Source organism: Brachyhypopomus gauderio, chromosome 2 (assembly GCF_052324685.1).
Source record: "Brachyhypopomus gauderio isolate BG-103 chromosome 2, BGAUD_0.2, whole genome shotgun sequence".
In the NCBI taxonomy this organism is placed as follows: Eukaryota; Metazoa; Chordata; class Actinopteri; order Gymnotiformes; family Hypopomidae; genus Brachyhypopomus; species Brachyhypopomus gauderio.
This window is the reverse complement of record NC_135212.1, coordinates 34,406,709-34,695,066: the sequence shown is the minus strand read 5'-3', so window position 1 is coordinate 34,695,066 and position 288,358 is coordinate 34,406,709. Positions and strand designations below refer to the sequence as shown.

Sequence of the window (288,358 nt, the reverse complement as noted above, 5' to 3'; positions counted from 1 at the left end):
AAATATGTATTAAAATTTCTGCATATTTTCTTATTTAAAACTAAATGTATTGTAGCTCTGTTGTGTTGTAATGTAAATACATCAAATGTCTTTTTGTTATTGTTGTAAGTAACACTGAACACATAACCACACCTTCTGTGTGCAATTCACACCCACATTTACAGACAGGCCTTTACTACAAGGCTGCTATTTAAACCACTGTAGAGCAGACATCCAGACCTTCTGAGAGCTGGGAGGCACTGAGCCCACCATGCAGATCACTTCAAGTCTTTGGCCATTTGTATCAGTGCTGTGGATGACAGTGTTCAGTCCTGCAGGATGTAAAGCAAACCCAGTCATCTGCAGACTGTGGGCTAAGCCACAGATTCCCGAGCTTTCTATGAATGGCGATATTATAATTGGAGGGATTTTTGCCATTCATTTTTATACAAATTCAGGAGAGAACACATATACCAGGCTGCCACCACAACTACAGTGCTCTGGGAGGTCTGTCTGTGAGAGTGGAGTGGGCAGTACACACAACAGGGTATTTTGTTAGAATGACAGAAATTATAATTAAGATCAAACATGTTCTCTACTATAGCCTACTGTAGACATATGTTATGCATTGCTTTAAATAATTCAAAATGCCATACGTTTAATAATAGGTTAAAAAACACGTTAATAAAACTTTTGGTATTGCCAAAGGTTTCCTAATTTTTGTCTTACTGTATCCACACAGCATGGACTTCAGGCAACTGCGCTTGGCTCGTGCCATGGAGTTCACCATCCGCGAGATCAACAACAGAACCGATCTGCTACCGGACATCACATTAGGCTACCAGATTTACGACTCGTGCTCTGACGTACAGATGGCAATCAAAGTTGCTTTACAGTGTGAAAACGGTTTGGATCCTGTTTTCAACGATACAAGTTCTTGTTTTAAATTTGCGGCTGCCACTGTACCTGCTGTCGTAGGAGATTCTACTTCATCTGGGTCAGTTAGCGTGGCCAGAATGCTCGGTCCTTTTGGAATTCCACAGGTGAGCATAAGGGCCAGAAAATCGCAATCTTCACCACAAACTTATATTTAAGTTGAACATATTGTTGATGTTTTGTGAGATAAATCTTTTCTGATTAGCCTAGTGATTTAATGTGAGCTTGTACATATCTGTAGTCAAACATATTATGTAAAATAATGTGTCATGTATGTGTGTTGTAAAAAACACCACTAATTTAAAAGGCAAAATATACTAAAAGAAAACTGAATCAAACTACTACCATCGATTCCATTTCTCCCCCCACTTACCGACTTACAGGTGAGTCATTCTGCAGCCTGCGCCTGTCTGAGTGATAAGCGTCAGTTTCCCGCCTTCTTTAGGACGGTACCTAGTGATCAGTACCAAGCGGCCGCACTGGCGAGAATGGTGAAGTATTTCGGCTGGACATGGATTGGGGCAGTGCGCAGCGACACGGACTACGGAAACTACGGAATGGCAACGTTCTTAAAAGTTGCCCTGCAGGAGGGTATCTGTGTGGAGTACTCCGAGACCTACTACAGAACACAACCGCGCAGTAAACTGGAGAGAGTGGCAAACGTCATCCGCAGATCAACGGCCCGAGTAGTAGTAGCGTTTGTCCACGCAGGAGATATGAAATTGATATTTGAGGAACTAGAACGACAGCCACTTCCTCCGACTCAGTGGATCGGAAGTGAGGCATGGTTCACACATCCAGACTTTCTGCGTTTTAACAGTTGCGCCGGCGCTTTAGGATTTGGTGTCCCCCGGTCAGTTATTCCAGGATTCCGTGAGTTTCTTCTAGACGTTTCTCCAAAACAAGTTTCCAAATCGTCCATATTAACGGAATTTTGGGAAAGTTCGTTCAGCTGTAGCCTAAAAGGACGGACAGGCGTGCGGAAATGTGACGGCAGTGAGGACATCCGCGCGCTACAGAACCCATATACAGACACGTCACAGCTGCGCATCAGTAATATGGTGTATAAAGCTACATACGCCATAGCGCATGCTATTCATGGCGTTATATGTAATGATTTGCAATGCGACAAGTCCACTCAAGTGTCACCATGGCAGGTATAGGTCTTATATATATATATACACACACACATATTTGTCACTTATATGAGCATTAATTTAATGGTTGTATGTGTTAATACAAAATAATAATAATAATGTACAATGTATAAAACTAGTTTTAAATATTGACCTGTACTTAAAGTTTACATATATACTGCAATACAATAGTGATGTTTTTATTAATGTATTAAAACACTGTATGGCTGATTTGTCTGTAGAGAAGTCACACTTGTCTTGTCACCTGTCTTAACCTATCATGAAGTCATGTCTATTACTATAGATACAAAACCAGCTCAAGAGAGTGAACTTCACCGCAATGAATGGTTACCAGGTCAACTTTGATTCCAGTGGAGATCCTGAGGCTGCCTATGAGTTCATAAATTTGCAGTTTAAGAAAGATGGCGCTTTAGACTTTGTACCAGTGGGCCACTATGACACAACTAAACCGAGAGGACATGAGTTTAAAGTGACCAGTGATGTGAGCTTTTTTGGAGGACAAACAGAGGTAACTGCATAACATAGCCTGCACTCAGTCACTAAACCTGATTTTATTCATGCAGCATTGTTATCACCTGATTAATCAGTTTAATCTGTAAATATGATTTTGCACTTTAATAGCCTGATTTGTTTTGTATTTTTCTCTAATGTCTTTCCCAGGTTCCAGTGTCTGTGTGCAGTGAGAGCTGTCCTCCAGGCACCAGGAAGGCTGTACAGAAGGGAAGGCCTGTCTGCTGCTATGATTGTATACCATGTGCAGAGGGAGAGATCAGTAACAACACAGGTTTTATATAAAAAATCTACATCCAAAGTATTACTACTAGGTGACATTTTTGTGGTATATTGCATAAACACACTTCTCCAAATCTCATGAAAGTGACCAAGTTAAATAAAGACACAACAATAACCTTTAAAGTTTTTAATCCTTGAACAGTTTTGAGGAGTTTTACACTCCTCTTGAAATGTAAAATTCAGTTCAAGTATATTTGTGTACCACTTCACTAAGACATTAAAACACACAGCAAGACACTGTTAACAGAAATCCAATTTCAGTCCTCTAATGAACAACTCAAATATAGAAATGGCTAGAAATAGAAGGAAATGGCTGAGATTGTGTAAACAAAACCTTGAGAAAAGGCATGACAAAAAGGCAATAACGTATTTCTGTGGCCACCACTGCTTAATGGAGTCATAGTAATAATGTGGTCATAGTAATCTCTGACCACAGTGCTGGTAATAGTCATTGCCGTCATTGCTCTACATAAACAGAAATAACGAGAACTTATTTTTGACTTATCTCTGAAAGCACTGTAACTTTCTCTTTCTGATTTATTAGATTCTTTGGATTGTATACACTGCCCTGCTGATTTCTGGCCAAACACCAAACAAGACAGCTGCCTCCCCAAACCTGTTGAGTTCCTGTCCTGGGATGACACTCTAGCCATCATTCTGACAGTGTTCTCCATCACTGGGGCCTTCATGTCTGTGTGTGTTACTGCTGTCTTCTACAAACACAGGACATCTCCCATCGTCAGAGCCAACAACTCAGAGCTGAGCTTCCTGCTGCTCTTCTCTCTGACTCTCTGTTTCCTCTGTTCACTTACTTTCATTGGTCGGCCCTCTGAGTGGTCCTGTATGCTGCGCCACACAGCGTTTGGGATCACCTTCGTCCTCTGCATCTCTTGTGTTCTGGGGAAAACAATAGTGGTGTTAATGGCCTTCAGGGCTACACTTCCAGGCAGTAATGTCATGAAATGGTTTGGGCCTCCACAGCAGAGACTCAGTGTTCTTGCCTTCACACTCATACAGGTCATTATTTGTGTGCTTTGGCTAAAATTATCACCTCCTTTACCATTTAAAAATCTAAAGCACTATAAGGAAAAGATCATCTTAGAATGTGGTTTAGGTTCTGCTGTTGGTTTCTGGGCTGTTCTGTGTTATATAGGAGTCATGGCTTTTCTCTGTTTTATTTTGGCTTTTCTAGCACGGAAACTGCCTGATAACTTTAATGAAGCAAAATTCATCACATTCAGCATGCTCATATTCTGTGCAGTTTGGATCACCTTTATTCCAGCTTATGTCAGCTCTCCTGGAAAATTCACTGTAGCTGTGGAAATATTTGCTATTCTGGCCTCAAGCTTTGGTTTGATAATTTGTATTTTTGCTCCCAAGTGTTTCATAATCGTATTTAGACCAGAGCAGAATACCAAGAAACGCCTTAAGGGTAAAGTTCCCTCTAAATCTCTCTGAGACTCTCACAAAAATAGCAAGCAACCAGCAAGTTACATAATCCTTTGTCAGTGTACTGGTTAATAATAATAATTTTTTTGCATGCCAAATCCACATTTTCTGAATTGCACATATAACCTCGTCTTTATATTTAGCAATAGAAACATGTACCAATGAAAGGGAGCTCTCTATATTGCTAGACATTAAAAAGCCAGATGTTGGCAAAGTCCTATATTGTACATTTTAGAAGTACGTTTCATCCTATTTTAAGTGTAATATTTATATTCTACATATTTGGCAACGTTGATGCGAAAATGAGTAGACACATGGCTTAGTACATGAGAAGAGATCAGAAAGGCACTGGCCAGAGAAGCCAGAAGTGGATAAATCAGTCACTCAAGACCGTAAGACCAGACATACTACCCAGTGCACTCACTGGTTTGACTACAAGAATGCCTATTATTCAATGCCCCACACATGGATCCTGGAATGCCTGAGGCTGTATATCAACAGAACTCAGAGCCTTCATCAAGAACTTGGACCTGTGGAAGACAACTTTAGAGGCCAAGAGGGACACACCACCCTCCCCTCGCCACCAAGTATATATCAGCATGTCACTGCCTGAGAGACAGTGGATGACACCCACCTTCACTGTTCACTAAAACAATAATTATTACAGTAAAAAACACATTTGGTCAAAACTAAGGAAATACTATTTAAAAATAGACAAATAAAGCAAATAGGCATAAGCAAGCCAAATAAATTTATAAAAACAGAAAAGTAAACAAGTTTATTATTTGCACATTTCTATATTCATTTATGCACTAATAAATTATTCAAATGCTTGTATTTCTTAACTGAGCATCCTGTATACATACAGCCTTGTAAAATACTGGATTAGAAATAAGTCAGTCACACTTGTTATCATGCAGGAACATGCAAATAAATGTAAAAAAAAAAAACGTTCAACCAAAACAAATACAAAAAAGGCATTAATGAAATATAAAACAAAGTACCGGTAATTAATTTGTCTTTACTGACATTTAAAGAAAGAAATAAAAGTTATTTTCAAATGAATACCTTGATTTGACAGCATAAATATTGTTTATGTTATGCATATATTTTTTGTATAAGAACTACAGGAAATGTTGCTCAGGTCTGTGTTGCTATAATGTAAAGACACCAACTTCAAACAACAGACATGTGAAAAACATGTTCATTGTCATTATGATTAATATTGAATACATATCCACACCTCCTCTGCTCATTTCACGCCCACATTTACTGATAGAGCACTTCATAGAAATGCTGCTATTTAAACCACTGTAGAGCAGACATCCAGACCTTCAGAGTGCTGGGAGGCACCAAGTCCACCATGCAGATCACATCAAGTCTGGTGCCATTTGTATCAGTGCTGTGGATGACTGTGTTCAGCTCTGCAGGATGTAAAGCAAACCCAGTCAGATGTAGCCTGTGGGCTGAGCCTCAGATTCCCGAGCTTTCTATGAATGGAGATTTTATAATTGGAGGGATTTTTTCCATTCATTTCTACACAAATTCAGGAGAGAACACCTATACCAGGCTGCCACCACAACTACAGTGCTCTGGGAGGTCTGTCTGTGAGAGTGGAGTGGGCAGTACAGACAACAGGGTGTTTGGTAGAACGACTGAGAAATTATAATTAGGATCAAACATTTTGTAGACATATATGCTTTAAATGACTTAAATTAACGATATAATAAATGTAATGATAGATCTAAAAACGGGTGAATATAACATTTGGTATTGCCAAAGGTTTCCTACTTTTTTGTCTTATTGTATACACACAGCATGGACTTAAGGCAGCTGCGCTTGGCTCGTGCCATGGAGTTCACCATCCGCGAGATCAACAACAGAACCGATCTTCTACCGGACATCACATTAGGCTACCAGATATACGACTCGTGCTCTGACGTACAGATGGCAATCAAAGTTGCTTTACAATGTGAAAACGGCTTGGACCCCGTTTTCAACGACACAAGTTCTTGTTTTAAATCAGCGGTTGCCACTGTACCTGCTGTCGTAGGAGATTCTACGTCCTCCGTGTCAATGAGCATGGCCAGAATGTTCGGTCCTTTTGGAATTCCACAGGTGAGCGATTAGGTTGAGAAGATCGTAATCTTTACTACATATATTTTGCTGAATAGCCCAATGGTTTACTCCGAACCTGCTCTAGAACTACAGCCAAATGTAAGAAATGTAAGGTATGTAAGCTTATACGTTATACGTGTGCTGTAACAATAAAAAACTTATAGCGCTGACAAAATAAGCAGTCTACCTGAAAGAGAACTGATCCAATTATTCTCAATTATATCTACTATCGATTGTGTTTTCTTCTAATCGAAATCACAGGTGAGTCATTCTGCGTCCTGTGCGTGTCTGAGCGATAAGAGTCAGTACCCAACTTTTTTTCGGACCCAGCCTAGTGATAAGTACCAAGCGACCGCTCTGGCGGGAATTGTCAAGCATTTTGGTTGGACATGGATTGGGGCAATACGCAGCGATATAGACTACGGAAACTACGGAATGGCGGTGTTTCTAAAGGCTGCGCAAGAGGAGGGGATCTGTGTGGAGTACTCCGAGGCCTATTACAGGACACAACCGCGCAGTAAACTAGAGAGAGTGGCAAACGTCATCCGCAGATCAACTGCCCGAGTAATAGTAGCATTTGTCCACGCAGGAGACATGAAATTTATCTTTGAGGAACTGGCAAAGCAGCCACTGCCTCCGATTCAGTGGATTGGCAGTGAGGCTTGGTTAACACATCCAGACTTTATGCGGTTTAACATTTGCGCCGGGGGTTTAGGTTTTGGGGTCCCACGGTCAGTTATCCCAGGTCTTCGAGAATTTCTTTTAGACATCTCTCCAGCACAAGCCTTGAATTCGTCCATATTAACAGAATTCTGGGAGAGTTCGTTCAGCTGTAGCCTAAAAGGGCGGACAGGCGTGCGGAAATGTGACGGCAGTGAGGACATCCGCGCGCTACAGAACCCATACACAGACACGTCACAGCTGCGCATCACTAATATGGTGTATAAAGCTACATACGCCATAGCGCATGCTATTCACGGAATAATCTGTAATAACACGCAATGTGACAAGACGATTCAAGTCTCAACTTGGCAGGTACACATTTTATTAATCAAAATAAAGATATCTTTATTAATGACCGACGTTCCCCTGTCTATTCATATGATAATTAATGTTTGGGTTGTACATGTAAAGATATTGAACCATATTTAATATTAATGTGAATTTCAATATGCTGCTATTTAAAAGTGCATTTTAGTCACGTGTTCAAACACTGCATGGCTGAAGGGTCTAAAGAGAAGACACATCCTGACAGGTAGTTTACATCTACATGTCTTCTGCAAGTACACTGCACTGTATATATACAAGTGAGCACTGACACATATATTTGTGTGCTCACTTGTGTGCTATATATACAGTGCATACTTGCCATGATGTCTCTTCTCTCTCTCTCTCTCTCTCTCTCATATATATATATATATATATATATATATATATATATATATATATATATATATATATATATATATATATATATATATATACACAACTTCATGAAGTTATAGATACAGAAAATAGTATTCATCAGACAACAGGTTTTCTATTAATAATTACATTTGGGTCATACATCATATATATATATATATATATATATATATATATATATATATATATATATATATATATATATATATATATATATATATATATATATATGTATGTTGTATGACCCAAAATGTAATTATTAATAGAAAACCTGTTGTCTGATGAACTGATGAATACTATTTTCTGTATCTATAACTTCATGAAGTTATGTCTAATTCTGCAGATACTCAACCAGCTTAAGAGAGTGAACTTCACGACAATGAATGGTTACCAGGTCAACTTTGACTCCGGTGGAGATCCTGCAGCTCTCTATGACCTCATAAACTTGCAGTTTAAGAAAGATGGCACTTTAGACTTTGTACCAGTGGGCTACTATGATTCGTCCAAGCCAAAAGGACAGCAGTTCAAAGTGACCAGTGCTGTGAGCTGGTTTGGAGGACAGAAAGAGGTACTGCATACCATAGCCAGTACTCACTCATTATAAAACAGATGTTCCTAACCTCCAGGACACAAGAACAAAAACACTTGACTCTTTTTCATATTTTTTGCTCCCTGACTTGCATGACTTAATTCATGCAACTTTGTTGACTACCCGATTAATTTAATCGGTGAATTCAACAAACTGAGGTATATTCTGATAAACTCAAGACATTGATTCCTTTTGCATTTTGCCTTTTTTTCTAATGTCTTTCCAGGTTCCAGTGTCTATGTGCAGTGAGAGCTGTCCTCCAGGCACCAGGAAGGCTGTACAGAAGGGAAGGCCTATCTGCTGCTATGACTGTATACCATGTGCAGAGGGACAGATCAGTAACAATACAGGTTTTCTATCATTTACATTTACGGCATTTAGCAGACGCTATTATCCAGAGCGACTTACAAAGTGCTTTTCTTCTGATCACAGAATACATCCTAGGAAATAGTACAGATAGGCCAGAATTCAAAACACCATTGAGTCAGTCTACTACTAAACTACAATAATCAGTATCATTACCTAGTGTTTTGCAAGTTAGACATTTGCCAAGAAGCACTAATAACCATAGACAGACTTACAATTTAATAACCACGGCAAGTGGTATCAGCTGAGTTAGTGCTCTGGTAAGAACTCAACAAACAGGTGAGTTCAATAGTCTACATCCTAAGACCTACAATCAGTGACATAGCTGTGTTATATTGCATACTTAAACCCTTATCCAAAGCTTATGGAAGTGTGGATGACATGTTTTTGTGGTTAGCATTGCATTGTAAAGTCATAATAGGAGACACAGTACTTTTTGACTACAACACTGGTGGCAGTCACTATTCCTTTGTACTACTACAATGATCTCTTCATCAACAGAAATAATGTGACACCTTTTTTAGACTTATCTCTGAAAGCATTGTAACTTTTTCTTTCTGATTTATTAGATTCTTTGGATTGTATACACTGCCCTGGTGATTTCTGGCCAAACACCAAACAAGACAGCTGCCTCCCCAAACCTATTGAGTTCCTGTCCTGGGATGACACTCTGGCCATCATTCTGACAGTGTTCTCCATCACCGGTGCCTTCATGTCTGGGTGTGTTACTGCTGTCTTCTACAAACACAGGACATCTCCCATTGTCAGAGCCAACAACTCAGAGCTGAGCTTCCTGCTGCTCTTCTCTCTGACTCTGTGTTTTCTCTGTTCACTTACTTTCATTGGTCGGCCCTCTGAGTGGTCCTGTATGCTGCGCCACACAGCATTTGGGATTACCTTCGTCCTCTGCATCTCCTGTGTTCTGGGGAAAACAATAGTGGTGTTAATGGCCTTCAGGGCTACACTTCCAGGCAGTAATGTCATGAAATGGTTTGGGCCTCCACAGCAGAGACTCAGTGTTCTTGCCTTCACTCTTATACAGGTAATTATTTGTGTGCTTTGGCTAAAATTATCACCTCCTTTACCATTTAAAAATCTAAAGCACTATAAGGAAAAGATCATCTTGGAATGTGGTTTAGGTTCAGCTCTAGGTTTCTGGGCTGTTCTGGGTTATATTGGACTCCTGGCTTTTTTGTGTTTTATTTTAGCCTTTCTAGCACGGAAGTTGCCTGACAATTTTAATGAAGCCAAATTCATCACATTAAGTATGCTTATATTCTGTGCAGTTTGGATCACTTTTATTCCAGCTTATGTCAGCTCTCCTGGAAAACTCACTATAGCTGTGGAGATATTTGCTATTCTGGCCTCAAGCTTTGGTTTGATTATTTGCATTTTTGTTCCCAAGTGTTTTGTAATTGTATTTAGACCAGAACAGAATACCAAGAAACACCTTATGGGTAAAGTTCCCTCTAAAGCTCTTTGAGATCCTCTCTGAAATGTAAAGACATCATGTAGGTACAACACCTTTTAAAACAAGGATTATGATTAGGCTCCCACACCTTCCCAAGTTCACAGCGTTCATTCCACTGCTGTGTCCCGGTAACCATAATGCATTTCTACAACACTTGAAAAGGTCTTGCATCCTCCTGCACAGCAGTACTCATATTTTTTACTCATATTTTTAAGTAAACTCAACTTATCCGGTCTTACAGTGTACCACTTTTATTAAAACAGATCACGTGCACAGAATACAACAGATAGACAATAGTGATGGGCAAAACAGTTCTTTTGGATGAACTGAATCATTAGAATCAGTTAATCTAAACTGGGGGGGGGGGAATAAAGTGGATTATATTATATCGCAATCGATCAATCGCCAGTGGTTGGCGCCAGAGCGAACTAGTAACTCATTGAATCATAGATGTTGATCAGAGGTAAATAAACTAGATTTTTTTTCTCGCCATGAGAAATCGGATGTGTGACGTGTGAGCGTGTGAAGACAGTCAACAGCATGTGTCTCATGCTCATTGCGTGAGAGTTGGCAACCCTGCAGATAGATATTTGTTGTGAAACGAAGTAATTACAAGTTCAAGCATTTTCAATTACTTTAGCCTAAATTCCAACACTTTCAAACCTGGAACACAATGTGTGACCCTTGTTAATGTAAGTTGTAAGCTCGACTACGCCACCTGGGGAGTTTCACCCCAGGAAATATAACCCGAAAGCACACAGGTTCGTTTTAAAAAGAGGGCAGAGACATGAAATTTAGTTCAGTGTACAACTTTTTACTAAAAGGTAAAATTGGAAATAAACATTTAAAACGCACAGCTTTATTAGTAACTTTGTTTTAAAATAATCAAAATTTAGAATAAAGTAAAAAATTGTTAAAATACCAACACAGGGGTACTGGCCGTGCCAGGTCTCACTGTAGCATTATCATACATATAACTAAAACTGGCTTCAGACATTCAATGATTTTCCTGGTAAAGACTGTACCACACACACACACACACAGCTTTCAAAAACCTCAAAAGGTGATGACTCCAAACACAGCAGACCAAATGTAAAAGTGAAAGATTATCCCAGAAGGGTAACCAGTCATCCAGGAAACACCCGTGCAGAAGTATTCTGAAGAACAGATAAAAGACATGAATGATTAATACACAATTATAACTTTAAAACTCACTACAGCCAGTATCCCTAATGTTAATTTAAAAAAAAGATCAAGTTCACCTAGAACAAAGGAAAGAAATCCAACACAACTCAGGGGTTAATTCAACAGAAACAAAACAAACAAAATCAAGAAAACCAAAATAAATAAACCGAAGAATCACAAAAAGTTTAATTATAATCAAATAAACAAAAATAGCTAAAACAATATTATAACGCTGATTTAACCCCAACAAAAACAACCAAGGCAAAACAGCAGAAGACTAGGGGAGGCTCTGCTCAGCGCCACCTAGGCCCTTCCCGTGGCGACCCTCCAGAGCACCTTCCAGCTTGATTTACCATTACATGGACACACTCGCTCCAATTACAATGCTTCCAATGTCGGAGGTAATAAAACCAGGATTCCCGTGCCTTACGACGCAGTTGTCTAAACCCACCCGTTTTCAGGCACGCCAATGGATATACCTAAACATGACGCAACTCGCTGTAAATGTACATTCTATAATGGTTAAACCCAAACAAATAGGTGGAAAGTAACTCCAAATGCCTACCTTTCAGCCAGTAGCACTCACATCAACGTAAACAGCAACTTTATATGCGACGTTCCACGTTTAGGCTGCGACTAACAGCTAACAACGTGGTGCAACAACGGAAGGAGGACGCCTGCTTTCCGGCAGAATCCCCTACATATCAATGGGTTCGGGTCACTTTAAAAACACATTAAAACGTATAAAAGGCACGGAAACGACAGACATACCTTAGCACACCGTCTCAGCAGCAAGTCCCGCAGTAACACGGCCCAATAATAAGGGAAGCACGAGCTTAGTCCAAAGCGTGCTAACTGTGTATATATACTGGTGCTAAATGACCAAACAACCCGCGCAACGCAGAGGGGAGGGGGGGGAAGCTACTCCCTAACTACGATGGCTGCCCAAGCCCAGAAACCAATAGGCACCCCAGTGACAGCTCTGCCTGTTACATTCTGCCCCCACCTTTTGTGTCGGCGTCCCGTCGACAAAACACAGCCGAAAACACAACACCAGGGACTAATTCCAAGGTCTAAAATAAGCTACTGCCATACTGTGTGAACCAGATACCAAGGGTGTAGTGTTAGGAGCTACATGCGCCGTGGACATAGGCAAACGATGAGGGTTCCAATGCTGCCCTGCTGTTACTCGAGCTGTTCATCGCCTCGTGTCTAGCCCCGAATCACCAACTTCTACCTCCGATACAACAGGGTCCTCGAAACTAGTTTTGGCACTAGAGGAGGGAATGACTTCAACTGGGTTGTCCCCTGATGGAGCAATAGGAAGGGAACCCTGAGACTGGGCTTGAGGAGCACCCACAACCAGCCACTGACCTGACTCTTCCTCCTGTTCCGCATCACTCACCAGGCTTGGGTTTTCTACTGGAGGAGAAGCTACAGAAGGGTTTGGAGGAGCTAGCTTTAACATTACTCTGTGTACCTGCCGGGTCTGTCCCAAATCTTGCAAAGGGGCCACAGAATACACCACACCCCCAGGTTCAGGTGCCCTTACCACCCTGTAAATGACTGGACTCCAAGCATCCTGAATTTTCTTGCGTCCACGAACTGAATGATCCCGTAGATAAACCAACTGGCCTACCTGCAACTGGTCAGCTAATAAGCCATGATTGTGATGTTCCTTACGGCGTTGTGCTGCAGCCAACAACCTCTCCCTTGCCCCTTTAAAAGCAAACTGGAGACGTCTCTGGTGTTCCTGAACCCAATCACCCACAGTTCTACCTTCAGTTTCCTGAACCCTACCCAACAGGAAATCCACTGGGAGGTGAGGCTCTTGCCCGAACAAAAGAAAATGTGGCGATTCCCCCGTAGACTGATGGATAGAGGAGTTGTAATTAAAGACTAACTGCGGCAGATAATCTGGCCAATGGCTCTTCTGTTCCTGGGTCTGAATGTAACCGTGCAGGAACACCAAACCGATAAAACCAGTGCTGAACCAACACCCTGGCCACCGTAGGAGCTCTTTGATCTCGAGTAGGGATCACCTGAGTAAACTTGGAGAACACATCGGTTATAACTAAAACCTGTTTAGTCCCATCCCTAGCAGGCTCCAAAAAAGTAAAATCGATGGCTACTACCTCATTTGGTCTTGAGGCCAAAATGTGTCCCATTGGAGCACACAACTGCTTATGTGGGGGTTTAGCAAGGGTGCACCGTTCACATTGCTGGCACCACCGCTTAATATCATGTGCCATTCCAGGCCAATAACATCGCTCCCTTATTAATAATGTGGTCCGCTCTACACCTTGATGGCCGTGATGGTCATGCAGTTGTAGCAAGACTTCCTCCTGCAGACATTCTGGAAGCAAAAATTGTAAGACCTCCTCCCCACCATCCGGCTTCAGGATTTTTCGATACAGCAGGCCATTACACAGCACAATTCTATCCCACTGACGCAGGAACCCCTGAATCCGGGCTGACAAGTCTTCCCTCTCATCCCAACTAGGTGGTCTGCCCCCCTGCCAAAAAGAATTAAAAGAATGAATGCTTGGGTCGGCTTCCTGTAAACACTTCAACTCCCCCAGCTCACGGGACGGAAAAGCAGCCATAGAAAACTGGGCTACCGCTTGCATAGGGGTTTCTTTGCTAGCTTGCTGCCGAAGGGCCACAGGCAAGGTCACACCTGTCGACCCTGAACTCTGCAACTGCTCTGGAACGGAAATTCTCTGCCGAGATAAAGAGTCAGCATTTTTATTTACACGACCTGGTCTGTAACGGATGGTATAATGGAATGCCGACAGTTGAGCAACCCAACGCTGTTCTGTAGCACCCAACTTGGCTGAGTGTATTGTCTGGACAGACAATAACCCATTGAGTCATTTGGAACTCAATGGGTTATTGTCTGTCCAGACAATACACTCCTGGCCCCAAAGATACTCACGAAATTTCTCCGTCATAGCCCACTTCAACCCCAAAAACTCCAACTTCATGGAGCTATACAACTTCTCATTAGGGTTCAGACTACGACTCGCATAAGCAACAGGGCGCACTCGACCATCCTGCTCCTGGGACAATACAGCTCCCAAGCCCTGGTGACTGGCATCAACCTCCAAAATAAATGGGAGAGAGAAGTCAGCAAAAGCAAGTGTAGGTGCATCCACAAGCTTACGTTTCAGTGTCTGAAAACTGGTCTCACACTGTTCTACCCAGAGATCTAACAACCTAGGCCCATGACCTTTCCTAATCTTGGTCCCTCCCACTTCAGCTACTAGGCGATGCAATGGGGCAGCCATCTTTGAAAAGCCCTGAATAAAACGCCGATAATAACTGGCGAAGCCAAGAAATGAACGTAGCTCAGAAACTGAAGTGGGACGGGGCCAGTTGGCCACAGCAGATACCTTCTCAGGATCGGTAGACACCCCTTTATCAGAGACCAGATGACCCAGGTACCGAACTTGACGTCGAAAGAAACAGCATTTCTCCAACTTGGCCTTCAGGCCTGCTTGACCTAGTCGATTCAAAACCAACTCCAAACGACTCAGGTGCTGATCCAGGTCTGAAGAAAATACAATGATGTCGTCAAGATATAACAACAATGATTGACAGTTTTGGTCCCCAAACATCCTTTCTATCAGTCTCTGGAAGGTACTAGGGGCATTACACAGCCCAAAAGGCATACGGTTGAACTGAAATAGGCCAAAGGTAGTACAGAAAGCTGTCTTTGGACGGTCAGCCTCAGTAACTGGGATCTGGTTGTAGCCACTAGCCAAATCCATGGTTGAAAACCACTGGGCCCCTGATAATGCATCCAAAGTCTCTTCAATCCTAGGCTGGGGGAATGCATCCTTCCTAGTTTTGTTGTTAAGTTGCCTATAATCAATGCACATGCGGAGGCTACCATCTTTTTTCTTAACCAGGACAATAGGTGAAGCATAAGGGCTACAACTCTCCCGAATAACCTGGCTCTCAAGCAGCTGGTGAATATGAGCCTTGACAGAGTCATAATCGGATGGAGGGATACGCCTGTACAATGGGGCAGCCATCTTTGAAAAGCCCTGAATAAAACGCCGATAATAACTGGCGAAGCCAAGAAATGAACGTAGCTCAGAAACTGAAGTGGGACGGGGCCAGTTGGCCACAGTCTTATTGGTACATCATCCAACAAAGGAATGTCATGTGAAATTAACCCAGTACAACCGATATCACCTTCGAAGGAGGAAAACACTGCCGCATGCTTACAAAGAAGAGACCGTACCTTCTCCTGGTCTACTTGAGACAGCACAGACAGATCTAAAGCCTCAGTCTGCTCCAATATTGGACTGGACTGAACAGTATTGGCCTGAACTTGGGCAACCACCATAGAGGGTCTACTCACCTCCGTAACTCCAGCCGGCAGACTCACAACCTGTACACCGGTCAGTGATGCTAAGGGACAATGTGGAGGCAAAGAAACACTGGAGCAACCCACATTTACCAACGGTACATAGACGGTCCCTCGAACTACCATAACCAAAGAAACAGCAACTAGCAGACCATCAGGTAAGGCACCCAAAGTATCCGAAGGTTCAACTAGGACCCCTGTACTGCACTCACTGAGCTGACTGGAACACGTGGCTGCAACCATCTTAAACGTACCGGCTGGTATTCGAACAGGTCTCCGTCCCCTTACTCTAGCTACCCCTGTGTCTACAGTTGAGGGCCCATCAGAGGCCTGATGACAGTACTGCAGGGCTTGCTGCCAAGGTGAGGACGCATGTACAACTGGGGGCAGATCAAACAATGCAGGACCATGCTGGTAAAAGAGCTCCTGATAGCATTCTCTGATGACGCTCATACCAAAAATGCCAGGGGCTATAGGTGACATATTAGAACCTGGGGGATCCTTAACTACCAGCCAACCCCTGCTAGGAATGGACTTTCCAAGTACTTCCACAGTTAGCTCCACATAGCCCACATAAGGTATCTCTAGCCCGTTAGCGGCACAAAGCTGTAACCACTGACAGGAATGCAAGTCTCCCTGAATGTGCTGACGAAAGAAGCTTTCAACTATGGTTGAAACCATCGAACCAGTGTCAAGCAAGCAATTAACCACCACTCCCCCCAACCGGATAGCCACTTTTGGACACTGTCCAACTAAGGATGGAGCAGTAAACTGATGTGGAGAGTGCTGTGAAGCAGAGCCAGTACTGTCCCCTCCCAATGTGTGGCTCTGCACACTGGAGGGAGCTAGTTTTCCGCCGGCTGAGAGCTAGAGGCAACACGGCCCGGATGGAAAGCCCCTATCGGGTGCGCTGGAACACGCTCATTATCACAGTCTCTAGCATAGTGTCCGGATTTTTGACACCGCCTACAAATTACATTAGGCCGGCTGCTAGGACCAGTAGGCCGAGGAGAAGCATACAAGCTGGCAATACTCTGTGTTAACTGATTAATCTGTTCTTGTTGTTTGAGTAGCATAGCTCTTAATTCTGTCATCTCAGAAGATTTAAAATTATCTGCAGAATGACGAACCCCATAAGACTCCCTAGACATTTGCAGCGCACACATTGACGGGACAGAATGGCTCCTACCTCTCCCATCATCTGGCCTACTCTCACGCTCCCATCGAAAAGCCGCTGCCCGTATCTGCAGCATGGAAAGCTCTGGTGTCTGACAGACCAACTGTTTCAGTTCCCTACGGAGGGCAGAGTCATTAACATTCTCCACAAACTGGTCACGAACCAACACATCAGCATTAGGCAGTACATAAGATGCACACTGCTTTATTTTATCCATAAGAGCCAATAGGGCATGCAAGTATTCCTGCAAAGACTCCCCTTCCAGTTGCTTACGGCAAAAGAAGCTCTCCTGCAAGGCAACATATGACCTTGAACACCCATATAACTCTTGAAGTATAGATAAAATTTTCTGTGGGTCCTCCCTTTCCACCCTAGGCCTATACCATATTTCATCCTTAGCTTCTCCTTCAAGATGATCTAGCATAAAATAGGCCTGGTCAAGGGGTGCCAAATGGCATGCACGGATGCTAGCCTGTACCTCCTCACTCCACTCCTCGATACTTATACCAGCCCTGCCCCTAAACACTGGGCATTTACGCTCACGGGGAATATACAGCAACCTCTCAACTGGAACAGGGTTACTCACAGTCTCTCGAGACTCACCACCACTACTGGGGCCTGGCTGAGACTGGGAAGCAGCACTCTCCTGCAACAGGCGCTCATTATCTGCCTGCAGCCGTCTTACCAGCTCTCTCATTTCCTGGAGCTCACTGGCCATGGTAAAACAGAAAGAAATTGAAAAATAGAGAAAAGAGGTGGGAAATAAAAATCACTGGGTTAGCTTTAAGGACCTCCATACAGGTACCCAACTAAAATCCTTGGGACCAACACTAACCGCTGTTTTGCCTTTAATCCAAAATAACAAAAAGAAATACAACTGAACTCCAAAAACACGTCTCTGTTTCGTCCTGCCGACTATACGCCACAAATGTGACCCTTGTTAATGTGAGTTGTAAGCTCGACTACGCCACCTGGGGAGTTTCACCCCAGGAAATATAACCCGAAAGCACACAGGTTCATTTTAAAAAGAGGGCAGAGACGTGAAATTTAGTTCAGTGTACAACTTTTTACTAAAAGGTAAAATTGGAAATAAACATTTAAAACGCACAGCTTTATTAGTAACTTTGTTTTAAAATAATCAAAATTTAGAATAAAGTAAAAAATTGTTAAAATACCAACACAGGGGTACTGGCTGTGCCAGGTCTCACTGTAGCATTATCATACATATAACTAAAACTGGCTTCAGACATTCAATGATTTTCCTGGTAAAGACTGTACCACACACACATACACACAGCTTTCAAAAACCTCAAAAGGTGATGACTCCAAACACAGCAGACCAAATGTAAAAGTGAAAGATTATCCCAGAAGGGTAACCAGTCATCCAGGAAACCCGTGCACAGAAGTATTCTGAAGAACAGATAAAAGACATGAATGATTAATACACAATTATAACTTTAAAACTCACTACAGCCAGTATCCCTAATATTAATTAAAAAAAAGATCAAGTTCACCTAGAACAAAGGAAAGAAATCCAATACAACTCAGGGGTTAATTCAACAGAAACAAAACAAACAAAATCAAGAAAACCAAAATAAATAAACCGAAGAATCACAAAAAGTTTAATTATAATCAAATAAACAAAAATAACTAAAACAATATTATAACGCTGATTTAACCCCAACAAAAACAACAAAGGCAAAACAGCAGAAGACTAGGGGAGGCTCTGCTCAGCGCCACCTAGGCCCTTCCCGTGGCGACCCTCCAGAGCACCTTCCAGCTTGATTTACCATTACATGGACACACTCGCTCCAATTACAATGCTTCCAATGTCGGAGGTAATAAAACCAGGATTCCCGTGCCTTACGACGCGGTTGTCTAAACCCACCCGTTTTCAGGCACGCCAATGGATATACCTAAACATGACGCAACTTGCTGTAAATGTACATTCTATAATGGTTAAACCCAAACAAATAGGTGGAAAGTAACTCCAAATGCCTACCTTTCAGCCAGTAGCACTCACATCAACGTAAACAGCAACTTTATATGCAACGTTCCACGTTTAGGCTGCGACTAACAGCTAACAACGTGGTGCAACAACGGAAGGAGGACGCCTGCTTTCCGGCAGAATCCCCTACATATCAATGGGTTCGCGTCACTTTAAAAACACATTAAAATGTATAAAAGGCACGGAAACGACAGACATACCTTAGCACACCGTCTCAGCAGCAAGTCCCGCAGTAACACGGCCCAATAATAAGGGAAGCACGAGCTTAGTCCAAAGCGTGCTAACTGTGTATATATATATTGGTGCTAAATGACCAAACAACCCGCGCAACGCAGAGGGGAGGGGGGGGAAGCTACTCCCTAACTATGGTGGCTGCCCAAGCCCAGAAACCAATAGGCAGCCCAGTGACAGCTCTGCCTGTTACAAATGCAACATTAAAATTCATCAGGTAAATGTTCCTTCCCCTGTTTATGAGGGGTGTTTCTTTATACTACCACATATCGTTTCGGAGAACACTGCAAAGAATGTGACGTGTCAAGTTTAAAGGCCTCTGCCGCTCGCACAGGTTCGCGCGGGTGTGCAGAGTCGCGGAGATACTCGTCGCTGCAGAAGCAAAAGTCCAGGGGGTGGAGCTGGATCTAGATCAAACTCCTCCCACCATCGTGTTTTCATTGGTCTGAAGTAATTGTACTACGCAGGAGGAGTTGTATCAGATCAGCCATTCCAAATCACTGTTGCCATCCTACATTACTATTCTTATTTACTCACTTACGTTCATTTGTGAACAATCACGAATGTGAAAGTTAATTCATAATAAACCAGTTTTCATCTCGCTAATGCTAGTAACTAGTTTCCTTTGGTGATCATACAAAATCTGACTGTTTCTGTTTGCACGAACACTGTTAAGTTTATCTGATCTAGGTGTCTAAACTAAATAAATGACTGTAAAAACTGATGTTAGAAGACGAGCGGTTAGCTAAACAGAATACAGATGTATTAAATACTTATGTATGTTGTGTTATTCATATTGGACATAAACTGTTAAATTAATTGGTGTTTGCTGTAGTTACTTATAATTTGTAATGGTTGTGCTGTTCAGTACCGCATGGACACGTCGAGGGGGATTGTTATTCAGTAGTGCGTGCATGTAACGGCCATGATCCTCATTAACCAGTTTACTGAAAAACCTCATAACAACTAATATAATGCTATTTATATTTTTCCATCCATCTATAGATGCATATCACGGTTTTGAAAAAAGGACAGACGCTTTCAGTTGTGCAGTGTACTACATGTTGCAGTAATTACTACTGTCCATTCTGCACACCTGAAGTGTACCGTCCTAACAAAAAAAGTAATTTTTATTAACACTAGAGCTCCTAGAGAAGCGAAAAATTTCACAGGGCTTGGTAAGGTCCATGTAGCCCACTCCCCTGCTGTGAAGGGATTAACGCCCATTGTCTTGGTAATGCGGTGGAAGCGGCTCACCCCAAGATCATACGCCTGCCAAAGCACAAGCTGGCTCACCCCCAAGCTCATATGACCAAAACACCAAACATGATACTTCACGAAAAAGTTGAAGTTACAAGCAGACTGTATGTTACCGATACTACAACAAACGGCGGAAAATTTGTAGACTCGTGTTTCAAAAGTTACAATTCAATCGCACGTAGAGACGACAGTTTCTCTAATGAGCCCCGTCAAACAATAAAAATAAATAAAATTGTTTGAATCTTGCTCTTTGTATATTTCATATACTATACTATATAATATTTGTTGTAATCAAACACTTTCTGTTTCCGCGTTTGAATTCGCGTTTGAAAAGCTAAGAAATTATATGGCGCAATTAGCTTGATGCTAATGTTATATTGGAAATCCCATATCATTGCTAGCGAAAATTAGCATGGTCGCGTTGCATCACTGCATCACTGATAAATGTTGTGATCTAAACAGCAGGCTGGAAAAAGAGAGGAAAAGACAGGAAAACAAATTCATGTGCTCTCTATCTATCTATCTATCTATCTATCTATCTATCTATCTATCTATCTATCTATCTATATTTGTGTTAGAAGCATTTGATAGAAGCATTTGTGTTTCTGCTTGTTTGTGATCTAAACAGCAGGCTTGAATCTTGCTCTTTGTACATTTCTTATACTACCTCTATCTATCTATCTATCTATCTATCTATCTATCTATCTATCTATCTATATTTGTGTTAGAAGCATTTGAAAGAAGCATTTGTGTTTCTGCTTGTTTGTGATCTGGTTGTTTGACTTTCTGGGTGCAGAGACTTTCTGGGTGAGGCTGCTGCCTCAGTCTTGCTCTGTGAATTAACATAATAAAGGGGGATGTTTGGCTTTGCTAATTGTTGGCAAGAAGGAGAAGAAGGAGGGGTGATGTCCTGAGAATCCTGAATTCTCAGGAGCTCTAGTGTTAAAGGTAAAAAAAAAATGAAAAAGTACATACTTAAGACATGTACTGTACTTTATTATGTTGGCAATCACAGATCATTATTCCTGTCCACTTTTATGTTGTAAACTTAAAAAAACTTGTATTCTGTTATTTAAATAACATTTACCGTTTAAAGATCAAAATGTTCTTTAAAAGTCTTAAGGGTGAATTTATTTGGATCTATATTTCCTGGTCGGAAAACGTAAGTGACAAATAGGAGGAGTTGGATTAAATGCAGCTCCGCCCACCCCCTGGACCGACCAAAAGAAACTATGGACGGTGGGAGGAGTTGGATCTAGATCCAGCTCCACCCCCTGGACTTTTGATTCTGCAGCGACATGTAACATCGGTGGGTAGGGACGCACACACCGCGTTAGAGAGAGCAAGGGAGAGGTGGAACCAAGTGCCACAAAAAACTAACAGAACTAAAAGGAGCGCCTAAATAAACGCGGACAGCTCAACGCGTAAAAAGAAATAAAGCAAAACAAGGACGCCAGGGGAAGTAGCTGGCTAATAGCAAAAAGGCTACTCAAACAAAAAAGCCTTCCCATACAAACAGCAACGGGATAGGAAGATAAACAGGTTGAGGAAAACTTGAGGGAGGTCAGTAAGCGACGCAGGAGAGGACTCGAAAAAAGACAGAGAAAACAGACAGGAGAGATAGGTGACGGGACACCTACAGAGGCAAACGCTGCAACAGAGAAAGACAGGAGAGGCTGAGAACGCAACAGCATAACCACAACGAATCAGCAATGATCCGTCTCCACGGGCTTCCTTAAGAAGCCATGGCAACAGATGAGACAGATCATTGCTGATTGCGTTGCTGGAGTCTAGGACTGGTTTGGGTGCCCCTAGTGGACGTGGATGGCACGGCATCCGAGCCAGCCCTGGCTCGGGTGCCCCTAGTGGACGTGGATGGCACGGCATCCGAGCCAGCCCTGACAGCGACGGGTACTTGGAGTCGCGCGCTATGGTCACTCGTGAAAGTATCCAGCCTTAACTGATATACGGCTGAACGGTTCATGTTTCAGCTTAGTTCATGGCCTCATGGACCAGGAGACGAGTGTTGTAGAAAAATTACAAATAAAAAATTTGCAACTAAATGTTGGGTTTATAAAATATAAATTATTATAAAATATAAATTACATTACAAATACAGTAATCCCTCCTTTATCACATTCTGGAGATTCCAGAACTACCCGCAATAACCGAAAATAGAAATGGTATATTTATTTAAGTATTTATACACTATATTAATGCTTTATAAACCCTCCCCACACCTTTACAAAAACCTTTCCCATTCACTTAATAACCATTCCCACACTGTTCTGTGCATGTGTGCTTGTCCAGCGAGCAACCAGTCGTGTTGTATACAATCTCATGTAGGCCAGTAGCGTCTCAGGCAAGTGATGCTGGATTTACTGTAATTCGTACTATTTTATTATTTATAACATTCCTTGTTAATGTCCCGGTTTTCACTAGGTTAGTTGAGACGACTATTTAATATAATAATTTATACTCATTTATAATTTTTTTGCTGATGCTGGTCCAGCGTGCCGCGTGTCATTGATTATGCCTCAGCGTGCCAATGGTGGCACGCGTGCCATAGGTTGCCGACCCCTGATTTAGACTGTTTCTGCACACTTTAAATATGTATTTTTTTCTCGCTGTGTCCATTTTACACCCCCCCCCGTAACAATTTACACTCGACACCCCCCCACACCCTGTGTCAGTATGACAGTGTTCTTGTTTTTTGTCAGACCTAGGTGGCAACCCTACTCACCGCTGTGATGAGTAGCTGAACTGGAGCGGAGTTGTGCATGCGCGGGTCAGTTTCTCCGCTGGCTTGCCTTTTACTGGTAATAAGCAAACGCACACATTTTAATTCCATGATATACCGTGAAACTGGTTACCGCTGCAACCTTAATCCCAACATATCATCTTCAGAAGACAGAACAGTGACAAGCACACAGACACTGGAGGAGAGTATGTCTAGTTCTTCTGTGGAGACTGAGCGAACAGAGTGAAGATGATCACAGAGGAACAAGAAACCCTCAACTTACTTAAAGGACTATACTTAATTTAGTATTGATTTCCCCCAGCCACAGGACTAGAATGTGTCCTGGGACTCAAAGGGATGGAGGCAGTCTACCCGAAATCCCTAGAACAGTTCTAGAAGAAGAAAAAAAAAAACAAAGTGTATACACTGCTCAAAAAAATAAAGGGAACACTCAAATAACACATCCTAGATCTGAATGAATGAAATATTCTGTACAAAGTTGAATGTGCTAACAACAAAATCACACAAAAATCATCAATGGAAATCAAATTTATTAACCAACGAAGGCCTGGACACAAAACTAAAGAGGAAAAACACACTACAGGCTGATCCAACTTTGATGTAATGTCCTTAAAACAAGTCAAAATGAGGCTCAGTATTGTTTGTGGCCTCCACGTGCCTGTATGACCTCCCTACAACGCCTTGGCATGCTCCTGATGAGGTGGCGGATGGTCTTTGGGCAGCATGGTGGCTTGGTGGTTAGCACGTTTGCCTCTCAGCACTGGGGTCTTGGGTTCAAGTCCCTATCTGAGTGGAGTTTCCATGTTCTCCCTGTGTCTGTGTGGGTTTCCTCCGGGATCTCTGGTTTCCTCCCACAGTCCAAAAACATGGAGGTTAGGTAAATTGGCAGTTCCAGACTAATTCTCCCTAAGTCTGTGTCTCTCCCTCAGTGTGTGTCTGTGTCTCTCTCTCTGTTCAATAAAAACAAGTTGTTGTCTGTGCTCGTGTGCCCAGTGGTGGATGGTGCTCTGCCACTAGGGTCTGTCCTCTCTCCCCTTCCTGCACCCCATTCAGTCCCCCAGGGGGCTGTGGATCCTGGTAGAGAGTACGCTGTGCGCAATTGGCTGCCACTTCTTGCCGGTGTGTGATTGGTTGTCTGTAATGTAGCTTTGTTAACAATTGTAAAGCGCCTTGGGTATCTAGATAAGGGGCTATATAAATTGAAGTATTCATTCATTCTCCTGAGGGACCTCCTCCCAGACCTGGACTAAAGCATCCGCCAACTGCTGGACAGTCTGTGGTGCAATGTGACGTTGGTGGATGGAGCGAGACATGATGTCCCAGATGTGCTCAATCGGATTCAGGTCTGGGGAACAGGCGGGCCAGTCCATAGCTTCAATGCCTTCATCTTGCAGGAACTGCTGACAAACTCCAGCCACATGAGGTCTAGAATTGTCCTGCATTAGGAGGAACCCAGGGCCAACTGCACCAGCATATGGTGTCACAAGGGGTCTGAGGATCTCATCTCTGTACCTAATGGCAGTCAGGCTACCTCTGGTGAGCACATGGAGGGCTGTGCGGCTCTCCAAAGAAATGCCACCCCACACCATTACTGACCCACTGCCAAACCGGTCATGCTGAAGGATGTTGCAGGCAGCAGATCGCTCTCCACGGCGTCTCCAGACTCTGTCACGTCTGTTACATGTGCTCAGTGTGAACCTGCTTTCATCTGTAAAGAGCACAAGGCGCTAGTGGCGAATTTGCCAATCCTGGTGTTCTCTGGCAAATGCCAAGCGTCCTGCATGGTGTTGGGCTGTGAGCACAACCCCCATCTGTGGACGTCGGGCCCTCATACCATCCTCATGGAGTCGGTTTCTAACCATTTGTGCAGACACATGCACATTTGTGGCCTGCTGGAGGTCATTTTGCAGGGCTCTGGAAGTGCTCCTCCTGTTCCTTCTTGCACAAAGGTGGAGGGAACGGTCCTGCTGCTGGGTTGTTGCCCTCCTACGGCCTCCTCCACATCTCCTGGTGTACTGGCCTGTTTCCTGGTAGCGCCTCCAGCCTCTGGACACTACGCTGACAGACACAGCAAACCTTCTTGCCACAGCTCGCATTGATGTGCCATCCTGGATGAGATGCACTACCTGAGCCACTTGTGTGAGTTGTAGAGTCTGTCTCATGCTACCACGAGTGTGAAAGGACCACCAACATTCAAAAGTGACCAAAACATCAGCCAGAAAGCATAGGTACTGAGAAGTGGTCTGTGGTCCCTACCTGCAGAACCACTCCTTTATAGGGGGGTCTTGCTAATTGCCTCTCATTTCTGCCTGCAGTCTCTGCTGCCTGCAGGCATTGCATTTGCAATGCCTATCTTGCAAAACACTAGGTAATTAAATTGACTCCTGTAGTTTAGTAGTAGTCTGACTCAATGGTGTCTTGAATTCTGGCCTATCTGTACTATTCCCTAGGATGTATTCTGTGATCAGAAGCAAAGCACTTTGTAAGTCGCTCTGGATAAGAGCATCTGCTAAATACCATAAATGTAAATGTAAAATGTAAATTTCTACCTGTTGTCTGTCAGTATCGGTTAGCATGTGATTAGCAGGTATCGATATGCATGTCATTAGCGCCTTTGCATCAGTCCACATGAAGGTGCACAAATTTACACCTGTTGAAGATGGATGGGGTGTGGTCTTCTCCAAGCTGGGATACACAAACACAGCTGAATAATTTCATATATTTTTCCTGCTCTGCAAGGAAGACACTGACACTGTGATGGCATACAAGAGGATTTACACTCCTTTGCAAGCTTTGGCAGTCTGAACGCAATGGATGACTGCGATTCCAATGGACTGCGATTCTTAGTGCTGAAGACTCCTATGTGGCACTTTCAACTGGTACAGATACGAGTGGACAATCAGATGAATAAAACCTTAGCCCTCCATAAAAGAAGCGTTCTGTTGCTAATGATGTCAGAAGGCCTGCAACAAACAAACGCAAAAGATGGAACCACTTGGGAAAAGACAGATATATGCATTCGTGGACACGAAAACATCACTTTTACGTTCAGTGAGACTGCAGGACTTACAGAGCATGCCAAGGTAACGTAAAACTCTTTTCGTAGATGTATAGAAGAAAAATACAGAGGTGAATTTTGTCTGCTATATTTCCTCTTTTTGTAGATGTGTATAAAAAAGCATTGGACTGAATTTGGCCAGCTATATTTCCTCTTTTGTAGATATATATAAGAAAAGTACTGAAGTGCATTTTCCCTGATATATTTCCTCTTTTTGTAGATGTATAGAAGATAAACACTAAACTGAATTGTGCCTGGTATTTTTTTAACATGTAAGTAACTTGATTTTTCTTTTACTCATACAGCACAGAATCACAAGCAGGTTGCAGAGCTTTCTGTGTTTGATCGATATAGAGATGCTGAGGACCATCACACACTGCACGGTCTATGAAGCTCACAGAGCAGATCAGAGCTGGAACCTGTCTGTCAGTGAGTTGATGGTTTTCATTGCAGTGCTTTTTCTGTGGGCAATACTCTGCCCGGTTGGAGCGGTGGCCGATTGTTGATCTAAGAAGTACGCTGTGCTCGCGATCAAGGACATGATGTCCCGTGACCGCTATAAAGAAATTATGTGGTACTTGCGCATAGATGACAAGGAAACCCATGCAGAATGTTTAAAAAGCGACAGATTTGCTGCAATCACAGACATCTGGCAATCTTTTGTACGTAAATGCACTCTGTGTTACATGCCAGGACAATATATTACCGTCGATGAGAAGCTCTTTCCAACCAAGGTTGGCTGTCCTTTCCTGTAATACATCGCTACAAAACCTGACAAGTTTGGCACAAAGTTTTGGATTGCTGCTGATTTGGAGACCAAGTATATGTGCAATTCTCTTAAATATTTGGGAAAGGACCCCAGTCGTCCAAGAGAGAAAGACTGTCTGAAAATTTCGTCATGAGACTCATGGAGCCATATCTGGACAAGGACAAAACCATCACCACCAACAAATACTTCATATCCCTGTCTCTGGCCAACAGACTACTAGCATGCAACAGAGTTCTGAATGGGACAATCTGTTAGGCAGGTCGTGCGCACGCGCACACACTGCTTGATGTTAAAGGGACCCAAATGCCAAACCATAAACAAACAGAAAACCAAGAACAGAAACCTCCACCAAAAGGTGTGCGGGAAAAGAGAAAAAGAAAAAACCCTACAGATAAATATACACCAAGGGTTAAACAGGAAAACCAAAAAAAAAAACGCGGAGAGGACTCGACGCGCGGTAACTACAAAAAACAAGGAAAACTAAACACAAATATAACAACTGAAGAACGCGGATAAACTTCAACGCGAAAACGAGAGGGAGAGAGGGAGGTAAGTAAACAAAAAATGTCAGGGAAAAAACCCGACTACCTGACCAATAATGGCGAAAAACCCTACCTGAATGAAACAAAAAACCAGACAGGAAGAATACAGCGGGGGGAAAACTTGAGAAGAAGGGCCAAAAGGCGCAGGAGATAAAACTCAAAGAGACAGGAGAAAGAGAAGAGAAAACACTGAAGAGCATGAATCAGAGAACAAAACCCACAATACCGGCTGACCGCCTGGGAGACCAAACAACTCAGCAAAGATGAGTCGCAATCGGCTTCCTTAAGAAGGATGAAATCCAGCTGCGGCTCATCTTTGCTGATTGCGAGTTGTGGAATGCGAACGCCCTCTGGTAGTCATGGCATGTGTGGAGGAGGGACCTGCCCTGACAGAAGACTGCGAGCGCCCTCTGGTGGTCATGGGCGGGGCAGCGCTGGGGCCTACCCTGACACAATCAACAAGATCAGAAGAGAAATTCCTCCTCCAGAAAAAAACACCAAGGGATGTGAGGAGTTCTCCACACATGTGTACACATCAGGAAGTGCCATATAGCACGGTTGCCAACTTTTGACGTTCGCTTGGAGTGAGATTTTAACCTGGAGGAGGTGGCGAGTGTAAATTGTTGTAATTTAATGTGTAAATTGCGAACGTACGAACGTAAGTTGTTGAGCGGGGGAGGGGGGTGGCGAATGTAGAATGGACACAAATTAAGTGTTATATCGCGATCTGTCAATCGCCGGTGGTTGGCGCCAGAGCGAACTAGTAACTCATTGAATCATATATGTGGATCAGAGGTAAATAAACTGGATTTTTTTTTGGCGTGAGATATCGGAAGTGTGGCGTGAGAGGGTGTGAAGATGATCAAATGCGTGTGTCACACGCTCAATGCGTGAGAGTTGGCAACCCTGCATAAAGGGGTGCAGGAAAAAATTGATTCAAGCTTGAATTGCGTTTCTAACATTGAACGATACAGAATGGATTTTTATTTTCAAAAATCGATTTTTTTGCGGGTGTTCCTTCTCAGGCAAAACTAGGCAAAACAAGGAAGTAGCGTTGACAATGTACAGGCATGCAAACCTAGGTTACAGAGGGTTGTGTAGTGTTGTGTAGTGTATGGTATTTGTTGTTGCGTCGCTAAAGTGTGGAGGATGAAGAAAAAGAATCCACGGTCTTTGAAAGCAACCATTTGGAAACACTTTGGATTTTACCAAATGGGCTTGACATGACGCATATGATTTGCAGAAATTGCAATGGTAATTTCGGGAATACTTTAAATCCCCATTCTCACCTGGAAAGACATCACCCAGAGTTGTTGGCAGAATTTGATAATCCAGTGAATACAGCGCCAACACAGCCAGCTAGCCAGCACATGCTTCACCACTTTGAAAAACTGCCACACAATTGTGAACGGGCAAAGAAGATAACAAAATCCATCGCTTGTTTCATCGCAAAAGACCTGCGACCATACAGCGCAGTGGAGAGAGATGGCTTCAAATTCATGATTAAGACTATTGAGCCATCTTATATCATACCTTCACACACATACTTTACAGACACTGCTGTACCTAAACTTTACACAGAGACAAAGCTAAAGGTCGGGGAAGCTGTGGCCAAAAACGCAACCAGAGTAACTCTTACGTGTGACCACTGGACCTCTAGGGCAACCGAATCATACACTACATTTACGGCGCACTACATCACAGAAGAATGGCAGCTCCAGTTTCAAGTCCTGCAAACTAGGATGATGCATGAAAACTACACTTTTCAAAACATTCATGCAACTTTTCAATCAGTCGTAAAGGAATGGAAGCTAATGCTCGCGGACTTGGTGGTTACAGACAATGCATCTAACATGCTTGCTGCTATGCAGCTTGAGGAGAACCTAACACATGTATCTCGTTTTGCACAGACACTCAACCTCGCAGCTCAGCGAGCTCTGAAGCTCAATACTGTGTCACGGGTGTTAGGGAGGATTAGGGGAATCACTAGTTATTTCCATCGGAGCACCATGGCATGTGAGGCCCTGAAAGTGAGTCAGAAGGCTCTTGGTTTGGAAGATGGACGTCGCGACCAAATGGACGTTGCGTCCAGATGGAATAGCGCATATGAGATGGTTAACAGGTTTCTGGAGCAGCAGCCTGCCATATCGCTCTCGCCAATCCTGGGGTCCAAAAAAATAACACAGTCGACACCTCCACACTAAGTGACGCAGAAATAAAGCATGCTGAAGAAATAACTATGGCCCTCAGGCCAATGAGAGATGCCACCAACATCATGTCAGAAGATTCATCACCTACACTGTCAGTCATCACTCTACTGCTTGCCCAGCTTCTTCACGACATAGGAGAAGACTCTAATAACTCCACACTTGTCCGGGAAATTAAATGGGCGAAGACCCAAAAGTATATTCCACCCATGGGATGTATTTGTGCCAGTCATTTTGGGAGATGCAATACTGTCGGAGAAACCTCCCTAATTCCTGATTATAGCGCTCCACTTCTCCATTGGATTGGGGGTGGTATCCTGAAGGCAGGCTTACCGTTATGCCCAATAGTTTACAAAGCTGTCTCCAAACCCGAGATGTAAACTGCCCTCTATCGGAGACGATATCTTCAGGTAAGCCATAAATACGAAATACGTTGTTGAACAAGTCAAGAGCTGTTTCCATGGCAGTAGGTAGCTTGGGGCAAGGAATTAGGTTGCACATTTTAGAGAACCGGTCTACAATGACCATGACAACTGTATTACCTCCTGATGTAGGTAGATAAGTGATGAAGTCAACAGCGAGGTGAATCCATAGCCGGAGAGGAACGGGTAAAGGAAGGAGTTTTCCTGCTAGGAGAGTACATGGAATGCGGGACTGGGCACAAATGGAACATGCAAGCACATAATCTCGGATGTCATCCTTCCAGGAAGGCCACCAGTATCGCAGTGAAACTAGATGTTGTGTACGTGTGATACCTGGGGGGCCCGTGCCTGCTGTGTCATGGGTGAGTTGGAGGATACGCCCCCCGAGGGACACAGGCACGTACTGTTTTCCCTCTGGGCATTCCTCCGGACAAGGATCAGTGCGCAGAGCCTCGTCTAATTCCTCTTGAATCACCCATCTGATAACAGCGAGGAAACACGAATCCTGCAGAATACGCTCAGGTACCTTGACTGCCTCATCTTTTTCGGAGATCTATGAGAGAGTGTCAACCTTGACATTCTTTGATCCTGGTCTGTAAGACACAGTGAAGCGAAAGCGAGAGAAGTACAGTGCCCACCTGGCTTGACGCGGGTTCACACGTCTGGCTGACTTTAGGTATTCAAGATTTTTGTGGTCAGTGTACACCACGAAGAGGTGTTCTGCTACTTCTAATCAGTGATGTCATTGCTCGAGGGCAAGATGGCTAGGAACTCTCGGTTACCAACGTCATAATTCATCTCAGCGGACGTCAGTTTCTTGGAGAAATAGGCACAGGGGTAAATTTTGGTGGGTTCCCCTGCCACTGAAAGAGAACAGCGCCCATCCATCAACCTCCACGATGATCTGGAGCTGAGGGTCAGGAAGATGCAGTATGGGGGCTGATGTGAAAGCCTTCAGAAGTTAGCAAAGCCCAGGAATCGCTGTAGTTCCTTAGTAGAATGGGGGGTCAGCCAGTTCGTGACAGCCTCAACCTTTTCGGTATCCATGGAGATCTGACCTGGAGAAAGCGTACATCCCAGAAATGTCACTGTGGAGTGATGAAATTCACATTTCTCCGCCTTCACATAAAGGTTATGTTCCCGTAGGCACTGCAACACGGCAGAGACGTGTCTGATGTGACAGAAGGGGAATAAAGGGGAATAAATCCTTTATTAAGGGAAATAAATCAGGATGTCATCTATATAAACAAACACAAAATTATAAATCATGTCACACAAGATTTTATCCATGAATGCCGGGAACACTATTGACTATTTGTCAGTCCATATGGCATTACAAGGTACTCATATTGCCCCCTGGTGGTAACAAAGGCAGTCTTCCACTCATCGCCCTCTCTTATACAAATCAAGTTATAAGCAATCTGTAAGTCCAGCTTGGTAAAGATATTCGCCTCCATCAGGCGTTCTTGTGAGGCGATGATAAAGGGGAGAGGGTAATTGTACTTAGATGTGACTGCATTAAGGGCACGATAATGAATGCAAGGGTGCAATCACCCATCTTTTTTCTCAACAAAGAAGAAGTCAGCCACGACTAGAGAGGTGGACAGTCAGATAAATCCCTTAAGCCTCGGTAACATAGGCTTCCATCGTCAGATCTTCAGGACGCGATACAGTGTAAGGTTTCATCTTGCGAGGTAAAGGGGCTCCGGGCAGGAGGTCGATTGTGCAATCACAGGAGCAATGAGGAGGCAGATGACAAGCGTTGTCCTTGTTGAAAACATCTGCATTTGCTCAATACTACATGGGGATGATAAGGGACTGTCAGGACTCTATTGAGGAGGATCGGAGCGGTAGGTGTATACATTTACTGAGGCAACTGGTTTTCCATCATATGAGTTCTCATTTTTTTCAGGAAATCACAGGGTCGTAAATGGATAGCCAGGGAAAGCCAAGTATGATGGGCTCTTGGGGTGTGGATATAAGAAAAAAACTCTTGCATTTTGCTGTGGAACAGCCCCACTTGGAGCTCTATGGGGCTGGTAAGAAGCGTAACCACTACTCCTCCTATAGGCTGGCAATTCAGTGAGTTTATCCTCAGGGGAGGATCCACAGGTAAGGTGGGAAGGCAGAGGTGGTGGGCTAGGTCTACATCTATGAAATCGCCAGCTGCTCTTAAATCCACCAAAGCTGACAGGTTAGTATCAATACCTCCCCAGGATACTTGCACAGGTAAGTTAACTTGATTGTTAATAAGAGTTGGCTAGTTCTGCTTGGTGAGTACTCCCTACCTCTGAATAGTGGCAAACGCGAGGGGCATTGATCTCGGAAATGACCTCCCTTGCCGCAGAATATGCACAACCCATGGTGGAGACGTTTGGATCTCTCATGGCAAGTAAGCGGAGATCTGCCCAGCTGCATGGATTCATCGGCTCCACGAAGGTTCTCATCACACACACGGGGAGGTGGTGCACAGGACGTAGTGATGGGAATGTCATCTATACCTGGATGGTGAGTTACTAACAACATGTCAGTGTTTACTGCAGCTTGAAAAACTCAGTTAATGTGAGGGCTTCACTCTGACAGGCGAGTTCGACCCATAAGTCTGTTCTTAGATTATGGCGGAATACCGTTTTCAAGGCGAGTCACTCCAGCTGCTCCCTGCAGCCAGCGTGAGGAACTCCCTCACATTGTCAGCTGCCCTCGTCCAATTTGTGAAGAGCTGACTGAGAACTTGTGTTTTCTCTCATATTTGAATACCCCAATCAGTTTTGGTGGTAAAGGTAATGTAGAGGGATTCAATGTTCAGGGCAAGATCTTCTGGTATGTTCAGAACCTCCAGATTAAATTTTGCCATTACACTTCAGCAAATCTGAAAAAACCAACAACTTCAGCCTAGCTAGCCTACTTTGAAGCCTGTGTTCACAAGGCAAGAGTGAGGAAACAAGAAAACAAGGGAAAAGTCAAAAGCATTTAAAATAGTGCTGGTAGAAAGCAGAGAGAAAAGAAACGTCACAACCTAGGCAAGTAGGAAGCTGCGACGCTGGGCACAGGGGGACGGACGAGGCACGAGTCCAACGTTCTTGAACAAACATCACATTTATTTTCATACGAATAGCGCAGACAGCGCACGTAAAACACTGACACATGTAAACGAGAATGACTCAAACTAAGACGAGCACGGGACACTGCGCGAATGCACATTAAATAGACAAACCACATAAGCCCTGAGTGATCACGAGAGGAGCCACAGGTGAGACCAATGAACACACTCGGACACATCCACACCCACGAAGCTACACAGACGCAGACGTCTAGACGTAGACAAGATAAACACACGCCCAAAGGGGAGGGGTCAGGGACTGTACCGTGACAGAGCCCCCCACCAAGGGTACTACCCGTCCCGGGGTGCCAACAGAACTGAATGCCCCAAACCCACACCGATGGTGGATCCGGGGCCCTCAGTCCTGCATCTGGGAGATGACTGCCCTCGGTGGAGAATCCGCCACGAACAGCCTAGAACACCCTCCCTGGGAAGACAGGGGAAAACACGTTAGACACACAATGGCACATTCATGAAAACACAGACAGGAACACTGATAGACAGAGGCATGAAAGGGAAAAGGGGATTCGGGAGAAACACAGGGATGGACAAAATTACTGGCACAGACACACACACAAACGGAGCCAGGCTTCACGCCTGTAGGAGGGCTGCCAGAAGAGAGAATGCTCCGGGGTCCTCCTCATGCCCTTGCCGCAAACCCTCCGCTGGGTGTGGCACGGCTGGCAGATGCCCTTGCAGCCCCCTTGGTGGGCACGCTACCAGTCTCTCTGGAAGCCCTTGGGGAGCTCGCCGCACAGTTGGCCTGCCAACGTTCGCCTTCTTTCCCCCGAGGACCCCAGCGAGGAACTTTCCCTCCTCCCGGTGATCGCCCTCCTGGTCTGGCGGTGGGAGCGTTGTCTTCTATCTCCATCTCCTCCTCTCTGCCTGAGCTCCATTTCATAGGCTCCAACGGGGTTTTGCACCAGGAGAAGTCCATAGCGCTCTCCATGGAGCTCACATCCTCCTTTTCCGTGCACGGGTCACCGTCCGAGTACTCAGACGAAGGTTGGCTGCCTTCCTCGTCCTCACACTCAGTGAGATCCGAGTACTCAGACGGAGGGGGACTCACCTCCTCCCCATAACGCTAGGTGGAAGCTGAGCACAGGGATGGAGGAGGGCTCATGTCTTCTTCCTCACCCTCGCCGTAATACTCGGTAGGGGCCGAGTACATGGACAGAGGGGAGCCTTCCTCCTCCTTCTTACCCTCGCCGTAATACTCAGTGGGGGCCAAATATAAGGATGGAGGGGAGTTCTCCTCTTCTTCTGACCCCTCCTCCTCCTCGAACTCACTCTCCGGAGTCTTGTTGTCTTCTCCACTGCAATAAAGCTCTACAGACCCGACTCTCAGAGGCAAGGAGTCTCTAGAGCAGGGGTGGCCAACCCGCGGCTCGCGAGCCGCATGCGGCTCTTTGCCTGGTTTCATGCGGCTCCCCAGCCGGTCCGCGGGCTCACCTGCACAAACGGGGTGACACACTGCTACATTTTCGTGGTGCGCGGTTAGTTTACAAGCCTAGCGAGCCGCTAATACTTTAAAAACCGGCGTAGTGGAAAACACGCATTTGACTGTCTTCACAGCTAATAATTTACACTCGCCATCCCCCCCCCCCCCCCCCCCCCCCTCAACAGATTACACTCGCCCATGTACGATGTGGCTCTTTGCCGTAACACAGTAAGAAAAGTGGCTCTTGGTCTATGACGGCCACCCCTGCTCTAGAGGAAGGGAGGTGTCTCTCTCTCCACACCCGCCGCGCAGCTTGGCACAGATGTTTTGCTAATGCGTCATCTTTCGTAGCCTGCACCTGATGCAGCAAAAGCGCAATCACAGGATCTTGCTGCATCTCCTCAAGGCTCACGGGGTTCTCGCGGTGGAGGGCAGGGGAAGAGGCATGGTGGTGCCTGCTAGGCCTCTTCCCCTTCTTGGCACAGATCATGTAACCAGGCATTCTTGGTCGGCTCGTCTTTCTGTGACGCTGGGCACAGGGAGACGGACTAGTCACAAGTCCAAAGTTCTTGAACAAATGTCACTTTAATTTTCATACGAATAACGCATACAGTGCACGTAAAACATTAAATAGACAAACCACATAACCCCAGAGTGATCACGAAACGAGCCACAGGTGAGACCGATGAACACACTCAGACACATCCACACCCACAAAGATCCACAGACGCAGACGTCTAGACATAGACAACATAAACACACACCCAAAGGGGAGGGTCAGAGACTGTACCGTGACAGAAGCTCAACAGATGGTGTTTCCAGCTTGAATGTGAAGCACCACGAAGGATGCATTACTGCTATATTACTGATGATAACCATTTTATTAATATGCAAATAAATAATCAATAAAAAACAAATTAATACAACATTTTGATAACATGTAAAGAAGTGAAATCAGTACACATTTATTCACATTTAAATAAAAAAGAAAAAAATATTTTCAAATGAATAAGAACTAGAGGTAATTCTGTTTTAATGCAGGTACAGCAACTGAGAACCAAAGACACAAAAAATGTAGATATTATGATTATGAATAGGCTACACTAAATCCTGAATACAGACACACACCTCCTGCGCACAAGTCACACCCACATTTATTGATAGGCCATCAGTGCAACGCTGTTATTTAAACCAATGTAGAGCAGACATCCAGACCTTTGGAGTGCTGGGAGGCACCAAGCTCACCATGCAGATCACTTCAAGTCTGGTGCCATTTGTATCAGTGCTGTGGATGACTGTGTTCAGCCCTGCAGGATGTAAAGCAAACCCAGTCAGCTGCAGACTGTGGGCTGAGCCTCAGATGCCTGGACTTTCTATGAATGGAGATTTTATAATTGGAGGGATTTTCACCATTCATTACTCCACGAACTCAGAACAGAACACCTACACCAGGCTGCCTCCACAGCTACAGTGCTCTGGAAGGTCTGTCTGTGATGGACGAGGAGACATTACAGATAACAAGCCATTATGTTAGGAATACAGAGAAATGCTCATTAGGATTTAATTATGGGCTATTTTGTAGCTATATGCTATGTGTTATGTTAATGACATCTGAAAATTCTACTAAAATTAACTTTGATGCTGTAAAAAGATTTGATCATTTTTATTTGTCTCCACACAGCATGGACTTCAGGCAGCTGCGTTTCGCTCGTGCCATGGAATTCACCATCCTCGAGATCAACAACAGAACCGATCTCCTACCGGGCATCACATTAGGCTACCAGATATACGACTCGTGCTCTGACGTACAGATGGCAATAAAACTTGCATTTCAATTTGAAAATGGGTTGGACCCCGTTTTCAACGAGACTAATTATTGTTCTGCAGCTGCCGCTGTACCTGCTGTTGTGGGGGATTCCGCTTCCACACCGTCAATTAGCCTGGCCAGAACGCTCGGTCTGTTTGGAATTCCACAGGTAAAAATTGTATTGTATTCAGTTTTGTACTTTATTTTTTCTCTCGTTTATGAGATACATTTATTTCTGAATAATGATTACTAATACGTCCTGAAATATGACTGAATCAAAGTCTTCATATCTGTTTTTTCACCTTTTGTACAAAAATAAATTACAGGTGAGTCATTACGCAACCTGCGCGTGCCTGAGTGAAAGGCGTCAATTTCCCGCCTTCTTCAGGACGGTTCCTAGCGACCAACACCAAGCGGCTGCACTGGCAAAAATGGTGAAGTATTTCGGCTGGACATGGATTGGGACAGTGCGCAGCGATACGGACTATGGAAACTACGGAATGGCAGCATTTCTAAGGGCTGCGCAGGAGGAGGGAATCTGTGTGGAGTACTCCGAGGTTTATTACAGAACACAACCGCGCAGTAAACTGGAGAGAGTGGCAAACGTCATCCGCAGATCCACGTCAAGAGTAATAGTGACGTTTGTTCATGCAGGAGACCTAATATTTCTTATGAACGAACTCTCCAGGGAACCACTGCCTCCGCTTCAGTGGATTGGCAGCGACACGTGGATAATTCATCCCGATTTTCTGCGGTTTAACATTTGCGCCGGCGCTTTAGGTTTTGGGGTCCCCCGATCAGTTATCCCAGGTCTTCGTGAGTTTCTACTAGACCTCTCTCCAGCACAAACACTGAAATCATCCATATTAACAGAATTCTGGGAGAGCTCGTTCAGCTGTAGCCTAAAAGGACGGACAGGCGTGCGGCAGTGTGACGGCAGTGAGGACATCCGCACGCTACAGAACCCATACACAGACACGTCACAGCTGCGCATCACTAATATGGTGTATAAAGCTACATACGCCATAGCGCATGCCATTCACGCTTTGATTTGCAGTGACACTAGATGCGACAACACTATAAAATTCTCACCATGGCAGGTATAAATTCGCTAAATTTAAAACAAGCTTAATATATACAATATATTGGATGAAGTCAAGTAAAATGGGCCACTTTTTGGTAAATGGTTGATTAGACCATCAAACGTGCTATGCCTGAGATTTAAGGATATCTTTATAAATTGACCTGGTTCTCTTAAATGATTTTTATTTAAAAATGTGGGAAAAACATCATTGTTTTATATTTATATATGAGTTAGAAGCTCAGCAGGTTCCCTCTTGATCTTTGTCTCAAGGTTCAGTTAAAATGGGCTAGTGAAATGAGACAGCACCACGGTCATTTTTTAATTTTATTTTAACAGTAAATTGACATTATTGTCTTTGTTGTGCCATAGAAACAACACCATGAAACATTACATGAAGTAAAAAGTTGAACAAATATTTATTTAATACATGCATTTAGATCATCACCAGAGACACCAGCCCAACCAGTGCTCTGTGTTCTTTGGATGCGATATACACTCTGGAAGGCTGTGCACGGGTGTTTGCTAATCTTACTTTGTATTCTTTTTCATTTGTTGTTTTTGTCTGTGAGTGACTGGAGAGAGGCTAACCTGGGCCTCAATTTATATGTAATGTCTGTGTAAGAGTATATGATGGCCATTTTTAGCTGGAAATTGTGGCCTATTTTAACTTAATTGGGTAGCCAGCAAATTAGTTTTTCACAAAGATCAAGAATCTTTTTAAATGTGTTTTTTTTGTTTTGTTTTGTTTTTTCAAGGAGCCTGTCAAAACATTATTCTTAAACATTTTTCTTTATTGGAAGTTTACTTAAAATTAGTTAGGCCTATTAGTTATTACTTAGACTTAGACATTCTTTATTGTCATTCTTTGTACATGGGTGTACGCAGAATGAAATTTTGTTGCATTTAGGCTTGCACAGTGAACTTTCTTATCTCATACTCAATTATCATACAACCTCCCCACCCAATGAACTAAAGTAACACTATTTCCTGCCCATCTGAGCAACCTTATACTGTTAAAACTATTCATATATGTTTACTAGTGTTGTAGTAAGATCGGTTGTTGTAACTTGCTGCAAGATTTTAAAGAGCTATAATGTTTCAATCTTATCTGGGCCATGTTACTTGTTGACCCATTTTAGCTGACTTAACCTTTCACCTTAACGTTTCCAGATACTCAACCAGCTCAAGAGAGTGAACTTCACCACAAAGAATGGCTACCAGGTCAACTTTGATTCCAACGGAGATTCCGTAGCTGTTTACGAACTCATAAACTGGCAGTTTAAGAAAGATGGTGCTTTAGACTTTGTGCCAGTGGGCTCCTATGATGCATCCAAACCGAGAGAACAGGAGTTCAGAATGAGCAGTGCTATAAGCTGGGTGGGAGGACAGACTGAGGTACTGTATATCACACCCTTTACTACAAAGTAGAGGTTCTCAAACTTCTGGTATAGGTACAAATCATTTTCCTGTTTAATTTATTGTTCTTGTCAAAATCTTGTTGGTTATCTGATTCATTTAATCAGATTGTCATGCATGTGTCAACTGAACACTAATCAATCATAAGTAGAAGAAAAAGTGAAATATGAGGAATATTTGACCCCAGGAGCAAATATCTTTGGTGTTTGTCTTTTTTTAGATGCCAGTGTCTGTGTGCAGTGAGAGCTGTCCTCCAGGCACCAGAAAGGCTATACAGAAGGGAAGGCCTGTCTGCTGCTATGACTGTATACCATGTGCAGAGGGAGAGATCAGTAACTACACAGGTAAGGTTGTGTATCATAAATAAAAGTTTAAATATTTTGTAGTAATATATGTTTAGACACACATTGTGTGTGGCAGGCAGTTGTGGCCTGGTGGTTAGGGAACTGGTCTTGTGACCGGAGGGTCGTGGGTTCGATTCCCAGACCTGAGGCCATGACTGAGGTGCCCCTGAGCAAGGCCCTTAACCCCCAATTGCTCACTTGTATAAAATTGAGATAAAAATGTAAGTCGCACTGGATAAGGGCGTCTGCCAAATGCCGTAAATGTCTAAATGTATATAAACAGCATTTAGTCATATATAGATAAATAGGCTGATCAACTGGTAGCTTTAGTTGTCTACAGGATTATTTGCAAGATGTGTAATCAACTTTACTCTGGAGAAACCAAGAGAAGACTCACTGATAAGTTTTCAGAATTAAGGGTTTGTCATTGGCAGGGCAATTTAATATTACTGACACATGTGTTTACATTGTCAGTTTTTGCTATGGCAGCAATGAATTCCAGAAACAAACAAAAAAAGAAGAATTTATTTTTGGAATTTTAGAAGCCCATGGAATTAATGTTGTGATTCAAACATAAACTTGTTCCTCCTCTTATTCATTCAGAAGCACCTTGCTTGGAGAGTTGATGAAGGACCTCTGTTCAAAACATCCTGTTTCTCTGGAAACACACACACACTATGGCTGCATCTCAATTCAGGGGCTGCAGCCTACGTAGACCGCGTAGACCGCAGCCCACGGTGGCCACACACCTCGAAGGCCGGGTAGGCTGCATCTCACGACTGTTAAATGAGACAGTCTAGTCTTCGCAAGACGTATGTTTGCGTGACCACGCTCTGCCCCGTTTCATACGTTACATACATGTTAGCGCGCTGTCCAACAAATATCACATCACCCACAAATGCCTAAAAGAAAATGCGTTGAACATGTATTCACATGTTTGGCGGGAAGTATAACTTCATAACAAAATTCAATGTATTTTTATAAACGTTACTCTTTAGTAAATACTCAAAGCACAAGTTTACCTGCAATATCATTAATAACTGGCATGTTATTTAGCATCTCATTGCAGTATAAATGTCCATATTAAAAAAATACCGACATTTAAAAACGAATTCTTCGGCCCGTACACTAGACTCTGCCTGTTTATTGTTCATAGAGCAATGAATCCTGGGATATGGTGGGACGCGAAGGATACTCAGATGCATCCTCCGTTTTCGGGGTTTTGAAGGCTACATTCGTCGGCCGCATAAGGAGTCCACGAATTGGGACAGCCTCGTCGCGGCGCAGTGACGTAACCGGCCTACAAATGCGCACTTCGTGGGCTGCAGCCCCTGAATTGAGATACATCTTATATTGCCAAAAGTATTCGCTCACCTTCCTTGACTCACATATGAGCTTAAATGACATCCCATTCTTCTTCTTCAACTCTTCTGGGAAGGCTGTCCACAAGGCTTAGGAGTGTGTTTATGGGGATTTTGACCATTCTTCCAGAAGCGCATTTGTGTGGTTACATACTGATGTTGGACGAGAAGGCCTGGGTCTCAGTCTCCGCTCTAATTCATCCCAGAGGTGTTGTATCGGGTTGAGGTCAGGACTCTGTGCAGGCCATTCAAGTTCATTCACACCAAACTCTGCCATCCATGTCTTTATGGACCTTGTTTGTGCACTGGTGCACAGTCATGTTGGAAGAGGAAGGGGCCAGCTCCAAACTGTTCCCACAAAGTTGGAAGCATGGAATTGGACAAAATGTATTGGTATGCTGAAACATTCAGAGTTCCTTTCACTGGAACTAAGGGGCCAAACCCAGCTCCTTAAAAACAACCCCTTACCATAATCCACCATCCACCAAACTTTACACTTGGCACAATGCAGTAAGACAAGTACTGTTCTCTTGGCAACTGCCAAACCCAGACTCATCCTTTAGATTGACAGATGGAGAAGCACGATTCCTCACTCCAGATAACGCACCTCCACTGCTCTAGAGTCCAGTGGTGGCGTGCTTTACACCACTGCATCCAACGCTTTGCATTGCACTTGATGATGTATGGCTTGGATGCAGCTGCTCGACCATGGAAGCCCATTCTATGAAGCTCTCTGCGTACTGTCTTTGAGTTAATCTGAAGGCCACATGAAGTTTGGATGTCTGTAGTGATTGTAGTTGGCGACCTCTTTGCACTATGCGTTTTAGCATCTGCTGACAGGCCAACCACTTATGTCATTAGGACTAATCAGTTAGTTCTACTTTAGGGAAAAAGTATTCATGGAGAGGCAGTGTTTAGTTGTCAGTTGTTGGAGGATATAAGACGAGTTCCAACACTATGTTCTTAAATCAAAATCAAAAGGTCCAGTTGTGGTCATGCTTTGGGATCAAGTTAGAAATTATTTCCATTCCTGAGTTTCTGCACCACAGTGCATACGTTGTTTTTGTTGTTGTTTTCTAATTATTTTCTATTTATATACTGTATATAGTAATAACCCAAAATTCCCAGGGCTTGCATTCCTAGACCCCCTGGGAATTTTGAAAATGTGAAAAACAAAGGCAGATAAAAACCTATCTTTATACGTTAAACACTAAATACGTACCCAAAACAGTTCATTACAAAATGTATGTTATAGTTTACATTATCCTTTAAAATTAAAGAATTAAAAGTAAATACAGTACTTTAAAGTACATACAGTAATTTTTTTACAGTGTTTGTGGCAGTCTTTGAGTAGCTTTGAGCTTTGTTTATGATGACATTCAAACTTTGCTTTTCTAATCTTTCAGACTCTTTGGATTGTGTGCACTGTCCTCCTGAGTTCTGGCCAAACACCAAACAAGACAGCTGCCTCCCCAAGTCTGTTGAGTTCCTGTCCTGGGATGAAAATCTATCCATCATTCTTACAGTGTTCTCCATCACTGGGGCCTTCATGTCTGTGTGTGTTACTGCTGTGTTCTACAAACACAGGACGTCTCCCATCGTCAGAGCCAACAACTCAGAGCTGAGCTTCCTGCTGCTCTTCTCTCTGACTCTGTGTTTCCTCTGTTCACTTACTTTCATTGGTCGGCCCTCTGAGTGGTCCTGTATGCTGCGCCACACAGCATTTGGGATCACCTTCGTCCTCTGCATCTCCTGTGTTCTGGGGAAAACAATAGTGGTGTTAATGGCCTTCAGGGCTACACTTCCAGGCAGCAATGTCATGAAATTGTTTGGGCCTCCACAGCAGAGACTCAGTGTTCTTGGTTTCACTCTTGTTCAGGTTCTTATATGTGTGCTGTGGATAAAAAATTCTCCTCCATTTCCTCTAAAAAATCTAAAGCACCACAAAGAACGGATCATCTTGGAATGTGGTTTAGGTTCTGTTGTAGGTTTCTGGGCTGTTCTGGGTTATATAGGACTCCTGGCTGTTTTGTGTTTTATTTTGGCTTTTCTAGCACGGAAGCTGCCTGATAACTTCAATGAAGCCAAATTCATCACATTCAGCATGCTCATATTCTGTGCAGTTTGGATCACCTTTATTCCAGCTTATGTCAGCTCTCCTGGGAAATTCACTGTAGCTGTGGAGATATTTGCTATTCTGGCCTCAAGTTTTGGTTTGATTATTTGTATTTTTGCTCCAAAGTGTTTTATAATTGTGTTTAGATCAGAGCAGAATACTAAGAAATACCTCATGGGTAAAGTTCCCTCAAAATCTCTTTGAGATATTCTCTGAAATAGCAAAAAAACAACATGAAGATTCGGCAACTTATAAACCATGTTCAAAATAATGATTAGGCTCCCACATATTAGCTTTACTAGCTTCACCAGTAAATCTTATATAATACAATTAGTTGATTAGCCTATACATATAATAAACTGCCAGTTATATGTCAGTGGGTTTTCCTTTCAATAAGTCAGTGACAATATATTTTTAGAAAATCTTATTAAGCATAAATTTAGTTTTTTGTCATTGTCTATTCCGCATCTAATTAAACCTTTCTATAGGGTCTGAGGACTGTGGCTCAAGATGACATGTCTGTCTTTTCATGTTGTTTTAATATTTGGAAGTTATTTGTTAGACATAATAAATGATTGGTGATTATTAGGGGTGACCTGCAATAGTCGCTGATTCTACTATAGTCGACTATACCCCCTAGTCGACTATGAACGTCATTGTCGAATGTACCATTCTAACTGCATGGGGGTGCCCAAGGATGCTGCTAAGAATTAGTTGTTACATGAAATGTCTTTGTTTTCATGATATATAGCCCCTTTGTCAAATAAAATCATCCTAATTTCTGTTAATAAATATTTTAAAATGATGTGTGCGCATTAACAATAGGCATCTTCCTTACTACACATTAATAAATCACACCCTGCAGTTGCACAATCCTGCAGTTGAACACACAGGGGTGTCAAACTCATTTTCACGGCGGGCCACATCAGCATAATCGTTACCCACATTAAATGTACCTACTCCTTAATGTTAATTACCTCTGAGTTTATTACTTATTCAAGTTACAAATATAAAGGTACAGTAATTTTCCATTTTCAGTAAACAGTAAATTCATGGCATTAAAATTGCATGTTATCAAAGAAATTATATTTAACCAAAAACAGCAGCCTAACATCTACATTTGACCAAAGCTGGAATTATAATGAATTAAGATTTGAAGTAAAATATTATGTTAAATTTCCCATTTCCAATTCTATAAATATACATTAATAACTCTGCTACTAAACCAGCTGTAAATTGAATCACATACACTAAGTACTGAACAATAGCCTTTTATTTGAAATGACATTTAAAGCAACAAATTTAGAATGCAATACTGCTCCACTCTGCTCAAGCAAGTGAATAATATAAAATATTTGGTCCCTCAATCCTCAATCCCGGGCAATCAAGGGCTTTTCATGAGAAGGCGCAAAGATATAAGGCATTAGGAGATTTTTTTCAGAAAGGCCCATAAGATAACCTGTTAAAACTTTGCAATATATAGCAATAAGTTTCCGGAGGGGGGTCAGTATGGAGTCAAATTAGGGTCTTTAATATGAGAGCGCAAAGATAATGTTAAATCGAGCAAGTCAGACACATTGAGCACGCAAAATCAAGGAAACTGAGCAAAAACAGTGACAACGAGAGCAGGGAATCAAGAATTGCGCTGTTAAGCGCGCTCGTTTCTCGCAGCCCCGCGCGCACTTCACTGTTTTCAGCGCGCGTTTCAGTTTTTTGCTCGCTTCTAAAATTTCAGATGTATGTAATTCCAAGACCTCTCCTGTTCTGAGCCAACTCTATATAGAAGATATAGACTTTAAAGATAAAAAGATGACTAACAAGTTCACTCAGAGATGTTTACAGAAAGTGTTGTATGCTGGTCAGGTTAAGCGGCATTATATTCTAAATGATTATGGTCAAGATATAATCTATAAAATTAGAACTAAATACATTTCGTTTCCTCTGCCCTGAGACAGCTCTTCGTGTCCGTTGTATGTTGCGGGAGTTTCGCCGTGCGCTTGTGTGTATGTGGCACGGCGAACACCAGGGTGTCTGCCTGGTGGACTCTCGTGTGTGTTTTGTATGTGTGTACGGGTGACAGACGTGTGGACCAGTGTGCGTGCTCGTTATGTTCTATGTTGAATGTTTTATGTGTGACGCGGTTGCCGCTCGTCACTGTCGCCTCGCTCCCCGTGTGTCGTGTGTTTTTTATTTATTTATTTTTTTTATTTTTTTATTTATTTTTTTATAAAGCACATTTAAAAGACATCAAGTGTCAACCAAAGTGCTGTACAAAGGATAAAAAGTTAAAATAATAAAATTAAATAAGAATAATAAGTCACAAAACATAATAAAACCAGCAAAACAGACCGAAACACAGACTCTAAATGAATCCAAATGCCTGGGTAAATAAATGAGTTTTTAGATTTGTTTTAAAAGCCTCAAGCGTCTGAGAGGATTTGATGCAGAATGGAAGACTGTTCCAGAGTTTGGGGGCAGCAACTGAGAATGCCCGATCACCCTTAAACTTCAGCCGAGATCGTGGGACGGTTAACAACAGCTGATTTGAGGAGCGCAGCGACCGAGTGGAGGAATAAAAACACAGCATCTCAGAGATGTAGCTCGGAGCTAAGCCATGTAGCGCCTTAAAAACAAACAGTAGCATCTTAAATTCAATACGGTATCTCACAGGTAACCAATGGAGGGAGGCAAGTACAGGAGTAATGCTCTCCCTTTTCTTCGTACCTGTCAGTAGCCTGGCAGCAGCATTTTGAACCAGCTGCAGGCGAGCCAGGCTGGACTGACACACACCGAAGTACAGCGAGTTGCAATAGTCAATGCGAGAGGAGACAAATGCATGAATGACCGTTTCCAAGTCCTTGGTGCATAAAATGTGTTTAAGTTTTGCTATGTTCCTGAGGTGGTAAAAACCAGCACGCACAACGCTACTGATTTGCTTCGCAAATGTGAGGGTGGAATCAAAATTGATTCCAAGATTTTTAGCATGCATATGAACATTTAAAGATAACGATCCCAGAGCTTTTGCTACAGTGCTGGTTTGATCAGGGTTTCCGAAAATGATGATGTCAGTTTTATTTTGATTTAACTGTAGAAAGTTGTTGGACATCCAGCAATTTATGTCTTGCAGACAGTTTGTGAGGAGGTTGATTGAACCATCATCTCCTGGTCTAAGTGGAAGATAAATCTGTGTATCGTCAGCGTAACAATTATAAGAAACATTGTACTTCTGACAGATTGAGCCAAGTGGGAGCATGTATAGAGTAAACAGAATGGGACCTAAAATGGATCCTTGAGGGACTCCACAGGTAATGGCCGCAGTTGTGGAAAATTTATTTCCCATCTTAACACAGAAGGATCTGTTCTTCAGATAAGATTCAAACCACTTCAGCGCAGAACCCTGGATGCTAACATGGTAATTTAGACGGTCCAACAGGATAGCATGATTGACAGTGTCAAAGGCTGCAGTAAGGTCTAAGAGAACTAAGACAGCACATTTTCCTGAATCCACTGTTAAAAGCAAATCATTGGATACTTTTAGGAGGGCCGTCAGTGCTATGGTGTGGTTTAAAACCGGACTGGAACTTATCCGTAATAGAGTTTGCACATAAGAACCTAGAGAGTTGAGCAAGTACAACTTTCTCCAGGACTTTAGACAGGAAAGGTAATTTTGAAATCGGTCTAAAGTTATTTAGATCTGTCATCTGTGTGTTTAATGTGGGGAGCGACTGCGGCTCTGAGTGGCGCGCGTCACTGTATGTGTGTAAGCAGAGCACGCATGTGATGGGTTCCGTCTGTCTGTTTGTACACCGTTTTTTGTTTGTCTAGTATTTGCGTGTGTGTTTTGTCCTAGCGTGATGTCAACTGTTAAATGTAATTCCACACATGCTCCTCCCCTTAAATGTGTGTTTGGGGGGGGACCGGCTGTGGTCCCGTGCCATGGGGTGTGGCACGGAGGGCGTCTCTCCCAAGGGAGGCCCTGAATAGGGTAGGGCGCGTTTGTGTTTCGTGTTTGTATATGTGTGTGGTGTGTGTGAGGTTGTGTTCTTTGTGCAGGTGCTTCTCCTTGGCAGTGTTCCTGGACCTTGTGGGGGTCTCCACCTGGCAGGAGCCCCCTTGTGTTGTGGGGTGACCGGAGCCCGGTCGTGAAGAGCCCCTCCCTAGAGGGCTGGGGCCCCCGGATGTTTGGGGACCATGGGGCTCCGGTCTGAAAAGCTCCTGCTGGGGATGGAGATCCTCCCTCCTGCCCGGGGTGACCAGGAGGCCCTTGGGGCTGCTCCCTAGCCCGCGTCGGGGGTGCTCTGGGCCTCGGTCTCTGGCGCTCCTGGGTTGGGTGGAGGAGTCCACCTTGAGATGAGAGGCCCCGGGAGGGGTTGGCTCCCCAGGAGGCTGGGGTGACCCCTAGCAGAAGGCAGGGGTCAGCTCTGGGAGGAGGTAGGTCCAGGAGGTGAAGTAGCTGCGCCTTGGAGAGGTAACCTGCACACCCACACACACACACGAGGGACGAGAGAGGAGCCGTAGCCCCTCGTCCTCACACCCATGGGGCTTACCAGCTGAATGCCGGCCCTGTGACCGACCGGGGCGTGGTTTTGTGTTGTTAACGGCCTGGCCGGTCCAGGGTCCCGCCCGGGGAGGTGAGCTGTGTAATGTTTTGTGTTTTATGTTTCAGCTCCCGGACGGCAGGAGGTGTGTTCCTGCCTGTCTCTGCCTTCCTGCCCCTTCATGTTTTGTGTGCAGTCGCTGTGTGCCACACACCCAGTGGAGGGGAGTGCGGCTTGGTGGGGGGGTCTGTCACGGTGAGGCGGCCCCCTACCGGCTGCCTCTGTCCACAGCGGCTGTTGTTGTTGGGTGACGTCATGTGCGTCCCTCAGGTGGGCGGAGCCCGTGATCCGTCTCACCTGAGGGTCGTTTGTTTGCCTATATATGTCTTGTCTTTGTACCAGTTGACCGCTGGTCATTATATCCTTAATTTGGAGATAGTGCACGGGTTTTAGGTTTGCACACTTTCTATTAAACCATCATTTTTCCCTGAGACTTGGCGTGATCGCTTCCTTTTCGTTGCTCACCCCTGTACGTCACAAAAGCTCTCTTTTCTGGTAATAGCACAAACTTTTTATAGCTAGAGCTCAGCATCACAGAAGCAACATAGCCAACATAAAATCACAAAAACTTGCAGTTTTTTTCCAAAAGTTAGGTATACTTTGTAAAATGCTGTTTGTCTGTACAACCTAAAAAAAGACATTAAAAGTATTTATTTAAAGTTGATTAAACACTTGACCTGGCTGTGCTCATTTTAACTATGTTTTTACTTTCGAGACTGACCGTAGCGCGCGACTCCGCACACCTCGCGTCACATTCTTTGCAGTGTTGTCCATAACGATATGTGATAGTTATAAAGAAACACCCCTCAAAAACGGGAAGGAACATTTACCTGACCAATTTTAATGTTGCTTTGTGTTTCAGGTTTGAAAAGTGCTAGAATTTAGGCTAATGTACTTGAAAGTGCTTGAAATTGAAACTACTCCGTTTCACAACTGTCTGACTGAACAGTCCTCTTGTATTACGTTATAGTGATGTGTCGTTCGCGAACGGTCCGGCTCTAAGAGCCGGCTCTTTGAAGTGAACGATTGGAACCGGCTCCACAATGGAAGCCGTTTTAGGATCCTATTTGGGAGCCGCTTTTTCCTTCAGTATTGCGCTTGTGCTCTGCAAGTGCCACAGTTTTTTTTCAACATCGTTTTTATTTGTCCTTCGGTGCCTCGCTGTCTCTCCCTCTCCTTGCGCGTATTGCCAGTGGTAGAGCATACTTGGCACGTCGCAATCAGCGCGAGGGTCCATGCGCCGAAAATTACGCAATCACGGTGGCTCCGCCCCTGTGTGAAGCGAGGTCGTGCACCTCTTCAGCGCAATGAACAAAGTTATGTATGCCGGGTTCATACACCTTGACAAGGTGGAATTCAAGCACTTGTACGTCACTTGTACAGGCCATTTTCAATATTTCCCAGCACCTTAAACTTAAATATTTATACATATACTCGAAATTATTCGAAATAATTCGCTTTTTTATCACATCGATTCAGTCAAACATCTATTTGTTTTGAAACAAAATACAGTTACATTTTCAAGTAGCCTACTTTAGCACTTTTCAAACCTGGAACACAATGCAACATTAATTTTCGTCAGGTAAATGTTCCTTCCCCTGTTTTTGAGGGGTGTACTGCTGTTTTTGGTTAAATATAATTTCTTTGATAACATGGAATTTTAATATGCCATGAATTTACTGTTTGAAAATGGAAAATTACTGTGAAGTTACAAAAAGCATTGTTCTGTGTTTTTACACTGAAAACTGCATTTTTACACTAATAACTACTAAATTAAAACTCAAGACCCTTAAAAAAATATACAATCCTGTTATAAAACAAGACATTCTTGTAATTTAAATTTACAGACTTTGACTGTATATTTAAAGGAGTTTTCTTTAAAAAAGTCATTTTCCTGTATTTTACAGGTATATTCTCTTATTATGAAAAAGACAGAAAAATACTGTATTTATTTACAGTAAATATCTGTTAAAAAAATGTTTTTTTTTACAGTATACAGCTCACTCCCCACCCACACCAGTAGACCCTACAGCTCACTTCCTGCTCACACCACTAGACTCTACAGCTCATTCCCTGTCCATATCTACACCCTACAGCTCACTCCCTGTTCACGCCACTACACCTGTTACGTTCCTCCTCCAAAGGCAACCAAAATAGTTTTTAAAAGTGTACACGAACCAACACAAGGGTTTTCTTAGTCTATAGTTTATTTACATATATATTTACATATATACTATACAAATATAATATGTACAGCAAGTCATCTCTTCAGGGGTAAGCCAGGCCAAAATAACAAACAAACAAAAGAAAATCCCACACTAAGTACAAAACTAGCTACCCTAAATAAGGAAAAAGAAAACAACCAAAGAACAGGCGACTACACTTACTCCCTAACTCACACAAAAACCGAAACAAGAAACAAGACATTTAACCCAAAGAAAATGGCACTTACCCCCTTCTGGCATTCTACATGTAGCCACTGGAGAATTGTTGGTGTTTATTTATTTAATTTTATTCATCCTATTTCTGTTTAAAATGTTTAAACTTGTTATAAACTGTTTAATATGATTTGCTGTTTAAAATTGGTTGTAGGAAAGGGTTAAAAGTTATGTGTGTAAGACACTAATGTTTAAAAGCATTTTGGTTAGCCCTGAGTGTCACTCATGGGTAGAGTCATGGTTATTTTTAGAGAGAGAAAGGAGAAAAAAGCATGAGGAGAGTGTAAGAGAGCTATGATACAAAAGCTAGAAATATAATGTACAACACATTGTATTATGTTACAGGTGTAGAGCAAATAAAAGTGTGGGGTTGTCAATTAGAGAACCCGATAGTGAACCGGTTAGCCCTGAGTGGGGTAGTGAGGGAAAATCTCCTTGGTAACGTCACATTCGGCCTGGAGTGTTGCTGCGGCTAGCACGATGCGCGGCTAGCACGATGCTCGGCTAGCTTATCCCAAATGGCTGACAGCCCCAAGTTTAGGACAAGTTTGCTTCCTAGGTGAACCGAACCTGAGAGACTTGGCACAGGGCTCTACTGCACTTTCTTCGTCTGCACCAGATAGCGGTCTGAGCTACCGTGAGGCTCAGACTTCCTCTGGCAACGCGGGATTCTCCGTCGCCGAAGCAAGATAGTTACTCTGCACGCCCTTCCTCCACACCAGGTAGTGAGTCTACATTTTTTTGTTTGTTTGTGTAGAGGAGCGCAAAACGGCCATGTTACCGGGTGTAGGGTGGTATAAGATACACGGCACAGAGTCAAGCTGATGTCGACCAAAGAAATTTACTGGTCCAGAGATTGATGCCATAACACAGATCTCAACAGGCTAGATGTTACTGCCCATATTGTTCCATTTATACACATACCTGTAGGGTTGCCAACCGTCCCTTGAAAAACGGAATCGTCCCATATTTAGAAACAATTGTATGCATCCCTTATTGATCTATAACGGGACGCACTTTGTCCCGTAATATCGTGAGAATCAAAAAATATTCCGTCAACGTCAATGGAGTTGATAAATGATGGTGCGCTTGTATGTAGATTTTTATGGTAAAGAAGCCCGCCCCTTCTCTGTGACCAATGAGCTGACAGCCCTTTTACACACGTGATTGAAAATACAGAATCGGCTCATCTCATTGGTCCAGTCTCAGCAGCGACATGATATGAAGAAGGCATTATGGACGCGAGTGGCAAAAATTCTGTGGATTTCATAAAAAATAAGTGGACTGATGTGCGAAACAAATCTTCTACTGAACTAATTAGAAGTGAGCTCATTGTCAGTCTAAATTATAAAATGTCTTGCTCAGAGTTTTACTCTTTGGCACTGAAAAACAGAGCACTCCTTACTGCAGCACGATCACAGCAGAAATATAAATGGAAAAAATAGGTTGACTCCAAGATGTAGTATTACACTGTTTAGTTTACAAGTTATTTTTGTTTTATTTTTACTACAAGTGTTTATGTTTACAAATTTACTACAAACGTTATTTGCACATTGCACTAAATGCGATATTACAGAATGTTCATATTGATTTAAGTTAAGATACATGATTTTCCAAAGATATTTTTGTTTATGGCAATACTATTTGCACTAAAATAAATTGTTGAATTGTGTAATCATTTGTTTTCTATGCATATTTTTATCATTCAAAACCATGCATCCCAATGAATTCAGGGGGGTGTTCCAAGGAGCGGGTTAAGCGAGAAAACCCGGGTAAGTTAACTCAGAGTTCACAGAAACTCAAGGTTTTCCATTCCAGAAACCGAGCTTAGAGAGAACCGGAGTCAGTTACTATAGCAACTTATGCTCTGAAGCTAACCTGCTCGCTGGCAGGTTAACTTGGACCTGACCCAGAGTTACAAACACGTCATCATGACGTGTCCTTTCCTCGAAGATCATGTGGATATTGAAGCTCAGTTTATTCGCTGAGTTCTTCGTCGGGAACGCCTTATAAAACCCCGAATAGACATAGGCCTACTATCATTTTCGGATTTTTTTTTTTTTTTTTTTTTTTTTTTTTTTTTTTTTTTTTGCCCACCTCCACCCCCCCATCTTTGGAGGACAACTTTGTTTTTATGTACAGATTTAAATGGCAATTATAACAATTCTGTATAATATATAGTGTAGTGATAACAATATATAGTGATAACAGTATGCAAAGTGATAATTATTGGGGTTAGGTGGACCAAGAAAAGAGGGGGAGAGAAATAATAAAAAGGGAAAAGACAGAGGTAGGAGAAAAAAGGAGAAGAAAAAGAAAAGAAGAAAAAAAAAAAAATAATAATAATAATAAAAAAAAAAAAAAAGAAAAAAAAAAAATTAATAATAATAAAATAATAATAATAATAATATTAATAAAATAAAACACGCAACCAGCTCAAATGACCACTGCAAAGAAGTACAGAAAGTAAACCAAATACATATAGTGCAGATGAGTGCGATGTATGGGTGTGTGTGAGTGTGTGTTTATGTGCAACCTAGAAGTGCAACATAGGATAGATGTATGGAATGTACTTACCAGCAAGGGTGGGTAGCTGCGACAGCACTCCCCCAGAGGCCAGAGGCGGGCGGAGAGAGACCCGGGAACCCCACCCGCCCACGGCCCCCCACAGAGCGGTGGAGTACCAGAGCCGCACTTCCCAGAAACCCTCACCCGCCCGCCCCCGCAGGCGGGAGAGAGAGACCCCGGACAGCGCCCCACCAGTCAAGGAGCGCAGGTCCAGGGGAACCAGAGGGAACAGAGCGCCTCCCCCCCAGGATGCCCCCCCCCCCAGGGGCCAGCGGCAAAACCACGGCGCCACGCGCCCGGAAAGCCACCCACCACCCGGCAGGGCCCACCTCCCGCCGAGGAGCACCCGGCCGCCCCATATCACCACCGCCCAGGGGAGCGGGCCAACCGCCCCTACGCCGGGGGGCCAAGCCGGACACCGGAGCCCCAAGGCGCCCCCCCTCTGGAGTGGTGCAGTAGTCTCAGGGGAGTGTCCATGAGTGAACCGGGCACGACCAGCCCCGACCCAGAACCAGCTGTCCTCACCCACCTAACCAAACCCACCCTACATTCGCCCCTATACACCCCCACCATGTACACACCCACCCCCACACACACACACACACACACATACACTCAAATTCACCCTCACACCTCCAAACCTGGCCATATGTCCCCTCCCTCCAACACGCACTCATTCATCCACCCATTCAGAAACAAGAAGAAAACAAGGACAGAGACACACACTTATCCAGACTAGCACACCCTCTGCGGCAGGGGCAGATGGCTGGACCAGCAAGGACCAGTAGCGGTCCTAGGAAGCCACCAGCCCAGTCCCGTGCCAGCAACCCCCCCCCCCCGCCCCGGCAGGGAGCAGGAAGTGGGTGAAGGAAGGCCTTCCCACCCCTCCACCCCCAGTGTTGTGTGTAGGTGTTGGTGTATATGCATGTGTCGTAGTGTGTGATACTATGGTGCAGTTAAAATTGAGGGGACAGATGCTAGGGCAAACGTGAGTGCATGTCCACACCGTCCCCTCAAAGGCCCTCAATGTCTAAAGTGCAGTAAAAACTGAGGGACAGACAGTGGTGAGGAGACGGGTGAACCATGGCAGCAGGCCCACCTCGTCAACCTCTGGGTACCTGCCTGTCCCCAGAATCCTAAATGAGCAAGGATGTGTGTGTGTGTGTGTGTGTGTGTGTGTGTGGGGGGGGGGGGGTGGGAATGCTTAGGTCCAGAGGAAAGGGTCCTCTGGAAGAGGAGAGCCAGCTTGCTAGCTGGCTCATTGAGCACCGAACTTCACTGCCCCCCCAGCTCAAGGCAGGGAGTGGTCGACCCGGGGAGACCAGGGCGGCAACCCCCCCCACCACCACATCCAAGCACGGATCCACACCACCCCCACCACAGAGAGCAGCCGGTCCGCACATCCACATACACCTAGACACACATTTCTTTCATACACGTATGTACTCACACACATTTAACCCATAAATATATACATATATACCCATATACATACATACATCCATCCATATATATAAATATATACATACACGTACATACATATATACATATATATCTACACATACATATACACCCACACACGCTAGTCCCATATACACCACACCCCTGTGTATGCACCCACAACCATACCAATCGCACAGTGAACAAACGATGGCAGACATCAACAGTATTGAGGACATGCTGGTCGGAGTCCGGAACCCTACCTCCCGGCCCACCCCAGACATCCCCATCATCCACCACCCCACTCCCACCACCCAGGCACCTCGGAGCCCCAAGGCCCAGACCCGACCCCCCGACCCAGGCCGACCGACCCACCCCCCCCCAGCGGCGCAACCGCAGCGGCGCAGGTCCCCCCGCACGGGCAGGGCCCCAGCTCGGGGTCGGGGGGCCCCAGGCACCAGGCCCCGGGTCCCGCCACCCGGCCCCACAGGGGAGGCCAGCCACCCCGCCGAGGGCCAGCACCCGCCCCTCCCCACGCCCCGGCCCCACACCCCAGAGCCCAGAGGGAGCGCCACCCAAGCCCCCCCAACCACCGCCCGCCAGGGCAAGCACATGCCATCCCAGGTCGGCAGCCCCGGCCCCCCCGCCCAGAAAGTGGCCGGCACGAGCAGTCTCCCCGGGGTCGACCCCCAGCCACCACCAAAATTCGGATTATTTTTTAAATGAACGTTATTGTTTTCAGCACAATCCATTACTTACATCAATAACTTTATTATTATAATAACATTTCAAATATTACACATCGCGGATCAGCCCTAAATTCTCTCCAGATTGTTATATATCGGTCTTCGTTTTTTGCTAGTGGAAGTTTTCTTTATAGTGTAGGAGATGCGGAATCTGTCAGCAAAGCTACTGTATGTCGGTCTGTCCGAAAACTATGTCCGGCATTAAAATGACTAGTGCCCGGTTTTGTGGTGTTTCCTGGGCTTAAGCCAGTTATGGACATCAAAGAGGAATTCCACAGCATCATTGGTTTGTCTTTATTTCACACGGACAATAAAGAAATTAAGCAAAGGAGAAGCAATATATAACGAACTTCATTCCATTTACATTTTAAGGATTTCCTAGAGTGATTGGCTGTATTGATGGAACCTACATATGCTACCTATTCCAGCACCATTAGAACATGAAAATTCATCCATAGCATTAATGTATAGGTACTAACCTTTATCATCCTTAATGAATAATGTACTTATCTTTAATGGTAACAAAAATAACGTAGCTATTGTAACTGACCGTTCTTCCCATCAAGATCATATGTGATGCTTCCCACCTCATCACAAATGTTGAAGCCAGATGGCCAGGATCCATGTATGATTCCACACTGTACAACAAATCTGAACAGAGTAGGCCTGCGGTAGTTTTGCTAGTTGTTCACATGCAGTGTAATAGTTAAATCATTGCAAACCCTAGTGTGATTATAGGACATGACGGCCTCCTTCATGGAGACAGAGGGTATCCCTGCCTGTCCTATAGGCCTACCTTATGACTCCCTATTCAGATCCTGCACCTGGACCACAGTCCCGCTACAATCAGGCTCACAGCAAAACCAGGGCAAGAATTTAAATGACCCTAGGAATCCTCGAGGCCAGGTTCCAGTGCCTGAAGGGGCTCAGAGTAACCCCTGATAGGGCGTGCCACATAATAATGGCATATGTGGTATTACACAACATTGCAACCATCCAGGAAGAGCAACAGCCTACCATCTCTGACATGCCCACAGACGAGGAACCTTACATGCATGTGGGTGACAACAGAGATGGTGGAGTTGTCAGAGACTCCATCTGCAATCACTGCTTTCCACAATAAATCATGCACCACCACCCACCCCACCATCCACCCTGTAACCTTTTAATATACATTACAGTCAAATTCACTGTTATGTTTCATTATTTCTTTTTCCTGTAAATAAATATATTTTATATTTTAAGAATAAGATATAGTTATGTACAGTCATACCACTTTGTACAATATTCTTATACTTCATTTTTATCTGATGCCATGTATGTTTCACACCACTCAGATTAGACCTGGAATTAGTAAGTGTTCAATAAAAAAATATTTAAAAACTCAATACAATATTATAAAGGTGGAGAAAATAATAATATAATCGCACCCTTCTGCTAAATATAAAAATATCATTTTCATTCACGCATTAACTCTGTTGGCAATTTTTTGACATGCTGACTGCCTTTCTCTAGCAGCTACCGCAGTATTACATTTACGTTTAATAATATCTAAATATTCTACATACGCAGTCATTAATACTTCAAGCTACAGTGGTGTGAAATACGATGTTCGGCTGATTTTCGCGTTTAAGTCCATGATAAATCCTATTTATCTGCGTTCCATTAAGAATGCCTTTCATAGTTACGTGTGAACGCGCTTCTGTCTGGGTCAACCTACTCAGAGTTGAGCGACCCGGATTACTTTAACTCCGATCCGCCGTTTTGGAACCGAAAACTCTGAGTATGTCAGATCGGGGTAAGACAACTCCGAGTTCAGGGTTAAGTTTAGAGTTTGTTAAACCCGCTTCTTGGAATACCCCCCAGGTTGATTTCCTCTTTCCTAACACCTACACAACAGAAAATACTACAAATTAAGAGAAAGAAACAAACCTACCCCACCGTAGCCTCCCACACAAACAGTGAACATATCACACACTGAGTTTTTAGGAGACCTGACAACCACCAACATACACCACATGAAACGTATACCATACATACATAAATAGACTATTTTTCTTTATGCACAATATACACAACTCAGTCATCCAGTTTACACAGATTAACTCTGCCAAACATCGTTCGGGTGTCTCTCTCTCGTCTATGGATCGTTGTATCCATTATTTATGCAAGAATGCCCGCCTCCTAAAGCGTCCCATTGGTGAGCTGGTGAAGCCATTCTAAAACCAGATTGGTGGAACACACCGATGTCAATTGTCCATGTCCAGATGGCAATTTGCAGCAGCAACGAATCAACCTATGGATGTCGGACAGAAAAACACACAACGCGCAATCCATGCACGTAACAGGCCATCTTAGTTTGTGGCCTCTACATTCCCAAGCAGCAGATCAGGCCTGCAACAAACACACACACACACACACACACACACACACACACACACACACACACACACACAGGGACAGAGGGAATAACTTTGGGAACGAAAGTGTGTACTGCAAAGTGTTATACTTGTTATCTGGATTTATTTATTTATTTATTTTATGCACTTGTTGCGGGAGTGTAATGTCTTTAAGTGAGAGACCGGGTTGAGGGAAATCCCAGCTTTTCTAGGTTTTGTTGGGTCAAATAAACACACCCGCTATAAATACAGACATTCCTGGAAAATATATATTTTATTTAATATATATTTATTCATCATTGTTATTAATAAGTATTATAGTATTCTTATGTCTATAATAAGGAAATAGTTCTGCAAGAGTAAGCCTTTGCTAACAGCTCATAAATTACATAAGATAGCCCAAACTCACCTAACTCGTATCATCTAGAGTTAAAGGGGCGCTATATACAATAAACTAAGACACACAGTTCAACCCTGAGCCACACACACAGAATACTCAGGTTACAAAATTACACACTCTAGACACAACTGGCAAACAATTCTCAAAAAATTCGCTCCCCGTTTCTCTCTCTCTTTATGGCTTCTTGCAATGCCTTTTGGGGATTTTCTGGATGGGATCTACCAGCAACTTCTAGGATCATGGACTGCACCACCTAGGGACATGGAGGAACAACAGACAGGCAGACACAACAAACATCCAGACAGCAAGAACACAGAGCACAGTCGTAACACACCCTACAGCTCACTCTCTGTCCACCCCCTGACCCTACAGCCCACTCCCTGCTCACAGCACTAGACCCTACAGCTCACTCCCTGTTCACACTTGTAGTGTAGACAGCAAAATATTTTCTAATCCCTTACTCTGAGGGCCTACAGGCCACAATTACAGGAAGTGCATCATGTCATGAACTTGACTAATTACCGTCTCTGGTCCTGCAGCAAGAATGTATGCGCATGCGCGAAAGTATTTGTCTTTTCCTTTTTACTATAGTCTTTATCGAATAATATTTATAATTTTTTTACAAGGTAACTGGTGAAACTGTGCCCTCTCTAATCATGCTAGTAGAGAGAGTTTTGGTCAGCTTTTTTTGCTGTGAAAGTTCTACTTTCACCTTCCTGGTGTACCGCGGCGCAGCAGCATGGTGCCTTTGTTTACTCCCGGGAACAGCTGATTGCGCTGAAGCCGGCTAGCATGGAGACCAGGACCGCTAACATCCCTGATGACCTTTGGAGACGGACGCACAGGGGATGCAGAGGAGGAACTAATCAGTGCACGGGGAAATCGAGGGCGAAAAGACGGAGGCTTATGGAGAAAAAGCCATATAAGCCGCGACGTCCCACTATTGTTATGGGCAACGTTAGATCTCTGGCGAATAAAATGGACGAGCTAACAGCGTTAGCCATGAGTCAGAAGGAGTACCAGCAGTGTAGTTTAAGCGATACACTAGCAGACAAACAACCGCAAACTGGAATGTGGTTTTTAGAATATGTCACAAGTCTGATTTTGGGCTGTATCAGCGAAATGTGACCGAAATGCTATAAATATATGTTGCATGGCAGAATTGAGACCGAAGACCCTGTGTCAACAACCAGATTCACCATACAAGTTTGAGAGTCGGCAGAAATTTTTACAGTGCATCTTATTGGATGTATACGTGCTGCATGCTCAGTGTATAGAATTGTAGCGGTAATCCGATTTCACGTACTTCACGTGTGCAGGTCTGAGTAAAGCGACACACTTTATAAAAGTGTCCAGTCTTTTTACATTGTCTGCAAATTGCTGTTGTTGCAGGGCAATTTGTCGCACTGGCTAAATGTGTATCTGATCCACAATGACAGCATGTTTTCTTCTTACCAGGTATGACAGAAATTATTGATTAGATCATGTTTAGTTATTATAAGAGATCACTATGAACTTTATGATTTAGTACATGTCCATTCTGACTAAGCAGAAGGACTACAATAATGAAGTAGTGTGATTCAGTGTAACCATGTTTAGTTCATATTATGCATATGTGTGTGTTACAGGTCCCAAGTGTCAGGATTACTGCAACAGTGATGTGCGCAATCTGAAGAATAGTAAAACAGGAGAGAGTGATGACGACCGATGCACTGCCGTTAATGTCCAGACTGCATCTGTTTATTTGTTGTAACCAATAAACATCTCAATGTACAGTACAAACGCTTTACTGTTCTTCAAACACTGTGTTTATCTTACACAAAAATAATAATCAACTCCAACACATTTCCTTCGTCATCTCTTCACATCACCAACTCTCACTTATGGCGCATTTCCACTAGGGCCTACTTGGCGCGGTATGGTTCGATTCGCGACGGTTTGTGAGTGTTTCCATTAGTACCACTTCCCTGTGAGCCGGCCCCTTCGGGTACTTTTTTCGTACCGACTCGCTCGAGGTTCTAACCGTTCCGAAGCGGTACAGTTCTGTGACGTGGAGGAACAGCATGACACTGATTGGCCAGGGAGTGTCGTCACAGGTTGCGTCAGGAGAGCGACTCCTCCGCTATGCTATGGACTCCTCAGCCATTTTTAAAACCCATGGAGCGAAGTCCGTCCCCTGGTCAAACGCCGAGGTACAAACCTTTCTGTTAATAATCAGCGATCAAAAAATCCAGGGCGAACTGGACGGAGCCACTGGAAATGTAAAGGTTTTTAGCGAGGTTTCCGCGCTAATGGCCACTCATGGCTACCAGCAGTCCATTCAGCAGTGCCGGTCGGTCCAAGCAAAAAAAGCTTAACGCGATTACCGGGCGGTGAAGGACCATAACGGACGCAGTGGAGCAAACCGCAAAGACTGGATATGGTTCCAGCAAATGGATGTCATATACGGTCACCGGCCAGCCAGTAACGGAAGAGAAAACGTGCTGGACAATGTCAGTGCTGGAGGCCACGGAGAATGGTGAGTGTATTGTGATTTTAGTTTTACTACTAGGCTCGTAAAAGATGTAATATGAACGTAATATGAACGCATCTATTGTAAACGCAGGAATTTAGAGCTGTGTTTGTAGTTAATGTTACCACCACAGTCACTACTGTACAATAGCTAGCTCTTAGCCTTGCTAGTTGCTAGTTAGCTGTAGCCATAAACGCAGCATGAGCAGCGATGACGTGCTACACATTTTGTGCAGTTACGCTATATCGTTGTTGCTTTCACGGGAATGCTTGTGTTTAATATTTGTTATTTTTTACGTTCAAGATTCCCCTTCCACTGACGAGGCGAGCGGAGTTGGCGGAAAATGTTTCCTTCAACCTGGCTTTCCTCGGGGTGCCTGGCGAACTTGTGAACACCATGCGAGACAGACGCCAGTAAAAGCACACAAAATGTTGCTTGTAGTACTATAATTATTTATTTCATATAAAGCTATACGTATATATTTGCTTTTTGCACTTTTTTAAACTATATTATTTACATATGTTGTACTTTAAATATCTATATTTCATAATAAAGTTTGATTTAATTTGATTGTATGACTGATGCTTTTTATGCAGGGTGTGTTCAGCCTGTTTGAGTAATACCAAATTATTATCAATAATTAGAGTAACCACATACAATAATGAAGATAAAGATAAATAAGATACAATAATGCTATGTGTTAAGGGGCATCGACCGGTGTTGTGGTCGCATACAAATGATGTCACGACACTACAACCCGCGCGCCAACAGCGACTCCACCCACATTGGGGTGGTTCACCATTGTAATGGAAACACAACGCGACCGTACCGTTCCGTTGCGAATCGACCCGTATCGAACCGTACCGCGCCAAGCAGGCCCTAGTGGAAATGCGCCATTAGATGGAGACAACTAAGGCACAGTGTATTACACTGGGTAAATTAACTGGTTTTAATCTTAATATCATTTAGCTGCACATTGGCTGATTTAAACATCACAATGTACTGAATTTAACCTACTAATTACCAAAAATACAATTACAATATCTACAACAAATATAACATTCAACACAGAATCATTCCAATTTAACCCTTTGAATTCTCACGCTTAACATCACAAATTAACACACTGAATTCTATTCAATCAAATAAAACAAAACTCCTAAAACCGGAGTTGTTAAGATATCGCGGCCTTCCATCCACCTAATTCCACGGGGCTTCCCCAGTGGCGGGCTAACATTCTGTCGATCTCAACTTCGGCTAACTAAACTTATAACCATTAGCAGGAAAGCGCACAAACTCTATCACCGCGTCATCTCCTGCTAAAGTAAGAGGTAAACGCCTTACAAAATAGTTTCCGTGTGATTTTACCGGGTACTGACCTGAAGAATAGTAAAACAGGAGAGAGTGCTGATGACCGATGCACTGCCGTTAATGTCCAGACTGCCGGCCCGTCCGAAACCGAGTACTACACTACTATATAGTACGCGAGAAGCAGTACGCGAACAACCTAGTACGTCCGAAACCACCAGTACGCGAAACGTACCCGGATGACGTACTGCATCGGCAGCCATTTTTAAGTACGTGATTGCAGCACACTGTCCTATCCCATGATTCAACTGGAGCAACTGTCCTATCCCATGATTCAACTGGAGCAGCGGAGGAGTTCGAAATCAGAAAAATAAAATGGCGGAAAGCGGCGAGCCAGCAATTTACAAGTGTAAGTAGATACAAACACAAAATAAAACATTTTAAAAATATGATGATGTGCAAACCAAGTGCCGTTACAAGTAGTGTCACTGAGAATGAAAAATACAATTTGTTAGATTACATATATATCGTTTTTACATTTTTTATTAACGTAGTTAGCGAGTCCAAGCTGAGGTAATCTTGTTAGCTCGCTAGTTAACCCGTCAAGCTAATACCGAATAACTCGTATATCCGATAACGCGAAAAATGTGCGGTATTAATGTCGGTTTTGTTAGATTTATATGCATATGCGCATATCCGAATGGAGCTGTGGATTTCTGCATTTTTTAGTGTTTATGACCATCAGCGAGTCCAAGCTGAGGTAATCTTAGCTCGCTAGTTGACCCGTCAAGCTAATACTTATTGTCGTACCGATTAACTCGCAACAAAATCTGAAGCGCATCCGTCAATTTTAGACCATTTTGCTCGCAATGATTTTAAGACATGACTGACTAAAGCTGGGTGTATACTGTGCGATTTTTGGCCCATTTTCAGCCGATTTTTCACTCGTGTGACTATTTTTGCGATCGGGCCAAGTTTCGGCTCAATCGTGTCGTGCATCGTATAGTTTACACAGGTAAACGAGGAGCGATTCACACCTCACAACCAACTCCCGATCAGAAATCGCAGCGTCGCAAGAATATCAAACATGTTTGAAATTCAATTCGCTCCTCGTGAGAGTATCGCACTGTTGAAGCAGCTCCACGACCCGACTCAGTCGTGCAGTTTGAGCTGGAGCTGAGTACACGATTTAAAATATCGTACAGTGTACGCCCAGCTTTAATCTGGTTTACAAGTGGTTTGCAGGTCGAATTCCTTTGTTTATTTTCTTTTATTTTAAACCTTGGTTGTTTGTCATACTGATATAACGACGTTCGTGCATTCACCTCACCTTTTTAGTAATACTATTGAAAGGCTAACCTATTCTTACCATATTCTATACTATAAAAATATATCTAGCTTTGTGATTATTGATTTTTGTAACTTTGCTACACTGATACAGTAACCATCAATTTTAAAGCTATAGTTTATTCTTGCAGGGACTGATGAAGACACCAGGGACCTTATCCGGTGGAGGGTGGCCAATGCGTCCCTCTTCACCGGTAAAAGAAATGCAGCAGTACGAGGTTTTGAGTAAGTATTAGTAACTTTGGTTAAATTAATACATCTGCATTACAGGTCATGTACACTATTAATTACAAAAGGCTGTATGTAATAGAGATGTAGTATTACCAGTTTTAAGACAGTGTATGCATTTTACTGTAGTTAACGGTTATGTCCATTATCTTGCAGAGCCTTCATCTTGGAGAAAAAACTGCCAAAGGCAATCTCTCCACTTTATGTAAAAAAAAAGTGGGAGAACTTGAAGCAAAAATATAAAGTAAGTCTCTTCCTGATAGTTTATCAGATTAAAATAATTCTATAAAAAATAATAATAATAAAAAAATAATTGAGAGAGGCTGAAGAGAGAGAGGAAAGAAGAGAGGGAAACAATAGCACGAGAGGAGAAGAGAGATGCAGAAGCTAGAATAAGAGAGGAAAGGAGGGATAGGGAGGCAAGAGAGAGAGAGGAAAGATTTTTAAATGTATTGGAGATTTTAGCTAAAAAATAAATAGTTGTATATCAGCTTTCAAGTCTTTTGGTGTTATTATATATTGTGAGAATGATGACAGTAATACATTTGCAACTAGAAATAGTTAGGTTGTAGATTTAATTTAAATATGTTTAGATTTTGTGTGTGCACGTGCACACTTACCCAAGTCTTATATTATAGGTATACTATAGGTAGGGCATAGTTTTCAAGCTTATGCATAAAGGATGTGTGTGACTAGATCTTTTTGTCCCAAACAACTTAATTAATTAAACAAGTTTTAGTCTTCTGATCAGTAGCCACACTGAGTAGAAATTCTCATGTCATAGATCTTTTGAATGTATTGATGCACGAGCATCAGTTGGGAAGAACGTACTGCACCGAAATCTAGAACGTACTGCTTAAGTACGCGATTTCGGACGCAACTTGCGTCTGAGGCAGACGGAAGGTCCGCCCCAGATCAATCCAGCGCAACGCTCATTACACAAAGGTTCCGCTTCGCCACTATCTCTCTCCGATTCATATCAGGACAGAACTGAATACAGGCAGATTAATACGCCAAAATTTAAACAAAATGTAATTTGCTTACTTGTTTCCCTGAAGACAGTATAAATTGCATATATTAAAAAAATGCTTAAATATTACAAAACCCAAAATAATATGGGGATGTTTTTAGGGGCACTACATGTGCTATACTATGAGTAAGAGCCCTCATATTTGTCACTAGTCTACTATACTTGGGTCATTCAGCTTTCTCTGCATTCAACTGTTCAAAGAATGACAGAGTGAACTGAACACACATGCAGAAACCCGGGAAACTTTTACTAACTCGTCTCAAGGCATGGTGAAGGAAGAACTCCCGCGCACACAACGGGCACATGTAATTGCATCACTTCCTATGCAGCATTTAGTCTGATCCAATTCAACACCAAGCACACTTATGCACTAGTCACAACAAGTCAACTTGTCGAAATTCTGTGATTTAAACACTCCCTCTCTCTTTCTCTTAAGAAAAACCAGTTTTTGCGACAGAGGTAATGAATATTTATGAAGTAAGTTGCAATGGTCAGCAGTGTAACTGACCAATAAGTTTACTATGATCACACCCCTAAAAGTTGCTTAAATAGTTTGGTCCACTGCACAGATTCGGTATTTACCCTTAGGAAATAAGACTGATTCAACTATATTCCACCTGTTCCCGTTATCAAAACATTGGTTCCTGAGCAATCAGGATAGTGTCCCGTTTCATAATTCATAATTGATCAATATATTCGCTACGCACTATTAGATGCTACAGCTCACTTGCTGTCCACACCACTACACCCTACAGCTCACTCACTGTACACACCACTAGACCCTACAATTCACTCCCTACTCACACCACTAGCCCCTACAGGGCACTCCCTGTCACATCACTAGACCTTACTACTCACTCCCTGCTCACACCACTAGACTGCTCAGTTCCACCCTACAGCTCAGTTCCAGTTCAGATCACTAGATGTTACAGCTCACTCCTTGTTCACACTAGACTCTTCAGCTCACTCCCTGCTCACACCACTAGACCCTCCAGCTCAGTTGCTGTTCACACCACTACACCCTACAGTTCACCCCTGCTCACACCACTAAACTCTTGCATCTGATCCAGAAAGCAGCTGCAGAACTTAAAGTTTCCCAAGTTGAGATACAGTACTTCACTCCATTGATGTGTTCCCTCCACTGGCTTCCTGTAGTTACCTGATGTTAAACACTGATGGTTTCCTGCAAAGCCAAAAACAGACTTGCTTCCGCCACCTATTGTCACTTCATGGTACTGGAACAATCCACAATCCTACATAAATACAAGTGATTCATGAAATGCAAAACAAAGTGTAATCAGTAATTCTTTATTTAAATATATACAGAAATATTTTCAAATTAATAGGAACTACAGGTAATGCTTATAATGTCTATTTTAGAGACACCAACTGAGAACTAGACACATAACAAAAAGATACATTTAATAATAATACAGACCCACGCCTCCTGTGCTAAACTCACACCCACATTTACTGACAAGCCTTCTCTACATGGATGCTATATAAACCACTATAGATCAGACTTCCAGACCTTTGGAGTGCTGGGAGGCACCAAGCCCACCATGCAGATCACTTCAAGTCTGATGCCATTTGTATCAGTGCTGTGGATGACTGTGTTCAGCCCTGCAGGATGTAAAGCAAACCCAGTCAGCTGCAGAATGTGGGCTGAGCCTCAGATGCCGGTTTTTTCTATGGATGGAGATTTTATAATTGGAGGGGTTTTTACCATTCATTACTACACAAACTCAGGACAGAAGACCTACACCACGCAGCCGCCACAGCCACAGTGTTCTGGGAGGTCTGTCTGTTATGGTTGAGCAGGCAGAACAAGGAGCAGCGCATTTTAACTACATTGAAATGATAATTAAAATCCAATGATTTCTTGCTACTTTGTAGTCATATTATATGTGTTGCATTAATCACAGCTGGAGTTTAGAGACAAAATAAACTTTATTGTGATTTTTTTTTTTGTTTTTCTTATTGCAAACAGCATGGACTTCAGACAGCTGCGTTTCGCACGTGTCATGGAATTTACCATCCAAGAGATCAACAACAGAACAGACCTCCTGCAAGGAATCACGTTAGGATACCAAATACACGACTCGTGCTCTGACGTGCAGATGGCAATCAAAATTGCATTTCAGTTTGAAAACAGCTTTGACCCCATTTTCAATGAGAGCAGTTATTGTTCAAAATCTGCATCCGCCGCAGTACCTGCTATCGTAGGAGATTCTGCTTCCACTCCGTCAATTGCCATGGCCAGAATGATCGGTCTCTTTGGAATTCCTCAGGTAAACGATGCAGGCTTTAAGCCATTTTAAAAATCTTGCTGTCGTTTATAACAGGTTACATTATTTCTGAATGATTTGTTTCGAACCAACAGAAAATGTAACACATATAGACAAATGCATTATGTGTATTTTATATTTGTATTTTTGATTTAGGAACCACATAGGCGTGCCGTTAGCAAAATACGTCGACAAAATATTTTAATCATACTCATAGGCTACTGGTTTATTCCCATTTTGTTCTCTTACTAAATCACAGGTGAGTCACTACGCAACCTGCGCGTGCCTCAGTGATAAGCGGGAGTTTTCCACCTTCTTCAGGACGGTACCTAGTGACCAACACCAAGCGGCTGCACTGGCGAGAATGGTGAAATATTTCGGCTGGACATGGATTGGGGCAGTGCGCAGCGACACGGACTACGGAAACTACGGAATGGCAGCGTTTCTAAAGGCTGCGCAGGAGGAGGGTATCTGTGTGGAGTACTCCGAGGCTTATTACAGGACACAACCGCGCAGTAAACTGGAGAGAGTGACAAACATCATCCGTAGATCAACGGCCCGAGTGATAATAGCGTTTGTTCATACAGGCGATTTACAATTTCTTTTGGATGAACTGGCACGGAAACCACTACCTCCGCTTCAGTGGATAGCCAGTTCGTGGATCATGAGTCCCGAATTTTTGAAGTTTAACATCTGTGCTGGCACTTTAGGTTTTGGAGTCCCCCGGTCAGTTATTCCAGGACTTCGTGAGTTTCTACTATACCTTTCTCCAGCACAAGCCTTGAAATCGTCCATATTAACGGAATTTTGGGAGAGCTCGTTTAGCTGTAGCCTAAAAGGACGGACAGGCGTGCGGCAGTGTGACGGCAGTGAGGACATCCGCGCGCTACAGAACCCATACACAGACACGTCACAGCTGCGCATCAGTAACTTGGTGTACAAGGCTACATACGCCATAGCACGTGCAATACAGAGTGTTATCTGTAATGACACAAAATGCGACAAGTCCATTAAATTCTCTCCATGGCAGGTATAAATTTAATAAAACATCATCTTAAATAAAAAAATCAGCAACTTTTCACTCAAATGATCAGGTGTATATTACACTGAGGTTTGAGAACATGACATGAAATAAAAAAGGAAAGATAAGACTTAATTTTCCAAAAGGAAATGAATGTTTTTGGACACATTCCGTACTGGTTGTTATAATACAACATAACTCCAAATAATACACATATATATATAGTTGCATGTTAGTTTTATATGTTATTTGTATGAAATATATATGTACACATTCTTTTTAAACAAACATTCATGCAAGAGTCATGTGTTTAAACACTTCAGGATTAGAGGGGATTCCAGCTATTTGTTGAAGGAATTCACACAGTGCCATAACCTTTTAACACTCTAGATACTCAACCAGCTCAAGACAGTGAACTTCACTACAAAGAATGGTTACCAGGTCAACTTTGATTCTAATGGAGATCCTGGAGCTCTCTATGAGCTCATAAACTGGCAGTTTAAGAAAGATGGTGCTTTAGACTTTGTGCCAGTGGGCTACTATGACTCATCCAAACCGAGAGGACAGGAGTTCAGAATGAGCAGTGCTATCAGCTGGGTGGGAGGACAGACTGAGGTATTGTATAAAACACCCAGTACACAGTACAAAGCAGATCATCTGAAACTCCAGATCAGGTGTACTGAAACCCGTGACTGTTTCATTTATTCTTCTTGCCATACAGTTGACCTAAAGAATAATGTCCTATTGACTATTCACTTAATTTTATTGGATTGTTATCTAAGTATCTACTAAAATGAATACATTAACAATTATAAAAAAAATAAGTAGAGGGGAGATGTGAATTATGTGGAATATTTACCCCAGAAGCAAATTTTGTTAGTCTATTCATTAATGTCTTTTTAGATGCCAGTGTCTGTGTGCAGTGAGAGCTGTCTTCCAGGCACCAGGAAGGCTGTACAGAAGGGAAGGCCTGTCTGCTGCTATGACTGTATACCGTGTGCAGAGGGAGAGATCAGTAACAAGACAGGTTGTGTATCACAATAAATAATATTGAATGAAAGTTTTAGTTTAATATTTCAGTAATAATAGATTGTACTACCTATAATGCACCATTTCAGCCTAACCCTATGCATAATGGTAAATTATCCACATCCTGTATTAGGAAATAAACAAATGATCTACAAAAAGACACACCAGCAATGTTTTAAACAGCTGCCCAATCTTTGCAAAACATAAAAAATGTAAATGGGCCCTAATAAATGAACCATGTGTAATATTGGCAATAAAGCATTTCTTGAAATTGTATGAAGAAACCTCAAAAGACAAACGAATCTCTCTTAAACAGTGTCTAGCAAGTAAACTGTGAATTGCGGGTCAGAGAGAAAGAAATATATAACTAAGCAGTGTTTGCTTAGCTTTAGGACTTCTGTCTATGATAACAGTCTTACACTGTTCTTCTAATCTTTCAGACTCTTTGGATTGTGTGCACTGCCCTCCTGAGTTCTGGCCAAACACAATGCAAGACAGCTGCCTCCCCAAACCTGTTGAGTTCCTGTCCTGGGATGACACTCTAGCCATCATTCTGACAGTGTTCTCCATCACTGGGGCCTTCATGTCTGTGTGTGTTACTGCTGTCTTCTACAGACACAGGACATCTCCCATCGTCAGAGCCAACAACTCAGAGCTGAGCTTCCTGCTGCTCTTCTCTCTGACTCTGTGTTTCCTCTGTTCACTTACTTTCATTGGTCAGCCCTCTGAGTGGTCCTGTATGCTGCGCCACACAGTGTTTGGGATTACCTTCGTCCTCTGCATCTCTTGTGTTCTGGGGAAAACAATAGTGGTGTTAATGGCCTTTAGGGCTACACTTCCAGGCAGTAATGTCATGAAATGGTTTGGGCTTCCACAGCAGAGACTCAGTGTTCTTGCCTTCACTGTCATACAGGTAATTATTTGTGTGCTTTGGTTAAAAATTTCTCCTCCATTTCCTCTAAAAAATCTAAAGCACCATAAAGAACGTATAATCTTGGAATGTGGTTTAGGTTCTGCTGTAGGTTTCTGGGCTGTTCTGGGTTATATTGGACTCCTGGCTTTTTTGTGTTTCATTTTGGCCTTTCTAGCACGGAAGCTGCCTGATAACTTTAATGAAGCCAAATTCATCACATTCAGCATGCTCATATTCTGTGCAGTTTGGATCACCTTTATTCCAGCTTATGTCAGCTCTCCTGGAAAATTCACTGTAGCTGTGGAGATATTTGCTATTCTGGCCTCAAGTTTTGGTTTGATTATTTGTATCTTTGCTCCTAAGTGTTTCATAATTGTGTTTAGACCAGAGCAGAATACCAAGAAGCATCTCATGGGCAAAGTTCCCTCTAAAGCCCTTTGATATTCTCTGTGATGTAGGAGAGACAATATTAAGCTCCACCACCTCATATAACATGAAAACCATGTTGTTACAAGGCAGAGAAAACACGAGGGTTATATATACAATATAACAAGCACTAACAAGGAAGTCAACTAGACAGCACATGAATAATCCATAATAATCAATAATCAATTTCTTCACAACATAAAAAGTGATGAACTTTGTGTTGTCTCTCTGACAGGGTTCTAGAGAAATATAATCCATAGAATCCTTCAAAGTAGGCCTAGTATGCTAACATAAGGATCATTCCCTGAACACAACAACACTACTGTATATCACTGCATAAAAGCATGAACTAAAAAAAATATTTCTGGATCATGTTTATTATTTCTTGCTAGTAATGAAACATTATTAATTAATGTCACATTGAGGACCCCGGCCCCTCCCTTTTGGGCGTGTGTTCACGTTGTCCACGCGTAATTGTCTGCGTCTGTGGATCTTCGTGGTTGTGGTTGTGTCTTGTGATAATCCGTCTCACCTGTGACTCGTCTCGTAATCACGCGGGGCTAATGTGGTTTGTCTATTTAATGTGCGCTCGCGCAGTGTCTTGTGCTCGTCATTGTCTAAAGTTTACACGTCTCTGTGTGCGTGTTTAATGTTCTACGTGCGCTATTGCGCAACACTTGTGTAAAATAAAAGTGACGTCTGTCGCAGCCAGGGATTCTGTGTCTCATCCTTCGCTCCACCCCGATCGTCACAGAACGACGAGCCTTCTGAGACACCCAAGAATGCCAGGCTACACCAGCCGGCCAAAGAAGAGCCAGCGCCCCAGCAAGCGGCATCACCGTGCCTCTTCCTCCCCCCCGCGCCACGAAGCCACGCCGACGTTTGAGGAGATGGAGAGAGACCCGGCGTGTGCCTTCCAGCTGGCTGCATCGCGGGACTGCGAGCTGGCGGAAATGCTCCGCGAGGGCGCGGTAAGGACATGGAGGAGGGAGCGACACCCCCCTCCTTCCCGTGCCCTCTCGCCTCTGAGGGCGGGCGCCTGCGTGATAGGCGCTACCGCATCAATCCCAGAGAGTGAGTTTGGGGAGGGGGACTCCGAGGAGGAGGATTACCTCTCTCCGCCCAGGTGCCCCTCTCCCACCGTAGGTGACGATGAGGAGGAGGGAGAGGACTACCCTCCGTCGGTGTGCTCCGCGCCCACCGTGGATTACGGTGGGGAGGAGGAAGATGAGGAGGAGGAAGACTACCCTCCTTCCGTGTGTTCCGCGCCCACCGTAGACTACGGTGGGTAGGAGGAAGATGAGGAAGAGGACCATCCTCGATCCGTGCACTCGGGTATCTCCGAGTGCTCGGACAGTGAGCTCTACTCGGAGGACGAGGGTAGTCCGCCTCCCTCTGAGTGTTCTGCCGGGACTGTGAAGGGGAGGTGGACTCCAGAGGAAACGAGATGGACTACTCCCGGGGTGGCAGCCCGGAGCAGCCCATGAGCTGGAGCCAGGGCAGTGAGGCGATGGAGACGGAGGGAGAAGACCACACTGCCGGCTCCAGGGGGTTGCACCAGGCGTGTCCGACAGCCGCGCTGCACCCAGCGGCGGGTTCGCAGCGAAGGCTGGAGGAGGACCGTCCCCTGCAGCACCTGCAGCTCCCGGTCTCTCTCCCCTCATCGCTCTCCTCCTGGCGCGTAGCTTGGCGCCTGTTTCGTGTGTGTGTGTACCAGTGTTTGTGAGTCTTCCCGTGTGTGTGCCAAACCCTTTTTTCCCTTTTGTTCCTCTATGTGTGAATGTCCCTGTTTGTGTGTTTGTACAGGTCCCGTTTAATGTGTCTGACATCTTCTCCCCGGTCTTCCCAGGGAGGGCGGACGCTTCACCGAGGGCGATCACCTCCCAGATGCAGGACTGAGCGCGTCGGATCCGCCCATCGACGTGGGTTCGGGGCACTCGGTCCTGTTGGCACCCCGGGACGGGTAGTGCCCTTGGAGGGGGCGTCTGTCACGTTGAGGACCCCGGCCCCTCCCTTTTGGGCGTGTGTTCACGTTGTCCACGCGTAATTGTTTGCGTCTGTGGATCTTGTGACTCGTCTCGTAATCACGCGGGGCTAATGTGGTTTGTCTATTTAATGTGCGCTCGCGCAGTGTCCTGTGCTCGTCGTTGTCTAAAGTTTACACGTCTCTGTGTGCGCGTTTAATGTTCTACATGCGCTATTGCGCAATACTTGTGTAAAATAAAAGTGACGTCTGTCGCAGCCAGGGATTCTGTGTCTCATCCTTCGCTCCAACCCGATCGTCACAATTAATGTTTTAATGTTCAATGTTTTTGAGTCTGCCACTTTGCCTAACTACATAAAAGTTATAATAAACAGTGTTGGGGAGTAACGAATTACATGTAACGACGTAACGTAATTTAATTACAAAAAAAGTGTAACTGTAATTGCAGTTACAATGAGAAAATATGTAAATCAGTTACAGTTACTTCTGTAAGTATTAAGAATTACAATTTATTTAAATCTTTAAAAATATAAACAAAAACCTTTGCAAAATATTTAATTATATTTTGTATTGCTTTACGTCCTATATTGCTGTTTCCAGCTTGTTTCTGTGCTGGAGCAGCAAGCACGCAGTTCAGTTTCAGCTCAAGCAGCAATAATGACAGATGACTTTAAGCACTGTAAATTTAAAGAGCATTTCACATACATCAGTGAAAATGGCTCAAATTTAACTGTCCAATGCAAGCGGTGTTTGCCAGCTATCATGAAGTTGTCCACATCGAAGCAATCTATGTCAAACCTAAGGAAACCTTTAGAGGTAAGTGAGGTAAGTACGTACCCTCAGGTAAGTGCAACTCACTGATAGACGAAGCATGCAGGGAAAACAGGCTATCCACTGTGTTTGCGCTACATGTGTTGTCAATAAATGTGAACCACCTGCCACAATTTGTGATTATGCCAAGCCTTTGTGTAAATTTTGGAGTTTGGAGGTTTATTTCTGATCAGAAGGCAACCACTATTGAGGTTGTAAGCGAGCTAACAGCAAGGTATGCTGACCGTCAAACACTGTGACTTCCATAGTTAGCCCAGCTACCTGCTGGACTAGCTACTACTATTCACTTGAGAGTGTTTGATCTTTAACATGCTAGTTTGATTTACAGGCTAACCAAATTAACTGTTTAAAGTCCTAAACAGGTATTCGTTGGAATCATACATGACTATTATAGACAATGACAGATGGTATCAAATGAATATTTATGAATGTTTGGTGTTGATGCATGAAAAACGTTTGTCGATGTCTATGACACGACCTAGTCTACCCAATTGGTATCACTGGACCTATCTTAGACCTACCGTTCGACAAGCAATACATTTAAATTAAATTTAATGCTAAAGTATGCTTGCAATAAATGTGATAAATACAGATGAAATGGATGGATGAATAGGTGACGACGACAACTCACTCAAGCGAACCGAATCACTCAAACGCCTAACATTCATTATTAATTTCCGACCCCTGAGTTATCACATCCCAGCTCAGTTAGCTAGCTAACCGTTATAGCATTATGTGAAATATACATAGCAGAGACTTACTTTTGTTTGTGCACTTAAATGTCAAACAAAGTTTGAAGTGGTTGCATCTACATATCCTATACTGACTCCACAAGTCTTGCATGTCACAGTTCTTCTTTTATTCACAACAGCATAATCTTTATAATTGAACAGGATAATTTTTGGGAACATGTTGCTTGTCCTCTCCACACAAATTCAACGCTGCTGCCCCCCCTCCCCCGATTGGTTACGGATAAACTGAGCTGAGCAGTTCACATTTTACAGCACGATTTAATACAAAATGATCCAGTTATGTGATTCTATATTACTTATTTATTATGTTAAAATAAGCATTTCAAGTCAGTCCAAGTCAGTAAAGGTAAAGTCTAAGTCAAGTCGCAAGTCTTCAGTGATGTTGTCGAGTCAAGTCACAAGTCATCAGTTTAGTGACTCGAGTCAGAGTCCAGTCCAAGTCATGTGACTCTAGTCCACACGTCTGCTTTTAAGGTTCACACTGTCAGTTCTCAAAAATTAAATGTTGAACATGGGTTAATACTCATTTAAACCTTAAAGTAATCAAAAAGTAATCCAAAAGTAATTAGTTACATTACTTTTTAAAAGTAATCGAAAAGTTACACTACAATTACATTTTAAACAAGGTAACTTGTAACTGTAACAAATTACATTTTTAAAGTAACTTACCCAACACTGAACAGTGAGGGATAGGCAGCACGATGAGGAGTGTCCTGTGTAAATCACACATGTTTATTGATTTTGGAGAAGCGCAGGCAGCGCACAATCAACTAAAGAATTGTTGTGGAAATTTTCTGGAAATGGATGAGGACTCAGACGTGGTAAAATGATTAATTTATTACAAAAATATAAATATATATAAATAGGACAAAGACAGATACAAGAAAGACACAAGACAGACACAGACATGAGAGTCTCATTCAAGCATGACAACTCTGAAGACAGGGGGGCAGTCCCCCTGCTTATATACAATCTTAAACACAATTCAGCAGTTCTAACAGCAGGTTATCTTTAGCACAGCATGTTCCAAAACATAAGCGTCCAGCAGGCTACTTTGTCTCACATGTGTGTATCTTCTAATATGGACTTCCCTAGAGTTAGCGGAAGCAACTGATGTATCAGTTGAACACAGTGACTACCAGTTAACAGAGTGTTCTTACCCTCAGCACTCTCCGACCTGGGTCACGTATAGCACACATAATATGAACTAAACATGGTACACTGAATCACACTACTTCATTATTGTAGTCCTTCTGCTTAGTCAGAATGGACATGTCCTAAATCATAAAGTTCATAATGATCTCTTATAATAAATAAACATGATCTAATCAATGATAATTAGTCAATAATCAATAATTTCTCTCACAGCATGTATTAACCAGGCATGAAAATCTGTCACCTTTCAGCGAAATTCGCCGTTTTGAAGTTGAAAAGGGTGACCTGCGTGAATCGTGTAGATCCGATGAGTTTTTTGTTTGGGGGGGGGTCGGGAGATTATATGTATATATTTTATTTATCATTGACTTATTAAGCAAACAGAGCACTTCCGAAATCGGCAATTTCAATGACACAGTGGCCAGCAGTTTCCGCCCCGAACCATCATAGAGGCCAAATAGCGTTTCAATCATACCAACGTTCTTCATTCATGTTATTCATTTACTGCTAAGCGGGACGAGAAGCAGGACCTAGTGCTACACCGCGGACAAGTCAGAAGAGCATACATTTACCACTACATTTACCAGATCGTACATTTACCACTACATTTACCACTACATTTACCAGATCGTACATTTCCCGGTGGATTTAATTGGGTTATTAATGGTTTCAATCGTTTTCATATTTTGCGGTAAAACAAAGTTACTGCCGTTCGCTACAGTGTTGAATACTGTCAGAGCCACAAGCTCTTGTGATAAATAGGTAGATAGATAGACCTATTAAGTTCGCGTCAACCCCGTGTAGTTAACGGTGACATAAAATAAGAAACGAGATTTTTTTTTCTAGTGTCTGTAGTTGTAACTGGTGAATCCAGGGACGGGTGAGGATAACATTCGCGCCAGGGCTGAAAAGGTTGAAGATGAAGTTGTAAACGCTTGCCGTTTGAGTCTACCCTGTGCTTTAGCCCATGTTAGAAAATAAAAACACGTGAACCCTGGTATTTCATTTTCGCTGCTGATGTATTTATTGGTTCATTAAGACGTAATGGTTTTGACTGAGCCATCTGGAATGGCGAAAGCGGCCTCTCGCGTTTAAGGATCTGGCTCTATAAATTGAATCCATTGACAAGACAGTCAAAAAAAAAATGTTATGGATTTTACTATATTTTACGGAGCCCGTAAGGTGACATCATGTAAAAAAAATAATAACGCGTGGCCACGACTTACTAACGCATGGGAACGATATACTAATGTCGCCTTTCACAGGCGGCAACAAAGTTTATTTTTTCACAGCAAAGCAAGCAGATCCCAGGGATGTTCACGAACTGACTGCCCAAGGAAGGTAAACCTGGCTTTATATAAAGTAATACTTAATTATCTTGTTCGCACACGTTAATTATCTCGTTCGCATGCATTGGTAAGTCGTGGCCACGCGTTATTATATTTTTTACATGATGTCACCTTACAGGCTCCGTAATATTTGGCATCACCTGTCGCTGTATCCCCGTACACCAGCAGACACCCCCCACCCCCCCCGTCGCCATATACCCATGACATCACATGTCAACGCCCCGTATCCCCATGACATCACATGCCCCTATGTCTTCTCACCTTTTTAACCCCTGACCAATTTTCATGCCTGATTAACATGAAACTCAGACAAAGACGAGCACAGGACACTGCACATTATCATGATAGACCCCCCCACCAAGGACAATTCCTCCCTGGGCCGCCGGAATCTTCCGCTGTGAAACTGCTCAGAACACTCTCCCTGGAAAGACAGGGAGGCAGGGAAAAACACCCTCCCTGGAAATACATTAGACAAGCACAACAGTACAGCAACAAAAACACACACAGGCACATTAATTAACACAGGCACAATAGGGAAAAGGGGATTAGTGAGGAACACAGGGATAGACACAAACACAGGCACAGGCAGACACGGGAACAGGCGCCTGGCTTGCAGGAAGGCGGCCAGCAGGGAAAACCCTCCTAGGGTCGCAGGCGCCACTGTAGGTGGTCTCCCTCCTGCTCCCAGGTTGGACCCTCTGGAACGGGCAGCGCTCCTTGGTACTCTGGGGGATTGTGCACAAGCATTATTCACTGTGAGCGCACGTGCAGTCCCTCTGGTCACCATTGGGGGCGTTCACCAGTCTTGGATCCCCTCGGCGTGCCTGCAGTCCCTCTGGGCATCACCGGAGGGCGTGCCTCAAGGCTCGCCTGCTGGCCCTCTCTCGTCGTTCTCAGGGGAGCCACTAGGGGGTCCTCTAACACCCCCGACAGTTCTCCCGCAGGTCTATCCCCAGGCCGCGCCCCTAGAGTCGGTGCAGATGTCCTCCCCTCAGCCTCCATCTCTTCCTCATCTTCTGAGGCGCCAGACATCCATACCTCCTCTGGGGAGTGGCACCAGGTGCAGTCCATACTGCTATTCCTCTCAGAAGGAGAAAGAGGAATGACCTTCGCCCAATGGCCCTCCGACCTCACAGTAACTCCAGAGTAATCCGAGGGAGGTAGACTCTCTGCTTCGGCAGTATATGTTCTGTTAGTGTGAGTGAAAGACAGGTATACTGGTAAACACTCTTCTGAGTTTAAACTGACTTCCACATGGTAATATTTGCTTAACTGTGGTTTTTCGTTGCTTTAATGTTACTCACCTCTTACATAGGTGTTGCTTAAATTATTTTATTAGCCGTTAGCGGTTAGGCTAACTTGGTTCTCCTAAACCTGCGCGAACGGCGGAACCGTTTAAATATTTGCCGCGCAGTGTTGTCCGAAACGATATGTGGTAATAAAAAACAGGGGAATGAACATTTACCTGACGAATTTTAATGTTGCTTTTTCAGATTTGAAAAGTGCTGGAATTTAGGCTAAAGTACTTGAAAATGTTGAAATTGTAACTACTTCGTTTCACAACAAATATCTGTCTGAATGAACAGTTCTCTTGTCTTAGGTTAACAAATACGAGCCTCTTGTAATTCCAGGACGAAACATGAGAGAACGTGAAGACGTTAAGATTGGGCGTTTTGAAAGTGTGATTAAAAAAGCGAATTATTTTGAGTATATGTATAAATATTTAACTTAATTAAGTTTAACGTGCTGAGAAATATTGAACTGGACCTTTAAAGTGAGGTACAAGTGCTTTAATTCCACCTTGTAAAGGTGTATGAACCCGGCAAACATGACATTGTTCATTGCGCTGAGGCGCGGCGCGCGCGAAGTTACAAAATTTGAGAGGTGCACGACAGCGCTAAGGCTGCTCTTTCCCCCGTGCAAGCCGTCGCGGCTCATGGTTTAAACAACATATGTCAAAGTCAAGGCCCGCAAGCCAGATCCGGCCCGCGAATTCATTATCTATGGCCCCCTGGATGATATTTAATTACTATTAGAACCGGCCCGCAGGCCACAGCCGCCCGATGGTGTTTTGTACGCACAAACACTACATTCCCCACAATGCAACGGTAGCCCGCGAAGTCACTGCAGCGCGAAGCGTCGCGAGGGTCCGCGCGGCGAAAATGACGTAATCGCAGTGGCTCCGCCAGCGCAATGAACAAAGTCATGTTAGCAGGGTTCATACACCTTTATAAGGTGGAATTCAAGCACTTGTACGTCACTTTAAAGGTCCATTTCAATATTTTCCAGCACGTTAAACTTAAATATGTTAAATATTTATACATATACTCGAAATAATTCGCTTTTTATTCACATTATTTAATGGTTGTTTATTTTCCCCAATCTTAACGTCTTCACGTTCTCTCATGTTTCGTCCTGGAATTACAAGAGGCTTGTATTTGTTAACCTAAGACAAGAGAACTGTTCATTCAGACAGATATTTGTTGTGAAACGAAGTAGTTACAATTTCAACATTTTCAGGTACTTTAGCCTAAATTCCAGCACTTTTCAAACCTGCAACACAAAGCAACATAAAAATTCGGAGTCGCGCACTATGGTCACTCGTGAAAGTATAAACCTAAATCAGCAGTCAGAGCAGACATCAACGTTCAGTTATCCCCCTTCTCAAAAATGACTAAACGTAAGGTGGACACTGAGAACGGGTTTCAAGCCAGGTGGGAGGCAGAGTACATGTTCACGGAGGTAAAAAGGTAAACCTGTGTGTCTTCTGTGTGTCTTCATGCACGGACGTAATTTTGGGGGGGGACGGGGGGGACATGTCCCCCCCACTTTTTCAAAAGCCGGCTTTGGTCCCCCCCAGTTTTTACGGTTTAAACCAAATATTTAAATAGCGACGAATCTATGTCCCCCCCACTTTTGAAATCAAAATTACGTCCATGTCTTCATGTGATTTTTCTTTGAAGGAAGTTTGCTTTTATCTGTTTGCCTGTTGAAAAATGTTTTCACTTGAAATTACTGACAGATCCATAAGAAAATATTGCTTTATTCATTTAAACATTAAATAATATACACTGTGTTAGGTCTTGGTTCAATAGGCTATGTGCAATCATTTCAATATGTTTTAATAAACATTGAACCAGTCCGGCCCTCGGCTTGTAGCAAATTTGTTTTTTTGGCTCTCGGTGTATTTGACTTTGACATCCCTGGTTTAAACGATTCCTCGCCATCACAGCCAGTATTGTTATACTGTGCATAAATACCGCATTGTACCAGTACGTTTCATAACATCAATAAAAACTTCAATACTACCAGATTTTTTACCATTAAAGTGCAGTAGATAGATTTCTTATTTATGTACTTTCATATTTTTTTCTTTTTCAAAATAGAAATGTGACGAATACTCCCTTTTACAGCAGAAGTTGTATTCTTTTGTTTTCTTTATATTTTAATTTCCCAGTAATATAAATATTCTCACTCATTCCTATTTCCATGTTTGAATATTCTCAGTCTGTGTATAGGTACATTTGTCAGCCTTTTAAGAAATAGAGTTGTTCTATTAGTAATGGCAGTATTGAAATGAAATACAATTAGATAATCTTTGTTCTCCATTTACATAATCAACATGTATTTTTTAATCATTGTGTTTTAAGTTTTAAGTTCGAAAATGTGCATTTTTATTTCTTTACCTAATACATCACTTTAAGCCAGTATCAATAGTCATCATTCATGCACAAATCAAGCCTTGAATATATTTCTGGCTTCATAAACATGACTATCAACATGCCCCCTCATTATGTTTTACTGCCCCCCCAAGCAAAGCAGTCCAGAACCGGGGCTGATTTAAACATTTTTTCCAATTGTATGCAAAACTTTGTAAAATTACAGACATTATTTGTAATTTGACAAAATGTCTTTTATTTTAAGTATTATGACAAGTTACGTGCTTTTCTTGTTTTTTTACGGAAATAATACAGTATTATTTATACGGTATTTTTCTGCTTTCTTAAATTATATACAGATTCATGTACAATTACAGCAATTATCTGCAATTAAGCATTCGGTTGATTATATAAAGATTTATGTCTGTAAGAACTAAAAAGTTTTTTTCTCTGTCATTTTAATCAAAATCTTATGTCTTTTGGCACTGCTGGTTTAATATGGAGGACAGAGTCTGCCAAATCGAAAAATAAATAAATAAATAAGTCAGGAAATGAATAAATGAATTCGAATTAGCAAAGAATAATGAATATAAATATAAAAATGTATAAATACACCTCGAAATTAAAATATCAATGAATAAATCCTTACATAATATTTAGTTATTTTGTCATTTATATTCATTTCTCTATTTATTTATTTCTGTATTTCCTTGTCCGTATTTATTTCTGTATTTATTTATTTCTGTATTTCCTTGTCCGTATTTATTTCTGTATTTATTTATTTATTTCTGTATTTCCTTTTCCGTTTTTATTTCTGTATTTCTTTGTCCTTGTATGCTAATTAGGGGGCGTGTCTTTCGCGATCAGGCTTTAGTAATCAAGACCAGAAGAAGGAGAGTTGATTCAAGTCAAAATGGCGGGCCGAAGGTCCATCTCTGATCTGCTCAGAGAAGCAGCTACTCGACTGGATGAAATGGAGCAGTGTACGTATTTTATACATACATATATATATATAAGTAGTGGTGGGCCGTTATCGGCGTTCGTTAATTTGATACTCTTATCGGGCGATATAAAAATTATTGCCGTTAATCTATTCTTAAAGTTGGGTTGGGAACTGGGTCAAAATAGTTAAGCAAACTATGATGACTTTCACCTTGATAGTTTAGCTCGGCTGTATTCCTAACCAAATTGCACAGTAGGGGCGAGAACGAGTTTTCAAACTTGTGAATTACAAATTGCACGTATGTTTACATGGATGCAGCCACGAAGTCGCCAGGTTTGCTTCATGGAAAATTCATTTTTAGGAACGTAAAGTGTTACCGGAGCGGAGCTCGGAGCCGTCGTTTTCTGCATGTTCCTAGCGCTAGATTCGTAAATATTTCTTTTTAACTGTTACAACTGCAGAGGACCAAAACCGGCTTTTGAAAAAGTCTCCCCCCCCCCCCCCCCCCCCCAAATTACGTCCGTGAGGTTAAATGTACTAAATGTTGGCTTACATTTCAAATATCATGTTTAGCTGAATAAACATGTTATCAACCCCTTTTAATGTACAGTATGCAGGCTTACAAATTCATGTGAATTTGTAACTGAATAAACCGTTGAACACGAGTAGCCTACATTTTATTGAGCATGTTTTTTTTCTTCAAGTATCAAAGTAGAACAGCTTCCTCAAGCAGTCATTGATGCGTTTTGGAAACAGGAGATGAGCCCCTGGTCATGCACCCTCTGTATTAAGAAACCCTATCTCAAAATCTGACTTTTAGTCATTATTGGGTAGCACGCATATGAGCCATTTTAATATAGATTAATCTAGATTAATTTCAAGATTACAGTGAGATTAATCTAGATTTAAAAATTTATCTATGCCCACCCCTAATATTAAGGGTTATTTTGGTCCTCGTCGGTTTAATATCAGTCACTATACCGTCTAGAGCACGAATTATAATTACAAATCTTACACTTTAGAATGAAGCGTTAAAAATGATAATCTCTGTCCTTTAGCTATGGCATTTATTCAATGACCCTGTTGTGTCCCTGTTCCAGTCGCATGATGCTCTTGTCAATTCAAATTGTTTGGCAGCATGCTTCCAAGTACAAGAGCATGAGTGGAGAGCATAAACACGTGTTAAAGAAAATAAACCGCATACGTTTTCTAGCCTGGGTTAAAATAAACCCAGTAAGCTTTCTAATTAATTATCATTTTAATTGTATATTCTGTTGGCACTGTCAGGTACTGCATCTGGCACTAGTGGGACAGTTTCTGGTACTGCATCTGGCACTAGTGGGACAGTTTCTGGTACTGCATCTGGCACTACTGGGACAGTTTCTGGTACTGCATCTGGAATCACATCACTGGGATCTGTAGGATTACATCCTGTGAATGGTAGGCTTATGAATACAGAGGAACTTATTATAGGCCATTAGAATTAACAGTGTTATTTTACCCTCAAATAATAGATGTTTTGCATTGTAAAGTTTACAAAATAATAGATTTAACAAAATTAGAGTTCACAGATGGCTGCATTGAATCTCTGAACATCTGTTATCACAATGTTTTGCAAGGTATTCAACTCTTTCACTGTGAATGTTCCTCCTGTGCAAATATAGTTTTCAACACTATATATTTACTAGATTGTTTAAAAACACATTTTAACAGTGTGGGTTGATTTCTTTGGTAGAGATAATACCTGCTCATGGATTATATAGCATGAATGTAGAATGTTCATTAAAAGAAGAATATAGTCCAGGCCTAAGCATAATCCCTATCTGGGAATCCAACTTCATGTTATAACTGTACCTAAATAACAAAACTATTAACATGACAAGTAATGCCAATCTTTTGAACTATGGCATATTTTTGTGAAATATCTCTTGTTCTCTTCTTCTAGCTGAAGTCTCAAGACTGTTTGCTCCATACATTAATAACCCAGTCAGATCTAGGAGGCAATTTAGGCGTGTTCACACAAACACACACTCCACATACACTCATACATTTTGCTGTCTTGGACTGAAAGATACAACTACAGTACCAACGAGAGTCACCAAAGAACACCTTCAGAGGGTGGGGCTGGGTGAGAAACGTCTGAGCTTCCGAGGTATGAAACCTAATATATTTAAAAAGACAACAGTTATAGTAAAAGACTTATTGACATCAGATACTTATAGACACAGATGATAAATGGTAACACACAAAGTTCAGAAATGATGGAAGGTGTGGGTGTATTTAAATGGGTCCCAAATACCTTTTAAGCCAATTTCTGTTAAGCCCCTAGCTCAGAGAAGTAATATATCTAAATATTGAGGAACTTTGTCATATGTATTGAATTAATCTGTATATTTTGTAAATATTACTGTTGGTTACTGTTATCAGTAACAGAAGTGAAATTGAAGTTGTTTATTCTTTGTCATTTCACAGGCAACCAGGGCAGCTCTCAAATTTATGGAGTTCATTTTTATCTCTTTTCCTAAATTGAGAGATGCTGGTGGGTTTGAGCTAATGAAAATTTCTGGAACCACAAGAAGCCGTCATCTTGTAGTTGTGCCTTGCCCCAATGAAGGATAAACTGTCCGATATCTGAAGGATCCTAGCACTATGATAAATCATGCAACTGTTTACATTCGCCCCCTGCAAAGAAATTTGAGTCTAGATCATGTAAGTCAGATGTGTGAGTTTATGTTGTTTTATTAACCAGTCTATCAAATGAATGTGAGGAATGTTGTGCAATATTGAAAAGTATATATATTTTTTGTCAATGACCAAGTAATTTTTCACATGTTATGTAAATATGCAAATGTAATTTCATTGCTGTGGGTGTTTTGTCTTTTGTCTGTGGGTTTTTTGCCTTTACAAATAGGAACTTAATGAAGGACAAGTGGATGACCAAACTGGACTCTTGATGCAATGTCTAAACTGTGGAGAGGAATTTCCCTTTTCACAGATAAGACAACACAGTAAAGACTGCTCAAGGTACAGCTTTGAACCTGAAGATAATTATTATGGTAATTTTTTATTAGTGTTTTTTTGTGAGGTAAATGCAGCTGATGTTGTTGAAAAAATATAGTCTATAACCTTTTTATTAAATCAATACTGTATAGACTTTGTTGCGTTTGTAGTCCACTCCAAAAGCAGGCTTTAAAAAGGATGTCGAACACTTTAGAATAATTTTCCATTCTCAAAGAATGTTTGAGATGCACTGCATAGGGGTATGACACATGGGGTTAGATTCGCAGACAGGGATTAAGCCTAGTCTTGGACTATATCTTCATTTCATTGGAAAATCTCAGAATGCTGTGTAGTCCAGGACTAGGCATAATTCCTGTCTGGGAAACCAACCCATATAGTTTAGTTCTAGCACAGTCATGTTAAGCCGTCCCCAAACTGTCCCCACAAATGTGGGAGCACGAGTGCAGTCGACTGTGGAATATTTAGTAGTAAGGGAAATTTCACTACTGGACTTGTAACACAGATGGATTTTATCACAATACCATGCTGGAGTTCACTGAGCTCCTGAAAGCCACACATTCTTTTGAATGTTATTTTAGATTATAGAGATTTAAGTATAGTATTTCATTCTTTGTTTAGGTATAACTAAATATAGTATTAAATGCATGGATAATGCATATCATCAAACTTTACTTTTCTCAAGTGAATTGCAGGGTGAAAGGGAGAACGAGAATGAGAGAGAGAGTGATAGTGCAGCTGTCCCTAGAATCATTTTGACCTCTGATGCCGCCTCCTCTCAGCCCCCCGTTGTAGAATTGGTGATGGAGGAGGATCTGGAGACAGGTTCAGTTGAGGGTTTGTACTCAGTGTGTTGCAGAATAAGTGACAAGTCAGAAAGTCAGAATTCTGGATAATTTTTCTGAATTTCTGTGGCACTTTAAATTTTAGTTGCTGATTAGGATAAATATACCAGGGAGTCAGACCCTTCACCTGGTGATGTAGAGATATAGATTTTTCAGTCTACTGCCTGACATTTCATGTCTGTCTGTACAGCAATCTCATCTGGTATTTCACCGTCAAGGAGTACAGTACGTGCTGATGGTAAGCATACTTTATCTTTCAGAAAATTTAAAAATGTTAATGCACAGCATCATTTATTTTTTATCTCAAGTGATTCAGAAAATTGTATATATATTTTTTCTCATTTTTTGAAAGTATATATTTGACCTGACACTGTTTTTCTGTTAAGCTTGGATTACAGAACCAGATACAGCCAAGGCAGTTCAGCTGTTCACCCAGTCAACACTTGAGGCTCATAAAGACACAGACAACCTGAACTTCACCCTGAGCTTGAGGGATTCCTTGGTGGAAAGGAACAGGGCTATTATTACTTTCTACAAAAGGCCAAAGGTGCAGTGGTCTAATCCACTGCAGTGCAAATTGACTGGTAATTATCTTAATTATTTCTTAAATAATATAGTCATAAAACATACTGAGAATGATGCTTAATATACCTATTAAATACCACCTAAGATTGTACATATGATGGCTCATTGACATATGACCCTGTGGGACGAACAATGATTTTTGGTAACTCATTTATTGATGCATCACCTTTGGTAAATCATAATTTAGCCTTATTTATAATAATACATGGACTGATTTATTTTGTCACACTGGGTCTTTAGTTATCCTCAAGTTGTTGGCTTGGTTATTTTTTCTTTAGCATTGCAATTGTCCATGATGGCAATCTACATTTATAAGAAAAAGGACGAGATTAATAATAGACAATAGTGAACATTAGGAGCTCTGTGTGTGTAAAATATTGGCCGGGGGTGGGGTGTGCGTGTGTAAATTGTTGGGGGGGGGTGTAAAATGGACACCTTAAGTATTATATCAGAGCGATATAAGCGAACTAGTGGCGCCAGAGCGAACTAGTAACTCATTGAATCATAGATGTAGATCAGAAATCGGATGTATGGCGTTTGTGCGTGTGAAGACGGTCAAATGCGTGTGTCTCACGCTCATTGCGTGAGAGTTGGCAACCCTGGATTACTGCAATGTATAAAATGCTGCCTGATGCCCAGTCAGCTGATTGTGATGTGATATGATGACACATTTCAGCACACAAAACAGACGTAAAATTAAGTTATAACAAGCCTAACCAATGTATGCTAATTTCAGAGCTTGGCCCTCCAAGAGAGCAGTCGGAATGTTTTTTTTTTTTTTTTTTTTTAAGAAAAGAAAGACCAAGGAGAGGACAGATCAGGGTAGAGAAGAACCGAAGACAAGTTACAATGTATATATATATATGTGTGTGTGTGTGTGTGTATATATATATATCTTGTTGAAGCACAGCAAGACCTGTATTTAGGTTCACCAGAAGTATCCCCCCCAAAATGTAGAAATCCCCCTTATGTGACACATTTAAGGGGGGAATTCCCACTCATTTTGAAAAATTAATTTCAGGCCCTGACACCTCAAGTAAGTCAAGCAATTAACAGCAGAGTTGCCCATCTGTGATAAAGTTCCTTCCTTTAAAAAGCAGCAAAGATACTGCCTCTTAGTCTAAGAATGCTTATTCTTAGATTATTCTGATACTTTTTTGTGGGGTTTTTTTCAGGGTCCTCTGAGGTTTTGAAGAGTTTGCTGTCATTCTGGACTGGCTGGGATGTCCTTCCCCCATCACTGGATGTGGAAATTGTTGATTGTGACCTTCCCCAATCCTCAACATGCTTTTTAACTCTAAAGATTTAAAAAAATACTGCAAATCATGAAGATTTCCACTGAGACCTGATGGCAAGCATCTCATCCGCTTACTCTGGATTTGGTCAGATTTGAGCCAAAGACAAAATTAACGTTTCTGCTAGCAAAGCTTTATTTGCATTTTTTGTTTAGTAAAATAGGTGGGATGTCATACATGCATTACTGTTAACTGTTCAATTAGGACAACGTTCAAATAAAACATTTTAATTTACAAAAAAGCATGTTTTAAAACTTTTTTATAGTAGCGACAAACATAAACATCCAAAATGTCAAAGCCTGGAGTTGCAGTAGGTGTCAACAACGTTATCAAAGCAGAAAAACAACCAATATGTGTTTACCCTGACAGAAGAAAACGCCACCATAGTAAGGAAGTGTTGTTACACTGAATTGGTTTAGAGAACTAGGGGCTGGAGTCCAGCGCAGTTTGTAGATTTCTCCGCTCCGACCAGACAACTAACTGAGAATTACTGCGGAGTTGAAAGGGGAGATTTAGCAGAGGAATTTGGCCAACTACGCCAGAATCCTGGAGTTTTAAATCATACCCAGTTTTATGCCACCATCACACATAATGAGACTACCTTACTAAAGATTTTTTAAAATGTAGCTTTGGACCAAAACATTTAGCCAGCATGTGTGTGCTTTTTGTGAAAAGAACGAATACATATACATTTTTCAAATAAAGTGGCTACTGAGTGTAAGACATTTCCTGCTGGTATAGTTAAATAAATATCAATGAATAGTTATTAATGGCAAAGGCAATGACCTCAACATTTATGATCCTTCAACAGGGTAGGCTACTATACTAGATACTATAACATGACCTCAACATTTATGATCCTTCAACAGGGTAGGCTACTATAACAGATGTCTGCCCTTTAAACATCTGAAAGTATATCTGTTAACATTACAACTGTCTCACTGTACAAATTTAAAGCATTGGAAAAAGGAACTCGTGGATTTGGCAGTCTCTGCACTTCCATGTCCGATAGTGGCCGAGGAAGCTGAACCTCAGGAACTGCGACTCCTTCGTGGTGGTATCCATGTGGATCTTCCCAGTCAATACCATACTCCGTATCAACCTAGAATTATATTTACCATAAACATGTAAATGTTCAAAATGTACATAAAGAACAAGCATGTTTTAAAACATGTAATGTAATTCATTATGGCCAGCTTAATGGCATGCTTGAAAAGGCATAAACTGTAACTAGTCATTGAACATTTCACTTATAATTTGTGGTAAAGCACATAATTGCTCTATTATGAACTACTTAATACATGAAAAATGCTGGTCACCATTAGTAGCAATCCAAAATCCTTAAACTATAGAGGTTTACGTCTAGCCTTGTTTCAAACATACCTGGGGAGGGTCTTGATACCCCTCAAGTTGGTTCTGCATCCACAGTTGAAGTGGTGACTGATTCTCTTCTGTGCGCAATCTATGGTGGTTCCAGCCATCCTTGAAGAACTGCAAATGCCTCTGAATATGTGGAAGAAAGGTCTAGTGCAGTGCATAGATGTGGATCTCTTCATCTGGGTTGAGTAAGCCCTCCCTCTCCAGGTTGCAGAAAATGGTGTAGAAAAGATCTAAAACTCCCCCAAAGACATCTCTCCACAATCTTTCTATCCTAGGTAGAGTGACAAAGAAAATGAAAAATGTAGTTGATTAAATCAAAGAAAAGGCTTTTAAGTTGTACACTACACCAAAGTCAATTTGAAAACTTACTGTATGTGAACACAAAACTTTTACAAAATGGTATTACCTCTGATTGTGTGTGCTTCTTCCAGTGATGTGGGAATTCCTATTTACGCCTCTAGTGGACACCATGAAATGTGCAACCTGAACATTTTCTCCTCCTTTGTCAGACCTGACACGTGATGGCACTCCATAGGTATTGACTGCTTCAAAGAAGCTCCCCATGACTGTTGAGGCCCGGTTGTTGGTGGCAACATTAAGGTACACAATTAGACGACTAAAGCCGTCAATGCCACCATGTACTACTATTCGCCATCTGTAATTTAAGAAATTGAAAATCATAACATATTCAGAAATAAAACTACTTACTAGTAGGTATTACTTTTTTTTCAATCTAAAAAACCGTACTATGAAACACATACAAACCGGAAGAAGTTGGGACACTAAACAAATTTAAATGATGTGGAGGTGCCAACATCTAATATTTTATTTAGAATAGAACAAAAATCACAGATCAAAGGTTTAAACTGAGAGAATTTATCATTTCGAGGGGAAAATATGTTTCATGGCATCAACAAATCCCAAAAAAGTTGGGACAAGGCCATTTTTACCACTGTATGGCATCCTCCCTTGTTCTTAAAACACTCAACAGACATCTGGGGACAGAGGAGACTAGTTTCTCAAGTTTAGAAATAGGAATGCTCTCCCATTCATGTCTAATACAGGCCTCTAACTGTTCAATCGTCTTGGGCCTTCTTTGTCGCACCTTCCGCAAATGTTCTCTACAAGTGAAAGATCTGGACTTCAGGCTGGCCATTTCAGTATCCGTTTCCTTCTCCTACGTAGCCATGATGTGATTGCTGCAGAATGTGGTCTGGCATTATCTTGTTGAAAAATGCAGGGTCTTCCCTGAAAGAAACGACGTCTAGATGGGAGCAGATGTTGTTCTAGAACCTGAACATAGTTCTCTGCATTAATGGTGCCTTTCCAGACATGCAAGCTGCTCATGCCACAAGCACTCATGCAACCCCATACCATCAGTGATGCAGGCTTCAGAACGGAGCCTTGATAACAACTTGGGTTATCCTTGTCCTCTCTGGTCTGGATGACATGGCATACTAGTTTTCCATAAAGAACTTCAAATCGTGACTCATCTGACCACAGAACAGTTTTCCATTTTGCCACACTCTATTTTAAAAGACCCTTTGCCTAGTGCAAACATCTGAGCTTGTTGAGCTTGCTTAGAAATGACTTCCTCTTTGCACTGTAGATTTTCAGCTGGTCACGGTGGATGGCACGGTGGATTGTGTTCATTGACAATGCTTTCTGGAAGTATTCCTGAGCCCATTCTGTTATTTCCTTGACAGTGGCGCCTGTTTGAGGTGCAGTGACGTTTAAGGGCCCGGAGATCACAAGCATCCAGTAGAGTTTTACAGCCTTGACCCTTACGCACAGTGATTGTTCCAGTATAAACTAAGGTTGGCTAGGTGCAGTCCTAGTAATTTACAAAGACATTTTAAAAATCAAAACCTTCAGGAGAATTTGAGAATTACAACCAGAAGTAATGAAACTAAACTGTCTATATTGCCTCACTAAGAACAAATATGGGCAGCACTGGAATAAATAAAACCAGTGGGGAACCGTCAGGGCCCTCTACGCCCTCTCAGAGGGCCTAAAATATTCTTAAGCATTATCCAATTTTATTTTATCTACTTACAGTTTGACATTCGACATCTAAACAATTACAAAAATATAAGCAAATAAAATATTCACCCGTGTCTATTCAATCTGTGTTGGAAGGTGAGGGGTTAAGATAGATAGATAGATAGATAGATAGATCTTTATTGATCCCTTTGGGAGGTTTCCCTCAGGGAAATTAAGATTCCAGCAGCATAACAGTAATAGAACAGTGATAAAAATAGAAGATTAAAAAGAGATAGTGATAACAGAGATTAAGCTATTGCTAATAATAATAAATACAAACACAGAATAAAAAATAAACAATATTAAAAAACAATAGGATATAAAAACAATAGAATATAAAGAGCCAAAGATGAATTGCACATGCTTATTGCACTATTTAAAATGTTATTGCACTGGATTGTATGAGCCTTAAGGTTATTGTGCATAGTCCGGTTAGTGTTGATTGATCAGTCCATTTTCCTGTGGCCCCTCCTCCCCTGCAAAGAGGAGTTGTACAATCCAATGGCATACAGGACAAAGGAGTTTTTGTACCTGTTGGTCCTGCACTTTGGAAGGAGCAGTCGGTCACTGAACAGACTCCTCTGGTTACTGATGACAGTGTTCAGAGGATGACTGGCATCGTCCATGATGCCCAGCAGTTTGTCCAGGGTCCTCTTCTCTGCCACAGTCACCAGAGTGTCCAGCTTCATGCCGACCACCGAGCCAGCCCGTCTGATGAGTTTGTTCAGCCTGTGTGTGTCCTTCTTGGATATGCTGCTCCCCCAGCACACCACAGTGTAGAACAGGACACTGGCAACCACAGACTGATAAAACATCCACAGTAGTTTCCTGCAGATGCCAAACGATCGCAGCCTCCTCAGGAAGTACAGCCTGCTCTGTCCCTTCCTGTACAGGTGGTCGAAGTTACAGGACCAGTCCAGCTTGTTGTCCAGCCACAGCCCGAGGTACTTGTATGAGTCCACAGACTCCACCTCAACACCCTCTATTAGAACTGGTTGTGACTTTGGTCTGGACTTCCCAAAGTCAATGACCAGCTCCTTGGTTTTTGAGGAGTTGAGCTGCAGATGGTTGCTGTGGCACCAGGTAGTGAAGTCCCTCACCAGGCTCCTGTACTCCTCCTCTTGGTCATCCCTGATACACCCCACTATAGCTGTGTCATCAGCAAACCTCTGAATATGACACAACTCCGAGTTGTAGCAGAAGTCCGCTGTGTACAGGGTGAAAAGAAGAGGGGCCAGCACCGTGCCCTGTGGAGCTCCAATACTACTGGTCACAGTGTCAGACGTGATGTCCTTCAGCCTGACGTACTGTGGCCTGTCAGTTAAGTAGCTGTAGATCCATGTGACCAGGCAGGGGTCCACTCGCATCCTGTTCAGTTTGTCCTGAAGCATAAGGGGCTGAATGGTGTTGAAGGCACTCGAGAAGTCCAAGAAGAGGATCCTCACAGTGCCTTTTCCCTTATCCAGGTGTGAGTGGGCTCTGTGTAAAAGGTAGAGGATGGCATCTTCTACACCAACACCTGCCCGGTATGCAAACTGCAGACAGTCCTGGGCATGTTGCACCTGTGGTCTGAGGAGACTGAGGAAGAGCCTCTCAAAGGTCTTCATGAGGTGTGATGTGAGTGCTACTGGTCGAAAGTCGTTCAGCTCACTGGTCCGGTTCTTTTTGGGCACAGGAACAATACACGAAGTCTTCCAGAGAGTAGGCACTCTCCCCAGTTGTAGGCTGAGGTTGAAGACCTGTTGGAGTGGTTCACCCAGTTCCGCAGCGCAGGTCCTTAGTAAACGTGGACACACCTTGTCCGGGCCTGCTGCTTTACTGGAGTGGAGTTTCCTCAGTTGACCCCTCACCTGGTCTGCAGTGATGTGTGGAGGAGACTGTGATGAGATGGGGATGGAGGAGGAGGATGCTACTGCAGTAAATGATGGAAGGTGTGTTGAGGGAAGAGGGAGATATGGCTGGAGTGAGGGAGAGGGTGGGGGAGACATGGACTGGTTGAACCGGTTGAAGAAGTTATTCATCTCGTTAGCCTTCTCAACAGTCCCTCCTATGGCTCTGGTCTTTGTGTTGTGGCCAGTGATGGTCTTAACACCTTTCCAGACCTCCCTCATGTTATTCTCTTCAAGCTTAAGCTCCACCTTTCTCCTGTAGCTGTCCTTAGCTTCCCTCACACAGCGTTTCACCTCCTGCTGTGCTGCTTTCATTGCCCCCCTGTCCCTGCTCCGGAATGCGGCCTTCTTCCTGTTGAGGACAGCTTTGACTTCCCGCGTTACCCATGGCTTGTTATTAGGGTAACACCGTACAGTCTTCATGGGGGAAACCACGTCTACACAGAAGTTGAGATAGTCCGTCAGACAGTGTGTCATCCCCTCTATGTCCTCACAGTGTGGGCTAAGCAGCACATCCCAGTCCGTGGTGTCGAAGCAGTCTCTGAGGGCATCTTCCATTCCTGGAGACCACCTCCTGATGGTGTTGGTTGTAACAGGCTGCCTTTGAACCAGGGGTGTGTACTCTGGCTGTAGGTAGACTAGGTTATGGTCAGACTTGCCTAGTGGGGGGAGGGGAGTGGCTGTGTATGCATCCCTGATACTAGCATACAGTAAATCAATGGTCCTGTTTTTCCTTGTTGGGCAATCGACGACCTGGTAAAAGGAAGCTAGGGTAGAATCCAAAGTGGCATGATTAAAGTCTCCAGAGATGATCACAAACGCCTCAGGATGCTGTGTCTGCAGCCTCGCTGTGACCGAATGGATCTTCTCACATGCCTTGGCTGCATCTGCGGTCGGAGGAATGTAAACAATCACGGTAATCACGTGACTGAACTCCCTCGGTAGGTAGTATGGCCGCATGCTAACCGCTAGCAACTCCAAGTCCGAGCAACAAAAGACCGTCTTTACAGTGATGTGTCCAGGGTTACACCAGCGGTTGTTGACATAGATGATGAGCCCCCCACCTTTGCTTTTTCCGCATGCTTTAGTGTCCCTGTCGGCTCTTACAGCAGTGAAACCCCGCAGGTCCACGTTAGCATCAGGTACGAGCTGGGTTAGCCAAGTCTCCGTAAATATAAACAAGCTGCACTCATGGTAGATCCGCTGGTTGTTCAGTGCGGACAGCTCGTCGATCTTGTTCGGCAGCGAGTTCACGTTCCCCATGATTATAGATGGGATGGATGGTTTGCATCGTCTCCGCTTGTTCGCAAGCTCAGCCTTTAGCCTAGCCCCGGCTTTAGCTCCCCTGGGTCTCCTCCTCAATTCCACCGGTATGGGGTGTCGTACTCCGGCTCGTCCCATTGTTCTCAGCGCCAGTAGATCTTCTCTCAAATAAGTGAGTAAACTGGCTCCTGGTTGCGTCTTAACGTTACAAATATCCATGGGATATATTCATAAAACACACTATATCTTCGCAAGAAGAACAAAATGGGTAGAAAAGTGCAGAAAAATAAAAAAAAAGAAAGCTAAAAGTAGGAGCTACTGGAGAGGCAGCCGTCTTACACAGCGCCTGAGGACAATAAGTGGAAGCCTGTGAGCCTGTGTCTCCCCCTATCAGGACTGTGATGCCCTCTGTTCGTTTACAGAGGGCCTGGCAGTTATAATTCAGCGCAATACCAGTTTCAAATGTCAGCAAAATTGACCAATCATATCTTCTCTCTTAGTGGGCGGGCTTAACTGTATGATAATTTCCGCCCGCTGTGGCGACGCTAGCTGTCGTTAGCACCACCGCTAGCTAGTTTCGATTCATCCCTTTGACGTCCTCTGTTTACATATTCCGCTTCCGAGAACCACGGAGCTGTGAACCTTATTTTGTTTGGAAACTTATTTTGCTTAAGACGTTATCTAGTACAGATATTATTGTTTATTACGTTTTTAAAGCTGTACTGTCGTCTCAGTTTTTCTTTATTGCAGTTTATTAAGAAAGGAAAAAAAAAAATTCGGGGGGGGGGGGGGGGGGTTTGGGGGTAGCGGGCCCAGGTTTAAAGGTCACGGTTCGCTACTGAATAAAACCATACATGCAAAATGATTGTATGATTTTACACTGTATGAGTTGTATTTAAAAACAGTTCATATAAGCACATCTTACCGGATAAGCTTGTGGTTCCCATCTATATGCCACAAACTGTTGGGAGCAGGCACAGAATACCTTCTGCGGCGTACTGTACGCAACTGAAGAGCACGTATTTCAACTCCTGGTGGATCTTCACGGCGCATAGATTCTTGAACGCGATGCCCTTAATAAAAGTAAATTTATTGATTTTAGTTAGATGTTAATTTTCATATAAATTAAGAATACTTCTAAAGCTCATTATATGAATGTCTATTGCACCAACCAAAAATGGCCTTCATCTAGAGATAACACTGATATAATACCAGGTACTTGTTATAGGTTGATATAAGTAGAAAATGTTGAAGGGCTATAAGTGGGAAATTAATAAACTATATAAAATCATACCTGAAATTGCAGTAAATTGGATAATTAACAGCTTATGAGTTTTCAAAGAAAACATATTAAAAACAATCTCTGTATGCGTTGTACAAAAAATAAATAAAAAGTGGTATTATGGCAACTCCATCTTCCTCATTAGTCTATGAGGAAGCTGAAACTACTATGGTTCCATACATTGTCCCATTACCACTAATAGTATAGAAATTTGTTTTAAAATGGATTTTACGTCATAGATAACCTATTTACACTTGTACAATCAAATAATTATCATTATTATTTTAATGCCTGCAAAGAACCACTCACTTTGTATCCGAATGCCTCAAGCGTTCAGATGGCCAACCATCATCTTATATCCTGTATTTGGATGACAACTGAGGATCTCACGTACTGTTGCATCCAGCTCTTCATTATTAATATTAGTGAACATGTCAGACACCCTTAAAGTAAAAATTTAGTTGTGTGGTCAGATGACAAAAAATATTTCATTAAGAATTAATTCTTTTTATGCAAGAACTTTGCACTTCTTCAAACAGTTTTGAAAACTTTGCATGGACACATACCTCAGACCATGTTCTGCCATTCGCCAGTACACTGTTCATTCACCAACTCCAAAAAGAACCGCAATGTCCCGGACAGACAAACCTGCTGATAAATAACTTTCAAGGGCTTCCGCGGGCAGTATGTGAGAAGGGCGTCCTAGCTAGGTGCCATCTGAGTTTTGCAATAAAAGAACCACCTCCTCCAAAATTCTGAACACTGCAGGATCGACCTCTGTATCAGCAGATGCCGCTAAATGGAACAAACGGTCCGCCAAAACCTCGACACGAAACAATAAATAATCCGGACTTGCATTTTCAACCAGATCAGCTAAGAGTCTAAGATCTCTGGCTACCTGTTGCCTGTAAGCAGCCATTACTGTCCGGTCTTGTTCTTGGTTACTGCAGATTGAACAAGACATGAACAATCGATCTATAGCAACTGATATCGATCAACCAATAGGATTATCAAGACACGGTAACATCATTGATTGACAGCTTCTTCATTAGCATACAAGGACAAAGAAATACAGAAATAAATAAATACAGAAATAAAAACGGACAAGGAAATACAGAAATAAATAAATACAGAAATAAATACGGACAAGGAAATTGGCTCCCAGTTAAATTTCGTATTGATTTAAAAATTCTATTATTAGCATATAAAGCACTACACGGGCTTGCTCCTGAATACCTCCAGGAACTTATTTCCTACTATGAACCCCCACGTCAACTAAGATCACAGGGTGCTGGTCTGTTATTAGTTCCACAAATTAACAAGGTAACAGCAGGGGGAAGAGCCTTTTCTTATAAGGCCCCCCAGCTTTGGAATAATCTTCCTAAATGTGTCCGGGACTCTGACACAGTCACAATCTTTAAATCTAGGTTGAAAACCCACTTATTTAGTCTAGCGTTTGATAATTAATATCCCCCTTAGATAAAGGTACAGATCCAGGGGTTCATAGACGAAGGGTTTTATGGTAGACTGGGGTGCTGGTGCTGTCATCCTGTCACTGCTCGTGGTCACTCAAGTTTGTTGACAGTGCAGTGGACGGATGCCATTGTCTCAGAATGCCCCCAAGCCTATGTTACCTTCTGGTTCTGCCTTTTTTTAGCTAGGCTGTAATAATTTAACTTAGTGCCGGAGTTGCTGCCACACTCCAGAAATGTTTATAATTTTACCTGTCCTGTATATGTCCTCATACAGAGCTAATTTTCCCTGTTTCATTTCTCCACATGGCTGCCCGCCTGCTTGAGGAATAATGAGATGAGGAGAGACAAGCGATCCATCCTGGCCGGCCACCTCCTGCCTAACCGGATGCCTACACCATGATGGACATTATTACATATTTTTCGGTCTAAATTGACATTATTGCATCTTTTACATTCTGTCTACATTCTGTCTATATTGTTGTTGTTGTCATGGTGACCGGTGTCGGCCAGAGGAGGATGGGTTCCCCCCCTGAGTCTTGGTTCCTCTCAAGGTTTCTTCCTCATGCAAAAAACTAGGGAGTTATTCCTTGCCACTGTCGCCTTTGGCTTGCTCACTGGGGGCTAGGACTCGGCACTTGTAAAGCTGCTTTGTGACAACAACTGTTGTAAAAAGCGCTATATAAATAAAATTTGATTGATTGATTGATTGAAATACAGAAATAAATAAATACAGAAAGAGAAATAAATATAAATGACGAGGTGTATTTATACATTTTTATATTTATATTCATTATTCTTTGCTAATTCGAAATCATTTATTCATTTCCTGACTTATTTATTTATTTATTTATTTTTCGATTTGGCAGACTCGGTCCTCCATAATTAGATGCAGCACAATATAACTTAAAAAAGATGCCTCAATTGTCAAATTTGATCAAGCCAGTTCAAAGATATTCACATTTAAATCGGCCCTATTTTTTTAATGCAATTAACCTAAATCTTGTGATCAAGAAATGTGCGCTAGTTTTAGCATGTGGCTATATTTGCCAGGTTCGCGGTTTTCATGCCAAATTGGGCTTGTTTGAAAATCCAGCCGCGAGTAAAAATTCTGGGGTCGTGAGGTGCGGTTTTTGGGGCTACTTTTGAGTTGGGCTACCGCGGGAGTTACAAGTCAACACTAAGAATCGATCGCGATATAATACTTAATTTGTCTCCATTTTACACACTGGCCACCCCCCCGTCATCAACTTTGGGCTTTGGGCTAGTTTAGGCTGCTGAAGGGCGGGTTTTACACTGACTTTGTGCAGGATATGTTTACAGGACCTGGCAACCCTGGCTAGTTTTAGCATGTGGCTAGTCCGTGCGCGCCGTTATCATGGTTCATCGGACCAACACGTTGTCTTGGGAGCCTTAAAAAACTACCTTAAACTGTACAGACTGGGATAACAATTAAGGAAACAATAAACAAGAATATAATGTAACGGTCCACGTATCTATTAATATCTTTTGAACAGTCCCACAATGTTTTTGAACGGTCCAAACGCGAAGTTAAAATTCAAGCAGGCTCAAAAAGAAACAGAAGCGCGAAATGCGAATTCTTCTAACGGGATGAGAGAAAGTGAACATTCAGTTATGTCATATTACGAAAACTCTGGGAAGAACCTCCTACAAACCGATGAAAACAGCGATTGTTTTTACCGCGCGCTTGCGATGACTGATTTCGCTTAGACAGCCCGACCGGAGAAAATGGCCGCGGCTCAATCATTATCATGCGGAAATATCCAAGTACCTACATTAATGGGGTTTTAAAAAAATCCGCCTCCATCATGTTCTGCGTGGCTGAATATTGTACCGTCCGCCAATGGGCAGCGTCGAGGGGTGGAGTCTTCAGGCCTCCCATCAGGCCCTGCGGTGAGTTCCCTGTTTCCCTGGATGTGTGTTAGTGTTCCCCTTTTCACCTTAGAATCAGTGTTTTTGGCACTTGTTTATGCTCTTAGCGTGTTGCTTATAAAATAACAGTTCGCTAACATTGGTGTCATGACTCATTCTGGTCCTTCTGACTCGACACCGTTACAATATGTAATGAATATGAATCGACTTAAAACTGCAGCATTTTTTTGTTGAAACCTTTCCAGATTAATGGAGAAAATCCTATGCAATTAAAATTCATGTTGCTGCTGGACCACTTCTCAGTTAAGCTAATGCAGATCTGCACTGAAGAAAGAAAGGGTGAAGGAGACCAGGTATGGTTTGTGTAAAAAATAAAAACACCATTATTGGGATCATTGTGAAGATTTTGTCCATTGCATTTTGCATTTTAGGGTATAAATATGCTTTCTCATATGTTAAATATGTAAAGCAAAAAAATAATATGCACCAAGTTTGGCCTACATTTTGTTTAATGTACAGAGCTAGAGCGCAACACAGCCCAGAGCAGGAGCGCAACACAGCCCAGAGCAGGAGCGCCACAGCCCGGAGCAGGAGCGCCACAGAACAGAGCAGGAGCGCCACAGCCCAGATCAGGAGCACTAGCTCACAGTACAAATCAATGTGGCCATTATTTTGAGGTGAGTGACTCTCCCTGCTGCACCACTACACTGGATCTTCGGGATCTGCCACCTCCTGAATCCCTCTTCACTGTACAGAGAAGTCTGATCTCTTTTTGAAATGGCTTTGCAGTAGAGGTCTGCACTCCCGTGGTAATCCCGCGGGACCCGACAGAATATCTTGCGGCGCGGGACAGAATTTAATTGTTACTTGCGGGAGCGGGAGTTTAATTAATCCAGGCGAAGCGGGAGTGGGACCACATATACATGTAGAAAAATCCCGCAAATTAATAGTCTAGAAAATTATAATAATAACAACACAATGATTTCCATGCATAAGGAACAGGACGAAAACAACTAATCATTCAGTAAGTAAGCAATAAAATAATTCAAAATATTGGCTAAGCAACTGATCACGTGAACATGAAGTGGGCGTCATTTTGTCATTTTGATACAGAAATGGCAGAGACTGTAAACAAGGGGTCGGCAACCTTTGAGACATGGAGTGCCAACTTTAGCATGTCCAGTCAATGAGTGTGCCACTATGGCGGTGAGTTTAAATTGTTGACCGAGGAGAGGAGGGGGGGGGGGGGGGGGTGTAAATGGACACAAATTAAGTATTATATCACGATCAATCACCAAGTATAAACGCCTCTGCCGTTCGTGCAAGGTGTGCGTGCGGAGTTGCGATATATTGCTGTTTTAATAAATACATAAGAAAATTTCAAGTACTAAATCTAATTAATTCAATTCATATTAGGATTGCGGGCGGGGCGACAGAAATGTGTATGTGGCGGGCGGGTGCAGTATTAAAACAAGCGGGAGCGGGATTAAAAAAGCAGTCCCGCGCAGACCTCTACTTTGCAGTTTTCATTCTTTGATGAAAACTGATGTCCAGATGTATAAGCTTAACAAAGCTCTGTAGGTTTTCAAAGGGACTCCGATAAGGTGAACGTTTAAAAAAGAGCTTTGTTAACCTGCACACTTGTACCCTAGACATCAATTGTTTTCCAAGGATGAACTTTGAGTAGTAATTTCAATATCAATAAATTTTCTACCTGCAAAGATTCAGAATCTAACCAAGTAAATGATGATTCAAAGACTTATCATTGATACCAAATCATGGTAAATATTTCTGCTCATAAGAACTATAATATTTGTAATGTTATTGGCACAAAATTAACAGCAGCTAACTTTGGATTTTGTCTGCAACTTTTTAACAGGCAGACTTCTGCTTTTCACTTCTGAGTGGCCAATGACCAGATCCTGCAGATTTCTTCTCTGCAACATATGGAGAATACAACCCTTTCTTTCACAGTAAGCTACCCAGGTGCTTTTACAGTCTCTCATCATCTCAAAGCTGGACTACTGCAACTGCTTTCTTACGGATCTTTCTCTATGGGTCATCAGACCGCTACAAACTGATCCAGAATGCAGCAGCACGATGGTCTTCAATCTCCCCTAGTTCACATGTCACTCCAGTGCTGCATTCTCTTTACTGCCTTCCAGTAGCTGCATACATCAGATCTAAAACCTCGATGCTTGCTTGCAAAGCCAAAAATGGCCATGGTCAAAGCCCCATCCAAACCTTGAGTACTTTGAACCTCAAGTACGGCTTGGCTTAAAATGCCATGCTTAAAGTCTCACGGAAAACAAACTTCAAGACCTGTCCTGGCTCCGAGATAGTGGAATGAGCTTCCATTGACTGTCCAGACTGCAGAGTCCTTAGCATTCTTCAAATGTAGACTGAAGACTCATCTGTAGAACAGACTAAATCTCTAGCACTTGTCATAGTTGTTTTCGTTGTATGATTTAGTACCTATGTGAATTTGCATTTCTTGTAGGTATCCATTTTAATTTCTGTAGTTTAGCAATATTCAGCCTATGTTTTTGTGTTCTTCTAGGTATTTGCATTGATTTCTGTAGTTTAGTAGTATTCTGGTTCGAGGGTATCTTGAATTCTGACCTATCTATGTACTATTTAGAATTAATTCTGTGAACAGATGGCAAAGCACTTCGTAAGGCGCTCTGGATAAGAGCGTCTGCTAAATGCCCTACATGTAAATGAGAAGGAGTGTATCTTTCATGTCACATCAGTGTTATGTGTTTGTAGTTGTGTTCAGGCTACTGATATTGATGATAGAGAAAGACACTGAGTACAATCCTGGGGATTTAAATGATTAAAAGTGATGATAGAGGACGTTGAGGTGCTCAACATTGGTATAATATACTTTTTCATTTGTATAAAATAACTTTGCAGTTTGCATTCCACATTTGAATTTGTCCTGGAAGTCATGATGAATATGGACAGGAAAAATCTGTAAAATTACGGTACTTCTCTGCAGAACCTTTTGTGCTGTCACTTTATTGAAAGTGCTTAATTGTACTAATTCAGGGAAAAATTGTAAAATAAAAGGTATTTCTCTGCAAAACTATTAGTGCTGTCACTTTATTGAAAGTGCTTAATTGTATTAATTCAGGGAAAAGTTGTAAAATAAAGGTGTGACGGGCAGGGGTGGGCAACTAAAAGGAAGTGATCACGCCAAGTCTCAGGGGAAAAGGATGGTTTAATAGAAAGTGTGCAAACCAATACCCGTGCAAAAGATCCAAATTAAGGATATAATGACCAGCGGTCAACTGGTACAAAGACAAGACATATATAGGCAAACAAACGACCCTCAGGTGAGACTGATCACGGGCTCCGCCCACCTGAGGAACGCACATGACGTCATCAAACAACAACAACAACAGCCGCTGTGGACGGAGACGGCCGGTAGGGGGCCGCCTCACCATGACAAAAGGTATTTCTCTGCAAAACTTTTAGTACTGTCACTTTATTGAAAGTGCTTAATTGTAATAATTCCGAAAAAAGTTGTAAAATAACGATATTTCTCTGCAAAAATATTAGTACTGTCACTTTATTAAAAGTGCTAAATCATAATAATCCAGGAAAAATCTGTAAAGTAACGGTATTTCTCTGCAGAATGTTTAATGAATTTTTCTGTAAATTTATTGTTTTTCCACTTAATTTAAATCAGGGTTTTTTACTTTAAAATTAAAGTTTTTGTTTGGCAGCCGCTGCTGCCAGTTGTTCACTGTTTTTTTACAATTTCTTTTTTTACAGTGTGCCAACTCCTTCTCCTTGGCCTCTCGAGCGCACCTAAGAAGACCCTCACAGATGGGGACTGTCTCCAGCTCTGCAAGTGTCGCGGGAGCACTGCGAAGGTGCGCAGGGGAAGGGGCACGATGCCATTTGTCCTTCTTCTTCCCTGGCTTACCTTTCTTGGCTCACGACACATAACCCGGCATTCTGCATTGGGCTTATCTTTCTGTAATGGTGAGGGGTAGACAGCATGATGAGGTGTTTCCAGTGTAAAACATACATGTTTATTGATATTGGAAGCACAGGCAGAGCACATTCAGCACATTCAATAACACCATCCCATGCCAACGGAAGTACATATATGGACGGAGACAACATAAACACACGCCGAAAGAGGCTATATTGTGACAACTTTTTATTAAATTACATTTATTTTCATGTATAATAGATGCACTATATTACCAAAAGTATTGGCTCACCCATCCAAATAATCCAAGTAATATTTACATGGCCACAGGTGTATAACATCAGGTACCATGCAAAATGTTTTTACAAACATTTGTGAAAGAATGGGTCACTCTCAGGAGCTCAGTGAATTCCATCATGAACCTGTGATAGGATGTGCAAAAAAATCCAGTCATGAAACTTCCTCACTCCTAAATATTCCACAATCAACTTTCAGCTGGATTATAAGAAAATTGAAGTGTTTGGGAATGACAGCAACTCAGCTACAAAGTGGTAGGCCACGTAAACTGATGGAGCGGGGTCAGCGAATGCTGAATTGCATAGTGCGAGGAGGTTGCCAACTTTTTGCAATCAATCACTACAGACATCCTGATCTCAACCCAATAGAACACCTTTGGGATGAATTAGAGCAGAGAACCAGGCTAGCTCGTCAAAACTCAGTATGAGACCTCACAAATGATCTTCTGGAAGAGTGGTCAAAAATGAAGAACAGTGCTCCTCCCCCCACTATGAAAGCCATCTAGCCATCTCAAAGGAATATTGAACATGACTGACATGATTGCCCCACACCCGCTATGACTTCTCACAATGCTGCTCATGCTGCTCCACATGCTGTTCACACACTGCTCCACCAACCCGGTCTCATTCCCCATGCGTATGAAATTGTACAATTGAGACAAACGTAATTTTCGCCTAAACGTATTCATTCTTTTATTCTCTGTTTCTGGTTCTTCTCGGGTTCTGATATGCCTAAATGAACTGATTAGTATCCAAGCTTAAATAATGATGGATTAAAAAAAGATTAGACATTTGACGTTTTGCGACACCACATATGGAAACATTCCAACATATGTATGTATTTATGTGCTCAGACAAATACTCTTACTGTGAAGTTCTGCATACATTGGTAAGGTTGCTATCCAATTTGAGCGTGATTGCGACCATCGATATCAAGGGTTTGAAGCAAAGATTGTTTAAGGGCACTACTGTTATGTTCTTAACATACTTGAACGCACACAGAGAGTGAACTAATTAAGTGGTTTAATCGTAAACGGCAAATACACACACGGCAGCTGTACACTTTCAGTCCTCGTGTTCAAACTAAAACCAAAACTACATGATGATGATGATGATGATGATGGATACTTTATTGATCCCAGAGGGAAATTACATATCCCATGATGCTCTAGTATTACAAAGTGCACTACGGATACCTGTTTAGCTCAACGTACAAAATCTGATACACTACATATTCCTCCCCCTTAAATATGAAAGTTCTGAACATTGGTTATACACTCTTCACTCTTGAGGGTTAGCACTTTTATTTTACAAGTCAAGACGATCAGGTGGCTTCCTGATCCTCTGTGGATTTCTTCTTAGGGTTGAAGTCTCTGAACTAACAGCAACATCAGAAGCTTGTGGAGAAGAAGCAAAAGAAGTCTTTGGTATGTTCGTATTTGACAGCTCGCTAGCTAAAGCTAGATCTGAGTCATCGGTCACTGCAGTTCCAGCAGGTTGACTTGAAAGTAACTGCTCAACATGTCTCCGCCAAACTTGGTTGTCCTGAGTGCTGACCTTATATGAAACGGGTCCAGTCCTTTGCAGAACAACTGCAGGAACCCACTTTTGTTTTGTGCAGTAGTTGCGAGCAAGAACATGATCTCCCTCCGAGAACTGTCGATCTTTGGAACACTTGCTGCATTGATTGACCTGGCTTTGTTGTTTCTTGCGGACGTGTGTTTCAGTAGGTGTGGGCCTCATCAAATCAAGTCGTGTGCAAAGCTGTCGTTTCATGAGGAGACATGCAGGAGATTCTCCAGTGGAGGGGTGTTGCGATACTTGAGCAGGAATGTAATCAAACGCTGCTTGAGAGGAGCTTCATGCTTTGAAGATTTCAGTGCATGCTTTATGGTCTGGATTAATCTCTCCGCTAGCCCATTCGTGGATGGATGATATGGACTTGAGAGCGTGTGTTTGATGCCATTATTTTGTAGAAACTCCTCCATCTCTTTAGATACAAATGATGGGCCGTTATCGGTAACGATTTGCTCTGGCAGCCCAAACCGTCCAAACATCTCCCTCAAAACTTGAATCGTGGCCTCAGAAGTGATTGTAGGCATGACTGAAACCTCAGGCCATTTCGAATGGGCATCTACAGCCACCAACAACATAGCACCCTCTACTGGCCCTGCAAAGTCAAGATGCACACGTTGCCATGGGCTTTTTGGCCACTCCCATGGATGTAGTGGAGAACAGCTTGGTGTATTGCGATCTGATAGACATGATGGACATGATTTGGCAGTTTCCTCAATTTCCCTATCCAGTCCAGGCCACCAAAAATAGCTACGTGCTAACTCCTTCATACGGACAATGCCACAGTGTCCAGATTGCAGCTCCATTAACACTGATCTTCTCAATTTGTGAGGGATGATCACACGCATGCCCCACAATAAACATCCAGCAGTGACTGTTAACTCCTTCCCCCGTGAAAAGTAAGGGTGGAACTCAGGTACATCTGCCATCGTTTGTAGTGACTGACCTTGCATAATGAAATGTAGCACCTTTGACAGTACCGGATCTGTTCTGGTTGCTTGTTTCACCTGGAGAGCCGTGACAGGTGTGTTGTCCACCATCTGAAAGTAGAAGATTTTCTGGTCCGTACTCTGTGGAAAATCAGGGAGGGGGAGCCTTGACAAACCATCCGCATTTCCGTGAGCTGATGATTTCCTGTATTTAATCTCATAGTTATGAGCGTTAAGGATGAGTGCCCAGCGCTGACGTCTGCTTGCGGCCAGTGTTGGGAGACCCTTGTGTGATCCAAAAATGGATGTAAGTGGATGATGGTCTGTTAACAGTGTGAATTTGTGTCCAAATATGTACGTATGAAATTTCTTCACCCCAAAAATTATGCCCAGTGCCTCTTTCTCGATCTGAGGGTATTAAGTCTCTGCTTTACTCAGAGTTCTTGATGCAAAAGCAATTGGTCGCTCTTCACCAGTTGGTAAGATGTGAGACACTACAGCCCCAACACCATAAGGAAACGCATCACATGCCAGTTGAAGGGGCAAAGAGGAATCAAAGTGTGTTAGCACTGTTTCATTCGTGAGTGCTGCTTTTACTTTGTTGAAAGCCCTATCACACTCTCTAGACCAGTTCCATGTTTTGCCCTCACACAGCAATTCATGCATTGGTTTCAATAAAGTAGCCAATTGGGGTATATTGAATCGGCCATAATAGTTCAGTAACCCAAGGAATGACCTGAGTTGGCTGATGTTCTCTGGGGCAAGGGCATCTACAATGGCCTTCACTTTTGATGGGGCAGTATGCAAACCATCAGCATCAATTACATGGCCCAAATATTCCACTGAAGGCTTAAAAAAATTGCACTTATCTTTTCGTACACGTAGACCATACTCATCAAGTTGCCCCAGTACCTTGTCCAAATTGTTCAAGTGCTCTGCATCATCACGCCCTGTCACTAAAATGTCATCAAGATAACACTGTACTCCTTGAAGACCACTCAGGATTTGATCCATGGCATGTTGGAAAAGTGCTGGTGCTGAAGTAATACCAAATGGTAACCTGAGGTATCTGAACAATCCTCTATGAGTGTTAATCGTGAGATACTTCTGAGAGCTTTCTTCCACGTGCATTTGGAGGTATGCTTGAGAGAGATCGACTTTGCTGAATTTCTTGCCACCAGCCAGCCCCGCAAAAAGATCTTCAATTACAGGGAGGGGGTACTGTTCGATTACTAGCACTGGATTTACAGTAACCTTGAAATCTCCACACAAACGAACGGTACCGTCATGTTTGAGGACTGGAACTACAGGGGTCACCCATTCACTGTAGGAGGTAGGTACAATCACACCTTGTTCCAGCAGACAATTTATATCAGCATCTACCTTTGGCCTGAGAGCATATGGAACACTTCTGGCTTTAAGAAACCTTGGCTGATGATCTAGATTCACCTGGAGCCTCACCTTTATGTCCTTCATGCTTCCCAGTTCATCTCTGAACACAGAATTGTGCCGTTCTAGCACTGTTCTCAAGCTAGGTTCTTCTGCTGATATTGATTGTACTTTTGACCAGTCCAACTGTAATTTCTCCAGCCACTGTCTTCCCAGGAGTTCTGGATTTCTCCCCTTAACCACATAGAGCGACAAACTTGCTTTCCGTCCATTTAGCTCCACTTGGACCTGTGCTTTACCAAGCACTGGGACTGTCTCACCCGTGTAAGTTTTTAACTGGACATTGGAATGTTCCAGTTTCACATGGTATAGCTTCTCCTTGTAGAGTATTTCAGATATCAGTGAGACAGCAGCTCCTGTATCAATTTCCATGTTTATTGGATGCCCTTCTATTAGCACTGTGGTTCCATAAGCTGCAGAGCCCCCTTTTACTGTCAGTATCTTAATTGGCAGCGCATCCTCTGTGTCGCTTTCACTGCTATTTCCTGGTGTCTCTTTCACACAGTGCACATCCTTCTTTTTATAATACGAATTTGGGTGTTTTCCCCTCTCTGGTTTATTGTAATGAGTTCTACTCTTCTGTATAGAACTCTTGCAAACTCGTTCCACGTGACCCTTTTTATCACATTTATGGCAAATAAGTTCTTTTGCCCAGCACTCATTAGGTAGATGTCCAGTTTTTCCACACCGATAGCACGGTTTTGTCTTCGACTTATCCTGTCCAGCTGTAACACTATGCACTCTGGCTGAAACACCTAGCTGCTGTGCCTCTTTTGCCACTAATTCCATGGACAGTGCGATTTCAATGGCTTTCTTTAATTAAAGTGAGGTCAGCTTCAGTGAGCAACCGTTTCTGTATTGCCTCACTTCTCAACCCACACACCAGCCTGTCACGGAGAGCATCATCCAAGTTGTTCTTAAAATCACAGTGTTCAGTAAGTCTTTTTAATACTGCAACATATTGTGAGATGGTTTCCCCCTCATCTTGGTTTCTCTTATGAAACCTAAATCTCTCTGCAATTCGGTGAAAAATGAGAGTCCAGAACTCCAACAATCTCATCATATGACAGTGTACCTGGTTTCTGTGGTTGAACCAAGCTTCTCAGCAGGCCAAACACTTTTGCTCCCAACACACTGAGGAAAGTCGCAACTTTAACTTTATCCTTGATGCTGTTTGCTGCTACAAAGAAGTCGAACCTCTCCAAATCTCCACTGACTCGTCAAACGGTCCAAACGCTCCCGTAAGCGCAGCCATTTCTTTCGGTCTTTATATATGTCAATCGCGCCTGTGCAGCTAACGTTAGCCTCTCACAGCTCCAGCCGAGAAGTTTTTCGTAATGACTGCAGTAACGTGCAGCGCAAGTTCGTCAATCCTCGTCGCCAGTTTTCTGTTATGTTCTTAACATACTTGAACGCACACAGAGAGTGAACTAATTAAGTGGTTTAATCGTACACTTTGTACGATTAAAGTGGTTTAATCAAGTGGTTTAATCGTACACTGTACACTTTCAGTCCTCGTGTTCAAACTAAAACCAAAACTACATATCCCATGATGCTCTAGTACAGGGGTAAGCAATTATATTTTTCCGCAGTCCAATTTTGGTGGATAGCTCTGACCTGAGGTCCGGGGCGGCGTTGGCGAACGTAAGTTTTTTGGGGGGGTTGGGGGGGGTTGGCGAACGTAAGTTGTTGAGCGGGGGGAGGGGGAGGGTGTGGCGAACGTAACACTCGTCACGGAGTGTTTTTTCAATAACCCTGAAATAAATGCTCCGGTTTAAAATGTAGTCTCCCGTAGAAATTTAAAAATATTTTTGGCATTTGGGTCCGTATCCAGTTAATCAGGAATGTGATTGGGTCCGGACAGGACGGCGTTCAGGTCCGGATCCGGACCGCGGTCCGCCATTTGGTGACCCCTGCTCTAGTACGGATACCTGTTTAGCTCAACGTACAAAATCTGATACACTACAACTACATTTCATACAGCCTGAAGTGAAAGTGAGCGCCTATCAGCTATCGGACTGTGTGCACTTCCGCCCGAGCCACTGGACACAGAATCACCGCGCGCCTTCCCTCCACACAGTGAGTGTCTAAGCAGTCCGGTGCTTAAACTTGCTTAGTAAACTAGCTTAGATTAGCTAGCATGCCTTTAATTAACTTGAGATTTGATTAGTATCACAGTTTAGTTTCTATAAAGTTATGTTGCCCTCAAAATAAGTGCACCATGTAGAAGTTTACTTTTGACATGCTAAGAATGCGTGTCAGTGTTTAACAGGTGAAAATGTTCTTTGCTAGCTTGCGTTAGAGCTGGCCTAATTATGTGCCTCTAATTATGTATAACTAAATAATACACAGGTCTAGACTAACATTACTCAATCTGTATGTCTATTATTGAATGATATAGAAATGACATTTCAGCTAGAGCTGATTGATATGTGAATTGTGAAAAAATGAGTTAAAGAGTTCACAGCCCAACCCATAATGATAATGTGACATCACATTATCATTATAATTAACACTGAATGCATAAACACAGAACAATACGTTATAGTTATCATGATTAACACCAGTGGCGGAGCTAGACTTTTTTTTTCAAGGGGTGGCCAATGGGTGAGCAATGCTTTATCAGAGGGGTCCATATACAAATGATGAACGAAAGGAAACAAATATTTTCCCTTAAAATGACCATTTCCAGTGGTAGTAGTAGGGGTGGCAAGGGCTCTGTCACCCCTTTGGCTCTGCCACTGATTAACACTGAATACATAACCACACCTCCTGTGCCCATTTCACACCCACATTTACTGACAGCCCCTCACTACATGCTGTCTATATAAACCACTGTAGAAAAGACATCCAGACCTTCAGAGTGCTGGGAGGCACCAAACCCACCATGCAGATCACTTCAAGTCTGGTGCCATTTGTATCAGTGCTGTGGATGACTGTGTTCAGCCCTGTAGGATGTAAAGCAAACCCAATCAGCTGCAGAATGTTGGCTGAGCCTCAGATGCCTGTTTTTTCCATGAATGGAGATTTTATAATCGGAGGGATTTTCACTATTCATTACTTCACGAATGCAGGACAAAACACCTACACTAAGCTGCCTCCACAGCTACAGTGCACAGGGAGGTCTGTCTGTGACGGCGGAGGGGGTGTGGGCATGATATTTAACATTTCATTATATCCGTTGATATTTTGTAGTCCTGTGCTGCATATTACCTTAATAATAAAATATTTTAAGTTATTATGAATATATATTCTAATATTTTAATTTTCTTACTCTCTCCAAACAGCATGGACTTCAGACAGCTGCATTTCGCTCGTGCTATGGAGTTCGCCATTCGCGAGATCAACAACAGAACCGATCTCCTACCGGGCATCACATTAGGGTACCAGATATACGACTCGTGCTCTGACGTACAGATGGCAATTAAAGCTGGATTTCAGTTTGAAAACGGATTGGACCCCGCTTTCAACGAGACTAGTTCTTGTTATAAATCTGTAGCGGCCGCTGTACCTGCTGTCGTGGGGGATTCCGCTTCCACACCGTCAATTAGCCTGGCCAGAACGCTCGGTGTCTTTGGAATTCCACAGGTGAAAATTACTGGCTCTATGTCATTTGATTAAAGGCATGCAGGAAAATTCCTTGCTGTCGTTTATAACAAATTAAAAAGAATTTTCAATAATTATTTATTTCGAACTCAAACCATAAATTAAAATATACATTTATATGAATATAAACATATATATATATATATATATATATATATATATATATATATATATATATATATATATATATATATATATATATATAAATGCGTTATATATATGTATGGTGATTATTTATGAACCAGATCGCGGTAACACAAAAGTTCCCTAAAACGTACTCATTCTACTTATATCGGTTCTTTCTCCTTTTGTCCACTGACTAAATCACAGGTGAGTTACTATGCAACCTGCGCGTGCCTCAGTGATAAGCGGGAGTTTCCCACCTTCTTCAGGACGGTACCTAGTGACGAACACCAAGCGGCTGCACTGGCGAGAATGGTGAAATATTTGGGCTGGATATGGATTGGGGCCGTACGCAGCGACACTGACTATGGAAATTACGGGATGGCAACGTTTCTAAAGGCTGCGCAGGAGGAGGGGATCTGTGTAGAGTACTCCGAGGCCTATTTCAGGACACAACCGCGCAGTAAACTGGAGAAAGTGGCAAATGTCATACGCAGATCAACTGCACGGGTAATAGTAGCGTTTGTTCAAGCAGGTGACATGCCATTGCTTTTGGATGAACTGGCACGGGAACCACCGCCTCCGCTTCAGTGGATTGGCACTTCGTGGATAATAAATGCAAACCTTTTGCGGTATAACATTTGTGCCGGGGCTTTAGGTTTCGGTGTTCCCCGGTCAGTTATTCCTGGTCTTCGTGAATTTCTACTAGACCTGTCCCCAGCACAAGCATCGAAATCGTCCATATTAACGGAGTTTTGGGAGAGCTCGTTCAGCTGTAGCCTAAAAGGGCGGACAGGCGTGCGGCAGTGTGACGGCAGTGAGGACATCCGCGCGCTACAGAACCCATACACAGACACGTCACAGCTGCGTAACACTAACTTGGTGTATGAAGCTACATACGCCATAGCGCATGCTTTACATGGTGTTATCTGTAATGAAACTGAATGCGCCAAGACCATTAAAGTCTCACCATGGCAGGTATCAATCCGCTCAATTTAAAAACAGCTAAATAAAAGATAAAAAATAAATAAATAAAACCTCCATTTTCACTGAAATGATAAGGCATCTATTAATGAGATATGACGAAAAATCTTGTCTTACAGGAAATCTTTCTTCAGTAGTTAAGTTAAGCTCTTATTATACAAAGAACAGAGTGGATACATATGCATATACAGACTATCATCCTTACACGTGTATTCAAACAAAACCTGCAATGCACACATTCACAGACCGCTGTAAAGTGTTTATTTAAACCCTACAGGGCTACATGTGAATCAAGTTGTTTATAAAAGAAATTCATAGAGTGCCATAACCTTTCACCACTCCAGATATTCAACCAACTGAAGAGAGTGAACTTCACCACAAACAATGGCTACCAGGTCAACTTTGATTCCAATGGAGATCCCGCAGCTGCCTTTGAGCTCATTAATTGGCAGTTCAAAAAAGATGGTGCTTTAGACATTGTGACAGTGGGATACTTTGACTCGTCCAAACCTAGAGGACAGGAGTTCAGAATGAGCAGTGCAATCAGCTGGGTGGGAGGACAGACTGAGGTACTGTAAAACACACCCTTTACTTACACATTATAAACCTGGGTTTCTCAAAATTTAGGGCTGAAGGACAACAGCATAGTACTCTTTAGTGTTTAAATTTCAACTAAGAACTAATAAATCAAATAAGGATAAAAAGTGAATTGTGTGGAATATTTGCACCCAGGAGGAAACCTTTTTCGCCTGATGCTATTATGTCTTTTTTAGATGACAGTGTCTGTGTGCAGTGAGAGCTGTCCTCCAGGCACCAGGAAGGCTGTACAGAAGGGAAGGCCTGTCTGCTGCTATGATTGTATACCATGTGCAGAGGGAGAGATCAGTAATAAGACAGGTTGTGAATCACAATAAACAGCAGCACTTTCATTTAATTTGATTTCAAGATTATTGTAAAAAATATATATTTTTTTATTTTGTATACAAGTCAATCCTAACAATGTAAATTATTTCCCCAGCATTAATGAATGATTATTGACAAATATTTCCAACAGTATGACGCACAAACCTCAAAAGCAAATGTTATCCTCTGTTCTGAGCACTGGCTAGAAAGAGCATTATAGGTTGCTGACCAGAGAAATATTAATGATATGCTGAACAGTGCCACCAGTACATTTTTGTTTTAGTAATGGTATAATGACAATGTATTGATATTTATACAAGAAATGTTCATAGAAAATAAAAGAAGACAATTTTCCAAAAAAATATCACTACAACAGGAAAATGTATTAAGAGTGAACATTTGCATTTAGGTTTTTGCTCAGGTATAAGGTGAGGTCACTCTGAACATTTCCCACACTTGCCTTTTTCAATTTTTTTCTTTTTATTTAATATTGCATACATATTTCTTGTATTTTCTGACTATACTCTAATAAAGTGAACAAGAAATAATTTTATCTGGTCATTGTAACAACAAATCTAATGGAGTCCTAAGACGTTCAGACAGTGCTGTATAAATACAATAATTAAGCTGTCTTTACTTCGCATTAAGTGTTCTGTGTATGAACACATTCTTACTTTGTTCTTGGAATCTTTCAGACTCTGTGGATTGTGTGCACTGCCCTCCTGAGTTTTGGCCAAACATCAAACAAGACATCTGCCTCCCCAAACCTGTTGAGTTCCTGTCCTGGGATGACACGTTGGGAATTACCCTGACAGTGTTCTCCATCACTGGGGCCTTCATGTCTGTGTGTGTTACTGCTGTCTTCTACAAACACAGGACATCTCCCATCGTCAGAGCCAACAACTCAGAGCTGAGCTTCCTGCTGCTCTTCTCTCTGACTCTGTGTTTCCTCTGTTCACTTACTTTCATTGGTCAGCCCTCTGAGTGGTCCTGTATGCTGCGCCACACAGTGTTTGGGATTACCTTCGTCCTCTGCATCTCTTGTGTTCTGGGGAAAACAATAGTGGTGTTAATGGCCTTCAGGGCTACACTTCCAGGCAGTAATGTCATGAAATGGTTTGGGCCTCCACAACAGAGACTCAGTGTTCTTGCCTTCACTCTCATACAGGTCATTATTTGTGTGCTTTGGTTAAAAATATCCCCTCCTTTCCCCTTAAAAAATCTAAGACACCACAAAGAACGGATAATATTAGAATGTGGTTTAGGTTCTGCTATAGGTTTCTGGGCTGTTCTGGGATATATAGGATTCCTTGCACTTTTGTGTTTTATTTTTGCTTTCCTAGCACGGAAGTTGCCTGATAACTTTAATGAAGCCAAATTCATCACATTCAGCATGCTCATATTCTGTGCAGTTTGGATCACCTTTATTCCAGCTTATATCAGCTCTCCTGGAAAATTCACTGTAGCTGTGGAGATATTTGCCATTTTGGCCTCAAGCTTTGGTTTAATTATCTGTATTTTTGCTCCTAAATGTTTCATAATTGTGTTTAGGCCAGAGCACAATACTAAGAAACACCTTATGGGTAAAGTTCACTCTAAAGCTCTTTGAGATCCTCTCTGAAATACAAGAGACACCATTCTCAACACACATACACATACATACACAATACACACACAATTTCAAATGCACCCTCAGCAACCAGTTTTATTTCTGAAGCAGTCATCAAAATATAGGATTGTTACTTCATATAATCTAGTATTTGGCTATTAGAGCATAATTTTCTTTCATTGGTTTGGTATCTTCCCTGTGATTTTAATGTTGAAAATAAAAAAAAAATTAACAATAGCAATTCGTCTTCTACTTAACAGAGAATAAACTTCTGCACTGATCATTATGATTTACGACCTTCTTTACCTCTGAATGAACGTGACGCTGTCAGTCACCCGTCATCCTGTAAATCAACATCATCCTTTCAATCAGTCATGCCGTCATTCATTCATGTTCCTGTCAAAATTAAGCAATGTGATGTATTATGTTTTTAAATAACTTTTGTTTGAGATGCGGGGCAAAAACTCAAAGGGAAGGATTGCTGGCTGAGTTCAAAGTTAACTTTATTATCCCAGAAGGGAAATTCAAATGGTCATGGTGCATATGGTACAAACAACATAAACAGGGTAAAAATAAAAAAAAAAATACCACACACACACACATACACAGTACTACAGTGTCAAGTCCCTTGCTGAGAACTGTGTCTTTCATTAACCATTCTAATTGCAGAAGGAACGAATGACTTACTGAACCTAGTTGTTCTTATTTTCCTTTGTAGTAGCCTCCCCGTACCACGTTGACTTAACTGGAATCTATTATGTAAAGGGTGGGTAATGTCTGCAATAATACTTCCAGCCTTGTGTAGTATGATATCTTGAAACAGCTGGGCAGCTGATGTTTGATTGCACCCAATTATCCTACTAGCTGTTTTAATAATGCGTTGCAATTTATCCTGGTCTTGTTTACGCATGCTACCAAAGACACAGACCAGACCAAAGGACAAGACACACTGAAGTACAGACTTGTAAAATAGCTCTAAAATATGAGTGTCAACATTAAAACTACGCAATTTTCTTAAGAAAAACATTCTTTGTTGAAGCTTCTTCACCTTAAAAGCGGCACATTTGTCGAATCTCAACTGATCATCAATTTCAACCCCTAAATATTTGTAAGTATTAACTCTCTTTATCGGTGTATTGTTGATGACAGTGTTTGGTGCTTCTTCTGCACTATGTCTAAAGTCGATAACCATTTCTTTTGTTTTGCTTGCGTTAACATTAAGGAAATTGTCAGAGCACCATTTTATGAAGCTCTTCACTTCCTCTTCAAAGCTGGTCATTGACAGCTCCCCTGCTTTCAAGAACCCCACCAGGGCAGTGTCATCTGCATACTTAAAATAAGAGTGTGTAGTCGTAAGAGCACGACACTCATTGGTATAAAGTGTATAGAGTATGGGAGACAGCACACACCCTTGGGGAGCACCTGTGTTAATGACCTTAGGGGATGAGATGGCCTGATTAAATCTAACCTGCTGAGTACGATTTAACAGGAAGTTATTAATCCATATGATGAGCCTTGGGTTAACACCTAACTTGACCAGTTTGTCCACCAGTAGGTGGGGTTGGATGGTATTGAATGCGCTGCTGAAATCAATAAAAACAATCTTTACAAAGCTGTGAGGCTCCTCTAGATGTTCAAATATACTGTTTGTCATGGTTAGCAGTGCATCCTCCACTCCCCGCCTTGGCTGGTATGCAAACTGGAGAGGGTCCAAAGATGGTGCCACCTCACTAAGCAGATGTTTCAGTATGATTTTCTCTAAGCATTTCATGGGCACTGATGTTAATGCCACCGGTCTCAGATCATTCATCTCTTTGGGCCTGTTATTCTTTGGCACAGGTACAATCAGAGACTGTTTCCACTGAGCCGGGATTTGTCCTGTTTCTATTGACTGCTGAAACAGCATTTGAAAAAGGCGGTGAATCATGGACTCTGATTCCCGTTAAAGAATCAACACACTGAGACAGAGAGATCTCCCTTTTTTCCTTTAATATATCTTGCTCTTGACATCATTTGTAACGTGTGTGGAAGTGCGTGTGTGTGTGTGTATGTGTGTGTGTGTGTGTGGTAACGTGTGTGACGTGTGTGACGTGTGGTATTCCCTCAAGAACGAACACAGGAAATATGGAAAAAACCCACGGAAAGTCCAGGCAGCTTCGGTTCACTCACTAGTTGATCTGCCGCTTGTCAGTGTGTGACAGCAATTTTCCCAACCCGTTCGGACTGCATTACCACCGTTACCTAGGAGATGGTTTTACCCGTTGCGCTTTCTAACAACTTTATTTTGATCTTCATTTACCATTCTCAGCCTCTCTGCTTCTCCAGCTTTCACAGAGTGCCGTGCACTATAACATAGCCAACTGTCTACCAAAGCCCCATCCCCATGCCCATGACCCACTCCACTAGTCACACACACACACACACGCACGCTGACTCACCCCAGCTAGGTCCGCACACATCAAAGTGCTCCCTTATCTAACTTAGTTCATCTCCCAGAAATGATTAACAATTGACAATTGCCTTGATCTTCACCTGTCACACACACACACACACACACACACACACACACACACACACACACACACACACACAAACACACACACACACACACACACACATTCCTCCGCATGGTCCACTTGTGTCAAAATGATTAACAAATAACAATTGCCCTGAACTTCAACTCTGACTGACTCTTTCAGAATATGCTTTCACCCCAGCTATGTTCACTTTCGTCCCCCACCTAGGTCCGCACAAGTCAAAGTGCTTAAAAACAAACCCCTAAAAAAAACCTTTCCACCCCAGCCTTTCCAACTCATCGCAGAATAGGATACGTGCTTATTTAGAACTTCGGATATTCTGATGTATATTGATTTAATTTCTAAACCCGCTTCTATTCCGTAAGAATCTATCTCAACTGACCAATCCTGTGCACGCTTTCAAGCTTTTTGTCACGTCTAGCTCCGCCCTCCTTCCTAGTCTCATGTCATCTGCCCTAACCCCACCTTGTTTCCCTGTCTCCTTGGTTTCCCTTCTGTCTGCCATGCCCCTGTCCTCAATGTTTCCACCTGCGTCTCGTTTCACCTCCATGTTTCAGTATATTTAAATGTTGCGCTGGAGTTCTTGGGAGATGGTAGCGTTGGCATTACTGGAAGATATTGCTAATGGCCGAATTCGATGAGAGCGCGTTTTCCGTGACCATTATGATTTTTTGGCCGATGATGATGACTGGGTTATAAGCCGTTTCAGATTTCCAAGAGCTGTCCTCTTGGAACTCTGTCCTGAGTTGTGCCAGTTTTGGAGAGAGAAAGCAGTTGACCAGGCAAACCTTAAAAAGCTATTTGCAGTGATAGCCGGTTTCCCTAATGTAATCGGAGCGATCGACTGCACACACATTTCTATAAAGGCATCATCTAAGGAGGAATTTGCTTATGTGAATAAAAAGCACTTTAATTCAAATAATCTGTGATGCAAAAATGTACCTTACTAATATAGTGGCATGTTGGCCTGGATCAACCCAATGATTCACACATCCTTACAAATAGGATGGTTGGGATAAGATTACAAGCTAGCAGAGTGCATGATAGGTGGCTTCTTGGTAAGCAACAAATTTTAAAGCATTTAAATAAAAGCATTTGACATTTCCAGCTTAGAATAATTAATTTAAAACATGGGTAATTGTTAAATTACTTAGGAGACAGCGGCTACATGCTCAAGACGTGACTGATGACCCTTTGTAATCCACAGACTGACCGGGAGCGGAGATACAATTCTCTCCATTCTCGCACCCAGTCTGTCGTGGAGAGGGCGATTGGGCACTAAAAAGCCGTTGGCGTTGGCTGGACAGGACCGGGGGAATACTCCTGTATCGGCCAGAGAAGGTGTGTCGTATTGTGAGGGCATGTGGGGTCCTGCACAATGTTGCGCACAGGTATGCCGTGCCATTGTTAGAAGTGGTGGAGCAACCAGCAGGACAAATTAATGCGCAGCCTAACACAGGTACCATACAAGCAAGGCAACAAATCATAGCTACAATATAAAAAGGTAAAAGACAACATTCAAATTTTAACCACTTCTTTTATTGAGTCGCTGATGCTAGTGAGCGCATCACTGATATTTTTTTTCTGCCAGTGTGCATTGTTCTGACCCCACAACATTTAAAGCTTCACACACGCTGTCCCACTCAGACCTTTTGTACTTTGCCGTAATGCCACAACATGCCAAACAAACATTTTTTCCGCGCCTCTACCTCATTCAGGAGCGTCTCCACTTCACATTCGGTGAAGTTCCTCTTCTTTCCCCATTTAGACATGGTTTGTGATAGATCGGAGAGGACACTCCTCCGGTGCAGGGCAAATAAAAATTTATAGGGGGGCGTGTCACAGGAGGAGTCAGCCACTCTCTTGATTGGGATGCACAAAAGAAATGTATGTGGATTCAGGCGTACGTACGTTTGATACATCTGGATTTTTTTTTGCGTACGCCATTTTCTGGATTTGTACATACGCCAATTTTTTGTAAGAAATCCACACAAGTCTTTGTACATGAGGCCCCTGGATACCACATACTTTAGACACACCCTTTCTTCCATCAAAGCAAGCTTGTTCAATGTGTTGCGATTGTACTGCCACCTGCTGGTTCAGCATGGTACCTACAACAGTGTACAATTGTCTAGTTAGGTTCCAGAAACTGAATATTGTTGGTTCCATGATCAGATAGTTATGCATTCTTCAGCTATAATTTATCCTTTTCTTTATTAGAATAATTCCAAGTTTGGTGTCTTTGGAATGATCTTGAAGAGTTGCTTCCTCTAAAAGGGGTTAAGCCTGGTTTATACTTGACTCGTCGCGAGCGGCGCGAGGGTCCGCATGGCGAAAATGACATCATCGCTGTGGCTCCGCCCTTGCACGAGGGCCTCGCACACAGTGGATTTGCGAGGTTGTGCACCTCTCGAATTTTGTAACTTCGCGTGATCCGCACTAGTAGAATGGATGCATTTGAGGAATTTCTATCTGAAATTAAGTTTACAGGGAGGAAGAAGATGCCAGCTACCCTCCGTCTGTCCGCACGACAGCGAGGGCTCGGAGGAGGAAAGCGCCACGGTTCGCACAAAGAACACCGTTATGTCGGAGAAGGGGTGCATGTCACGAGTTCGGCGCTACACATGAATACACACTGATCCAAGGACAGTGATAACCACTTGGACAACAGTAATAAACAAGTCACACAAAGTCGAGTCACAATGTCTAACATAACTGACAAACAAGACATACGGAAAACATTGCAAATCTTTAAGTATAAATATCATACAGCGAGAACAACCAAATAATACAAGCAAGACTAAAGACACATTACAACTAAACCAAAAGGACATTTACGTATAACAACGTAGGAAACTCAACAAACAACCTGAATCAATTGAAGACGACACAGAGATATAAACTAGAAACCTAAACAGATCTTGACGACTCGAAACCAGACTGATCATGGAAGCCCTAGAACTACAAGGAGGCAGGAGAATGAGACAAAATACACTCACAATGTGAACCAACCCAACAAAATAGATCCACAAGGAAAACATGAACTTAAACGGACTATATTACAAACTAATCAACCCAAATAACTTAAAACAGCTGATAGGCATAACATTGGGCAGGGATAAACAAGAGGGGGGGTTGATGAATCAGAACAAAATCAACCAAAAGAAAACTGAGGAGGAAGGCAGGATACCCACAAAGGGGGCGGAGTTAAACGTTACAATGAAAAAGCACAAACACACATGCACACAGATAAACAAACCCAAGGGAGGAGTCAGGGGATTTCCATAACAGAATCACAGGTACAGCTAAATCCTGTTAAATTAAGAACCACAGGTAATACAGCTAAATGCTGGTAGATTAATAAGAACCACAGGTACTACAGCTAAATCCTGGTAGATTAATAGGAACCACAGGTACTACAGCTAAATCCTGGTGTATCTACTATGGTGTTACGACTGAAGGACACAGAGAGGGATCCTTGTGCAAAAGCTTGAGGCTTTTAATTAGAAAGATAGGTACAGCAGTAGTAGCATGCGAGAGAGCAATGGTGGTAGGCTAATAAGAATAACTCTTGTCGCTATGTAGAAGTGGTCAATCCGGTCCGAGGTTGTGACGGGTAGGGTAGGCAGAGTCCATAAGGTATCTGAGGGCTAGGCAGGAGACGAGGTCTAGGGAACAAGTAGAGGTCGGTGCACAGGAAAAACAACACTAGGGTATAATGCTCAGTAGGCAACATGGTTGGCAATACTTTGCGTCTAGGAAGTGGAACGGAAGGGTACAAGTATGTATGGAATGTGGGCTTGGTGATGGGGAACAGCTGAGCAGAGTGACAATCAGGTGACATTCCTGACATATGGTAATAAGATTCACGCTTCTTACTGATGTCCACAACCATTTTATTTTCTTTACAAAGTTACGGAACACCTTGAATATTGATAAGAAAAAACACATTTCACATACATTATTTTCTTCCACAAAGGTTCTGTAACGAATGGAACACGCAAGGAGAGATCCTGATGCGGAAGTGAACGCTTTTTATTAAGATAACTCAGTACAGCAGGCCACGTAGAGTACACAACGGTGTTATGCTGGTGTAGGGCTGTAGTGGAGTAGCGGTGGTCAGGACGGTCCGAGGTCGAGAGGCGAGAGCAGAGTCCGGGAGGTATCCAGGGGTCAGGCGGGAGACGTGGTCTAGGGGGGCAAGCAGAGTTCGGTGCACAGGCAGACAGACAGGAATAAAGGCTTGGTACGCAACAACATGGAGGCAATACTTCGCAACCAGGAAGTGTAGTTCTGGTGCTTAAGTACGTAAGGAATGTGGGCGTGGTGGTGAAACAGGTGAACTCGATTATGTCATCGGCTATTCCTGACAGGTACACAAATTCAAATTTTTACTATAGTTACTGTGTGCGCCTATTTAGCCAGTGTCACGGTAGGGAGGCTGGGTTGCTGCCAGAGGGCGCGTGTCACAACTCGCACTACCTCATAGCGCACACCCCCAAGCACCAAACCACTCCCTCGGTCCCAGTCATCCCATTATTAGCACCTGTCCTTTATTATGTTGTGCACCTTTTTAAACCCCGCAGGTCATTCTGTCCAGTGCTGCACATTGCCCAATTGGAGCTCTACCCTGGACTTCCCTCCTATAACGATACAAAGTGATGTGTGCAGATCAAAGGATTTTAATTGGAACACAGAAATGTAGAGTAGGGCAGAAGACGGAGAACTTCAGGAACAGGCAGGAGTAAAGGCAGGTGTAATCAGGAAACCAAATCCATGGGAGCAGGCTAGGGACGAAAAACCAGGACAGAAGCAGAAGTCGGAACCAGAAATGTAGCCGTGGAAATGCTTGGTACGCACACATAAAAATGAGGCAATACTTTGCAACTAATGAAAAGGGAAATGGGCTTAAATAACAGAGGGACAGACACGCAGGTGAAATCAATAATCCGGTGATGATGATCTTATTATGGCTGTTCGTGCTGGGGAGAGTGAGCAATTCTGGGTATTGGAGTCAGGTCGGTTGTGTAATGTGACACCTCTGTATCTTCGCTAGCGGTCATCTGGACATTGCTGTGCCTTTTTCCTGCTTTGCAGTTATATCTGTTTACATGTTTATGTTCATTTAAAAGAATAGAAAATAAAGACCATTCAGTGGAACCCTCGCCTTTGGCCACCTCTGTTCCCGCGTCACAGCCAGTAGTAGACAGTCGATGATCATCTCTCATCCTTTTCTCTTTCACTTAATTTTCTGCTCACATTTTCCCACGCACATTACCCAGACAGGAAATTACGTCTCTCCACAAATTTATCATTTTAATAATGTCGAACAGCATAACTATGAATTGCATTGCAAATTTCTTCAATTTTATGTAACACAAAAAAACAATCTGAAATGAAACATAATAATCCCACAACATCTGGCATTGCCATGATAATGCATTGCTGTTTTTCGAGCGTCAGCTACATCTGATAAAATAATAAGAACAACAGCTAATACAGCTAAATCATGATAAATTAATAAGAACCTCGGGTAATAAAGCTAAATCATGTTTTGCCATAATGGTATAGACACCAACGGCAAATCGGACATACAGCAATAAGTTATAGTTATCAGGATAATTAACACTGAACACATAACCACACAACAATAACAATAAGTTATAGTAATCATGATGATTAACACTGAATACATAATCACACCTCCTGTGCCCATTTCACACCCACATTTACTAACAGCCCTTCACTACATGCTGCCTATATAAACCACTGTAGAGCAGACATTCAGATCTTCAGAGTGATGGGAGGCACCAAACCCACCATGCAGATCACAAGTCTGGTGCCTTTTGTATCAGTGCTGTGGATGACTGTGTTCAGCTCTACAGGATGTAAAGCAAACCCAGTCAGCTGTAGAATGTGGAATAATCCTCAGATGCCTGTTTTTTCCATGAATGGAGATTTTATAATTGGAGGGATTTTCACTATTCATTACTTCACGAATGCAGGACAAAACACCTACACTAAGCTGCCCCCACAGCTACAGTGCACAGGGAGGTCTGTCTGTGACGGCGGAGGGGGTGTGGGCATCTTTATGATATTTAACATCTAAATACATCCGTTGCTATTTTGTAATCCTTTGCAGCGTGTTGCTTTAATAACAACTGATTATCAACTGTAAATATTTTAAGTTATTATGAATATTCTAATGTTTTGCTTTTTGTAATCTCTCCAAACAGCATGGACTTCAGACAGCTGCATTTTGCTCGTGCTATGGAATTCACCATTCGCGAGATCAACAACAGAACCGATCTCCTACCGGGCATCACATTAGGGTACCAGATATACGACTCGTGCTCTGACGTACAGATGGCAATCAAAGCTGGATTTCAGTTTGAAAGCGGATTGGACGCCGTTTTCAACGAGACTAGTTCTTGTTCTAAATCTGTAGCTGCCGCTGTACCTGCTGTCGTGGGGGATTCCACTTCCACACCGTCAATTAGCCTGGCCAGAACGCTCGGTGTCTTTGGAATTCCACAGGTGAAAATGAATGGCTCTATGTCATTTGATTAAAGGCATGCGAACATCCCTTGCTGTCGCTTATACCACATTTAAAATAATTTTCAATAATTATTTATTTCGAACTCAAACCATAAATTAAAATATACATTTATATGAATATAAACATATATATATATATATATATATATATATATATATATATATATATATATATATATATATATATAAAGGCGTTATATATGTATGGTGATTATTTATGAACCAGGTCCCGGTAACACAAAAGATCTCTAAAAGAGTACTGATACTCATTCTACTCATATCGGTTGTTTCTCATTTTGTCCATTGACTAAATCACAGGTGAGTCACTACGCCACCTGCGCGTGCCTCAGTGATAAGCGGGAGTTTCCCACCTTCTTCAGGACGGTACCTAGTGACGAACATCAAGCGGCTGCACTGGCGAGAATGGTGAAATATTTTGGCTGGATATGGATTGGGGCCGTACGCAGCGACACTGACTACGGAAACTACGGAATGGCAACGTTTCTAAAGGCTGCGCAGGAGGAGGGGATCTGTGTGGAGTACTCCGAGGTCTATTACAGGACACAACCGCGCAGTAAACTGGAGAGGGTGGCAGACGTCATTCGTAGATCAACTGCACGGGTAATAGTAGCGTTTGTTCAATCAGGCGACCTCCCATTGCTTTTGGATGAACTGGCACGGGAACCACCGCCTCCGCTTCAGTGGATTGGCACTTCGTGGATAATAAATGCAGACTTTTTGCGGTATAACATTTGCGCTGGCGCTCTAGGTTTTGGGGTCCCCCGGTCGGTTATCCCCGGTCTTCGTGAATTTCTACTAGACCTGTCCCCAGCACAATCATCGAAATCGTCCATATTAACAGAATTCTGGGAGAGCTCATTCAGCTGTAGCCTAAAAGGACGGACAGGCGTGCGGCAGTGTGACGGCAGTGAGGACATCCGCGCGCTACAGAACCCATACACAGACACGTCACAGCTGCGCATAACTAACTTGGTGTATAAAGCCACGTATGCCGTAGCACACGCAATACAGAGTGTTATCTGTAATGACACACAGTGTGACAAGATCATTAAGGTCTTACCATGGCAGGTATAAATCCGTTCAATTTGAAATCTTCCGCTTTCACTTAAATATCAGACATCTATTAAAAACCCTACTTGTAATATAGGAAATCAGTCTTTAGTAATTTCAGTACTAACTGTAATTATACAAAGAACACAGTGGATACATATAATGCATATACAGGCTATCATTCTTACACTTGTATTCGAACAAAACCTACAATACACACATACACAAACCACTGTAAGTGTTTATTTGAACCCTACAGGGCTACATGTGAATCAAATTGTTTATAAAAACGAATTCACATTTAACTATAACCTTTCACCACTCCAGATACTCAACCAGCTCAAAAGAGTGAACTTCACCACAAAGAATGGCGACCAGGTCAACTTTGATTCCTATGGAGATCCTACAGCTGTCTATGAGCTCATTAACTGGCAGTTTAAGAAAGATGGTTCTTTAGACTTTGTGACAGTGGGATACTTTGACTTGTCCAAACCGAGAGGACAGGAGTTCAGAATGAGCAGTGCTATCAGTTGGGTCGGAGGACAGACTGAGGTACTGTTTAACACACCCTGTACTTACACATTATAAACCTGGGTTTCTCAAAATCTAGGGCTGAAGGACAACAGCATAGTACTCTTTAGTGTTTAAATTTCATCTAATAACTAATCAATCAAATAAGGATTAAAAGTGAATTGTGTGGAATATTTGCACTCAGGACAAAACCTTTTCATCTGATGCTATAATGTCTTTTTTTAGATGACAGTATCTTTGTGCAGTGAGAGCTGTCCTCCAGGCACCAGGAAGGCTGTACAGAAGGGAAGGCCTGTCTGCTGCTATGATTGTATACCATGTGGAGAGGGAGAGATCAGTAATAAGACAGGTTGTGAATCACAACAAACAATATTTAAATTAAACAGCAATAAAATAATAAACATCTAACTCCAGTGTTCACCAGTATTCAGGATTTAAACAAATTGCAACAAAAATGTACACTACCAATTTTTTATGTAGCAACAGCACTTTGATCTTTTTTGAAAACTTTAATTTAATTAAATATCTAGATTATTTGTAAAGTTTTATATTTTTTCATTTGTACTCAAGTCAATTCCAACAATGTAAATGATTTCCCTAGTATTAATGAATGATCATTGGGTGACATTGCAAATTAAATACTTATGAAGGACAAACCTCAAAAGCAAATGCTATTCTCTGTTCTGAGCACTTTTTAGAAAGAACAGTGTAGGTTGCTGACCAGAGAAACATGAATGATATGCAGAACAGTGCCACCAGTAGATTTTTTTTAGCAATGGTACAATGAAAATATATTGTTATCTATACATGAAATGTTTACAGAAAAAAAAACAATATTCCAAAATAAAATGTACTTTTATAGGCAAACATATTAACAAGTGATCTCCTTTTGCACTAAGCACTAAGATACTCCATTTCCATTAAAATAAAGGGTTAATTCTATACAGGTTCCATTCTATATAGGTCCAATTTGGGTCCTCTCCTCAGGTTTAAGGAGAGGTGATGTTTATTTCTGATTTTTTTTTCTTTTTTTAATATTGCACACATATTTCCTGCATTTTCTGGCTGTACTCTAATAAAGAGACCAATAAAGAATTTTATATGGTCATTATAGCATTGCTAAAATAACAAATCTAATGTAGGCCTAAGTCTTTTGCACAATGCTGTACATATAACTAATCTGTCTTTGCTTAGCTTAATGAGTTCTGTCTATGATCACATTCTTTGTTATTATAATTTTTCAGACTCTGTGGATTGTGTGCACTGCCCTCCTGAGTTCTGGCCCAATGCCAGACAAGACACTTGCCTCCCCAAGCCTGTTGAGTTCCTGTCCTGGGATGACACATTGGGCATCATTCTGACAGTGTTCTCCATCACAGGGGCCTTCATGTCTCTGTGTGTTACTGCTGTCTTCTACAGATACAGGATGTCTCCCATCGTAAGAGCCAACAACTCAGAGCTGAGCTTCCTGCTGCTCTTCTCTCTGACTCTGTGCTTCCTCTGTTCACTTACTTTCATTGGTCGGCCCTCTGAGTGGTCCTGTATGCTGCGCCACACAGCATTTGGGATCACCTTTGTCCTCTGCATCTCCTGTGTTCTGGGGAAAACAATAGTGGTGTTAATGGCCTTTAGGGCTACACTTCCAAGCAGTAATGTCATGAAATGGTTTGGGCCTCCACAGCAGAGACTCAGTGTTCTTGCCTTCACTCTCATACAGGTCATTATTTGTGTGCTTTGGTTAAAAATATCTCCTCCTTTCCCCTTAAAAAATCTAAGACACCACAAAGAAAGGATAATCTTAGAATGTGATTTAGGTTCTGCTGTAGGTTTCTGGGCTGTTCTGGGTTATATAGGACTCCTGGCTTTTTTGTGTTTTATCTTGGCTTTTCTAGCACGGAAGTTGCCTGATAACTTTAATGAAGCCAAATTCATCACATTCAGCATGCTCATATTCTGTGCAGTTTGGATCACCTTTATTCCAGCTTATATCAGCTCTCCTGGAAAATTCACTGTAGCTGTGGAGATATTTGCCATTTTGGCCTCAAGCTTTGGTTTAATTATCTGTATTTTTGCTCCTAAATGTTTCATAATTGTGTTTAGGCCAGAGCACAATACTAAGAAACACCTTATGGGTAAAGTTCCCTCTAAAGCTCTCTGAGATCCTCTCTGAAATAGCAGATACCATGGTTCAGCACCTTGTTCAGGAATAAGATTAGATTTCCATATCTTTCATTGTATCAGCCTCACTAGCAAACCTATATAACTGTATAAGACAAGCTGTCCAGTCCAGCAGCCTTTAGCCTGGGTTGACCTTTGACACTTCCTTGGCTCAGCAGTACTTCCTTGGCACTTCCTTGGCTCAGCTGTAAACAAACCATCTGGTTGTTAGAAAAAGTAATACACATATCATTGTGAGTATGTGAATAGAATGCCTACTGTGAATAGACATTTTGAAGCAAATCTGTGAAGGAAGCATTGCCCCTGAATTACTGCTGCATTTATGTTTGAGTTAATATACATGATTCATGAAATGTAAAAGAAAATGTAATCAGTTCACCTTCATTCACATTTAAATAAACAAACAAATTTCTTTTCAAGTGAATAAGAATACAATAAATGCAGCTTGTGTCTGTTTTGCTGTGAGAGACACCAGCTGTGAAGCAGAGATATTTGAAAAGTCTTAGTTATCATTATTAATAATTATGATTAACATTGAACACATAACCACACCTACTGTGCTCAATTCACACCCACATTTACTGACAGGCCTTCACTACCAGGTGGCTATTTAAGCCACTGTTGAGCAGACATCCAGACCTTCAGAGTGCTGGGAGGCACCAAGCCCACCATGCAGATCAATTCAAGTCTGGTTCCATTTGTATCAGTGCTGTGGATGACTGTGTTCAGCCCTGCAGGATATAAAGCAAACCATGTTAGCTGCAAACAGTGGGCTGAGCCCCAGATGCCTGTTTTTTCTATGAATGGAGATTTTATATTTGGAGGGGTTTTTACCATTCATTATTACACGAACGCAGGAAAGAACACCTACACCAGACTACCTCCACAGTTACAGTGCACTGGGAGGTCTGTCTATGACGGTGTAGTGGAGAATACGTGCATAAGAGCATTACTACTACACAGAAATAATGCTTATTATCTAATGATATTAGTTGCTGCTCTGTTGTCATATGCTACGTAGGCTATTGCTTTAATGAAACCTGAAATTTATACGTATAAGAAATTTCGTTATTGTCATTTCTATTTGTCTTACTGTTGTTCCCAAATAGCATGGACTACAGACAGCTGCGCTTCGCTCGTGCCATGGAATTCACAATCCGGGAGATCAACAACAGTACCGATCTCCTACCGGGCATCACATTAGGCTACCAGATATACGACTCGTGCTCTGACGTACAGATGGCAATCAAAGTTGCTTTACAATGTGAAACTGGCTTGGACCCCGTGCTCAACGACACTATTTTTTGTTCCAAATCTGCATCTGCCGCTGTACCTGCTGTCCTAGGGGATTCCGCTTCCACACCGTCGGTTGCCCTTGCCAGAACGCTCGGTGTCTTTGGAATTCCACAGGTAAAAAATACTAGGGTTTACACCATTTGACACCAAAAATACACAACTTTGTTATAGTTTATAACAGAAAAAAAACATCTGTTTAATGATTCATTTTGAATAAACCAATATATATCTATAGATAGATAGATAGATAGATAGATAGATAGATAGATAGATAGATAGATAGATAGATACATTCGTTATAAACTTACTCAGATCGGTTCTTTCTCATTTTGCCCACTGAATAAATCACAGGTCAGTCACAAATCAACCTGCGTGTGCCTCAGCGATAAGCGGGAATATCCTACTTTCCTTAGGACGGTACCTAGTGACGAACACCAAGCGGCAGCAATGGCTAAAATGGTGAAGTATTTCGGATGGACATGGATTGGGGCAGTACGCAGCGACACAGAATATGGAAACTACGGAATGGCAGCGTTTCTAAAGGCTGCGCAGGAGGAGGGGATCTGTGTGGAGTACTCCGAGGTCTACTACAGGACAGATCCCCGAAGTAAATTGGAGCGAGTGGCAAATGTCATTCGTAAATCTACTGCACGCGTAATAGTGGTGTTTGTTCACACAGGCGACCTACTACTTCTTTTGGATGAACTGTTACGGGAGCCATCGCCTCCGCTTCAGTGGATAGGCAGTTCGTGGATCATAAATCCAGAATTTTTGCGGTATAACATATGCGCTGGTGCGCTAGGTTTTGGGGTCCCCCGGTCAGTCATCCCAGGTCTTCGTGAGTTTCTACTAGACCTCTCTCTAGCACAAGTCTTGAAATCGCCCATGTTAACGGAGTTTTGGGAAAGCTCGTTCGGCTGTAGCCTGAAAGGATCCTCAAAGGACGTTCGGGAATGTGACGGAAGTGAGGACATCCGCGCCCTACAAAACCTATACACAGACACGTCTCAGCTGCGCATCACTAACTTGGTGTACAAAGCTACATACGCCATAGCACGTGCTATCCACGGAATAATCTGTAATAAAACGCAATGTGACAAGACCATTAAATCCTCACCATGGCAGGTATAAATCCACTCAATTTAAACCAGTCTGAACAATAGCCTGCAACGGATCTTTTCATTGACGTACACCGTAGACAGGAATATATTACCGTAAAGTAACATAAGATTACATTTTTCTTTGTCCCTGAGGAAATTTGTCTTGGGCATGCATTCAGTACCTGCTGTTATAAAGTAATACACATAACATAGTGAACTTTAAAAAGCAAACTGAGATACTTACAAAAACGCTGGATCAATGCCCACAATACACACTGGCTGCGTGTGCATGTTAGTTTTATTTATCATTTTTTGTCATATGTTTTAAATATGTACACTTTTTTTACAGAAATAAATACATACACAATTCAAACAATATATTTTTAGTTGTGTTAAACACTACAGGGCTACTAGTGAATTCAAATGACTGTAACAGGAATTCACACACTGCCATGGGCTTTCACCTCCCCAGGTACTCAACCAGCTCAAGAGAGTGAACTTCACCACAAAAAATGGTTACCAGGTCAACTTTGATTCCAATGGAGACCCTGCAGCTGTCTATGAACTCATAAACTGGCAGTTTAAGAAAGATGGTGCTTTAGACTTTGTGCCAGTGGGCTCCTATGATGCATCCAAACCAAGAGGACAGGAGTTCAGAATGAGCAGTGCTATCAGCTGGATGGGAGGACAGACTAAGGTACTGTATATCACACACTGTTCTCAGTACAAAGCAGAGAATCAGAAACTCCAGGTCAGATGCACAAAGATGCGTGGTGGCTGTTTAATTTATTCTTCTTACCACACACTTGATTTAAATAATCAAATAATTTTGATTATCTAACTGAATTTAATCAGGTTATTATCTAAGCATCAACTAAATTATTATGTTTTAATCAGTAAAAAAAATGCCTGATGCTCTAATGTCTTTGTGTAGATGCCAGTGTCTGTGTGCAGTGAGAGCTGTCCTCCAGGCACCAGGAAGGCTGTACACAAGGGAAGGCCTATCTGCTGCTATGACTGTATACCATGTGCAGAGGGAGATATCAGTAATATAACAGGTTGTGTAACACAATAGATAATATTTAAAATAAAAAATAATGAAATAATAAACATTCACCTCCAAAGTTACAGTGGAGGTTCTAGACCATCTGAACTGGGGGGCCCAGACTGGGACCAGTAGTTCTATTAGAGGGGTCAGTTACTTTACTTATATTATGTGGCCAGCATTTAAGTAGCAAAAAACAACATTCAATATTAATCACCATTTTATACAATTTTCTGTTATAAAAAATAATAAATTAGTCAGATACTGTCTCTGAGTTTTGTGGGAGGACCAAAGTGTCTGCATGCACTGCACAGCAATATGCAGAGTCTAATTGTTTTAAAATATTTAAGCCAAGGGTGGATATTGTGCCAGTTAGTCATAACTGAATTATCTGGCTCTAAATGACTTTCTGAATGTCTTTAAGAAGTGTGATATATATTTTTTTCTCTTTATTTTTTTTGAAAAAACTATAGAACAAGCATCACACTATCAGTGGCGGACTTAGAAATTTGGGGACTCAAGGCAAATTTAGCTAGGGGGCCCATTAACATTAATATGCGAGCCTGGTTTATACTTTCGTGAGTGATCGTAGCGCGTGATTCCGCCCACCTCGCACGACCCTGCTCGAACGGTGGAAGCGTTTATACTTTCCGCGTGCAGTGTTCTCCGAAACGATATGTGGTAGTATAAAGAAACACCCCTCAAAAACAGGGGAAGGAACATTTACCTGACTAATTTTAATGTTGCTTTGTGTTTCAGGTTTGAACGTGCTGGAATTTAGGCTAAAGTACTTGAAAATGCTTGAAATTGTAACTACTTCGTTTCACAACAAATAGCTGTCTGACTGAACAGTTCTCTTGTATTACGTTAACAAATACGAGCCTCTTGTAATTCCAGGACGAAACATGAGAGAACGTGAAGACGTTAAGATTGGGTGTTTTGAAAATAAACCACCTCTAAATAATGTGATTAAAAGCGAATTATTTCAAGTATATGTATAAATATTTAACTTATTTAAGTTTATCGTGCTGGGAAATATTGAAATGGACCTTGAAAGTGGCATACAAGTGATTTAATTCCACCTTGTAAAGGTGTATGAACCCTGCAAACATGACTTGGTTCATTGCGCTGAGACGCGGCGTGCGCGAAGTTACAAAATTCCAGAGGTGCACGACCTCGCGAATCGATAGCGCTAGGTCCTCGCGCACAGGCGGAGCCACAGCGTATAAAGTATAAACCAGGCTTAAAGTTAAGTTAGCTAGTCAGGGGGCCCCTACAGTGGGCTGCAGTGGGAGGGGCCCAAGGCAATTGCCTAGGAACGCCTCTATGTAAAGACCGCCTCTGCACACTATGATGGGATTTCTGTGTTATCTATATCTGTGTTATCTGTGTTAACTATGGCTAGTTACATGCAGCTATAAAGTCCCACAGGGGGCTGTGCATTCCAGAAGAGAGTACGCTGTGCACAATTTGCTGCCGCTTCTCACCAGTGTTGTACCTGTGTTAAAAATTGTAAAGAGACCTTGGATATCTCGAAAGGTGCTATATAAATTGAACATTCATTCATAAAGTCCTTCATATGCAGCGCATTCTCAACATCACTAGCCTAGATGACTGTGGGTTGCCAACTCCTCACTAAGGAAAGTAGCTATTGGCTGTCCTAAGTAGCTGAAAGTCGCTACATTATATAACTCGCTAAAAATAGTAGTTAGTGGGATCTGAATACTCGCTAAATACAGCGACAAAGTTGATAAGTTGTCAATACTGGTGCCGCTTTATCACCATTCACAAAAATGATGGATCTCACGCCACATCTCTTTTAGCTGGGCCTTAGAGGGGCTCCAAGGATGTTGTGACTTCCACTCACCCCCCGCAACCAGAACCTCCACTGCACTGTAATGGACTTAAACAAATACAGATACACCAGCAACCTGTTGATGTTTACTGAAAACAATCTTACCCTGTTCTTCTAATCTTTCAGACTCTTTGTATTGCCTGCGTTGCCCTCCTGAGTTCTGGCCAAACACCATGCAAGACAGCTGCCTCGCCAAACCAGTTGAGTTCCTGTCCTGGGATGACACTCTAGCTATTATTCTGACAGTGTTCTCCATCATTGGGGCCTTCATGTCTGTGTGTGTTACTGCTGTCTTCTACAAACACAGGACGTCTCCCATCGTCAGAGCCAACAACTCAGAGCTGAGCTTCCTGCTGCTCTTCTCTCTGACTCTGTGTTTCCTCTGTTCACTTACTTTCATTGGTCGGCCCTCTGAGTGGTCCTGTATGCTGCGCCACACAGCATTTGGGATCACCTTTGTCCTCTGCATCTCCTGTGTTCTGGGGAAAACAATAGTGGTGTTAATGGCCTTCAGGGCTACACTTCCAGGCAGTAATGTCATGAAATGGTTTGGGCCTCCACAGCAGAGACTCAGTGTTTTTGCCTTCACTCTCATACAAGTCATTATTTGTGTGATTTGGTTAAAAGTATCCCCTCCATTTCCTTTCAAAAATCTAAAGTATGACAAAGAACGGATAATCTTGGAGTGTAGCTTAGGTTCTGCTATAGGTTTCTGGGCTGTTCTGGGTTATATAGGATTCCTGGCACTTTTGTGTTTTATCTTGGCTTTTCTAGCACGGAAGCTGCCTGATAACTTTAATGAAGCCAAATTCATCACATTCAGCATGCTCATATTCTGTGCAGTTTGGATCACCTTTATTCCAGCTTATGTCAGCTCTCCTGGAAAATTCACTGTAGCTGTGGAGATATTTGCTATTCTGGCCTCAAGCTTTGGTTTAATTATCTGTATTTTTGCTCCTAAGTGTTTCATAATTGTGTTTAGACCAGAGCAGAATACCAAAAAATACCTTATGGGTAAGGTTCCCTCTAAAGCTCTCTGAGATCCTCTCTGAAAAGGAAAAAACAATATTATGGTCCAGCACCTTGTATAACATGTCCAAGATTATGATTACACCCCTCACCTATCATACTACATCAACATAACCGGTAACAGCAAACCCCTAGAATAAACTAATATGTTTCCCCTCAATCACATCTCTGGACAAATTACATAGTCACTTTAAATCACGTGTTTCATTCCTTTCCCCACAGTCCTACTAACAGCCAAACTGCTGATGTACTGACAGCCACACTACTGATTTACTGACAGCCACACTGCTGATCTACTAACAGACACACTGTTGATCTACTAACAGCCACACTGTTGATCTACTGACAGCCACACTGCTGATCTAATGACAGCCACACTGCTGATCTACTGACAGCCATACTGCTGTTCCAGCACAAATTCCACAAGTTTAGCTTCCTGTGAAATATCTTCTCCAACAGACAACAGACCAATCTTCAGTGGTCGTACTAGATCTCCATCTTCAATTTTGGTATAAGACTTGGTAGATTGAAATCGCTTTGATGCATTATTACTATTATTTACTTTATTTCTCATCCATTCATATTCTTTGTTAATTATATAACATTGTGAAAGTTTTGTTGAGTTTGTAGATTTATTTTTTTAATTGCTCATGATTAATGCTTCTGGTATGGTTTTGGTTTTGTGTTTGTGATTAGTGTTTGTTTTTGTTATTCTACATCACTGAGTGTCACGGTACGGCGGGCCCCCTACTGGACCCCTCCGTCTACAGCGGCAGTTGTCCAGTTGTTGTGTTCGTCCCTCAGGTGGGCGGGGGCGATCCGTCTCACCTGAGGGTCGTTTGTTTGTCTATATAGGTTTTGTCTTTGTACAAGCTGACAGCTGGTCATTGTATCTTTAATTCGGAGCATGTCATGGGTTTTTGGTTTGCGCACTTTCTCCATTAAACCATCATTATTCCCTGAGACTTGGTGTGATCGCTTCCATTTTATTTCGCACTCCCTGTCACACTAAGTAGTAGAAAAGCATAAATAAAATGTATTTGTCACGGTGAGGACCCCAGCCCCTCCCTTTTGGGCGTGTGTTTACGTGGTCCACGTGTACTCGTCTGCATCTGTGGATGTCTGTGGGTGCGGTTATGTCTTGTGAATATCCGTCTCACCTGTGCATCGTCTTGTAATCACGCGGGGCTAATGTGGTTTGTCCATTTAATGTGCGCTCGCGCAGTGTCCTGTGCTCGTCGTTGTCTAAGTCTGAATGTTCTCTGTGAACGACGTTCACAGAGAACATTCAGACTTAAGTCTGAATGTTTCAGGTCTACGTTATGTGTTTAAACGTGCGCATACTGCGCTATTCTGTGTCACAATAAACGTGACGTCTGTGCTCAAGCCGGGATTTGTGCCTCATCCTTCGCGCTGCACCCGACGTCACAGTATTATTATTAATGATATTATTTATTGGTGATGAAAACAATATGAAAATCATAGTAGCAATAAAAATTTATACAAATAAAGATTTAAAATATTAACAAAAAACAATAATATATAAACATGCAATAAAATAATGAATAAGATTTAATCAATAATAAGAGTATGTCTACAAAAGGTCTTTAAACTCTTAAAAAGAAGCAAATTCAGTTCTTATAAAATATGAATTAATAAATAACAACAATGATAATAATTAAACATAAGAAGTGATTTCTTAATTGAAGCATTTCTTTACTGGGATATTGAAATGGGTAAATATATACACATGACCTATACAGTAATTTTAACACTCTAGTCATGTAATATTAACAGCACAATTATATGTGTTAAAAGTACACAAAATGTTCAGAAGATTGCTGCACATATGTGCAAATAAACAATCAGTGAAAACATTCACTTGAAATGACGTTATCTAAACGTTTAAATGTTTTCTTTTAAAAATATTTTTTACTTAGACTCTGACATTTTATAGCGTACTTTTGTAGAGATAAGAAATATATCTGCCTTGTGTTTGGTAATGATACCATATATGCTATTAAGACACAACATAAAGACAAATGACCATGCTTCCTGTTCTTAGTTCAGACCCTTCAGCTTCAGGGCTCCATAGAAACGTGGCTATATAAACCATGCAACAGTCATCCAGACCTTCAGAGTGCTGGGAGGCACCAAGCTCACCATGCAGATCATTTCAAGTCTGGTGCCATTTGTATCAGTGCTGTGGATGACTGTGTTCTGCCCTGCAGGATGTAAAGTAAACCCAGTCAGCTGCAGACTGTGGGCGGAGCCTCAGATGCCTGGGCTTTCAGTAGATGGAGATTTTATAATTGGGGGAATTTTCACCATTCATTACTACACAAACTCAGGACAGAACACCTACACCAGGCTGCCACCACAGCTACAGTGCTCTGGGAGGTCTGTCAGTTAGAGTGGGGTGGGCAGTACAGACAGCAAGGCATTAACAGAATAACAGAAAAAATGCTAATTAGTCATTTTTGTAGCTACATATGTGCTACTGATTGTGTTAATAACATCTTATTGTGTTAAGGAAAAGCAAGAATCAAGAAGTTGATGTTGCATAAAGTTTTCTTTTAAATATACATTTATTTTCTTATGTATTTCCCTCTCTAAACAGCATAGACTTCAGGGAGCTTCAATTTGCGCGTGCGCTGGAGTTCACCATTCACGAGATCAACAACCGAACGGATCTTCTACCAGGGATTGTGCTGGGATACCAGATATACGACTCGTGTTCTGCCGTGCAAATGGCGATCAGATTTGCACTGCAATTTGCGAACGGCGTGGACACCGTTTTAAATGACACATATTCTTGTTCAAAATCTGCTGTCGCCGCTGTACCTGCTGTCGTGGGGGATTCTGCTTCCACCACGTCAATAAGCCTGGCCAGAACGCTCGGTCTGTTTGGAATTCCACAGGTGAATATTGTAGACTACGTAAAATGGTCTCGTTTTGTTGTTTTTTTTCCCTAAATCTATAAATGTAATGAAATAAGTTGTCCGAATATAAAACCCACGTCCTGTTCGTATATTCAAATTATTTTTTTTCCATTTCTCCTTTGATTAAATTGCAGGTGAGTCATTATGCAACCTGCGCCTGCCTGAGCGATAAGAGTCAGTTTCCTGCCTTCTTCAGGACGGTACCTAGTGACCAACACCAAGCGGCTGCACTGGCGAGAATGGTGAAGTATTTTGGTTGGACATGGATTGGGGCAGTGCGCAGCGACACGGACTACGGAAACTACGGAATGGCAGCGTTTCTAAAGGCTGCACAGGAGGAGGGGATCTGTGTGGAGTACTCCGAGGTTTATTACAGGACACAACCTCGCAGTAAACTGGAGAGAGTGACAAACGTCATCCGCAGATCCACGTCTCGAGTAATAGTAGCGTTTGTTAACATAGGTGATATGAGGTTTATTTTGGAGGAATTAGCTCGAAAGCCACTGCCTCCGCTTCAGTGGATTGGCAGCGAGACATGGATAATTCATCCTGAGTTTCTGCGGTTTAACGTTTGCGCCGGCGCTTTAGGTTTTGGGGTCCCGGGGTCAGTCATCCCAGGTCTTCGTGAGTTTCTACTAGACCTCTCTCCAGCACAAGCCTTGAAATCGCCCCTATTAACGGAATTTTGGGAGAGCTCGTTCAGCTGTAGCCTAAACGGGAGGAAAAATGCCGCTAAGGGCGTGCGGGAATGTGATGGTAGTGAAGACATCCGCGCGCTACAGAACCCATACACAGACACGTCTCAACTGCGCAACACTAATTTGGTCTACAAAGCTACGTATGCCATAGCGCATGCTATTCACGCTGTGCTTTGCAATAACACCGAATGCGACAAGAACATTAAATCCGCACCATGGCAGGTATAAAACTGCTTAATACTAAATAGTCGTATAAAATTATACATTTGTATATTATACATATGAATCTGATTTTATATTTTTTACGTTTTTAAGCAAGTTTTAGCGCTCATGATTAAAATGATAAACGTTTGTTTTATAGCAACTATTAATAAAAGATAAAACAAGTTTTAGTCCAGCTCAAGTTGTAGGCTAAATATCATCCATATTGCATAATAATATGATATTTCCTTGAATGCTTGGCTGTTCACCAATATTATATAGTATATATTATTTGTGTATAAAATATACCTTGTTGGCCACATGTGAACATGAAGTCTCCTTCTCCAGATACTCAGCCAACTCAAGAGAGTGAACTTCACTACAAAGAATGGTTACCAGGTCAACTTCGATTCCAGTGGAGACCCTATAGCTGTATATGAGCTCATAAACTGGCAGTTTAAGAAAGATGGTGCTTTAGACTTTGTTCCAGTGGGCTACTATGATTCATCCAAACCAAAAGGACAGGAGTTCAGAATCCGTAGTGTGATAAGCTGGGTGGGAGGACAGAATGAGGTACTGTATAACACACCATGTACACTCTTAGTAAAAAGTCGGAATTCTTTAACTCCAGTACTGGGAGACAAATAATCTTGACTGTTAGGTATTTTTCTGTAATTCATGAAGTCTTGCTTTTGTCATGAATTCAATTTAATATGTTAAAATCCAGACCCAGACCAAAGTGATCAATATGGCTTTTATAATGGTTGGTGCTTTCCCTCCATGAATAATTTCCAAATAAGTGTTTCCTTAATGTCTTTCCCAGGTTCCAGTGTCTGTGTGCAGTGAGAGCTGTCCTCCAGGCACCAGGAAGGCTGTACAGAAGGGAAGGCCTGTCTGCTGCTATGACTGTATACCATGCGCAGAGGGAGAAATCAGTAACACAACAGGTTGTGTATCAGTACATTTCTTCTGAATTATCTTGAATAAAGATATTTGTCTGGTCACTATATGGAAGGAAACATCCCTTGACACGATCCCTTATTTAATATGCAGTAACCATCCTAACATAGTATATAGCATTGGTTAACCTCCAGCAACAAGTGAAAATGGGGAAATCAGTCAATGGGAAATTCTTAATTTGAATTAAATAAGATACATGAATTGTAACAGTTGCGAGGATAAATGTTTTGAAATTGTATTGAAAAGATATAAGCCTTAAGCAAATCCAAGACTTATCTTACTATAATATAATGATATTATATTTAGATTCTCTGGACTGTGTTCACTGTCTTCCTGAGCTCTGGCCAAACACCAAGCGAGATGTCTGCCTCCCCAAACCTGTTGAGTTCCTGTCCTGGGATGACACTCTAGCCATCATTCTGACAGTGTTCTCCATCAGTGGGGCCTTTGTAGCTATGTGTGTAGCATCCATCTTCTACAAACACAGGGAGTCTCCCATCGTAAGAGCCAACAACTCAGAGCTGAGCTTCCTGCTGCTCTTCTCTCTGACTCTGTGCTTCCTCTGTTCACTTACTTTCATTGGTCGGCCCTCTGAGTGGTCCTGTATGCTGCGCCACACAGCGTTTGGGATCACCTTCGTCCTCTGCATCTCCTGTGTTCTGGGGAAAACAATAGTGGTGTTAATGGCCTTCAGGGCTACACTACCAGGTAGTAATGTCATGAAATGGTTTGGACCTCCACAGCAGAGACTCAGTGTTCTTGCCTTCACTTTCATACAGGTTCTGATTTGTGTGGTTTGGTTAAAATTGTCCCCTCCTTTGCCCTTCAAAAATATAAAGCATTACAAGGAAAAGATAATCTTGGAATGTGGTTTAGGTTCTACTATAGGCTTCTGGGCTGTTCTAGGTTATATAGGAGTCTTGGCTTTTCTGTGTTTTATTTTGGCTTTTCTAGCACGGAAACTGCCTGATAATTTTAATGAAGCCAAATTTATCACATTCAGCATGCTCATATTCTGTGCAGTTTGGATCACCTTTATTCCAGCTTATGTCAGCTCTCCTGGAAAATTCACTGTAGCTGTGGAGATATTTGCTATTCTTGCTTCAAGCTTTGGTTTGATTATTTGTATTTTTACTCCCAAGTGTTTCATAATTGTGTTTAGACCAGAGCAGAATACCAAGAAACACCTTATGGGTAAAGTACCTTCAAAATCTCTTTGAGATGACCAGTGGTGGCATGGTCAAGGTTCTGCATCTCAAATAACATGACATCAATTGTGATTATTTTACATGTAACAATGCATCAATCTCACCTTTTGAGTAATGTATGTCTGATGGTTACTAGTACAATGAATTTTGCATCCCTTATCTGATTAGAAACTACTAAGTCTTTATAAATGTCAAATCATTTGGTGTTTAACTTAATTTTACCCATTTCTTCATCTATATACTTATAGGTTTGTAACTTTATGAGCAATGATGTGTACTGCTTGTCCTGTAACTGCTGAATATTTAAATGGGAAAATAAACTATTCTAACTGTAACATGCGAGGTTGAAGCAGGAGGCAAAGACAAGGAGAGTGTAAACAGTATGGTTAAAATAAGAGTGAGCAATAGCAATATTAGCGGTAACAGATCAATACACAATATACGCCACACAGGACTCATGTCTAACACAGACAAGCAACAAGCAACAAACAACATCGACACACACTAAATACACGGACACTAACCAGTGAGCATGCACCGGTCCTAGGCGCAAGTGGGAGACATGCTCCAGCCTTTGGGGACACCATTGGTGTTTGTATCACTGGTGCTACACTGGTCACAATTGAGAGTGCACACCTGTTGTGTTACGTTGCCTCCTTGCTGCTGGGCAAGGTGCACTGGGGGGCTCCTTGAGGAGAAAGTCGAGCTCCTTCTCCTCTTCAACCTCCATCTCACTGTCTGAGGAGGAAGAAAAGCTAGCCATCTTGGTGTCCTCTGGAGGGCAGGACTCTGGGACCTCCATCTTGCTTATAGGCGAGAGGTCCGTGAGTCCCACCTCTACGCAGACCTCCTGGAGTACATCAGGGTGTGCATGGGCAATGCCCTCTTCAGAAGATCAAGAAGGGTCCCTGGGGTTGGAGGACCCCCTGTCCGGGAGCAGTTCCCCTCTGTAGCAGATATATTTTCTTTATTTGTTAGAAGGTAGTATATTGTTAGTTTAGTGTAGTATATTAGAGTTAGAGCAGAGACAGAAAGCCAGGTCTTCTCGTCCAACCTCAGTATGTAACCTCACAAATGCGCTTCTGGAAGAATGGTCAAATATCCCCATAAACACACTTCTAAACCTTGTGGACAGTCTTCCCAGAAGAGTTGAAGATGTTCTAGCTGCAAAGGGTGGACTAACGTCATATTGAACCCTGTGGATTAGGAATGGGATGTCACTTAAGCTCAATTGTGTGTTGTGAGGGAAATTTGCTAATGTCATTTAAGATCACATAAGAAAATTATGATTTAGTACATTAGTAGACAAACTGTGAATATGGTTGATCAGTGATCCGGTTCAGTGATTAATTTATAATCATGTCCTTGTTTGTGTGTAACCGGCGTCAGGAGAATGTATAGAGACAGAAAGTGCTATGTCAGGTTCTCAGTGTGAAAAAAAGAATTGTAAATGTGATAACAATGGAATAAAGGAGACTGGACTGCCCTCTTTCCTCAGAGTTCTTGTTCTAGATGAGACTCTCATGCTTTTTAACTTTTGTAATAAAACTCACTTTTAACCACGTCTGAGTCCTCATTTATTTTCAGGAAATTTCCACGACAGTGTCAAGGAAGGTGAGCGAATAATTTTGGCAATATAGTGTATGTATGAATGAGATCTACATCTGAAAATATCTGAATCTAAATAGATTACCCTCATTCAATATAAACTGTAAAAACAAAAAAGTTGAGAAAACTCAAAATTTCAAGGCAACTTACTGCACTCGATTCTTGATCCCAACTCAAACTCTTAAGTTTTTAAGAAATTCACTCACAGTTGTGCCAACTTATTATTTCTTGTTCCAATTATTTATTTTTCACAGGTATATAAACTTCAGATTTTAAGTATTGACTACAAATAATTCCAAATGATTCAAGTTATAAGTTATGCTAACTTCGTGACGTTCGGGCGCAGCCAAGGACGAGACACAGAATCCTCGGGTTGCGAAGCAAACGTTACTTTAATGACAACAGGAATTGCGCAATAGCGCACGAGGAACAGCAAACTTGACACGTAACGTGTAAACATTAGACAACGACGAGCACAGGACACTGCGCGAGCGCACATTAAATAGACAGACCACATTAGCCCCATGTGATTACGAGACGATTCACAGGTGAGACAGATTATCACGCGACATAGCCCTCACCACGGAGTTTCACAGACACAGACAAAGCACGTGGACTACGTATACACACGCCCAAAGGGGAGGGGCCGGGTCCTCAACGTGACAGAGGCCCCCTCCAAGGGCACTACCCGTCCCGGGGTGCCAACAGGACAGAGTGCCCCGAACCCACGACGATGGGCGAATCCGACGCGCTCAGTCCTGCGTCTGGGAGGTGACTGCCCTCGGTGAAGCGTCCGCCACGAACCGCCTAGAACACCCTCCCTGTGAACACAGGGGAAAAGACGTTAGACAATGGCACGGTCACAAACACACAAACAGGCACGCTTACACACATAGACACAAACGGGAAGAGGGGGTTAGGTACACATACGGGTAGACTTACGAACACAGGCACACACACACACGAAACAGGCGCCAGGCTGCGCGCCAGGAGGAGAGCGATGAGGGGAGAGAGATCGGGAGCCACTGGTGCTGCAGGCGCTGCGATGGGCGGTGCTCCTCCTGCCCTTGCTGCAAACCCTCCACCGGGCGCAGCGCGGCTGGCCGACGCGCCAGGTGCAGCGCGGTTGGCCGATGCGCCAGGTGCAGCGCGGTTGGCCCCTCTCCTCGGTGGGCCGTACGGGAAACCCTCCTCACCCGAGGATCTCCCTCCGGACCTGGCAGTGGGAGTGGCTTCCTCCGCTTCCATCTCCTCTTCACTGCCACGGCTCCAGCTCATGGGCTGCCCCGAGCTGCCACCCCGGGAACAGTCCATGTCGCTGGCTGGGGAGCGCTCGGGGGATGAGCCCGCCTCTGGACTCCTCCTCCTCTTAACCGTCTCGACTGACAGTTCCGAGGGGGGAGGGCTCTCCTCCTCGGTAAAGGAGCCCTCGGACGGAGGGTAATCCCTGTTTTCCTCTTCTTCCCCACCGTCTTCCTCGGGGTAAGCAGAGCACTCCGACGGGGGGTACTCCTCCTCGCCGTACTCTTGCTCCTCGCCTTCCTCCATGGTGGTAGAGGGACATACGGGCGGAGGGAGGTAGTCCTCTTCCTCGGACTCCTCCTCCTCCTCTTCCCCGTAGTCCACCGTGGAGGCGTCGTATAATGACGGAGGGTAAGCTTCCTCCTCGTCCTCTTGCTCCTCCTCCTCGCCTGAGGAATCTCCCTCCCCAAACTCGCTCTCGGGGGTCCTTTCCACCCCGCAGAGCGCGAAGGAGCCTACCCGCAGGGGTGAGGGCTCCCTGGACGTAGAGGGTTTGTACTCCCTCCAAAGCCGCACCGCCTCCTGGCGGAGCTTCTCCGCCGCCTCGGGGTCGTGGTGCCCCCGCGCCTGTCGCAGCAGGGACGCACAGACTGGGTCTGTCTCCAGCTGCTCCTGCGTGGGTCCGATCTTGTGGCACGGGGAGGAGTCCCCCTCGAGCTCGCCCTTTGGTGTCGTCCCTGTCCCGTATAGCTCGGGGACGTTAACCCGTATGGGCGAGAGCTCCCGTGGAGGCGCGGAGTGTCTCTCTTGCCACACCCGCGCCACTGTCTTGCTGTACTCCCCCGACAACTCTGGTATGGAGGTCTCCCTCACAGTAGGTAGGCGTACTCGGGGTCCCGCTTCAGCTAGAGTCGCGGCGCGGGGGGGGAGGATGAAGCGCGGTGACGCCGCTTACTCGGGCGAGTTACCTTCTTCGGCCGGGTTGCGTAGCCCGGCATGGTCCTGGTGTCTCTGGACGGCTCGTCGTTCTCTGTGACGTTCGGGCGCAGCCAAGGACGAGACACAGAATCCTCGGGTTGCGAAGCAAACGTTACTTTAATGACAACAGGAATTGCGCAATAGCGCACGAGGAACAGCAAACTTGACACGTAACGTGTAAACATTAGACAACGACGAGCACAGGACACTGCGCGAGCGCACATTAAATAGACAGACCACATTAGCCCCATGTGATTACGAGACGATTCACAGGTGAGACAGATTATCACGCGACATAGCCCTCACCACGGAGTTTCACAGACGCAGACAAAGCACGTGGACTACGTATACACACGCCCAAAAGGGAGGGGCCAGGGTCCTCAACGTGACAAACTTATTATATCTTGTTCAGATCATTTATCTTACCCATGTATATGAACCTCAAAAGGAAAGTTTTACATACCAAGAGTTCCACATTTTTTTAAGTTGCACCTCACTATATTGTGGCGTGGTGTGGGAGAAAGAGGCCACAGACAATTCCATTCTTATCAAGAACAGAGGTTTTGTTCTCACCTCGCAAGAAAATTGGCACTTACAGGCACAATCAGATCAAACTCAAGGCCTCAAATAACTTGGTCTTGCACATGAAACACAGGGGAAGGTCATGAAGATGGCAACGTTACACATACATGGAGGGGGAACTCGGATAATGCACATGTACATAAAAAAATGGACCGGGGTAACTTAACTAATAACACACAATTAATAATCATTAATAGCACTATACAGACATAAACACCACATAATACGCATAACAGGGCCGGAGCCGCAAGGGCTCATGGGTAATGACGTCACCCTCTGGCACCCCCCATTGGCCCGACGCTACAATATCTTGTTCAGATAATGTATATTTCACATGTACATAAATCTCTAAATTCAATACTAAGAATATCTAACTGAATTGGGTCATATAAGACAAATGACAAAACAAATTTGGACGTTATTATTCAGTTCAGAGTAGCGTAGGTCGCTGCTTGCCACAGGTGAAATCCATTTCAAGATGTCCGGCATCCAATTCTGGCAGAAATCACAAACCCCGCCCTGTTCTCAACTAAGGAGTCAAATTGAGCATGCGCAGAGGAGTTGGCCTGGCCTTAAACTAGGGTTCAACTACACTTTGTATATTTCGACAATGCAGGTTGTAAGGTCAGATCAACTTTTAACAAGAAACTCAATAAAGTAAGCTGATCCAATTACTTTGTTATAGTTTATGGTGCAATTAATTATTTTTGGCTCAGCTAAACTAAAAATCATAGTAAGGTGAGCAATTTTAAGTTCTGTTTTTTACAGTGTAGAGAGAACACTGATATAACCTAGAACAATGTAAATGCACAGTAGCCAGACATTTATCACATGTATTGTTGAGGTGATTATGTCACTGTGAGGCGGCCCCCTACCGGTCGCCTCCGTCCACAGCGTGTTTGTCTGCGTGGTGTTTTGTGTGGAGAGCTCTGCCGTGCTTATGTGTTTTGTGTGTGTGTGTGGCAAGGCGAAGACCAGGGCAGTCTACCCTGGGAAAGCTCTTCATGTCCGTTGTTTGTCAGGAGAGTTCCGCCGTGCGTTTGTTTTGTGTGTCGCACGGCGAGGACCAGGGCGTCTTCCTGGGAAAACTCTCATGTTGTGTGTTATGAGTGTGTACGGGTGAACGGACCGGAGGATCAGTGTGCGTGCTCGTTGTTAAGTGTTAAGTGTTTTGTGTGTGTGACGCGGTCGGCGCTTGTCACTGTCGCCTCGCTCCCTGTGTGTCGTGTGTTTTATGTGGGGAGTGACTGCAATCCTGAGCGGCGCGTCACCATTGTTTATATGTAGAGCACGCATGTATCGGTCCCGTTCGTTTGCTGTTTGCGCACTATTTTCTGTTTGTCTAGTCTTTGCGTGTGTGTTTTGTACAAGCGTGTTTGTGAACTGTTGGATGTAATTCCACGCATGCTCCTCCCCTTAAATGTGTGTTTGGGGGGGGGGACTGGCTGTGGTCCCGTTGCACGGGGTGTGGCACGGAGGGCATCGCTCCCGAGGGATGCCCTGAGCAGGGTAGAGCGTGTTTGTGTTTGGTGTGTGTGGGTGTGTGTGTGTTTATGTGCAGGTGTTTCTCCCTGGCAGTGTCATGGTGTTCCTGGACCTTGTGGGGGTCTCCACCTGGCAGGAACCCCCTTATGTTGTGGGGTGACTGGAGCCCGGTCATAAAGAGCCCCTCCCTAGAGGGCTGGGGCCCCCGGATGTTTGGGGACCATGGGGCTCCGGTCTGAGAAGCTCCTGCTGAAGATGGAGATCCTCCCTCCTGCCCGGGGTGACCAGGAAGCCCTTGGGGCTGCTCCCCAGCCCGAGACGGGGGTGCTCCAGGCCTCGGTCTCTGGCGCTCCTGGGTTGGGTGGAGGAGTCCACCTCGTAAAGGGAGGCCCCGGCTGGGGCTGACTCCCCAGGAGGCTGGGGTGACCCCTAGCAGAAGGCAGGGGTCAGCTCTGGGGGGAGGTAGGTCCAGGAGGTGACGTAGCCACACCCCAGGGCGGTACCTGCACACACATACACCTCGGACGGATAAGGAGCCGTAGCTCCTTGTCCTCATACTATGTGGGGCTAAGCGGCCGAGTGCCAGTTAGGGCGTGAGGGCCCTGTGACCGACTTAGGCCGTAAGGTGAACCCCGTTTTTGTTCTGATCCGCTCCGCGCTCTCCGAACTACATGCCCGTTAGCTGATAAAAATGATCAGGTTATATTGCACTTACCAAAAAAGTTTCGCGTCACAGAATCCTGTACTTTGTTTGAACCGAGACGTTTTCTGAAGAACTATTTTCCTCGCGCTGAATGACGATTTTGACGTCACATGACACCGCGTGACCGCGCTAAACCAATCACGTAACCGATTTACGACAACAAACTGGAAAAAATGACAACCTGCGTAGTGCTGTCAAATATAACCTACAGAAAGGAATCTCCCAAAATATAATTTTATAGTGGGCATAAAATAATTATCATCAACAATAGCATTGATTAATATTATTTTATGCCCACTTTATATACAATAACGCACTATTTAGTATTTATTTGGCCCTCAGAAATACATGAATGAGCATTATCACAATGCTCATTCATGGACTTCTGAATTGGGCCAAATTAATACTAAATAGTGCTTTATTTACAGCACAAATCACAATTATGCAAGTGGCCTTTCATGTTGTCAATAATAATAATTATTGATAGCCATCCATGTGTTTGTAACAGGGACTAAATGAATTCCTTTATTTATAGAACAAACAACTATTGTGCAAGTGGATGATAAGGTTACTTTTTCATGTTGACATTTTAATAAATAAATGGAAATAATTGTAATTATCAATAATTATCAATAAGGACCCTTCAGGTATTCATTTATTCACTAACAACACATTAAAAAACAATAAAAACAATGAGGGCGTACACATCAACTGGCATTTACATCAACCGGCATAAACGTATATACATAACCATAATAAAAGGAATGACAATGATACAAATAGAATAGCGGTAAAATATATATCTCTCCCTCTCTCTCTCACACACACACACACACATGTGCTATTCCTCACTGTCAGTGTCAGGGCAGCTATCATCATCTTTATCCTCTGTTTCCTTTGTGTTCACACAGCTGGAACACCTGCACAAGTCTGTACAACAGAGTCCTGCAGAGAAACAGGAGCATCTGTTTGTCTCACAGGCACACCCTCTGCAACCACAGTGTATGACATGTAGAACAGAATGAGGGGCTGGATTTCTTGTCATCCATGTCACTTGAAGATTTCCATCTTCCAGTCTCTGTCCTTGATGTGAATGAGGATGCCCCTTCACTTCAGGAGCTTCCTGCAACTTGCCTTGTACAAAAGAAAAGAACAAAGGATCAATAAATAGGCAGGCAAAAAATTGGAAGACTTAATTTTTCCTGGTGGTGTGGTGTTGTAAAAATAGTGCTAGGTGTTGCACCCCAAAAAAGGATTCCTTGTGCACACAGATGTACAGCACAGCCAGGACACACCTCTAGAGACAAGTGTGGTTGCTGGGGCCACCCAGCAACACACAGGGACAGTCCCAAGTGTACAAGTGTGAGAGAGGGGCAGTGCGGGGGTGGGGAATGGACCGGGGGATGGGCTTGATGCTGTAAAGCAGTGTGTTGACCAGACAGGGCATCAGGATGAGGAGCCACAATTCTAAACAGATATTCAGTGGCATATTAACATCAGGCATGCTATGGCATTTATACAAACATACCCAGTACCCCATTAAAGTCAAAGTGTGCTTCATTCTGTATCAAAGATCTAAAACACTGGGGGGGAGATTATAGGCATAGGGATGTTATGTATTGGAAAGTAATTTCACACCCACACGCATGCACAACACATTATGGCAATTCAGACATACATTGATATTAGAATTAGATACAATAAAAGTATTGTGTAGCAGTGCAGGCCACATAGTCATTCAACTTCTCCCAACCTCTGTGTGTGTGTGTTGGGGGATGGGATGCATTTGCATAGACTACCTACTGTGTGGTGGGGGTGCTGGTCAATAAACCTCCGGTAGGATGTGGGATGGAAAGCCGCATCATCGGGAATTTCTTCAAAATCCAGTTCAAGACTGTTTGAAACTTTCTGCGACACGCGACATAGCCCTCACCACGAAGTTCCACAGACGCAGACAAAGCACGTGGACAACGTATACACACGCCCAAAAGGGAGGGGCCGGGGTCCTCAACGTGACAGGAATAAAATTTTTACTAGTAAGAATTTAATTTTTACTAGTAAGAATTCTATTCTTGATATCAAAAATATAATTTTCACTAGTAAAATTTATATTGTTGTCACGTTGAGGACCCCGGCCCCTCCCTTTTGGGCGTGTGTTTACGTAGTCTACGTGCATCATCTGCGTCTGTGGATATTTCGTGGTGATAGCTATGTCATGTGATAATCCGTCTCACCTGTGAATCGTCTCGTAATCACCTGGGGTTAATGTGGTTTGTCTATTTAATGTGTGCTCGCGCAGTGTCCTGTGCTCGTTGTTGTCTAAAGTCTACCCGTTGAGTGCTTGTATATGTTTCTCGTGCGCTATTGCGCAACTTCAGTGCGACAATAAAGTGACGTTTGCCACTAAAGTACGGATTCTGTGTCTCGTCCGTCTACCGCCGCCCAGCGTCACAGAACGACGAGCCGACCAGAGACACCCATCATGCCGGGCTACAAAAGCAAGCCCAAGAAGGGCAAGAAGCCTAACAAGCGGCATCCCCGCTCTTCGTCTTCTTCCCCACGCCGCGGGGTTTCGCCGACACTGGCGCAGCTCAGGGAAGACCCGGAGTGCGCGTACCTGCTGTGCGCAGCTCGGGAGACCTCCATACCCGAGCTGGCAGCAGAGTATCGCCAGACGGCTGCACGGGTGTGGCGGGAGAGACATCCCTCGCCTGCCCGTGAGCTTTCGCCTATACGGGTCAGCGTCCCCGAGCTCTATGGCGAGACAGGGACGTCATCAGAGGGCGAGCTCGGGGAGGACCCTCCCTGCAGTGAGGAGGAGGGAACACCCCCGCACCGCGACGCCGCGCCAACGCCAGGACAGCTGGAACGAGACCCGCAGTGCGCCGCCCTGCTAAAGATGGCTCGGGAGACCTCCAGCCCCGAATGGGCGGTGGTGTTCCGCCAGGAAGCAGTGAGGGGCTGGCTGGACAGACACGTGTCTCCTCCCCATGCCCTCTCGTCTCAGAGGGTAGACACCTGCACCGTCAGCGCTACCGCGTCAACCCCGGAGGAGGAGTTCGGTGAGGGGGATTCCCCTGGCGAGGGGGAGGAGCAGGAAGAGGTGGAAGCCGCCTACCCTCCGTCGTTCGATGACGCGTCCACCGTGGACTACGGTGGAGAGGGAGCGGACTACCCCCCCTCGCTCGACGACGCGTCCACCGTGGACTACGGTGGAGAGGGAGTGGACTACCCCCCCTCGCTCGACGACGCGTCCACCGTGGACTACGGTGGAGAGGGAGCGGACTACCCCCCGTCGCTCGACGACGCTTCCACCGTAGACTACGGGGAGGAGGAGGAGGAGGAGTCCGAGGAAGAGGACTATCCCCCTCCGCCCGTAGGTCCCTCTTCCGTCATAGAGGGCGGGGAGGAAAACGACCGTCCTCTGTCCGTGTACTCAGGCGTCTCTGAGTACACGGACAGCGAACTGTGCTCGGAGGAGGAGGACGGTCCACCCTCCTCTGAGTGTTCTGCGGGGACTGTAAAGGGGAGATGGACCCCGTCCGCGGATCGCTCAGGAGGAGAGAGCATGGACTGCTCCCGGGGTGGCAGCCCGGAGCAGCCCATGGAATGGAGCCGTGGCAGCGAGACGGAGGAAATGGAGGTGGACATCCCAGAGGGCCAGCCGAGGGGAGAGTCCGTCCGCCGCGCTGCAAGGGGCGCGTACGACCGCCGCGCGGCTCCGGGCGCGTCAGCCCGCCGCGCCGCACCGGGCGCGCCAGCCCGCCGCGCCGCACCTGACGCGTCAGCCCGCCGCGCCGCACCGGGCGCGTCAGCCCGCCGCGCCGCACCTGGCGCGTCAGCCCGCCGCGCTGCACCCGGTGGAGGGAACGCAGCGAAAGCAGGAGGAGGACTGCCCACTGCAGCACCAGCAGCGCCGGATCTCTCTCCTCTGCTCGCGCTCCTCCTGGCGCGAAGCCTGGTGCCTGTTTCCTGTTTGTCAGTCCCAATGTTTGTGAGTGTTCCCGTCTGTGTGTCAAATCCCCTTTTCCCGTTTATTCCTCTGTGTGTGAGCGTGCCTGTTTGTGTGTTTGTGAATGTGCCGCTGAATGTGTTTAACGTCTTTTCCCCCGTCTTCCCAGGGAGGGTGTGCTAGGCGATTCGTGATGGACGCTTCGCCAAGGGCAGTCACCTCCCAGACGCAGGACTGAGCGCGTCGGATCCGCCCATCGTCGTGGGTTCGGGGCACTCGGTCCTGTTGGCACCCCGGGACGGGTAGTGCCCTTGGAGGGGGCGTCTGTCACGTTGAGGACCCCGGCCCCTCCCTTTTGGGCGTGTGTTTACGTAGTCTACGTGCATCGTCTGCGTCTGTGGATATTTCGTGGTGATAGCTATGTCATGTGATAATCCGTCTCACCTGTGAATCGTCTCGTAATCACCTGGGGTTAATGTGGTTTGTCTATTTAATGTGCGCTCGCGCAGTGTCCTGTGCTCGTCGTTGTCTAAAGTCTACCCGTTGAGTGCTTGTATATGTTTCTCGTGCGCTATTGCGCAACTTCAGTGCGACAATAAAGTGACGTTTGCCACTAAAGTACGGATTCTGTGTCTCGTCCGTCTACCGCCGCCCAGCATCACAATTGTTGATATCAAAAATATAATTTGTACATGTAATAATTAAATTCTTACTAGTAGAAATTAAATATTTACTAGTAGAAATAACATTTTTACTAGTGAAAAATGAATTCTTACTTGAAATAATTTATTTTATGATATCAAGAATTAAATTTGTACTAGTGAAAATTGTCTTTCCACATGTATTAATTTAATTCCCGATATCAAGAAAAAAGGAATAAAAGCTAAAACGGCTTTCCATAATATATTACGTAATTTATACTAGTCAGAATGTAATTGGAGATATCTCAAATTGACATTTTGCCTAGTTAAAATATAATTAGAGATATCTTAAATTAAATATACAGATATCTGTAATGTAGTTACAGATATCTGTAAAGTAAGTAGGGTGAAGCCCATTTTATGATAAAATGGCCTGCCATAGTCCCCCTAATACGTGTGGTCAGTGTAACGCGGTGGGTATGGTGACGTAATCATAACGTGAATAAACTGAGAGGCGGACCCAAGTGCCGGTGTTCTGTTGAATTTTCCTACCTTATCGATATTTCCTACGGTGTTGGAGGGCATCACGTATTTGTAGACGTATCTCTGTAGAGTTTGTTTACCTTATGTCATAATGTAGCGCAAATCAGCGTTTCAAAGGTAGGATAATCTTTAAATTAAAAGTTTTATTTTGCGTATTCATGTATTGTTATTAATATTAATACAAGCAAATTGGATTGTTTACATCTTTGTATGAACATGTTTTTAGCCTGTGTGTCATTATAAACCAGCATTAAGTTCATTAACATTGAGTTCATGAGACATTTACAAAAAGAAGTGCAATAGGAGTTCAACAGAACAAAAGTTTGAATAAAAATTATTTTATAAAAAAACATTTAATAGTGTGATGCATGCAATTCTTGAATTAATCAGGGAACATTTCTATACTATTGATAATAATGTACCCCAGGCTCAAAATGTTTGTAAAATTTGTCACTATACATATATACATAAACCTAAAACATATATACAGGTAAAAAGATAAAAATGTTAATTGATTAATTAATTACTAAGTAATAGGGATTTTAAAGAGCTTTAGAGGGTACTTTACTCATAAGGTGTTTCTTGGTATTATGTTCTGGTTTAAACACTATTATGAAACACTTGGGAGCAAAAATACAAATAATCAAACCAAAGCTTGAGGCCAGAATAGCAAATATCTCCATGGCTACAGTGAATTTTCCTGGAGAGCTGACATAAGCTGGAATAAAGGTGATCCAAACTGCACAGAATATGAGCATGCTAAATGTGATGAATTTGGCTTCATTAAAGTTATCAGGTAGTTTGCGTGCTAGAAAAGCCAATATAAAGCATAAAAGAGCCAGGAGTCCTATATAACCCAAAACAGCCCAAAAACCAACAGCAGAACCTAAACCACATTCCAAGATTATTCTTTCCTTGTAGAGTTTTAGATTTTTGAAGGGAAATGGAGGGGATAATTTTACCCAAATCACACAAATAATGACCTGTATGAGAGTGAAGGCAAGAACACTGAGTCTCTGCTGTGGAGGCCCAAACCATTTAATGACATTACCGCCTGGAAGTGTAGCCCTGAAGGCCATTAACACCACCATTGTTTTCCCCAGAACACAGGAGATGCAGAGGACGAAGGTGATCCCAAATGCTGTGTGGCGCAGCATACAGGACCACTCAGAGGGCCGACCAATGAAAGTAAGTGAACAGAGGAAACACAGAGTCAGAGAGAAGAGCAGCAGGAAGCTCAGCTCTGAGTTGTTGGCTCTTACGATGGGAGACGTCCTGTGTTTGTAGAACACAGCAGTAACACACACAGACATGAAGGCCCCAATGATGGAGAACACTGTCAGAATGGTGGCCAGAGTGTCATCCCAGGACAGGAACTCAACAGGCTTGGGGAGGCAGACGTCTCGCTTGGAGTTCGGCCAGAACTCAGCCAGGCAGTGCAGACAAGCCAAAGAGTCTGAAAGATTAGAACAACAAGAAGGCAGAAGTGACAATAGTGTAATAGACAGAAATGTATAATAAGGCAACAACAAAAACAAATTTGACAAAAGCATTATATTTGTGACCAGAATTTCACTGTCTGGAGGAATGAGTCTCCATTGTAGGTGTTGATTCTACCTGAGGTTTCATCCTCATATCATGTCATGGTGTTTGCATAGTTGGTATGTGTTACAGTGATTTGTCATGCTATTGCTAGCCAGTGCTTTCTCAATATGCACTGAGATTTCTGAAATAGCTGTTTTCTAAAAAAATTAAAAAATAAAAAAGAAAATTGAGGTTTCTTGTAGTAAAATGTTATACAAATAAAATGTAACTGAACAGGACAGGATAAGTGGTTTACATTAAATATTTCAATATTTTTGCACTGACATGAAACATAAGAAGTTAAAGCAGTACGGCTAGAAGAGTTTCAGAATTGTAATTCCCTGTCTTGCTACATGATAAAACAAATGAGAATATGTTTTGTGAAAGGGTTCTGAGAAATATTTTGAGATTCAGACCAATGCAAGAGATGATGGTGGTGAAGCTTTCACACTGCACACATGGTGGTGGTGGTGATGGTGGTGAAACTATCACACTGTACTAGGATATATGACCTGTCTTGTTACTGATCTGTCCCTCTGCACATGGTATACAGTCATAGCAGCAGACAGGCCTTCCCTTTTGTACAGCCTTCCTGGTGCCTGGAGGACAGGTCTCACTGCACACAGACACTGGAACCTGGGTAAGACATTAGAGAAACATTTAAATGAGTCATAGTATGAATCAACCTTTAGCATTTCATACCAATAAACAGCAGTTTGTGCTTTGCTTACTTTATAGCAACTGTTTACATTTATCTGATAATCAACATCACAAAAATCAGACATGTGTAAACAGCAAAAAATGAATCATCAAGCATTGTCCAAACACTGAAGACTTTCTGTTGTCTGAGTGAATAATGTTATGACTATATAACACCTAATAATACCTCAGTGTGTCCTCCCACCCAGCTGATAGCACTGCTCATTCTGAACTCCTGTCCTCTTGATTTGGATGAGTCATAGTAGCCCACCGTCGAAAAACTTAAAGTACCACCTTTATTAAACTTCCAGTTTATGACCTCATAGATTGTCAAAGGATCCCCATAAGAATCAAACTTGACCAGATCACCATTCTTTGTGGTGAAATTCAATTTCTTAAGTTGGTTGTGTACCTGCAAAGTAAAAATATCTTGATGAAACTGATAACTCATGGTACATATTGTTCAACTATAGCCCATAACAACAAGTTCTCCTGTGTTTGAACACATGACTACAAACACTGCTTTATCTTTAATACATATTTACAATACTACAGATATGCTAATACAAACATTATTCATTTTCAATTAAAAGAGAAATCTAAGGAAAATTTGTCTGATTTTAAATAAATAGGTTTGATACCTGCCATGGTGATAATGTAAAGTTCTTGTCACACTGAGTGCTATTACAAATTGCTCCATGTATTGCATGCGCTATGGCATACGTAGCTTTATACACCATGTTAGTGTTGCGAAGCTGAGACGTGTCTGTGTATGGGTTCTGTAGTGCGTGGAGGTCCTCACTGCCGTCACACAGACGCACGCGCAAAGATGCATCTGACTTCCCGTTTAGGCTGCAGTTGAACGAGCTCTCCCAAAATTCCGTTAATAATGACGAATTTAATACTTGTTCCAGAGAAACGTCTAAAAGAAACTCTCGAAGACCTGGGATAACTGACCGGGGGACTCCAAAACCTAAAGCGCCTGCGCATATGTTGAATTGCAAAAAGTCTGGATCTGTGATCCACGTTTCGCTTCCGATCCACTGAAGCGGAGGCAAAGGCTCTCGTGCCAATTCCTCTATGAGAAACTTCATGTCTCCCGAAGCTAGAATCGCCACTATTACTCGGGCCGTTGATCTGCGTATGACGTTTGCCACTCTTTCAAGTTTACTGCGCGGTTGTGTCCTGTAATAGGCCTCGGAGTACTCCACACAGATCCCCTCCTCCTGCGCAGCCTTTAGAAACGACGCCATCCCATTATTCCCGTAGTCTGAATCGCTGCGCACTGTTCCAATCCATGTCCAGCCAAATAGTTTGACCAGTCTCGCCAGAGCGGCCGCTTGGATTTGGTCACTAGGTACCGTCCTAAAGAAGGTAGGAAACTGACTTTTATCGTTCAAACACGCACAGGTTGCGTAGACACTCACCTGCGATTCATTCAGTGGAGGAAAGGAGGAATATCCGTTACTTAAGTAGACTGTTGTTTTGTTTTACATACAAGCTGTACAAATGTTTGTTTATTTGACATATAAAGCATTATATTATGTACACTGGGCTATATATATATATATATATATATATATATATATATATATATATATATAGCCCAGTGTACATAATATAATGCTTATATATATATATATAAATAAATATATTATATATAAATATTGCAGGAGTTATAAAATATTTATCGAAATATGCAACCATGTCACGAAGCCTATAGTCACCTGTGGAATGCCAAAAAGACCCAGTATTCTAGCCATGCTAATGGGCGGGGTGGAAGACGTTTCGCCAACGATACCAGACACCGCAGCAGGTGAGGATTTGGGACAAGAATTACTATCGATGAAAGCAGTGTCCAAACCGTTCACAAACTGTAGAGCAACTTGAACTGTTTTAGGCAAAGAAGAGCACGAGTCGTGTATCTGGTAACCCAACGAGACGCCTGGCAGAAGGTCCGTTCTGTTGTTGATCTCGTGAATGGTGAACGCCAAGGCACGTGCGAAGCGCATCTCCCTGAAGTCCATGCTGTTAGGAAACAGTAAGAGATCCAACAATGAGATTGCTCTAGACAAAACCAAAACTTCTGTTATACCTGTTATGCTTAAAGTATACAATAAGTAGCAAATAACTACATAAAAGTGGTAACTTTATAATGACTCTTTCTCTGTAATTCTAATATCATGCTCTGCATTCTGTTCTCCTGTTCACCATCACAGACCTCCCAGAGCATTTTGGCTGTAGTGGCTGCCTGGTGAAGGTGTTCTGCTCAGTGGTAGCGTAATAATGAATAGTAAAAATCCCTCCAATTAAAAAATCTCCTTTCATTGAAAGAACAGGCATCTGGGGCTCAGCCCACAGTCTGCAGCTAACTGGTTTGGCTTTACATCCTGCAGGACTGAACACAGTCATCCACAGCACTGATACAAATGGCACCAGACTTGAAATGATCGGCATGGTGGACATTGTGCCTCCCAGCACTCTGAAGGTCTGGATATCTGTTCTACAGTGACTTAAATAGCCTCCTGGCAGTCGTGCATTGCAAGTAAATGTGGGTGTGTTTTGTCTTCAGGAGGTGTGGTTATATGTTCAGTGTTCATGTTGATATGAAGCAAACTCAGCCCCCAGCAAATATGTGCAGCATCAGAATAAACAATATTCACATTCATGTACTTAATCATTATAAACTCTACATTCACATGCTGAACAAAAAAAAATTTAATTGTTTTAATTGTTTTATTGTTCAGTTTCTGAACATTGTATGGAAATTGGGTTTGCAGACCACGTTTTCACTGTAATGTTTAAGTTATGAAACTGTGTTATTGTAACACCGCAATTGCTACGTAGTCAGGGGGTGGACACACAAATGACATAAATACATGAGCTAGCGACAAATCAGAATGAGACACGCTGAAATAAATTACATATTAAGTTAGTTAACCCACAGATGACAATACAAACATGTGAACATGAATGACAGGAGGGATGGAGCCAATTGTGATAGTTATTCCTGGATTGATTTACGTTCCTTAACAGGGTTAACACGGACGCAAGTGGCGGTCTTCAAGGTTCCAGAGCACTGTGCACTGTTTTTTTTTAAAGCTATTGAAATTCTTAGATTAAAACTAACCACCACAAATAGGTAAGAGGAAGAAATACCCACATTAGAGTTGTAGGTTGTTCTTTAGGATGCATTTTGCGTAAAACAACTTGTTTGGTGGTCTTATGGTGGACTATTTAACAACTTGTTTGGTGGTCTTATGGTGGACTAAGAGCCACTATGTGGCTTTGTAATCATATTATTGCTGGAATTCATATTGTCCATATGACAATAAACGCCGTCATATACACTACGTGCCATGTATAGATTCATATACAGTATACACACACACACACACACACACACACATACAGTCTTGTGCCAGTTCACATGAGTTCAAAGTTCAGTTCATACTAATGAAAACAAACTACAGTGAGTCCCCACATAACGATGGGGTTAGAGACTGAAAAGTCCGTCGTAAAGCAGTTTTCATTGTTAAGCGTGACCCTAGATTTAGATATAATTTGATCGTAAATACAGTATAGAAAAAACTAACAATGTTCTTGTGCGTGCGTGAGAAAGAGCGATTGCGTTGCCGAAATGGTCTGTGGTGGAGGCTGCGCTTCTAGCAGCCTCAGCCCAGCGTATCGTACACAACACTCCGCAACACTCCACTGTACTACCACTGCTCCTCCACGCACCGCGCAAAATAAAAAAAGTCGTCATAACTCCGGTCCGTCGTTAACCAGACATGTTGTTAAGCGGGGACTCACTGTAGTTCAGGGGTCGGCAACCTTTGAGACATGGCGTGCCAACTATAACATATAACTATAAATGGACACAAATTAAGTATTATATCGCGATCGATCGCCAAGTATAAACGCCTCCACCGCTCGCGCAGGTTCACGTGAGTTGTGCGGAGTCGCGCGTTACGGTCACTCGCGAAAGTATAATCCATTAATATAATAATTTATATTAATTTATCATTTTTTTGCTGATGCTGGTCCAGCGTGCTGTGTGCCAGTGATTATGCCTCGGCGTGCCAACGGTGGCACGCGTGCCATAGGTTGCCGACCCCTGCTGTAGTTCATATTCATAGTTCATTTTTTAAAGCACTGCAGATCACCCACAATGTAAACCAGTACAAGCCTGTCCACGTCTTGGGAAACAGGCAGCAGATACTTTACAAAATGCTGGGAGCTTTATTTGGATGAATGGACTTTTGCAGTTGTTGCATCATACTTCTTAATTTCTTGTACTCAAGTCTCGTGTATTCCACAAGACGACTATAATGCTTCCAAAAAAAATGTCATTTAAAATTTTATGCCGATGTGGCCGATGTCCTGACTTATTTTTTCAGACCAGGTGAGCACATTTTGCATGAAAACATGCACAACACTGCACACTGCAAAATGTAGGTCCAAGATTTGCATTGGACAGGAAAGCTCGGCCTGGATATTGAACAATAAAAATGAACTGCTACTAGATGGACTGCCCAATGGAGCATGGGTTCTAATCCATCCCTGGAGTTTTTCCTTGCAACTGTGATTTTTGCTCTTACGACAGGATGTGTGTACATTATTTTAAGACAACATGAGGGCTAAGAAAAAAGTATGCTACCATAAATGCATACAATTTTGTAAACATGGAAAGCTTCTATTAAGATACAGAATCCATTGCCATTTTGTCATGAACCACTAATATTAAAGATGGATGCATACATGGCAACCTTAGATCTTTGGAGCCACTCCCACAGACAGTGACAATGGGCCACTATTGGATAAGGTTATACACATGCTTCATTTGTTCATTTGTATAGATTTATACTAGTAAAGATGTTATTCTTACATGTATGAATTTAATTCTTGATATCAATAATGTTATTTTTACATGTAAGAATTCAATTCTTGATATCAAGAAATAAATTCTTACATGTAAAAATAACATTTTTGATATCAAGATAAGAATTCTTACATGTAAAAATATTTTTTTTTGTATCAAGAATTACATTGATATCAAAAATAAAAATTTTGATATCAGAAATGTAATTCATGATATCAAAAAATACATTTTTACATGTAAGAATTTAATTTTTACATGTAAGAATTCCTTTCCTGATATCAAAAATAAAATTTTTACATGTAAGAATTACATTCTTGATATCAAGAAAAATACGAATAAAAGCTAAAACGGCTTGCCATATATTCCAGATAGTCAAATTGTAATTGTTACTAGTCAACACTAATATTTTGATATCCAGAATGTAATTACAGATAATCAGACGAAGCCCATTATATGTTAAATCGGCCTGCCATAGGGGGACTTCCCCAACTATCAGTGGTAAGGTAAACATTGTGAGTGAGAGAAGCCAGAGGAGACATATAAATAAATATATTAGGTGAGTTAAGAGTAAAAAAATACATTTTACACACACACACACACACTATGAATACATTACATTTCTTATAATTTTGCAGCTTATCCATTTAAGATTGGTACAGTTCTACTGATCCTGGGTAGTAGTGCTTTTGGGAAATCTGATATTGTAGTGATAGATGCTTTAAGGGACTCTGGAAGGCTGCATATAGTGGGGAAGCCTGTTTTGCTATGACTGTGCACTATTTGACAGTGGTGTGATTAGCAATTGGCCCACCAACCAGTGGTGTAACCAGCAGAATCAGGTAATACAGAAATGTATCAAATTTTGCACTATTTCTACCACCTTATCAAATTCCCTGTAACTGAAACCCTCTTTTTCTACTAAAAAAGCATCCTGTCATAATTTGCATGATGGTATTCCTGGTGCTACGTTGCATTCCACTGTCTTCAATGATGATGATTATCATTATTATGAATATTTTTATTGTTGTTCATAAATTACTTATTCAATAAGAACAGGGACATAAACAGTTTATAATTAATATATATATATATATATATATATATATATATATATATATATATATATATATATATATATATATATATATATATATATATATATATATATATTAATATAAAAAGTATTGTTTTAGTCTCTGGACATAGGCCTACTGCCTACAAGTCTGCAGTTACTGCTGCTTGGTCCTATATTTTCTGTAATGACACATAATGTTACACACCAGCACCCCAAAGAAAATGATACAGTGATTGTTGTGATCAACACTTACATAGCCATCACACCTTTTGTCCCCAAGACACACCCACACACACTGACAAGCCTTCACTACAAGCTGACTATTTAAACCACGGTAGAGCAGACATCCAGACCTTCAGAGTGCTGGGTGGCACCACCATGCAGATCACTTCACGTCTGGTGTCATTTGTATCAGTGCTGTGGATGACTGTGTTCAGCCCTGCAGGATGTAAAGCAAACCCAGTCAGCTGCAGATTGTGGGCGGAGCCTCAGATGCCTGGGCTATCTATGAATGGAGATTTTATAATTGGAGGGATATTCACCATTCATTACCAGACAAACTCCGGGCAGAACACCTACACTACGCAGCCACCGCAGCGGCAGTGCACAGGGAGGTCAGACTGAGAGGAGTGTACAGCACAGAGACCAGGGCATAATATTATATTTACAAAGAAATTATCATTTGAATAAAATGATGTTGCTTACTTTTGTGATGCCCTTTGCTGCATATGAGACATGGAAAGTAAAAGAAGCTTTGTTGCAGTCAAAACGTTCTCTAATTGTTATCTTAAATGTCTCCAAACAGCATGGACTTCAGACAGATGCGCTACGCTCGTGCCTTGGAATTTACCATCCACGAGATCAACAACTGCACAGAACTCCTTCCAGGCATCACATTAGGGTACCAGATATACGACTCGTGCTCTGCTGAGGCGAAGGCAGTTGAAGTAGCTTTTCAGTTTGTGAACGGATTAGACGCCGATTTCAATGACAGTGGTTCATGTTTAAATTCAGCAGCTGCCGCTGTGTCTGGTCTAGTAGTAGAGTCTTCTTCCACTCCGCCCATTAGCATGGCTAGACTACTGGGTCTTTTTGGAATTCCACAGGTGAATACTGTAGGATAACACACACGGTCGCATATTTCTAAAGAAAAAAACATTTATCTGTTTTGTTTTGGTGTAGACACTGGTCAATATATTCAGGAAAAAAAGATGTATAGAGTGTTTTACAGATATCCAGCAAATAAGTGCTAGTTCAAATATCTATGCGAATAACGCGTGTCCACCTTTCCTTTCACTTACAGTTGAGTGTCTACGCAACCTGCGCGTGCCTGAGTAATAAGCGGGAGTTTCCTGCCTTCTTCAGGACTGTACCGAGTGATCAACACCAAGCGGCTTCACTGGCAAAAATGGTTAAGCATTTTGGCTGGACGTGGATTGGAACAGTGCGCAGCGACTCTGACTACGGGAATAATGGAATGACAACGTTTCTAAAGGCTGCGCAGGAGGAGGGTATCTGTGTGGAGTACTCCGAGGCTTATTTCAGGACACAACCGCGCAGTAAACTGGAGAGAGTGGCAAACGTCATTCGCAGATCAACGGCCCGAGTAATAGTAGCGTTTCTAGCTTCGGGCGACATGAGATTTCTCTTAGAAGAACTGGCACGAGAACCTTTGCCTCCGCTTCAGTGGGTAGGCAGCGAAACGTGGATCACAGACGTAGACTTTCTGCGGTTTAACATGTGTGCTGGCGCTGTAGGTTTTGGTGAACCGCTGGCAGTTATGCCAGGTCTTCACGAGTTTCTTGTTGACCTATCTCCCGATCAAGCATTAAAATCGCCCCTGTTAACGGAACTTTGGGAGCGCTCGTTTAACTGCAGTCTAACAGGTGCCTCTGTGGACGTTCAACCGTGTGTGGGCAGCGAGGACATGCGAATGTTACAGAACCCCTACACTTACACGTCTCAGCTGCGCAACACTGTCATGGTCTACAAAGCTACATACGCCATAGCGCATGCCATCCATGCTATTATCTGTAATGACACACGGTGCAACAAGAATGTGAAATTATCACCATGGCAGGTATAAAACTGCTTGTTTAAAAAAATCAGTTGAAAATTAATTCCTCATCAATTTACTTGTTCATTACAAATTAAGATTTGGTTGTATTGATATACCTACAGTATATTATCATTAATATTCATAAATGATACAGCAGTAGAGAAATATTTAAACATAATTTGTGAACTATAGGTGAACCATTTTATCTGGAAGGAAGACTCAGTGACTTCAGTTTTCATTGTTTTTTTCCAGGTATACAACCAGCTTATGAGAGTAAACTTAACCACAAAGAATGGTTATCAGGTCAAGTTTGATTCCAACGGAGATCCTGTGGTTGTCTATGATGTCATAAATTGGCAGTATAACAAAGGTGCCTTAGATATGATGACAGTGGGCTACTATGACTCGTCCAAACCAAAAGGACAGGAGTTCAGAACAAGCAGTGTTATCCACTGGGTGGGGTTGCAAACAAAGGTATTAAAAAAAAGTTTTTAAATGTCTGCACATTGCAAGATTATTAGGTTTTTTTTTCGGTTTACACATACCTGTTTTGATTCTAGTGTTTTTGTTATCAAATGAATATGAATAGATGTGTTATATTGGGTCAACATTACAATGTGCTGTATATTTGACTCACGCTATGGAGGTTTTAACTTCAGTGTTTTCTTGTGTCTTTCTCAGGTTCCAGTGTCTGTGTGCAGTGAGAGCTGTCCTCCAGGAACCAGGAAGGCTGTACAGAAGGGAAGGCCTGTCTGCTGCTATGATTGTATACCATGTGCAGAGGGGGAGATCAGTAACAAGACAGGTTGTGTATCACAGAACATTGTGCTGAATCAACATTTTACAACCTTCGTTTTTGCATAGGTTGTCAAGCATGATTATTGTCAGTAATAATTGTTTGGAATAACATCCTTAGGCACAGTCACATGCATTTTCCAAGAATTCATCCTTGGAGGCACACAGTACAGTTTCTGTCTTAAACTGTTGTCAGAAGGAGCTGTGAATGAAATTGCTTAAAGAAGTAAGACGAAACACTGACACAGTATGGGGGTGAAACCTTATGTTGACCAAGACCAAGATCTTCCTTGTGAAATGCTTTTGTTGGACATGGCAGTCATATTTTTATGTGGTCTTCATGCTGCCACCTCATACTTCTTCACAGTGTAAACTGTTATTACAAAGCTCTGTCTACTGGGGTGCTAAGACTTTGCTTTTCCAATCTCTTAGACTCTTGGGATTGCATGCATTGCTCTCCTGAGTTCTGGCCCAACTCCAAGCGAGACATCTGCCTCCCCAAGCCTGTTGAGTTCCTGTCCTGGGATGACACGTTGGGCATCATTCTGACAGTGTTCTCCATCACTGGGGCCTTCATGTCTGTGTGTGTTACTGCTGTCTTCTACAGATACAGGATGTCTCCCATCGTCAGAGCCAACAACTCAGAGCTGAGTTTCCTGCTGCTCTTCTCTCTGACTCTCTGTTTCCTCTGTTCACTTACTTTCATTGGTCGGCCTTCTGAGTGGTCCTGTATGCTGCGCCACACAGTGTTTGGGATCACCTTTGTCCTCTGCATCTCTTGTGTTCTGGGGAAAACACTAGTGGTGTTAATGGCCTTCAGTGCTACAGTTCCAGGCAGTAATGTCATGAAATGGTTTGGGCCTCCACAGCAGAGACTCAGTATTCTTGCCTTCACTCTCATACAGGTCATTATTTGTGTAATTTGGTTGACAGTATCTCCTCCTTTCCCCTTCAGAAACCTAAAGCTTTATAAGGAAAGAGTAATCTTGGAATGTGGTTTAGGTTCTGCTATAGGATTCTGGGCTGTTCTGGGTTATATAGGACTCCTGGCTTTTTTGTGTTTTATTTTGGCTTTTCTAGCACGCAAGCTGCCTGATAACTTTAATGAAGCCAAATTCATCACATTCAGCATGCTCATATTCTGTGCAGTTTGGATCACCTTTATTCCAGCTTATGTCAGCTCTCCGGGAAAAATCACTGTAGCTGTGGAGATATTTGCTATTCTGGCCTCAAGCTTTGGTTTGATCTTCTGTATTTTTGCTCCCAAATGTTTTGTAATTATATTTTGTCCAGAGCAGAATACTAAGAAGCACATCATGGGTAAAGATCCTTCTAAAGCACTTTAACACCATATGAATAGGAGAGGCAACATGAAGGTCCAGCGATTTATACAAAATGTTATAATTACATGTCAATGTACATACTTCTGTTTTTATTTGTATATGTATATATGTATAGGGACTGCAAGCTAAAAAGATACTGCAAATACTACATTATTGACAAAAAAGTATGAACCTCAGCTTAATTATACTCAAATTGACAGTAAAGGATCAGTAAGTCATTTTTGCCACCAAAAATAGCAAACATTATTTATCAAAGAGAATATTTTATATTTTTGCAATAACGTGCAGCTCACATGAGACGAAACAAATTGCTTTGTAGTCCTCAAGTGAAGCAGTTTATGTTCCACCAAGCAGCTCCCCACGTAGAAGCAGTCGTTTTTTACAACAGGTTTACTACACATCTCTGCAACATCCAGGCCACTCAGCAATGTGAAGAAAATGTGTATTGCTTCTTTAAATGCCTGTAGAATTGCATATACCAGTTTATTAAATACTTTATAATTCTGGACATGATTTGATCAGATTCTTTGTTTTTTTCTGTATGAGTTAGATAACAGGTTAACAAGTTCATTGTCATATGATCTCCATGTATCTTTATTTACAAAACAGTTTTTTAACCTATTAATGTGACGGTGGGTGCGGCGTGAAGGACGAGACACAAATCCTTTGTGGCAGCAAACGTCACTTTACTTATATTATATATGTTGCGCAATAGCGCACGATAAACATACACAAGCACACAACAACGTGTGGACATTAGACAACGACGAGCACAGGACACTGCACGAGCGCACATTAAATAGACAAACCACATTAGCCCCATGTGATTACGAGACGATTCACAGGTGATACACATTATCACACGACATAGCCTTCACCACAGAGTTTCACAGACGCAGACAAAGCACGTGGACCACGTATACACACGCCCAAAGGGGAGGGGCTGGGGTCCTCAACGTGACAGACGCCCCCTCCAAGGGCACTACCCGTCCCGGGGTGCCAACAGGACCGAGTGCCCCGAACCCACGACGATGGGCGGATCCGACGCGCTCAGTCTGGGAGGTGACTGCCCTTGGCGAAGCGTCCGTCACGAATCGCCTAGCACACCCTCCCTGGGAAGACCGGGGAAAAAACATTAGACACATTCAACGGAACAGATACGAATACACACACGGGTACATTAACACAAAGAGGAACGAGAGGTAAAAAGGGGTTAGGTACACAAACGGGCAGACTTACGAATACAGGCACACACACTTAAGACACAGGCGCCAGGCTGCGCGCCAGGAGTAGTGCGATAAGGGGAGAGAGATCGGGAGCTGCAGGTGTTGCGCTGAACGGTCCTCCTCCCGCCTTTGCTGCATAGCCTTTGCCCGGTGCAGGGTAGCTGGCGGACGCGCCGGGTGCAGGACGGCTGGCGGACGCGCCGGGTGCAGGACGACTGGCGGACGCGCCGGGCGCAGCGCGACTGCCGAACGTGCAGGGTGCAATGCAACTGGCGGGCTCCTCCCCCAGCTGGCCGTTTGGTGCGCCCCTCTCACCTTGCGACCGCCCTCTGGAGTTGACCGTGGGCGCTTCCACGTCCATCTCCTCCGCCTCGCTGCCCCGGCTCCAACTCATGGGCTGCTCCGGGCTGCCACCCCGAGAGCAGTCCATGCTCTCTCCTCCGGTGTGCTCGGCGGATGAACTCCACCTCCCCTTCACAGTCCCCGCAGAACACTCAGAGGGGGGCGGACTGTCCTCGTCCTCCTCCGACTCCTCCTCCTCTTCACCGTAGTCGACGGTGGAACCGTTGCATAGCGACGGAGGGTAGCCCTCTTCCTCGTCGTCTTGCTCCTCCCCTCCACCGTAGTCCACAGTGGAGGCGGAGTCCTCTGACGGAGGGTAGTCCTCCTCCTCCTCCCCTCCACCGTAGTCTACAGTGGAGGCGTCGTATAGCGACGGTGGGTAGGTCTCCTCCTCGTCCGCCTGCTCCTCCTCCTCGCTGGGAGAGTCCCCCTCCCCAAACTCGCTCTCGGGGGTCCTCTCCGTCCCGCAGAGCACAAAGGAACCCACCCGCAGGGGTGAGGGATCCCTGGAGGGTGAGGGGTGATATTTCCTCCACAGCCGCACCACCTCCTGGCGGACCTTCTCCGCAGACTCGGGGTTGTCATGCTCCCGAGCCTGACGCAGCAGGGACGCACACACCGGGTCCTGCTCTAGTTGTTCCAGCGTAGGCGTGTCCTCGTGGAGCGGGGAGGAATACCCCTCAAGCTCGTGGACACCCATACGCAGGGGCGAGAGCTCCCGGGAGGGAGAGGGGCGCTTCTCCAGCCACACCCACACAGCTGTCCGGCGGTATTCCTCCTGTAACTCGGGAATAGCCGTTTCCCGAGCCGCGCAGAGCAGGTAGGCGCACTCTGGATCTTCCTGGAGCTGCGCCAGAGTCGGCGGGGCTTCGCGGCGCGGGGGGAGGAAGAAGTGCGGTGATGCCGCTTGCTGGGGCGCTGTGCCCTCTTCGGCCGGGTGGCATAGCCTGGCATTCTTTCGGTGTCTCTTGTTGGCTCGTCGTTCTGTGACGGTGGGTGCGGCGTGAAGGACGAGACACAAATCCTTTGTGGCAGCAAACACAATTAACACAATTAACTTACAATAATAATAATAACAATAATAATAATAATAATACATTTTATTTACTGATGGCACCTTTCATGGCACTCAAGGACACCTTACAATAGTTAATAAATTTAAAATCAGACAAACAGATCTACATATATTCAATTACTTTCAGCCAGATAAAATATAAGACATACAGGGAGAAGTGAAAATGAGGAGTCAGGAGTACGCTAAAGTGAATAGGTGGGTTTTAAGCCTAGATTTGAAGGTAGATAGACAGTCGATATTGCGGGTTTGAGTAGGAAGGGCATTCCAAAGTAACGGGGCAGAGTAGCTAAAAGCTCTAGCTCCCACAGTAGACAATCGGACTGGAGGGAGAGTGAGCTGGCTGGCTGAAGAGGATCGGAGATATATATAATAGGATGGGGTACATGTAACTTGGTTATCAAAGCCGTCTTGACAGGTTTATTGTACCCCAATAAAACTTTATGACCCCAATAAATTTTATGACCCCTCCCCCTTATCGTGCTCTGTACATTGTGGGGATGAGATCTAATAGTAATTGTTTTTTTATCAGGAGTCCCTAAATGCTCCTCTTTGAAGTAATATGTGTCTGTGTGTGTGTGTGTGTGTGTGTGTGTGTGTGTGTGTGTGTGAGGGCACGTGTGGGATGCCGGAGCGTCTGAGTGGGGCAGCGTGGCAAGGAGGGTGGTGTGAATGGGGAGATCACCGTCTCCATTGTGATTTAAACTATGTTTGTGTGTGATAGGTAAGAGCGTGGATAGCCCCCCTAAACAATTGACTCCCACCAATCTAATGTATTAGGGATCATCCTGCGTCTGTAACCAGATAGTGATACTGTGATCCTGTCTTTGATGTGTGTGTGTGTGTGTGTGTGTGTGTGTGAGAGAGCATGTGCCTAGGTGTGTGTGTGCTATCCAAAATCATATGGTCTTTTGAAGTATGAGCTGTGTGTCCCAACCTGAGAGTTTATCTAATTTAAATTAGTTGATTTTTATCAGAAACATATGGCTGTAGAGAGTCGTTTCATCAGGACCTTTGTGAGACCCCTTTATCTAAATTAGTTTAGATGGTCTGAGCCATCTAACGCAATTACCATTGCAATCACCTGTCTGCACCGACTTCACACAGATAGTGTCTTCCATGGAAAATATTTTAGAGAAATAAAAAGTTTAATTACCTTAAAATATTTACAGCCTAAAACGTCCTGTGGTTCATAGCTGATATGGCTGTAGAGAGCCGTTTGATCAGGACCTTCGTGAGACCCCTTTATCTAAATTAGTTTAGATGGTTTGAGCCATCTAACGCAATTACCGTTGCAATCACCTGTCTGCATCGACTTCACACAGATAGTGTCTTCCATGGAAAATAAATATATTTTAGATAAGTAAAAGTTTAATTGTCTTAAAATATTTACAACCTAGAAAAGTCTCGTGGATCGGCCGTTATCTTAATCAACTGAGTTCATGCAGGTAGACCAGCCCCCCTCCAAACCGCTTTAAACGTATTTAAAGGGGACTCGGAGAATGCAGAGTGTACGCTATTACAACCAGAGAGTTAAAAATGGCAAACTGTCCAGGAGCACCACGAAAATCTGTCGAATCTATCTCAAGAATTGGTTCACCGATAACGGTGATCTGGACTCTGTCTGACTGACGTCTGGCTGGCTCAATAGTGGATAATGAGACGCGCTGTGTGAAGCTTTTCATAGCATCGTCGCAGGACGATCTGATGTGGACTCATGTGGATCAAATGTTAACTTTTGACCGGGGTAGTTGGCATTTTTTTAGAAAATGGTGTTCTCAACATGAGTATGCTTATGAAAATTATAATTTGCCAAATCACTGTGATTCGATGTATTGCTGGGTAAGCGAAGGACGGACATTCACAATTAAAGCAACATCGATTTGCGGCGTAGAAATGAATTTACGTTGCTATGCGGCTGAGAGTTCTGAAGGAGATGCTATAATGGTTGACTTCGGGGTCTGCAACTGGTATGAGCTGCAAAGTTTTTTCTACAAAGTACACAGTCTTTTTCGTCATGCAGAAAATATTAATAATTTCGGCGATATTCGGAGAAATCTTTCTGACGTGTTTGAAGCGGACATACCACGCCCCTCTACCGAAGACGACCAATGAGCGCTTACTCCGCCCCGACCCACCCACAGCTCCGCCTACGAACTCTCCCTCGCGCTGGGTTTTAAAAACGGCACCCCGAGCGTCGCTAAAGGCATTGCTAAAGGCTACGCTCTCATTGTTTATTTTCGCTATGGCTTTCAACATTTTTAAGGCGCAATCCCAGGACTTTGACCCCAAAGATGATGCTGAAATGGCTGCGCTCGTGGACGCGTACGAGCGGCTGTCTTTGAACGATTCTGGAGTCGCTGACTGCACAGACGGCTGCTTCACCGCTCCGATCCTGAACATCATTCGCGCCGTAACCGGGGAACTGCTGGGTCAGATTATTGCCACTGACCTGAAAGAAACCTGCCACGGCTGCGTCATAGACCATCCTAGCCAGCGTCAACATGCATGCCTGCAGGATCCAGAGGACTACTACCTGGCAAACAACGCGCCAAAGCTATTCACCCGGCTCTTTAAACCATGGTTCGAAAAAGTCATCGCTCGCGCGCTGAAGTTTTGCGGGGTGAAAGCTATCCCATCAGCGCAGAAGCTACGTGGAGCTGCGGAAACTTTCGTTGCTGACCTGAGTGGTGAGAGAAACATTTCTGACTCATTGAGAGACATTCGCGAAAAAAATCACGCGATCTGTACTGCAGAATTGTATGCAGACGTAACTGACTTTTGGCGGGTTCACGAGACTCTGAATAACCCTGGTAACCATGTCTGGAGCTCTCTGCCTATAATCGCTAATGTTATTCCGACCAGAAATTTGAGTGAATTTTAAAAAATGTGTATTTTCTATGTGTGTGATTTTTAAATGTGTATTTTCTACGTGTGTGATTTCAATAAATGAATGATTTTGGCAACCTTGTGGTCATGACTGAGCAGGTGTTTAAAAATATATACTACGAACCCGCTTTGCCCGGGTCTTATGAGGGGGTTGAAAATCTGAGAAGAGCCGTTATTGCTAAAATTGGTAAACGCGTTGACGGTAAGCGAGTTAAAAGATGGTTCATGGAACAGGATTCTTACACGCTACATAAGCCGGTTAAGACTAAATTTAAAACAAACAGAGTGTTTGTTCTCGATATCGATGCGCAATGGCAGACTGATCTGGTCGATATGGCTGCTTTATCTGAGCATAATAACGGTATGAAATTCATGATAACATGCATCGACATCTTATCAAAATATGCGTGGGTTCGCGTAATTAAAAATAAGAGTGCTGTCGAGGTAACCAAGGCATTCAATTCAATTTTAAACGAAGGAAGAAAACCGGGAAAGCTTCAAACTGACCGTGGTAAAGAATTTTTTAATAAAAACTTCGAAGCTCTGATGACAAAGTTTAAAATTACGCACTTTGCGACCGGTACTGGGGTGAAAGCCAGCGTGTGTGAGCGGTTTAACCGTACACTGAAAACGCGTATGTGGAGATATTTCACAAGTTTTAACACGCGAAAATACATCGACGTTATTCAGGATCTGGTTCATTCCTATAATAATAGTTATCATTCGAGTATTAAGATGAAACCATCCGACGTGAACGAAACCAACGCATTCAGTGTGTTTAAAACGCTGTATTGTTTTCCTAACGGTAAAAAAAGACGTGCTTTCGCTTTTAACGTGGGTGACACCGTTAGAATTTCGCGAGTTAAACATCCGTTTGAAAAAGGGTATGAACAATCGTATACAGATGAAATATTCACTATTTACGAGAGATTACCTAGAGACCCCCATGTATATAGGTTAAAGGATTATGACGGAGAAATTTTGGAAGGGGTATTTTACGAGCAGGAGATACAAAAGATTATTTTTAATAAGGATAAGGCTTTTAAAGTAGAGCGAATATTACAAACGCGCAGACGTAAGGGGATTAAATACTGTCTTATCAAATGGGTCGGTTGGCCTGATAAATTTAATTCTTGGGTTCCTGCTAAGGACGTGTTAGATATCACACGGCGATAAAGACCGTTATACACGCGCATCGGGCTCATTTTTAATCAAACATGCTCGAGCAAGGATTTTATGTCACTCTCCCGAGTAATGCGTCTGCTAGTGTTTATCCAGATAATATGATTTCACGTTACACAACGAAGTTCGCTATGCCGTTGGAACTATCAGGCGCGTGGGAGGTAGCACTGGTTGAGGTGCAGTACCCCCACACCTGGGCTTCGTTGGGGCAGCATGAAAACACGTTTAATGTGGAATTAAGATCGCAAGATGTCGCGTCTGACAGCGCTTATTTCAAGTGTCAAATCCCTTCAGGATATTATGGTAAAATAGAAACACTCATCCACGAAATGAACAGAGCTATGAAGAAACACGACATAGCAGTGGTTTTAAAATGTAGTTCGATGAGGGGGAAAATAACTATGGCTACTGAGAAGCCATATTTTATTAATACTGCGGGTAAACTGGCCCGAATGTTAGGTATGCGTGACGGCGTCGCGTTATTTTTTCAAAAACCTGAAGCTCCATTTCCTGCAGATATTAGTGCAGGGCTGTACAGTCTATTTGTGTATTCAGACATGGTGCAATACCAGAGAGTGGGCGATAGCTTCGTGCCTCTTCTGAGGATGGTACATATAACGGGGGATAATAACGAGATCGTCACAATCACGTTTGACAGGCCACACTATGTAGCTGTCAGCAAACATCTGATAAGTGACATAATTGTTGAAGTTAAAAACGATCAAAACGTTCATATACCGTTCAGATACGGGAAGTTTGTAGTTAAACTTCATTTTCGACCTGTTAAACATTCTTTTTGTCTGTGAGAATGTACGATAACGACTACGCTGACGCGCAAAGCTATATCGATTATTATGCTCAGCAGGCAGGTAGCGGCCTGCCAGGATTTAGCGGTACACCTGTCATGTACGGGAAAGGGCTAGGGGGCATGCTTAGAGGATTATTCAGAAGAGCACTACCCATTATTAAACGCAGATTCGATATTGCAAAACCACACCTTAAAACAGCGGCGAAAGGCATTGTGGGTGATGTAGTTTCTAACGTCATGAACTATCAGACACTCCCCCCTAGTCAGGAGGGGTCAGGACTCACATCTCTTTCGAAGAGGAAAAGACCTCCTGGACGACGACACGCCCCCCAGATTAGAAAACGTGCGGCTTCTAAACCGAATGCCAGTACTAATTCATGTAGGCGCAGGAGTAAGAACCGCTGCTCATCATCATCGGGACAGAAGAAGAGAAATATTTTAAAATATGGCGTTTTTACATGGTCTTTCAGCTGAGTGTGTGAAGAGCGAGCTAGATATTTTCGCGCTACCGTACACACAAACAAGCATTGAGAAATACACAATTGTAGAGATACCCCCTCTGTCTGCGTTAACGGATTCCACACCTATAGAATTTTTTATCGCCGGGAATGGCTCTGATTACATTGATCTAAATAATTCATACATTTATTTGAGATGCAAGATCACTAACGATGACGGCTCAGATATTGATCCGGGCGCTGAGGTAGGCTGCGTTAACTACCCAGTGGCATCCTTATTTTCGCAAGTGGACGTTATGCTCGGCGATAGACTAATAACACAGTCTAGCAACACGTATCCATACAGAGCAATGTTTGAGTGTCTGTTCAATTACGGTATGGGAGCTCTACGTACACAGTTCACAGCCGGCTTGTTTGCAAAAGACACACGTGGACAATTAGATGTTTCAGCACCGAGCGGTCGTAATGAGGGACTTAAAGAAAGAGCTGAGTATAGTGCTCGTAGCAATACATTTGATGTGATAGGGCCCATACATTCAGATATTTTCTTCCAGGAGAAGCTTTTACTGAATGGGGTGGATATCTGGGTTAAAATGATCCGTAGTAAAGATGAATTCTGTCTCATGAGAGAAGGGAATATGAATTATACCGTAAAACTTTTATCAGCATCTCTTTTTGTGAAGAAAGTGGCCGTTTCACCTGCTGTAAAACTGGGACACGCACGTGCTCTTTTAAACACCACTGCAAAATTCCCTATAGAGCGTGTATGTATGAAGTCATTTAGCCTACCTGCAGGAAGCTGTGTATGTGCCCAAGAAAATCTGTTCCTAGGTCCTTTACCTAAAAGTATAATTTTTGCTATGTGTGACAATGACGCCTTTAGCGGGAGTTATGTGAAAAACCCATTTAATTTTAAACATTATGACACAGAGTTTGCTGCTCTGTATATCGATGGTGTACAAATCCCATCAAAACCTTTCCAGCCGAATTTCCTTAATGGTAATATTGCCCGAGAATATCACTCACTTGTACAGGCTTCTGGCAAGCATTTGAAAGATCAGGCTTTGGCTATAAATAGACAAGAATATGCCAACGGGTATACACTATTCGCATTTAATCTGGCTCCTGATGAGAACTGTGGATCTCATCTGTCATTGATAAAATCTGGAAATTTACGTCTGGAACTTAGGTTCCGTCAGCCGCTGCCCCGTACCGTGACGCTGATAGTTTACGCTGCATTCGACGCCATTATTGAAATTAATAACCGTAGGAATGTGCTAATTGATTATCAGTGATGAATACAAATCAACTAACGCTTCTCATGAGAAGCTGTCGCGGCGTGAGCAGAAGTTTTTACGGTGTTGTACCCGCTGATCAATTACCGGCCTATAAACTTAGTAATTTCCCATGTTTAATGATAGTCAACACACACCCGAGTTATATGCCTGGCGAGCATTGGCTAGCCATTTACCTGAATGAGGATCATTCTGGAGAATTTTTTGATTCATACGGTAACTCTCCAAGCTACCCGCTTTTCCCTCGCAGCATTAACAGTTTTCTGCATAAAAACTGCGATGAGGTCAAATATAACTCTGTGCAGGTTCAGAGTGATGATTCTATGTGTTGTCGGCAACACTGCGTGTTTTTCTTACTTAACAGAGCTAAAGGAAAATCGTTTACTGAAATTGTATCTATGTATAATGATGATTTGAAAAGAAATGATGCCATGGTTGTCTCTTATGTGAAAAAAATTTCATGTAAAAAGACATGTACAACCGCATGCATACAAGGTGTTAACTCACGTAATATGTGTACCAATTATAAAAAAAATACTCAACTGATTATGTAATAAATGAATTAGAATTATTAGAATAAAAAGCATGATAAAACATTACAGAGTCATTCTTTACATGAATTAATAAGAAAGCCACGATGAACTGTCTAAAGATGGCGGTTTAAAAATCTCAGACGTTGTCGGGCGCTTAGGTGGTGGAGTGGTGATTGTAAATGCTGGTGTACCACGTCTATTTTTAGTCTTTAATATAGAAATTTTACGCCGCACTTCAACATTAGGGATGGCTGAAACAGGGAGATTTAAGATCGCCGCGGCTTGTAGAAACTCGCTCCATCCTAGAGGTCTCTTTTCATCCGCCACGCTATGTGAAGCGGTTAAATTCTTTATCAGGTCTAGCATATGCGACCCCTCAACGGTATTGCCCTTGAAAATAAACTCGCCATTTTCATTCCATGCAGTGAGACCCGCTGACTTTGAAAATTTATCCATAATGTATGCAGCCTTTTGTTTATTCCTCCCGGACACGTTATTAATAATCTCTGCTACCAAACCCTCACCTCACCGATCCTCGCTAACTGGGGCGTCGACGGTATGCACATCATCACTGCTCGTCTCCTGAGGTTTGATCAATGTTAGACGTAAGGTCTCTGAATCGTTTTGCTTAGCGATATTTAGATATCTTTGAAGCGTGGAGGCATATAATTTCGCTTTTTCATACCCGTCAAGATCTGTTCTCGTTAGAATACGGCGAATAGCAACATCAATCTCATTTTCAACCGCCTGCTTGATACCTTCTTTTCCTGAGGATGCATTTTTAATTTTCTCAATCTGCTGCGAAGATACCAGATACATTTTTTCCGCGGTCTCCATTATTTAGCCTTGGGATGTCAGTAAACTACTTATGAACGGAATGGCGATGCTTAATAGCGGCAAAAGAAAACCCCCGGTCTGGTTAACGGCACGGCGCTTGTTGATAATTGATCCTTTTTTATTAGCAAATAGTTTAATAATCTTTTTCTTGGTTTTAAATTTTCTATACTGTTGAGATGTTAGAGGAATCTTCCCCTTCAAGAGATTGAAAGCTATTTCGCATAGGCATAAAATGAGCTCGTCGGATGCCGAGTGAAGAATATCGCGTCTCTGCTTCTGCGTCGCGTGATAAAGGGTTTTTAGCGCAGGGAGTTGCTTCCTTAATCTAGCAGACATGATTTAGATCTTAGATGTTTTTTTCTTAGCGATATAAATGGCGGGGTTCTCCCAGGAGAACAAACCGGATCTGAGACGTAGCTCTTCTGGGGTTGGCGCTTTGAGATCAATAAATAAATACCCGTATGGTCGGCACGTGGCGTCAAGAAAACATTCCATAAAATATTTGGTGTTATTAGGGTCGCGCCCTCGGATTTTTAAAAAGAACCATATAATTAGTGTTTAAACTAATAGTTCTTGTCGCCTTTCCTTGATAAAACAAATTTTGCACCAGATAAAGTACACTTAAATTCCTGTGATGAATATACTTTTTAAACGCCCTCTGAATCTCAGGAGTTTTTTCGACGCCGTTTCCATCAGATCATCAATAATTAACCAGTTAATCTTCTCAACAGGGAATAGCGCATCATCACACAGAGATGCTGGAATACCTTCGATGAAATTAATATTTAATTTTTTCAGCAAATCATCATACAGCGGCTGCCAGCAACTGTAACACCAAACAATGTTATCAGGAACATGTGTACATGTCACAGCACAATTACCTAACAATGTTTTAATAAAAAAAGATTTCCCGCTATTGCTAGGCCCGCTTACAATGCATGAAAAAGGATGTTGTAACCTAGCATCAAAACCATCACAGTGATTCATATTTACAGATATACACAATAATGTACAGAAAAGAGAACAAAACAATAACAATTAAAAATAACAATAAAAAAATAAATAAAAATATATTAAACACACCGGGGTTTCTCCCTACCACCAGCCTTAAATAGTTAAACACGCCTACCGCACACTGAGGACCACTAGAGATGTCAGAAACCATAAGGCACAGTGGAGAAATCAGACAGAAGCACGCGCTTATCATACACGACTCTGAATCTTTTCAATAATGGTTTATTTCTTAAGTGAAAACTGTGAAAAAGTGAAATCTTAAGTGATTGTTTTTATCTCGCCATATCTGGTTTCGTGATGTCATGAGCTCTTTTGATTGACTCGGATCTTTAACATGCGTATCAACCAGATCCGTAAGAGATTTCAGGTTAACAATTTTACTGGTGTTGTAATTTAATGTGATCCCCTTAACTTTCAACACCGTCTGGCCTTGAGCCGTGCGGTACCCGTAGGTCTTTGGACCGCCGCTCACAAACTCCACAATATGATCACCGTCTGCCAACTCGCTAGTAAGATCGCCTAAGAAATCTCCAAGCATAGGTTTACAGTCACCATCGCGAGAGACAAAAATGATAGAGTCAGTGTCTGTGTACAGCACGCGCCTCTGAAGCTTCTCCATTACATTATAGAGCTCCAACCGGGCATAGGCAGTGGTAAAAAGACCTATAAAAACATTTGAATTACCAGGATCCAAACATCTCTGATCGGCATATCGCCACTGAACCATCGCCACATCGTCTGTCACAAATGTGAAGTTGCTGACATTATACATTTCAGAGAACATGAACTGTAAAAATGCTTCAGGCTCTGAAACAAGGGTAGTGTTTAATCTGTCAGCTCTCTGGCATAGCTTACCCCAAAGAGAATTCAGAGCCAGCTTCGCCACAGATCTCTTAGCAGGGTTTTGGGTAATATTTTCAGGCTGCAACACGATGCCTTCACGCTGGCTGTACAGACGTATGTACTCGCGTTTGTCATCACTGTTCTTGACCCATGCTGGGTAGCCTGAGCTCTCCTGTTTTGTTTTTAAAAACATCTTGATGTACCCCGAAAAGAGTTCTGAAGAGCTTGCCGGGAAGTGCCACACTTCAAAAATTCTGATAACTGTATACCCCAGCTCCAGAGCTTTCAAAACTTCTATGCTCGACCACGTACCGATTAGAGCCCGTTCAGCATCACTGTGCTGGCAATTTGACATCCCTGCGATCGCGCATTCTCTACAGAGAGGAAACAACAACTTCCCCCCCCACACGGAATGGCAGGACAGGCAACCACAGACCTCTAGGGGGAAGCACTTTGATTCTGAAAATGCCAAAGTAATTCTCCAACGGTTCAAAGTCTTTAAAAATGATCGTTGGGTGCCCCACGGGATATGTTTTTGTCTTATTCACAAACGGATAAAGTGAGGTGAAATCGTAATACAGTCTCATACCAGCGGTAAAACTCATTTCTGTCTTTCCCCATGATGTAGTCAACATCGTAGAATTCAGGGGCAGGGTAAGGCCCCACATACCCTTGATTTTCAGGAATATTAAATCTGTGGGGAAAATGCCCTTTGATTTCTGTCGCGAACCCCATCGCACGCGGCATGGCTGCCAGCCTCATAGGCAGAAAACACAGGCTGTCAATAAACCTCTGACTGAATGCATCATCGGTAAAGCACATCACCTTGCTGCCCTGCGCAATGATAGTGGGAGTAACCCCCTGCTTGACAAGATAGTTGAGCAACAAATACGAGTCGTACCCTTTAGCATTATGAGCTACGAACGTGTACCCTGAAAATTTCTTATTTCTAAACCTAGTGAAGAAATGCTTCACACAATCCTCTCCAGCAGCAGTCCATGTATCTCCTTTAAAATCCATACAGCAGATGAAGTTAGCGACATGTTTACCCGTTTCTTGGTGGCATTCGAAATCATAAAAGATGAGCTTTTCACTAGGCTCTTTCACAGGCAGTGGTTGAATGAAGCACTGGTGATCATGTGACGAATCAATTGTCTCGCCACAGAGCTTACAACGCGGCTCCGCACACTTATGTTTCATGCGGCCTGATAATGGTATGTCAAACACCTTGTTACAGTTTCTGCAGTAAAACGCTCTGCTACACAAGCTACTACCCTCCACAGAACCCGTCTGCCGTTTGTGCGCGTCATAACAATAACGTGACCTACACAACCTTTGACAGTCCATGCACCGGGTTAACTTATCCTCACTACGTTTGTAGCATTCAGCATCAAGACAAACATTACAGTGGTAAACACATTTATGACCTATTTTACGACTGTATGTAGCATAGCAGAATTTACAGAAATATTCACTACCCAACAAGGCCTTGACATTCTTTACACCGTAATAATGATTCTTTTGCAGATATATGAAGATCGTTCTATCATGAGGTAACTCGCTGGTTTGAAAAAACTGTATCCTTTCTTTGACCTGTCACGATACAGAACCACAATTTTACACCCCAGATGCTGTTCAAACAAAGGTATATCAGCAAAACTAACCATATGCTCAGCAGTTAGACCAACATCACGCTGTAAATTGTTAGCCGACGCCTCCACGTCTACAATGTTCATTTCTGGATTCTGCACTACACTACACATAATGCAAAACACAAGTTATTCTGGTTATGGAAAACATATAACTCTTAACTTTTTACAAACAATTTCTGATTCCAGCAGATCAGCTAATTTACGCTTCCTTCCGGCTCCGCCTCTGGGGGCATGAACAATTTGAATAACGATTTCTAATGTATCATCTGATAATATTTCAACTTTACTTTGAATTGCATTTTCAAATAATGCCAGAAAATGATCCATTTCTACCCTGCCATTGACTACAGGTACACGTGACCCCACATCGATCGTATCACCACGTATTGCTACAGTAACCGTAGCACCTGCAGAAATTAAGGGGTTAGCTTCGGCCAACAGCCCCTCTAGCTGTTCCAAAACCATTACAAAAAATTCGACAAAGCTGACAAAGCTATCAACGTTTTGTATCAGAGCCGAAAAATTTATAGCTCTACGAAGCTCGGTGTTATTAAAACGCGGTCTCTTCACCATACGAGTGTCAGAATCTGCTGAACTAGAGCCACACCCACTCTGCTGAGCGTTAGGCTCGTTGCTAATCAACTCGGCCTCCTCAATACTATCAAGCATGCGCTCAATTTGGTCAAACAAGCTGTTATCGCTGGAGAGATCAGCCGGTACCCCCGTCAATATCATTTAAAATATCTGACAGCTCCTCGACACATTCGAAGGAATCTGCCTCATTATAACTGGGGCTAATAGCTACAGGTGTATCCGACAATATTTCTGTGCAGTTAGCAGGCTCATTTAGTGTACCATGCAAAGACCGGGTTGCTGTCCAATTAGAACAGCCCTCATCAGCGTCAACATTTAAACTCTGACCCAAAGAAAAATCACAACTAGAAACAATATTATTCTCAACATCCATAGTCATCAAATTCTGATTTATTTCGTCAAAGACATCAAACGGTGCATTTACAACACTATCCTGTAAACTGAGCAAACTCTGGTTGATTAGATCCAACTCATCAGGCACGCTACGCGGCTCATCAAAACCCCGGTGGTTTGTAGCAGGCAGTATTACATTCGGTAATTCATTTACAACATTGATTAAATCGGTATTTACATAGTTGGATTCTTCAGACATGTTGCTAACAAGGATAAGATTAAAATAAAAAACTCAGAAAAAACAAACACAAGAGGTAATAAGCTCGAGCCTACCGCGTGTGAATGTGATCAATGATGCGCCAAAACTCCTGAACAAGGCGTATAGTTGCGAACAAACTGCGGTGTAGCTCCCCCGATAACGCTTCAGATGGTCCGTTCCGTTCACTAAAACCCAGGTCCTCCAAAGCGAAAACCACAGCGTCCTTATGGAGTCAAATTAGGGTCTTTAATGGTGACGAAAAAAAATAATATCGCAAATATAAGATTAGCATTTTGCATTTTACGTTCCTAATTTGTTTCTGCAATACTTTCCCTCTTTTGCGTTTCTTTCTTTTCTTTGCGTTTCACATTTTATGTTGCTGCTTTTTTTTTGCAATACTTTCTCCCTTTTGCGTTTCTTTCTTTTGTTTGCGCGTCACTGCTTTTCTTTGCGTCTCGCATTTTACGCTCATAATTTTTTTTTGCCCTTCTCTCTTTTCTTTGCTCCGGTTTTACCCTCTGTGTGGGGGCCGGGAAAGAGGCGTGGCCAAGAGCGAAAGGCGTGCTGTGAATGTGCGCTTGAGTTCCCGTGAAACACATTATCATTAGTATGGTATTGTCGTTATGAAGCGTCCCAGATTTTCTTGTGTATGCACTTCGGTAGCGCCACACATTTACATCGCTGAACCATTATCACGGGTCCATATTGTTCCCGTGAAACACATTATCATTAGCGTGGTATTGTCGTTATGAAGCGTCCCAGATTTTCTTGTGTATGCACTTCAGTAGCGCCACACATTTACATCGCTGAACCATTATCACGGGTCCATATCGTTCCCGTGAAACACATTATCATTAGCGTGGTATTGTCGTTATGAAGCGTCCCAGATTTTCTTGTGTATGCACTTCAGTAGCGCCACACATTTACATCGCTGAACCATTATCACGGGTCCATATTGTTCCCGTGAAACACATTATCATTAGCGTGGTATTGTCGTTATGAAGCGTCCCAGATTTTCTTGTGTATGCACTTCAATAGCGCCGCACACATTTACATCGCTGAACCATTATCACGGGTCCATATCGTTCCCGTGAAACACATTATCATTAGCGTGGTATTGTCGTTATGAAGCGTCCCAGATTTTCTTGTGTATGCACTTCAGTAGCGCCACACATTTACATCGCTGAACCATTATCACGGGTCCATATTGTTCCCGTGAAACACATTATCATTAGCGTGGTATTGTCGTTATGAAGCGTCCCAGATTTTCTTGTGTATGCACTTCAATAGCGCCACACATTTACATCGCTGAACCATTATCACGGGTCCATATTGTTCCCGTGAAACACATTATCATTAGCGTGGTATTGTCGTTATGAAGCATCCCAGATTTTCTTGTGTATGCACTTCAATAGCGCCACACATTTACATCGCTGAACCATTATCACGGGTCCATAGTGTTCCCGTGAAACACATTATCATTAGCGTGTTATTGTCGTTATGAAGCGTCCCAAAATTTCTTGTGTATGCACTTCGATAGATAGATAGATATATACGTAGATAGATAGATAGATAGATAGATAGATACGTAGATAGATAGATACGTAGATAGATAGATTTTTCTTTTCAGCTAGGGGTATGTTCAGTTAGTATGAGCTGCTGTCTGTGGGTGTGTTTTTCAGTCATGATAGAAGCAGAAACACATTATCATTAGATAGAGATAGATAGATAGATACTTTATTGATCCCAGAGGGAAATTCCTGAAAAGCATGGTATTGGCGTTATTTATGAAGCACAGATAGATAGATAGATAGATAGATAGATAGATAGATAGATAGATAGATAGATAGATAGATAGATTTTTCAGTTAGGGGTATGTTCAGTTAGTATGAGCTGCTGTCTGTGGGTGTGTTCTTCAGTCATGATAGAAGCAGGAATAGCGCCACACTTCAATAGCGCAACACATTTACATATTTGAACCATTATCACGGGTCCCATGTATTTATGTCATTAGCGTGGTTTCGGCGTTATGTATGAAGCGTCCCAGATTTACATTTGTGTGAGCTGCTGTGGGTGTGTTCTTCAGAGTCATGATAAAAGCAGAAACACAAATGCTGGTGACTTACATTTTCCTTACTATCCTGTGTGGAGAAGACGGAAAACACTATGGCACACCAGAGGAGGTACACTGCTAAAGAACTTGCGACCATCCTCACAAACGTGGACTGCTGCGAGTCCGATGGGGGAGATGAACTTTCTTGCTGTAGTTTTACCAGCGATTCATCGGATGAAGACACAAACTTTTCATCGGATGAGGTAAAGAAGAGCCCTCCAAGAAAGAGGAATCGTACACAGGTATAGTAACGTAATATTTTTTGCAGTGTTTATGCTTGTGTTTGACTGATATTTCGTACGTGTAATTAACCTTGCGTCATTTATTATTTTTATTCATACAACGTAGTAACGTAATATTCTTTGCAGTGTTTATGCTTGTGTTTGACTGATATTTCGTACGTGTAATTAACCTTGCGTCATTTATTTATTTTTACTCATACAGCGTAGGATCACAAGTAGGCTGCAGAGTTTTCTGTGTTTGCTCGACATGGAGATGCTCCGACTCATCACCGATTGCACAGTCCATGAAGCCCACAGAACAGACCGCACCTGGAGTTTTTCGGTCAGTGAATTGATGGCGTTCGTAGCCATCCTTTTTCTACGAGCAGTCCTCTCTCCTGTTGGAGCCATGACGGAGTGTTGGTCAGCAATGTTCGCTGTGCCTTCGATCAAGGAGACAATGCCGCGGGACCGGTACCAGGAAATTATGCGGTACCTGCGGTTTGATAACAAGGACACCCGTGCGGAGCGTGCGAAGAGCGACAAGTTTGCTGCGATCTCGGACATCTGGCAGCGATTTGAAGAATTGCAACCTATCTTACACCCCCGGTCAAGATCTTACAGTCGACGAGCAGCTGTTTCCTACCAAGGTTCGCTGTCCGTTCACACAGTACATTGCATCAAAGCCGGACAAATTTGGAATTAAGTTTTGGGTTGCTTCTGACTTGAAGACCAAGTTCATGTGCAACGCCATTCCATATCTGGGAAAGGACCCCGATCGTCCCAAGGGTGAAAGAGTGTCCGAGAATGTGGTTATGAAACTCATGAAGCCATACCTGGGCAAGGGAAGAACTGTAGCCACGGACAATTTCTTCACATCTCTTTCACTGGCTGAGAAGTTACTGGAGGCCAACACAACTCTGCTTGGGACAATAAATAAGATTCGACGGGAAATTCCCACGGAAGCCAAAAACACCAAGGGACGTGACAAGTTTTCAACAGAGGTGTACAGATCACATGATGCGCTGCTGACGGTGTATGCCCCCAAGGCTAATAAAGTCGTCTGCGTTCTCAGCACTATGCACACGCACGTGAGGATTGCCGACGACAGAAAAAAGAAGCCAAACACCGTGACGGACTACAACCGGATGAAGGTATGCATATGTGTTGGCATTGCAGAATCAATTTATACATGAATGAATTCGTTCAAAATATAACATGTACTTCTTTGTAATTGTTCTTTGCAGTGCGCCGTTGACATCATGGATCAGAAGGTGCGTTCATACACAGTGCGCGCAGGAACACGCCGGTGGCCCGTTGCAGTGTTTTATAACATACTTGACCTGGCAGCGATGAACGCGCATGTTTTGTACACGGCATGCACGGGGTCCACAGAGAGCAGGAGAGTTTTTCTATATGCTCTTGCTGGGGAACTTCGTCATCGTCATCTACAGGAAAAGGAGTTGAAGAAAACGCCACGTCCTTCGCCTTCACCTGGAAAGACGACCACGTGTCAGGTGCAGTCACACTGCAACCGCAACCACAGCATCAACGTGTGTGTTGAATGCGGCAAGTACACCTGCCGCAAATGTAAGAACGAGGGTCCCTGGCGGTGTAGCAAGTGTTAGCTACAACTACATGAAGGTACGTTGATAAGTATATGTGGTGGTACATATTTTTTGTCTTCTGAAAGATCTTATTCAAAATGTAAGGTGTACTTTGAATTGTTCTCCACAGTATCAACGCGTGTGTTGCATGCGGCGAGTACACCTGGCGAATACACCCTGGCTGTGTAGCAAGTGTTAGCTACAACTACATGAAGGTACGTTGATAAGTATATGTGGTGGTACATATTTTTTGTCTTCTGAAAGATCTTATTCAAAATGTAAGGTGTACTTTGAATTGTTCTTCAGTGTGGCATCGCCATCATGGACCAGAAGGTTCAAATACCCCGCGAGCACTAGAGGCACTTACACCTGTCGACATCATGGAAAGGAAAGTTCAAAAACACTGCGAGCACAAGAGGCACACATACACACTATAATCTCCTATCGCTTTTTATAATCTCCAATAATCTCTTCTTTCTGTTCCAGAGTCGCACTTCACCACACCCGGAATGGACATTCCACTTCAAGAAACCCGGAATAGACATCCATATTTGATCAGAATAAAGTTGTTTTGCAGCACATGAATTTGTTTTCCTGTCTTTTCCTCTCCTTTTCCAGCCTGCTGTTTAGATCACAACATTTATCAGTGATGCAGTGATGCAACGCGATCATGCTAATTTCCGCTAGCCATGATATGAGATTTCCTATATAACATTAGCATCAAGCTAATTGCGCCTAATAATTTCTTAGCTTTTCAAACGCGAATTCAAACGCGGAATCAGAAAGTGTTCGATTACAACAAATATTATACAGTATAGTATAGGAAATATACAAAGAGCAAGATTCAAACAATTTTATTTATTTTTATAGTTTGATGGGACTCATTACAGAAACTTGTCGTCTCTACGTGCGCTTGAATTGTAACTTTTGAAACACGAGTCTACAAATTTTCTGTTGTTTGTTGTAGTATCGGTAACATATACCGACTTTGTAACTTTGAAAAGTTTTTCGTGAAGTTGTATGAGCTTGGGGGTGAGCCAGTGCTTTGGCAGTCGTATGAGCTTGGGGGAGAGCCAGGGCTTTGGCAGGCGTATGAGCTTGGTGGTAAGCCGCTTCCACCGCATTACCAAGACAATAGGCGTTAATCCCTTCACAGCAGGGGAGTGGGCCAAAAGTATACGGCGCGAGACTGGGAGACTCTCTCACCATGGCTCTCTCATCCTGGCTGCACCGCGCTGGTGAAGTTCTGTTATAGTATCGCGTAATTTGATAGGAATTTCAAAATAAAAGTAATAAATGAGAAGCTTAAAATTGTATTATATATATATATATATATATTTTTAGCAAATTTACCGTTTCTACATAAATAACTACATGTACTAGTTATACCTTCACTCTTTGTATTTACGAAACATCCCATATGGCATTATAAGGATGTTTGCAAAGGATTTGAAAACTTCAATGCACATTAAACTTAATGTTTTGCAGATAAAATTCAGGTAGAAATACATGAAAACACAAATAAAAGATTTCCATTTAGAACTTTATTTTTGCAAAAGCCCCATGGCTTACCCTCTTTAAACACTGTTCAATTTACAGTTGATTGGTATTCACAAGTTGTCAAGCACCTCTGCCATAAAATGGTGCATGTCTTGCACAGATTCAAAGCCAAACACGAAAGGGTCCATTACATCACTTTGCTCGTCCTCATAATGCCAGGCTTCTGTCCAAACAATAAAATATTACACAACTATAATAGGTTAACCCATTATAGACGAAATTTTTATTTTATTTTATTTATTTTATTTTATTAAAATTAGATGAGACAAGCAGACTGATGGTAGTTATATATATATAAATGATCAAGCAGCATTACTAAATTAATTAAATTAATATACATCTCCTTCCACTGTTATTATCTATTTACTTTCACAGTATCACACATTGCAGAATTTAGGATGTACATTGTTCCCATGCGAAGTTTACAATGCAGATAACTTAACAGGCTATTCTTTAAAGTTTTCCTTTCCACAAAGTAACTTTATGAACATATTCACTGCCAATACAAGACTAGAATGTAAGATTCGTTTGTGTACAAAAACGAGGTATTTCAACTTGCACTAAACGCTGGCGTCGGCCATTGTTTTGCACACAAACGAGCATGCGCGATATCAGGAACGCATTTATGCCATGGCCAGGCAGCCATGCACAAGCAGCCACGGGGAGGTGGTCTCTTTTCTCGAGCCGTACCCTCCTCGAGTGGGCTACATGGACCTTACCAAGCCTTGTGAAAATTTTCGCTTCTCTAGGAGCTCTAGTGTTAAGAGAGGCAGGGACAGAACCAGTGGAAAGAGAAGACTGAATAATAGCAGTAATAGGTGCACATAGAGAGGATGAGCAGGCTTTGATAAGATTTGTTGGAAGGGGATCAAGAATGCAGGTTGTAGGCTTAGCTTTCTTAATAAGATGGGAAGAAGGGCATAGCAATAGATCAGGAATGAACTTAGGGGTAGCATTAACTGAGTGGCGAGAGGTTATCTGTTGATGGATGTTTTGGATTTTAGAGTAAAAAAATGTCATAAACATATTGCATAATTTAACAGAATGCAATTGAGTAGGTGGGCAGTCATGGCCTAGCGGTTAGGGAACTGGTCTTGTGACCGGAGGGTCGCAGGTTCGATCCCCAGGCCATGACTGAGGTGCCCCTGAGCAAGGCCCTTAACCCTCAATTGCTCACTTGTATAAAAAATTAGATAAAAATGTAAGTCGCTCTGGATAAGGGCGTCTGCCAAATGCCATAAATGTAAATGTGATGTGACCGGTGGTTGGAGCATATTATTTACAGAACGGAAAAGAGCGTGGGTGTTGCCCTCAGAAGCCGTAAACAATGTCCGATAATAAACAGATTTTGCAGCAGAAATAGCTTCCTTGTAATGCATTAGGTGGCTGTGGTACATTTCCTTGTGTGCTGTAAGTCCACTTTTCTTGAACAGGCACTCGAGCTGTCATCCTCTAGATTTTAAGTGGCGCAATTCGGTGGTGTACCATGGCGCAAGCATGGTACAAGCAAATGAAACTGTCTTCGTTTTTAGTGGGGTGTATTTATCCAAAAGGTAGTGTAACTCTGTGTTATACTGGCATAAGAGAGACTCAGGGGAGACATAACCGGAGTTCCATTGTATAGAACTCATTTCAGATGATAACTGAGTCTGATCAATGTTCTTTATGTTGCGAAACGAAATAACTCGAGGACTGGCTTTCACAGCAGGTAGTGTTGCAGTGAATGAGATCAGATGGTGGTCAGAGATGGGAAGTTCCATAGCTGCACAGTTCAGAGCAGTGATCCCAGAGCAGCAGATGAGATCAAGAGTATGCCCTTTGCGGTGTGTTGGAAAATCCACAAGCTGTTGCAGACCAAATGTGTTGATGCATGACAAAAAGTCCTTGGTAATTGTATTACCTTTATTATCCATGTGGATATTAAAGTCTCCCAAGACTATAAGATTCTGTGTCATAGAGCAGATTGATGTTAAAAACACTGAAAAGTCGTTTAAAAAGGCAGCATTGAACTTAGGTGGACGATAGATTGTAGCTAAGATGGTAGGAGATGGTCCGTTAATTTGGATTGTAGCAGATTCGAATGATGGCTGATGACACTGGACACTTTCCACTTCTCATTATAGAGAATAGCGATACCGCCCCCTCGCCCTGTGACGCGGGCTTCACTGGTAAACACAAACCCGGAAGGAATGCACTGATTTAACTGAAAAAAAATCACCAGGTTGCTGCCACGTCTCCGTTAAACAGAGAAAGTCGAAGTTATGGTCCGTGAGTAGATCGGAGACCAGAGGGCTCTTATCAGAGAGAGAGCGGATATTCAGCATTCCGATGTTGAAGTTGTTAACGCTGTGAACGCTGTTAGCCGATCTAGCGAAGGTAGCCAACACATCCCGATTAATAGACCGGGCACAGCGGCTACTTACTGGTCGCGGTAAAGAAGTCCAGAGAGATCGTATAGGCTTGCTGTCATCAAATGTAAATCTGCGGCGAGATCCACGGTGGACATATTTACGGTGTGGGAGACAGGAGATATCCCGATGGCGAGACAGAGCTGGTGGTTGTTCAAGTGACTGGGCCCGAAGGCGTAGCCGAAGAAGTCCTTGAACTGTATATTTAAAAGTGGGTATATCCGTCACACTAGGCATAGCGCTAAATAAAAGTGAAATAATACAATACAATAATAATAATTGTAACAATAATAATTGAAACAATAATACAACAATAATACACAACAATACACGAAACTTCGGTAAAAACACGGTAAGGGTAGCGGCAGCGTGCACCCATCACGAGAGCCCAATCAAAGACCTTATGAGTAAATCATGAAATTCAAGCATAAACCCAGTAAAATGTATATAATTTTTATACAAATCTGTAAAGGAGTCACAAAAGGAATTCTAAAGTGAGTCATAACATAACTATGTTGCCAAAAGTATTTGCTCACCTTCCTTGAATCACATGAGCTCCCAGTCCTGATCTATAGGGTTCAATATCACATTGGTCCACCCTTTATAGCTAGAACAGCTTCAACTCTTCTGGGAAGTCTGTCCACAAGATTCAGGAGTGTGTTTATGGGGATTGTGTTTATGGGGATGGGGACCATTCTTGAACGATAAGGCCTGGCTCTCCGTCTCCGCTCTAATTCACCCCAAAGGTGTTCTATCAGGTTGAGGCCAGACTCTGTGAAGGCCAGTCAAGTTCATCCACACCAGACTCTGTCATCCATGTCTTTATGGACCTTGCTTTGTGCACTGGTGCACAGTCATGTAGGAAGAAGAACCACAAAGTTGGGAGCATGGAATTATGCAAAATGTCTTGGTATGCTGAAGCATTCAGTTCCTTTCATTGGAACTAAGGGGCCAAGTCCAGCTCCTGAAAAACAACCCCACACCATAATTCCCCCTCCACCAAACTTTACACTTGGCACAATGCCGTCAGACAAGTACCGTTCTCCTGGGAACTGCCAAACCAAGACTCGTCCACCAGATTGCCAGATGGAGAAGCACAATTCATCACTCCAGAGAATATGCCTCCACTGCTCTAGAGTCCAGTGGCGGCGTGCTTTACACCACTGCATCTAACGCTTTGCATTGCACTTGGTTTGGATATTTGCATGTCTGTCATGACTGACTGCAGAAAGTTGCCAACCACTTTGCACTATGCGCTTCAACATCCACTGACCCCACCCACTCCATCAGTTGCCCTACCACTTCGTGGCTGAGTTGCTGTCATTCCCAAACACTTCCATTTTCTTATAATACAGCGGATAGTTTACTGTGGAATATTTATGAGTGGAAAAGCCTGACATAAATAGAAACCGCCAAATTTCCACCACATTACTCAAGTAAGCTCAGTAAGCATTTTACTCTGTGTTTTATTCAATTAGTTTACTATTTTAATAATCTCACCAATTATTTTGGGCTCCATTTTAGTGGTATCACAAAAATAGCATAAGTTGTTGAGGAATTAGCATGCAAATGCTAAGAAATGTAGTGTAATTCTACATACTGCACCAAAAACACCCACAGTGGGTCAACAGTGGGTCAACACTCACAGGGATAGGCTTAAACACTCAGAGGACTAATAGATTCTGTAACGGGGAACAGAGGCGGCCGAAGGCGAGGATTGCATTGAATCGTCTTTATTCTCCATTCATCAAAAGCAACAAAATAGCTAACACAAAGAACTGCAAAGCAGCAAACTTAAGTAGCTTCCAATCTATTGGCACCGCTAAGGGAAGGAGGTCCAGAGCTGAGCTCCAGCGGGGCAATGTGCATCACTGGAACGAATGACCTGTGGAAATAAATAGGGCCACAACATAGCACAACAGGTGCTAGTAATGTGGTGATTGGGACCGAGGGAGTGGTTTGGTGCTTGGGGGCGTGTGTTGTGAGGCAGTGCGAACTGACACGCGCCCTCTGGCGACGGCCCGGCCTCCCCACCGTGACAGAGCCCCCCCAAAGGTCCCTCCTGCCGACTACCACGGGGCCGCCCCGTTCTCCTCGGGGCCGGCCAATCCGGATGTTCCCTGTGAAAGTCTGAGATGAGCCCAGAACCTGGGAGGCCAGAATCCATGAGCGCTCCTTAGGACCGCAGCCAACCTAGTCCACCAGGTACTGCATCCGTCCCTTGCGACGCCTGGAGTCCACAAGCCACTCCACAAGATAGGCAGGGCCGTCAGACAGCTGCAATGGAGAGACAATGGCCGTTGTCACCACGTTGCCCCTCCCTGTACAGTTTCAAGGCGGACACATGGAACGCACGGGAAGCACGCCGGTCTTCGGGCTGATCTTGTAAGTTACCGGGTTAACATGCTTGAGAATAATGTAGGGGCCCGGGTATCTCTCCCCCAGCTTGCTTCTCCTGCCCAGGCGTCCATCGCCGGTAGACACCCACACGTTGTCACCCACCTGGTAGGAGGGGGCCTCACTCCTCCTTCGGTCCGCCTTGAGTTTGAACCGTCTGATAGCATCCCTCAGGCGCCGATGGGTGTCCTTCCACACATGCTGGGTGTGTGCTCTCCTGAAGTCTACAACAATCTCCTTCGTCTTCTTAACATTCAAAAAGAGATTGTTGTGACTGCACCATGAGGCCAGGTGGCTCACCTCAGGAACAGGAACTCTCACCACACACGCGAGGTAAACTGCAAACCGAACTGCCGGAAACCGTGACGAAACAGAAGATCCGCCGTCTCCCACATAGTGGGCAGGCTAGGTAGTGGAAGGAATCGAACCATCTTTGAGAACCTGTCTGTTACCACCAATATGACTGTGTTACCTTCCGACGGGGGGAGATTGTGATGAAGTCAAGGGCAAAGTGTCTCCATGGCTGCTCGGGCACAGGGAGAGGAAGGAGCTTGCCCACTGGAGGCGTACGCGGCACCTTGCATTGCGCGCACACAGTGCAGGAGGCTACGTGGTTTAACACGTCAGGGTGTAATCCAGGCCACCAATACCTGGCTCCCAGTAACTGGGCTGTTTTGGAGGCCCCAGGATGTCCCGTTCCCACCGACGTGTGTGCCCAGGTGATAAGGGCAGTGCACTGTGTGGGGGGCACGTACCTGCGGTGTGGTGGACAGCTCAGATGTGGATTTGCTGCAGCAATCGCCCTGTCGATCTCCCAATCCACGGTTCCTAGGAAACACTCAGGGTTTAACACTGGCTTGTCACTGGTGGATTCCTTACTGCCCGGGAAGGACCTAGATAGCGCATCCGCTCGTTGGTTCTTCTCCCCAGGCCGGCACGTAACCTGGAAGCGAATCTGGAGAAGAACAGTGACCATCGGGCTTGGTGAGCGTTCATGCGTTTGGTGGTTTTTATGTACTCGAGGTTCTTGTGATCGGTGACGACTGTAAACGGGTGTTTTGCCCCCTCGAGCCAGTGACGCCATTCACCAAAAGCCTTATGCATAGCCAGCAGCTCACGGTCACCCACACCGTAATTGCGTTCTGCTGCAGTTAGCTTCTTAGAATAGAAGGCTATTGGTCGGAGCAAGCTGTTTTTCTTTGGGCGTTGCGATAATACAGTGCCTACACCAACTATATAATGTGCAGTGTCCTGTGCTCATCGTTGTTTGAGTCTACATGTTTATGTGTCTACGTGTCATAGTTAAATGTGCGCATCCGCGCTGTGTGTAATAAATAAACGTGGGTCTGTGCAAAGCCGGAGTGGATTTGTGCCTCGTCCTTCCAGCCGCACTCACCGTCACACTGATGTGTAATTATGATTACTGGTTATGACATCATCAAACTGGACATTTAAAGAGATGTCTAGTTTGGACATTCAATTGTTGCACACGTCTTTTCACATTCTGTAACAACCAAAGATCAATGTAACAATAGATCAACAATGTAACAATGCAAAATATTAACATAACAATACTAATACCAAGATCAATGTAACATAGACCAACAATGTATGTAACAATACAAAAGATCAACATAACACTAATACAAATATGTTATACAGTATGTAGACAATTTTTGGCAATTTTTGTCAGTTAAGAAACTAAATACATATGAAGCTTAGTTGACTCAGTTTCAGATATTGTGTACTAAATTTCTGTTTCAAACATGATGACCTCAGTGTGGGGGACCTGCAGTATGGACCACAAACTACATAATCTGAGGACTACAAAAGCCATTTAAAATTTTATGTAATGTGAGCTGCACTTTACTTATTAATTATATATTTTTACTAAACCATTTGCTCCTTTTTGGTAATTTTGGGTGAAATTATTTATTAGAAAATCTACACTTGCTGTAGTTTGATCCTGTTTCTGTTGTAATGATGAAATGCACACCAAAACAATGAATAAATAACCACACCTCCACTGCCAAAGTTCACACCCACATTTACTGACAAGCCTTCACTACAAGGCTGCTATTTAAACCACTATAGATCAGACGTCCAGATCTTCAGAGTGCTGGGAGGCACCAAACCCACCATGCAGAACACTTCAAGTCTTGTGCCATTTGTATCAGTGCTGTGGATGACTGCGTTCAGCCCTGCAGGATGTAAAGCAAACCCAGTCATCTGCAGACTGTCGGCTGAGCCACAGATACCTAGTCTTTCTATGAATGGAGATTTTATAATTGGAGGGATCTTCACCATTCATTACTACATGAACTTAGAACAGAACACCTACACCAGGCTACCAGGACAGCTGCAGTGTTCTGGGAGGTCTGTGGAGGGCAGAGTGAACTGCACACAGACCACAACATTATGTTACAACTACAATGAAATTATTAAATAAGGATTATATGGTTTTTTTGTATTTATGTTTTGTTCATGGCACATAAAATGCTCACGATAAGCACACCAGAAGCTTTGAGATTGCCTGAAGTTTCCTAATTTTTTTCATGTTTTCCTGTTTCCAAACAGCATGGATTTCAGGGAGCTGCGCTTCGCACGTGCCTTGGCGTTCACTATTCACGAAATCAATAACAGAACGGATCTCCTGTCGGGCGTCACGTTGGGCTACAAGATATACGACTCGTGCTCTGCCGTGCCGATGGCAGTTAAAGTTGCGTTTCAGTTTGCGAACGGCCTGGACCCCGTCTTTAATGACAGCAAGTCCTGCCCAAAAGCACCTGCACCTGCCGCTGTGTCTGGTGTCGTCGGAGAGTCTTCTTCCACTCCGTCAATTAGCATGGCCAGAATCTTCGGTCTTTTTGGAATTCCACAGGTAAATATCTCTATCTCGCGTAGGCTCTATCCTATCTGCAGATACAGATTTATACAGACGTTTTGCCTAATGTAGGCATATATATATATATATATATATATATATATATATATATATATATATATATATATATATATATATATATATATATATATATATACTGCTCAAGAAAAATAAAGGGAACACTAAAATAACACATCCTAGATCTCAGTTAATAAAAATCTTTGAAATCAGTTGAAAATCTCTCATTTCTACCTGTTGTCTGTTCCATTTGCACAAGAGCAGATGAAATTGATTCACAATCAGTGTGGCTTCCTATCTGAACACGAAGTGTGGATGACTTGGAGTTACATTGTGTTGTTTAAGTGTCCCCTTTATTTTTTTATATTTATATATATAGGTAGGTAATAGGCTAATAGATAAACTCCAACAGGCTTATTATATAACATCTCGTTTCTTACTAAATTACAGGTCAGTCACTACGCAACCTGCGCTTGTCTGAGCGATAAACGTCAGTTTCCTACTTTCTTTAGGACGGTACCCAGTGACTACCACCAAGCGGCTGCACTGGCGAGAATGGTGAAGTATTTCGGTTGGACATGGATTGGGGCAGTGCGCAGCGACTCAGACTATGGAAACTACGGAATGGCAGCGTTTCTAAAGGCTGCGCAGGAGGAGGGGATCTGTGTGGAGTACTCTGAGGCTTATTACAGGACACAACCGCGTAGTAAACTGAAGAGAGTGGCAGACGTCATCCGTAGATCAACGGCCCGAGTAATAGTAGCGTTTCTTGCGTCAGGTGACATTACGTTTCTCTTAGAGGAACTGACAAGAGAACCTATGCCTACGCTTCAGTGGATCGGCAGCGAAACATGGATCACAGACCCAGGCTTTCTAAAATTTAACATGTGTGCAGGCGCCTTAGGTTATGGAGTCCCTCGGTCAGTTATCCCAGGTCTTCATGAATTTCTTCTAGACCTCTCTCTAGCACAAGTATCGAAATCGGACTTGTTAACGGAATTTTGGGAGCGCTCCTTTAACTGTAGCCTAAAAGGTCGAACACATGCGTCAGTGGACGTGCGTCAATGTGACGGCAGTGAGGACATCAACGCGCTACAGAACCCATACACAGACACGTCTCAGCTGCGTAACACTAATATGGTGTACAAAGCCACGTATGCCATAGCGCATGCTATCCACGGTGTTATTTGTAATGATACACACTGTGACAAGACCATTAAATTTTCACCATGGCAGGTATAAAATTACTTTATTTTTTTATGTATTGGTCACTCAGTTTGGTTCCAAAATTGGTTCCTATTTGCATATTCGTGGTGGATGAAGCAGTATTTGTAGACGTGGCACTTGTTATCTATAGCTGAGTAGTATTGTCTGTATAGGGAATTCACAGTGCCATGACGTATTTTTTGTTTGTTTGTTTACTTCTGCAGCTATACAACGAGCTCAAGAAAGTTAACTTCACCACAAAAAATGGCTATAAAGTCAACTTTGATTCTAATGGAGATCCTGCAGCTGTCTATGAGCTCATAAACTGGCAGTTTAAGAATGATGGCACGTTAAATATGGTGACAGTGGGCTATTATGACTCGTCCAAACTGAGAGGACAGGAGTTCAGAATGAGCAGTGCTATCAGCTGGGTGGGAGGACAGACTGAGGTATTGTATAACACTGTATATTATCAATCTTTGTGGTTGCTATACTGTAGTGTGAAACTTCCTCTTTAATGGAGGACCTTGGGCAAGACTACCACTACATTTGTCTACCTCTGAAACATGGTAAAACAAATGCAGTAAATATTGCACTCTCAGTACTTACTCCAAAAAGAGGAGAGTGTCTTAAAACCCAGGACAGAGCTGCATAATTCATAATTTCTCCAGTTTACACATACCTCATTTGATTCTTAAAATGTCATAAATAAATAATGTGAGCATATTTTAAAGTACAGGAAGCCCCAAGAAATAAATAAAATTAAAAAAATTTAAAAAAAGGATTTCATACAGTTGTGTCTAATTTTATTCCCAGGTTCCAGCGTCTGTGTGCAGTGAGAGCTGTCCTCCAGGCACCAGGAAAGCTGTACAGAAGGGAAGGCCTGTCTGCTGCTACGACTGTATACCATGTGCAGAGGGACAGATCAGTAACAAGACAGGTTCTGTATCATATCTTTGTACTGGTGTCAACATAGAATAGAGTAATATATATATATGTATTGTTAACCAGTTACTCGGTCTTTCAGTTAGACTGTATTTGTGCAGCACTGCATGCTTTTTTGCCTCGTCTGGTGTTTTTACATCGCTTATTCTGACTACAAATTGTAATAAACTGTTCCTATGTCTGCGAACATCTGCCCTTGCCGTCATGTCTGTGCCTTTACAACCTGTATCATACCAAGTATACCAACATTGTATCACACAGTAACCCTTAAGGGGAACCTAGACTCAAAATGAAAACCCATCCTCATTTGAGACACACCAGACAGTTAGTTGAATTATGGTCCTGGGTAAAACTCTTTTATTGGAGATAATTGCTATTTTCATGATCCATGTAATGTGCACTGTTATGTAAACTCCTACTGTAGGGTTCAGACTATTCAAACTTTGCTTTTTTTTCTAATCTTTCAGACTCTTTGAATTGTCTGCGCTGCCCTCCTGAGTTCTGGCCAAACACCAAACAAGACAGCTGCCTCTCCAAACCTGTTGAGTTCCTGTCTTGGGATGACACTCTAGCCATCATTCTGACAATGTTTTCCATCACTGGGGCCTTCATGGCAGTATGCATAGCTGCTGTCTTCTACAGTCACAGGACGTCTCCCATCGTCAGAGCCAACAACTCAGAGCTGAGCTTCCTGCTGCTCTTCTCTCTGATTCTGTGTTTCCTCTGTTCACTTACTTTCATTGGACCGCCCTCTGAGTGGTCCTGTATGCTGCGCCACACAGCGTTTGGGATCACCTTCGTCCTCTGCATCTCCTGTGTTCTGGGGAAAACAATAGTGGTGTTAATGGCCTTCAGGGCTACACTTCCAGGCAGTAATGTCATGAAATGGTTTGGGCCTCTACAGCAGAGACTCAGTGTTCTTGCCTTCACTCTTATACAGGTCATTATTTGTGTGCTTTGGTTAAACATTTCACCTCCTTTTCCTTTCAGAAATCAATACAAGGAAAAGATCATCTTGGAATGTGGTTTAGGTTCTGCTGTAGGTTTTTGGGCTGTTCTGGGTTATATAGGACTCCTGGCTCTTTTATGCTTTATATTGGCTTTTCTAGCACGGAAGCTGCCTGATAACTTTAATGAAGCCAAATTCATCACATTCAGCATGCTTATATTCTGTGCAGTTTGGATCACCTTTATTCCAGCTTATGTCAGCTCTCCTGGAAAATTCACTGTAGCTGTGGAGATATTTGCCATTCTGGCCTCAAGCTTTGGATTAATCTTTTGTATTTTTGCTCCCAAATGTTTTATAATTATATTTCGGCCAGAGCAGAATACTAAGAAGCACCTTATGGGTAAAGTTCCTTCTAAAGCACTTTGACACCATCTGAATAGGAGATGTAACATGAAGGTCCAGTGATTTATACAAAATGTTAATTACATATTCATGTTTTATGTTTTTGTATAAATACAAATAGTGGTAACACGTTTTACCGCCCTTTTCCAGTCACAGCAGCAATTTTGAAATGCTACCTGAAAATTTCAATCCCTATGGAACTGCATAAACAAATTCTTTAGTATCTTTAAATTTTTTTTCCGATTTCTTGATTGCATAGTTCTGTAAATACCGCAGTTCCGCAGTTGCGTGCTTGCACCGTTTGTGCTGGGCTTTCCGTGTTCTTGTGATTAAAGTTTATGTTTCACCGTGAACGTCGTTGTGTCTGTCTCCTCCACAACGCGTTACAGAAATTCCATTCCACGCGTTACAGAAATTCCAATTCCTAATTCCATTTCTGATTGGAATTAGTTGTGCTGTGTTTTTCTTGGGATTGTCTTCTGGTTTTAAGGTAGGCCTTGGATTACATTACTTTCAGCTTGATTCTGCTAGTCTGTAGTCTACTTGGTATCTATTGTTGTCATTAGTGAATTCAGCTGTCTTAGTTTCGGGTTAGGAAGTGTGAATAACTGAGGAGGCGGGACCACATATTGACTGCTGCTGTTTAAATAAGTGGCTGTCTGTAGCGGTTAGAGACATCCTCTACTCTTCAATCAACTGAAGCCCATCTTAATTTTTTGGTTAAGTATCACACCTTCATATACTACCTTCATTCATTTATTCATCATGTTTTTCCATCCCTGTTCTTACTCCCTATAGTTGCCGTCAATTCAAACATCACTGCAGAAAACGCACTACCAGTAACCTCATCTACCCTCCACTCTCAACAAACACCCCGATCATTGCGACCGGGGGGCTCTGGAACTGCCAGTCTGCAGTCCAGAAAGCAGACTTCATCACAGCCATTGCAGCTCATCAGTCCCTTGACTTCTTGGCCCTAACAGAGACATGGATCACCCCAGAGAACTCTGCTACTCCTGCTGCCCTGTCATCTGCATTTTCCTTCTCGCACTCTCCAAGACAGACTGGAAGGGGAGGTGGCACTGGATTGCTTCTGTCCAGTTGCTGGCGCTTTTCTCCTTGCACTTTCCCACAAATTACCATCTCAACATTTGAGTATCATGCTGTCACTGTATGCTTCCCAACCACACTTCACATCATTGTTGTTTATCGTCCACCCTGCACCCTAGGTAACTTCACTGAGGAATTGGACACACTTCTGAGCGTCCTCCCTAATGATGAAACTCCTCTTCTTCTGCTTGGTGACTTCAACCTCCCAACAGATAAACTACAATCATCTGGCGTTCTTCCCCTGCTGTCATCATTCAACCTCAACCTCACCCAGTCTTCTCCAACACACAGAGCAGGCAATGTCTTAGACCTGGTCTTCACTAGACCACCTGCAGTGATGGACATTGCAGTAACTCCTCTCCACTGTTCAGATCATCACCTTGCCACCCAGTGCTGTGGGCAGCTGTGAGTCGGAGGAGAGGAGCGCACCGCTTTTGGTACTTCCCAAGAAGAAGGAGTCTGGTGAGTCCCTAGCGGTGGGTGTAGGCACCTTTGCCCTCACCCCTCCCGACCATGAGTCCGGGAGTGAAGACCCCGAAGAGGAGTCGGATGCGCCGCTATACGTGAGTGTAGGCGCTCTCGTCATGACAACCCCCGAGGAGGAGTTCGGGAGCGGTGAATCCGAGGAGGAGGAGAGTGAGGGCGAAGACAGCTGCCCTTCCCCCGTGTCTGCAGCTCCCCAGACGTCGGACGAGAAGCCTGAGGAAGAAGTGGACAGCCCCATCCCGTTGGTCCACTCGGCGTTCACCGAGCGCTCCGGTGAGGAGGAGAAGGAAGAGGAGGTTAGCCCTCCCCCTTCTGTTTACTCTGTATACAGATCTTCATGTATCATTACTCACAAACTGAATTGGGAGAATTTGCATAAACACTGGTGTAAAAAAAAAGATAACCCCAGTGAAATTCTAAGTTAAAATAGTTTCTGCTTTGAGATAATCTATGGTTTTTAGGTATCTGTTAAATAAATCTGTCTCACTTATTTGAGAATATCAGGTAATTTTATTGGACAAGATAATTAACTATATGTATTGAAGTATATTTGAATTGAATTGAATATTTAAGATTGAATTGAATTGAGTAACACCAGGTACTCAGAACAAGAATAAGGGTCCATAAGTAATTAAATAATGGGACAATGTAAAAGGCTGAGTATGAAGAAGGCAGTCCAAGTCTGCAACAGAATAGCAGAACGGGCTGAAATCCCAGGGGGCGAGGTAGTAGACAGAAACACTACGTAGATGTCCAGGGCCAGAAATTAAGAGCGCAGACCAGAATGAGCAATCCAGGGAGCATGTAAAAGGTACAAGAGGGGCGAGACAAAGGCAGAAGTCAAAAGACAGTCAGTAATACAATCAAAAGGTAGGCAAACAAAATTTCACTTAGAAACAACTCAGTATATTCTCAGAATGAGTAGGCAATACTTTGCAATGGGATGTTGATACAGGCAAGTATAAATAGGAGACAATCAGCCATAAAGTGCAACAGTTCAAGAGTGGTCTCTACTGTAGGTGATGAGGACCTCTGGTGGTGGGCTAGGGGAGTGACAACAGATCTCACACTCCCTCTTAAGTTTTTGAAAGTGCAGTTCAAGTGAGTTCAGTAATTATTAGTTTTTACAGTGTCAGATATTTAGAACTCAGGGGTGAGATTGGCCAAGTGCAAAGTGTAAAATCAGGTCGCCAGTCAGGCGTATCATAAAGCCACATCAGAAAGAGGGCAATTCGCAAACAGGAAGAGGAGGCCTTGTGTGCACCAGCAGGGTCATGATGAAAACAAGGCCATTGGTTACATTGAAAATGGAGAAGTGGGAAATCACGTGCCAATAGTTGAGTGTAATACATGCAAATCACATTAAATTTCTGCTTGGATTGACTTACAACATCCTTCTGTAATGATACGGCACAAACCCTCTCTGTATAGGAGCCCTTGGTACAGTGTGCCTGTCACGGTTGTTTTGCTGATGCCACTCTCTCCGTTAGTCTGCCTTCTGTTTCACATGTCCCTGGTTAGTGTGTGTATTTAAACCTTTGTGTTTGGCCCCTGTTATTGGTTGTTGAATTGTCACTTTGTGTTTGCTGCTTTGTTTGTGTACATCGTATTAACAAATGTTTCAAGTTTGCACCACTCTCTTGTCATGGACTCCTCCAACCCAGGGATTCCCAGCCTTGAGGATGCTGGAGGATTTCCCCTGGAATGTTTATTATCAGGGTTCCATGCTGCTCTGGAGTTGCAAGGACAAGTACTTGACTATCACCATAGGCATTCAAAACATCAGAGCCTGGCTGTGTCTAACACCTTATCAGTGTAGTGATTCAGAATCAGATGCAAACACTGAGATGTTGACTGAATCTTCACACAAAACATACTGCTCATTATGAAGGTAGTCAGGCTAAGAACAAAACAGAATACAAAAAATACAGAGAGAGGCTAGAATCAATGCAACAGCTGTGGAATAGGAATACTGGCAGAACAAACAACGAAGACTAAATGAAAACAGAGGCTAAATACAGATGCAAACAAGGAAGTAACTCAGAGCACATGGGATAGCTAACTAGGGGGCCGAGTTACAGATCAGGGGGGTATTCCAAGCGAGAAAACCGGGTAAGTTAACTCATAGTTCACGGAAACTCGAGGTTTTGCGTTCCAGAAACCGAGCTTAGAGAGAACCCGAGTCAGTTACTATAGCAACTTATGCTCTGATGCTAACCTGCTCGCTGGCAGGTTAACTTGGACCTGAACCAGAGTTACAAACACGTCATCATGACGTGTCCTTTCCTCGAGGATCATGTGGATATTGAAGCTCAGTTTATTCGCTGAGTTCTTCGTCGGGAACGCCTTATAAAACCCCGAATAGACATAGGCCTATCATTTTCCGATTATTTTTTAATGAACATTATCGTTTTTCAGCACAATCCATTACTTACATCAATAACATTATTAGGAGTCACATTTCAAATATTACACATCGCGGATCAGCCCTAAATTCTCTCCAGGTTGTTATACATCGCTCTTCGTTTTTTGCTAGTGGAAGTTTTTTTTTTTATAATGTAGGAGATGTGGGATCTGTCAGCAAAGCTACTGTATGTCGGTCTGTCCGAAAACTATGTCTGGCATTAAATTGACTAATGCCCAGTTTGGTGGTGTTTCCTGGGCATAAGCCAGTTATGGACATCAAAGATGAATTCCACAGCATCGTTGGTTTGTCTTTAATTCACAAGGACAATAAAGAAATTAAGCAAAGGAGAAGCAGTATATAACAAACTTCATTCCATTTACATTTTAAAGATTTCCTAGAGTGATTGGATGCATTGATATGCTACCTATTCCAGCACCATTAGAACATTAAGGCGATTACATAATCAGAAAATCCATCCATAGCATTAATGTACAGGTACTAACCTTTATAATACTTAATGAATAATGTACTTATCTTTAATGGTAACAAAAATAACCAGTCCACCAGCCATTTGGCACCATGCACTTTATCCCTGTCCCATTTACCTACCTCACACCCACTCACTGTACATATTGTACTTATATTTTTATATTTCATACCTTATACTGTTATCTATTTTACATTTTTTTTTACCTTGCTTATTTAATGTCTATTGCCTGGCTTGCACCATGACCGTCTTGCACTATGTTGTCCTGCACTATGTTGTATGTAATTGCTGCTGTGATATTTTGTAGTATGTAATTGCACTGAAGCCTAGCCTAAAAGTGTTTCGTTGTGCTGTACAACCCTGTTTCAGCATACTGACAATAAAGTTGAATTGAATTGAACTGACCGTTCTCCCCATCAAGATCATGTGATGCTTCCCCCCTCATCACAAATGTTAAAGCCAGATGGCCAGGATCCGTGTATGATTCCACACTGTACAACAAATCTGAATAGAGTAGGCCTGAGGTAGTTATGCTAGTTATTCACATGCAGTGTAATAGTTAAATCATTGCAAACCCTAGTGTGATTATAGGACACTATGACGGCCTCCTTCATGGAGACAGAGGGTATCCCTGCCTGTCCTATAGGCCCACCTTATGACTCCCTATTCAGATCCTGCACCTGGACCACAGTCCCGCTACAATCAGGCCCACAGCAAAACCAGGGCAAGAATTTAAATGACCCTAGGAATCCTTGAGGCCAGGTTCCAGTCCCTGAAGGGGCTCAGAGTAACCCCTGATAGGGCGTGCCACATAATAATGGCATATGTGGTATTACACAACATTGCAATCATCCATGAAGAGCGACAGCCTACCATCTCTGACATGCCCACAGATGAGGAACCTTACATGCATGTGGGTGACAACAGAGATGGTGGAGTTGTCAGAGACTCCATCTGCAATCACTGCTTTCCACATTAAATCATGCACCACCACCCACCCCACCATCCACCCTGTAACCTTTTAATATACATTACAGTCAAATTCACTGTTATGATTCATTATTTCATTTTTCCTGTAAATAAATATATTTTAGAAAATATTTTAAGAAGATATAGTTATGTACAGCCATACCACTTTGTACAATATTCTTATACTTCATTTTTATCTGATGCCATGTGTGTTTCACACCACTCAGATTAGACCTGGAATTAGTAAGTGTTTAATAAAAAAAAAAATTTACAAACTCAATACAATATTATAAAGGTGGAGAAAATAATAATATGATCGCACCCTTCTGCTAAATATAAAAATATCATTTTCACTCACGCATTAACTCTGTTGGCAATTTTTTGACATGATGACTGCCTTTCTCTAGCAGCTACCGCAGTATTACATTTACGTTTAATAATATCTAAATATTCTGCATACGCAGTCATTAATACTTCAAGCTACAGTGGTGTGAAATACGATGTTCGGCTGATTTTCGCGTTTAAGTCCATGATAAATCCTATTTATCTGCGTTCCATTAAGAATGCCTTTCATAGTTACGCATGAACGCGCTTCTGTCTGGGTCAACCTACTCAGAGTTGAGCGAACCTGATTACTTTAACTCCAATCAGCTGTTTTGGAACCGAAAACTCTGAGTATGTCAGATCGGGGTAAGACAACTCAGAGTTCAGGGTTAAGTTTAGAGTTTGTTAAACCCGCTTTCTAGAATACCCCCCAGAGCTGCTGGACTACAAATTACAGAGCACATGGCAAAATAAACAAAGGAACACAAGGAAACCATGGAATACGAGAAAAAGTTTGACAGGGTGGTGAGGGTGGTGCCAGAACAGCACAGTAAAAAGTGTTTTTGCGAGCACCAGCTTGGAGAGAGAATTGAGCCAACCACAGAGAAACAAAATTTTCTGGTCTGATGAGACAAAGATTGAACTCTTTGGTGTGAATGACAGGTGTCATGTGTGACCGGGTGGAGGTTCCCACACCACAGATACCCAAATAAATGAGTTAGGCAAGCTGCTCCACACATCAATAATTTTATTTAGTAACAAATATTAAAATACTATGATGACAAAGCATAAAACTAAAGATATACATAAAACCAGTATTTATACACCGGTGCGTGGGCAATTAAATACATCCACCGATTTCTAGTAAGTAATGTCGATAGAATTGCTTTGCATATGATGTAGCTATATGAGCTTCTTACTGCACTAGCTGTGCACACACAAAAATGTCACAACACCAAAGCTTAGAGCCAAAATAAAAGATAACACGGTAAAACCAATGTGAAACACTCAAACCAAAGAAAAACCAAAGCTAGCATAAGTTGCAGGCTCCATATAACTTATAACACGCACAGCTGGGCAATAAAAACACCTATGACTGACAATAGGGTATTGTAATCTGATGCCGCACGCCCGTGGATAACAGCTGAATAATAGTACACAGAAAACAATTAAGAAAAATATTTTTTTAAAACTAATGCTACTCAAGCGGATACAAAGTCCTACTCTAGGTGTTCGCGTTTAAAGACAATGGTGGGAGGTAACATAATACAGGAAGATGATAAATCCTGCACCTAACATCCGGAGTCATGCAACAGGCTTGGCTAGGATGTATTAACCAACAACTATGATCTAATAATCCTACACAATACTACTAAGAAGACAAGATAGATTTCACACACCCTATGCACACACTAGTTGCTTGAACAGAACACAGCAGCAGCTACAATCTGATACTGGCTCGACAAGGATCCAGAAGCACAGTGCACTATGTTCATGGTCCATTGCCTCAACTGCCAAGTACTCAGACCACCAAACAAACCTGGACTGGCCTTCAAAACAAAGTGACATGGACACACACACACACACAATACCTTGCAAGCTTTTCCTTGGGGTCATCAGGAAGGCACCTCCCTTCGTTGGTGTTTCGATGAATTGAGCCCCCAACACCTCCAGAAGGCTCATCAGTGGAGTCTGGCGTCCCAGACCCACCCCCCTCCAAGCTCACAATGTAGCCCATCACAAAATTTACCAACAACCCTGCTACCCGACGGCTATCGGAAAAGCCAAGTGACAATCCTACCCATCTCTCAACATCACACACACCAAACAATTTATCTCTTCAAGTACTATCCTTACCCCACCTAACCTCAGCCATTCTTAGCCACACCCACTGACTAGATCTCTCAGCTATCGCTGACAACTCCTTTACCACTGCTCTCATCACACAGCCTCTAAATCCAAACTCAGCCAGTAGTCTTGTGGCAGACTTCGCCACGAAACCCCTAGCCCCTACCTCTACAGGTCTAATATGTGCTTGCCAGCCCCGCTCTCTTATCTCAGCCACCAAATCTGCATACTTCAACCTTTTCCTTTCATATGCTGCATCAACTTCATCCTCAAATAGAACAGTTAGCTCTATGAAATACACTATCCGCTTACTTTCAGAATACAACACAACATCTGGCCTCAAGTTTGTGACAACAATACACTCTGGAACCTGCAATTTACAGCCTACATCAACCAACAGTTTCCAATCTCTTGCATCAGCCCACTTACCACCAACTTTTGAAAACTGTGCTGGCTCCTTGCTACGCTGCCCCTCACACACAAACCTAATTACTCCATTGGAACTAGCAACTGGCATGCCATTAACACTAGAAGCGCCAAAGCTCCGGTCATTTGACCGCTGTGACGTCTACTAGAAGCGCCGCCTCTGGTCGACCTAATTATACCTAGAAGCGCCAAGCACCGGTCACTTGACCGCAGCAGCACAAAAAATAATAATATCTTTGCACTGGATCCAATTTCAGAACCCTCCTTTCATGACTTTTCCCAGAATTGTCCTTTTAATAAACTAGTATTTTAAAAGAAACCCTGCACATGCTAGTTTCAATCGATTTCGCTCGTATCTCTGTAATATTGTCGTCGTCGCCTACACTTCAAGACTGTGATTCTCTTTTCTGCCAGCGGGTGTCGCAAAGATTCGTATGTCATTTAATATTTAGTATAACTAAATAAAGATCAATAGTTTTCAAAACTAAATTATTCAAAGTTCAAACTGATTATTGTGTAAAGACAAAACGGAATTCGTCCGTTGAACGAAAGTGAAAGTGTTTCACTTTCCAAAGTCTTAAAATATATACTTTATTTATTAATATTATTTAATATATACTATATATAAGTTTACATCAATGGTTTTCAAACCGTGAGAGCGTCTTGCTTTGCCTAATAAATGCTTTAGTAGTTTGCAGGAATTTTGCGAATGGTAATTAGCCTACTTATCAATATCTCAAAAGAAAATGATCTCTCGGGTATAATCCCTCTTCGCCAGGGCTAGCTGTTAGATACATACATTATGTATGGCTGCTTTTGACACACTGGCATTACAAAAGAATTAAGCAGAATGCAAGTTACGTATGTAAATGCATACCTTTGCGAGCGAAACTGAGATGATGGCATGGGCGGTGCTGTTATGAACACTTTATTCACAATAGCATTCATGAGGCAACGTGAGCTATAAATTCGTCGGGACGCGGCTACACAGTTTGAGTGAAAACTCTGCTTGGGCGATCGAACAGCAACACAGTTTGCTTGAAAGCTCGGTTTTGGCGTTTGAACAGCAACATAGTTTGCGTGACTCCTCGGTTTGGGCGTTTGAACAGCAACACAGTTTGCTTGAAAGCTCGGTTTGGGCGATCGAACAGCAACACAGTTTGCTTGAAAGCTCGGTTTTGGCGTTTGAACAGCAACATAGTTTGCGTGACTCCTCGGTTTGGGCGTTTGAACAGCAACACAGTTTGCTTGAAAGCTCGATTTGGGTGATCGAACAGCAACACAGTTTGCTTGAAAGCTCGGTTTGTGTGATCGAACAGCAACACAGTTTGCGTGACTCCTCGGTTTGGGCGTTTGAAAGGTTGCATAGTGCATTATAAAAATGGCACAGAGAATCATGTACACCCCAAAGCAAGTGCTGGACATGCTGTGCAATATTGATGAGATGGAATCGGAGGGCGAACAATGTGAAGTGTCGGATGGAGAGGGCGAAAGTGAAATGGATCTGAATCTTGAATCTGATTCAGAATCGGACTCTGAAACTGAGTGTGGTGGTGACTCATTTCAGGCCAAAGATGGTACGGTGTGGTTTGAAACTGCTGGCAAACCTCGGGGTAGAGCACAAGAGTGCAATATTGTGAGAGAAACCCTAGGGCCTACGTGTTATGCCAAGGACAAAATTAAAAGTCCACTGACCAGCTTACTGTGTTTGATTGACACAGAAATGTGGGGCGCAATTCTGAAATACACAGAGGCAGAGGCTGAACGAAATAATGCTCAGTTCAAACTAACAGCTGACGAATTGAAAGCATTTGTGGGTCTCGTTTATTTGAGAGGTATAACAGCCGGTAAAAGCATGAAACTTGATGAATACTGGTCTGCTGACTTAGGAAATCCCATTTTCAAAGAGACAATGTCTAGACAGACATTCAGAGATATCATGCGCTATCTGCGCTTTGATGACAAGAGCACAAGGGCTGCCCGCCTTGCGACTGATAAATTTGCTATGATCTCTGAGATATTTGATAAATTTGTGAAAAACAGTATTGCTTCTTACACGCCCGGTGAGAACATAACTGTTGATGAGCAACTGTTCCCAACTAAAGCTCGCTGTCGTTTCACTCAGTACATGGCCAATAAACCCGATAAATTTGGGATTAAGTTCTGGGTGGCCGCTGATGTTGAAACAAAATATATGTTGAACGCCATTCCCTATCTAGGAAAAGATGAAAGCAGGCCGGCTGGTCAACGGTTGTCTGAAAATATTGTGTTGTGTTTGATGGAGCCTTTCACGGGTAAAGGAAGAAATGTAACGACTGACAATTTCTTCACTTCATTGGCACTTGCAAACACCCTTTTGGCGAACAAAACCACTATTGTTGGTACGATGAATAAAATGAGACGTGAGATGCCCCCATGTACACAGGCACAGTCTGAAAGATTTTCCACCAAGGTGTTGCGGGCTGGAAAAATAACTCTAACGATTTACCAGGCAAAACCTAAAAAAAATGTATGCATCCTGAGCTCAATGCATCAGACAGTTTCAATTGATAATGGCGCAAAGAAACTGCCTGAAACTGTTTCATATTACAACACGACTAAATGTGGCGTTGATGTTATGGATCAAATGGCACGACTGTATTCGGTGAAGGGAGGCACCCGTTGTTGGCCTGTCGCGGTTTTCTACAACCTCCTAGACCTGGCTGCAATAAATGCACATATATTGTTCAAACAGTGCATGAACGTTAACCTGAGCAGACGAGGGTTTATTCTCGAGTTGGTAAAGGAGCTGTGTGCACAGCAGAAAATGGCGAAAGCGGCTAGGGCAGTGGCACAAAAGCGAATTTTACCTGAAGCTCCTTGCCCGCCCTCAAAAAGAAAACAATGCCAAGTCGGCAGATGTTCAGGGAACAAAACGTATGACATCTGCCAGACATGTAAGCGACTGGTCTGTGGCAAATGTGCAAAGACTGCACCTAAGCTGTGTTTTGAATGTTGAGTTGTGTGAAGCTGACACACAAATCAAAACAAAGGGAACTTAATTTGAGGTGGTGAACGAAACTTATGCAATATACGCTAAAGAGAGACGGGATGCACCCGTTGTTGGCCTGTAGCTGTGTTCTACAACCTCCAAAACCTGGCTGTAATTAATAAATATTGTTCAAACAGTGCATGAACATTAACCACAGCGGTGGAGGTTTATTCTCAAGTTCACAATTCACTACATAAATGGAACTTAATTTGAGGTGGTGAACGAAACTTATGCAATATACGCTAAAGAGAGACGGGATGCACCCGTTGTTGGCCTGTAGCTGTGTTCTACAACCTCCAAAACCTGGCTTTAATTAATAAATATTGTTCAAACAGTGAATGAACATTAACCACAGCGGTGGAGGTTTATTCTCAAGTTCACAATTCACTACATAAATGGAACTTAATTTGAGGTGGTGAACGAAACTTATGCAATATACGCTAAAGAGAGACGGGATGCACCCGTTGTTGGCCTGTAGCTGTGTTCTACAACCTCCAAAACCTGGCTGTAATTAATAAATATTGTTCAAACAGTGCATGAACATTAACCACAGCGGCGGAGGTTTATTCTCAAGTTCACAATTCACTACATAAATAGAACTTAATTTGAGGTGGGGAACGAAACTTATGCAATATACGATACATGTAAATCACCGAATGGTGATAACGCTCAGTGATAACACGGTCGTTAGGACGTGGGATCACACATCGGCTATTCACCGATCAAACACCTCATTTGAAACGGCAACACAATAGGCAAGATAAAAAAGTGAACATTAGAGAGGACAGAGGCAACTATATTCGTGAAGCCATCCGTATCATTTTAATAATTTTGCGTTTTGTTACGCAAAGGTACATAGCCTACCTTTTATAATATTTTTGTAATTATTTTGCCTATTTATGCTTTTTGTTCTTTGTCTAACACAAAACATTATAGACATTTATTTGTAGATTTGTTATGTTCACCATAGCCTACAATTCACTAACATACACAACTTTTAGACATTAAAACTTGAAATGGCGTAACATTGAGTATACAAACAAACTTGCTTTAGCTCGGTCTACGGGCTTCACTTTGCTACTCTGAGTATCGAACAAGCTTTTTGTGGATGTGGGGGTGGAAGGCTGCAGCGCAGTCTGTTTCATTAGCAAGACAAAAGACGTGAACGCTTCACAGTGGGGGTGCGGGCCAGTGGGTTAGTGGTGTGGCGAACGTACATGATAATATAGTGACATATATGCCAACAGAATAACACACAGACAAATAAGCAAACTATTACACTAACCAAGCAAACTATTACACTAACCAAGAAACAAAACTGAAACTATATTTTGCATTTACGTTTTCGCACAAACCAGGAAATGCAATATGAAACTAAACAAAACTGACAATGGGAAAGCTACTGAGAACAAGGTCACAAGGCACTGATTCTAAAAGGTTTAGTCACATTAATTTGTTAACATATTGACGTTACGTGCAAATGTCACCATTACGAATATTTTGTTTGGGCGGCTCATTCTTCCTTTTGTGCAAAACGCCATCTAGCGTTAATTATGTGTCAGTACCAGCTCCCCTGTGTAAAGACTCAGCGGTCTTTTGACCGCCCGAGGCGCGCTTTAAGTAGGTGAAAACAACACGGCGCTAGTAGGAGGTGGTGAAATCGGTCAGATGACCGGCCCGCCGCGCTTCTAGGTATAAGTATGTAAATGAGGCGCGGCGCTTCTAGTGTTAACTTCCAACCGCTTCTTATCAAGTGCACCTGCCAATGATTTAAGTACCTGATTATGCCTCCATGTATAACGTCCCTGTGAAACTCACCTTGCATGCAGACAGGATGTGCTTCAATGTACCACTTCCTGCACATAGCTTACAAGTTGGATCCTCACCTAACCACTGCCCAAGGTTTTGTGGAGTTGGAAGCACTTCATAAGTAGCTCCCACAAGAAACTTTATACGACTCGCACTCAATGCCCACAACTCTCGCCAGGTGATTCTCCTCTTCTCTACACTTTCCCATTTCATCCACTGACCCTGCTTACTCTGTCCTGCAGCTTTTGCCCGTCTTACTTCCTCCTCCTGCTCTCGAATAAAACCAATCACCATTCGCCTTCTCTCAGGAGATGTGGCCTTGCTGAATGCCCTCCATGTATCACCTGACCCTAGTCCTGCCCTCCCATTTTGCACCTGCCCTACAACATCTCTATGCTCTAATGCCTTCTTTGCTGCCTGAGTTGCCTCTTGGGAATTCCACTTTCTTCCTGTATGTGTCACTGGTGCCGCTGCTTTAATCAGTGCATCTTTCAACCCTATCAACATTTCTCTGCCTACCTTGGCACATTTAAACTCCTCAACTAAGCTTGTTAGTGGCAGTTCTAGCACTCCTCTCCCAAACCATGCCACACTACTAAGACAATGTGGAACCCCAAGCCATTTTCTTACAGCCTTATTAACAATCCTTTCTAACCTCTCAACTTCAGTCATCGGAATATCATACACTGTCAGTGGCCACCTTAGACGAGGCAACAATCCAAACTGCAAACACCACAACTTTAATTTACCTGGCAAAAAGGACTTATCGATACTATTAATAGCCTCACCCAATTCCTTCCTTAACTACAACCTGCTCTTTGTCATTCAGTGCTGCGGTGTACCACCTACCTAGACTCTTAACTGATTTCTCCAGTATAGACGGTATTACTTCTCCCTCCATCACATACTTTTCTTGTGTCAACTTCCCTTTCACAATTGAAACACTCCTAGACTTACTGGGTTTAACCTTCATCCTAGCCAGCCTAAGATTATCACCTAGCTTCTCCAACAGCCGCCGAGTACATGGAACAGTTGTCGTTAATGTAGTCATGTCATCCATGTATGCCCTAATCGGTGGGAGCCGGGTGCCATCATGCAGCCTCTCCCCACCTACAACCCACTTAGAAGCCCTAATAATCACCTCCATTGCCATTGTAAATGCCAATGGTGAGATTGTGCACCCTGCCATTATACCTTCTTCCAGACGTTGCCAAGATGTAACAAACTCCTCTGTGCTGATACAAAACTGAATGTCTCCAAAATAAGATTTAACTAACCTTGTAATCTCATCTGGAATCTGAAAAAAATTGAATGCCTTCCACAACAGAGCATGCGGTAACGAACCAAAAGCATTAGCCAGATCTAAGAATACCACATGTAGATCTCTTCTCTCTGCTCTTGCTGTTTGAATCTGGTGCCAAATCATGCTACTATGCTCTATACACCCTGAAAAACCTGTAATCCCTGCTTTTTGCACCGATGTATCAATTAACTTATTCTTTTTCAGAAACGCTGCCAACCTACGTGCAACTACACTAAAGAATATTTTACCCTCCACATTAAGCAAGCTTATGGGACGAAACTGCTCTATGGCTACAGAATCCTTCTCTTTTGGAATAAGAACACCACCTGCCCTTCGCCAATCCTTTGGGATAATCCCCTTCTTCCACACTATAATCATCAACCTCCATAACAACTTTAAAACATCTGGCACACTTTTATATAATCTATATGGAACTCCATTAGGCCCTGGTGCTGAACCTGCTTTTGCACACCGCACTACATCCTGTACATCCGGTGGGGAAAAAACAGTGGCCTGAACGAGCCCGGCCTTGGTCCTCTATACAAGAGAAGAAAATTGAATTATTTTCTCGAGAAACAAACACTACGAGAGTAAGGTATCCTTACATGAACAATACAAGTAACCCGTTTAAGAAAACACATAAAACATAAAACCTACCAATTAAAACACCTGGGAAAGGTGCACGCTTGGCCTGTTGAGGTGGTCCAGGTACGTCGCTATTCCACTGCGCTTCACATGCTCTAGACCGTGAGGTTGACTGGTCCCCACAACTCCCGAATAGTGAAACAAATCTACATATTAGCATCGGGATGCTACGCTCAACGCGTATAAGCAAATCACAGTGGTTGGAGAGCTACCTACCGATCATCCGGACTGGAGTGGCCTTCTATTCGACGGAAATTATGCTCAAGGTGTCTACCGCAGCCACTCGCGAATAATCCGGCTGGAGACTGGTTTCCGTAATACACTATATTCAAACACGACACTCCTGGGGCCTCATTTATAAAGCGTGCGTACGCACAAAAACGGGTCTGAAATGTGCGCACGCAACATCTTGCGCAAAAACTGTGATTTATAAAAAAGTACGTGGCGTAAAAACGTGCGTAGATTTAAGCTACTTCTAGAGCTGCCGTAAACCTGTAAAACATTGCGGAGAGAGAGATAGAGAGAGTGGGGAAATAGTGACATCATCTGGTTAAATAGAGAATTGCAAGTAATTGCGCAAACCATCCTCACGCATCAGTTAATCCCGAATAGATCAAGATTAAGAACAGAAGGATTAACAAAGATTAACAAACACATATTAATTAATTATTAATTAATTTGCAATCATTATGTTTTGTCTGTATGTTTAAGGTTTTAGTGCATGCTGTATCTTATTCGACTTTATTTGTAGTACTATTTTATTCTAGCTGGTTTTATTTCACTCTGCCGATTTAGGTTTCCAAGAGCAATTCTCTTGACACTGTGTGCGGAGTTGGGTCCAGATTTGGAGAGACCAACACTACGAAATCGGGCAATACCTGTCCATTTACAGGTGTTAACAACCCTTGGATTCCTGGCAACTGGTTGCTTTCAGAGGTAATTAGCAGACAGGTCGGGGATATCTCAACCATCCTTAAGCTCCATGGTGTCAGGCGTATTATCTGGCATAATAAAACTGACAGGTCGGTACACCAGGTTTCCTTACACTTTGAGTGAACAGGCTGACATTAAAGTGCAATTCGCAGCAGTGGCCGGTTTCCCAAATGTAATCGGAGCAATTGACTGCACTCATGTTGCCAAGAGCACCAAGCCAGAATGAAGCTGCTTTCATCAACAGAAAGCAAATTAATTCTATAAACGTACAGGTCATATGCGATGCTACAATGACCTTAACCAACGTAGTTGCTCAATGGCCTGGTTCTACTCATGACTCATTTATTCTGAGGAACAGCAGTGTAGGAACCCGTCTTGAAAATGGAGCTGTACGGGATGGTTGGCTTCTTGTATTATTATTATTTTAATTTAAGCAGTTGAGTTGCCCTAGCAGTAAATGCAACATTATCTCTGATTAATTTCTTTAGGTGAAAGTGGCTACCCGCTCAAGCGCTGGCTCCTCACTCCAGTTCCAAACCCACAGAGCACAGAGGAGAGACGCTACAATGACGTGCACACTCTGACACGCTCTGTTGTAGAACGCACCATCGGGCTGCTAAAAGGCCGATGGCGCTGTTTAGATGCATCAGGTGGGAGACTGCTTTACAACCCAGAAAAAGTCTGCCGGATAGTGAGAGCATGTGCCGTGCTACACAACATGGCACAGCAGAATGGTCTCCCCCTGATAATGACCGACCAACAAGCAAATGACCCTGAACCAGACCCACATGTTTACCCACCTGACGCACGTAATATTCAAGCAGTCAGACTGCGCGAGGACGTGATGCGTCGATTATAAATAATTGGAGAGAAACACAAAGGTATTTTTAACAAGTTCTTTTAATGTACTTGACATTTTAGACAGTATCCCCTTAATCTCTTTAAGCTCATTTGGTAAATTGTCAATTGCTGTAATTGTGTTTATTTGTGTTTGTAAAACAGCCTCAGTCAGAACACGACCTCCGCTTAAAGCACGTGGTGCACCGCTGGAGGCATCCGGGGCACCGGAGACACCGCTGGAGGCAACCGAGGCACCGGAGACACCGCTGGGGCCGGGTTGGCAGTCTTCAGCTGAATGACTGCTGTCCACTCCCACAGTCCTCTCTAAAAAACAGTGATGGTTAAATAATTTAATAAACCATTCTAGGAAAAAAAGTCTGATTATTGCGTCTTTATTACAACTATGTACGATTATGGATAATTTGTTTTTACCTGGTTCACCAGTGATGGGTTCATCAGCCAAGTCTGTATCGCCCTCCTTTTCAGTCACCACGCCACTTAACAGGGGTTCCCCAATTAAACATGCCATCCTCATGAAAAGGAGACGGAGAAAGTGTGGCCTTTCTCCCACCAGTAGCACTTGCACTCTTCCTGTGCAAAGAAATCCATTTCTTTGCATCTACTTTCAAGTCCGACCATTTCTTTTTTACTTCTGCAACAGTGCGGCTTGTAGAGCTTACATTGTTAACAGCTGCAGCCACATGCTGCCACTCAACAAACTTGCGTTTGTTTGTCACTCCACTACTAAGGCTCCCAAACAACAAATTTTTCCTTGCCTCGACCTCTGAAACAAGGACTTCCACTTCACATTCTCCAAATTTTCGTTTTTTCGTCTTTTTCTCATCCATTATTCCGCTTCAAAAAGAATGGGGCAAGCTGCCATTTAAATATTTATGAGTGATTTGCATTGACCATTTATGGGTAAAAGTGGGCGGGGTGGAGGCGGAACGTGCGGCTGATTCAGCTGCGCTCAGTTTGAAGATGGTTGTGATTTATAAAGAGGAAACAACGTGCAGGTGTGCGTACGCAGGGTTTTATAAATCAGATTTTTTTGTGCGCATGCAATTTCCTGGTTTTGAGCGCACGTACATTTTCACTCCAGATTCCATGCAAAGTTTTATAAATTAGGCCCCTGGAGACCAGAAACAAACGTCACACACGCTCGCACCTGGGGCCATTTAACCTCACCTCCAGATCACGTGATAGCTATAATTAAAATTGTGGAATATATTAAATATAATTAAATTGCTGTGGGACAACTCCATTAACAGATTAAAAGCTTGCAAACAGTCCAGCCCTACCACTCATGTTTGGAGGAAACCAGGCACTGCTCATCATTAGGCCAATACCATCCCTACAGTCAAGCATGGTGCTGGCAGCATCATGCTATGGGGATGTTTTTCAGCAGCAGGAACTGGCATACTAGTGGAGTGGCCCAGCCAGAGCCCAGACTTGAATCCGATTGAACAGTTCTGGAGAGATCTGCAAATGGCTGTGCACATACGTCTCCCATCCAACCTGATGGAGCTTCAGAGGTACTGCAAAGAAGACAGGGCAAAACTGCCTAAAGATAGGTGTGCCAAGCTTGTGGCATCATATTCAAAAAGACTTGAGGCTGTAGTTGCTGCCAAAGGTGGTTCTACAAAGTATTAAGCTAAGGCTGTATAAATATGATTTCTTTGTTTTTAAATTTTAATAATTTTTCAAAACTCTCAAGAAAACTTTTTTCACATGATCATAATCGGGTATTTTGTGTATGTGACGCTGGGACAGAGGCAGCAGGAGGCAGAGGTATAGGATGCTCGGGTTTATTATCCATAGCAAAACCACAAAGAAAAGACTCAGGCTCAAAGGCAAAACAGTAATAACAGAAAGATGAACACCGAAGTAAGGCTCTTGGAATTTAAGTGGCAGGACTCTCCCACGTAGCGAGGCGCTGAGGTAGGTGAATGAGCAGCGCTGGAAGGATCGACCTGTGGGAATATAAAGGGAGAGCCTAACGCGGAACAGGTGTCAGAATACAGGTGATTGGGAGCGTTGGAGTGTCCTGCGTTGTGAGGGTGTGTGTTGTGAGCTGGGGGGCGTGGTGGTGTGTGTACGGGTTGCTCAGGGCGCCCTCTGGTGGCGTCCGGGCCGACTCACCGTGACAGTGTAGAATTTCGAGGCAAGAGATTAATTTAATACAATATGGAATAAGGCTGTAATGTAACAAAATGGAAAAAGTGAAGCGCTGTCAATACTTTCCGGATGCATTGTACTAAAGAAACAAGACAGGCAACGAAATAGGGGAAGAAAACCAGGCAGAGGGGGATACACAAGACTACGGGGTTTACAAACGTAGACACAGCAAAATAGTAAGACATGAATAAATATAAATACAGAGTAACACTAATAATGACGACAACTACCAATACCACAAACAACGAGGTGAAGGCTAATTGAACAGGACAAACACAGAGGGCTAGGGTAATCCACGTAACACAGGGCTACATGATTAATTAACAGGTACGAGGAAACAGCTAACCTAAACTAAGTGTATACAAATAACAAGGGAAACAGGATCATAAATCAAAAGTAAAAAAGAGAGCACTGATAGAGACATGAACAAACATAACACACAAAGCAAATGAACTGTACAGACAGTGACACAACACGAACCAAAGAACAAACTAGAATTTTGGCAGGGAGAATGAGCAGGGGGAAATCGCGAACGGAGTAGGCAGAACATATGAAGACCAACTTACAGACAATGACCGACAACAGAACAGCCACGATGGGGAATAAATACACAGAAACACCAAGACTAAACAAGACACAGGTGGGAACAATAATATAGGAGCAGGGAGACGCTGTACAGGGGTGTGACTCACAATGAGGAAACCATGGAGACAGGGCGGGACTAGGGAAAGGAAAACACTTACACGCCTGCATGGATGACAGCTAGTAGAGGGGGGGTGGAGTTAGATATGACAGACTGCTTCTTCATGCTCAGCAGTTGATGCTTGATGTATTTGCATCTTCTCACTAGAAGAGAACTAAGAGATTATTTTCCATATTTTCCATCAGGACCAAAGAATTAGCCATACATCCTACATTTCAAATGTACTTAAGGGCTGTAATGGAGCCTTGCCAGATATGCGAAGCGAACCAGGATCACTATGCTGGTTTACCAGAAGTTAACCTGGTGAGCCACCACAGGGTTTTGGTATGTAATACGCACTTGCTGAGTTACCTTATGACTGGGAGTGAGTGAAAGCAATAGAGGTGAAAAACCACAGGGGCCAGGAAGAGAAGTCCAAGTCAAGTCTCAAGTCTTTGGTCTCAAGTCCAAGTCAAGTCCCAAATATTTGGGTGACACTGTAGTCGCAAATCACGTTATAGTTGTAATGGCTGTTATGACACTTCTGTTGTATAATAGCTCAAACTGGTAAATGAAGAAATACAATTTCAAAAAGTGCGTGCACACACACAAATGTTTTCTAGATAAATGTTGTATCTATATTTTTCTAGATACAATATTCTCTTCTTTCAGTAGAACATCTGCTATATTTTGTTTTAAAAGATAAAGGAGGGCTGTGAATTAAAAAATCTAAGTCTTTCTAACAATTACATTTTTAAACTATATATATGAAATGTCTGCATATAAAAAAATAGCAACCAAATTAATGATTATAAAATAAAAATTAAAAACAGAATTAAAATATAGCCGGCAGGGCTAAATACGAGGGAGGTACTTTTAATGTGAAGTCTGTCTCCGGGGGCGGCTATTTTTAAGGTGAGAGAGACTTTTAATATGAAAGCCGAGCTTAAGGGTGGCCATGTCTAAAGGCGTATATTAGTCCCGTGACAGGTGGATAAAAGATCGTTTGGTCTCGTTTGGTCTCCACCGGTCGCGTGCAGCTCTCCGTTCTGGTAAAGGGTGATAATTAAGAGATTTCTCTGTTCCTGCGCATCTTAAGGTTGGTTAGCAAAAGCAGAAAGTGGAGGGCGGATTGTGGAAACTAGTGATGGCCAGATGAAGCCTCATGAACCCTTGAAGCTTTCTATCGAGCTGGTTCAAAAAAAGGTTCATTTCTCGAAGCTTCATGTGCACACAAACCCCCCTGCTGGTCAACACCTTTATTATCATTTCAGAACACTGCCAATAACAGAAATACGTATGATTTCAGTCAATAAATAAATATTTGGGTAATTTTAAGGCTGGGCGATATGGAGCAAAAATAATATCTCGATATTTTTTAGCTCAATGGCGATATACGATATATATCTCGATATTTTTTCTTCCCAAAGAATAATAACAAAGAGGCAGTAATAAGTCAAATCTACGTTCCAAATGTCACACAAACACTTTTATTTATTATTATTATTATTTATTTATAACAAAACATGTAAACAGAATGAATGAACGCAATAAAGTGCAACTTTTGAGCAAATATCAAATAACACTAAAGATTAACACTAACACTAATACTTATAGATTTTGTGCTAGGAAAACTAGCCTGTCAACTGTGTCAGGCTTCAAGGATGCCCTATGGCAGGTTACAATGTTCCCACTGCAACTGAAAATTCTTTCAGAAGGGGAGCTGGTGGCTGGCACACAAAGATATTTCTTGGCCAGGCAGCTCAGTGCTGGATAGGCAACCGCATGTTCCTTCCACCATTTAAGAGGGTCGGCATCACTCTCCACACAAACTGACAATAGATAGCTAGAAAGTTCACTTTCCATTGCCTCCCTATGTGTGAAAGTAGTGCTGGTGGCTGGGCTGTGCTGGAAAAAGCTTGCAAGTGATCGTCTCTTTTTAACTGTGGGTGCAATTGCTGCTTCTTCTCGGTCTGCAGACTCGGGAGCAGCTGGTGCAGGCAACTCAGACACACATCTGTCCTGATAGCTGAGCAGAGATTCCACCTCCAAGGTGATTTTATGTTTTAGTGAATCCATTCTCTCACTTGGGATGTATTTGGCCTTGAACCGTGGATCCACAAATGAAGCGATGTCCAACAAGTCGCTGGTGGATGCATATTTATTGTTGAGGTAATCCACAATGCTGGTCTTGATGGATTTACACAGCTCACTCTCCTCTTCTCCAGGTGCCAGGAGACTAGTGTTAAATAGGTGTAGCACAGGTCTGACATATGACAGGGTCACATACTCTTCTCCTGAAAGAGCGTCAGTGAAGTCCTGAAGGGGTTTCAGAGCTTTCTGGACTGCCTCCAGGACCTCTATGTCCTGCCAGGTAAGAACAAGAGGTCTGGTTTTCATGTCAGCAGACAGGACTTTTGAAAGTGCTCTTTCCTGCTCCAGAACCCTCTCTATCATCAACAGCCTTGATCCCCAGCGAGTGGTTGTCTCTGTGATGAGCTGGTGACTTGGAAGACCCAGCTGCATTTGCACTTCAGCCAGATCTCTTCTCTTCTTCCAGCTGTAGGAGAAGCTGCTAACAACCTTCTTGCACAGAGAAATGGCCCGGGTGATACGGGCATCATCCATACCATGTCCTGTAACATACAAAATAAAAACACTTTCATTTTTATATAAAAAGGCAAAGCATACAAAGGCAAATTAACGTTCATCTGTTTAGTAAGGATGTGTAAGTGTGTACAAATGTAACTACATTTGAAAGCAGTATTGTTTAATATGTAACCTAAAATGGTTTTAGATCAACTATCTTGGTAAAATCATGAGCAAATGACTGAAACATGCATATTTTTAGATGTTTTCAATCACAAACACATTTAAAATGCATTTCAGCTGGGGTCCTCATTCAATGTCAATATAAGCAAATTCAAATTTTATTTAGTTACAGTTTCATAAGTAGCAGATGTATAAGCCAGCTATCACTTATAAAAATAAATTATCTTGTGGTCAGTAGATGTATTTAGCACTGTAAGTGATTATATCAAATCAAATATATTTGTATAGGGCTTTTCACAACACGTTGTCACAAAGCGCTATTATTATATTATATAATATATATATTATTATTATTATTATATTATATTATTATTATATAAACTTTATACTTATACAATATCCATCCATCCTAGCATATTTTTTTCTTAATTAAAATCAACTGATTGAATATTGCACTCACCAATGGCCAGATGAAGTCTGTGACCAAAACACTGCATCCTCATCCACCTGTTCAGTTGCACCGCCTTGACGACATTAGCCCCATTGTCAGTAGTTATAGCAACCAGTCCCATCGAGTTGAGCTTCCAGCTTGTGAGGGCATCCTGCAGGGCTTCTGCTATATGCTCTCCGGTATGGTCCTGAGGAAAGTAGCTGGTCTGGAGACAGGCACTTTTCAGTTCCCAGTCTTCCATGAAATGTACAGTCACACTCATGTATGGCTCGCAGGTCCTGCTGGACCACATATCGGTGGTCAGTGCGAAGTGAGACACTTTGGCGAGTTGGCCGGCGAGACTCTCTCTAACTTCAGTGTACATCTTTGGCAGTACTTCTCTCGCAAAATAATTCCGACTAGGTAACTGGTATCATCGGTCAAGGGTTTTTAACAGTTGCACAAAGCCTTTTTGTTCTACAGTTGAGATAGGCACCATGTCTTTGGCGATATGATATGCCACTGCTTTAGTAATGTCACCCCATTTCGCACTTTTTCTCTCATAAGGCACTGCACATGTAAATGAGTTTTGTAACGTCGTTTGTTTCGGGGCAGGTGACTGAGAAGGCTTCACGGTCGGGGCTGCAGCGCGCAGTTTCACACACTCTTCGTACTGCACTTTATGGCGCTGTTGCAAATGATGGAAAAGATTAGTAGTGCTCGAACCTTTTGTCGGGACTTGTTTTCGGCATTCTCTGCAGAAAACGTTGTTCTGCTGCTCATCTGACACTCTGAACCCAAACCATCTCCAAATAATCGAGCCATTGTTTCTTCTTTTACTAGTACTTCATTATCAACGTTCGTGTCTTTATCCGTCTCCATGCTGTGTGTGTGTGTGTGTGTGTGTGTCGGGGGGAGGGGAGAGTTGCGCGAGGAAGAGAGGCGGGGCAGGGCGGACGTTGTTAAAAGAGAAACTCAAGTAAATTGAACACGCTCATTGTTTCGTGAACGTTGAACTGAACGCAACACATTTTTAATAAAGAACTTGAACGTGAATTAGTTCACATTATATGTAATGAACGGCAGACATCACTGTAACGTTGGAATTTACACTAACGCGACATAGACATCGATATAAACGATATTGTCTCATCTTATATTTCGTATGAAAATATATCGATATTTCTCAAAATCTCGATATATCGCCCAGCCCTAGGTAATTTGGTACCAGGCCGCACAGAAAGAAAATTTATATATATATATATATATATATATATATATATTCTACTGACGATCAGAATCTGAGTGACGTTTTATTTTGAAAAATATAAAAAAAAATTGAGATTCTCTCCTAATTACTGAGTTCTCCCTCTAACTCAGGTCTATTAACCATCCCAAGACACAGACTTTCCACTATGGGTGGCAGATCTTTCAGTGTTGCTGCCCCCACTCTCTGGAGCTCTCTACCTTCCTCTCTTCGCTCCTCCGCCTCTCTTCCTATTTTCAAAGCTCAGCTACAGACCTTCCTATTCTCTCACTACTCCCACTGTCACTGATACTCCCTAACTCTACTCTTTTATATATGACCATATTCATGTAAAGCGACCTTGGGTTTGTGAAAGGCACTATAAAAAATAAACTTATTATTATTAATTACATCCGTCGGTGCATCAGATATATGTTGTATATTTGTTTTTATGCCAGTCGTATCTTTATTTCGTTGTATTTACCCCCCCCACACTTTAAAGGCCAGTCTGGAAAAATATTGTCTGACATGTAACTGGTCCGTGGTGCAAAAAAGGTTGGGGACCACTGCAATAGGACATGAAATGTTTGTGATAAAAACTGTTGCAGTGCTTTCAAGAGATGAGACAGTGATTGTATAATAATTGATTCTATATATTGTTATTAAGAAACAATATTATTTTTACTGTGCTTGGACTCAGTCGGTTTCTTTTCTTGGAGATGACCTCTCCAGCATTGGAGAAAACCCTTTCACATGGTACTGAGGAGACAGGGGTGCACAAGTATCCCACAACAAGCCTGTATAGGCTTGGATATATGCACCTCTGTCTGTCCCAGTACTGAAGAGGATCCTCTGTTCGGTCAATGTTGCGCTCCGCCAGGTATCTCTGCACTTCCACTGTGGCAATGAGGTCATAATTCCAAAACTAACTTTAAACCAAAGCAAAAACACTGAGCAGGTCTTTCAGCTGCAGCATCCTGTGATTCTCTGGAGATTACACTGGCACATTCAGAGGTGAGTCGGTTTATTGCTTCATCTGCCTTTGTTGGGCTAAAGAAACCAAGTGATTTGTACCTTGGGTCTAGTAGTGTTGCCAATGACATAATGCTCATGCTTTGGATTTTGTCAAGCCTTTCCCTAAGGAGTCTGATGAGGTGCTCCCCCTGCTCTCTAGCTACTGGTACTGTTGCCTTTGCTGCCTCTTCCTAGAGCATATTTTCAACCATTTTCAATAATGGCACCACTTTGGAGCAGATAACTTTTTCTCCTCCGACAGCTCTATAGTAGCCTCATGAAAAGGAGACAGTATAGACAGGCACACACAGATATTACTGTCAGAGGTCAGATCATCAGAGGTCAGCGCAGGAATGTCAGTTTGTAACCCAGCCAAAGCTGCCCCCACAGGCTCCCTGAGTCCTGAGTTCTGTGTGCCCTGGAAGAAAAAAAAGGGAGAAAAGTATAACTAGTTACAGGGAAGTGTTTAAAAGTGAGGGTGGATTGGGTTGCCACTTGTTGAGGGCCATACAAATTTTACAATAATAATGATTCTGACATAAAAAGCCCTGCAGCAACAACTTTTTGTCTCCTAATGAACTGGATCAAACACAATCTATTTGAACTTCAAGGTGTTTTTCAGTGTCCCAATACAAGGAAAATGTTTAAGCAACTAACGCATTACATTTTAAAAAGATCAAGATTGACCAGGTACTTGCACTTAGCCTGGCTCGGTGAGGGCGCATTATGAGGCCCCCATGACTGAACACCCTCTCTACTGGTGCACTGGTGGCAAGTCAATACCAATATTGCAATATTGCTAATAACCTTTCATGCAGTGACTAACCTTTCCGGGTGGATTTTCAGGTGGCAAATAAAATTAGATGTGGTGGAACCAGTGTCATGTATTTTTATGCCACACACACTGCAGTTTGCTTCTCTTCTATTTGCTACTTGTGCTACGTTTTTGTACCCAAAACTTATGAATGGTGGAACAGAAACGAGCGTCCTCACCTCGCAATGATCGCGATGTTTTGTGGCACCTGCATTTGTGTCATGTAAAGCTAGGTTTGACGCGCCAAGTATAAATGTCTCCACCGTTCGCGCGAGGTGTGTGGGGGGCCAGCTGTCAAATTTTTTGTGCCAGAGTCATTTCCGGCAAAGTTCTAAGCCTCCAGGCATGACCTTGAAACGAGATCTATCAGAATCACCTGCCAAACAGAAGCTTAGAGACGATGGCCACCTGAGAGATGCCATTTCGGAGATGCTACAGAATCAACTAAGGGAGATGAAGGCCTGCATGGCGGCGATAGTATGTGAGGAAATTCAGGAGTCTACAACTGACTCGACGCTCTGGAAAGGGAGGTAAAAACTTGCACTGTTAATAAAAAATAATAATAATAATAATAAATTTTATTTATAAGCGCCTTTCATAACACTTGAGGACACTTTACAAGAAATAAATAAAACAAATTATGAAGAGAACAGAATATGCACCAGAGGACACAAAACATACAATAGACCAGGGGTGGCTAACCCGCGGCTCGCGAGCCGCATGCGGCTCTTTGCACTAACGGGGCGACACACTGCTACATTTTCGTGGTTGTGGAAAACACGTATTTGACTGTCTTCACAGCTAATAATTTAACGCCCCCCCCCCCCCCCCCCCCCCCACTCGACAACACCCCTGCAGTAGACAATAAAGTGAATCACAGGGAATAGGCTATTGTGAACAGGTGAGTTTTGAGTCTAGATTTAAAAAGAGGAAGAGAATCAATGTTACGGCTACGGCTGTCAGGAGGGAAGTTCCAGAGTTTGGGAGCAAAGCTCTGCTTCCCATGGTACTCATATGAGCAGGAGGCACAGAGAGATGAGTGGAAGAGGAGGATCTGAGCGAGCGAGAGGAAGATGCGATATTGAGAAGATTTGAAAGATATGGGGGGACAAGATTATGGATGGCCTTGAATGTAAAGAGAAGGATTTTGAAATAGATTCTATATTTAACGGGAAGCCAGTGGAGTTGTTGAAGGACAGGTGTAATGTGTTGGAAAGAAGGAGTTATAGAAATAATACGAGCAGCTGTATTCTGAACCAGCTGAAGTTTATGGAGAGATTTATGAGGAAGGCCAAAGTAGTCAATACGGGAGGTAACAAGGCTATGAACAAGAATAGATGCAGTATGGGGGGTGAGGGAGGGGCGTAGATGGTTGATGTTACTGAGATGAAAATATGCAGACTGGGTTATATTACTGATGTGCGAGTGAAAGGATAAAGTGCTATGTAGGATGACACCCAGACTCTTAACCTGAGGTGAGGGGGAGACTAAAGAACTATCGAATGGGATGGAGAAACTGTGAACTTTAGATAGTGTGGATTTTGAACCGCAGAGCAGCATTTCAGTTTTACTGCTATTAAGTTTTAGGAAATTAGATGCAAACCAGGTTTTTATTTCAGATAGACAGTTTGAAAGGGATGAGGGTGGAAACAAGGGACCAGGTTTACCAGATAAGTAGAGCTGGCTATCATCTGCGTAGCAATATTATAAGAGCGAAATATATTGCCAAGGGGTAAGACGTAAATGATGAAAAGGAGGAGCCCCAGGACAGAACCCTGTGGAACACCAGAAGAAACAGGGGAAGAGTGAGACCTGAAAGATTTGAGTTGGATGAACTGAGTACGGCCTGAAAGATATGAATGAAACCAGTCAAGTGCAATATGGTTAATGCCAATGGAAGATAGTCTATTAAGAAGCATAGTGTGAGAAATAGTGTCAAAGGCTGCGCTCAGATCGAGAAGAATGAAAATAGAAAGTAAACCAGAGTCAGCTGCCATAAGGTCATTAGTGATCTTAATAAGAGCAGTTTCTGTGCTGTGGAGGGGGCGAAAACCAGACTGGAATTGTTCGTATAGGGAGTTGAGGGATAAGTAGGTATTAAGTTGAGTGGCAATAAATTTTCTGAGTATTTTGGAAATAAAAGGGAGGTTAGAGATGGGGCGGAGGTTATTAAAATTACTGGGATCGGAACCAGGTTTTTTCAAAATAGGAATAATGGCTGCAGAGAGTAACTGTGTGAGAGAGGTACAGAAGAAGAAGAGAGAGGCAATGAATTAGGACAGATGCTCTGGTGGATTTTAGGATTTTTTTTCACTAAAAAACATCATCAGATAATTACAGGTGTCTGTTGAATAGAAGTGAGAGGGTAGGGAGGCTGTGGGTTGGAGAAATTTATTCATTAAAGAGAACAGTGTTTTAGTGTTCCCTTCATTAGAACTGATTAGACCAGAGAAGTATGATGATTTTGCCGGAGCAATTACTTTCTAATAATGTAGTGTATGAGTTTTGTGCATTTCTTTGTGGATAGTGAGACCAGATTTTCTATAGAGTCGCTCGAGTTGACGAGCTTTAGCTTTAATTAGCCTGAGTTCAGGGGTATTCCAGGGAGCAGAATGAGAGAAGGAAGCCGAGCGGATTTTCACTGGGGCAAGAATGTTCAGGATATTAGTTAGACAGTTATTATAGTGAGCAGCGAGTTCATCAGGTGAAGAAGGATTGCACAGGATCAACATATTATCGAGGCTGGAGGTGAGGGCATCCATGTTAATGTCTTTAATATTTCTAAATGAGATGAAACGTGATTGTTTGGTTTTGGACATACAAAGAGAAATGTTAAATGAGAGGAGGAAATGGTCAGTCACATGGAGATCATCAGCTGCACAGTTTGAAGGGATGAGACCAGAACAACAGATTAAATCCAGTGTATGTCCTTTTGTGTGAGTAGGAACATCAATGAATTGATCAAATCCGAAATTTTCAAGGCAGGAGGAAAAGTCTTTGGTGAGAGGAAGATCACTGCGGTCCATGTGAATATTGAAATCACCCAGCAATATTACATTAGGTAACAGAGTAGATAGATGGGTGAGAAGAAAAAATCCTTATGTGGTTTAGGACGGTAGACTGTAGCGATGATGGTAGGAGAGGGTCCAGGCAGTTCACACGCTAGATATTCCTGTGAACTGTAAGCAGGCACAGATACCGAGAGGACTTTCCAATTCTCGCGTTGAATTATCATGAGACTCCCTCCACGACCTACGCTACGTGGTTGACAGACGTAAACAAACCCGGGAGGTGTAGAATCGTTGAATTGTGAAAAGTCATTGGGCTGTTGCTAGGTCTCTGTTAAACAGAGAAAGTCAAACTTACGGTTCATGAGGAGATCTTGAATGAGATGTCCTTTGCTCGTAAGTGAGCGGATGTTGAGAAGGCCGAAGTTGACAGTGGTGGAGTCACTTTTGGCAGTAGCATTAGCCAATCTAGCTAAACAAACTAGCGTGCTGTGATTAGCACGCCGGCCGGTATTCCTGGGAGAACAGCGGGTGGTCGACCAGAAAGAGTGAATTGCTGTAGAGCTGTCGACATGAAAATTACGGCGAGATCCACGATGAATGTATATTGGACGAGGTGGATAGACGATGTACGGATGCAAATACAGCACTGCTGGCGGAGGCACATAGTGGTAAAGGCGAAGCCGCAGCAGTTCAGCTGCAGTGTATTGAAGTAGACCTGCCGCTGGTTGATACAGAGACAACAGGACGCTCTAGGCAAGTCAAAACCAGATGTATAACTGGCTCAACCACATTGTACAACATTGACTAGGTGGTGTGCCGACCTAGAATTGAATCGGCCAAAAAAGGAAACAACAACAAAGTCAAATTTATTTATATAGCGCTTTTCACAACACACATTGTCACAAAGCAGCTTTACAATCATATGGGTCCAGATCCCTAATGAGCAGGCCTAAGGCGACAGTGGCGAGGAAAAACTCCCTATAGGGTGGGGATTAGGAAGAAACCTCGGGAGGACCAAGACTCAAAAGGGAATCCATCCTCCATTGGGTGGCCATTATCACAAGTCCGTGGTCGCAGGGTGGTTCCAAAGTTCCAGAGCAACAGTCAAGGCTCCTGTTCCCCGGCCAAGCAGCCACAGTCCCCTCGGTGCAGGCGGTGGGCCTCAGGCGGGCCAGCATCAGCACGACCCCTCGTGGCAACGGCTCATCCAACCACGGCATCAGCATATCCACCGGCAATCCAGACCATCCCCCAGGTGCCTGCAGGTGCCTGTATCCAATCGTCTTGGGTAGAGGCATGCAAAAAGATAGCCCACACAGACTGAGTGGACATGAATTTAAACCACCATTGATTTAGATGTACATAGCTCACGTGCCAGTGATGAGCATGTGGCTCTGGCAGGCTAAACTATAGCAGCATAACTAAAGGGAGGGGTTCAGAGGTGACCACAGGCATGAGGGCTCACTGAGACATTGCTTTCCAGTCAAGTCATTGTCACAACTAGAGTGATGCCATGACACAGCTGGATGACAGCATCAACATCTCAGATCACCAGAAATCTCAATGTCTGGGGCCCCCCGAGCCCCTACACATTACAAGGGGAATATTAGCTGAAAGCTTGATTACATAGGTGAGTCTTAAGTCTAGATTTAATGATTGGAACTGTGTCAGAATCTCGGATTGGAGCTGGAAGGCTATTCCATAATTGAGGGGCTTTAAAGGAGAAAGCTCTGCCTCCAGCTGTAGTCTTACAAATTTTTGGAACTAGGAGAAATCCAGCATTTTGGGAGTGCAAAGGGCGAGATGGGTTGTAGTAAGCAATGAGTTCACTCAGATATTGTGGGGCAAGACCTTTTAACGCCTTAAAGGTTAACAGAAGAACTTTAAATTCAATGCGATATTTAATCGGAAGCCAGTGTAATGCGGCGAGAGTGGGACTAATATGATCGAATTTCCTAGTCTTAATTAGGACTCTAGCTGAAGCATTTTGTACAAGTTGTAGCTTCTTTATGGACTGTTTAGAGCATCCAATTAGAAGAGTATTATAGTAGTCCAATCTCGACCAGCTTCTCTGCATCAGCTAATGAAAGTAAATGTCTCAGCTTGGCGATATTACGTAAATGGAAAAAGGCAGCCTTAGTGACATTGCATACATGTGCGTCAAATGAAAGATCAGAATCAATAGTGACACCTAAACTTTTTGCAGTAGATTTAGGTGTTACTGAAAAACCATCAAGGGTAAGGGGAATATCAGCCCAATTGCTTCTAGCAGCTTTAGGCCCAAGAATCAGTATCTCAGTCTTGTCAGAATTTAGTTGAAGAAAATTAGACGCCATCCAGTTTTTAATGTCCTGGACGCAGTTCTCAATCTTGAGGGTTGTATTGATATTATTTGGATGAGAATATATATACACAACTGAGTATCATCTGCATACCAATGGAAGCTAATACCATGCCTACGAATGATGGTGTCCAGTGGTAGCATATATAATGAGAATAATATGGGGCCCAGTACAGATCCTTGTGGGACACCATACTTTACCTTAGAATGCTCTGAGCATTCATTATTTACTAATACAAATTGGTAACGATCTGTCAGGTAGGACCTGAACCAGGAGAGTGCTTGACCTCTTTTGCCAATGAGTGTCTCCAGCCTATTAAGTAGAATATTATGATCAATGGTGTCAAAAGCAGCACTGAGGTCTAGCAGTATGAGAAAAGAAATGTGTCCTTTATCAGAGGATATTAAGAGATCGTTCAGTACTTTAGTCAGTGCCGTTTCAGTGCTGTGATGAGCTCTAAATCCAGACTGAAATAACTACAAAACATGTTCTGTCTGTAAGAAGGAAGAGAGTTGTGAAGAAACTACTTTCTCTAAAATTTTGGATATGAATGACAGATTAGAAATTGGCCTATAGTTGGACAGTTCCTGGGGGTTAAGACCAGGTTTTTAAATTAGCGGCTTGATGACTGCAAGTTTAAATGAACTGGGAACGTAGCCCAGGCTCAGAGAATAGTTAATTATAGTAAGCAACGGTTCTACATTGCTATGCAGTAATTCTTTAAGTAGATGGGTTGGTACAGCATCTAGTATGCATGTGGAGGGTTTAGCAGATTTCACCAGTGAAATAAGCTCCTCGTGACCAATTGGGGAGAAGGACTCTAACAGGGCATTGGAGCTGACCAGACAGCTGTCAAGGTGCATTGGCATGTTGACAGGCTCTGAGATAGCACTACTAATTTTTTCCCTAATTTTATCAATCTTATCATTAAAGAATTTCATAAAATTGTTACTGCTACACTCTAGTGCAGGGATGGGCAACTGGCAGCCCGCGGGCTGCACTGAGTGAGGACGAGGGCTGTGTGCGGCCGCAAATAGATCAATAATAATTTAATAATTAAAAGAAAAAAACCGATAGAGCAGGACTTTTTTGTTCTTGTCACTTAGGGCTACGCCCCCCTCTCCCGTGTTGGTGTTGTTCCTTGCCCGGTTATCCCACCCTGCGTGTCTGTTGTCCTGGTTTCCCTCTGTCTGCCACGCACGTGTCGTCATTGTGTTCAGTTGTGTCTAGTTTAGTCCTGTGTACTTGTATCTCTGTGTTTCGCCCGTTGTCGGTTATTTGTGGTTTGTTCGGTTTTGTGGATTATCTCTGTCATCGCTGTTCTGGTATTTTCCATCTCCGTTGTGTTTCTCCGTTGTGAACGGCTCTCCTGTTACGACTCCTGCCTGTCCTGTTGACCACTTGGACGGCTCTCCCGTTTTGACCCGTGCCTGTACAAACAACTTCGCCTATGGAATTCCCCTTATTAAATCTCGCTCTTCTCAGTGTTTGTATCCGCCTCTGTAGGTGCTGGCCAAATTTATTTAGTAATCAGTCTCATAAAATTACCTACGAAATGGTGGGAGTTCAGACCGTGTTAAATTTACCCAATTTTATATAAATTTAAGTAAGGTCGCCACTAATTGTGGTCAACTCCCATAGCCCAAATTGTTTGATTAACAAACTATAAATCTGAAGGTTACAGTTCAAATAATAGTTCTGGCTTCAGGTTGTAACAGAGAAACAACGAATCAAATGACAGCATTTAAACATAAAACATTTATTTATCACAAAGCATAATAGTTAAAAACATCACAAACAAAGGGGGCAACAGAGTAGGCTAGTGTGTGTGTGTGTGTGTGCGTGTGTGGATGTGTATTCGAGTGCGCGCGGATGCGCATGCATGTCGACGTGCGTATGGGGGAGGAGATCTTTTAGACAAAGAGAAACTCGATGGCGCGAAAACCAAACCGAGCTCTCACTACAGTCACGAACACAACTCAAATTTACTCTAACTAAGACACGGTATCGTCGGTCACTATACAGCCCCCAACGAGCGTATAGTGGGACACACGTCTAACAATTATACGAGGAATTGGGTATTAACTATGAAGTAAATGAATCAGTGCGAATAACCGAACAAGCTTTAAACAGAATACCTCTTTAACCCTTAAACAGAATACGGTTTAACATGAACGTGACTATAAACACCACTGCAAACAAGCATTCACAAGATACCGCTCTAAGCACAGAGAAAAGAGTATCACAACATAATGCTCCAAGTCTGCCCAGATGCACAGTCTTACTTTGAGTTGTTTGTCCGTGGCCCACGCAGTCTCTTGAGGAGGACGCCTTTGTGCGCTTTTGTGAAGAAGGTTCCGCTGGATCGCGTTGCTCCATCCAGAGGAAGCTGTGGTGGCTGTTCGATCGGCGGTCCCTCGATGGTCAGTGCGTGGTGTCCCGGGTAAGTGATCGCTGTCGACTTTCAGATGAATTCGCGGAGGTCCGGCTGTCGCGCGAATGTTCAAACAGTTCTTAATCGTTGGCTAGCTGAAGCGATTGGGTTTAGCGAACTCCGCAAAGGAAATAAAAGTATCGAACTAGTTATTTCTTGCGACGATCGCGTGTTGCACGGGCCCGGGTGCAGAACCAATACCACTTTGTTCTCGAAGGTGTGCGCGCTCTTCGTCTCTAGGTAGCTACTTTGATGCAGCCAGGTAGAGAGACCGAACAAAGGGGGATCCCCCCTTTTAAAGGGGATTCGTCTGATGACGTAGTTCCACATCCGTCCTGATATGGTCATGCCGCAAGGGAGAGCACCCCCCCTTATGTCTGTGGAGGCATGGTACCTACACCTCATCGCTCCGCAGCGCGCTACGCATTACACTTCTTTGATATGAAGTTCAAATTCAGTTCAAATTCCTTTTTGCACTTTTTTATTAAGCAAATGTTTTGTCTTTGTTGCTTATTAAGGACATGTTAATGCATTTATATGCAGAAAATAGATGTATGTTGGTGCAATAAACATACAGACCTGAATTCATTTAAAATGTGTTCTTATTGAGAATATTTTGTAGTGTCTTTCATATCCAATTTTTTTAAGTGCGTGGTCATGTGGCCCTCCAATAATAGTGCTGAAAAAATTTTGGCCCTCTTTGTCATGGAAGTTGCCCATCCCTGCTCTAGTGGAATTGGAGAATTTATTTGTTCGTGACTCCTCGTAAGGCTGGAAACAGTTTTAAAAATGAGTCCTGAATTGTTTTTGTTTTTCTATTAAGGCCGATAAGTATAAGGACTTTGCCGTATGGAGGTCATGCTTATATTCAATAAGGCTGCTTTTCCACAATAGTCTATACACTTCTAACTTCGAATTTTGCCATTTACGCTCCAGGATCCGCGCGGCTCGTTTGAGACTATGCGTGTGCTCATTGTACCATGGCGCTATTCTTCTCTCAGTGGCTCTCTTATATCGTAATGGCGCAACCTTGTCTAAAGCTGTACGAAGAGAAGTCTCGACGTGTTCAGTGAAACGCTCTAGTCCTTCCGGAGCTACAGGTTGATCAGTGTTTGTCAGACCCGGTAAGATATCAGTGAGCGCGGCTATGGTGCTGGGTGTTATAGTTCCTTTAATTTGGTAGCGGGGTGGCCGATGAATACAGTCAGTTAAACACAACTTGTACGTTATGAGGCTGTGGTCAGAAACGGCCTCACTCTGAGGAAGAATGGCTAAACTGGATATGTTAATTAGTGATGGGCAAATGAAGCCTCTTGAAGCAATGAAGCTTTCCAACCCTTTGCTTTGCAAAAAGGTTCATTACTCGAGGCTTCATTCATCACTCACTAGTGACATCTGCTGGTGAAACTGTAACAGCCTCGTCATTCAGTTGGATCATACTTTCAAAAATGTGTAAATGCAATATTGTCACAAAGTTTCAATCAAACTCATGTTTAGTAACAGGAGAATCAATTAAATCATACTTAATTGTCATGTTTTAATTATTAAAATGATTTGTAGCCAATCTAATCCTTGACCATTAGTGGTTGTGTTGGGTTTTCTTGTATGTCATGAACGTATTTGACAATGAAGATATGTTGTACTTTACTATATTGGGAATTGAGTGGTTGTTGAGGCAGACTGAATATTTTGAGTTAGAAACTGATTTAAAAAAAACAAAATGTGTTTTAAATAATTGCTTCTTGGGGGTTCTAGATCTGGTTTGGTAGCCATGGCCTGGTGGTTAGGGAAGGGAAGTGGTTAGGGAACTGGTCTTGTAACCGGAGGGTCGTGGGTTCGATTCCCAGACCTGAGGCCATGACTGAGGTGCCCCTTAACCCTCAATTGTTCACTTATATAAAAATGAGATAAAATGTAAGTCGCTCTGGATAAGGGTGTCTGCCAAATGTAAAACGTTTTTAACATTACAAATAAGGTTTGCCTCTTCCAATGGTTTTTAGTCTGTTTTTGATGTGTGAATCTGATGTACATCCTGATCAAACAAAAAGAATTTAGAACGTTCCAGATTTTAAATTTAACCACCTACTACAACCCACGAAGCAACAGGGTTCATAGCGCTTTTATTTTGAAAAACGATACGCAAAATGAAGCAATGACGTGGCCGATGTAATGCGAGGCCTCGTTTGTTGCTGATCACGTGATTTTGCTCAATCTAACACAAGCTCCGAAGCGGGGCTTCATCGGACACGCCCCTTTTTACTCGGTACACGCTTCGAAGCGTAGCTTCAGATGTCCCATCACTAATGTTAATACCAAATGACAAGACCAAGTCTAAAGTATGACTACAATTATGCGTAGGACCCACCACATTCTGAGTGATACCCATTGAATCAAGAATTGCTTGAAAATGTATGCTAAAAGAGTCACAGATTTTCAAAATGGATATTAAAATCACCAACTATAATCACTTTATCGGCTGATAACACTACATGAGACAGGAAGTCTGAACTCTGAGTTCTCTGAAAACTGCAAGAACTCAGAGTACACTGTAAAAAATGTTTGTTGAATTTACGATAATAAACTATAAAATAGCAACAGTAAAAGATCATAAAGTAGAAAACAGTATATCACTGTAACAGATGCAGTGTTTACTTTAAAAAATAAACAGTATATAAAATTAATTTTTACAGTCATAATATGTAGAAAGCACACATTTTTAATGTTAATTTCAATATTTTAGGTAAAATATATTGGAAAATTCCGTAATGTAGTAAACAAGGAATTACCCTAAAAATAAAAAAAATATTCAGTCTAAATTACAGAGTTTGCTGATGAGTAGCCTACATTTCAATTTACAGTGAAAATCATCAATCAGCACAATCGTATGGAGCTTGTAAGGTGACATCATGTAAAAAATAAAATAACGCGTGGCCACGACTTACTAACGCGTACGAACGCCTTACTAACGCGTGGCCACGACTTACTAACGCGTGCAAAGATCATTAAGGCATGGGAACGAGATACTAATGTCGCCTTTCACGTGCGGCAACAAAGTTAATTTTTTCACAGCAAAACAAGCAGATCCCAGGGTTGTTCGTGAATTGACTGGCAAGGAGGAGATGTACACTAACTGACTGCCCAAGGAAGATAAACCTGGCTTTATATAAAGTAATACTTAATTATCTCATTCGCACGCGTTAGTAAGGCGTTCTCACCCGTTAGTACGTCGTGGCCACGCGTTAGTAAGTCGTGGCCACGCGTTATTTTTTTACATAATGTCACTTTATGGGCTCTGTACATTACGTATCTGTGTCAGGGACAGATTTTTGAATTCAGTGCACATACAAGGCGCACTGCTGATTTTTGAGAAAATTTAAGGCTTTTCTGCTTAAAGTCTGTAAAATTGTGTAGCGTCGGTCCACTGGGGGTGGCGCTACTTCCCATGAGCCCCCGCGGCTCCGTTATTGATATGCGTTATGTGTAAATGTTATGACATGCTGTTGTTGATTATGTATTTGATTATATGTTTTGTTAGTTTAAGTCTCCCTGTATTAGTTTATGTAGTTGTACATTGTCTGAGTCTACCTACCGTGTTTGTGTAATGTTACAGTGCTAATGACCTGCCCTCATGTTTCACGTATTTTGTTTAATACGCGTGATTACGGCTTCATGCGTGATTACGTTGCTAAGGCAAAATAAAAGTGCCTTGTTGCCTTAAAATGTGGTAACCAATGATCTATATTATAGATGTTAATATAGATCATTGGTGGCAACAACTGGGAGGCCCTAGTGATGGCGGCCTGCCAGTAATTTACTGTGAAGTTGGACTTTACAATCAAATACTGTAAAATAATAATGGTTGTAATATGTTCATCATAGAGATAAACAGTAAAAGTTGTTTTTAAAATTATCCACCGTAAATAGGTTTATTTTTAAAAGTTGTTAATTTTACAGTGTATTATTGTAAGCTGTAAAGTCATTTTCCGTAAAAAGAACAGTTCTAAATTATGAAATTTATGGTTGTCAAAAAAGATACCGTAGTGTTTTTTACATTGTCACTGTTTTTTTTACAGTGTATTATTGTAAGCTGTAAAATCATTTTCCGTAAAAAGAACAGTTCTAAATGATGAAATTTAAGGTTGTCAAAAAAGATACCGTAGTGTTTTTTACATTGTCACCGTTTTTTACGGTAAAGTTCTGGCAACCACAGCTGCCAGTCTTTTACCGTAAATTTAACGGATTTTTTTTTGCAGTGTATGAACCAGGGGGGCGGTAAATAGTAATCACCATAAACGACTGCGACGCTTTGTTGGTTGTTAAATTTGAAACATTTGATACAGTGAGGATGAGATGTTCAAAAGAATTAAACTTGAAGCCAAATTTTTGAGAAATGCCAATATCAGAGTCATATATTGTGGCGACATCACCTCCTCAACCATTTGGACGGGGGTTATGGACATATCTATAGCCAGAGGGAGAAGCTTCATTTAGGGCCATATAGTCGTCTGGTCGGGTCCAGGTTTCCGTCTAGCAAAGCATGCATAGATTATGATCGGTAATCATTTCATTAACAAGCAATGCTTTAGATGACAGGGATCTAATATTTAGTAATCCTAGTTTCAGATTTAAACTGCTCTCTGAGGGAGCATAGTTGAATTTAACATTGATTAAATTTTGTCTACTAACTTTGCCAGAATTATTTTTTGGTACTCGAGGAACAGACACAGTTTCAATTTGGTGTGACTGAGGTGACGTCTCTTTGCAGCTCGCAGACAGTCGGTTTAGCCTGTGTGTCTGCTGCCTGGCCTCGGCTCTGGTTTGTCAATCCCCATTAACTATTCCTACACTACCACTATTAAGCCTAGCAGATATGCTACGGGAAATAAGAGCAGCACCCTCCCAAGAGGGGTGAATGCCGTCTCGCTTCAAAAGGCCAGGCCTGCCCTCAAAACGTGTCCAGTTATCTATATAACCCACTTTGTTATCTGAGCACCATTTAGACATCCAGTGGTGTAACGCCCATAACCTGCTGTAGGTTTCAGCGCCACGCCGAACTGGAATGGTACCAGAGCATATTACGGCATCTGACATCGTCTCCGCTAACTCACACACCTCTTTAACATTGTTCTTGGTGATTTCAATCCCACATCATTGGTGCCGATGTGTATGACTATCTTTGAATATTTACATTTAGCCAGCACCTTTAAATTAGCCCTGATGTCAGGTGCTCTAGCCCCCGGGATACACTTGACTATGGCCGCTGGTGTCTCTAAACTGGTCGCTACATTCTTGTGTCGAAGCTGTGAATCTCCTATCACCAAAGCTCTTTTAACAGGTCGCTCAGTCAGTGTATTACTGAGTGGGGCAAACCTGTTTGACACGGGAACCTGAGAAGAACGGTGCTCAGCCCTACGGTTATGCCGCCGAGACGTCACCCATTCGCCCCACTGCGAGGGCTCTAATGCCGGAGCTGAGGGCTTGCTAGCTGCTACCAACTCTCTAGGACTTTCTAAAGCCCGGATGCACTCCTCTAAAAGTGAAATCTTCTCCGTCATGCTAATAATTAATCTACACTTCACACAAATAAAATTACTACTGATGGAAGAAGAGTAGCTATACATGCCACACTCAAAACAAGCAACAAGCGGCTCAGACATGATGAAATACGAAGATACTTAGCTTTGGTTAAGATGAACTTCGATGTTTTTTTTCAATCGAGAAGGTCTTTCGATGGCTTGTGGAGGTTGTTGTAGCCAGAGTTAAAAATATATCCACAAAGCAAAATATATCCACAAAGTATTTGTAGATATATCAAATGTAAGCAAATTGATAGGGAAAAAGAAACTGCAGTGTCGGCAGTAAGGAGCCTTTTATACGTGGTTTTATACATACAAATAAGCAACCATTTATACATATACTCGAAATGATTCGAAATAATTCACTTTTAATCACATTATTTAATGGTGGTTTATTTTCAAAACACCCAATCTTAATGTCTTCACGTTCTCTCATGTTTCGTCCTGGAATTACAATAGGCTCGTAATTGTTAACGTAATACAAGAGAACTGTTCAGTTAGACAGATATTTGTTGTGAAACGAAGTAGTTACAATTTCAAGCATTTTAAAGTACTTTTCAAACCTTAAACACAAAGCAACATTAAAATTCGTCATAAATGTTCATTACAAAGCTTAGAATTCGCTTCAGATGCCATTTACTGATTGTGATTCCCCGCTGTGCAAGGGAAGCTACAATGCCCCCATGACGCATAAGCAAATAAGACCTAATAAACGCATCTCTGTTAATTGTGGCATAAATCTAAACAATCAAAGTATATACAGTTTCAGGGAACTGTTACTGCCTCTCTCCTTGTATCTGCAATGTTTGCGCTTAGGCCAGTAGGGTTTGCAAATGAATGAATGAAAATGTGAGAACGAATTGTAAATCGTGTGAACAAATAAATAAATCGTGACTAGGGTTTAATAAAAACGTGCGCACGATTAAAACAAAACGTGCGCACGAATTACTAAATCATGTGAACGAATTACTAAATCGTGACCACGAGTTTAATAAAAACGTGCGCATGATTAAAACAAAACGTGCGCACAAATTGTTACTCGTGTGAACGAATTAATAAATCATGAGCACAAGTTACAGAAAACATGCGCTCGAATGGTAAAACGTTCCCTCGTTTAATTTTTATTTTTTTTTACCCATGTCCCTTCCCGGGCTCTGTACAATTTGACAAGATCTGGAGATATTAAATACAGAAGATGGGTTTTTTCTATATTTTGCCAGTAATGTAATTCATGCCTAATATATATATATAATGAATTGCTGGATCTTCATGTAATATGACGACGTTTTTAAAGAGCTTTAGAGGGAACTTTACCCATAAGGTGTTTCTTGGTATTCTGCTCTGGTCTAAACACAATTATAAAACACTTGGGAGCAAAAATACAAATAATCAAACCAAAGCTTGAGGCCAGAATAGCAAATATCTCCACAGCTACAGTGAATTTTCCAGGAGAGCTGACATAAGCTGGAATAAAGGTGATCCAAACTGCACAGAATATGAGCATGCTGAATGTGATGAATTTGGCTTCATTAAAGTTATCAGGCAGCTTACGTGCTAGAAAAGCCAAAATAAAACACAAAACAGCCAGGAGTCCTATATAACCCAGAACAGCCCAGAAACCTACAGCAGAACCTAAACCACATTCCAAGATTATCTTTTCCTTGTAGTGCTTTAGATTTTTGAAAGGTAATGGAGGTGATATTTTTAACCAAAGCACACAAATAATGACCTGTATTAGAGTGAAGGCAAGAACACTGAGTCTCTGCTGTGGAGGCCCAAACCATTTCATGACATTACTGCCTGGAACTGTAGCCCTGAAGGCCATTAAAACCACTATTGTTTTCCCCAGAACACAGGAGATGCAGAGGACGAAGGTGATCCCAAATGCTGTGTGGCGCAGCATACAGGACCACTCAGAGGGCCGACCAATGAAAGTAAGTGAACAGAGAAAACACAGAGTCAGAGAGAAGAGCAGCAGGAAGCTCAGCTCTGAGTTGTTGGCTCTGACGATGGGGGATGTCCTGTTTTTGTAGAAGACAGCAGTAACACACACAGACATGAAGGCCCCAGTGATGGAGAACACTGTCAGGGTAATTCCCAACGTGTCTTCCCAGGACAGGAACTCAACAGGTTTGGAGAGGCAGCTGTCTTGTTTGGTGTTTGGCCAGAACTCAGGAAGGCAGTGAACACATTCCAAACAGTCTGAAAGATTTTTTAAAAATCTGAATTAAATAAAAACCAGAACCCTGATATAAATTTTCAGCACAAAGTACAAAAGCACAAGTCAGTCAGTGAACTAGAATATAGCTTTCCCTTTCAAAATCACTGCATCTCTTCCTTTACAGTAGGTGACCATGGTTTTCTTTTGAGGTATAACTCCTCAGTTTCCTTATTATGCTTGGGGAGGGTTTAACACTGTCACTACTGCAGGCTTAGTGTGAGAATAATTGTGACAGAGGGGCTGTACGCATCATTTTATAAGTATTTGAATATAAATTGAATAAGAATCTTTTAATAAGTTATACAGATAAGATAATAAGAAAATGCTCCTATAGCAACCATTAAAAGGAAGACACTATTCTGCATTGGCATAGTCTACTTCAAAGTTAACAGGATTTAAATCTGTGCTAAAGTAAGCTTTTAATACATTATGCACTGAGATACCACACCTGTCATATTACTAGTCTCTCCCTCTGCACATGGTATACAGTCATAGCAGCAGACAGGCCTTCCCTTCTGTACAGCCTTCCTGGTGCCTGGCGGACAGCTCTCACTGCACACAGACACTGGAACCTGGGAAAGACATTAGAGAATACAGATACAAATTTTAGACCCAGACTTAAATATCTCAGAATGGTATTTTGTGTTTTCCAATCACTAACAAAGTCAAAGTCAAATTTATTTATATAGCGCTTTTCACAACACATGTTGTCGCAAAGCAGCTTTACAGGATTTACAAGTTTAACAATCGTATGGATCCTGATCCCTAATGAGCAAGCCAACACAAATATATACAAATATAAATGAATCAAAAATGCTTTGCAGTGGCTAAGTACAGGGTGTGTTATTCAGTACCTCAGTCTGTCCGCCCACCCAGCTGATAGCACTGCTCATTCTGAACTCCTGTCCTCTCGGTCTAGATGAATCATAGTAGCCCACTGTCACCATTTTTAAAGTGCCATCTTTGTTAAACTTCCAGTTTATGAGCTCATAGACAGCTGAAGGATCTCCGTTAGAATCAAAGTTGATCTGGTAGCCATTCTTTGTGGTGAAGTTCACTCTCTTCAATTGGTTGAGAATCTGTTATGATAAAAGTTGATGTCACTGTGTCAATTCCTTTTATTAATGACATGTTAAGTAAATGACAGAAGCGTCATGTATGAATGTTTCTGTTAAAAGGAATGTGCTCATAAATAAAACATACAACTAATATAAAAAACAAATATGTACAACAGGATGCCTGTATGTATGTTTTGAAATTATTGTTTGCTTGCATGTGTATATGCATTATATGTTTTCACTGTGTTATGTGTAAGACATTTTTTACATCGGGACAATAAAGTTTGTAATTTTACCATATTTTGTCTTATGCCTAATCATATCAATTAAAAGATAAGCTGATTGTATTAGTTTATTTTAATATATATAATATTTTAACGTTTATACCTTCCATGTTGAGAATTTAATGGTCTTGTCGCAGTGAGTTTCACTGCAGATAACACCGTGGATAGCATGCGCTATGGCGTATGTAGCTTTATACACCAGATTAGTGATGCGCAGCTGAGACGTGTCTGTGTATGGGTTCTGTAGCGCGCGGATGTCCTCACTGCCGTCACACAGACGCACGTCCATAGATGCATCTGACTTGCCTTTTAAGCTACAGCTGAACGAGCTCTCCCAAAATTCCATTAATAGGGGCGATTTCAAGGCTTGTGATAGAGAGAGGTCTAGTAGAAACTCACGAAGACCCGGGATAACTGACCGGGGGACCCCAAAACCTAAAGCGCCGGCGCATATATTATACCGCAGAAAGTCAGGATCTATTATCCAAGAGTCGCAGCCAATCCACTGAAGCGGAGGCGGTGGTTCCCGCGCAAGTTCCTCCAAGATAAACTTTAAGTCGCCTGCGTGAAGAAATGTTACTATTACCCTGGCCGTTGATTTGCGTATGACGTTTGCCACTCTCTCCAGTTTTGTGCGAGGCTGAGTTCTGTGGTAGTGCTCAGAGTACTCCACACAGATCCCCTCCTCCTGCGCAGCCTTTAGAAACGCTGACATCCCGTAGTTTCCATAGTCCGTGTCGCTGCGCACTGCCCCAATCCATGTCCATCCGAAATACTTCACCAGTCTCGCCAGTGCAGCCGCTTGGTGTTCGTCACTAGGTATGGTTCTAAAGAAAGTGGGAAACTCCCGCTTATCGCTCAGACAGGCACACGTTGCGTAATGACTGACCTGTAATTCAGACATGAAAGACAGAATCGTTATTTGACTAGTCTTTTTAGTAGCTCCGTTTTATTAGCAACTAATTATGAGATTCAGTTTTTATACTACACATACATTGCAGTACTTGACTTGTCTTACATAGGGCCACATGTAGGCCTATTTCTTAATTCTTTTCCGACGCTAAATATATCCAACAACGATACTCTTTGAAACAGTCAGGAGTTTTTAAAACTAGGCGATAATATGGCGTTGCCTACAGTATTCACCTGGGTAATTCCAAAAAGTCCGAGAATTCTGGCCAAGCTGATTGACGAGGTGGTAGCGGAATCTCCTAGGACAACAGGTACAGTGGGAGATGCAGATTTTAAACAGGAATTAGTCTCGTTGAAAACCAGGTCCAAGCCGTTTGCAAACTGAAGTGCAAATTTGCACGCCATGGGTACGGATTCGCACGAGTCGTGTATCTTGTAGCCCAACGTGATGCCCGGAAGGAGATCCGTTCTGTTGTTAATCTCGTGGATTGTGAACACCATGGCACGGGCGAAACGCGTCTCCCTAAAGTCGATGCTGATGGAAGACAGTAAGACACAAAAAATAAACACTTTAATAAAAACAAAGATGTTGATGTTGCATATTCAGCATATTAAGTGTCATTTGCACAATAACAAATAGCTGAATAAAAACTGGCAGACAATTTTGAAAACAATAATTCTTCCGACATTTTAACAAAATGCCTTTATATTTGTTCTATCAACTCCAACCTCACAGACAGACCTCCCAGCGCACTGTGGCTGTGGTGGCAGCTTGGTGAAGGTGTACTGCTCTGATCTGATATTGGCGTGAATAGAGAAAACCCCTCCAATTACAAAATCTCCATCCATAGACAAAACAGGCATCTGGGGCTCAGCCCACAGTCTGCAGCTGACTGGTTTTGCTTTACATCCTGCAAGGCTGAAAACCACAGTCATCCACAGCACTGATACAAATGGCACCATACTTGAAGTGATCTGCATGGTGGGCTTAGTGTCTCCCAGCACTCTGAACGTCTGGATGGCTGCTCTACAGTGGTTTAAGTAGTCACCCTGCAGTGATGGGCTGTCAGCAAAAGAGGCGTGGTTTTGTATTTCGTGTTAATCATGATGTCCATACCATTTTGATTGGGGTATTTTTGATTGTCTAACTTGTTAGACAACAATAATGGTGTCATCAAATCTGAATTAAGACTAAATAACTGCAATTAAAAAAATTATTATAAATGTAGCCAGGGTTAAACCCATAACCCAAGTCTAACTTTTCTGGAGTAAACAGTTACTGAAATATGTTTTGTTGAAATGTATTCTAATTTGTGAGAGACTTTTAAGCTGGCAGGGTGTAGTTAACTAACTCAGTAGTGATGGGCAAAACAGTTCTTTTAGATGAACAGAATCATTAGAATCAGTTCACTAAAAAGATTTGTTCACCGAATCGTTCAGTGGCGTGTGTAAATTCTTGGCGGGGGGTGTAAAATGGATTATATTATGTTGCAATGATTGATCGCCAGTGGTTGGCGCCAGAGCGAACTAGTAACACATAGACCAGGGGTGTCAAACTCATTTTCACTGCGGGCCACATCAGCATAATTGTTACCCACGGAGTATGGAGAGGAAACAGTGCCAATTCGAAATGTAATCGCTACTAAGCAAAAATGGAAATGCAATCCACAAAGTGCATTGCTTTCCATACAAACATGCAGAATACGTGCCAAAATGAAATGCAAAAGCACTATTACATCACATTTCAATGCATTTTATCTCTTTATTGAAAAACAATACACAAGAATTTGCATTCAAAACCTAAACTCTGAATTTGTGCCAGAATTGAATATAATACAGCTTGAAATGTAATCACGGCACAGAGGTATTGCTTTTCACCGTACGGTATTTCAGATATAAATGTCTCCTTTAAATGTAATGATCACGAGATTGATTTAAACACTGATGTGATGAAAACATGCCACAATGAAAAGTAAAAGCTCCAGTGTGTGTGGATTTGTATTTAAAGAAAGAAACGCTGAATTCGTGCCAGAAGCCACCTTGAAATGCAATCAACTGAAGGTCATTGTATTCCACTGTGTGTCTCTGCGAAGCTGTATTCGTGCCAGAATGAAATCTTATCACTGTCCAATAGGATAGCTCGCCTGAATTTCGGGTGGGGCTTAGACTCCAGTCAGAAGCAATTGCTCGTAGTTGGACTTGAAAGCAGCAGAAATGTCTTTTCACGACAGAATAAAAGAGGAAATAAACAGTCTAATTGGACAAATTGAGGCTGGTGCAGTTACAGACGACTACGTACTTAACTTAATTAAGCTGAAGGTGCTGGACAATATTGAAAAATGGACCTTGAAAGTGCCATACATGTGCTTGAATTCCACCTTGTAAAGGTGGATGAACCCTGCAAACAGCGCTGAAGAGCAGAACGCAACCTCGACACACCACAGCGGAGCACCCGCGATTGCTACCCGTATTTTCCAGATTACAAACCGCTACTTATTCCCTCACGCTTTGAACCATGCGACTTATAATGAGGTGTGGCTTTTCTGTAGATGTTTCTTCACCCGTCAGGGGTGGAACAGAAAGTTAATCAGGTGGTAGGACAAAATTGTAAATCAAAGAAGAAAGTGCTCATTTTCATTTAACTTGTGCAAGCAGCAGGCACAACAGAATTTTTTTCAAATTAACGTGTTGTGCCAAATTCCGACTCCCCTCATTTGCACACGCATAAAAACGCTACAGATGATATTCCGGAGTTACAGTGATTTTAACTTAGTTCATTGAGGACTCTAGTTTTGTCCTAACTAAATATTTAGACATAATACTGCTGTAATACTGCAAAGTCGTGGTCACAGGTGAACTTCGTATAGCCAGTGTGTATTTTATTTAAAATAATTAACACCCTTGAGCCAGTGTGGCTTTGGACATAGATAATTCCGTGCCGTTTGCTGTGATGGATAATTAAAATCTAGCTCTTATTCTAGCATAGAAACATAAATCGACATTATAATCTGTAGCGTCTTTATGTGCAGATAAACGAATTCAACACAACACCGGCCGAAAGACCTTACAGGCATGAACTCTGAACTGTCAGGCACCGTTCAGAAACTGATCAGTTCAGTTAAATGTACAATGAGTTTCCACTTAACGACGGGTTTAGAGACTGAAAAGTCCGTCGTAAAGCAGCTTTCGTTGTTAAGCTGACCCTAGATTTAGATACGCTTAATAAATAAATAAATGGGGGCTAGGACTCGGCACTTGTAAAGCTGTTTTGTGACAACAACTGTTGTAAAAAGCGCTATATAAATAAAATTTGATTGATTGAATTTGATTGATAAATACAGTATAGAAAAAACTAACAATGTTCTCGTGCGTACAGCGTGAGAAAGAGTGAATGCATTGCCGAGATGAGCTTGTGATGAACGTGATGAGGACACGCAGAGGGGCGGGGCATGACCTGTGTGTCCTATGGGGAAGCAACACAATCATATAAAGTGCTGGCGATTTTAGTTGTTCGTGGCTGGCAGGAGTCGCAAATAGTCCGTGAGTGTGTACACACGAAACGAACTGGCTATGTTGTTGTTATAATGTACTGCGGAGGACAACTGCCGATATGAGATGAGTGGCTGGGTGTGATTGCCTGGTCACGAGTGAGGGTTGCTGCAGGCCTTGAGTGGATACTTAATGGACAAGATGCGTAACCAGGTCAGTTCACTCCTTGTGTGTTTTAAAGGGTGAGGTATAGATGTATTAAAGTGTCGTGGTAATCTTAATGCAACGTATTTTGTGTGTGGGTGGGTTTTTTATTAGGAGGTTAACTGCGCTGTAAACAAAGAGGGAGTGGGCACTGCAGAGGAGTTGTGGTTTGCAGTGAAATGTGATTTATGGGATTCTCCAATCGATTGTGTGAGCGTGCTTTAACCGATTGCAATTGTGTAATGAGCAGTGTTTGGTTTTGGGGGAGTGTTCACGAGTGTGTGTGTGTTTACCAGTTGTGTTTCTGATTGTTACTTTTGGTAAAGCCCTCAGTGCCCCTCCTTATTTTTAGTTTGCTTAGCTAAAATACTCCTTATTTTAAACATAGCATATTGAGTAAGGGTGAGGGGCAAGCTCAGAGATATGCTGGATGCCTGTAATGTCTTGGGCCAGGCAAAACTCAAAACTTGCCCCTCTGAACCATTTCACCTGTGCGCTTTACTCAATATGCCATGTTTCCAGTTAGATTTGAGGCATAAAATGATGCTGGGCCAGGCCAAAGTCAGGTTCCTCATACATATAGGAACTAGTTATGTATGATGCATGTGTTGCTTGTCTGGCCCAACGCCAGGCATACAGCAGGCCTCTGAACTTCAGCCCCTCTGAATCATTTCAGTGCGCTTTCTGTGCACTTAACTACTCAATATCCTGTGTTTCCAGATAGATTTGAGGTATAAAATGATGTTGGATCAGTGGTGGACGAAGTACACCAATTATGTACTTGAGTAAAAGTACAGTTACCTTGCATTGAATATTACTCAAGTAAAAGTAAAAGTATTCACCTCAATTTTTTACTTGAGTAGAAGTACAAAAGTATCTGCCTTCAAAAATACTTAAGTATTAAAAGTAAAAGTAAAAACCTTTTTTTTCTTAGCGTCACATCAAAACCCCTAGGCCTACTCGATCAAAAGGTGAACAGGAAACAGTGCCTTACATTTGCCTAGCAAACACAAAATACACAAAACTAGCCTATATTATCCTCACAACATTCATCTCCAAACTTTATCCATATTAATAATTCACACTAGAAAGGTAGACAAGTGGACAAACCGTTTAATATTAAAACATAATTCACCACCAAACAGAACAATAATTTCGAACCGGCCACTTCAGTCCTAGTGTGAGACACACGCATTGACTGTCTTTACCAGAGACCATTTTCACTCGCACTACACTTCACATACATCCGATTTCTCACACTGAAAAAAAATCTAGTTTATTTACCTCTGATCTACATTTATGATTCAATGAGTTACTAGTTCGCTGTGGCGCCAACCACTGGCGATCGATTGCGACATAATACTTAATTTGTGTCCAACAATTTACACTCGCCGCCACCCCCCCCCCCTCCCACCCGCCAACATTTTACACACATGCCGCCGCCCCGCCCCCCAACCCTGATAATAATAATTTTAATAATAATTTTAATCATTTTGCTTCGCTCATATTTACTTGCCTTCGCCTCCCTCATAGGAATAAATTGCGAAGTTCGCTTCGCTTGGCCAAATTCGCGTGTATGTGTCCCCGGCTTTAACGTTTGATGTGGGAGTCTCCTGTGTTAAACTGGCGCTTAGCATCTCCACAGATTGCAATTCGGGTACTAGCACACTGCTTTGGATAAAAGCATCTGTTAAATGTAGTGTACTTCAATGTGATATAATTAACAGGGGTATATAAACCTACTAATCTAATGGTGAACTTACTTCGATGTGTTTTTTCAAGTTTGACAGCGAGTTCCTAAATGATGACAGCGATGTGTTCTTCGGAATGCAGAGGAGGAATACGAATAATTCTTCTTTTCGAGGAATACAAACACTTCGGCTAAATAAGGCCGGGGTGTTGGGGGAAGACATCTGTTGCAGCCATGTCAGATACTCAGCCATTTAGCGTACAAATCTTAATCTCTTACTGAGCGCTGATTGGTTATAGTCTGTGACATGGTACACTTTTACCTTTTGGTATTTTATTAAACGTTGATTTAAAAATGAAAAAGGAACGAGATGTTTCTGTAAATGTAATGAAGTGAAAAGTACAAATTTTCGCTTTGAAATGTAGTGAAGTAAAAGTATAAAGTCTTACCAAATAAAAGTACTTGAGTAAAGTACAGATACATGGAAATGTTACTTAAGTACAGTAACGAATTACATTTACTTAGTTACTGTCCACCACTGTGTTGGATCAGTCTAAAATCAGGTTCCTCTCTTAGGGAGTGACCTGTTCTTCATGATGCATTTGTTATTTCTCTGGCCCACCATCAATAAGGCCTTCAATAAGCCTCTGAACCTGCCCATTTAAATCCGTTCACTTATATGCCCACTGCTCAATATGCCATGTTGTGTGCTGGTATTTCTTCTTCCAATTAATTTGTGTTCTAGAACAGCATTTCTGTGTTTTTAGTTTTCAAATCTAAGAATACGTTTCCTTGCGTTAGAAATGCTGACGAATTCAATCATCATATACAAATCGCATACAATTGGAACGACTTGAAATAGAAACTATTTTACATAAGGAATGCTTTCATTATATTTTTATTTTTTTTCTACATTCACAAAATCAGTATGGGAAACAATAACCTCTTAAATGTATGCTCCTACACTCTAAAAAATAAAGCATTGACTCAACATAAAAAAATAAGGCAATGCTCTGCATTAGTCTTTTTGAGTTGTATCCACTAATAGAATTACGTTAATCCAGCACCATTTTCTTAGCCAGTTGAATGAGCTTTTCCTATATAGCAACATGTCTTTTTAAACAACATGAACTTAAAAACTTATAATAGGAGTGGACATTTTTAAGTTGACTGTATATGAAAAATCAAGCAGTCAATTGTTTTTATTACGTTGATCCAACACAATTTTCTAAGCCAGGTGAATTAGCTTTTCCTCTATAGCTAAATGTATTTTTAAATAACATGAACTTAAAAACTGTTAGCAGGAATATATAAAATAAGTGGTCAATTTAATCATGTTGATCATGCAATATTTTAAGTATATTGTATATATTTAGCTTTTAGATTAGTAATTGCTTTTTAGCTTGAGCAAAAATATTTTACATAACATACATTATATTAAATGTAATGCTATATTTTTAGATTTAAAATTTGTTTAAATACAACCTTACAACTGTCTAATGACTATAAATATTAATTTTTGATTTTTAGGTCAGTGCAGAACTGCAAATTAATACATTTAACACAAAAATACAAAAAATGGATGAAGTTTTAACTTTTATTGCTTGAACTGTGCATCACTATGGTGTGGTAGTTAGCACTCTTAACTCACAGTTCCTGGGTTCAAAAACAACACAACAGAGCACAGGGTACAAGGCAGGAATAACCCTAGCTGAGGCCCATTTTACAACTCACTCACTCGCACATACATACACAAACTCCCACACATGCACTTTAAAGAGACACCAATTAACTTAACACAAGTACTGCGTTTCCTTTTTGACTTGAAAAAGTTTGTTGATAACAAAGTGTCAATAGGTATTTAACACTAGAGCTCCTAGCACTAGGACTACCACCATTTTAATTCCAAACTTTTCTACCTGGCCTCCACCAGGGGGCAGTTCTGGGGACATTTGCATCCCATTAGGCCACCCTTTGTTATGCACATGCAGCCATTATAGGTAGACGGGGAGTGGGTGGAGGGGGGGGGGGGGTGATGGTGTGAGCCATCAGTTCATTGTTCTGCTGGATGTGTTCACTGACTCAGATAGAGAAGGAAAAAACTCTGGCCTCCCCTTGGGGAGATTGTCTGTGTGGGTACATATATGAGTAAATTTATGTTGGGATGAAGGTGTGTGGGTGTATGTGTGTAAGGGTGTATGAGTGTGTGGGTGAATATGGATGTCCAATGTAGCAGCAGTTGGTGAACCATTGCAGTGGTCATTTGAGCTGTGTTTTTTCTGCCCTTCCCTTTTTATAATATAAGTAATCTTTATTTCTATAGCACCTTTCATACATACATGCATGTGCTAAAAACTACTGAAAATAAGGTTTGTGGGTGTATGTGTGTGAGGGTGTGTGTGGGTGTATATGTGTTTGGGTGAATATGGATGCCCAATGTAGCAGCAGTTGGTGAACCATTGCAGTGGTCATTTGAGCTGTGGTTTTTTCTGCCCTTCCCTTTTTATAATAATAATAATAATAATCTTTATTTCTATAGCACCTTTCATACATTCATGCAACTCAAAGTGCTAAAAACTACTGAAAATAAGGTAAAAAAATTACTTTTCTCTCCCCCTCATTTCTATCCTGTCCTGTATAGATAGATGAGCAACTTAGATGAGCAACCATAGATCACCATAGATGAGCAACTTTTCCCATCCAAGACCCGTTGCTGTTTTCTTCAGTATATAGCCACAAAACCAGACAAGTTTGGGATAAAGTTCTGGGTGGCATGTGACCTGAAAACCAAGTACGTATCCAACATCATCCCATACCTTGGTAAAGACTCCAGTCGTCCCACAGGGGAAAGACTATCAGAAAATGTGGTGATGAAGCTCATGGAACCATTTATGGACCAAGGAAGAACTGTTTCCACAGACAATTTTTTCACCTCACTGTCACTAGCAAGGCAGTTGCTGGGCCGGAAGACCACCCTCCTTGGCACAGTAAACAGGATTCGTCGTGAGCTTCCAGACTCTGCCAAAAAGACTTTGGTCCGTGAGGAATTCAGCACACAGATGTTTTCAACCTCTGTTGCCACACTGACCATTTACACACCCAAACGTAGAAAGACTGTCTGCATCCTCAGTACCATGCACAGTACGGTGGAGACTGGGAACACACAAAAAAAAGCCAAACACAATCACTGACTACAACTCCCTAAAATGTGGTGTGGATATAATGGACCAGATGTACGAAAGTACACTGTGCGTTGCGGAACACAGCGTTGGCCAGTCGCTGTGTTTTATAATATGATTGACATTGCAGCACTGAATGCCTATGTGCTTTTTCAAGCATGCACTGGGGTAAAGGAGAGACGGTCGGAGTTTTTGGTCAATCTTACAGAAGAGCTTGCACAGGCTCATGTGGCAGCCAAGGAGGTGGCCAAGGAAAAGGCTCAGCAGCAGCAACCACCCACACCTGACACAGGGAAAAGGGCATGGTGCCAGGTCAAGTGTTGTTGCAAAAGTAACCGTGCCACTAATCGTTGTGTGTCTTGTGATAGGTTCACATGTGGCAAGTGCAGAAAGAAGATGATGTGGCAGTGCCAGGTGTGTGCAGAATATTCATAGGTGTATTTATATATACACCTATATACTAGGCTTGTCACGATACTAAGAATTACAACTTCGATACGATACTTAAAAAAATATTGAAATTCGATACCATTTTCGATACCAAAGTCAGATACAGTGCTAATTTCCGTTTTAAAGCCTTTTTATTTTTTTTTTATAAACAAACAAATGAATGTTGCTTTGTGTTTGAAAATGCTTGAAATTGTAACTTCATTTCACAACAAATATCTGTCTGACTGAACAGTTCTTTTGTGTTAAATACCAGCATCTTGTAATTCCAGGATGAAACATGAGAGAACGTGAAGACGTTACGGTTGGGCGTTTTGAAAATAAACAACCATTAAATAATGTGATAAAAAAGCGAATAATTTCGAGAATATATATAAATATTTAACTTATCCCAACAAACATGCGACGTCAGAAAGACGTTAAAATCAAGTCTGTATCACGTCGGTCAGTCCAGACCCATTTTTGCATGTCTGGTGGACGTTCAAAACTGGTTCAAAATCTGACAGTGTGACTAGGACCTTAACCTTTTAACTTAACATGAACGTCTATGACGAGTTTTCTATCTGAACGTCTGACTAGGACCTTTATTGGATGTCAGGACGTGCAAAAACTGCAACTGAACGGCAGTAATAGACGTTTAAAAAAGACGTCGCTAAAACTTTCATTCTGGCTTTTCAGTGGACGTCTTTTGAACGTCTGACGAAGTGTCTTTGCTCGTGCTGGGAAATATTGAAATGGACCTTGAAAGTGACATACAAGTGTTTGAATTCCACAACGTGTATGAACCCTGCAAACATGACTTTGTTCATCGCGCTGAAGCGCGGCGCACGCGAGGTCGTGCAGCTCTCGAATTTTGTAACTTCGCGCGCGCCGCGCCTCAGCGCAATGAACAAAGTCATGTTTGCAGGGTTCAATTCAAGCGCTTGTACCAATATTTCCCAGCACGTTAAACTTAATTAAGTTAAATATTTATACATATACTCGAAATGATTCGAAATATTGCGCTTTTAATCACATTATTTAAAAGCAACACAAAAGACATTCCCAGAACAAGGTTCCCAAACACCATAACATTTGCAGTAGTAAGTCCAGTATATGGCTGAAGAAAAAAAAAATCTTGATCCATAATACCAAGAAATCCTCACACAAAACAAAATTTTGTGAGTGCTGAACTCTGTTACTACTTACATTCACTCAAAATATACTGTACTTAAGGTTCATTACTTTTGTGCTGGTTTTTTGTGCATCAAGGTCAAGGAACAGCTTTTGAAATACCTCAAAGGTAAATTTCAACGGCTTGGGATAACTGAGGTTAAGAGCAAAAATCACCCCCATCAGCAAAGCACAGGAACGGGCAAGATCATTCCCTTCCAGGACCTTTGTTCCCTCCACCACAATAGTTGCACGCTTGTCAACGATGCAAATCTTCATCATTTCCATTTTTAGGTTTTCCTCAAAGTCATGTGTGTCCTTGTAGAAAAAAAAATAATAAAGTATTAGAAATATTAAGATAAATTGTGGACAAAGACAGACACTATGACACAACTGGTCACAAACTCAAAAACGTGTGGGGAAAAACGTGTTTTGTGGCATTGTTAAGTTCAAAAAGGTCAACATTTAAGGAAGAAATAGATTTTTTCTTCATCTTCGCTCATATATATAAGAACAACAATCCATGTGCACAATAAAGTGACACATGCTTACAGGTAAGATGAGGAACTCCAGGTCTACGTTGACAGATTCCTGAAAAATTGAACTGATTTTCCTGTTTAAACGCCTACTTTACTCATTAGTAAAGTTTTGGTTTAGGCTCAAGATAGAATGTACTAAATTATTACTTACATTGTACTCCTTAAAAAGGTCATCCTCCTTCTCTCCAAGATACACCACAAGGCAGCGAATGGCAGCTTCTCTCCTTCCATCAGCTGTGTTGTTCTGATTCGTGTATAAAAAAAAGATAATCAGGCCTGCAAATATCCCAATTACGACAATTTAACCTATGAAAATTTTATTCCTAACATGCATTGTAAAAGTAATTTTAGTATAAAATTATACCTCAAGTAGCTTGTCCATAATGTGCCTTATCTTTAAGCCTGCAGCTCCTCCTTTTGACTGGGCCAAAGACAACAATTTCTGAGTGCATTTGTCAAGCTTGGCCAAAAAGGTTGATTCAAGGCTAACTGTTGTTAGCCTCTTAAATTCTTCATTTATCTGTAAAACAAGAAAAATCAGGACCTTAGTCAACTAAATATGACATTTATCCACATATCTACAGTTCACAACACTAAGACTAAAAATTTTATACACAAAATGTCTTACCTGTTTTACATTAAAAAGAGCAGGCCATCGTTTCATAAAGTGACTGACAGCAGGGGCTTCATTAATTATTTCCTGCCTTCGAAGAGAGAATGTCTTCACCATTTTCTCAGCTATGACCTTGTTGTTTCCCGTTTTCATCACTTCACTTAGGAGCTCCACTCTTTCCGTTTCTAAACTTGTAGAAGTTTCACCTTGAGTGTGAGGGGGTAAGTAATTAACTTCAGCTTTTCGTGGTTTTTTCACATTCTTTGCAGGAGTCTGTTCATGTGCTGGTTTTCTCTTCAGCGAGTTTACATCGAGTTCAGGACAACCTAGAAACCTTAGTTTAGATCTGAAATTGTTCATTTTATATTTTAGTCGCTGTGTCCATCCGTAACACCCATTAAATGACCCAGGCTCTTTGAGGCAGGGGTGTTTTTGAACAAGGGCCTCTGCTACTTGACTGAACTGCAGACTTGATGGATAAGCACTATACTCATAGATAGCCTCTGACAATTTTCCAAGAACGTCTGGGAGTACTTGGATGAGGTCTTTGCCACTGAGAAAAGTCCCATTCTTAGTCAGGTTTTCATTGGCTACCTGAAGTTTAATCTCTGTGCTGGCAGAAAAGCGAGGAATTATAAATTCAGTGGGCCAACGCTGTGAACGTTGGCCAGGACTATTTTCAAAAGACGAGACAGGCAGAGAGATACAAGACTGGTCTTCACACGACTGGTCCTGAATATCAATCAAATTTATCAATCAAATTTTATTTATATAGCGCTTTTTACAACAGTTGTTGTCACAAAGCAGCTTTACAAGTGCCGAGTCCTAGCCCCCAGTGAGCAAGCCAAAGGCGACCGTGGCAAGGAAAAACTCCCTAGTTTTTTTTGCATGAGGAAGAAACCTTGAGAGAAACCAAGACTCAGGGGGGGAACCCATCCTCCTCTGGCCGACACCGGTCACCATGACAACAACAACAACAACATCCTTCAGGATGTTTTGCTGGCTAGCATTTACGAGCCCCATCCTGATAGGAGCTGGAGCTTTTGCCGACTGTCAGGCCCGAGCGAGAGGCCACAGATTGTGTAGGTTCATCCAGTGGCCGCAGAGGTAAGGAAAGGAGAGGCTGGCCGGTTGCACATCATCCGAACCGGTCACAGAAACCAGAAAGGAAACAATCAAACGAAGAGACGCCAACCAAGTATCTCCAGATAAAGTGACAGAAGAGCACGCTAAGCTTGCATTAAGTTTTGTCAACCTGCCACTGCGTTTCCATCTGTAACTCCAACTCTTCCATTTTCTGAGTGATGGGTATGCCTTTGGAGAGGAAGAGACTCGGTAATGTCTATAAGGTTGTTTACATAACCTAGCTTCAGAACATGACCGGCATCCATGCTTTTGTTTCCTGTTTCTTTGCCTTCTTTTATGCTTGCCGGGCAGGCTGGTGATCCACGGAGACCCTGGCGGGCGGTCTCGCTCTGTTTTCTGGAATGTTGTGTTCCTGATGGATAATGCTGATATCCGCCAGACTGTACCTCAGACCAATGTTTATAAGGTCCTGTTGGCTCAGTCTATGGTCAACTTTACTAAAGACAAAAAATAAACACGAAAAAACTAACAAAACCAGGCACCAGATTGGACAGCTAAGAGCCAGAGCACCCGTGTGCACTGCCATCTTGATCAATGATCATAAAACCTCTACCTTCAAGTGTCCATAAACCCCACAGTATGATGAGGTTTTGGGAGCTGCCCGAGTAGCCCTATTAGAACCCCACTGGGGCTCAGAAACAGGTTTTGTGCAGCCCTCCCCCCTGGACCTCAGGAAAAGCCTGCTGGCGGGCCTTAGGGATAGACAGTGGCCCCCACTGAATCACTGGAGCAGAGGTTGACCTCTTATAGGTCTCAAAAACAGGTGGTGACTTCTTCCAGGTCGCAGGAACTAGTCGCTGCACTAGCAGACTCCTCCTGGATCTCAGGTGCACTTGCAGGCCCCTACTAGGCCTTGGGTACGCTCGCAGGCCTCTCCTGGACTTCGGGTGTGCTCACAGGCCTCTCCTGGGCAACTGGAACTGGAATAGGGCTATCCTGGGCCTCGGGTGCGCTTGCAAGCCTCTCATTGGCCACTGTTGCACTCGCAGGTCACTCCTGTGCCACTGGTGATAGTTGACTGGTGGCCAGTGCAGCCCCTAGGACCTGCAGTGCAGCCACAGGGCTAGGCTGATTGGCTGGCTGAGCAGCATCTGGCACAGCCCCTGGAGCAGGCATGGGCTGGGCAGCTGCCTCAGGTGTGGGCTGGGCGGCTGGCGCAGGTGTGGGCTGGGCGGCTGGCACTGGCGTGGGCTGGGCGGCAGTGCCGGCGTGAGCTGGGCAGCTGATGCAGCAGCCACTGTGGTCTTAACAAACGGAGCCAACTTCTCAACCATGAGAATATTGGCCCACTGTAGTGCCTGACCTTCCAAATACTGTAGGAGAAACCTGACATTCAAAAACTCTGGAGGTTGAGGACTAAGGATGTGTTCAAAAGACAGTTTACTTTGTAAGATAAAGCCCTCGAAGGGACCCTCTCCATCAAAAATATTTCAGATGGTAGTTCGGACGGCTCCCCATTTCTAACTCGCTCCAAAAGATCCCAAGACAGGAAAGATTCTCCTTCATGATACTCTCTTGCTGTGTCCTGATAAGGGGGTCATTATGTAACGTTGAGGTGCTAGGAAGCGACCACACGTGCAGAGGAGAGCTGACATGTGAATTGATGGGATCTCTCTCGTTGTGCAAGGTTATCGCCTGTGCCCTGATTGTGCACTTCTTATGTGGCATAATTTACACTCGAAGTCGAACGAATGCAAACACAAAACAATGAGACCAACTACCAATAACAAACGGGAAGCGTAATTTTAACTCAACAAAAATGTTTTATGAAAAGTACATGGATGACAAAATAACAAAAGCAGGGCTAAAGAAACAAGGAACTGGACAACAACACAACAAATTAATATTTGAACACTACAAACAGTTACTTAAACATACAACATTCATGGAGACCAGGGAATTACCAAATAACACCAGACAGGAAATGACACAATAATCTAAACCATACACTAAGAAAAAGAAACCCAAAGTAACAGAAATGAAATTGATAACCAAGCATACAGATCCATAGAAAACACAAAAGCTATCCCAGATACAAACTTATACTAAACACTGCGAACTTCAGTAATACAACAAGAGCGAATGATCCTAGAACATACAAATTAGGTAAAGCATAACATCTTGAAACGGTATCAGATTTCATACAGCGACCGCATATTTCCAAAGAACTTAACATATCCATAAGACAACTTACTCATCCCTTTTTACAAATGACCCCCACCCAAACCAGAAACAAGAAACTAAATACAACAGCAGAACCAAAAGGGAACAGAAGTAAACCACAACGAAGACCAGACTTTGAGGCAGGGCCAGAGCCGGCGCCACGGGGGGGCGAATGGGGGCGTCGCCCCCTCAGGCGAGGTGTCCCGCCCCCTCAATGTAAAAAATAATACCCATTTATTTTACAACAATCGCTACATGGCCGCTCGACAATCGTTACACGCACCACCCCCCCGCTCAACAACTTACGTTCGCCACCCCCCCCGCTAAACAACTTACGTTCGCCCCCCCGAAATTTTCTGACGCCCCCTCACTGTATATGTTCTGGCGCCAGCCCTGGGCAGGGCATAAAAGAACACATGAATATGTCAGGGCTGGGTCCAGGACCGTCCCTCCTGTCGCCACTAGGAGGAGTGCACGCCTTCACGACCTAACGAGACGCAATCAGCAGTAAGGACCTGCAGCTGTGCCTTCCCCTATTTAACAGGCACAGTTGCAGTGCCTCACTGCTGAGTTGTTTGTTACCTCTCGCACGTACTGCCAGCCGGTATACTTCAAGTCTTTCGTACTTTGGTCTCTCGTTTTTTCCCCTGTTCCCTTCGAGCCTCTCTCCTGCGCCCTTCCTGGCCTACCTCAAGTTTTCCCTCGCTGTACCCTTCCTGTACCATTTCATTATTTTGTTTGTTTGTGCTCCAGTTTTTACCGACACGTTGAGTTGTTGCCTCTGTGTGTTTTTGGTTCTCAGGTTTCATTATTTTGTTCGTTTGTGCTCCAGTTCTTACCGACACGTTGAGTTATTGCCTCCGTGTGTTTTTGGTTCTCAGGTTTCATTATTTTGTTCGTTTGTGCTCCAGTTCTTACCGACACGTTGAGTTGTTGCCTCCGTGTGTTTTGAGTTGGGTTTTTCAGAGACTTTTCTCTGTTTTTATTTTCTGCGTTTCCCGCTCCTCGCAGAGGTCTCAGTTCGCTATCTGTGCTTTTGAGTTTGCTCCCGAGTCCATCAAACAAAAACCCCGTGGGTCCTCTGTACCCTGAGGACCCCCGTTACAGAATAAGATAGACAAGTGGGGGCGGGGCTAGTCATGACAGCATTAATTACATACATCAGCGTTTCTCAACCAGGGTGCTGCCGTCTGTCTTCATCAGGGATGCCGTCAAAATATTCTGATGTGAAATAAAAAACTATAGTTTTAAAATTGAAGTTATTATACGCTTTAAAAATTATAAAAATTTATTTCATATGACCAGATCTCAAGTTTGGTGGGCGTGAGCTTTTTTTTCAGGCGGGGGGGGGGGATTGGTGTGTGCGCGCGCGTGTGCGCGCGTGTGTGTGCGTGTGCGTGCGTGCGTGTGTGCGTGCGTGCTGGCTAAAGACTACCAAGCAACAGCGCAATCTATATTCTGATTGGTTCAACCTGTTATAATATACAACCGATGGATTGGCTGAATATGCGAGTGCGGCGATTAGATTATTTAAAATATAAAATTAATAATAATAATATTCAAGCGTGAGAAATTCCATGTGTGGCGTGAGAGCATGTGAAATCGCTAAAATGCGTGAGACTCAAAGCGTGCATATGACCTGCATATGACCCTTACCAAGGTCAGCACGTGATTACGCAGGTTTCCCACTGACTAAGTCACATTTATGTGCTCTCTGTCTTAATAATCACTTTTTTTGTGTTATGTTGGCCGGGAGTTTGTTGCAGAGCGTATGTTTTCAGGGTTGCCAACTCTCACGCATTGAGCGTGAGACACACGCATTTGACCGTTTTCACATGCTCTCACGCCACACTTCTGATTTCTCACGCCGGAAAAAAAAAATCTAGTTTATTTACCTCCCATTGGCGATCGCCATGAAACACTGACATACATTACGTATCATATGCAAGACTTTGTTAAAAAGTAAAGGAGAGTAAGGTTGGCTACATATATATGTAAGCTTAATGACTTATGCAGAATGCAGAAATAAGCTTAAATTCTCATTCATAAAGCAAAGGTTTTGAGTTGATTTTGATAAATGTGATGAATGTTATTACCATTAAGCATGTTTGGCCTATGCATGTTTGATGTTTTTCCTTTTACTTTAATTTACTTTACTTTTTTCCATCTTTTAAATGTGATTAATTTCTTTTAAATCTATTGTTTTAATCTGTGTATTCTTTTTTTGTTTGTAGAGCACTTTGAATGACTATTGTGTATGAAAGGTGCTATATAAATAAAGCAAAGGTTTTGAGTTGATTTTGATAAATGTGATGAATGTTATTACCCTTAAGCATGTTTGGCCTATGCATGTTTGATGTTTTTCCTTTTACTTTAATTTACTTTACTTTTTTCCATCTTTTAAATGTGATTAATTTCTTTTAAATCTATTGTTTTAATCTGTGTATTCTTTTTTCGTTTGTAAAGCACTTTGAATGACCATTGTGTATGAAAGGTGCTATATAAATAAACCTTGCCTTTTCCAACTTTAGTTCTTTGTTATAAACGTCTGCCTCTCCACTCGTGTCTCACTACCTAAATACAGGACCATGTCACACAATTGAGCTCAGAGAATGAATGGTTAATAATGACAATAACAATAAGTAAACAAAACTGATGATTTTTAAAATTCTATATATCCTGACAAGTAGCTAAACAAAAATAATATAAATTAAGTATAGAATCTCATCTTTTTACAAGATGTGTACAGATATTTTAGCCTGGTTCAGATTTGCAGAACAGACATCATTATGATAAACACAATACAGCACCATGCCTAAATCGCTCAAGTCACACCCACATGTTCCAACAGGCCTTAACTAGAAGGCTGCTATTTAAGCCACTGCAGAGCAGACATCCAGACCTTCAGAGTGCTGGGTGACACCAAAACCACCATGCAGACCACTTCAAGTCTGGGGCCATTTGTATTAGTGCTGTGGATGACTGTGTTGTGCCCTGCAGGATGTAAAGCAAAACAAGTTAGCTGCAGACTGTGGGCTGAGCCTCAGATTGCTGTTTTGTCTATGGATGGAGATTTTGTAATTGGAGGGATTTTCTCTATTCATGACTATGTGAGATCAGAGCAGAACACCTATACCACGATGCCAGCACAGCCACAGTGCGCTGGGAGGTCTGTCTGTGAGGTGGAGATGCAAACAGCGAGGCATTTTGTTAAAATTATTGTTTTCAAACTATGTTTTCCAGGTTATCTGCACCCATTTGTTATTGTGACCCAGAATATGCTGTATGAGCAACACATTAATCTTTGTTTTTATTTAAGTGTTAAATGTTGTATCTTACTGTCTTCCATCAGCATCGACTTCAGGGAGCTGCGCATAGCCCGTGCAATGGAGTTCACAATCCACGAGATCAACAACAGAACGGATCTCCTTCCGGGCATCATATTGGGCTACAAGATACACGACTCGTGCGAATCCGTACCGATGTCGAGCAAATTTGCACTTCAGTTTGCGAACGGCTTGGACCTGGTTTTAAACGAGACTAATTCCTGTTCAAAATTTGCAGCTCCCACTGTACCTGTTGTCATAGGAGATTCCGCTACCAACCCGTCAATTAGCGTTGCCAGAATCTTTGGACTTTTTGGAATTCCTCAGGTGAATACTGTAGGCAAAGCCACATTATCGCAAAGTAAAAATAAATCTCTCTCAAACATTTTGCTGTTGCCTATTAGCTTCAGAAAAGTAATTCATGAATCGGCTTATGTGAGGAAATACAAATAATGGAATATAGCCTACGTGTAATATAAAATTCTATCTCATAACTGCACTACAGGTCAGTCATTATGCAACGTGTGCTTGTCTGAGCGATAAGCGGGAGTTTCCCACCTTCTTTAGAACCATACCTAGTGACGAACACCAAGCGGCTGCACTGGCGAGACTGGTGAAGTATTTCGGCTGGACATGGATTGGGACAGTGCGCAGCGACACGGACTATGGAAACTACGGGATGGCAGCATTTCTAAAGGCTGCACAGGAGGAGGGGATCTGTGTAGAGTACTCCGAGGTCTATTACAGGACACAACCTCGCAGTAAACTGGAGAGAGTGGCAAACGTCATCCGTAGATCAACGGCCCGAGTAATAGTAGCGTTTCTAGGGACGGGTGACATGAAGTTTATTTTGGACGAATTGGTACAACAGCCACCGCCTCCGCTTCAGTGGATTGGCAGCGAGGCGTGGATCACAGACCCAGACTTTTTGCGGTTTAACATTTGCGGTGGTGCTGTAGGTTTTGGTGTCCCCCGGTCAGTTATCCCAGGCCTTCGTGAGTTTCTACTAGACCTCTCACCAGTACAAGTCTTGAAGTCGCCCGCATTAACGGAATTTTGGGAGAGTTCGTTCAGCTGTAGCCTGAAAGGCTCCTCAGAGTTCCTGCGGGAATGTGACGGCAGTGAGGACATCCGCGCGCTACAGAACCCATACACAGACACGTCACAGCTGCGCATCACCAACATGGTGTATAAAGCTACATATGCCATAGCGCATGCATTGCATAGTGTTATTTGTAATGATGCAAAATGCAGCAGGACCTTTAAATTCACTCCACAAGAGGTATTAAAACAGTTTAATGCTGTATTTTAAAACCATCTTAGTGCCGACGTCCATGAGTTTATTATGGAAATAACATTAGGTGTACTGATGATTGTTAATTAATATTATTCTGATTAATAATGGTATTTATAATTTATCCCTGCAGTTACTTGAACAGCTCAGAAGAGTGAACTTCTCCACAAGTAATGGATTTCAAGTAAATTTTGATTCAAAAGGCAATCCTGCAGCTATCTATGAGCTCATAAACTGGCAATTTAAGAAAGATGGTGCTTTAAAAATGGTGACAGTGGGCTACTATGACTCGTCCAAACCGAGAGGACAGGAGTTCAGAATGAGCAGTGCCATCAGCTGGGTGGGAGGACAGACTGAGGTATTGTATATCACACCCTGTACTTGCATTCAAGCCTGGTGCTCAGATATGTGAATGATTTGCATTGATCCCCTTCTATAATGTCTTTCCCAGGTTCCAGTGTCTGTGTGCAGTGAGAGCTGTCCTCCAGGCACCAGGAAGGCTGTACAGAAGGGAAGGCCTGTCTGCTGCTATGACTGCATACCATGTGCAGAGGGAGAGATCAGTAACAACACAGGTTGCATTTCACAGGGCAAAATGTGGAATGAGGATTTTACCACCATCCTTTGCCTTGAATAAAAATGTTTCATTGCTCACTGGATGGCAGAACACATCCATGGATAAAAACCCTTTCTGCCTTTGTTAAATATGCATTAAAATGTTACAGTAACAAGTATTTTGTCCTATTAACTCTGAAGCACTGTGCTATTGCCTGCCAATCCTTATGAAACCCCCATTACATTAATATTAAAGTGTTCTTATAAAATGATTAACACAGTTCTTAAGTAGTAGAACGTGAGAGGAGTCATACATGGTCCCCTTGGGGTCAGCTTCCATAAATGCAGAGATACGGTGTTTTTACTAGGGATATTCTAATTCATTGATTCACTTGCATTTTTGTACTGCAAAGTGTATTATAAGTTTGTGTGTTTTATTTATTTATAACTTTCCCAACTTCTTAGACTCTTTGGATTGTATGCATTGCCCTCCTGAGTTCTGGCCAAACACCAAACAAGACAGCTGCTTCCCCAAGCCTGTTGAGTTCCTGTCCTGGGATGACACTCTGGCCACCATTCTGACAGTGTTCTCCATCACCGGGGCCTTCATGTCTGTGTGTGTTACTGCTGTCTTCTACAAACACAGGACGTCTCCCATCGTCAGAGCCAACAACTCAGAGCTGAGCTTCCTGCTGCTCTTCTCTCTGACTCTCTGTTTCCTCTGTTCACTTACTTTCATTGGTCAGCCCTCTGAGTGGTCCTGTATGCTGCGCCACACAGCGTTTGGGATCACCTTCGTCCTCTGCATCTCCTGTGTCCTGGGGAAAACAATAGTGGTGTTAATGGCCTTCAGGGCTACACTTCCAGGCAGTAATGTCATGAAATGGTTTGGGCCTCCACAGCAGAGACTCAGTGTTCTTGCCTTCACTCTCATACAGGTCATTATTTGTGTGCTTTGGTTAAACATTTCACCTCCTTTCCCCTTAAAAAATCTAAATCATTACAAGGAAAAGATCATCTTGGAATGTGGTTTAGGTTCTGCAGTAGGTTTCTGGGCTGTTCTGGGTTATATAGGACTCCTGGCTGTTTTATGTTTTATTTTGGCTTTTCTAGCACGGAAGCTACCTGATAATTTTAATGAAGCCAAATTCATCACATTCAGCATGCTCATATTCTGTGCAGTTTGGATCACCTTTATTCCTGCTTATGTCAGCTCTCCTGGAAAATTCACTGTAGCTGTGGAGATATTTGCTATTCTGGCCTCAAGCTTTGGTCTGATGTTTTGTATTTTTGCTCCCAAGTGTTTCATAATTGTATTTAGACCAGAGCAAAATACCAAGCAACACCTTATGGGTAAAGTACCTTCTAAAGCTCTTTAATAACTTCTTTTGAATGAAAAAGTTAATGCAAAAATCTAGCAACCTATACACAACGTGCTGATTTGTAGTTACTCTTACATGTACATTCATATATTTTGTTTACATATGCATTTTAGACACAAATCACATCACTGACAAAAACACAGAAATCCCCACTGATTTTTTTTTTTACAAAGTCAAATCAACAAATTAATTCCTGTTTAGTACTGAGCTGGATCTCAATATAAAAATGCAACATTCAGTAGCAATGACTACTTAAATTTACGTAACTGCATTAACTTGGATTTAAATGGATTTCTAATTTTGTACTTTTGTGTTTATAGCTTCTTAAGTAAAAAAGGATGCTGGATCAAAGAATTTTGTTCTGCATTGTATTCAATAAATTTAAATATTTCTCAGTCATTTACACTTTTCTCTGAAACTTGTGAACAACATTTTGAATTTGAATGTTTATTATATCAGTATTAGTATCAGTTGTAATGTTCGATGAGGCTGGACAGCAGTGTACGGTCTAATGTTGCTTATTAAAATAAAAACTAAACATGACAATGACACCAACCAACACCAACCTAGCAACAAACAAGAGCCTGGGAACATGAATACTCTCACTGAGTAAACACCGACAACCAGGAAGACAGAACACATGGTTCAAACACATGAACTAACAAGGACATGGACTAGACACAGGTGAGAATGATAACAATGAGGCAGACACTAAAACAAAGGGTGGAGCAGTAAATGAGGGGCATGACAACAGGAATCAAAACAAGGGAGCACATGGAGAACAACAAACCAGGAAGCAAAATCAAAACAGATTTGCTGTGGGAACCGCAATGCTAAAGGTGTTATTTGTGGCTTTATAAAATTTAAGAAAAAAAAAAATCTTGGGCTTCACCAGAGCAGGTAACAAAGGCAATATGTCCTGATTGTAATCTGTCATTAGCTTTGCTTTTCCTACATTAAAACTGCAATTTTAATAGTTCCTAGAAAAACTGTGTATTTCATATATTATCTGTAATGATGACTAAGTGGGTAATGTAAACTAAACAATGTTCGTTACCTTCATGTGACCACTCACTGTTGACCAGCCGAATGTTTTTGACTGACCAGTCCATCTGGATCCTTGCAACCTCTACTCCCAGTTTCAGGCCCAGGAGTCGGTGCAGCTCATGTGACGTCGGCCTGAACTCACGGCAAAACATGTCCAGTTCATATGCAAACTTACGCCCCCCAATGTCACTAGGGTGCTTAAGCTGCTTTACAACTTCCTGTAAATCTGCAAATGTCCATGGTCTCATAACAAGCATAGACCCATCCTGACCCGCCACTTCCACCATTGGGCACATCACCTGATCGTTGGTTGTTTCCGGAGGTGGGGGCAGGGACGGCTCGCTGACGTGGACCATCCGTTCTTGGCTTGGTCCGGCTGTTGCGTCTTGCCCGTCTCGCGATCTCGTGTGCAGAGCCACTGAGCTGATTGGACGTGCTGGAGGAGGCTTGTTTCGTCTGACTGGTTCCTGGGGATTGACGTCGGTGGGGTTGGCTGGGGCCGTCGGGACGGTTGGGGGTCGCTTGGGACATCCGTCCAGGTCTGGATCTGCAACACACTTAACAGACTGGAGATTCTGAAGTTCCTGTCGAACCTCAAGTTTAGTTTTTGTTTGCAATTCATAATCCCACCGTTTCGCCTCCCTCTCCCACAAGTCAAAAGCTTCCCAGTTTACCGTAAACCCATCATTTTGTTCCTTTATCAAACTATGTCTTAATGCTGCAATTTGGTTCATGTTAAAACTCCCTCCCTCTGGGAAATCACACTTTGAAACCCACATGTGAAATTGTTTTAAACTTTCGGACCCATACCGTTCTTTCATGTACCTTACTCTAGGATGTGCGCGCAGTATCTCGCTGATCCCACCGTCAGTGCGGCTACTGGCACATCCACCCATTTTGCTGCTTCTGAAGACAAATTACAACGCTCCCCCACACAACACACTCACGCAGAACCTGACTCTCACTCTCCCTGATACTCTGGTCCTCGACTCTCAGCCGAGGGTGAAACACTCAATGGCTTAGTTACCCCGCCCGATAACCATAACAGTGTATACACGCACCAGGAGAGAAGTCACCACCTCTGCACTAAGTTTATCTGACAGTTTGTACTCACCGGGTTTTAGTTACTTTAACTGTTCGTCTGTTCCTGGGAAAACTCCGACGCCGAGGAGGCACACACACCTGCGAGTCCCGCTCAACGGAATTTGTCGTTGGCTGACTGAAGTAAGGCCTTCAGGAGCTAAGCGCTTAGTCTCCCCCTCAGGTGTGCCGTCCTCGGTCGTGGAGTCCCATCTGGGGTGCCAAAATGTGTTAGAAATTCTGAAACCCTTAAATGGTGAGCACAATAAAAGTCAGAAGCAGTTGGGTTAAATAATAAAGTACAATGATTTATTTTAACAAAGCATGGATTAACCCCTGAGATCCCCGTTACAAACACGCCAGGTGTCTGTCTCAGAGAGAGCTCAGAGACCCTTCTCCAAGAGATCCCTGCTACAAACGCACAAGGCGTCTGCAAGAGAGAGCTAATTCCCCATTCCGAACTCTCATCTTTTATATGTTTAATCATCAATACACACAGTGTCCACGAGGTGAACACGAGGTGATCAACCAAATGTGATTGGACAATACATAGAATGAATAACACTGATTTGACAGATGCATGTGACGCATGCCCCCTCCACGCTCAGCATCCTCGTGATGTCATGACAGCCTGAGTGTCGCCGTAGTCCTTTCCAAGTAGAGATTAGGCGTCTTCCAGCGAGGTCAGTTTTGGAACACCAGAGGAACATCAGATTAGGCCTCAGCCGAGGCCAGAGAACACACACACACACATCTGAGGCCTACTGAAGTCACGAGAATGGCTTCAGTGCCATGATTAACACACGTATATGTAAAAGATCTCTATCTCTATATCTCTATATATGTAAAATGAACACCTATCTCTAATGTGTTAAATGTATACTAAGAAAGCCTGACATAAATGGAAATCACCAAATTTCCACCACAATCCAGGTGAGTTTCATATACCCATCCAGGTGTATTTTATATATTATCTGTAATGACGACTACGTGTCTGACATAAATCCGGGTGTGCTTAATACCTTAGCTGTAATGACGGTTAAGTGGCTAACATAAGCTAAACAAACCTCTCCGGGTGTGTTTTATATATTATCTGCATTGACAGCTAAGTGTCTAACGTACACTGAACAAACCTATTGTAATATTGGGTCCGTTGTTCCATGGGTAGCGTGGTCGTGGATGAAGAAAAGACAAGCACACAAACGAGCTCTTTCTTAATGCTTTTATCTCCTGCTCGGATAACAGAACTGACATCTCACAGTCGCCGTTCCCGCTCTCCCTCTCAACCCATCAACCCCAGCGCTAACAGGGGAGAGCAATCAAATACAGCCTTTTAATGGCTGTGGATGCACACACATCAAAAGAGGATTTACAAAATTAAAAACAAAATGATTTGAAAATAATAAAATATTTTTCCATTCTTACAATATCCTGGCGTAATCCTTCATGCAGTGAAGTCGTGATCACGCAGAATAGACTCGTTTTAATGCATCAAACACGAGGGAACATCATCAACAAGGTAACATCACACACACATGGCAGGAATAACTCACACTGTACAAATACATAAACAGACATGGGGCAACTTAAACTAAATGGCACACATAATTCATACATAATCAATATTGCATAGACACCAGTGGGGAACCGTCAGGGCCCTCTACGCCCTCTCAGAGGGCCTAAAATATTCTTAAAACAAATATATATATAATAATATAGCCGCAAGCGGCAATTGGCGGGTTCACACACGAATAGGCCACTTGGCTTCAATAGGCAATAGACCCAATAGGTCCTTTAGACCCAAAAGAAGCTGTTTGAGTGGAAAAAATGCACAAATAAATCAATGTGCAAAAAAATGTTCAATTGGGGCACTAAAGGCCCAAAAGGATCAAAATAATGTGTATTGGCAAAATGATTCAAATCACAGAACTAAATCACATGCTGAGATCAGCTTTGTGTGTGTGTTTGTGTGGTATTTCATGTGAGAAATAGTTTTAAGTCCGTTCCGATGTTTGGCCACTAGATGGAGCCCAAGTACTACCATACTGATATCTCATTAATCTCAGTAATGCAATATGACATTTTGGTGAATTAAAAGGTTAATTTCTGGTCAGGCAGTGCACTTTTTGTTATAAGATGCAATTGCAATGTTATAGAACTTATTGATCTGGATCATACAAGACCAATTACTTGTCTGTATTCTGCATAACAAGATTGCAGCATGAGTTTTTATGTTTTCTTAGGTTTTTGGGTACTGTAGCGCCCCCGACAGGCCAATTTGAACCAAACTTGGCATACCTCACAAGGACTTCAGGATATAAAAGCCTTTTAAATTGGGAATTGATTGCATACATGGTTTATGAGTTATAGCAATATAGGTCATATATGGCATGGCCACAATGATATAATGGGAAAATGGACCAATCAGAAAAATAAAAATCCAACATTTTTTTACTCAGTTTTTACCTACAGAGTCTACTGATTATGGTCATAGCAATTTTTCCATAATTGGATCAAATTCCTATGACTAGTTTGTAAATAGCTATTTTCAAACAATAGATGAATGTGACAAAAGTATGCATTTTTTAATAGGACTTGTAATTGCAAAGTTGTCAGGTCTACTGCAAGGAATAAAATGAAACAAGTTGCATGTTCCTAAGTGAAAATTTGGAGGAGTTATGCATGATTTTCACAAATAGCGCCACCTAGTGGCCATATGTTTTAAAACTGCACAGCATGACACATAGTCCTGAGATATGCACAGTGGTGAGGTTTCATGTTGTTTGGCCAATGGTAAGTCTGTCAAATGGCCAATTATTTCAAATAAAAATTAATTGGCTCATGGCGGCCATGTTTTTTGAGTGATGATGTCATCATTGTGTGTCTTGATATCACTTGGGCCCCTGATGATGCCTGTAAAGTTTTGGCTTGATGTGACTAATGGTTTCTGAGATACAGTTTTTCCCATGTTATAGCGCCCCCTATTGGACAATCGTGGCCAGCTTTGACCTATGACCTCGGAGTCATGTGCCCTAACAACTGTTAAAATTTTATGAAGATCGGTCAAAGCGTTGCTGAGATATGGCTGTTTAAGTAAATTTGGCCACGCCTTGGAGCTATTGATTGACATGTGACAACCAGACTGTATGCAAATCTCAAAATGTTTTTAAGCAACTTTGATAATGAGATTCTCCTGAATATTTTGACACCAAGGTTGTGGTGATCTGATGAAAAACCAGGGACTAGTTTAAAAAAGTAGGTTTTGCATATTATGCAAATTAGCAAAAAATCTAAGTAGGCGGAGCTTAATGGTTCTTGAGGCTTTTTTGTTTGTCTGAAGCCAAGGAATGCACCTGAAGTGGAATTTTGTGTCTAGGCCCTACGGTTTGGGAGATATGGACCAAAACGCAAAATGGTGCGCTATAGCGCCACCATCAGGCCAATGTGGGTCTCTGTGCTTTGGCACGGTCTCGCAAAGAGACTACACCATGCTGCCAAGTTTGGTGTCTCTGGGCCTTACGGTCTAGGCTGCAGTATGCGTTTTATGCGGAGAAAAATAATAATAAATATAGCCGCAAGCGGCAATTGGCGGGTTCACACACGAATAGGCTTCTTGGCCTCAATAGGCAGAGGCCCAAAAGGTCCTTTAGACCCTAAATGTGAAAAAGAAGCTGTTTGAGTGGAAAAAATGCACAAATAAATCAATGTGCAAAAAAGTTCAATTGGGGCACTAAAGGGCTAAAAGGATCAAAATAATGTGCATTGGCAAAATAATTCAGATCACAGAACTAAATCACATGCTGAGATCAGCTTTGTGTGTGTTTGTGTGGTATTTCATGTGAGCAATAGTTTTCAGTCAGAATATGGCTACTAGATGGAGGCCAAGTACTACCATACTGATATCTCATTAATGTCAGTAATGAAATAGGATATTTTGGTGAATTAAAAGGTTCGTTTCTGGTCAGGCTGTGTACTTTATGTAAAAAAAAAGATTCAGTTGAGGCACTAAAGGCCGAAAAGGATCAAAATAATGTGTATTGGCAAAATGATTCAGATCACAGAACTAAATCACATGCTGAGATCAGCTTTGTGTGTGTTTGTGTGGTGTTTCATGTGAGCAATAGTTTTCAGTCAGTTTTGGTGTTTGGCCACTAGATGGAGCCCAAGTACCATCATACTGATATCTCATTAATATCAGTAATGCAATGACATTTTGGTGAATTAAAAGGTTCATTTCTGGTCAGGCAGTGCACTTTTTGTTATAAGATGCAATTGCAATGTTATAGAACTTATTGATCTGGATCATACAAGACCAATTACTTGTCTGTATTCTGCATAACAAGATTGCAGCATGAGTTTTTATGTTTTTTTAGGTTTTTGGGTAGTGTAGCGCCCCCGACAGGCCAATTTGAACCAAACTTGGCATACCTCACAAGGACTTCAGGATATAAAAGCCTTTCAAATTGGGAGTTGATTGCATACATGGTTTATGAGTTATAGCAATATAGGTCATATATGGCATGGCCACAATGATATAATGGGAAAATGGACCAATCAGATAAATAAAAATTCATTATTTTTTTGATCAGTTTTTACCTACAGAGTCTACTGATTATGCTCATATCAATTTTTCCATAATTGGATCAAATTCCTATGACTAGTTTGTAAATAGCTATTTTCAAACTATAGATGAATGTGACAAAAGTATGCATTTTTTTATAGGACTTGTAATTGCAAAGTTGTCAGGTCTACTGCAAGGAATAAAAAGAAACAAGTTGCATGTTCCTAAGTGAAAATTTGGAGGAGTTATGCATGATTTTCACAAATAGCGCCACCTTGTGGCCAAATGTTTTAAAACTGCACAGCATGACACATAGTCCTGAGATAAGCACAGTGGTAAGGTTTCATGTTGTTTGGCCAATGGTAAGTCTGTCAAATGGCCAATTAATTCAAATAAAAATTAATTGGCTCATGGCGGCCATGTTTTTTGAGTGATGATGTCATCATTGTGTGTCTTGATATCACTTGGGCCCCTGATGATGCCTGTAAAGTTTTGGCTTGATGTGACTAATGGTTTCTGAGATACAGTTTTTCCCATGTTATAGCGCCCCCTATTGGACAATCGTGGCCAGCTTTGACCTATGGCCTCGGAGTCATGTGCCCTAACAACGGTTAAAATTTTATGAAGATCCGTCAAAGCGTTGCTGAGATATGGCTGTTTAAGTAAATTTGACCACGCCTTGGAGCTATTGATTGACATGTGACAACCAGACTGTATGCAAATCTCAAAATGTTTTTAAGCAACTTTGATAATGAGATTCTCCTGAATATTTTGACACCAAGGTTGTGGTGATCCGATGAAAAACCAGGGACTAGTATAAAAAAGTAGGTTTTGCATATTATGCAAATTAGCAAAAAATCTAAGTAGGCGGAGCTTAATGGTTCTTGAGGCTTTTTTGTTTGGTTTGAGCCAAGGAATGCACCTGAAGTGGAATTTTGTGTCTAGGCCCTACGGTTTGGGAGATATGGACCAAAACGCAAAATGGTGCGCTATAGCGCCACCATCAGGCCAATGTGGGTCTCTGTGCTTTGGCACGGTCTCGCAAAGAGACTACACCATTCTGCCAAGTTTGGTGTCTCTGGGCCTTACGGTCTAGGCTGCAGTATGCGTTTTATGCGGAGAAAAATAATAATAATAATAATAAATATAGCCGCAAGCGGCAATTGGCGGGTTCACACACGAATAGGCCACTTGGCTTCAATAGGCAATAGACCCAATAGGTCCTTTAGACCCAAAAGAAGCTGTTTGAGTGGAAAAAATGCACAAATAAATCAATGTGCAAAAAAATGTTCAATTGGGGCACTAAAGGCCCAAAAGGATCAAAATAATGTGTATTGGCAAAATGATTCAAATCACAGAACTAAATCACATGCTGAGATCAGCTTTGTGTGTGTTTTTGTGTGGTGTTTCATGTGAGCAATAGTTTTCAGTTCGTTTCAATGTATGGCCACTAGATGGAGCCCAAGTACTACCATACTGATATCTCATTAATCTCAGTAATGCAATATGACATTTTGGTGAATTAAAAGGTTCATTTCTGGTCAGGCAGTGCACTTTTTGTTATAAGATGCAATTGCAATGTTATATAACTTATTGATCTGGATCATACAAGACCAATTACTTGTCTGTATTCTGCATAACAAGATTGCAGCATGAGTTTTTATGTTTTCTTAGGTTTTTGGGTACTGTAGCGCCCCCGACAGGCCAATTTGAACCAAACTTGGCATGCCTCACAAGGACTTCAGGATATAAAAGCCTTTTAAATTGGGAGTTGATTGCATACATGGTTTATGAGTTATAGCAATATAGGTCATATATGGCATGGCCACAATGATATAATGGGAAAATGGACCAATCAGAAAAATAAAAATCCAAAATTTTTTTAATCACTTTTTACCTACAGAGTCTACTGATTATGCTCATAGCAATTTTGCCATAATTGGATCAAATTCCTATGACTAGTTCTTAAAGAGCTATTTTCAAACAATTGATGAATGTGACAAAAGTATGCATTTTTTAATAGGACTTGTAATTGCAAAGTTGTCAGGTCTACTGCAAGGAATAAAAAGAAACAAGTTGCATGTTCCTAAGTGAAAATTTGGAGGAGTTATGCATGATTTTCACAAATAGCGCCACCTAGTGGCCAAATGTTTCAAAACTGCACAGCATGACACATAGTCCTGAGATATGCACAGTGTTGAGGTTTCATGTTGTTTGGCCAATGGTAAGTCTGTCAAATGGCCAATTAATTCAAATAAAAATTAATTGGCTCATGGCGGCCATGTTTTTTGAGTGATGATGTCATCATTGTGTGTCTTGATATGACTTGGGCCCCTGATGATGCCTGTAAAGTTTTGGCTTGATGTGACTAATGGTTTCTGAGATACAGTTTTTCCCATGTTATAGCGCCCCCTATTGGACAATCGTGGCCAGCTTTGACCTATGACCTCGGAGTCATGTGCCCTAACAACTGTTAAAATTTTATGAAGATCGGTCAAAGCGTTGCTGAGATATGGCTGTTTAAGTAAATTTGGCCACGCCTTGGAGCTATTGATTGACATGTGACAACCAGACTGTATGCAAATCTCAAAATGTTTTTAAGCAACTTTGATAAGGAGATTCTTCTGAATCTTTTGACACCAAGGTTGTGGTGATCGGATGAAAAACCAGGGACTAGTACAAAAAAGTAGGTTTTGCATATTATGCAAATTAGCAAAAAATCTAAGTAGGCGGAGCTTAATGGTTCTTGAGGCTTTTTTGTTTGGCTTGAGCCAAGGAATCCATCAGAAGTGGAATTTTGTTTCTAGGCCCTACGGTTTGGGAGATATGGACCAAAACGCAAAATGGTGCGCTATAGCGCCACCATCAGGCCAATGTGGGTCCCTGTCTCTATTTCTCTCATTGCACACCTGCTGCACCTTGCTGGCAAGTTTGGTCTTTCTGGGCCTTACGGTCTAGGCTGCAGTATGCGTTTTACAGGGGGAAAAATAATAATAATAAATATAGCCGCAAGCGGCGATTGGCGGGTTCACACAAAAAAAGGCAAAAAAGCCCAAAGGGTCTTTTAGACCAACAAATTGGCCTCTTGGCCTCAATAGGCAAAAAGAAGCCCAATAGGTCCTTTAGACCCAAAAGTGAATAGAAGCTGTTTGAGTGGAAAAAATGCATAAGTAAATCAATGTGACAAAACATTCAATTCAACTGAGGCACTAAAGGCCCAAAAGGATCAAAATAATGTGTATTGGCAAAATGATTCAGATCACAGAACTAAATCACATGCTGAGATCAGCTTTGTGTGCGTTTGTGTGGTGTTTCATGTGAGCAATAGTTTTCAGTCAGTTCTGGTGTTTGGCCACTAGATGGAGCCCAAGTACTACCATACTGATATCTCATTAATCTCAGAAATGAAATAGGATATTTTGGTGAAATAAAAGGTTCATTTCTGGTCAGGCAGTGCACTTTTTGTTATGAGATGCAATTGCAATGTTATAGACCTCATTGATCTGAATCATACAAGCCCCATTACTTGACTGTATTCTCCATAACAGCATTGCTGCATGAGTTTTTATGATTTCTTAGGTTTTTGGGTACTGTAGCGCCCCCGACAGGCCAATTTGAAGCAAACTTGGCCTACCTCACAGGGACCTCAGTGTATAAAAGCCTATTAAATTGGGAGTTGAGCACTTACATGGTTTATGAGTTAAAGCAATAAAGGTCATTTATGGCATGGCCAGAAGGATATAATGGAAAGATTGACCAATCAGAAAAACAAAAATGCAACATTTTTTCCATATTTCTTTAACTACAGTGTATGCAGATTATGCCTATGCCACTTTTGCCATCATTGGATCAAATTCCTAGGACTAGTTCTTAAAGAGCTATTTTCAAACAATTGATGAATGTGACAAAATTATGCATTTTTTAATAGGACTTGTAATTGCAAAGTTGTCAGGTCTACTGCAAGGTATAAAAAGAAACAAGTTGCATGTTCCTAAGTGAAAATTTGGAGGAGTTATGCATGATTTTCACAAATAGCGCCACCTAGTGGCCAAATGTTTCAACACTGCACAGTATGACACATAGTCCTGGGATATGCACAGTGATGAGGTTTCATGTTGATTGGCCAATGGTAAGTCTGTCAAATGGCCAATTAATTCAAATAAAAATTAATTGGCTCATGGCGGCCATGTTTTTTGAGTGATGAGGTCATCATTGTGTGCCTTGATACCACTTGGGCCCCTGATGATGCCTGTAAAGTTTGGGCTTGATGTGACTAATGGTTTCTGAGAAACAAATTTCCCCATGTTATAGCGCCCCCTATTGGACAATCGTGGCCAGCTTTGACCTGTGACCTCTGAGTCATGTGCCCTAACAACTGATAAATTTTCATAAAGATAGGTCAAAGCATTGCTGAGATATAGCTGCTGAAGTCAATTTGGCCACGCCTCAGAGCTATTGATTGACATGTGACAACCAGACTGTATACCAATGTCACAGTTTTGTTGATGTTCCTTGATAATGAGATTCTTGTGAATATTTTGACACCAAGATTGTGGTGATCAGATGAAAAACCAGGGACTAGTATAAAAAAGTAGGTTTTGCATATTATGCAAATTAGCAAAAAATCTAAGTAGGCGGAGCTTAATGGTTCTTGAGGCTTTTTTGTTTGTCTGGAGCCAAGGAATGCACCTGAAGTGGAATTTTGTTTCTACGACCTACGGGGTGGGAGATATGGACCAAAACGCAAAATGCTGCGCTATAGCGCCACCATCAGGCCAATGTGGGTCTCTGTACTTTAGCACGGTCCCGCAAACAGACTACACCAGTCTGCCAAGTTTGGTCTCCCTGGGCCTTACGGTTTAGGCTGCAGTATGCGTTTTATGCGGAGAAAAATAATAATAATAATAAGAAGAAAAAAAAAGAAGAAAAATTCGAGCAATTACAATAGGTTTCCCACACTACGTGTGTGAACCCTAAATATAGCCGCAAGCGGCAATTGGCGGGTTCACACACGAATAGGCCACTTGGCTTCAATAGGCAATAGACCCAATAGGTCCTTTAGACCCAAAAGAAGCTGTTTGAGTGGAAAAATGCACAAATAAACCAATGTGCAAAAAAAGGTTCAATTGGGGCACTAAAGGCCCAAAAGGATCAAAATAATGTGTATTGGGAAATTGAGTCAGATCACAGAACTAAATCACATGCTGAGATCAGCTTTGTGTGTGTGTTTGTGTGGTGTTTCATGTGAGCAATAGTTTTCAGTCCGTTCCGATGTTTGGCCACTAGATGGAGCCCAAGTACTACCATACTGATATCTCATTAATCTCAGTAATGCAATATGACATTTTGGTGAATTAAAAGGTTCATTTCTGGTCAGGCAGTGCACTTTTTGTTATAAGATGCAATTGCAATGTTATAGAACTTATTGATCTGGATCATACAAGACCAATTACTTGTCTGTATTCTGCATAACAAGATTGCAGCATGAGTTTATATGTTTTCTTAGGTTTTTGGGTACTGTAGCGCCCCCGACAGGCCAATTTAAACCAAACTTGGCATACCTCACAAGGACTTCGGGATATAAAAGCCTTTCAAATTGGGAGTTGATTGCATACATGGTTTATGAGTTATAGCAATATAGGTCATATATGGCATGGCCACAATGATATAATGGGAAAATGGCCCAATGAGAAAAATAAAAATCCAAAAATTTTTTAATCACTTTTTACCTACAGAGTCTACTGATTATGCTCATAGCAATTTTGCCATAATTGGATCAAATTCCTATGACTAGTTTGTAAATAGCTATTTTCAAACAATAGATGAATGTGACAAAAGTATGCATTTTTTAATAGGACTTGTAATTGCAAAGTTGTCAGGTCTACTGCAAGGAATAAAAAGAAACAAGTTGCATGTTCCTAAGTGAAAATTTGGAGGAGTTATGCATGATTTTCACAAATAGCGCCACCTAGTGGCCAAATGTTTTAAAACTGCACAGCATGACACATAGTCCTGGGATATGCACAGTGGTGAGGTTTCATGTTGTTTGGCCAATGGTAAGTCTGTCAAATGGCCAATTAATTCAAATAAAAATTAATTGGCTCATGGCGGCCATGTTTTTTGAGTGATGATGTCATCATTGTGTGTCTTGATATCACTTGGGCCCCTGATGATGCCTGTAAAGTTTTGGCTTGATGTGACTAATGGTTTCTGAGATACAGTTTTTCCCATGTTATAGCGCCCCCTATTGGACAATCGTGGCCAGCTTTGACGTATGACCTCGTAGTCATGTGCCCTAACAACGGTTAAAATTTTATGAAGATCGGTCAAAGCGTTGCTGAGATATGGCTGTTTAAGTAAATTTGGCCACGCCTTGGAGCTATTGATTGACATGTGACAACCAGACTGTATGCAAATCTCAAAATGTTTTTAAGCAACTTTGATAATGAGACTCTCCTGAATATTTTGACACCAAGGTTGTGGTGATCGGATGAAAAACCAGGGACTAGTACAAAAAAGTAGGTTTTGCATATTATGCAAATTAGCAAAAAATCTAAGTAGGCGGAGCTTAATGGTTCTTGAGGCTTTTTTGTTTGGCTTGAGCCAAGGAATCCATCAGAAGTGGAATTTTGTTTCTAGGCCCTACGGTTTGGGAGATATGGACCAAAACGCAAAATGGTGCGCTATAGCGCCACCATCAGGCCAATGTGGGTCCCTGTCTCTATTTCTCTCATTGCACACCTGCTGCACCTTGGTGCCAAGTTTGGTCTTTCTGGGCCTTACGGTTTAGGCTGCAGTATGCGTTTTACAGGGGGAAAAATAATAATAATAAGAAAAATCTCAGCAATTACAATAGGTTTCCCACACTACGTGTGTGAACCCTAATAAGAAAGAAAAAACCCGACAATTACAATAGGTTTCCCACACTACGTGTGTGAACCCTAATAATAATAAGAAAAATCTCAGCAATTACAATAGGTTTCCCACACTACGTGTGTGAACCCTAAATATAGCCGCAAGCGGCGATTGGCGGGTTCACACAAAAGAAGGCAAAAAAGCCCAAAGGGTCTTTTAGACCAACAAATTGGCCTCTTGGCCTCAATAGGCAAAAAGAAGCCCAATAGGTCCTTTAGACCCAAAAGTGAATAGAAGCTGTTTGAGTGGAAAAAATGCATAAGTAAATCAATGTGACAAAACATTCAATTCAATTGAGGCACTAAAGGCCCAAAAGGATCAAAATAATGTGTATTGGCAAAATGATTCAGATCACAGAACTAAATCACATGCTGAGATCAGCTTTGTGTGCGTTTGTGTGGTGTTTCATGTGAGCAATTGTTTTCAGTAAGTTTCGGTGTTTGGCCACTAGATGGAGCCCAAGTACTATCATACTGATATCTCAATCTCAGTAATGCAATGACATTTTGGTGAATTAAAAGGTTCATTTCTGGTCAGGCAGTGCACTTTTTGTTATGAGATGTAATTGCAAAGTTATAGACCTCATTGATCTGAATCATACAAGCCCCATTACTTGTCTGTATTCTGCATAACAAGATTGCTGCGTGAGTTTTTATGATTTCTCAGGTTTTTGGGTACTGTAGCGCCTCCGACAGGCCATTTTGAACCAAACTTGGCCTACCTCACAAGGACCTCAGTCTATAAAAGCCTTTCAAATTGGGAGTTGATCACTTACATGGTTTATGAGTTATAGCAATAAAGGTCATTTATGGAATGGCCAGAAGGATATAATGGAAAAATTGACCAATCAGACAAATAAAAATGCAACATTTTTTCCATATTTAGTTAACTACAGTGTCTACAGATTATGCCTATGCCATTTTTGCCATCATTGGATCAAATTCCTAGGACTAGTTCTTAAAGAGCTATTTTCAAACAATTGATGAATGTGACAAAAGTATGCATTTTTTATTAGGACTTGTAATTGCAAAGTTATCAGGTCTACTGCAAGGTATAAAATGAAACAAGTTGCATGTTCCTAAGTGAAAATTTGGAGGAGTTATGTATGATTTTCACAAATAGCGCCACCTAGTGGCCAAATGTTTCAACACTGCACAGTATGACACATAGTCCTGGGATATGTACAGTGATGAGGTTTCATGTTGATTGGTCAATGGTAAGTCTGTCAAATGGCCAATTAATTCAAATAAAAATTAATTGGCTCATGGCGGCCATGTTTTTTGAGTGATGAGGTCATCATTGTGTGCCTTGATACCACTTGGGCCCCTGATGATGCCTGTAAAGTTTGGGCTTGATGTGACTAATGGTTTCTGAGAAACAAATTTCCCCATGTTATAGCGCCCCCTATTGGACAATCGTGGCCAGCTTTGACCTGTGACCTCTGAGTCATGTGCCCTAACAACTGATAAATTTTCATAAAGATAGGTCAAAGCATTGCTGAGATATAGCTGCTGAAGTAAATTTGGCCACGCCTCAGAGCTATTGATTGACATGTGACAACCAGACTGTATACCAATGTCACAGTTTTGTTGATGTTCCTTGATAATGAGATTCTTGTGAATATTTTGACACCAAGATTGTGGTGATCAGATGAAAAACCAGGGACTAGTATGAAAAAGTAGGTTTTGCATATTATGCAAATTAGCAAAAAATCTAAGTAGGCGGAGCTTAATGGTTCTTGAGGCTTTTTTGTTTGTCTGGAGCCAAGGAATGCACCTGAAGTGGAATTTTGTTTCTACGACCTACGGGGTGGGAGATATGGACCAAAACGCAAAATGCTGCGCTATAGCGCCACCATCAGGCCAATGTGGGTCTCTGTACTTTAGCACGGTCCCGCAAACAGACTACACCAGTCTGCCAAGTTTGGTCTTCCTGGGCCTTACGGTTTAGGCTGCAGTATGCGTTTTATCCGGAGAAAAATAATAATAATAAGAAGAAAATATAGCCGCAAGCGGCAATTACGGGGTCCAAGCGCAGGGTATGGGCACCATCTGGCACGCCTGAGATGCGTAAGCATGTGTGTGTAATCACTGGGTAGGTATGGGTGAAGCAATTGTATATGAAACCTATAGGTAGGCCATTGCATGTGTGTGCATGTATAAGAAATATGTAGGGGTAATTCAGGAAATTCTAGTATAGCGCCACCTAGTGGTGCAATTCCCATCATACTTGAGTATGTCTTAGAGGGTGTGTAGATGAACATAATATGTGAGTTTCATGTTGATTGGCATATGATAAGCTTGTGAAAGGTGTACTGAAAGCTGATTGGTCGATAGCGGCGGCCATATTGGACATATGATGGTGCAGATCAAGGACCTGTGTCATAGGTGCATATAGATGATGCGTACCAAGTTTGGAGTTATTTGGCCAATCGGTGTGGGCAGGAGAGTTTTTTGGCCGTTATAGCGCCACCTAGGTGTGCATGTCTGCCAAAATGCATGTGTAGGTCTAGACACCCAATAGGTACATGTGTGTGAAATTTGGAGTGAATACATGAAAGTATGCCTGAGATACAGCAGAATATGTGGATTTTTGGCGAAGGAATTTTCGACGCTTGACTTCTGATGCATGTGGCCACGCCCATGTGCAGAAATGTGCACTTTGGCTCCATAACAATTAAAGTTCAGACTCTTCTGAACACCTAGATACCACATATGTGCATGTATGTGAAAAATCCAGGGACTAGTACGCGCTCAAAAATGTGTGCAAATTTGCATATTATGCAAATTAGCTCGACATGTAAGGGGCGGAGCATATGGCTTCAATGGAACTTTTTTTAGATGAGCACATGCCTGATCAGGTGAAGTTTACATTTTGTCTCTAGGACATACGGTTTAGGAGAAACACCAGTTTAAACTTTTTCATGCGTTTTTGTGCGCTATAGCGCCACCTATGGTCGGACCGGGCTGGCGTGTTGCGCCTGAGTAGCGGAGAGGAGTACTACAAGTTGGCCAAAGGAGAAGTCTGTAGGTCTTACGGTTTAGGCTGCACAACGAGTTTTAAGGCAGAAAAAAAATTGGCATATGAAAAGCTTGTGAAAGGTGTACTGAAAGCTTATTGGTCGATAGCGGCGGCCATATTGGACATATGATGGTGCAGGTCAAGGACCTGTGTCATAGGTGCATATAGATGATGCGTACCAAGTTTGGAGTTATTTGGCCAATCGGTGTGGGCAGGAGAGTTTTTTGGCCGTTATAGCGCCACCTAGATGTGCATGTCTGCCAAAATGCATGTGCAGGTCTAGACACCCAGTAGGTACATGTGTGTGAAATTTGGTATGAATACGTGAAAGAATGCCGGAGATATAGCAGAATATGTGGATTTTTGGCGAAGGAATTTTCTACGCTTGACTTGTGATGCATGTGGCCACGCCCATGTGCAGAAATGTGCACTTTGGCTCCATAACAATTAAAGTTCAGACTCTTGTGAGCGCCTGGATACCACATATGTGCATGTATGTGAAAAATCCAGGGACTAGTACGCGCTCAAAAATTTGTGCAAATTTGCATATTATGCAAATTAGCTCGACATGTAAGGGGCGGAGCATATGGCTTCAATGGAACTTTATTTAGATGAGCTCATGCCTGATCATATGCAGTTTACATTTTGTCTCTAGGACATACGGTGTAGGAGAAACACCAGTTTAAACTTTTTCATGCGTTTGTGTGCGCTATAGCGCCACCTAGGGTCGTATCGGGCTGGCGTGTTGCGCCTGAGTAGCGGAGAGGAGTACTACAAGTTGGCCAAAGGAGAAGTCTGTAGGTCTTACGGTTTAGGCTGCACAACGCGTTTTAGCGGAGAAAAAGAATAATAATAATAATAATAATAATAATAATAATAATAATAATAATCGGAACAAAAACAATAGGGTTCCAGCACCTTCAGTGCTTGGACCCCTAAAAAAAAAAAGAAGAAAAATTCGAGCAATTACAATAGGTTTCCCACACTACGTGTGTGAACCCTAATAATAATAAATATAGCCGCAAGCGGCAATTGGCGGGTTCACACACGAATAGGCCACTTGGCTTCAATAGGCAATAGACCCAATAGGTCCTTTAGACCCAAAAGAAGCTGTTTGAGTGGAAAAAATGCACAAATAAATCAATGTGCAAAAAAATGTTCAATTGGGGCACTAAAGGCCCAAAAGGATCAAAATAATGTGTATTGGCAAAATGATTCAAATCACAGAACTAAATCACATGCTGAGATCAGCTTTGTGTGTGTTTTTGTGTGGTGTTTCATGTGAGCAATAGTTTTCAGTTCGTTTCAATGTATGGCCACTAGATGGAGCCCAAGTACTACCATACTGATATCTCATTAATCTCAGTAATGCAATATGACATTTTGGTGAATTAAAAGGTTCATTTCTGGTCAGGCAGTGCACTTTTTGTTATAAGATGCAATTGCAATGTTATAGAACTTATTGATCTGGATCATACAAGACCAATTACTTGTCTGTATTCTGCATAACAAGATTGCAGCATAAGTTTTTATGTTTTCTTAGGTTTTTGGGTACTGTAGCGCCCCCGACAGGCCAATTTGAACCAAACTTGGCATGCCTCACAAGGACTTCAGGATATAAAAGCCTTTCAAATTGGGAGTTGATTGCATACATGGTTTATGAGTTATAGCAATATAGGTCATATATGGCATGGCCACAATGATATAATGGGAAAATGGACCAATCAGAAAAATAAAAATCCAAAATTTTTTTAATCACTTTTTACCTACAGAGTCTATTGATTATGCTCATAGCAATTTTGCCATAATTGGATCAAATTCCTATGACTAGTTCTTAAAGAGCTATTTTCAAACAATTGATGAATGTGACAAAAGTATGCATTTTTTAATAGGACTTGTAATTGCAAAGTTGTCAGGTCTACTGCAAGGAATAAAAAGAAACAAGTTGCATGTTCCTAAGTGAAAATTTGGAGGAGTTATGCATGATTTTCACAAATAGCGCCAACTAGTGGCCAAATGTTTCAAAACTGCACAGCATGACACATAGTCCTGAGATATGCAAAGTGGTGAGGTTTGATGTTGTTTGGCCAATGGTAAGTTTGTCAAATGGCCAATTAATTCAAATAAAAATTAATTGGCTCATGGCGGCCATGTTTTTTGAGTGATGATGTCATCATTGTGTGTCTTGATATCACTTGGGGCCCTGATGATGCCTGTAAAGTTTTGGCTTGATGTGACTAATGGTTTCTGAGAAACAGTTTTTCCCATGTTATAGCGCCCCCTATTGGACAATCGTGGCCAGCTTTGACCTGTGACCTCGGAGTCATGTGCCCTAACAACTGTTAAAATTTTATGAAGATCGGTCAAAGCGTTCCTGAGATATGGCTGTTTAAGTAAATTTGGCCACGCCTCGGAGCTATTGATTGACATGTGACAGCCAGACTATATGCAAATCTCAAAATGTTTTTAAGCAACTTTGATAATGAGATTCTCCTGAATATTTTGACACCAAGGATGTGGTGATCCGATAAAAAACCAGGGACTAGTATAAAAAAGTAGGTTTTGCATATTATGCAAATTAGCAAAAAATCTAAGTAGGCGGAGCTTAATGGTTCTTGAGGCTTTTTTGTTTGGCTTGAGCCAAGGAATCCATCAGAAGTGGAATTTTGTTTCTAGGCCCTACGGTTTGGGAGATATGGACCAAAACGCAAAATGGTGCGCTATAGCGCCACCATCAGGCCAATGTGGGTCCCTGTCTCTATTTCTCTCATTGCACACCTGCTGCACCTTGGTGCCAAGTTTGGTCTTTCTGGGCCTTACGGTTTAGGCTGCAGTATGCGTTTTACAGGGGGAAAAATAATAATAATAAGAAATATAGCCGCAAGCGGCAATTGGCGGGTTCACACACGAATAGGCCACTTGGCTTCAATAGGCAATAGACCCAATAGGTCCTTTAGACCCAAAAGAAGCTGTTTGAGTGGAAAAAATGCACAAATAAATCAATGTGCAAAAAAAGGTTCAATTAGGGCACTAAAGGCCCAAAAGGATCAAAATAATGTGTATTGGGAAATTGAGTCAGATCACAGAACTAAATCACATGCTGAGATCAGCTTTGTGTGTGTTTGTGTGGTATTTCATGTGAGCAATAGTTTTCAGTCAGTTTCGGTGTTTGGCCACTAGATGGAGGACTACCATACTGATATCTCATTAATCTCAGTAATGCAATGACATTTTGGTGAATTAAAAGGTTCATTTCCGGTCAGGCAGTGCACTTTTTGTTATAAGATGTAATTGCAATGTTATAGAACTTATTGATCTGGATCATACAAGACCAATTAATTGTCTGTATTCTACATAAGATTGCAGCATGAGTTTTTATGTTTTCTTAGGTTTTTGGGTACTGTAGCGCCCCCGACAGGCCAATTTGAACCAAACTTGGCATACCTCACAAGGACTTCAGGATATAAAAGCCATTCAAATTGGGAGTTGATTGCATACATGGTTTATGAGTTATAGCAATATAGGTCATAAATGGCATGGCCACAATGATATAATGGGTAAATGGACCAATCAGAAAAATAAAAATCCAAAATTCTTTTAATCACTTTTTACCTACAGAGTCTACTGATTATGCTTATAGCATTTTTTCCATAATTGGATCAAATTCCTATGACTAGTTTGTAAATAGCTATTTTCAAACAATTGATGAATGTGACAAAAGTATGCATTTTTTAATAGGACTTGTAATTGCAAAGTTGTCAGGTCTACTGCAAGGAATAAAAATAAACAAGTTGCATGTTCCTAAGTGAAAATTTGGAGGAGTTATGCATGATTTTCACAAATAGCGCCACCTAGTGGCCAAATGTTTCAAAACTGCACAGCAAGACACATAGTCCTGAGATATGCACACTGGTGAGGTTTCATGTTGTTTGGCCAATGGTAAGTCTGTCAAATGGCCAATTAATTAAAAAAAAAAATTATTGGCTCATGGCGGCCATGTTTTTTGAGTGATGATGTCATCATTGTGTGTCTTGATATCACTTGGGCCCCTGATGATGCCTGTAAAGTTTTGGCTTGATGTGACTAATGGTTTCTGAGAAACAGTTTTTCCCATGTTATAGCGCCCCCTATTGGACAATCGTGGCCAGCTTTGACCTGTGACCTCGGAGTCATGTGCCCTAACAACTGTTAAAATTTTATGAAGATCGGTCAAAGCGTTGCTGAGATATGGCTGTTTAAGTAAATTTGGCCACGCCTCGGAGCTATTGATTGACATGTGACAGCCAGACTATATGCAAATCTCAAAATGTTTTTAAGCAACTTTGATAATGAGATTCTCCTGAATATTTTGACACCAACGTTGTGGTGATCCGATAAAAAACCAGGGACTAGTATAAAAAAGTAGGTTTTGCATATTATGCAAATTAGCAAAAAATCTAAGTAGGCGGAGCTTAATGGTTCTTGAGGCTTTTTTGTTTGGCTTGAGCCAAGGAATCCATCAGAAGTGGAATTTTGTTTCTAGGCCCTACGGTTTGGGAGATATGGACCAAAACGCAAAATGGTGCGCTATAGCGCCACCATCAGGCCAATGTGGGTCTCTGTGCTTTAGCACGGTCTCGCAAAGAGACTACACCATCCTGCCAAGTTTGGTCTCCCTGGGCCTTACGGTCTAGGCTGCAGTATGCGTTTTATCAGTAGAAAAATAATAATAAGAAAGAAAGAAAGAAAGAAAGAAAAAACCCGACAATAACATAGGTTTCCCACACTGTGTGTGTGAACCCTAATAAGAAAGAAAGAAAGAAAGAAGAAAAATCCTAACAATAACAATAGGTTTCCCACACTACGTGTGTGAACCCTAATAAGAAGAAAAAAAAAAAAGAAGAAAAATTCGAGCAATTACAATAGGTTTCCCACACTACGTGTGTGAACCCTAAAAATCTCAGCAATTACAATAGGTTTCCCACACTACGTGTGTGAACCCTAATAATAAGAAAGAAAAAACCCGACAATTACAATAGGTTTCCCACACTACGTGTGTGAACCCTAATAATTTATCCAATTTTATTTTATTTACTTACAGTCAATCGACATCTAAACAATTACAAAGATATAAGCAAATAAATTATTCAACCGTGTTGTATTCAATCTGTGTTGGAAGGTGAGGGGTTAAGTGGAAGCCTGTGAGCCTGTGTCTCCTCCTATCAGGACTGTGATGCCCGCTCTTCGTTTACAGAGGGCCAGGCAGTTATAATTCAGCGCAATACCAGTTTCAAATGACAGTAAAATTGACCAATCATATCTTCCCTCTTAGTGGGCAGGCTTAACTGTATGCTCGTGGTCACTCAAGTTTGTTGACAGTGCAGTGGACGGATGCCATTGTCTCAGAATGCCCCCAAGCCTATGTTACCTTCTGGTTCTGCCTTTTTTTTTAACTAGGCTGTAATAATTTAACTTAGTGCCGGAGTTGCTGCCACACTCCAGAAATGTTTATAATTTTACCTGTCCCGTATATGTCTTCATACAGAGCTAATTTTCCCTGTTTCATTTCTCCACATGGCTGCCCGCCTGCTTGAGGAATAATGAGATGAGGAGAGACAAGCGATCCATCCTGGCCGGCCACCTCCTGCCTAACCGGATGCCTACACCATGATGGACATTATTACATCTTTTTCGGTCTAAATGGACATTATTGCATCTTTTACATTCTGTCTACATTCTGTCTATATTGTTGTTGTTGTCATGGTGACCGGTGTCGGCCAGAGGAGGATGGGTTCCCCCCCTGAGTCTTGGTTCCTCTCAAGGTTTCTTCCTCATGCAAAAAAACTAGGGAGTTTTTCCTTGCCACTGTCGCCTTTGGCTTGCTCACTGGGGGCTAGGACTCGGCACTTGTAAAGCTGCTTTGTGACAACAACTGTTGTAAAAAGCGCTATATAAATAAAATTTGATTGATTGATTGATTGATTGATAATTTCCGCCCGCTGTGTTGACGCTAGCGTTAGCATACCACCGCTAGTTTGTTGAGACACAATCACAACAAAGTTTTTTTTGGGGGGGAAGATGGGAGCGGGCCCAGAATTAATGGTCATGGTTCGCTACTGATAGATACAGACATTAATGTTGCATTACAATACCGGAGCTGTGAGGTCTCATGGGTAGCTAGCGTCGTCCCCCATTGGACAGACACTACAATATGGTTTTGTGAACGGATATTTATTAAATTTATATTTGTAGTTTATTTAATTTTAAATGAATGTATTTATTTTACAGAAACTACCACTAGTACTGTTATTGTTTATCACAAATATGAAGAGCAGTTTCTGGATCTACCATGCAAAAGTTTAAAAAGGCTATATTTTCATTTGCACTTTATCAAATTTACAAGTTATTTTTTAAAACATTTACATTGTAATGTAATTATCGAATTCACAATTTTATTTATTCAATTGTTTATTTTTGTTATTATGTAAAAAAAATTGTGTTGATAAGCCTCAGGTCCAGCTTAGTGAAAACAGTCGCCCCCACTAAGAACCCCTGCTGTAGAGAACATGAGCTGCAGATCCATATTTGCTCATTTTTTGCTCACAATCAAATATGCACATCATGTTGCTGCATTTCAAGAGCTGTGTTACATTTATAGCATTTATAAGACAAAATGCTTTTGCACAAAGCAATTGTGACCATGTACAATTCAAGATATTGGGAGTGGGATTGGGACTTTGTTCGGGAAAGTAGAGACATTTAAGAAAGCAAAACTAAACTCACGAGTTACAGATTTGATTTCATCCCATTTTAATGAGAATAAGTTAAATTTACCCTTAATGTATTGCCCCCTTATTTTTACCGACCCCTGGGTGTTGTGTGTAGAGTGCTAGAGGGTGTTAGAAGGTTTACAGATCAAGTTACAATAGCATATAATACATAACTAGTGATCTGTTCTGTTTTTTCTTCAAAACGAAATATCTTCACTCATCAATATCCAGACTGTGACGTTCGGGTGCAGCCAAGGACGAGACAGGACTCCTTCAAACATCACGTATTTATTTTGACACGAATAGCGCAGATATCGCACGTAGAACAGAAATGACGTTTTCACACACATAGACTCAGACAACGACGAGCACAGGACACTGCGCGAGCGCACATTAAGTAGACAAACCACATCAACCCCATGTGATGACGAGACGAGCCACAGGTGAGACGAATCAGCACAAGACACAACCGCACCCACGGAGATCCACAGACGCAGACTAGGAGACGCAGACGACGTAAACACACACCCAAAAGGGAGAAGCCAGGGTCCTCAACGTGACAGACTCTCCCACCAAGGGCCCACCCGTCCCGGGGTGCCAACAGGACCAAGTGCCCCGAACCCGCATTGAAGGGCGGATCAGACACGCTTGGTCCAGCGTCTGGGAGTCGATTGCCCTCGGTGGAGAGTCCGCCACGAACAGCCTAGAACACCCTCCCTGGGAAGACCGGGGAAAACACGTTAGACACACATAACGTGACAGAGGCACAAACGGGAAAAGGGGGTTTGGGAGACACACGGGAATACATACGAACACAGGAAAAGACACACACGAAACAGGTGCCAAGCTATGCGCCAGGAGGAGGGCGACCAGGGGAGAGAGACCGGGAGCTGCTTGTGCTGCGGTGGGCGGTCCTCCTCCTGCCCTCGCTGCAAACCCTCCACCAGGTGCAGTGCGGCTGGCGGACGCGCAAGGTGCAGCGCGGCTGGCGGACGCGCCAGGTGCAGCGTGGCTGGCAGACGCGTCGGGCACAGCATGGCCCAAGCCCCTACACCTTACAAGGGGAATATTAGCTGAAGGCTTGATTAAATAGGTGAGTCTTAAGTCTAGATTTAAAGATTGGAACTGTGTCAGAATCTTGGATTGGAGCTGGAAGGCTATTCCATAATTGGGGGGCTTTAAAGGAGAAAGCTCTGCCTCCGGCTGAAGTCTTACAAATTTTTGGAACTAGGAGAAATCCAGCATTTTGGGAGCGCAAAGGGCGAGATGGGTTGTAGTAAGCAATGAGTTCACTCAGATATTGTGGGGCGAGACCATTTAACGCCTTATAGGTTAACAGAAGAACTTTAAATTCAATGCGATATTTAATCGGAAGCCAGTGTAATGCGGCGAGAGTAGGACTAATATGATTGAATTTCCTGGCCTTAGTTAGGACTCGAGCTGCAGCATTTTATACAAGTTGTAGCTTCTTTATGGACTGTTTAGAGCATCCAATTAGAAGACTATTACAGTAGTCCAATCTTGACAAAAGCATGGACCAGTTTCTCTGCGTCAGCTAATGAAAGTAAGTGTCTCAGCTTGGCAATATTACGTAAATGGAAAAAGGCAGCCTTAGTGACATTGCATACATGTCCGTCAAATGAAAGATCAGAATCAATAGTGACACCTAAACTTTTAGCAGTAGATATAGGTGTTACTGAAAAACCATCTAGGGTAAGGGGAATATCAGCCCAATTGCTTCTAGCAGTTTTAGGCCCAAGACTCAGCACCTCAGTCTTGTCAGAATTCAGTTGAAGAAAATTAGATGCCATCCAGTTTTTAATGTCCTGGACGCAGTTCTCAATCTTGCGAGTTGTAGTGATATCATCTGGATTAGAAGATATATACAACTGAGTATCATCTGCGTAGCAATGGAAGCTAATACCATGCCTACGAATGATAGTGCCCAGTGGTAGCATATATAATGAGAATAATATGGGGCCCAGTACAGATCCTTGTGGGACACCATACTTTACTTTAGAATGCTCTGAGAATTCATTATTTACTAGTACAAATTGGTAACAATCTGTCAGGTAGGACCTGAACCAGGAGAGTGCTTGACCTCTTATGCCAATGAGTGTCTCCAGCCTACTAAGTAGAATATTATGGTCAATGGTGTCAAAAGCAGCACTGAGGTCTAGCAGTATGAGAAAAGAAATGTGTCCTTTATCAGAGGATATTAAGAGATCGTTCAATACTTTAGTCAGTGCCGTTTCAGTGCTGTGATGAGCTCTAAATCCAGACTGAAATAACTCCAAAACATGTTCTGTCTGTAAGAAGGAAGAGAGTTGTGAAGAAACTACTTTCTCTAAAATTTTGGATATGAATGACAGATTAGAAATTGGCCTATAGTTGGACAGTTCCTGGGGGTTAAGTCCAGGTTTTTTAATTAACGGCTTGATGACCGCAAGTTTAAATGAACTGGGCACATAGCCCAGGCTCAGAGAATAGTTTATTATAGTAAGCAACGGTTCTACATTGCTATGCAGTAATTCTTTAAGTAGATGGGTTGGTACAGCATCTAGTATGCATGTGGAGGGTTTAGCAGATTTCACCAGTGAAATAAGCTCCTCGTGACCAATTGGGGAGAAGGACTCTAACAGGGCATCGGAGCTGACCAGACAGCTGTCAAGGTGCATTGGCATGTTGACAGGCTCTGAGATAGCACTACTAATTTTTTCCCTAATTTTATCAATCTTATCATTAAAGAACTTCATAAAATTGTTACTGCTACACTCTAGTGGAATTAGAGAATTGATTTGTTTGTGACTCCTCGTAAGGCTGGAAACCTTTATGTTTTTCTATTAAGGCCGATAAGTATAAGGACTTTGCCGTATGGAGGGCATGCTTATATTCAACAAGGCTGCTTTTCCATGATAGTCTATACACTTCTAACTTTGAATTTCGCCATTTACGCTCCAGGATCCGCGTGGCTCGTTTGGGACTACGCGTGTGCTCATTGTACCATGGTGCTATTCTTCTCTCAGTGACTCTCTTATATCGTAATGGCGCAACCTTGTCTAACCAGGTCTTCCTCTACGGGTCATCAGACCTCTACAACTAATTCAGAATGCTGCAGCACGACTGGTCTTCAATCTACCCAAGTTCTCACATGTGACTCCTCTACTACGCTCTCTTCACTGGCTTCCAGTAGCGGCACACATCAGATATAAAACCTTGATGCTTGCTTACAAAGCCAAAAATGGACTGTCCCCTCCCTACATGATGTCCATGGTAAAAAGCCGATCTGTACAGCGAACACTTAAAACCTCAAGCTTGGCTCGACTTGAAACTCCATGCTTAAAGTCTCATGGAAGACAAAGCTCCAGACTATTCTCTGTCCTGGCTCCAAGATTGTGGAACAATCTTCCATTAGCTGCTAGGACTGCAGAGTCTATTACTATCTTCAAGCGTAGACTGAAGACTCACCTGTTTGTTGAGTTCTTACCAGAGCACTAACTCAACTGATACCACTTGCCATTGTTCTTAAATTGTATGTCTGTCTATGGTTATTTGCGCTTCTTGGCAAAAGTCTAACTTGCAAAACACTAGGTAATGATACTGATTCCGCTTCCGCTCCTGTGTTACATCAACCAGACCCGAATAAGCTCAGCTCACCGAAACCGCTAGCCTTCTTTTCCAAGAAATTAAGCCAGGCAGAGCGGAACTATGGGGTAGGTGACCGTGAGCTACTAGCCATGAAGTTAGCCTTGGAGGAGTGGAGGCATTGGCTAGAGGGAGCGAAACACCCGTTCACCATCATTACGGATCACAAAAACCTGGAGTATCTCAAGACGACCAAGAGAATGAACGTGCAGCAGGCACGCTGGTCTCTGTTCTTCTCCAGGTTTCGCTTCCAGGTCACCTACCGCCCCGGTTTCAAGAACTGACGTGCTGATGCCCTCTCTCGTTCATTCCCGGAGAGCCAGGAATCCGTGGAGGAGGAGCCGATCCTCATGGCGGACTGCTTTCTCAACGCAGTGGACTGGGACATCGACAGAGCCGTCAGCGCCGCGAATCCGCATCCTCGGTGCCCTCCTCACTGTAGGTACGTCCCGCAAGCACAGTGTACACCTCTCATTAGCTGGGCGCACACCTCTCTGGGTACAGGTCACCCCGGATCCACCCGGACTTCCCAGGTGCTGGGAGCGCGCTACTGGTGGCCCAGGATGCACAGAGACGTCATGCAGCACGTAGCCTCCTGCCTGGAGTGCGCCCGAAGCAAGGTGCCACACACACCTCTGGCTGGTAAGCTGCTGCCCCTGCCTGTGCCTAATCAGCCCTGGACTCACATTGCTGTTAACTTCGTTACAGACCTGCCTGAATCAGAGGGAAAGACCACCATACTCACCATCATTGATCGTTTCTCCAAGATGGTGCGGTTCGTAGCGTTGCCAGGGCTGCCCACAGCCTGGGAGACAGCAGAGGTGCTATTCAGAGAGGTGTTCCGACAGTTCGGCTTGCCGGAGGACATAATCTCAGACAGAGGCCCCCAGTTCACATCACGGGTATGGCGAGAGTTCCTGGCGAAGCTTAACATCACAGTCAGCCTCACGTCCGGTTATCACCCGCAAGCCAACGGTCAGGTGGAGCGTGCCAACCAGGAACTAGGGAGGTGTTTAAGAGCGTACTGTAGCGAATACCCCGATACATGGTGTTCCCTCCTCACCTGGTCGGAGTACGCTCAAAACTCCTTAGTGCAGGCGAGTACCAGTAAGACCCCGTTCGAATGTGTGTTGGGGCGACAGCCTCTGCTATACCCCTGGAACGCTGCCTCCTCAGATCAGCCTGTGGTGGAGGACTGGTGTTGGCAGAGTGAACATGTGTGGGCAGACACACATCGCAAGCTGCAAGCGGCAGTGCGGCGTTTCAAGGCAAAGGCGGATCGCCAGAGGAGCGAGGCTCCTCCCTACAAGGTGGGAGACAAGGTTTGGGTGGCTACCTGCGACGGCTGGCTGGGACCCCAGGGTAAACTGGCGGATCATTACACGGGTCCCTACGTTATCTTGAAGCGCGTTAACCCTGTGACTTTTCAGCTGAGCCTGCCAGGTGACCGCAGGGTGTCGCGAGCCTTCCACATCTCTGCTCTGAAGCCTGTTCGGGAGGAGCCCCTGAGGTCTGAAGCGAGGACCAGTCCGCCCCCTCCTCTGCAGATGGATGACGGCCCTGCGTTCCTGGTGCGGAGGTTGCTGGACCCCAGACACAGAGGTAAGGGCCTGCAATATCTGGTGGACTGGGAGGGCTATGGCCCTGAAGAGAGGTTGTGGGTTCCGGCTTCCCAGGTGCTGGACCCCTCCATGCTCGCCTCCTTCCATCGGGAGCATCCTCACCATCCGGCTCCTCGCCGTCCGGGCCGTCCACGGAAGGTTCGGCTGGAGGGATCCTTGGGGGGGGCTCTATTATGGTGGGTCAGCCCAGACGCCACCAGAGGGCGCGTGCACACACACCTCCCTCCACACACACGCCCACTCTAGCACTGCGCACGCCCTCTCACTCCCGGTCACTCCCTCACTCCCAATCGCCCGAGTACTGACACCTGTCGTTAATCAGACATGGGCTCTTTATATTCTCACAAGTCGCACTGTCCAGTGCTGCACATACTTCCTGCACCCCTCGCCTCGCCTCATGGGAGAGACTGCTGCACCACTGTTCCTGCCCGACGTCGTTCTTCAGCCTTACTTACCTTCAGTATTCCTTTGTTTTCCTGTTGTTTCTATACTGCCAAGTGTCCTGAGTTTTTTGGTTTTATGATGGAGAATAAACCTTTCGATACTCCTGCTGCCTCCATCCCCGCGTCACAGAAGAAAACATAGTAGTACAAAACATTGTAACAAACAAAATTTGATTCCAGTGAAATGTAAAAGTGATGTAAGCTATGCTGATCAAAAACATCAAGTCTTCAAAGGCTCCTTACTAAATGTACGCTCACTCACAAACAAGTCTTTTATAATAGCTAAATTGAATATTATTGTCTGGACTTTCTTTTTCTAACAGAGACTTTGCTTGATAGCAATGGAGCAATAGTGCTAAATGAAGCTAAATGAAGCTTC

General features: G+C 42.5%; 14 protein-coding genes and 4 long non-coding RNA genes across 21 annotated transcripts in view; 13 read left to right on the top strand and 5 right to left on the bottom strand.

Moving 5' to 3' along the window:
- LOC143501202 (uncharacterized) overlaps window positions 1-1,618 on the bottom strand; it is a 30,831-nt gene extending 29,213 nt beyond the window's left edge. Inside the window, exon 1 of the long non-coding RNA XR_013126848.1 lies at window positions 1,289-1,618. This is a non-coding gene — a long non-coding RNA (uncharacterized LOC143501202). The remainder of the gene's footprint in view (window positions 1-1,288) is intronic.
- LOC143501189 (extracellular calcium-sensing receptor-like) lies at window positions 728-5,301 on the top strand. Of its 2 annotated transcripts, none has more exons than XM_076994765.1 (5): window positions 728-1,022; window positions 1,299-2,072; window positions 2,356-2,580; window positions 2,733-2,856; window positions 3,409-5,301. In XM_076994765.1, the coding sequence occupies exons 1-5, from the start codon at window positions 756-758 to the stop codon at window positions 4,320-4,322; spliced, it is 2,304 nt and encodes a 767-aa protein (XP_076850880.1). In that variant the 5' UTR covers window positions 728-755; the 3' UTR covers window positions 4,323-5,301. The 2 variants fall into 2 exon arrangements, with proteins under 2 accessions (XP_076850880.1, XP_076850890.1); XM_076994775.1 differs by having other exon boundaries at window positions 2,733-2,896; window positions 3,409-3,535.
- A 375-nt stretch (window positions 5,302-5,676) lies between these two features.
- LOC143508865 (extracellular calcium-sensing receptor-like) lies at window positions 5,677-10,576 on the top strand. The gene is made up of 6 exons (XM_076997468.1): window positions 5,677-5,912; window positions 6,131-6,431; window positions 6,693-7,466; window positions 8,200-8,424; window positions 8,672-8,795; window positions 9,381-10,576. Exons 1-6 carry the CDS (start codon window positions 5,677-5,679, stop codon window positions 10,292-10,294), a joined length of 2,574 nt encoding a protein of 857 aa, XP_076853583.1. The 3' UTR covers window positions 10,295-10,576.
- Window positions 10,577-24,875: 14,299 nt separating this feature from the next.
- On the top strand, window positions 24,876-43,682 carry LOC143501173 (extracellular calcium-sensing receptor-like). Its single transcript, XM_076994761.1, is given in 8 exon segments — window positions 24,876-24,959; window positions 24,962-25,238; window positions 36,201-36,303; window positions 36,503-36,797; window positions 36,955-37,728; window positions 38,883-39,107; window positions 39,349-39,472; window positions 42,240-43,682. Coding segments are annotated over 8 exon segments (2,766 nt in total). The 5' UTR covers window positions 24,876-24,905; the 3' UTR covers window positions 43,154-43,682.
- A 22,272-nt stretch (window positions 43,683-65,954) lies between these two features.
- On the top strand, window positions 65,955-70,346 carry LOC143508864 (extracellular calcium-sensing receptor-like). Its single transcript, XM_076997467.1, has 5 exons — window positions 65,955-66,254; window positions 66,511-67,281; window positions 67,663-67,887; window positions 68,176-68,299; window positions 68,742-70,346. The coding sequence occupies exons 1-5, from the start codon at window positions 65,955-65,957 to the stop codon at window positions 69,653-69,655; spliced, it is 2,334 nt and encodes a 777-aa protein (XP_076853582.1). The 3' UTR covers window positions 69,656-70,346.
- A 9,957-nt stretch (window positions 70,347-80,303) lies between these two features.
- LOC143508863 (uncharacterized) lies at window positions 80,304-86,149 on the top strand. Its single transcript, XR_013129519.1, has 8 exons — window positions 80,304-80,353; window positions 81,601-81,753; window positions 82,259-82,465; window positions 82,786-83,022; window positions 83,225-83,337; window positions 84,367-84,414; window positions 84,563-84,760; window positions 85,937-86,149. It is a non-coding gene; the product is annotated as an uncharacterized LOC143508863 (long non-coding RNA).
- Window positions 86,150-87,945: 1,796 nt separating this feature from the next.
- LOC143508862 (uncharacterized) lies at window positions 87,946-216,391 on the top strand. Its single transcript, XR_013129518.1, has 4 exons — window positions 87,946-88,036; window positions 215,583-215,656; window positions 215,832-215,977; window positions 216,067-216,391. It is a non-coding gene; the product is annotated as an uncharacterized LOC143508862 (long non-coding RNA).
- LOC143508861 (extracellular calcium-sensing receptor-like) lies at window positions 108,361-112,698 on the top strand. The gene is made up of 6 exons (XM_076997465.1): window positions 108,361-108,596; window positions 108,761-109,061; window positions 109,410-110,180; window positions 110,531-110,755; window positions 110,960-111,083; window positions 111,785-112,698. Exons 1-6 carry the CDS (start codon window positions 108,361-108,363, stop codon window positions 112,696-112,698), a joined length of 2,571 nt encoding a protein of 856 aa, XP_076853580.1.
- On the top strand, window positions 121,057-125,562 carry LOC143501130 (extracellular calcium-sensing receptor-like). The gene is made up of 6 exons (XM_076994758.1): window positions 121,057-121,289; window positions 121,472-121,772; window positions 122,112-122,882; window positions 123,192-123,416; window positions 123,621-123,744; window positions 124,640-125,562. Exons 1-6 carry the CDS (start codon window positions 121,057-121,059, stop codon window positions 125,551-125,553), a joined length of 2,568 nt encoding a protein of 855 aa, XP_076850873.1. The 3' UTR covers window positions 125,554-125,562.
- LOC143501162 (uncharacterized) lies at window positions 125,037-127,389 on the bottom strand. The gene is made up of 3 exons (XR_013126843.1): window positions 127,178-127,389; window positions 126,907-126,967; window positions 125,037-126,304 (listed from the first exon to the last, which is right to left on the bottom strand). It is a non-coding gene; the product is annotated as an uncharacterized LOC143501162 (long non-coding RNA).
- On the top strand, window positions 126,684-132,563 carry LOC143501146 (extracellular calcium-sensing receptor-like). Its single transcript, XM_076994760.1, has 5 exons — window positions 126,684-126,983; window positions 127,221-127,994; window positions 128,442-128,666; window positions 128,904-129,027; window positions 130,996-132,563. Exons 1-5 carry the CDS (start codon window positions 126,684-126,686, stop codon window positions 131,907-131,909), a joined length of 2,337 nt encoding a protein of 778 aa, XP_076850875.1. The 3' UTR covers window positions 131,910-132,563.
- Window positions 134,063-139,469, top strand: LOC143501114 (extracellular calcium-sensing receptor-like). The gene is made up of 6 exons (XM_076994757.1): window positions 134,063-134,298; window positions 134,519-134,819; window positions 134,975-135,760; window positions 136,088-136,312; window positions 136,563-136,686; window positions 137,006-139,469. Exons 1-6 carry the CDS (start codon window positions 134,063-134,065, stop codon window positions 137,917-137,919), a joined length of 2,586 nt encoding a protein of 861 aa, XP_076850872.1. The 3' UTR covers window positions 137,920-139,469.
- LOC143501098 (extracellular calcium-sensing receptor-like) lies at window positions 150,000-154,252 on the bottom strand. Its single transcript, XM_076994756.1, has 6 exons — window positions 154,146-154,252; window positions 153,652-153,952; window positions 152,566-153,351; window positions 152,112-152,336; window positions 151,738-151,861; window positions 150,000-151,097 (listed from the first exon to the last, which is right to left on the bottom strand). Exons 1-6 carry the CDS (start codon window positions 154,250-154,252, stop codon window positions 150,184-150,186), a joined length of 2,457 nt encoding a protein of 818 aa, XP_076850871.1. The 3' UTR covers window positions 150,000-150,183.
- Window positions 153,034-162,576, top strand: LOC143501071 (extracellular calcium-sensing receptor-like). Of its 2 annotated transcripts, none has more exons than XM_076994755.1 (5): window positions 153,034-153,298; window positions 159,185-159,961; window positions 160,193-160,414; window positions 160,622-160,745; window positions 161,168-162,576. In XM_076994755.1, the coding sequence occupies exons 2-5, from the start codon at window positions 159,290-159,292 to the stop codon at window positions 162,079-162,081; spliced, it is 1,932 nt and encodes a 643-aa protein (XP_076850870.1). In that variant the 5' UTR covers window positions 153,034-153,298; window positions 159,185-159,289; the 3' UTR covers window positions 162,082-162,576. The 2 variants fall into 2 exon arrangements, with proteins under 2 accessions (XP_076850870.1, XP_076850869.1); XM_076994754.1 differs by lacking the exon at window positions 153,034-153,298 and adding an exon at window positions 158,475-158,987.
- On the top strand, window positions 189,834-198,988 carry LOC143501045 (extracellular calcium-sensing receptor-like). Of its 2 annotated transcripts, XM_076994753.1 has the most exons (6): window positions 189,834-190,097; window positions 190,299-190,602; window positions 191,074-191,859; window positions 192,054-192,278; window positions 192,646-192,769; window positions 193,242-198,988. In XM_076994753.1, the coding sequence occupies exons 1-6, from the start codon at window positions 189,862-189,864 to the stop codon at window positions 194,147-194,149; spliced, it is 2,583 nt and encodes an 860-aa protein (XP_076850868.1). In that variant the 5' UTR covers window positions 189,834-189,861; the 3' UTR covers window positions 194,150-198,988. The 2 variants fall into 2 exon arrangements, with proteins under 2 accessions (XP_076850868.1, XP_076850867.1); XM_076994752.1 differs by lacking the exon at window positions 189,834-190,097 and having other exon boundaries at window positions 190,402-190,602; window positions 191,136-191,859.
- An 18,139-nt stretch (window positions 216,392-234,530) lies between the features above and the next one.
- LOC143508858 (extracellular calcium-sensing receptor-like) lies at window positions 234,531-238,698 on the bottom strand. Its single transcript, XM_076997463.1, has 6 exons — window positions 238,460-238,698; window positions 237,952-238,252; window positions 236,909-237,694; window positions 236,318-236,542; window positions 235,912-236,035; window positions 234,531-235,444 (listed from the first exon to the last, which is right to left on the bottom strand). Exons 1-6 carry the CDS (start codon window positions 238,696-238,698, stop codon window positions 234,531-234,533), a joined length of 2,589 nt encoding a protein of 862 aa, XP_076853578.1.
- A 9,221-nt stretch (window positions 238,699-247,919) lies between these two features.
- On the bottom strand, window positions 247,920-248,886 carry LOC143508676 (uncharacterized; the record flags this gene model as incomplete). The annotated part of the gene is made up of 3 exons (XM_076997337.1): window positions 247,920-248,196; window positions 248,569-248,661; window positions 248,782-248,886. Coding segments are annotated over 3 exons (474 nt in total), but the record flags the coding sequence as incomplete, so codon positions are not given.
- A 6,500-nt stretch (window positions 248,887-255,386) lies between these two features.
- LOC143508859 (extracellular calcium-sensing receptor-like) lies at window positions 255,387-258,893 on the top strand. Its single transcript, XM_076997464.1, has 6 exons — window positions 255,387-255,508; window positions 255,692-255,992; window positions 256,171-256,947; window positions 257,093-257,317; window positions 257,411-257,534; window positions 257,980-258,893. Exons 1-6 carry the CDS (start codon window positions 255,402-255,404, stop codon window positions 258,891-258,893), a joined length of 2,448 nt encoding a protein of 815 aa, XP_076853579.1. The 5' UTR covers window positions 255,387-255,401.
- Window positions 258,894-288,358: the final 29,465 nt, after the last annotated feature.

What these genes read in the sequence shown, in the direction of transcription:
- LOC143501189 (XM_076994765.1), top strand. Translation starts at nt 756, where the DNA reads ATGGAGTTCACCATCCGCGAGATCAACAACAGAACCGATCTGCTACCG. An exon ending in GTCCTTTTGGAATTCCACAG is followed by an intron (nt 1,023 to 1,298) that starts GTGAGCATAAGG and finishes ACCGACTTACAG; the next exon opens with GTGAGTCATTCTGCAGCCTG. An exon ending in AGAGATCAGTAACAACACAG is followed by an intron (nt 2,857 to 3,408) that starts GTTTTATATAAA and finishes CTGATTTATTAG; the next exon opens with ATTCTTTGGATTGTATACAC.
- LOC143508865 (XM_076997468.1), top strand. Translation starts at nt 5,677, where the DNA reads ATGCAGATCACATCAAGTCTGGTGCCATTTGTATCAGTGCTGTGGATG. An exon ending in GGTTTGGAGGACAGAAAGAG is followed by an intron (nt 8,425 to 8,671) that starts GTACTGCATACC and finishes ATGTCTTTCCAG; the next exon opens with GTTCCAGTGTCTATGTGCAG. An exon ending in ACAGATCAGTAACAATACAG is followed by an intron (nt 8,796 to 9,380) that starts GTTTTCTATCAT and finishes CTGATTTATTAG; the next exon opens with ATTCTTTGGATTGTATACAC.
- LOC143508864 (XM_076997467.1), top strand. Translation starts at nt 65,955, where the DNA reads ATGGACTTCAGACAGCTGCGTTTCGCACGTGTCATGGAATTTACCATC. An exon ending in TTAAATTCTCTCCATGGCAG is followed by an intron (nt 67,282 to 67,662) that starts GTATAAATTTAA and finishes TTAACACTCTAG; the next exon opens with ATACTCAACCAGCTCAAGAC. An exon ending in AGAGATCAGTAACAAGACAG is followed by an intron (nt 68,300 to 68,741) that starts GTTGTGTATCAC and finishes CTAATCTTTCAG; the next exon opens with ACTCTTTGGATTGTGTGCAC.
- LOC143508861 (XM_076997465.1), top strand. Translation starts at nt 108,361, where the DNA reads ATGCAGATCACTTCAAGTCTGGTGCCATTTGTATCAGTGCTGTGGATG. An exon ending in CAGCTACAGTGCACAGGGAG is followed by an intron (nt 108,597 to 108,760) that starts GTCTGTCTGTGA and finishes CTCTCCAAACAG; the next exon opens with CATGGACTTCAGACAGCTGC. An exon ending in AGAGATCAGTAATAAGACAG is followed by an intron (nt 111,084 to 111,784) that starts GTTGTGAATCAC and finishes GGAATCTTTCAG; the next exon opens with ACTCTGTGGATTGTGTGCAC.
- LOC143501130 (XM_076994758.1), top strand. Translation starts at nt 121,057, where the DNA reads ATGCAGATCACAAGTCTGGTGCCTTTTGTATCAGTGCTGTGGATGACT. An exon ending in CAGCTACAGTGCACAGGGAG is followed by an intron (nt 121,290 to 121,471) that starts GTCTGTCTGTGA and finishes CTCTCCAAACAG; the next exon opens with CATGGACTTCAGACAGCTGC. An exon ending in GGGTCGGAGGACAGACTGAG is followed by an intron (nt 123,417 to 123,620) that starts GTACTGTTTAAC and finishes GTCTTTTTTTAG; the next exon opens with ATGACAGTATCTTTGTGCAG.
- LOC143501146 (XM_076994760.1), top strand. Translation starts at nt 126,684, where the DNA reads ATGGACTACAGACAGCTGCGCTTCGCTCGTGCCATGGAATTCACAATC. An exon ending in GGATGGGAGGACAGACTAAG is followed by an intron (nt 128,667 to 128,903) that starts GTACTGTATATC and finishes GTCTTTGTGTAG; the next exon opens with ATGCCAGTGTCTGTGTGCAG. An exon ending in AGATATCAGTAATATAACAG is followed by an intron (nt 129,028 to 130,995) that starts GTTGTGTAACAC and finishes CTAATCTTTCAG; the next exon opens with ACTCTTTGTATTGCCTGCGT.
- LOC143501114 (XM_076994757.1), top strand. Translation starts at nt 134,063, where the DNA reads ATGCAGATCATTTCAAGTCTGGTGCCATTTGTATCAGTGCTGTGGATG. An exon ending in CAGCTACAGTGCTCTGGGAG is followed by an intron (nt 134,299 to 134,518) that starts GTCTGTCAGTTA and finishes CTCTCTAAACAG; the next exon opens with CATAGACTTCAGGGAGCTTC. An exon ending in GGGTGGGAGGACAGAATGAG is followed by an intron (nt 136,313 to 136,562) that starts GTACTGTATAAC and finishes TGTCTTTCCCAG; the next exon opens with GTTCCAGTGTCTGTGTGCAG.
- LOC143501098 (XM_076994756.1), bottom strand. Translation starts at nt 154,252, where the DNA reads ATGAAAGGAGATTTTTTAATTGGAGGGATTTTTACTATTCATTATTAC. An exon ending in GTCTTTTTGGCATTCCACAG is followed by an intron (nt 153,352 to 153,651) that starts GTGACTATAGGC and finishes AATGAATCGCAG; the next exon opens with GTGAGTGTCTACGCAACCTG. An exon ending in GGGTGGGAGGACACACTGAG is followed by an intron (nt 151,862 to 152,111) that starts GTATTATTAGGT and finishes TGTCTTACCCAG; the next exon opens with GTTCCAGTGTCTGTGTGCAG.
- LOC143501071 (XM_076994754.1), top strand. Translation starts at nt 158,673, where the DNA reads ATGTCTCCAAACAGCATGGACTTCAGACAGATGCGCTACGCTCGTGCC. An exon ending in GTCTTTTTGGAATTCCACAG is followed by an intron (nt 158,988 to 159,184) that starts GTGAATACTGTA and finishes TTTCACTTACAG; the next exon opens with TTGAGTGTCTACGCAACCTG. An exon ending in GGGTGGGGTTGCAAACAAAG is followed by an intron (nt 160,415 to 160,621) that starts GTATTAAAAAAA and finishes TGTCTTTCTCAG; the next exon opens with GTTCCAGTGTCTGTGTGCAG.
- LOC143501045 (XM_076994753.1), top strand. Translation starts at nt 189,862, where the DNA reads ATGCAGAACACTTCAAGTCTTGTGCCATTTGTATCAGTGCTGTGGATG. An exon ending in GTCTTTTTGGAATTCCACAG is followed by an intron (nt 190,603 to 191,073) that starts GTAAATATCTCT and finishes ACTAAATTACAG; the next exon opens with GTCAGTCACTACGCAACCTG. An exon ending in TTAAATTTTCACCATGGCAG is followed by an intron (nt 191,860 to 192,053) that starts GTATAAAATTAC and finishes TTACTTCTGCAG; the next exon opens with CTATACAACGAGCTCAAGAA.
- LOC143508858 (XM_076997463.1), bottom strand. Translation starts at nt 238,698, where the DNA reads ATGCAGATCACTTCAAGTATGGTGCCATTTGTATCAGTGCTGTGGATG. An exon ending in TTAAATTCTCAACATGGAAG is followed by an intron (nt 236,543 to 236,908) that starts GTATAAACGTTA and finishes TTATCATAACAG; the next exon opens with ATTCTCAACCAATTGAAGAG. An exon ending in GGGTGGGCGGACAGACTGAG is followed by an intron (nt 236,036 to 236,317) that starts GTACTGAATAAC and finishes TGTCTTTCCCAG; the next exon opens with GTTCCAGTGTCTGTGTGCAG.
- LOC143508859 (XM_076997464.1), top strand. Translation starts at nt 255,402, where the DNA reads ATGGATGGAGATTTTGTAATTGGAGGGATTTTCTCTATTCATGACTAT. An exon ending in CAGCCACAGTGCGCTGGGAG is followed by an intron (nt 255,509 to 255,691) that starts GTCTGTCTGTGA and finishes GTCTTCCATCAG; the next exon opens with CATCGACTTCAGGGAGCTGC. An exon ending in AGAGATCAGTAACAACACAG is followed by an intron (nt 257,535 to 257,979) that starts GTTGCATTTCAC and finishes CCAACTTCTTAG; the next exon opens with ACTCTTTGGATTGTATGCAT.